The following is a 213,290-nucleotide window of genomic DNA, read 5'->3' as shown; positions in this document are numbered from 1 at the left end:
TACAACCCTATAAGAATGGTAAGAAAAATGTCCTCCCTTTTCAGATGAGGAAACCAAGAAATAAATGGTGAAAGGTCTTATCTGTGGTAACAAAACTGCTAGCAGTCACCCAGGACTAGGACTTTGTTCCTATCCTGGGCTCAACTTCGTTCTAATACAGTAGCCAATAGCCACAATGTGGCTATAAAGCACTTTTACATGTGGCAAATTTGAATGGAGATTTATTGTCAGTACACCCTAAGTTTAGAAGATGGGATCAAAAAATGTAAAAAATTGTAAAATGTAAAAAAAAAAAAAAAAAGTAAAATATTTCATCAGTGATTTTTATATTGATTACATGTTAAAATAATTGGGCTAAGTTAAAAAATATTATTAAAGTTAATTTCACCTATTTTTAAAATCTGGCTACCAGAAAATTTTGAATTACACGAGTGCTTGTATTATATTTCTGCTAGACAAGGCTAGTCTATACAATTCTCTCTCTTGATCCATTTTTAAAATGCTTCCTCTGTTTTTAAAACCTAATGCTGATTTTTAGTTTTACTAACTGCTGTATCTATTTTAGTCAATTCTATAGACATTTGTTGAGGCCTTCGCACAAGGAACAGTGTGGACAACAGGAAGATGAAAAAGACATTGTCCCTTCCTGTTCTCCAGAGACTCACAATAGAGTGTGAGAGATAAGATGAGCATAAATACCTATAATTACTGGAAGATTGTGGTTATTTAACAGCAAAAAAACTATTTCCAGGTGGGGACTGGGAATGAGGAATTTGGGCCTTGAAAGATGTGTAAGATTTCAAAAGGCAGGGAATTTTAGTATAGGAATTTCAGGTGGACCATGGCAAGAAGTTCGGATTTTATCCTGCAGGCGATAGTGAGCCACTGGAAATTTGAGCAGGAGAGTGAAAGAGTTGTGGTTTAGGAAAGCCATTTTAACAGTATTTTATTGGGAATGATTGGAACTAGAAGAATTGGACATTAAAAGGCAAACACTAACAGAAACCACAAGGGGGAGATGTATAACTTTCTGCCTCATCACTTAATAGGGAACAATAATGATTTTAAAAATTAAATAAATAAAAAATACACTGCAGTCAAAGATCTCAAAGAGTTGGTTCTTTGGCATGAAAGACAATCTACATGTTTACCAAATTTTTTTAACTTCCCAGAGTGATATGGTATCTTGTCATTAAAATGAGCAGATGAAAAAGGTCATCTATTCTTAGGTATGAACTTTCAAGAACTAATGGCTATCCATCCAATAAAGTTCTCCATTCAAATCTAAATATATCCAGGGCACAGAGGCAGCAGATGAGATGGGAGGAGGAGGGCAGCCCCAGAAATTAAAGTGAGATTATTCCTTAAAGGAATATGAAGGTTTCTGAGTTGACAGGTAGAAGAAAGGAAAAGAGAGACCACGAAGCAGGAGATTAGTACTGGAAAGGAATGACCAAGTAGTGGTGTAAAATAAGCAAAAAAAGTCACAAAAAAATCTATTTTCTTTTCTCTTAAGGATAATTATTTAAAATGAAGTTTGCAAGAATCCTTTAAGGATTACCTTCTAATAGAATTTTCTCTGGGACAGTACTCTACCCATAGGAATCTTTAGTAAACATATGATGTCAATAATATATATTAAGTATGCCCGCCCATGCATGAATTTATTTCTTGGTAAAAAGAACCCATTTAAGAAACTAGATGCTAAAATGGTTCAATTACTATGGTAAACTGCATTGCTGGGGCAGGATTACAGTTTTCCCTTAAGAGCGCTGTTTGAATCTTCTTTTAACACCCTCTTTCTAGTACCTTTTGTCTTTTGTCTTTTATGATGCCTGAAGCTGAGGCTAGAAGGATGCAGTGCCTAGAGCATACCTATCATTTTCATCCTTTGTTTAAAGGGGTAAGGAAGCACCCTGGAGCCTTTATGGTACCACTCACAGCCCAATTTCACAGATGGAGGGAAACTTATCTCTGAAGAGAAGTTCCTCTGCTTGATGAAGGTATGTGTTATTCTTTCCATTATCTCAAGGGAAATGTGAAGCAGGGGTGGTGGTCTTTATGTGCCTTCACCTGCCTGGGGAGAATGAATTAGTAGCAATTCTGGTGTTTTTCAATGTGAACACAGGTGAGACTGACTGGGAGCAGGTGCAACAAAGATCCTAAGAACTCAGCTTTTTTTCTTACTTTTTAAAAAAATTCCTTCCTTTCTTTTTTTTCTTCTAGTTCAGTGGCCAAGTTGGACTTTCTTTTATTCAGGGCTCTCAAGGCTATTCAGTTAATAAACTCCAGTTTCCAAATACATGACATTAAAAAAAAAAAAAAGATAATTGCTAATGTTCCCCCTTGACTCTGTTTCCTCCAGCTGAAATATACAGATGATTATTTCCATATACAATTTTCATAACATATGTCAAAATTTCTGATTTCTTTGGGGGAAAATGTTATTCTTCACATTTTACACAGATTGGGATAGACTTAATAATAATCAAAATATAACTGGGTTTTACATGTGCTTTTACTTTATTTTATCCCATGTCTAACGTGTGCCCTAAGGATATACTAAAACTCAGAGCAGACTTTTGTTTTCTACTGCCTGTATCAACTCTGAGAGGTGAAGGAGTTTGAAATTTTCAGAGAAGCCAATGGAGTGAAGAAATGAAAGTTAAGAAGCTCCTGTTTTGTCCTGGAGAATGGCCAAAAGAGGGAGGTTTACTTCAAGGAAATCCAGGCACAAAATCCATAGGAATCAAGAAAAATGTGTGGTTTTGAAAAGAGTAGTATGACTTGGAATGGAGAAAAGGTACATAGAAGTTGCAAGGAATATTTGGGAAATAGTATGGCGATTTAAAGTTAAAATTTTAAATACCAGAGTGCCTGGGTGACTCAGTTGGTTAAGCCTCCAACCCTTGGTTTCAGCTTAGGTCATGATTTCTTGGGTTGTGGGACTGAGCCCCAGGCATCAGGCTCTGTACCCATCAGGACTTCTGCTTGAGGTTCTCTCTTCTTCCCTCTCCTCTCCCCCCCCCTCAAATAAATAAATAACTCTTTAAAAAATTTTTTAAATTCCACCCCAAATTGTATCTTAATAACAAAAGGAGGACCATAAGCAAGTCACTTATTTCCTGGGCTTCAATTTTCTCATCTGTAATGACAATAAAAAATATACCTATCACTCAGGGTGGCTTTATGAAATAATACCCAATGTTTTAGATAATGTGAGTATATATGTATGACTCAAGGGTGCTAAGAAAAGTAATTCTGGCCATAAGCATGAGGTTACCATCAAAGGATGGATAATATATTAGGAAAAGGGGATTTGGTAATAATGGCTAATAACCTGCCCAAGGTGGGAATCTGTGTCTAGCTGAAATGGATATTTTGAGACTGTGTTCCTTAATTTGTATAATGTGGCTTTGTGCGTTTGAAAGGACTGGATGAGCATTCTGTGGTAGAGAGAACACCGTGGGAGAAGAGTTGTGTTAGGGAAGGAACAATGAGGTAGAGAGAGAGCAAAAAACCAGGCTCTTGTCGGAAGCTGACTTGGAAAGTTTCTAAAGGCACAAAGAGCTCCTACTGAATTACAGTTTCCCAGTCCTTCCTTCAGTCCCTTGTATTTTTTTCTCTTGACAAAATCTTCTTTGAGAACTAATGAGGAAATACACACTAAAGGTTTGAGGGAACTGAGGCATTTTATAAAGTGACTATAGAAGACAGTGCCAAGAATGCTACAGTTATAATAAATCACCTTATGTCACTGTCTAAAAGCTCCATGATTCCATATTGCCTTCAGCAAAAATACCAAGTTTCTTACTACAGTATTCAAAACCTTTTAAAATAAGGCCCCAGTCTAACTTTTCTCACCTTGTATCCTGCTGCTCCCCCCTTCCACCTCCTGCTACCTTTCCTTGTCACCACACATTACCTATTTGTAGCCTCACCAAACTACTTAGGCCTTAACCTCACCAAGTTTTTCCAGGTCTTCTTTCTAACTTTTTGTGTGCTGTTCCCTCTGCCCAGAATCGTCCTTTCTCTCCCTGTTGAGATCACATTCAGTCTCTTAGACATGGTTCCAACATAACTACTTCCATGAAGACCAAATATTAATTTCCTATTTAAAATCCTAACTTTATCCTTTCCCCTGTTATGGAATGCAGTCACTGCTTGACTACAAACTCCTTTAGCACGATGCTTACTCCCCAGCTTTTAGCATTATGACTGACACATAGTGGATGCTCAGGAATGCTCTTTGATTGATTACACAAGCTGAACACACAGTTTCACTGATCCCTCCAGCCTGCCCTTAACTCCCCGCTTTCATGACCTATTCACTCTAGGCCATTGCTTTTGAGGATTTTAATATCTGAGAAGCAAAACAAACAAAAACCTTTTAGGAGAAGGAGTTTTGGTTAAAACTGTTGTCTTAAGCCCAGTGTCTTCTTTATGCACCAATAATCTGTTGCTCAGTTATGTCTTCATGCTGTGCCCACCAAAAAGAAGATTCTGCCGAAGGCATGGACGACTCCACAAGAACAAGTACCCTAATATCATTCAATTTAACACCTCATTGCTCTCCAGGAAATGATCTGTAAACTTAGAGTTCAATTTGTCACCTTATTCCTGGAAGTTTAGCAACAACTTCCTGACTTCAATTGGTTCTAAATACTACTCTATCTTTTTCTTTCATAGATTAATTGAATCCATAATGGTTTGTTAATTTGGGTTGAAGTGGGATAGATGACTCTTCTACCAGTATGGTTTCTTAGTCCTCTCCAACTCAGTTAATACTTGAGATGCTTATATTAGACAGTCTTTCATTATGAAATTTAAAATAGTGCCCAAAATGCAAATGAAGAGGTAATAGAATATTAAAGTTCAGAAATTCAATTTCATTCAATTCATACAATGTTTAGAGTACCTGCTCCATGCTTGCCTTCAAGTAGCTTATAATCTAGGGGGAAAGAAAAACAGGTAATCACAATTGAATGTAATAATTACACTTAAGGAAAATACTGGGGCCCAGAGGAAAGGCAGGCATGTCAGCCTGGAGAAAGGAAGGACACCACGTTAGCAAAGATTTTCCCAAAAAGCTGATACTTGAGCAGACTCTAAGAATTGGTGGACATTAAAGAATGTTGGGAAGGGTGTTCCCTAAACAAGGGGACAGAGGCATGGGGAAACAAGTTTGGAAGGCTGGTGCATAGAGTAGGTAGCATAGATCTAAGAAATGTCCAGTATTTTCATGAGAAGCATAAAGTTTTGACCCTTATGTCAGGAATGCTGACTTCATAATTATGCCCAGCCCTGGTGGCAGATATCATGTGATGAAACTTAAAAATTGCTCAGTCTCCTTCCTACTATGTAGCAGCATCACATTTTCCACTACAGTGGTTGTCTGGAGACCTACAGATATGGAGTCACATCCTGCCTCCGTCACTTATTAGCTGTGATATATTGAGCAAGGTATTTAACTTCTCTGTGCCTTTTCCCTCATGTGCAAAATGGGAATACACCAACTTCACTGAGCTGCTGTGAGAATTAAAGGAGATAATCCACTTGGTGCAAGATCTGATATACGTATTGAATGTTCCATAAACGTTAGCTATAATGATGAAATTGAGTCCAGAGAATCTAATAAAGATATAAGTGTAAGTGGGTGGTAATGAAGGTGTGGTAAATAACTGCAGCCCCTGAGAATCAGAAGTAGAAGAACTCTCAAAAGTTATCTAATATCACCTACGCATCCGAGAAGACCAGTGCTTAAATCAATAGCACTTGGCCCTGGCTGCCCTCAAGAGCCCTAAATATATCTGAGGAAAGAAGAGAGAGAGAATAAAACAAAATCACAAGAAGAAAGAGGGAATAAGAGATAGATGGTTGCCTATTTGTGGCTTAAATCTTTCAGAGAAGATGGTGACTTTATTTAAGATATAAAGAACCAAATGAAAGGTCTGAGAGGTCATATATTCAGTTGTCCCAGGGAAGTCTAGGTAAACAATGATCTCACATGGAAGGAAGAAGGGCATCTCTGGGAAAGTTTGGGAGTCATTTATTTCTAAGGAGTTCTTTATCAAACTCTGGAGACTATTTAGCAAACCTCTAGATAGTGTATTGTGTTTATTAAGACTGCTGATGAGGGCATCTGGGTGGCTCAGTCAGTTAAGCGCCTGACCCTTGATTTTGGCTCAGGTGAAGATCTCAGTGTGGTGAGATGGAACCCTGAGTCATGCTCTGCACTCAGCGGGGAGTGTGCTGGAGATTCTCTCTCCCTCTCTCTCTTCCCCTGCTCCTGCACAATCTCTCAGAGAAATAAATAAATAAATCTTTTAAAAAAATAAATAAAAGACTGCTTATGTCACGAGGGGCCCAGAAACTGCTGAGAGACTTGGCCCAAGCAAACATGTCAGGCCAAATGTTTTCCAGATGAACTCTCTGAGAACCAAATTTTAGAAGAGTCATCAAAGGCAAACTTCCTTGTATTATTCCACATAAAAAACAGATGAACACTGTCTAACTGTAGTTATAGGTTCAGCAGGAGGAATTTTAGGAAGACCTTCCCATCAGTAGTTTGAACAGAATAATTTTCCTTCCTGGAGCTTTCCAACAGCCATTCATATCCCCTTTTGATTTTGACTTGATACTCTGATAGCATGGCTCTCTTTTAAGTGTTTACTCCCAAGAGATGATTCTGTCCTAATTCTTTCTTTCTCACGTGCCTTTCATTTTTCAGTTTGTGTTCTAGTTTATTTTCAGAGCCTAAGCTATCATGACTGCCTGCTGTCTTTTTCTGTTTTTAGGCTTTCTTCCTTCTCCTTTAGTTACTAGGTGGTTTAGCAGGGATAATGCTAAGCTGGGGCCAGATGTTAATTAAGCAAAATAAGTCAAGCAAATCAAAACTTCCAAATATTTGGTTTCAGGTTAGTTATTCACAGTACCATTTTTTTAGATGTGATTTTATTTTGATGTGAGTTACATAAACCCTCTGGTTGGGGCTATCAGCTTTCTTCTGTGTGGTGTCATAACAGAGCAATGGAAAGGGTATGCTGTCAAGACTGAGAATAAGGACATTAGTATGTAACAAGGCAGCAAGGCAGAGCCATGTGCCAGAGACTATGTCCCAGCCCCAACCAAAAAGTCGAGGAGATTTTTGGATGACAGGATCTCTTTCTAGGGACATAAAGAATTTTTTCTTCCTACCAGAATGACAATTGGATGTAAAAAAAAAAAAAAAAAAAAAGTCCAAGAGTTTGAAAGTTTATTCCTACCTTAAGTTTCATTCCTAAACAGCAGTAAAAATATCATGGTGAAATAAAAATAATTTTGATATATATTATGTGTAGGACACTGGCCAGGCACCAGGTGAACAAAGAAGGGAATGCATGATTTGTACTCAGAGGATTTACTGTCTAAAGAAGATAAAGAAGATAAGGCACGTACATTTAAATATACACATTTTTTAAAAAGATTTTATTTATTTATTTGACAGAGAGAAATCACAAGTAGTCGGAGAGGCAGGCAGAGAGAGAGAGGGAAGCAGGCTCCCTGCTGAGCAGAGAGCCCGATGCGGGACTCGATCCCAGGACCCTGAGATCATGACCTGAGCCGAAGGCAGCGGCTTAACCCACTGAGCCACCCAGGCACCCCTAAATATACACATTTAACAAAAAACAGAAATTGCCACAGAATGTCAAATGAGTTATATATAGGTAGCTGATTATATGCTCCAGTGTGTTCTGGAGAGTCCCAGTTCATGCCTCTTGTATCCAGAATAATTATGCCCCCAGTAACTCTCAAAAATCATAGTTTGGATGATAAATTATATATTCAACTTATATATAGGCCAGTGGTCTAGGAATTAAGGGCAGAGAGGTTTTTATTAATGGCCACAGTAGTTGGTGGGGAGTTCATGGAGGTAATAGAACTTGAGTTGGACCTTGTAGGAAGAATTAGGACAGAGGAAGAAGAGAGCATTGTATAGGAGTATATAAAGAACAGAAAGACTGAAATGGGTATGGGAATAAAGACAACCATGGCACAGCTCCAGGGGACACCGCTCACGTTATGTTCTCTATGAATTGTGTAACTTACTCTATGGATTGTGTAACTATTGTCTCTAAGTATGTCCTATCTGGGGAGCAACTGGAAGATCACTTTAGCTGGAGAAAAGAATTTGTGTAGAGGATTTGTGTGAGAATAGCAGCAAGCATAGAACAGATATTGGAGGTTATTAAATGCCAGAATAAGACATATAAATTTTATCCTGTAGTGTAATAAAATGTAACTGAAGAGTTTTGAACAGAAATGATACTTATAACAAAACAATTTTGGAAAATTAATATTCCCAACTAAAGCATACAGTGTATTGAAAGGAAGGAAAGGGGAAGAACTTGCTCTAAAAGTGTTAAAAATGCCCAAGAGAGAGGTGATAAGAGTCTACAGTAGTGCAATAATAAGGGATTTGGTGGTGCAGACTTGAGAGAATTTGCAAAGGCAGGATTAATAGAGTGTGGTAACTGGCAAGGAGAGGGAACAGTCAAGAATGATTTGGGATTTAGAAACTGAGTAGTAAGAAAATGATGGTATCTTTGATGAAGGTGGGGGAGTTGACAGAAGTTAGCTTTTGGGGGAAATAGATGAGCTATCCCCCAGGTATGATGAATTTGAGACATCATTTTGAAATATCCAAAAGGAAATACTAAGTTGGAGCCGAGACAGGTGATAATGGCTAGAGATGCGCATTTAGGAATTCTGTAGAGTCTGAATGTTCATAAATATCCTAAAATCGTAAATAGTACACAACCCAAGATTATGGCATAGGTTACAATTAACATTTTGTAGAGTAGGAAGGAATATCACTTGTAAAGACAGAAGAAAAGAGATTCCAGAGGTGGAAGGAAACAGTGCAGACAGTGTATAATCAAGAAGACCGAGGAGAAGAAAGTCTCAAGCATGAGAAGTTAATCTACAGAGCCAGATGTTGGAAAGCAGTCAAGGAAGGCTAAAACTAAGAAAATTCATAGTTTTGGTGTGGTGACATGAGTTCTGCGGAAGGTACGATTTTTTTGGTAGTTGTAGAGGTGGGCTCCTTAAGGAATGAGAGATGGTGATTCAAGGGACATAATGAATGAGGGTTGATCTTGTAAGAAATTTGTCAGTAAAGGGAGGGAAAAAATATGAAATTTCAAGGAATAGCTGGGATTAAGGGATGACTTTTTTTTAAAGGATATGGTAAAGAATTTATATTCTGTGTTAAACGATAGGTAGATAGCACTTTATTTGCTTAGAATAAACCTTGATTTTTCAAATTGCTCATAGTACCTTTTTCCCTCTGGATTCCAAGCAAGAAGTTTACTAGACCAAGGGAGGAAGAAAATACAGATAGGAAAAGAACTGATAAAGGATTTAACAGTTAGTGATCAATAGGTGATTAAAATGGACCTAATCTCTTCCATGTAGCTGGGGTCCCTTTTGGTTCAGTCAGAAAACATTATGGATTTATCGCTGAGACAGATATTTAGGTTATGAGAGGTCATCTCTAAAAAAACTGAAGTGTTTGTTTGTTTTTTTGTTTGTTTGAGGGTTCTCTAAATTCCCCCAATCCACTCCCCAGTTAAAAAATCCTTTGGTGGGGGCGTCTGGGTGGCTCAGTGGGTTAAGCCTATGCCTTTGGTTCAGGTCATGATCTCAGGGTCCTGGGATCAAGCCCCACATCGGGCTCTCTGCTCAGCAAGGAGCCTGCTCCCCCTCCTCTCTCTGCCTGCCTCTCTGCCTACTTGTGATCCCTCTCTGTCAAATAAATAAATAAATAAAAATCTTTAAAAAAAGAAATCCTTTGGTGACCAATAGATTTTCCAGCCTGACATCCATCCTGCTTTCCACTTTCTTGACCACCATTCTAGTTTAGGCCCAGTTACTTCTTACTTCTCACCCTGGCTACTGTAGTAGCCTGTCTCTTGTCTCCCTCCACCCCAGCTATCCTACCCACTGCTACCACATTAATTTTCCTAAAGTATAGTTCTGATCTGATGTGTGACTGGCTAAAACAAATTCCTATTGTGGATTGAATTAGGTACAGGCTCCTTACCCTAGCTTTTCAGAGCCAGCAACAGTATACTTTCGGTTTATCTTTCCTGTTTTAACTTCCACATTTCCTTATATTCGAACTGATTTAAGGGCTTGAAAAAGAGGGACCTAGCCCTTCTACCTGGAGTGGCCACGTGACATTTCCCTGTGAAAACGACAGGAGATTCACACAGAAAGGAAGGTGGAAGAAGGTATGGGGTTCATATTTCAGATCCTGTCAAATACGATCTTGCTGTATGAACCCTGCCCCCAAATATTTTGTTTGTAATTTTTATATTGCATTTACCAAATTCTGCATTCCATTAGAGTCATTTGTGTGCTTCTCCTATCTCTACCCTATTGGAGTAAAAACAACTTGAAAACAAAGAACTTAGGGTCTTTATCTTTGATCCCCTCCAGCATCTAGTACTATACCTTGCACTGAAAGCATTCAATACATTTTTTAAAAAAAATCTCTGGCTATACTGAAAAGAAGTTTGTGGACCTTGAATAACTGTGCTTTTTGCCCACCACCTCTCAACATGTCCTTTCCCCTTCCTATGAGGATACAAATGTTTTTATTTTTCAATGTAGCAACTGTATGTTCTTTACATAGCTGTAATGACATTATATATCAGATAATAAGTAAATTAAAAGACAGAAACTTTTTATTGTTTAACCTAATGTGTATGTAATGCTGAAAGATTCGTGTACGTAAGTTTTTAATAAATGTTTTATAATAATTTTAATGAATAAAATCCATTTGTAGCAAGTTATTTTATAAATCAATGATTCTTTTTAAAAATTACAGTAGAGGGGCACCTGGGTGGCTCAGTGGGTTAAAGCCTCTGCCTTCAGCTCAGGTCATGATCCCAGGGTCTTGGGATCGAGCCCCACATTGGGCTCTCTGCTCAGCAGGGAGCCTGTTTCCTCCTCTCTCTCTGCCTGCTTGTGATCTCTATCAAATAAATAAATAAAGTCTTTAAAAATAAAATAAAATTACAGCATAATTGACATATAACCTTATATTAGTTTCAGGTATACAACAAGGTTCAACATTTGTATATATTTTGAAATGCTCACCCCATAAATCTAGTTAATATCTATCATTACATATAGGTATATAGTTTCTTTTTCTTATTTTTAAGAAAATTTTCTTATTTTTAAGAGAATTTTTAAGATCTGCTCTCTTAGCAACTTTCAAATATGCATTACGTATTATTAGCTATAGTCACCAAGCTGTACATTATATTCCTGTGACTTGTTTTATAACTATGAGGTATTATATTTTAATTCTCTTTACCCGTTTCATTACCACAACTCCCCTCCTCCCCCACAACCACCAATCTGTTATCTGTTTCTATAAGCTTGTTTTTGTTTGCTTTAGGCTCTACATGTAAGTGAGATCATATTGTATTTGTCTCTGACTTATTTCACTTTCCATAATACTTGCAAGGCCCATCTACGCTGTTGCAAATGGCAAGATTTCAATTTTCTTAATAACTGAATAATATCCCATTGTGTATATATACACCACATTTTCTATATCTGTTGGTTTAGGTTGTTTCATATATTGGCTATTATAAGTAGTGCTGTGATGAACATGGGGGTGCATATCTTTTTTAATTACTGTTTTCATTTTCTTTAGATAGATAACCAGACATGGAATTACTGGTTGATATGGTATTTCTATTTTTGTTATTTTGAGGAACCTCCATACTATTTTCCATAGTGGCTACACCAGTTTATGTTCCTACCAACAGTGTACAAGGGTTCCTTTTTCTCCATATCCTCGCCAACACTTGTTATTTCTTGTCTTTTTGATACTAGCCATTCTAACAGGTGTGAATTAATATCTCATTGAAGTTTTGATTTGCATTTCCCTGATAATCAGTGATGTTGAGCACCTTTTCATGTACTGTAGGCCATGTGTATGTCTAGTGTTCCTAAACTAGGATTGAACTATATGTAAAATTATGTATTAAATTTTCCCTTTTTCCATTAAGGAGGACATGTGATGTAATGAGCACTGGGTATTATAGAAGACTGGTGAATCATTGAACTCTACCTCTGAAAGTAATAATACATTATATGTTAATTAATAGAATTTAAATTTTTAAGATGTCCATTTTCCCCTGGGGAAAGGGCCTATAGCCTTCATCAGATACTCACAGGGGTCTGTTGTCCAGAAAAGAGTAAGAACCATTCTTATGAAACAATATATTTATGGAAACATTTTTACTTTGTCCCCCTTCCTTTCTTGCAAAGGCATTTCTACAAGTATCAGATGTTCCACAGACAATAAAACCAGCACAGACAGAATCATTTAGAATAATTCCCAGTGCTCCTTCCAAACCTCTACTCTGTCCCCACTTATGCCAAGAGTATTGCCTTTGGCTGGATTGAAGAACTGAATAATGTAATCCCAGATGCGGTGTACAAGGACACCAACATCTGTCACATGCATCTTCCTCTCCCCTCCTTTTAGTATTAGGAGGCCTCTGCTGTTTTCACAGGGGATTTTTACCCTGATGCTCACTATCAAAATTCCCAAATGATCCCTTGTTTCTTATGCCAACACTCTGGCTGATTGCACAGTTTTGGTTAAGAGTTTAAGAGGAATAAGACTTCTTTTAACAAGGCCAGTCTCAGACATGAGATCCATTAGCCTTTCCTAGTGAACTTTAGAAAAAAGGAGTGGGAAGTAAACCTGTCACTTATTATTAAAAGCCTAGGGCTTTAATAATAAAATAAAATAATAAATAATAAAACTTAAATAATAAAAAATAAAATAATATAATAAATAAAGCCTCGTGGCTCAGTCAGTTGTGAGAGTTGTGAGAGGGAGTCAGGCTATGCACTTAGTGGGGTCTGTTTGAGAATCTCTCCCTCTGCCCCCATCCCTTCTCTCTCTCCCTCGCTCTCAAATAAAAAAAACTTTTTTAAAAAACCTGCTTCATGGTTAATTTTCTGCAAAAACCGTCTCTTGCTGTTTATTAAGGGTTTTTCTTTTTCTCCTTTTTGTTTTAGGTTTTTTTTTTTTTTGTTTTTTTTTTTTTTTTGTTTTTTAGATTTTATTTCTTTGACAGAGAGAGAGCAATCACAAGTAGGCAGAAAGGCAGGGGAAACAGGCTCCCTCAGCAGGGAGCCTGAAACAGGGCTCGATCCCAGGAGCCTGAGATCATGACCTGAGCTGAAAGCAGAGGCTTAACCCACTGAGCCACTCAGGTGCCTCATTTTTAATGGTTTTTCTGTATTTTTCTCCTTTCTCTGTTATTCCCTTTGGGATTCGCTGTCCCCCAGTGACTTAATTTAGTTAATGTTCTAATTAGTGCAACTTCTACCAGCAGATTTCCTGGGCTTTCGCATCAGTGCTTTTCCATATGATAAACTCCATTAACAAGTTTCTGAACATTCACACAAAAAGAAGCAGTCATTTAATGCAATGGGCTCTACCTCATTTGCCCCCATCTTCTGGCTCAACTTTCTTGGCTATCTTAGAGCTTCTTCAGCACGTAATTCCATCAACAGAGAATTAGGGCTGAGCTGCGCCATCAAAGCTGATGGCGTAACAGACTCTTTTCTGAGTAAGTACTGTCCATGTCATCACTATAATTAAAAATATTTTTTTATACCCAAGGAAGACACCATCCCTTAGAATGGCTTTTTTAAATGCCATTTTTTTCAGTAGTGATGTAGATTTGTCCTGATGCACTCATCATTTTCTTCTAACTTCTAAGGCTTTTCCAGATATGATTAAGAGAATAGTATAATCTGGGCTATGGAATAAAAAAAACTAAGCGAACCATGGCAGGCTATTTGATCTAACGTTCTAGGCAGTGGTTCTCCACTTTTGCTGTACATTGGTAGCAATTGGGGAGCTTTTAAAAAAAATTGACTTCTGGCTCTCATCCTCAGAGATTCTGACCTAGTTGATCAGGGTGACAGCATAGGCAGTGGGGATTTTTAAAAATTAATTGTAGTGGTTCAAGGTTGAGGATCAGCCCTCTAAAGTCATCAAGAGGACCAACATAATCAGTTTCAGCCAATGAAGATGAAATGGTGCTAGCTTCATGATGTCATAATACTGTCATAAGACAGTAGAGGGCAGAGTTGACTTAAACTTATATAGAGCTAACTGGTGTTAGGAAATACCAAGCAGTTAATAATGTAATCTTAACTTTGTACTTTGTGGTCGTCTTTCACCACAAAGCTTTCGTTTACTGCTAAAGCCGAATTGCTTTTTGTATATTGGAATTTATTCGGAGGCCCTTTAGTGATACCTAATCAATAGGGTCCTTGTGTAATTTGCACTTTTGAGAGCACAAGGGAGTGAGTGATTCTGCCAGGACGACAGGTGTAAACCAGGATTGCCTGAAGTAAACTGGGACATATGATCACCCTATGATCACCCTGTCCTTTGTGGGATCCAGAAGAAGGGCTAGAGTCTGTAACATGGCTTTCCTAATTAAATTAACCAGTAGTAACTATGTACTTCTGCTCGTTACACTTCAGTATTATTTTTATGTATGTCCATCAGTCATTGCTCAGCATTCTACCAGACACCTTGAGCAATAGAAACCAAAGACATGCTTTTAAGTATCAGGCATTATGCAATCTAGTTGGAAAGAGAAGACTAATACATGAAGCTGCTCTGGTAAATAAAATGCAAGGACCTCCTCAAAATCCTCTCAGGAAGCAGAATATGATAAAATAAGTGATAAATTCATAAAAAACACTCCCCCTAATTACATATAGGCTGTCCTTGACTTAAAATGATAGTACTTGCAGTGTCGTTTAACACCTCCAGCACTTCCAGCACGCAAACACCAGTTGACTTCCTGAGCTGCCGTGGGTCAGAACTTGAGAAATTCTCTTCCATGTGAGCGTAGTTCCTCTCCCAAGTGTCTCGCTCCTGGATAGTTAACCCATATACCCAATGACCCCCCAAATTGAGAATTACGGAAATTGATTTTAGCATAGAAGGCATGATACAGCTGGTGACAAGCAAATAATGTGGAACTCAATATGAAAATTTCCATTGTCAACAGAAGGCTCTCTCAGGAAGAGCAGAGTACCATGGACTTAGCTTGCTCAGACTCCCAGAGATTTCATTCTTCATTGAAATCTCTGCTGGCCCCACCCCACACTTTTTGAAAGACAATAGCTACAGTGTTGGTCTGTATTTAATTTACGGCCTCCTGCAACATTTTGTTTTCTTACCAATCTTGAACTTCGGTCAAAACTCTAGTTCGCCATTCTGGATTTAGAAAGCTCAGTTCTTCCTCCTTTGTTGAATTATGTATGATTTTCTATCTGGTCTGATTTTGTCTACCTTCAAATACTTAATTCTGCATGCTTTCAAATTTGAGTGGTGACAATGATCAAGATTGATTAGGCAACATTGGGAAACTTAAATAAATAAAGCGTAGAGTAAAGAATACAAAGTTATGGGATTAATTGTGTCCTCAGATGGTTAGCTTTGGGTTGGATCCAATGGCCAGGCTGATGACTTGACCAATCTTCTCATTGGGTGTAGGATAAACTGGTGAGGGAGCAAGCATATCCATCCCCAACACTGGTCATGACTGAGATAACTAAGAAAAATCAGCTGAGCCCAATTTGTGTAACAAGAACAGTTCTTTACTTTTAAGGCACATATTTATTTCACTATCAGGGTATTGATTAAAATATTTAGGCATTGTTTTCCTTTAGGTCACTGCGATTCTTGCTTTGGCCCTCTTGTCTAGCAAAACTTGCTCACAGAAAAGGATAGAATATTTGTTATTTACGTTTTAGTATCTTTCCCAAATTGAAAATAACTTTGTTGTTTATTATGAAAATATTCTCTGCTTCTAAAATATCCAAACACTATCCAAAAATAGAGAAAGAAGTAAGAATTACTCTTAATTCTACCATCTAGAAATAACATTTTAGGAGTATCCTTTCTGATACTTTCTTTCTTAGTCAAATAGAAAATTTAGCAGTGTGTCATGGTGTCTTTTCCCATAAACAAATATAAAACCACATTGTCACTTAACTGACTACATAGAATTTATTTCTGTGTGTGTGTGTGTGTGTGTGTGTGTGTGTGTGTCTACACCATACATGGTTTAACCAATTCCATTTGGATGGACATTGATTTCCAATTTTTCATTTTAATGAACATTATTATAATGAATATATAGAATGTTCTCACTATAGGTGTAAAATATAGAGAGCTAGAGCTGAAAGAGTCCTTGAGACTAGCTAGTTCAGTGCCATCATTTTACAGAAGAGACACGGAGGCACAGAGAAGATAAGGGGCATAGAATCCAGGTCTTTTGACTACGTCTACTGATTTTTTCCATTCCACTGAGCTAATTTCTTTTCAAAAAAATTGCTGAGCTATTAAAATGCTACTAAGGGGCACTGACTTTTTCTTCCTCCAGTAGCCACAAAGCTGTACCTTAAAAGCGAATTCTTCCCTGGGTCATTTGCATTTTTAACATTTGTTGTTAGTTATGAAATAAGTTTGTGGATTCCTATATAATCTTTGGAATGAGGGCATTCCATATGGTTTCAAGTATCTGAAATCATATGAGGCAAGCCCCTACTTATCAATTACTGGCAGTATTTGGTAGAGGTAAGGAGTGGGAGTGGAGAAAGGTTTAGCAGGGGTTGGGGTCAGATATGGGATACTGATCTTCAGACACAGCTTTGAAACCCGTCCAAAAAAGGGCCTATAGTTTTTGCTTCTTTCAGAAGGTCCAGAGCATATGCGTCATTATGTGTATTTTGATGATTAAGATGATGATAGAATAGGATAAGCCACATAAAGTTGCTGCTTGCGCATGCTCAGCATAATTTGGGGCTTAATTCTTGACTTAATTATTGACTTAAAATATTAGTGTAGGGGCGCCTGGGTGGCTTGATCAGTTAAGCATCTGGCTTCAGTTCAGGTCATGGTCCCAGAGTCCTGGAATAGAGTCCCGTGCCAGGCTTTCTGCTCAGTGGGGAGTCTGCTTCTGCCTCTCCCATGCTCGCTCTCTCTCTTTCTCTCTCACTTGATCTCTCTCTCTCTAGTAAATAAAATCTTTAAAAATATATTAGTCTATACTATGGATAATCTACATTAAATATTATGGGAATGTGTTAATTCAAGAACCAGGAGATAGTGCTTCCTGGATAAATAACTCTTTAATAAGCAAGACATTTGGAGTTCTATGTGATTTTTTTTTTTTTTGGAAAATTACTTGAACTCTGAGTTTCTTGGTTTCTTTATCTAGCAATAAGGATAATGATAGCAATTTACTTCATGAAATTGAATAAAAATGATTATATGGCATTTGGTAAAAAGAAAATGATAAGTAATCCTTTAAAAATAGAATTTGCCTTACACAAAGGAAAATGAGGAAAAATGATGTTTTTGATAAGATGTAGTTATTCTACAAAATAAATCATGTTTGAGTTGAATCATAGTTTCTTGTAGACTTTAAAGCTTTGAAGAAATATCAAAACAGAAGTTAAGCAGCTGCACAAATATCCCACAGAACAGAAAACGAGATGAATCTGCAGAGGTAATGAACACTTTTATTGCAATATCTTTCCAAACGATATTGAAATTTTCCCAAAGGTCTTGGTTAATATTAGAAAAAAATTTTTTTAAAATTTGCAAACTGCTCACTAACAAATAAAAGCAATTAAGAACATTTATGTTAGCAATAACCATCACGTAAACAAAAAAATTCTTTAATTGGTTGAACTGTAACTCTTGTTTCTCCTCTTAATTTGAGTTCCTGGCTCAATAAATATCTAAAGGAAGAGAACAAAGTTTCAGGTTTAGGCACTCTCAATTATCCACATACAGATTATACACTTTGTGGAGTACTCAAGATAAGAATGTTGATGTCATGGCTGGTCAATGGTAGACCTCCATCCATACCTCCAGCCATACCTTTGAAAATTAAAAAAAAAAAAAAATGTTGATGTCAAAGCAACATCAATTCACTGTAATGCTTTTTGATCTACCTTTAGATGTTCTTAATCCTGTGCGCTCAAGTATTTGGCATATTGGAGTGTGGCCTTGCTCCAAGGATGAGGTCTGAAAATGACACTGAGAGGTAGGGCAAACAGAGACAAAATTCCATGCTGAACAGTCACCATTGCATTTGCTGTGCCTCATTATGAATGAGACTTTGAAAGACAGCAGGCCTTTTTCCCTGCAGGTGAACTTGGTAGTAGATGTGAACATAAAACCTACTTAGTTGGCTCCACTTCTCACCTGTAGACAGTAAGTTAGGTATGACTGTGCCAAGGGGGCCAAGGAGCTGGTGAAATTCAGGTACAAATATTGCCAATTATTTCTCAGGGAATGTGAATTCATTTAAATAACCTTACTCAAACATAAATAAGAAAGTGGTTCTCCTGAAAAAAAAAAAATCACAAATACATATTTTTAAGCCAAATAGAAAGGACTTTGAATTACCTAGTTCTTGGTTGATCTCCACAATTGCAGCTCTCCTTTAGTTTCCATGATTTGGTTGCTCATTGGTTCATTTATTTACTCATCAGACCTTTATGTAGTACATTTTGCAGCCAGGAACTGTGCTAGGTGCTGCAAAACTTAAAACTATATCCTGAAAGTAATGGGGAGCCACTGGATGATTTATTTTATTTTTTAAAGATTTTATTTATTTATTTGACAGACAGAGATCACAAGTAGGCAGAGAGAGGCAGGCAGAGAGAAAGAGGGAAGCAGGCTCCCTGCTGAGCAGAGAGCCCAATGTGAGCTAGATCCCAGGACCCTGGGATCATGACGGGAGCCAAAGGCAGAGGCTTTAACCCACTGAGCCACCCAGGCGCCCCGCCACTAGATGATTTAAAGTAGTGGAGTGACACCATCAGATTTCTTTTTTATAAAATGTACTTTGGCTACTATATGGAAGAAGAATTGAAGGAGAATGAAACTAGAGAATGGGAGAGCAGGTAGGCTTACAGAAGCAGTTATTGTGAGAAAAGATGGGGCCTCTCTTATGGACTCAATTATGGGCCCCCAAATTCACATGTTGATATCCTAACCCCTAGCACCTCAGGAAGAGACCATATTTGGAGACAGGGCCTTTAAAGAAGTAATGAGAGTAAACTGAGGTCTTATGAGTGGACCTAATCCAGTACGATAGTGTTCTTATAAGAAGAGGAGATTATGGGGCGCCTGGGTGCCTTAGTCAGTAAAGCATCTGCCTTCGATTCAGGTCATGATCCTGGAGTCCTGGGATCAAGCCCACTGCTCCACGGGAGTCTGATTGTCCTTCATTTTCTGCCCCTTCCCCCTCCCCGCCCCCACTTGTGCTCTATCATAAATCAATCAATCAAATCCTAAAAAAAAAAAAAAAAAAAAAAAAAAGAGGAAGCTATAAGGACACAGGCACAGAGGAAAGACTTTGCAAAGACAGGGAGAAAATGGCCATCTACAAGCCAAAGAGAGAAGTCTCAGAAGAAACAACCCTGCCAACACCTTGATCCCAGACTTCTAGCCTTGGGAATTGTGAGAACATAAATTTCTGTTGTCCAAGCCACCCAGTCTGTGTTAAGTGTCACGGAAACACTAGCAAACCCATACAGCCCTACAGCACAACTGTAGAAGAACATTAACACCTCCAGGAACACCCCAAGATAAGCGTACTATTATACCCGTACAAGCTGGCATCCTTTAGGTAACAGTCTCATCCTGAAAAGAGAGGAAAAGCTCAGGAACAGCTGTAGAAGGAAAGATGTTCATTTATTCTGAAGCTTGGCTGGTGCTTCCATGGACTAGTGGATGATAGTATGTAAGCCTTGTTCTGCTCCTCCCCCCACCAATTTGAAATTGGTGTCAGCTGCTCTGGTCAGTTTGGTATTTGCATACCTGCTGTGGGTTCTCAGGTTCCTTACAGTGACCATTTTGTTTGAGGCATCTGAAGGAGAAGTTTGGTCCTACATCCTCTATATTGTAAATGGAGGGCTTTTCCAGCTGGTCCAGCTGCTGCTTTGTCTTTGGGAGTTGTAGAGGGCATGGTTCCCCTAGATGTTTCCAGAAATGGGATGGAAATTTTAGCTTAGTTTCATGAAATACATCTCTTGGTGGAAGAGCAAAGAGGGGAACTGATGTTTTTTGAGCTCCAGGTACTATTTTGAAGTTTTCCGTACATTACATGCATACCCTCTGGATCCCTCCATTGCTAGCAGGGTTTTGAATGAGTGGGAACATCAGGTAGGCTCAGATTTATGTGGTTTGGCTTTTCATTTGGTAAGTAGCTTTCTGATATATATGTTTATTTCTAAGTCAAGTAGTTTTAAATTTCGAGCAAATAACTTCAGTTCTGTGATTCAGTCAAAATAGTCTTTGGGCGGGAGTGCCTGGGTGGCTCAGTGGGTTAAGACTCTGCCTTCGGCTCCGGTCATGATCTCAGGGTCCTGGGATCGACCCCGCATCGGGCTCTCTGCTCAGCAGGGACCCTGCTTCCCCCTCTCTCTCTGCCTGCCTCTTTGCCTACTTGTGATCTCTCTGTCAAATAAATAAAATCTTTTTTAAAATAGCCTTTTTAAAAAAAAGGCTTTTATTTTTTTATTTGACAAGGGGAGGGAGAGAGAGCAAGCACAAGCAAGGGGAGCAACAAGCAGAGCGAGAGGGAGATGCAGGCTCCTGGTTGAGCAGGGAGCCTGATGTGGGGCTCAGTCCCAGGGTCCTGGGATTATGACCTGAGCCAAAGGCAGCTGCTTAACCCCCTGAGCTACCCAGATGTCCCTCAGTAAAAATAGTCTTAATTCAAGGCACAGGAAGATAGTTTATTATAGTTTTTGGTTTTTTCTTTGTTTTCAAATTATTGGATTTTATAAATAAAATCATAAACTTTAAACTGTCATAAAGCTATAAACTATATTTAAAATCGTTATCCTCTTCTAAATTCAGGATTTTATAATCTGAAAATTCATATTTTCTTCAATCCTGAGAAATCTTATTCTCCTTTCTCATTATTATATCTCCTTTACTCTTTCTTCTCTTTCCTTGTATAACTTCTATCAGATGGATATTGGACCTTGAGGATCTTGCTTCCATGGCTTTCAGCCATTCTTACAAACTTTCCATCTTGTTTTTGGCTTTGTCTTTGGGGAGAATTTTTGTTTCCACTAATCTGCCTTTCAACTTGGTCTGTTCTGCTTATCAGCTAATAAATTTTCAATTTCAATTTAAAATTTCCCTGTTTTCTTATTGCTTGTCATGGATGGCAATATCCTTTCAAATCCTGCTGAATAAAGTTTAAATTCATTTTAAATTTATCTCTGTTTCCTTTTCCTAACTTAGTTTCCTCTGCTGTCACTTCTTTCTAGTCTAGAAAATTTCTTTCATGTAGTTGTTCCCCAACCCTGACAAAATCGTTGGTGATTTGAGTTGAGGATCTTTTATTTGATAGTTCATTAGCCTGCCCATTCTGTTTACCACTGTCTCTCTGGGAAGGAAAGGCACACATGCTATCATGAGAGAGAAAAGGTTCCCTGTCATTTCCTCTGGTTCCAAGATCTCTCCTCACTTCTTTATCCCACAGGCAAACATCTGATACTTAAAGCCAGCAGGGAGGGAATAATCCTCGATGTATTATTCTGTCCTAGGGCCCCCTCCTTCTCTTATATCCTTTGACTCATGCTTGGAACTTCCCTAAGCAATTCCATCTCCTGAACCTGTTTTGACTTTCTCTCATTTTATTTCTCTCTAGATCAGATCCTGTCTCTTTTCTATATTTCGGGATTTCCTAAAAATGCTTGGGGAGTTGATCAGCCTTTGTTTTGTTTCCCTGTGCTGTTAAATTCTTATTCTAAATCCTTTTATGAGATTTGGAATGGAAGAAAAGTTAAATGCATGTGCTGGACTCATTTGGATCTAATCTCTACCTATTATTGTCTCTATGATTTCTACTGATTATCAAATAATACAGGCTCAATGTGAAAAATTCAGAGAATATAGAGATAGAAAGTGAAAATTCCCTTTGTGTCAGATTCCTCCATTGTCCTAATTTATATCCTCTTGGCCTCATCTATTGATACTAGCTGGAGCTGGGTAGGCCATTCTTGTGAGTGCTTCCTCTCACTTTCTGGTTTACTGGCTGACAAGGTCTAGTCTCAAACGCACACCTTCCCTTCTGGCCCCAGCACTGCTGATTACCTATTGGGAGCCTGCTGGGTAGCTTGAAGTGTGAAGCGTCAACATGGATGGGGTAAAGGAGGTGCAGCCCCTGGACCAAAGAGAATGAAAGCCAATTTCCCACACTTCAGACAATTCAGGAGGCATTACATACTATCCTCAGAAAAATCCCTGTTGTCTCCATTGCCCAACAATGACCTTGATTATGAACCCATATATTCAGCTTTTCCTTCTTATCTCTCCCCAATTTCTCATTCCCACTTCCTGGAGTTTTCTATTTTTTCCTCCTCCTTCTTTAACAATGCCCTTTCCCTCTGTACTTTGAAATTTCCTGTCTCCCTCAGTTCTGATTTATCATTTCACTGTAACTCTATTAGCTGTAAAGCATTTGAGGATGCTGTCAGGATAACAGGCTCTGTAGCAAATGAGGTTGTATTGAATTATTTAGCTTTCAGCTAAAGTGGAGATAACTAAAGCAGCTGAGCTGGTTTGTAAAATCCTAGGGTAATCTGCCCACTGATTTGGTACTTTTATCATATTAATTTTTCTTGTTGAAAATTATAAATCCCAAGGCTACCAAAAAATATGTGGGGCACCTGAGTGGCTCAGTGAGTTAAGCCTCTGCCTTCAGCTCGGGTCATGATCTCGGGGTTCCGGGGTGGAGCCCCACATTGGGCTCTCTGCTCAGTGGGGAGCCCGCTTCCCCACCGCCCCCCCCACCATGCCTGCTTCTCTGCCTACTTGTGATCTCTATCAAATAAAAAATAAAATTTTAAAAAATATGTCTCCAACTTTTCAGTTCAGTGCCACAGACTTATAGCTAAGGAATTATTTGTTTTATGTAGTATACAATTATGTAGCTGCAGAGCTGCAATCCTCAGGAATCATGAATTTATTTAGTAAGTTTATTCACACAAGGCTTTTTAAAAGCATAATTTCTCACCACTTTTTCCTTTCAAAAACAGATCAAGGATTTCTACTTGAGATCTATCATACTCTCAGCTTTTGAAGCTGGCCTGTTTTTCTTGAGTTTCTCTTGCCAGAATTTGATTCTTAAATAATTTTTTTAAATGAAAGAGATCTTTCTGTTTCTAACTCAGTAATAAACAAATAGATCCTTAAATGTTATCAGATGGGGGGGGACATAATTGCTGATCGCGAATATTCTGCTATCATCTTTCCTATATTACTAGTGTCTCTTGAGAAATTGAGGTTAATAAGGGTCCAGACATCAGGGGCCTAGGGTGGAGAGTTCTGTGACTTTGTCATATCTGTGGAGTTTGCCCCACTTAGCACATATCAGTGTCTAAATGCCTACTCTCCAGAAGTGTGGCTGCAGCAGGAAGTGAAATATCTTTGCATCTGTTCAATATATAAACGAAGCATGCACATCCGGCAATTAAACACCCTTTTCCTAGTAAATCCTGGAAAACAGCATAATTATACTCCGAAGCAAATAACTCAGGGCTAAGACTGTTCCGTTGTTAAGAATACCAGGCAATATTAGTCAAAGTTGCAACTCTTTTCTATCTCTTTGAGCTTTTAATCTCCACTGCCATGCATTAATACCTGAGAAAGCCTGGGCTGGTACCTGGATGAGACACCGTCCCAGGAACAACCGATGGAGAAAGGAAATGAAAGCTACCGTGAAGCGTACGTACCACTAAGTGTTACTGAACAATAACCTTGTATCTTAAGAAAGTCAAGAAAATGCAAACTGCCCATTTTCTTCTGTGAATCTCTCTCGGGCGACTCGGAGATGCCGTGTCTTTTCGTCTTTGGCACCGTTGGTTCTAGTGTTTTCTCTGGCCTACTGCATTCCACCCCATCCAATTTTGCAGAGAGGAAGCCCCTGCTCTCCTGAAAAGCGGGACAGGACAGGAGGTGCCAGTGGGCTGGTGTGGCAGTTTGCCTGTTGATTACAGTCCTTGCAATATGCTAGCGCTGTGGGACTGTGGGCTGCGCCCGGTCAGCAGTGCTGGGTCTGCCCCTACCGCACCAGGTTTGCAGACAGAAAAAGAGACACTGAGGCTGTGGGCTGGGGGCGGGGAGCCTCCCAGCGTCTGTTCACACCGCCTGCCAAGTGAAGTCCGCCCCGGAGCGTGCTTTCTAACACGCCAGTCCCTGGGAACAATCTCGCCATCTGAAACCCGCCGCAGCTGGGGCGCACGGCCCCGGCGTCTGCCTCGCCCACCCTACGGTCTAAGCGTGTGTTTTAATAAATCTTAAAAACCAGAGAGTACACAGTGGGGACGCGGGGCGGGAAAGGCTGGTGGAGAAGGCTCGTTTTCGTGTCCAGGCTCGCTGCTCAGGGCGCACGAATTAGGCCCGGGCTGCGGAGTGAAACCCTTTTCCCGCCGCAGGGAGCTCGCGGCAGCGCGCGGTTAGGGGAGGTGAACGATGATGGGGGCGCTGCGGGAGGCTGGAGCTTCTGGCGTCCCGGGCCCAGGCGGCCAGCCAGGAGGCGGAGGCCGGCCGCCGGAGCCCGGGCGGAGGCCTGGCAGGTGCCCCCCGGCGCGGAGGCTGATTGGCAGGTGCGGGAGTGGGTGGGGAAGGCGGGGGCTGGGCCTGGCGCTGCGGGAGGCTGCGGCCCCGCCTCCCCGCCCCCGCCGCGGGACTATCTGGTCCCGGCAGCAGCGATGTCCCCCGGCAGGAATGTCCCTCCTCAGATAATGTTATTTATATCTCTGGGCGGGTCCGCGGCTCGGCAGCACCAGGCGCCCGGCGGCTGCTGTGCTAGGAGCCCCGTGCTGCCCTCTTCCCCCTGCGCCGCCGCCGCCCCCGGGCTCGGGGTGGCGGCCGCTACAGCCCCAGCGCAGGTGAGTCCCGGAGGGCCTATCGGCCGGCGGGGGCTGGGTGCAGATGCGTAGGCGCGAGGCTGGGGCGCGCAGCGCCAGCGCGGAAGAGGCGCTGGGCCCAGGGGGCGCGTGACGTGGGTGGCCCAGGGGGCCGGGTGGGGGCTCAGCCCTGGGTGCGGGGCGTGGGGCCCGGGAGGCCCTGGCGGCTGCGGCAGCGAACACCCTGGGGCGCGGGAATCCGCGTGGGCTTCGGAGGCACTTGGGGAGTCGGGCGCTTTGCTTTGGAGAGCCGGATCCTGGAGCGTAGCCCCGGGGCTCTGGGAGGGCGGGGGTGGGAGGGCGGTGAGCGTTCAAGTCCCGGGCCACCTACTCCGAGACCCCGGCGTGGGGCAAAGGGAATTCTGTTTCCAGCGTGTCGGAGCGTCGCGCTGCCCTCTCTGCCTCCGGCCGCCGGGCTTCTCACCCCGGGGCCGCTCAAATTTTCTTCTGGGGAACTTGTCCGCGCGCTCCCCCGGCAGCCTAGCGCCCAGGCAGGGAGGACAGGACAGGTCAGCGAAGGGGCCTGATCCCCGGACGCTGGGAACGACGCGGAGAGTGTGGCTAGGTGCAGACCCAAGGAGGAAAGAACAGAATGCCCGAGGCATACTCCAAGGACCTCTTGCCCTCCTCTTCCAAAGAGTTCTCCAAGCTGCTACGGTCCATTTTACTCTCACCTGCCTCACCAGTTCCTCTTTCTCCAACAACTTGGCCTTGAGAAATAGCAGAAAGTGGAAGAAACAACAGGAGCTTTAAAAGCATCCCCAACTCCCACCAAGTCGCCCAGACTTCCCCAGGGTGGGGAAGCCGCTGTGGGCTTCAGTACTGTTTCCGTGACAACGAGCCCTAGGTGGGGCCTTGATTTATAGCCTATTAATATCCAAACCACTGTTTTCAGTGAGCAATTAGAGGGGCCAGAAGTTGATAATAATGCGCTAAACTGGCTGAAGGGTAATGAATATCCACTTTTTAGAAAAAAAATTTTAGATGCATGGGGGGGGGGGGCAAGATAGTGACAGTAGTTTTGTACCCATGACTCCTGTGAAGAGCCTAGGCTGTCACCTCCATGTAGGAGGTAACAATGCAAAATTCACAGCCTTCAGGTAGTCCTGTTCTATCCTTCAGTTTCTAGGGAAAATGACTCAGGTGGCTCCTGAATGAGAGGAGTCTTCATATCAAAATTTTTAGGCATCTCTGCTGTCCACTAACTTATCCTTAGCTTCACAGATGGCTCTGAATTTTATTCTAGAATTCCCTCTTTGACCACCCTATGATCCAGGGCAGGTTATTTCTTATGCCAGGGTCAGACTTTTACTCTTCTGCTAGGAGCCTTGGGTTCCAAAAAGTCTTTGAAAGCTTTTTGTTCTTTTTTTTTTTTAAATTGTAAGTGCAAAATGTTTAAGTGTACACAGTGCCCAGCACCCAATACAGCTAGGTTTGTACTTGCATGGAGGCTTTGGGCTGGTTAAGAAAAGGAATGCTGGGCTCCCATTGAAGAAGAGCCTACAGCCTTGAAACCAACTGACTCCTCATAGGGGGATCATTTATACTGACCTTTATCAAACTGTAGAGTAAAACACAGCTGAAAACCATAAGCCATACATTACAAAAACATGGCTTTTAGACCCTTTAGCTGTTGCTCTTAGCTTCATTAGTGGCCCAGTCACAAAGATTGGGGATGAGCCAGAGCTGTTAATCCTAAATTCTCGGAAGACTCAGAGTCCACTCGTGGAATTGAAAGCGCCCAAAAACTCCCAGGCATCCAGGACATGTCTTGTAGTACAGACATATCGAGTTTTCCTGAGTGGCTTGTCCAGCTGAGAGCTGGGATACCACTTTTTCCTCTGGTTGTTGCTTCTTCGAAGTGTTCTGAAGGTGCCCTCTGGCCAAACATCTACTAGGTGATTACCTTTGGGGTGTGTAAAGGTAAGGCAGTAGGTGTGCTCCCTTGTGGGATCATATCTGACAAACTACAAATGACTATTTTAGTCATGAAAGTTTTGAGCTGAAGTCAAAATCTGACAGTTCTGCCACAGTTCTGGAAACAGGCTGTTTGGGTAAATAAAAGTAAGAATAGCTTTCATTTCCCCCCCATCTTCAATGTACTGGTGCCTGGCTGGTTGTGGACGCTCAGTTAATCTTTGATGAATGAATGGGAGAATGAACAAATGAATGCTCAGGGGCGCTTTTTTATTTCGGAGGCTTTTCTTAATCCTATTGTCACAGTAACCCTGCAAGGTAGTTCATATAACCAGCATTTTACAAGTCCGGAAACAGGCTCAAGGAAATTAAATTTGCCTCACATCATACAGCTAATGAGAGGTGGGGCCTGGATTCAAACTCAGCCATTAAGTTCCTACCCTCTTTTTAAGGTTAGTCATGGGGCAGGGAATAGAAGTGTGCAGTTCGAGAGGTTTAGTTCTAGGATGGTCTGTTAGCTTCACAGTCTTTCCCTCCCAAGACCTTGGGTTATAATTCTGCATCAGAGAAGCTTTAAAAAATATTGCCTGAAGATGGTATTGACCACTTCTTTGCTCAGAGGTGTTTAGCCTGGCCCATTACGTTCAGGTCATTGTTTCAAGGACAGAACTGTAATTTTGGCAGTAGTCAAAGCATGGATTTTTTTTTTTTTTAAACAGATTTTCCTTTCAGTCGTGGAAGTGGCCAGGAGGGTTTGATGATGCATGGGGACAGTGTGATAGGACAGAGGATGACTATAAAAAATTCACAAGGCAAATGCTATTGGAGTGGGAAGGGACCTTGGAGGTCACAGAGTCCAGCCTCTGTTTGTGGGGCTGCTTACCTAAAGGGGAGACCTAATTGTAGTTTACCTGGTCATCTCTGTACAGACATGGCACCTGCCTTCCATGTTTCTTATCATTCTTGCCCATGTCATGCCTGTCTTTCTCTCAAGACCAATATTGGGTTTATTTCCTGAAGTCGTGCCTAACCAAACCAGTGAAGTTTTCTTTCCTTTGAGGGAGATTTGCAAGAGGATGTATTTTAATCTTAGTACAATCTTAAAACAAAAAAACAGGTTTTGGAGACAGGCAGGTGAGAAGACATCAGTGAGCATTAAACTATAAACTGCTCCATAACTTTCCCATTGCTTGTTAGGCATACAGATGTATACATTTTTATCCAATAGGTATGTGTATTACTATCTTTTTTTTTTTTTTAAAGATTTTATTTATTTATTTGACAGAAATCACAATTAGGCAGAGAGGCAGGCAGAGAGGCAGGCAGGGGGAGAGGAAGGGAAGCAGGCTCCCTGCTGAGCAGAGAGTCGGATGCGGGGCTCAATCCCAGGACCGGAGGATCATGACCTGAGCCGAAGGCAGAGGCTTTAACCCACTGAGCCACCCAGGTGCCCCTGTGTATTACTATCTTGACTTAAAATAATTATGTAGCATTTCTGGGGCTGTGGGGAAAGAAAGGACTCTGGGGAATTATTGGGACTGTCAGATACCTGTTTTAATCTAAACCCAATCACCAAATTGCTCTTGAAGTGTGTTATTTCAGACTTTAAGAGCAAATGCAAAATTATACTCTTTGTATAAGACTTGAAAGTATAGGAAACATGACCAGCAAGAGGTGGTCATAAAGTGACATAAAGTACATTTCTTCATTATCCATAATGTTTTTTCAAAGCCTCAGACTTGCTGATTGACGTTTATCAATTGACCTGGGAGGATCAGGAATGAAAATAACTGTCATGTGGGCAGATGAGACATTTGATTTTATGATGAGGACTGGCAGGGACTGTTCATAGATACTGGGTTCTGAAACTGTATGGATATTACTAGTCAGAAATTGCTGGGCAAAGAAGTATTTTATCTTAAAAGTAGTTTGTATTGACCCAGTTGTTTTTATAATCAGGTCTTTCCTTACTGTACTTCATATAAAAAATCTGGGGATGAGGAATAAATGCAGTGGTCTGTGAGCCCGAATCACCATGTAGCATTTGCTGGGTTTTCACAAGGTTGCTGCTTTTTTCTGCCAACCCCAAGAGGTGAAGGTCACCTGGTTTTGGAGATAGAGATGGCGATCGAGGGAAGGTGTAGGAGGCAGTCAGAATTCACTGCCAGATCTGGCTCCAGACACTGAATTGTCAACTCCCCTTAGTAAGTATTTAGAAAATGTCATAGCATGTTTCCCTTTGTTGCTGTGCTTATTTCCTAATTCAGAGCCAAGCAATCCAAGTTCTGCCATTTTCAGCCAGCCTTAGCTGAATATCAAACCACCAGGGGATCCCCAGCTTTACAGCTCGCACAGTTTTAGAGGCGGTCATAGACAGAAAATGCTTCCTCAGTGGAGATTGCTGGCTAGCTTATAACATTCCCAGACCACCTTTCATTTTTCTCTTTCCTTCTCCTGGTGACAGGAAATCTTGCAAAGCTGTCGTCTTCCTACCTCAATGAGGCCTTCTCAGGCTTTACTATAATGTTTAATTTCTACACCATACCTGCGCAGAGCTGGACAAGGGTATAATTACAAGGGCAATTAAAACCCATATATCATGTTCCCAATGGGGGCAAAAGTGGGGCTTCCTTTCTTCCTTTCATGTGAATGCTGTAAATTTAGCAAATGAAAAGGTACAGAGCTAGGAAAAAATAGGCTTTTCATTGAACTGGGCTCAGATCATCCAGGATAGTTAAGAAAAGAATAACAGGGCACCTTGGCAGCTAAAGAACAATAATTGCTTTGAATTATAGTCAATTCAGGAGTTTCTACCGTCATGAAGAGGAACAGAATCGTGAATAATCCTGAAAATGAACAAGTTGAAAATCATTTCCATTTGTATTAGGGTGTGCCTCATTTGAGAATTCATAGCACTTCCAGTAAAACGAAGCACACTTTAAAGGTATAACTTATGAAGCCTGGAGAAAGGTCCCTAGCTTCATTCTGTCCCTCTACTTAGTTCCTGCCTGTATCTGGAAGCCCCTAGGAGTGGTCCATCAGTGGCATCTCCTAATGTATTTCCTCAGCAGTAGAAAAGTTAAAGAAACCCCTTCGTAATATTGCCTCCAAGCCATAAGTCAGAGAAGGGGCTGGAAAGGCCTGAGAGAGCCATTTGAGAAATATTGAGAGAGAGCAAGCATTGGACACCTACTGTGTGCATTACACCATTCTATGCTAAGGACATGAAAAGGGATCAGATGGAGACATCCTGGTCTGGTGGGGAAAGATTCTTGCAAATAATCAGTTATTCAACATTGTGCCTGAGAGAACACCAAGAGGAGGTTGGGGAGTGCCTAGGGTTTCTCTAACAGAAGAAGGGAGGATGGGTGGGGGCGGGGGCTGAGGCACATCTCCCACACATGTGCAATAAAGGGTGGTGGAATTGGGGAATGGCGGAGCAGTTCTGTGCAGGGCAAGTTCCAGGAATGTGCCAAAATACGACTGGAAAGGTGGTTTGGGTTCAGTTTGTGAAGAAGCTTGAACCATTGGAGGTTCAAGTTGAAAGTCTGAAAAGGTTTTTGAGCCGGCGAGGGACTAGATCAGATCATTGTTCAGACAAAGCTCACCAGTGGCAGGCAAGGGAAGGTGAACTAGAGATTAGCTAGCACAGGACAAGGACCACACAGATGATGGATTGACCACTCAGCCTTCAGGATGCCTGAGTGTATGCATTGTCGTCTTTTACAGGGACCACGTGAAGAAGCTCTGCAATAGAGAAAATGGGATTAGAAACAAAGAGTGCTTTGCCCAAAGCTCCCTCTCGTAGTTTATGGCAGAACCTGACTTTAACCCAATTTCCTAGTTCCAGGCCTGGGGCGTTGTCCAGATCTTCTCCTCAATGGAGTAATTGAATCTTCTGGGCCTTCTGGTTGAGACAGTGATTTCTTTCTTTCTTCAGAACTTTCAGTCTCAGTTCGTTGGCAAGAGGGAGGAGGAAACTTGTTACGGTATTTACTATTTAAAATCTCAAGAGTAGCCTCCCAGCATGTACAGAGATGATGTCCCAAAGTAGGAATTAATGTCAAGTGTGCATTGGATTCCCAGCATGCTGTAGGTAAAGGATAGGTTTACATACCTGCTGACTGATGTGTTGGCTTTTTCACTCCTTTACCCCAAATTTACTGGGCATTATTATGCTTATGCCTCATTTTGGACTTTGAAAACCTCTTTTTGTCCAGTACTTAGGTGTTTTGATTTGTACTTCAATCTTCAACAAATATTTATTGAGCTTTCATTTATTTATCAGATGTCCCTAGGTCCAGGGACTAGAGGAGTGAAAATGGCAAAAACCAAAAACAAACAAAGACAAAAACTTTGATGTCATGAAGCATGCATACTACTTGAGTGAGACAGGAATAAATAACAACAACAACAGAAGACTATATGTTATGATTTGCTGTAAAGAAAAAGCAGTGTGAAGAGACAAAGAGGCGATTCTACTATTTGAGGTAGCATGGTGGGGAAAAGCCTCTCTGATGAGGTTTTAGTTGAGCAGAGAGCCAAACCAAGTGAGGGAGGGGAATGGGTGTATTTGGGAGAAGAGATTCAGACGGAGGGTGAGGCCCCTGATGTGGGGTCACTGCTATGTCCAAGGAGAGGGCAGGAAGCCAGCCTGACTAGAGAGGAGGGACAAGGGATGAGTGCAGGACGTGACCCTGGAGAGGAAATGGGGTCTGGATCATGCAGGCTTTGCAGCCATGCAAGTCTTTGGGTTTTAGTCATGCAATAGGAAGCCACCAGAAGCTGTGGTCAGAGGAGTGATTTGTTCAGATTTGTGTATTAGGAAGATCTTTCCAGCTGTCCTGTGGAAGACCAACTGTAAGGAACAAGAATGAAAAGCGTAGGAAAACGAAGTAGAATGAAAGCTGCTGCAGCGGTCCAGGTTAGAGATGATGGACCCATATGATGGTGGTGGCGTGGGAAATGCAGCAGGCGTCTGGATAGAGTTGAACATAGAGCTCATGGGATTTGGGGATAGAGGATGAGAGAAAAGGAATTAAGTTGAGGATGACTCAGTTGGTTTTGGCCTGAGCAACTTTAAGAATGAAAAAGCCATTTACTGAGACAGGATATATCTTGTCAGACGTACTGTGGGCTATTCTTTTTTAAATTTTTGTTGTTACCAAGAAGTTGATTTGGAATAGATTCAGGCAGACTTTTCATTGAAGTACACCTGAAAGAGGCTGTTTTATGGTGGGTGACTCAGGACATCTGTTTGTTTTGAAGTAGAGCCTTAGATGTGCAGTTAGTTCTGAGTACTTTTAGGGCATTCTGTTACTTTCAGGGTATTCTCACAACATCTCTACTATATGATAGAGATCAAGACATAATACAAACAGGATTGAAATATATTTTACTTTATAAATAGAAATGTTTTGAATGTGTTCTTTACAGTCTAAACATCTTTTAACCCTTTCTGGTTGCCATATTTTAAAAAATTTATATATATATATATATATTTCTTTAAGATTTTATTTATTTATTTGACAGAGAGAGATCATAGGTAGGCAGAGAGGCAGACAGAGAGAGAGGGGGGAAACAGGCTCCCTGCTGAGCAGAGAGCCCAATGCGGGGCTTGATCCCATGACCCTGAGACCATGACCTGAGCCCAAAGCAAAGGCTTAACCCACTGAGCCACCCAGGCGCCCCTGGTTGCCATATATATTTTTTTAATTTCTTTAATTATAAAATGAATTCATGCACATGATTAAGAAGTGTATCCACATCATACAAGGGTATATGATGAAAAGTAAGATTCCTCCTTCCCCTACCTCCAGTTCTACTCCTAGGACGTTACCAATGTCAATAGTTTCCTTTATATCCTTCAAGAAAAATTCATTTCATATATTAGGATATGGCCATATTTTAAAGTCCTAGCTTTAACCTACTAAAAGCAGGTGTTTGGGGGGCACCTGGGTGGCTCAGTGGTTTAAGCCTCTGCCTTCAGCTTGGGTCATGATCTCAGGGTCCTGGGATCGAGCCCCACATCGGGCTCTCTGCTCAGCGGGGAGCCTGCTTCCCCCTCTCTCTCTGCCTGCCTTCTGCCTACTTGTGATCTCTCTCTGTCTATAAAATAAATAGATTAAAATCTTTTAAAAAATAATAAAAAATAAAAGCAGGTATTTGGTTTCACTTTTCGTGACTTAGTAACCCTCAGGCCTGGAGTCCAGCTTTCTACAATTAGGGGTCTCCCTCTTCCAAGCCACCCTATACTCCGTGTTTGTCCTATAATACTCCTTCTCAAAAAGCTCCAGTGGTTCCCCTCTGGATAGAGGTAGAAATCCAAACTTACAAAGTTGACTTTTAATAGCCATTGTAATATAACTCCAATCTCTTTTTCTATCTTTATCTCTTACCAATTCCCATCACAAACCTTTTTTTGAGCCAGGTTTGTCTACCTCTACTCGTTCAGTCCTGAACATTTCTCCCAGATTTGGAGAGGTTTCTATCAGTCTTCCTGGAACATTCCAGCCCCTAGTGATCTCTCCTTTCTACAGATTTGTGAAAGGACCAGTTACATAATCATAGACTTCACTTAATATTATGTGTGCTTTGACAATCGTACCCTAACAGGGTGGTGCTGGTACACAGGGATTATATTAATTAAAAATTCTCAGATGATGGCTGCCAACAAAGTTACCTTCTTAGCGGGTTACATAGGTGTCCATTCCCAAGGAATGGTAAATGGATTCTGCTCCTTTGGATGCAGGACTTTCTAAGGGGCCTGGTCTCATACTCTCGTCCCCTCTTCAGATGGCATTGCATCTCAATGTCAGAAACAAGGTGTTTTCATTTGCTTCTAAATGACAAAGTATAGTTATTTAATGGACTTGGCAACCGTGTGTTTTTTTAAAAAATATGTAATGAAATTTACCCCTTTAACTATCTGTAAGTATTCAGTTCAGTGGGCCAAGTACATGTACAGTGCTGTGTAGCTACCATCACCATCCGTCTGTAGAACTTTTGTCATCTTCTAAAACTCAAACTCTGTCCCCATTGAACACTAACTCCCCTCGCTGCCCTGGCACCTGGTGACCCCCATGTCACTTTCTTCCTCTGTGAATTTGACTACTCTAGGTATCTCATATAAATGGACTCGTACAGTATTTGTCTTTTTGTGTCTGGCTTACTTCAGCCAGCATAATGTTTTCAGGATTCATCCATGTTGCAGGATGCATCAGAATTTCCTCTTTAAGGCTGAATAATATTCCATTGTATGTATCGTTTGCATTTGGTTCATCCATTCATCCACCTATAGACACTCAGTCACTTCGTCCCTTAGCTATTATGAATAATGGTGCTATGAACATGGATATACACCTATCTCTTTGATACCCTGCTTTCAGTTTTTCTGGGTGTATACTCAGGACTGTAGACTCCAGTTTATTGCTGGCTCATATGGTAATTCTATTTTTAAATTTTTTGAGGAACCAAACCACACCATTTTAATATCTCTCCCTGGTCCCCAAAGGGAAGGACAACATTTATTAGCATCCTCACCTTTGGAACCAAACTGAACTTGAGAATTGTTTATTCGAGAACACTGTTTTTGGGGGATAGTTTGTCATCAAAGTTCTCACATTTATCCGTATGTTACTTCGCCTGTTTTAAAACTGTAGACTTTTAGAGGACAGGCAGGAGACATTTAATTCGCTTTGTAAAATGTGTAACCCAAACTCAGGTGGGGAGGGCTGTAAATATTATGAGATGATGTATTTCAACCAAAGTATCTCCTTGAGCTGGATGACAAGGGTCTGGGTTGCTTCCAGCTCCTTTTCTCTTGCTGTTTGCCCTTGGGCAAAGAGCTTCCTCTTTCTCTAACATTTTATTTCAGGGATCTTTGTGTGTGTGTGATGGCACCTTAATATTTATTATTATCCTTAATAATAGATAGAACTATTTGCAGAGTTCCTTGTAATGCCTAAGTGTTGTCTCCTCTTCATATCCTTGCCTGACAGCTCCTCTCCCCAGGTCCTGGAGTAAGACAAGGGGCTTCCTCCTGCATGGTTTTTGCAGCACCTTTCTTGTTCCTTTCTTATAGGATGGATGACCTTGTTTTGCAATTGTCATCTTGCCTTCTACATCACTAGACTATGCTTCTTGTGATGGAGAGCTAGGTTCTTTTTTTTTTTTTTTTTTTTAATTCCCAGCACCTAGAATCATGCTTGGTACACAGAGGGGAGCAGCTCAAAAATAGCTAATGATTTAAAAAATTAAACCTATTGATTAAAAAATTATATAATGTTTGAAATTATATATAATTGGGATATATCATGGAAATAAATATTATAATGAGATGATAATAAGTCAACATTTATAAGTCTCTAATAGAGAGATATGCTGAGAGCTTTTATATATATTTGTCATTTCTGTTGTTACCTAATTTTTTTGATTAAAAGCTTTATTTATTTATTTGAGAGAGAGAGAGGGACAGTGAGGGAGGGAGTACAAGCAGGGAGAATGGGAGAGGGAGAAGCAGTTTTCCCACTGAGCAAGGAGCCCGACCCGGCCTTGATCCTAGGACCCTGGGATCATGACCTGAGCTGAAAGCAGAGCCTTAACCCACTGAGACACCCAGGTGCCCCTGTTGTTATCCTAATTTAACAGATGAAATATATCAGGCTTAAAGAAGTTTATTTACCCAGACTTATACACTGAGAAGATCAAAACTGGACTTGAATCCTGATGTATTTATTCTAGAGTGCTTGCTTCGAATCACTGTATCCACCATACTTGGGAGGAGGTCAATATTCCATGGGTCTTAATTCCAGGAGTTTCTTTTTTTTTTTCCTTTTATCTTGTATCTTTAATGGTCTAAAGTTAAAGAGGTGATTAGTTGTTTACCTCTATATGTTGCTTTATATTTGCAATGATTTAACCTAATAGGCTGAATTCCCTTATTAGCTTTTAATAAATAATTAATATCTGAATCCTATTTCAGACATAGTTCTTTGACATCTGAGGATGAAGATGCTAATTAGTACTGTACAATGTACCGACTGTCATAAAGCAGCTCTCCATAGCTGTGCTAAAATTGCTCTAAAGAGGTCTGATATTGTCAAATGAGGTAGCCTCCTTCCAGATCCAGGTCCCAAGTTCTCTGCAATATTTGACTTTGTTAACCCCTCTTGCTTAGAAAGTAAGCCCTCCCTTGGCTCCTGGGATTAAGGCTCTCCTTTTTCTCCTCCCAGCTTGCATACAACTTCAGGCTGGCTTGCCTTCTCTTTCTTTCCTGCCTTTTCTTTTCTTTCTTTTTGGTTCCTTCTTCTCTACCAGCTTTACATTGTTGGGGTTGCCAGTGAGACTGAATCCTCATCTCTAGCCCCAGTCTCCCGCTTCAGCTCCAGATCTACTTTGTAGCATTTGGCTAGCTGTCTTCATTTGGTTGTAACAAGATGTTTCAAACTTCTTATGTAGCAATAGGACTTCTCCGCTCTCTCCTTCACCCTCAAACCTGCTCTTCTGCCTGTTTTCGTAGCTGGGTTCCTTTTGTTGCCGTCATCCCAGGTACAAACCCCAGGAACTTTTTTGTGTTTTCTTCTTTTCACACTTCCGCATCTGGTTGGCTGTGTGTTCATTTTTCCTCCAAAAATTTCAAACTAGTTTCTTTCTTTCAATTTTCAGTCACATGTTTGAATAATTGGCCTTTAGTCTCTCTCTTTCTATCCCATCTTACACCCTGATCTCACCCTGGTCTCAGAATTACTTTTAAAAACATGAATGTGAGTCATTCCACTCTTTTAAAACCCTCAGTGGTTCCCCATGGCCCCAAAATAAAGTTTAAACAGGCAGGCAGTCTGTTCCAACATCCCTCCTGGCTTCATTCCCTTTGTATTTACTTTACATCTTTATATCGGATGCTTGTGACTGTGTCAGCTCAGGGTGTGTTTTCACGTCCATGACTTTGCTTCTCTGTGTTCTAGGCCTGCAGTGTCTTTCTCCTTTTCTGTAGCTGTGAATTCTCACACATGTATCTCAAATAAACCCCCTCTGATGCTTTTCTTTGTTCCCTAATGCAAGAAGAAACCCACTCTCTCTTGAAAGCCCTCAAGCTGTCCCTTTTCACATCATACCCTGGCTAGACTGGTCATGTATGGGTTTGACTCTCCTCTAGATTATGGGTTCCTTGAAGAAGGAACATTTGTCTGGTGTCTGTGTGAATACTGGTGCCTAATAGCCTCTGGTTCATGTGCGGTGCTCAAGAAACGTGGATTGAATTGAGTTAAGGACAAGTTTCAGGAATGTTAGGCGTGGCAAACAACCCTGAAATGGTGATTTATATAGCAGGTTATGGAGAAGGGTTAACGGAAGATAATCAGTAGTGATGGCATAGGGATAAGGAGTGAAAAGGAACATTTTAGACCTGAGTGGAAGCTGTTTCCCACCTCTGTATTCTCCAGTTACTTTCCATTTATGGGACACAAAAGTAACAGCTGATTTTTAACTTACATCATCAGAATATGTCTATTGCTAGAAAAATTTAGTTATTCTTCCAGAATACAGTCACTCCCACCTCATTTTTCAGTGAATGTTTGAGGCTGACCCTCAGAATGCAGTTATGAAAGGCTCTTTGAGTGGGTGTTTCAGACTCATATACACAACTTTTGTTTTATAGTGGTGAAGGGTTAAGAAAAACACTTCAGAAAAAATACTAAAAGTTCCCATATAGAGGTTTGTTTTTTTTTTCCTGGATGCATGTAACTTTGTTTGTTGTCATTAAGATACATCAGAGTAGAAACTACCCTGTAAAATATTACAGCACTATTAGTTGGTTTGTTCTGCCCTCATTTTTGCCTTACCCGGACAAAAAGTGAGTTTCACTAATTGCCAGACTCCCTAGAATACTGCTTGCTCAGGCCTTTGAGAGCATTTTTGTTTCTTTTAACAAAACTCTCTGTCATGGACACACTCCCACTACAATCCAACTGCTCTCTTCTACTGTGTCCTGTGCCCAGCAATTGATAGGAGGTGGGTTTTCATTTCCAAAGGCAGTGAGTGCAGCTGCTAGGCTTTAGTAAAATTTTAGGTGGGTCTGAGATGAAGTGATGAGTGGAAAGCCCTCAAAAGGTCTTGTGAAGATTTACCTAGGATAAGGAAGGGCAAAGGACAAATTTGGCCTTGTGCGGGGGACCTGAAGGTAGAGAGACAAAGGAAGGGACTCAGCCAAGACAAGTGAAGGCCCTAGTGAGTTCTAAGGGGCACAGTGAAGCCAGTAGTAAGCAGACAACAGTCAGCAAACTTGACCCAGAGGTGACAGTAAGAGTGGGGTCAACTAGTAGCAGCTTCTAGAAGCCCTAGGATGACACAGATGCTGGTGATCCTTATCGCGTATCATGGATTACTAAGTGCCATAGCAAAAATTACCAGCAGGCCGACTACTGGTTAGTAGCCCCGCTTTACACTTTTTGAATGAACCATTCTTTTCATTTTGGGGAATGGTTTACTTTGTACTATTTTCACAATGCTCGGGTATTGGCTTTGCACATTTGAAATCTAGGCTACAGCCTTTAGGGTTGGTGGGTCAGGCTCCACCTGTCTCTGCAAGGCGCTATGTGCATTCTGTATGTGCTTTCTGCCGCCGTTGAGAAATCTTGTTGCCCAGACATCAGATAGGAGGGTCCCTCAGAGTGTGAAGTTATCAGAAGAATGGAAGGTGTTTATAGGCATGGAGAGTGAGAATCTATGGCAGAACCAAAATGAGCTGCTCGGGAGGAGGAAATCCCACGCCCTCTGCGAAACAGAGACCTATACTTGTGAGGACAAATGAGGTTGTTTGCATTCAAAGCTGTGTGAAGTCACTTTGCCCAGGAGACTGGAAAAATACTCGCTAGGCGGGTTGCTAGATGAGCTGGGTGGGTGCATGGTAGAGCAGGTAACTCAGTACTGTGCCCTCAATGTAGCAACTCCATCAGCAGCCTCGGTTTAACTTCTCTCTCTGCTTCTGACCCAGAAAACACTCAGAAAATGACTGCAGTGAAATGCATCTTCAAGGTGAAGCTGCCGGTCCAGGTGGGGGAGGGGTGTGGAGTCCATCCCAGGGGTTCAATACTTACTTCCTAAGTGTGCTGGGAGTGAGCTTTGTTTATGCTCTGACCCAGAGGAAGTCACTTTACATCTCACCCTGTTTCCACCAGCAGAGTGCCTTCTGCTTGTTTTGCATAAGCCTTGTGCACACTCGGCTCTGCAGAAGAGGCACGAATGAACTGGGAACTATAAAACTCTTGGCATCATAATTCTTTGCAAACAGCAGAGTCTAGTGAGCAGTGGCTTTGGTCGGCAAATGCTCATTAGAGTCTGTACTTGGTTTCTCTGCCTGTAAAACGGTGGGAATGCTTTCTCATTGGAACGTGAAGGAGGTCAAAGCAAAATAGTGTATGTATTTTCCTTTGTTAAAACCTGATGCTTAAAGCATCAAAACATCTCAGAGAGAGATGTTCTATGGATAAAATGTACTTAGAGGACCTTGCAGACATCATCTAGTAACCTAGAGATCCTCTCCAAAGAGTGCCTGATTAAACACTCCTGTTCTACCAATAAGGGAGATCCGCAGAGGGGAGATGATTTGCCTGAGGTCGTGAAATTAGTTAACGTGTGACTATAAAGAGAGCCCAGGTCTCTCTGTCCATGGCCCAGTCCTTCCTCCCTCCCTGCCTAGGCCCTCCTCCTCCTCCTTCTTCTCCAGCAGATTTTATTTTAAAGATTTTATTTATTTATTTTTTTGTCAAAGAGAGAGAGAGACAACCCTAGCAGGCAGAGTGGCAGGCAGAGGTAGAGAGGGAAGCAGGCTCCCGACAGAGCAGGGAGCCTGATGTGGAGCTAGATCCCAGGACCCTGGGATCATGACGTGAACCGAAGGCAGCCCCTTAACTGACTGAGCCACCCAGGTGCCCCCTCCAGCAGATTTTAAAAACTGGTTTTAAATAATTTTAACATAAACCTATACTCATGGTAAAAATTACTCAAACAGTACAGAAGAGTGTAAATGACTTTCCTAGACCCATTACTGGAGGTAACCACTGTTAACAGTTTCTCATATATCTTTCTAGAGAGTCTCTAGGCACATACAAGCATACACACATAGATATAGGTATGTAAGTGTGTAGGTGTATGTATATGCGTGTGGATATACATGTGTATGTGTAACATATCCACACATGCATACGTGCGCGCACGCTTGTGTGTGTGTGTTACAGTAGCTTATATTTCCTATTGTACTGCAACTTGCCCTTTTCACTTAGTAAGGAAACACTTAGGGCATCTTTCTACATCAGGACATAGAGATTGATCTTTTTCAAGATACTACACAGTTAACAGCTGTGTAGTATCTTACGCTGTTATTTTCCCATGATGACTTTAAGATGTATAAACAGCATCATGAAGTTTGAGTCCTGAGTTCGTGATGTTGACATAAGAATCTCCGTTTTTTGTGAATATCCAAGAAGGGGAGTACTTCTGACAAGGTCACATGGTTTGTAGAGTCTGAGAGCGCGCTTCTGGTGCCTGCCGCTACTTATGGGCTCCACCTGCCATATACCCGTTGCCATGTTGGGGACTTCAGAGCCCTTAACTCATTTCATTCTCCCAGCAGTCTACGGAGTTAGATGTGATTCCCATTTTACCAGTGAGGAGTTTGAGGCTAGTTAAGCTGCCTTTGCTTAAGGTCACATGGTCAAGTAAGTGCCAGACTTCAGATCTGAAGCCGTTTGACCCTGAAGTCTTTTTCTCACTGTGTGAAATCTAGGACACGAGGAAGAATGGTTATGGTGGGTTTGAAGCTCAGGGTTTCTCACAGCTTCCAAATGTTGTTGGTTTAGACTTGGCTAAGTGTCCACTTCATACAGAGCAGTGACACAAGGGCCAGGTACTGGTGGAGCAGAAACAGTGGTGTGGGGAGGGAGGACAAGAGATGGCCACTCTCTGGGAGGCACTGTTGTCTGTTATGTGCTAGGCTGTGTGGCAAATACAGAGGAAACTGACTACAACACAGCTGTCTGCTCTTGAGAGGCTGATGGTTCCGCAGTGAGGACAGACACACAAGACTGAGTTAGTGCAAGGTAGAGCAAGGCACGTGCCTCATGGGGCTGCAAACTGCTTCAGGATCTCTGGGAAGCTCAGACTGGTTTTGGCCAGGGATCCTGGAAAGGCAAGCTTCACGGTGGATTAGCCATCTGAACTGATCCTTGAGACAAGGATGTATTTCACTAGCCAGTGGGGGGAAGGGCATTCCATGGGGCAAATAGGGGCATGTGGGATTGGAGTCTGGTTTGGCTGCGGCAGAGGGTGAGTGAGAGTATATAGTGGTGGAGGGGACCAAGAGGTATGTTGGAGGTAGGTTGTAGCAGGCCTTGAATGCCGCAGAAAGAGCTTAGAATTTACATGTCAGGCCCTGGGGGCACTATCAAAATTTTTGAATAGCAGAATCGTGTGCTCTCAGGTGTGTTTTAGGATATCCTACCAAAATACAATGAAAGGCTCAAGAAGATCTACACCAGGGCAGTGGGAATGGAAGAGAGGTTAATCCAAGCAATTCAGAGAAGTCAAAGTATGGACTTTATGTCTGAAGTAGGACTGACCCATTGTCATTTTTCATGCACCCTAACACATAAAGGACCAAACACTTTTTTTTAAAGATTTTATTTATTTATTTGAGAGACTGAGTGAGAGAGAGCATGAGAGAGGAGAAGGTCAGAGGGAGAAGCAGACTCCCCAAGGAGCTGGGAGCCCGATGTGGGACTTGATCCCAGAAGTCCGGGATCATGACCTGAGCCAAAGGTAGTCGCTCAACCAACTGAGCCACCCAGGTGCCCCAAGGACCAAACATTTTAAAATTATCAGTGTCTCATATGAAATATAATGTTTTTGCCATCAAAAGTATTTGAAGGGATTTGGAATTATTCTTAATTTTGATTTTATAGTCTTAATTGGCACTATTTTCTTCAAGTTTAAAAGCATTTTGAAGGTTCTTAAAATTAGTTATAGGTGCATTTTGCCTAGTGGCACTGAAGTGAAGGGAAGAGAGTTGCTGAATATGACTTACAGTCTTCCAACTCAGGTATCGGGGAGGTCGGTGTTGCTAATTTACTGAGATTTAAGCCTTAAAAGAAGGAGCAACTCTGAGGGTGGGGAAAGGGTACAAAGAAAGAGTTCAGTATTGACCAGGTCAGTGGCATGTTTCAGTGGAGCTACCGTAGCATATGTGGAGCCCAGGAGGGTCTGGGCCTGGGGGTGTCGATCTGACAGCCTCTGTCCACACAGAAAGGAGAGAGGATGGTGTGAGGGAAGAGAACAAACTTTAACTTTGGGAAAATCCTACATTTAGGGTATGGTTGGAGGTAGAGGATCTACATAATGATCGTGATGTAACAACATACCATGGGTGAAAAACCAAAAGAATCCAAAGCCATGGGAATCCAGCTCCACGGAAAGGATGGTTAATAGCATCTAATGTGGGTGAAGGATGGAGAGCAGGATCAGAGGAGGCTGTTAGCTGTATGAGACGCTCCAGCGACCCTCAAGAAAGCGATTTTGGTGGAGGCTTGAACTCAACTATCAGGAACTAGAGTGAAGCCCTGGTGAGGAGAAAGCAGTGAGTGCAGCGCTTGTCTGAGAATTTGATGGGAAAGGATGGTTTGAGACCGGTCTAAAGAAGTTTTATGAAACGGAGGGCCGGGTTTTTGGGCTGAGCAAGTGCAGAGCCCTTGGAAAGGAAGTTGGCATGCACAGGTAACAAGGGGTAGGAGGACTGGTGGTTGATGGAAGTCTCGGGGAGGCTGGAAAGCATCAGGTGGCAGGAGGGCCAGTCATTGTGGTCATGCCTGTGCCCTGCGTCCACGGCTGTCACAGCCTACCGCATTCAGACCCCGAGATAGGTGATACAGGTGGCACGGTGGTATCCCACATCTCGGTAGGTCTTTGCGCTCCTCAAGGACAGGGATTTTATGTTAACCGTTCTCTGCGCCTTGAATCATGCCTACAAGGACAGTGATGCTTCAGTGCGTATTTGTCGAGACGCTGGCTGACTTGCCACACCATCCTGCAGCCTCCTGAGGGAGGCTCCGTCCTTTCTCTTTTCCTTTGTAATGGGACAGGAGAGGTGTGTGACGCACAGGGAAGCCTGGAAGCAGTTATAAAGCAAACATTCTTGCCTTCACATTTGTGTGGCCACTGGCATGCACTTCCCCTTTTTCTCCGTGCCCTGCCACCTCAGGTCCTGTTTCTCTTGAAAATGTAGACAAGTAAGTTTGTATTAGGGCTCCTTCTCGGCCTCTCAGTGCCCAATTCTGGGGCACTTGGGTAGAAGCGGGGAAAGAATATATGATGATCCTTTAGGGGAAACAAAGGGGCTCATTCAATGAGTTGGTGAAAGATGAGTCTTCTTGTTGATGGTGATAAGAGAGGATCTTGTTTCCTGAAAGCTCTCTGGGTGTGAATGCAGTTTCTTTGCTTGGTTTGTGTCACTGGGAGACTTCCTTCATGCCCAGTGAAGGAGAGGGCTCTTTGCTAGGAAGTCCAGCTCCTGTCATCCCATACTCTATTTTTGGGAATGGTAGAAACCCAAGGATCAGGCCATAGTTGTAATTATCTTAGATTCTAGCAGTATGAAGTATTCTAATAAGCAGGAAGTATGTGACTTATGTTTTTGTCAATTGTATCTGTTGTCATTGAGGTGAAGTTGGAGACTCACCCACAGTCCTTTCAGGGACACTTAATTTTTTTTTTTTAAGATTTTATTTATTTATTTGACAGATAGAAATCACAAGTAGGCAAAGAGGCAGGTAGAGAGAGAGGAGGGGGGTAGCAGGCTCCCTGCTGAACAGAGAGCCCGACGCGGGGCTCAATCTCAGGACCCTGGGATCATGACCTGAGCCGAAGGCAGAGGCTTTAACCCACTGAGCCACCCAGGCACCCCTAAATTTTTCTTTTTCCTTACTATTTACAAATGTAATATAAAGCTCTACTAATATTAAATTTTGCAGAAATACAAACTATAGAAAATGAAAGTTCTTCATCACCTCCCTTCATTATTCCCTAATCATTCATTACAATTCAATGCATAGACTTTCAGCTTTAAAAAAAAAAATACATATATTAATAAAACATGTGATTGCTCTTTATTCAGAAAAAGATTTATGCTATGAATACTATTTAATAGCTTATGTTGTTTTACTCATCAATACACAAGGTCATCTTTCCACATATACACATTTATATAGATTTATAGATTTTCCTCATTCAAAATTATCCCAGTGTATGGAAGAATCATACTTTATTTAAGCAATTTTTAAGTGATGCCAAATTAGATTGTGTGTGTGTGTGTGTGTGTGTGTGTGTTTATCTTTGCTCTACCCAATAATATGGAGTTATTTTTAAACTGCTAGGGTAGATGGTGGGTTCAAGCTAAGGGAGCTTGTAAAAGGAGGGCAAGTTTGTTGGGAAATGGAAAGTTGATCTCCATGACTCCCTCCATTCTCTCCTGACAGGCTGGGGAAAGACCTCTCCTGTAGCACAGGGCAGTCCCCTGTGCCTTCTCCCAAGAAGCACCCAGGCACCACCTTTTGTTATGAAGCATACTTAGACCAAATTACACTACCATTTTGTTTTGCTTTCTGCCTTTTCCTTTCCTTTCCCCTTCCTTCCTTCCTTCCTTCCTCTTGTTAATTTGGTGTCCAATTGCAGCTTCCCCTCTAATTCTCACTTCCAGGCATCCGTGACTATTCTAGCTCTACAAGCCTTCCCCTCCCCCAGCAGGGCCTCCCACTGCTCCTGACTTTGATCTCATTTTATCCCCTGCTCAAGTTTCCAGTTTCTCTAGATGGTGCCCTTGTTAACATCTGCTGGTGTCCCCTGTAGTCTCATTTGCAAAATATATTAAATCTGCTTCCCCAAATCATTTACCCTACCCTTTAAAGGATTTAAATACAAACCAAGCTTAACACAGCTGCCCCTTTGCCTTATGTTACCTGGTACTTATCCTCACCCTCTGTTCACTGCCCTGTGAATAGTACATTTCCTTTCCTTGCCAAGAGACTTCATTTCTAGTGGAAACTCCTGCCCTGTGGTATGGCAGAGAGACACCTGCTTTGGCTATGGCCAGACCTGGCTTCGAACTCAGGTTCCGACACTTACTAGCTGTGTGGCCTCAGCAGGCAATTTCATCTTTCAGACCTCCATTTTCTTCATCAGTAAGATGCGGAATAGTGATCTCCACCTTGCAGATGGGATTGTGCCATGGACTGGACGAAAGTGCATGTCACACATCTGGCACATGGTAGGTGACCAAAAATGAGAGCTACTATTGTTGTAATAGCTTGGTTTCTCTTTAGCTAACTTGTTCGTTTTTAGCTACTCTCATATGTTATAAGGGATCAAAGAATTAATGCATCGAATATCCTGTTAGAAAGGAATCCTATAACAATGTAAAACTTTGAACATAATATTTTTGCCAATTAATGTTTCTTATTCTTGGCAATAGCAAGTAAAATAATAAAACAAAAACTTAGAACAAAACTTTAGATGTCTCCTTGAAGTCTCTTGTGCTAGAAATAATCTGTGTTTTCCAGAGAAAAGCCATTTTCATTTACACCAAATGGCTCTCAGAATCTGGATTCTTTTTTTCTCTGAGGTCTAGCAACTAAGTTGGGGGAAACGCTTTGTAGTTTGATTGTTGCCACAAATGTGCAGGAAAGGGTTTCTAAGCAAAGATTTTTCTCCATTCCTTTGGGAGTTTGTCACAGATTGTAACGGTGGTGGTTTTCTGGCTCCCCCACTATGAAGTCTTGTGTACTCTGGTTACCTGCAGAAGACATGCTGCATCTTTGGGTTTCATACTCAACATCCCAGAGTTACTTGTTTGGAGTCTAGCCTTTGTTTACTGGTTTCTGATGCTAATCCCTCAAGGTGATACACTGGGCCGTATGGATAAATGATAAGGAAATTAGAACACGGACTCAAACTTTCTTGGAGTCCCAAAGGAAAACTCAGAACTTTGTTCCCCACACATAGAAGTGGTGAACTTGTCCAAGATCCCACAGCATATCAGCAACTGCTGCCACTTGCTTTTCATCTCTTCTGCCTTGTGGCCTCTCAGCAGTGGCTCTCCTATACTTGGGGCCAAGTTTCCCTCCTCCGTGCCCACAAGGTAACATATTCTGGAGGACTCCTCCCCTTTAGGCAGAGCCCTCTCTTTGAAGATGTTTTGAATGGGAATAAACCCTGGAAACCTTCTACCACCCTGGATGGAGGAATTAGAAACCCCAAAAGCAGAGTTTGCTCCTTCTAATCCTTTTGGGGAAGGTTGGGTAGTATGGTCTCTTTCTTTCCAAATTGAAGAAGGCTTTGTGAGTAAGAGAAATGACTTGCCCAGAGCATCCAGTTATTAGCAGGACTAAAATCTCCCTTCCAGACATGGCGCTTCTGCTCCCTTGCTGAGCATGGCTAAGCCTCCTGAGGGGTGTCCTGCTGAGCCTGCTTGGCAGATGGCTCAGAAGCCGGTCAGCAGGGTCCAGAAAGTTGGATGGTCTGGTGCTGAAGGAAAGAACTTGGCGGTGACTCTGCCCCCCTCCCACCGGATCTTCCCTCTCTGGTGGCAGACTGTGGAGAGCCCAGGGGAGGGGGTTCAGGAAGGGCTCTTGGCCCAACCTTGTAACGTGAGCGTCAGGAAGCTCATCTCTCATCAGGGAAGCTGCTGTATAAAACCACAGCAGGCCTGTCTCCTCCAGAAGAAGAATGCCTGGAGAGACAGCCTCCCGGGCTTTACTGCATTTTTTCTGCTTATGCTGGTGGCATCTACAGACCCCAGCATTAGCACACGGCTTTCTTTTCTTCCCTCCCCTGAACTGGGCAAGGCGGCTCCGAAGCCAGCTGGGCTGAGTGTGTCTTGCCATCTGCCAGGCCGCACTCCTTGGGCCAGAGCCTGGGCTTCAGCCAGTGCTTCTGCAGCTCTGCCCAGCGCCCCGGCCCTTTGAGCATCTCAGTGGCCCTGAGCGGGTGTCCTCCCAGGGTCCTGCTCTAGCCCTGCAGGGCAGTATCGCTGGGAGGAAACAGGAAGGGGTAGGGCTCAAGCAGTTCCCTCTGAGGTGGTGGGTCACAGGGTAGGGAATGAGCTCCCGACTGTCACCCCTCCCCACTGGGTTGCACTTACTGCAGTCCCCTGGTTTCTTGCCCTGTTGTCTGTGTGTGGTCGGGGAGTGGTTGTAGTCCCAGTGGCTATAAGAGGAATTGTGTGGAAAATCCAAGTTGGAGGCCACTTACTAAGAAGAGCTCACATTTCTCTTTAGCCAATTATGTCATGTTAGAATACAAGGCATGATGATGTCTTGTGATGGAAATATTTTATCTAATATAATCTCTCCTTTCTTATCTCCTCCAGCCATGAAGAATAACTTTTTGGAATGTTATTTTCATATTTCATAAAGAATAGTGTTTAGAGTAAGATCCTCTTTGGTGTTAGGCCAGGGTCTCTATGTTAGGTCACCCCTACTGCACTGCCAAGACTTTTCTTCTAAAAGGTACCTTGCTGTCTGTCTGTCTGTCTCTCTCTCTCACACATGCATGTGCCACACACAGACACACATTCTTTCCATCTTTTCTAGCTTTTTCCAAGCTGCCAATGATTTCGGGATCTGTTCATTGCTGCTCAAAGTGTTCTGCTGGTTGGGAAGCCCTTTGCTTGCCTAGTGGAACATCCGGGCTGCCCTTGTCTTCTACAGAGCCTCCTGGTTCCGGGCACCCTGCTGTCATTTGACCACAGAGTGGTTGCAAGGGGCACCTGCTTTCTGGCAAGTTGCCACAAATTAAGGGCAAGAGCCCCAAGGATGATTGCAGTCAGGCGCCACTTCCTAAAAGGGGTGATCACAGAGCCAGGCCCCTCTGAGGGACATCAGCAGCCCTTCTCTGCCAACCTCTATCTGTTCACAGAGAACTCATTCGTAGGAAATTTTCTGGACGGAGGTAGTGCTATTTCATTCGCCAGGAAATAATACTGAGTTTCTCAGTCTTCCCCTTAATGACGGGCAAGGCCTTGGCCTGGAGGAGGGAGTGAGTCTCCTAGCATCCAGGAGAATGGGATGGGAATTTGAGGTTTCCTCCCGCCCATGTGAATTTCTGGGCCTGGTCAAACTACGGGAAATTCTGTAGGAACAACTGAAGAACACTGGTCTAAGGAGTCCAGTGTTGTACCCTCTGGGAGAGGGAGACAGAGCCATATCCAGTAAAGGCTCTGGAAAGCTATTGAATGTTTTTGCCCAATGGTAAGTCTTAAATTCTGTTGAATTCCCACTATGTAAGAAATCCCAAGCTCTTTTGAGACTTTAATCCTTCTCTCCTCTCTTGCTGTTTTCCTGGAGCCTAAAGAGAAACTCAGGTTTCTCCCATTAGGCAAAACTCTTTGGCCCTGCATCTCTGTCTACCTACTGTCAAAGTCCATCAAATATTCAAAGGAATGTGCTACACGTTATTTTGCCTTCATTTATTCAACTCCCCACTTCAGCTGGACTTGTGCAGCCATGACCTGACGGAAACTGATCTTACTGTTGTCACTACCTGTGAATAACTAAAGCGCTGTGGAGTTTTAGAGGCTGTTGTTCACTCCCTGTTTCTGGAAATGTTCTCCCCTGAGGCTTCCAGATGTGGCTATCCCCTGACTTGGCTTTGCTGGCTCCATTCTCTTAGCATGCCCTAAGGAAGGGGTTGCTGAGCATCCGTCCTCAGCCTCATCCAGCCTCTTTTGGAACAGTCTTGCCTTCTTTTGGCATTTTTGCTGCCACCTATTTATTCCTAATGACTTTAAATATCCCTAGACTATTTCCCCAGGACTTGGATACCCACCCTCAGGCCACACGTTCCCACCCGGATATCCCACAGGATGTCTGAGACTCCTACTGCTGTCCTTCACATGCTCTTCCCCATGCACTGCCTAAGTCATATTTGTCTCATAGGCAACAATTTAAAAGTCACTTTGTCTTAGAGACTCCCCATATCCCACAGACCAGGTGAAACCTCTGTTAATCTTTGTTTAATATGCATACTTCTCCTCTTCAGCACTTTGCAATTTGTAGATTATAAATTATTTTGTAACAATTCATGGACTACTTGTGTTGCCCACTAGTTGAAAGCACAATGAGAGCACAGAGCCTTTCCGCTTTGCTTCATGATTGCATACCCAACTTATAACATTATGGCTATCACAGAGTATTTCTGACCCACTGAAGTCATCATTCCTTCCCCTAAACCTCCTTCTCTTGTAATTGCTACCCTGGTTGATAGAACCACTATCCACCATTGCCCAACATGGAGAAGTCGTTCTGGACACTTTCCTTCCTTTAACTTGCTGTTCCCACTGGCCCACCAAATCTTTTTTTTTTTTTTTTAATTTTTAAATTAACATATAATGTATTTTTAGACCCAGGGGTACAGGTCTGTGAATCGTCAGGCTTACACACTTCACAGCACTCACCATAGCACATACCCTCCCCAATGTCCATAGCCCCACCACCCTCTCCCTCCCTCCTCCCCTCCGGCAACCCTCAGTTTGTTTTGTGAGATTAAGAGTCTCTTATGGGGACGCCTGGGTGGCTCAGTTGGTTGGACGACTGCCTTCGGCTCAGGTCATGATCCTGGAGTCCCGGGATCGAGTCCCGCATCGGACTCCCAGCTCCATGGGGAGTCTGCTGACCTTCTCATCATTCATGCTCTCTCTCACTGTCTCTCTCTCAAGTAAATAAATAAAATCTTAAAAAAAAAAAAAAGAGTCTCTTATGGTTGGTCTCCCTCCCAATCATCCCATCTTGTTTCCTTTATTCTTTTCCTACCCCCCAACCCCCTCCCATGTTGCCTCTCAACTTCCTCATATCAGGGAGATCATATTGGCCCACCAAATCTTAAATAGTTATATAACCTGATCGCTCCTCTCCATCTTGACTACCAAAACCCTAGTTCGTGCCCATATCCTCTCTTGTCTCAACTATTATAGTTCTGTCTTAATCATTTTTCATGCTTGTAATTGTGTTCCTTCCCCTTTAAATTGATTCCTTCATACGCCTGCCAAAGGGAGTTTCCTCGAAGGCAAAATCTAGCCACTCTATCCATTTAGAACCCTTCACTGACTCCCCACCACCCAGCTTCCTCGGCACAGCACATAAAGACTGACTGGGATGTGGCCCTTTTCTGTCTCCCAACTCTCATCTGCTCCCAGCAGGTTCCCGTGAACAGGCCATTCCTTCTCTCCTTCCCTTCATGCCTTGTGTATACTTTCCACTTACTTTAAATGCTCCTGCTTGCCAAGCCTACCTCTTCTCTATCTCCCTCAGATATACCTGAAAAACTCCTGTTTTTCCTGTAAGTTCAACTCTGATTCCTAGCTATTCACCTTGGCAGAAGGCTGCCTCTGTTGTGCTCCTGGAAGGCCCTGGGTATTTTTCCTCTCTCCACATTAGGACCTAGCCTGTTTTTATGAGTGTCAGCTCCTGAGGGCAGGAGCAAGGTTTAATCATCTTTGTAACCCCCATGCCTAGCAAAGTCCCTGGCATATATCATGCTTTTTTTTTTTTTTTTTTTTTTTTTAAAGTAGGTTCCATGCCCATCATGGAAACCAACATGGGGCTTGAACTCACAATCCTGAGGTCAAGAACTGAGCTGAGATCAACAGTCAGGCATTTAACTGCCTGAGCCACCCATCTGCCCCACACATATCATACTTTTTGAGGAAAAGAATGAGCTCAAAACAATGGGCTTGAGGGACAAATTTCTACTACTACTACTGATATTAATACATGTTTCCTGTGCTCCCTCTAAATGCTAAGCACTGTTCTAGATATTCTACATACATGAAACTTTGCATATATAAATCTTCACAACCACCCTGTAAATTCAGTAATGTTGGTATCCTCACTTTATAGATGAAGAAATAAGGCCCAAGGTTGCACAGCTCATCAGTGGCAGAGCTGCGACTTGAACCTCAGCAATCTGCTCCAGAGTCCTGGTTCCTAATCCCATCACTGTATAGCCTTTCCACTAGTAAGATGACGTACAAGGACTTTTAAAAACTTCGTATCTAATTCTTTGTGTTGCTTGCTAGGCTGATAGGTTCTCTGTCCTTGGAGGGGGGAAAAATCCAAAAGTGGTCAGCAGGGCAAGCAGAGGGTGTCTCTGGACATTTTTATGGGAAGTAGGTTATTACCAGGGCAGTGTTCATGAAGAGTATGGCAGAAAGATGACCAGATTAGGGCCAGCTGAGTCCCGTGGTTAGTATTTCTTCTGTCTCCAGTGTCTCAAGGACCACGTGATTTAATCATCTGGTTCTCCACCATGTTGTTGAGTGAGGGTGAAATCACATTAAACTCTTGACTATCATTAGTCCCTCAGAACCGAGTGTGACAGGAGGACAGGAGAGGTGGGGAGGGAGCGGAAAGAAGAATGGCATCCTTGGGAAAGGAGACCATTGAGGAAAAGGGAAGACTGGGGGCACCATGAAAAAAAAAAAAACCAACCTTTATTTACTTACATTTTTACATAGGCTGGTAGCCTAAAGAATGAGAAGAAAATACAAAGTGCTGGTGTTCCACCTGTCTGGCTTCTCCCAAAAATCGGAACCTTCACTTAGGGGAGGGGACGCCAGCACCTTGGCACAGGCTGTGGTGATGGCTCAGGGACTAAGCTCTGGATGCAGCTAGTTTGTGGGTAGGCTCTGGGTAAGGGACCGGAAGCCTGGAGATGTTTGCCCAAATCCTGTTTATATTGGGGTGATGGAGGAAGGTACCGTAAGAAAAAGCAGGTTGTTTTGAAAATAAATCTGAGGTTTGGGGCACCTGGGTGGCTCAGGCTATGATCTCAGGGTCCTGGGATCAAGCCCCACATTGGGCTCCCTGCTCAGCAGGAAGTCTGCTTCTCCCTCTCCCTCTGCCTGCCCCTCCCCCTACTTGTGCTTTGCGCACTCTCTCTCTCTCAAATACATACAATCTAAAAAAAAAAAGAAGAAAAATAGAAATCTGAGATTGAATCAATTTGTTCTGAAATCCTGCTGGGGAGCTCCAAAGTGGGATTCTAAAAAATGTCATTCTGAGGTGTGTGTACTGGGTCTGGGGAGGCCCTACCCTGCCACCATATGCAGTGAGTTGTGGTATGGGACACTTACTGGGCATTCAGACATTAAATCCTTCTCCCAGGCCTCTTCGTGGGAGAGAAAGCAGGGGTCAGCACATTTTTTTCTGTAAATATTTTTGATTTTGTGGGTCTCACACATTCTGTCACATTCTTGTTTGTTTTACAATCCTTTAAAAATGTAAAATCTACTCTTAGCTAGCAGACTGAGTGTACAAAAACAGGCTAACGGCTATCATTTGATGTCTCCTAGTCTAGTGTCATAACCTAGCTTCAGGCTCTGCTGTGTGCAGAGTGAGTGCTCCAAGAGAGCTCAGGTTATGTTAAACTTTGTCTTTGAGTAGTAGAGCCCTCATGGCGTGCGCTCAGTTTGTACTCTCGACCAGGGCTTTGCAAATCACCTCACCACAAGTCCACACTGGAACTCAGACTTCTAGTTAATGCTAAAGGTGAGCAGGAGGTTATTGATCAGAAAGCCCCTCTTGCAGGCCCCCTAATTACAGTGGCAACAAAGGGGAGTTTTGGTTAATGAAAACAGCAAAGGTCGCACTGTACTTGATGTTGACTTCATGCTTGGGATGGTTCTAATCTTAGCAACTGAGATGGCAGTCCCTGACACTGGAGGGTGAATGACTTGAAATGAGCAAGATTCCATTCAACAGGTGAAAAGCAAAGTTCTGTTCTTCAAACACACACACTTCATGTGGCCAGGATGTTCTTTAGGACTGACGACCAGCAGGCAACTTAGGTTCTCTTCACAGGCCTGTTGGACCACTGTTTCCTCATGAATTTCTGTTTTTCTGAGGCTTTGAGGACTGGATGCCTGTCTCAAAATTGGTTTGGCTCCAGGCCGCAAGTCTGTGAAAAACTAAGGAGATCACACTCTGAAGTGATTCTACCCATAGACAAGTGGCTTTTATGGCTGTTAAGGAATGTCAGGATGTAAGCTCTACTCGTGGGTGATTGGTTCCTGGTAGCTATCAGGTTGCCAGCAGACCAGCCTGGACTTAGACATCCATGCTTTCGGCAAGTGCTTCTCTCTCCAAACACACAAGTTCCTCTGCTCTGAGGCTGGAGTGCTTGATGTCCCTTTCACTTTATCAGCAAAATGCTAGAGGAGGTTAGAATCTAATTACTGAGTTGACCTCTTGCTGCCAGCATTCAAGAATGTGGAGGATCAGTGAGACAAAGGCCATTTCTGACATGTTTAGACCCAACTGAAACAAGCCATGCATGTATATGGTTCACACAGTGTCTGAGCATACTGAGTTACATCATCTCCCATCATTTTCTTATTTTAACAAGATCATGAGTTTTTTTTCCCCAGAGGATACTTCCTTTCCCCATGGTATGTTGCCATGAGCCCTGCAGATGCTCAATAAATATTAATTGAATTAATCAGCTACTACAACACAGGTGGGTACATTTATCTGCCTTGTGTTTTCATCCAGCTACAAATATAACCTGTGCACTCAGCTGCCCTTGCAGGAGCATAGGCTCTACACCTCCCCCGCCCTGTACCTGCACAGGCTTTCTGCAGCTGTGCATCATCTAGACCCCTTTAGCTAAACATGCTCTGCAGAGTACGAGGCCTGCTAACCCTTACACATGGGACCTTTGTTGTACATGCACCCAGCTTTGAGGGTCTTTACAACTCCGTCTTTCGCTCCCACCCCCAGTGTTTTCTGATGTTTCCAAAGGCTTAGGGAGAATGAGGTCCATTCCCCACTCCACTTCTGGGGCAGGGTTTTTAATTACCATGTAGGCTTTGTTCTGTTGCTGAGATCAGGCTTCTCTGTGTAGGGAGAAGGGAATTCCAGTCATCCTGATGCATTATAATCAAGTTACTTACCACAAGTCCAAGTAACAGTTCTCTGCTTTCATTCTGATCACAGCAGGTGATACGGAAGCATAGCATCTCCTGTTTCACTAGGTGCTTTAGGCTGTTTAAGTTGCAACATTGCTTTACAGCGGTAAGAACCACGAAGCCATTAAAAAACATTAAAAACTTTATCGCAACTCCATGGTCTACCTATTTCATACGTAAAATGCAGAGTGTATTTTTTTAGAAATCAATATTGACCCGAAATACCTGACCGCAAAATATATTTAACAACATGCACACAATAAAAACCAAAACGAGGGACACCTGGCTGGCTCAGTCCACGGAATGTATGACTCTTGATCTTGGTGCTGTAAGTTCAAGTCCCCTGTTGGGTGTAGAGATTACTTTAAAAAAAATCTTTAAAAATGTACATATCAGGGGCGCCTGGGTGGCTCAGTGGGTTAAGCCTCTGCCTTCGGCTCAGGTCATGATCCCAGGGGGGCCTGGGATCGTGTCCTGCATAGGGCTCTCTGCTCAGCAGGGAGCCTGCTTCTCCTCATCTCTCTCTCTGTCTCTCTGCCTATTTGTGATCTCTCTCTGTCAAATAAATAAATAAAATCTTTAAAAAAATGTACATATCAAAATGATAAAATTTAAAAAGACTGAAAAATAATTTGACTCCAAAATGAAGGCAGCAGATAACCCTATTGCTGATCATCCAGGTGATCATTTCACAATGTTAGATACGTGGATGGGAAGCTCTGGTCCCTACCAGAATGATGCATTTGTGCCGTCAAAGGCTGTTACATATCTGTAAGGCTGCAAGATGGGTGATCCGGCTGCCTTCTAAGTAATCACGATCTTTTCATCTCCAGAATCCTACAGTTTTGGTAAAACTTTAAGAGCGCAGCACAGGGCTCAGAAAATATTTGTGGAATGAATGAATGTGAATTATTCACAGAGCAGCAGCTTTTGTTCTCTTCAGTTTCTGGTTGATGGAGAGGAGGGGAGGGGCAGGTATTTTAGTTGAAGGGCTCACACTGACAGTTTGTGAGTAGGTGGGCAGTTCCCAAAGACACCTGCTGCTTGGCCCTGCAGTCCGTGCCTGTGCCGTATTCGTGAACTTCGTGTGTGCGCTTATGATACATACACCAAGAAGCCTACACCGAGTTACTGACATTTGGCGGGCTCAACATCTACTTCTGTTCAAAGGCAAACACTTGTTAAGTGGCTATTTTCTGATAAGGCTGTCTACATGCAGTGGGTGTAGCAAACTGTGTAGGCCCGGGAAAGAGATAAGTAAGGGGAGCGGGCCAGTTCTGCCATGCCCAGATAATGGGTGGGGGCTCACAGGTTTCTTTCACATGGGCAGCCCTGGGCTGGTTTGTTATGGATTACTTTGGATCTTTCACTTCTCCAGTATGTTGCTTATTTTCCATGTATGTCTAGCCATCTGCCTCTCTCTATAACAAAGCAGTATTGTTTATTATACATAGTGAGAGCAACAGTTTAAGGGCTCGGGACTTGCAGGTCTTATTTCTGGGTGGGTTAGTGACCCTAATGCTCAGGCCTATTAGGAACAGCAGCTTCTTCTCCATTCCAAAGTAGCATGCTGTGGTCACAAAGGGAACACAGAAGCCAGATGGCTTTCTAACCACCATTGTCTTAGATTAGGTAAGATCCCTGGAACACAGTTTAGATATATTTTGGATGTGGTTGGCTGTTTTTGGAAGAAATGGGATGGGGAATGGGAGAAGAGTAAATCTGGCTTTTAGAAACAGGAGGTGCTTCTGGGGAACCCTAGCATCTTCATATTTCTTTTCAACTGAAGCCCTGCTAAATGTCAGTGTGGATTAGTGGACTGTTAACAAGGTTGAAATTTAACATTAGCATCCACTCGTCCACGAGTTATGCAGTTGGACTCATGGCAAGCATGTGGAGGTCACGCTTCACCCCTTGCTTCTCATGGTTCTGTGGCCTGGGGCAAGTTCCTGAACCTCTGCAAGCTTTAGCTACTCCAGTTATAAAATGAAGAAAGTGAAACTCACTCATAGGAGTCTATTGCTATTGAAATGAGCTATGTGTACCAGGCACGTAGCAGAGAGCCTGCCGTATACGGAGTCCTCACAAATATGATTATTGTTGTTGTTGCTGCTGTTTCCTGTGATGACATTCTACAAATGTCTGTTGTTGAAGGTACAACAATGTCTGCTGTGTGTTGGGACCTGATCCCTTCGCATGTGAGTAGCCAGTGGTTTGACTGCCTGGAACGCAGGGAGAGGGGGTGGACGGGGATAGCTGTGGATCGTTCACAGCTGAGAGCATTCTTTCTCTGGTGATCAAGGGACTGTGCAGAAATCAAGGAAGGTTGGGTTTTCTAGCCTGTGATGTTTACAGCAGGACTCTTGCTGAGCCGCTCTTGGCAAACACAGCCATTGGCTGTGGACATGAGGATTCTCTGCTCAGTTTGGATGCGCTGTTTTGAGGATAGGTACACTCTACTATTATTGCATCTCCACGGCAGTCTTTTTATTGGGATCTTCTAAAGGCTGAGCAGACGTCACTTTTCTAATTCAAAATAATCCAAAAAACCATAATGGGTTGACTAAAAGGAAATACACCTAATTAATTGCGGCTCTGCCTAGGCTAAACGGCTCCCTTCTGGGCTAGAAGGTTAGCAGTGGTGGTGGAGTGTTTTGGGTCAAGGCACCTGAGCATATGTACGTCAAGAAAAGAAGGTCAATGTTGCTATTCCCTAAGCCTGCCACTGACCGTGGGGCACCCCATGCTGCCAAGACAAGCCAGGCAGTATTCCCCTCAATGCACCCCACTCTTCTCTCAGCCCAGCTCCTCAGGTTGGCTTGTCAGCTGAGCACCTTCATCCAGAGAAGGCAGCCACAGGAACAAGCCTAACTCTCAGCAGAAAGTCGCTCCACCCCTTTGCTCTAGGATGAGAAGCTAGAAATTGTGATGAGGCTGTGACCAAGCAGAAGTGAGAAAGTAAGAAAGTTACTGCTTTGTTTGTTGTGAAGAATTGTGGCAAACATTCAGACACTGATGTGTTGTTTTCCCCCAGTGGAGTAAAAACATCGCCCTCTCCGCTGGAGGGAAGGAAGGGGAGAGGACCTCATGTGACAGATCTTGAGCAGCACGACGCCACTGCTCTGCCTCCTTCCCTCGAGTGTCTCTTCTCCACACATGCCTGGGACTTCACGGGGGGTGGTTGCTTCCTTGGGCCTGTTCCTGGCACCATGAAAGCCTCAGGAAGTGCAAAAGCATAGCCTGCTTGTTTTACTTAGGAATCTGTCATCCAACATTTAGAGGATCTACACAGATATACCAAAAGGGTAAGATGGCCAGTACCCATGTAGATACCATGTAATGGTATTTAAAAAAAAAAAAATCCCCCAGTTTTGGGGTGCCTGGGAGGACTCAGTCCATTGAGTGTCCAACTCTTGATTTCAGCTCAGGATCACGACCCATGATCAAGTCCCATGTGGGGCTCAGCACTGGGCATGGAGTCTGCTTGAGATTCTCTGTCTCTCTGTCTCTCTCCCTCTGGCTGTCCACCCCTTCCCCCTGCCACTCTCACACACATGCAAGTTCTCTCTCTCTCTCTAAATTAGAGAAAAAAAAAAAAAAAAAACCAACCCTCAATTTCTGCATGTCCTCAGTTTTTAAGTGCTATAAGCAGAGGGGGAGGACTAATTGCTGTTTTATTACTGGAGCACAAAGAGGGCTAAGAATGCATTCTTCTGAGCTGTGGAAGCAGCCAGAGACCAGACACAGGGCTGTTGCCACTCATGCATTCGGGGCTGCATTCTGTGCCAGGCACCCTGCACAGGACTTTTAACTATGTTATTTCACTTGATCCAAACAGCAGTGCTGTAAGGTGATGACTGTTATTAACTCCACTTTATACGTAAAGAAGGGGAGGCTCAGAGTTGAAATAAATGGCTTAAGGCCACACAATCAGGGAGTGGCTAAGTCCGGAGGCCTTCCAAGCAGTGTCACTTCAGATGCCCCTAACCATTAGCCCACACTGCCTGATTCACTTCCACAGATCAAAGTCACCTTAGTCTACTATTCCTGGCACTAAATCCCTTGTGGGTCACCCTCTGGTTCTTTTGGGAAGCTGACTCAAGTCCTCGCTGAATGGAGGAGTATTGCCACCATGTACTAGGGAACATCAAGGCACGGCAAGCTTTTCGGCATTGCTTACAGACTGTTTTAGCAATGACCACTCCCTTCTCTGCACCTTTCAGATGACCTACCCTGGCTTATGTGTCCACTGGCCTGGCCACACACACATGCCTCCCTAGAAATGGCCAGCACTTGGCAGCTCTTGCCACCTCGGTCCTAGCCAAGCTATTTGGAGTCAGGCGTCTTTAAGAGAGGAATGTGGTAGCAGTTACTTTGCAAGCAGCTCAGCCTGATTACAGGGTGAGGCGCTGATGTGCTGTCACTGGAAGCTTCTGGGTAGCCCATTTACAGTGCTCAGAACTGGGGTATCCTTGCCCCGGGTGCTTTAAGATGATAACATTTGCCGCGCTCTTTAACAGATATGAGAGAGTGTTATCAAACCAGGGCACTTTGGGAAACCTTCTGCAAGAAACCCTTTTTGGTTGCACACATTGAAATTCCTCTTCTGTAAATAGATAGATGTGTGCGGTATTAAGGACAGACCCTAAAAATAGAGTGGGACTTACAAGGGGGAGCTGGGGAATTAGACGTGAACGGTTCCCTTCTGACTCTACCACTTGTTTTTCCTGGGAAATTTACCCTACCTTGCTTCCCTTCTTCTCTGTGTCTCTGATTTGGGGGGAAGTGTGCCCAGAGATCACCAGAGGAAATGTGGGTCTGATACAGGCTAGAAACTGGGCGTATTCGTGTTCTGAAATCCCAAGGTTGAATTAACTGTGACCCTGCAGGGCCTCTTTGGCCTCCCAACATAGATCATCTTTCTTTCCTGTTGCCTTTCTTGATGTTCTTGTTGCCTGGTGTTGAGCTGGTTGTGGAAGAATCTGTCTCAGATGATTTAAACACTGTTTATAAGTGCCCTACTCCTTTGATGTCCACATTCCTACCTACAGAGGGCTCAGGTCAGGCTCTGAGCCAGACTGCCTGGGTTTGAATCCTGGCTCTGTTCCTTACAGGCTGAGGGACTGTGGTGATCGCTGATGACTCTGAGGCCTAAGTCTCCTCACCTACAAAAGGGGAGGAGAGTGAGTGCCTCACGGCTTCACTCTGCAGATTCGATGTGATGGTGTTTATAAGTCTAGGGCCTAGTGCTGGGTATGCCTTCAGTAAATATTTGATGACAACAGCTTTACAGCTGGAGAAATCCACTCCCTCTTATCCAGGTGAGAAAACTAGAGCACAGAAAGGAGAAAGCAGTTTCTCCAGTTGTGCCAAGGAGGAATGTTTAAATTACCTATAAGCAACTTTAGGACAAGGACCATCTCATGATCACTTACGTAGTATCCATTCAGGAAATTTTTGGTTAGCTAACTTGATGTGTATAGTGGCATTGTCTCGTTATTTTTTAAGTTTGCTGTGGACCAAAAAGAGGGAGATAGCAACAAAATGTCGAGGCCATATACATCTTTCTGGTAATGTGTTTCTTCCCTGGAGAAAGATCATCGCTAACCCAGTGGTTAGCACAAAGATAAAGCAAGGAGTTAGATGAACTCCCATATGTGTGAAGGAATGATGAAGAAAGCGCTCTGTGGGTCACGGCTAAGCCAGGTGACGTGTGTGAACAGGTACACTCCTTCAGGTCACAAGGAGGCTTCTGGGAATGGCCTTCATTCCTTTGAGGAAGCTGTCCCCTCCAAGAATGAGCAGGGCTTTTTAAATTTGCCCTACAGGGTCTGGGGTCATATCTTAAACAATTTCAGGGTTATATACATGGCCATGCATTCGAGGCAGTCAATATTACCTTTGTAACATTCAGGGCTCTTGCTTTTTTTAGTGTTTATAAAGGGTATTTTGAGACCTTTAAACCATGAATTTAAACAAACACCATAGAGAATCGGCCTTCTGCTGCCTCTCATTCTATATACAGTAGACTCGAATAAGCATGTTAGTCCTGTAGGGTATTCTCAATATCCAGGATGGCTAGAAGCGGCCCATTCTCTTGGAGAGATCCTAAGGTGGAAATGGGCCATTAGCACGCTCTCTCTCATGAAAAGGCAGATCTTCTCTTCTGGATGGGTATATCATGGAGCAGAGCATGAACCAAACTCTCAGGAGATCTAAAGTCAAGCTTTGACTTTGCCACCCAGTGTGGGCAAGGAACTTGATCTCTAAGTCTTAGTTTGTTCAACTGAAAGTGAGATGAATAGTGCCTCCCCAACCTGTCTCACAGGGTTGTTAGGAGGATCAAAGAGAAATTTCTTGAGAAAACTTTCAGATAAACATTGTTTACCCCAACAATAAAATCATCACTCCCTGTCATCAGCACCTACCTAAATGCTATCTCTTCCATGAAAACTCTTGTTTCTCCAGCATTTGGTATTCTGTCATCCCTCTGAAGTCCCACAGCATTTTATTTATGCCTCCCTTTTGACACTTACCTAATTCTAGTCTTGTTGTATCATTACTTATATCCATATCTGAGGCAACCTGAGGGCAGAATCCATGCCTACACCATGTTTATATCCTCCATTCTAGTACCTTGCTTGAGAAAAACTTCTCATTTCAAAATATATAGGAATAATTATCCTACATCATTCTTTTATTTTTTTTTAATAAATATTTTGTTTATTTATTTGACGGAGAGAGAGAGATCACAAGTAGGCAGAGAGGCAGGCGGGGGTGGGGGGGAGAAGGCTCCCCGCTGAGTAGAGAGCCCATTGCAGGGCTCCATCCCAGGAACCTGGTATCATGACCAGAGCCAAAGGCAGAGGCTTTAACCCCCTGAGCCATCCAGCAGCCCCATCCTACATCATTCTTATCAAAGCAGTTCATGACAGTAGACTTGTACATAATAGGTACATACTCAATAAATACATTTTTAGTATTTTTATTTATGTTTATAACTTTGGTTTTAATATTTTGTTTTTAGGTTTACTGAGGTATAATTTACATACAGTAAAATTCACTCTTTTCAGTGTATATTTTTATAAGTTTTAACAAATACGTGCAGTATATAACCACCACCACAGTCACTCCTGAGAATTCCCTGATGCCCATTTGTTTTCAGCCCTCTCCCCAGCCCTAACCCCTGACAGCCTCTGATTGGTTTTCTGTCCTTACAGTTTTGCCTTTTCCAGAAAGTCGCATAATCATGCAGCATGTAGCCTTTTGAGACCATCTTCTTTCACTTAGCATAAGGCATTTGTGATTCATTCGTGTTATATGTATATGAATTCTTTCTTTTTTATCACTGAATATATCCCATTGTGCACCATAGTTGGTTTATCTCTTCACCAGTTAATGAACTTTTAGGTTGTTTCTAGTTTGGGGACATTATGAATAAAGAAGCTTTTGTGTGAACCTATGAGTAGGATCACTGGGTCTTATGGTAAATGTGTGTTTAATTTTATAAGAAACTGCCAGATTCTTTTTTAAAGTGTCTGTACTATTTTGTATTCCCACCAGCAATGTTTGAGAGATTAGTTGCTCTGCATACTGGCCAGCAGTTATCATTGTCAGTTTTTATTTAAAAAAAAAAAAAAATCTACTGGTGTAGCCACTGTGGAAGACAGTATGGAGGTTCCTTCAAAAACCTAAAAAAGGGGTGCCTGGGTGGTTTAGTCTTTAAACGTCTGCCTTTGGCTCAGGTCATGATCCCAGGGTCCTGGGATCGAACCCCATATTAGGCTTCCTGCTCAGGGGGAAGCCTGCTTCTCCCTCTCTCACTCCTCCTTCTTGTGTTCCCTCTCTTGCTGTGTCTCTCTTTGTCAAATAAATAAATAAAATCTTAAAAAAAAAATAAAAAGAGTGGGGCGCCTAGTTGGCTCAGTCAGTTAAACATCAGACTCTTGATCTCTGCTCAGATCTTGATCTCAGGGTCATGTGAGTTCAAGCTCCACGTGGAAAAACAAAAATTTAAAAAGAGAAATACCATGTGACCCAGTAATTCCACTTATGGGTATTTACTCAAAGAAAATGGAAGTGAATTTGAGAGGACATATGCTTCCCTAATTTTGTTACGGCATTATTTACAATACCCGAGATATGGAAGCAACTCAAGTGCCCACTGATAGATGACGGATAAAGATGTGGGACATCTAGACAATGGAATATTACTCAGACATAAAGAATGAGATCTTGCCATTTGCAGTAACATGGATGGACCTCGATATTATTCTGAGTGAAATAAATGGGAGAAAGAAAAATGCCATATGATTTCACTTATATTTGCACTCTAAAAACAAAATAAATTAAGGAGAAACAGACCCATAAATATGGAGACCAAACCGACGGTTGCCAGAGGGAAGGAAGGTAGGAAGATTAGCAAAATGAGTAAAGGGGAGTGTGAGGTACAGGCTTCCAGTTATGGAATGAATAAGTCATGGAGATGAAAGACATGGCATGGGAATATAGTCAATGCTATTTTAATAATATTGAAAAAATTCCAATAAGTGTATAGTAGTTTCTTATTGTGGTTTTAATTTGTAGTTCCCTAATGACAAATGAAATTGAGCATCTTTTCATGTGCTTTTTTCCCCTTCCATGTCTTTTTTTTTTTTCTCAACAAAACATCTGTACAAACCTTTTGCTCATTTTTATTTAAGGTCTTCTTTTTTTTTTTTTTTTGGTGGAGAGTTTTTTGTATTCTAGCTACAATCCTTTATCAGATATGTGTCCTGCAAATAATTTCTCTCAGTCTGAACCTTAAACTTTCATTCTCTTAACACTGTTCTTTAAAGAGCAGACATTTTAATTATGGTGGCCAAATTTATCAGTTCTTTTCTTTTAGGATACCTGATTTTTTTTTTTTTTATGGAGTACCCTTTTGGGTTTGCATCTAAAATATTAACCCAACATTACAAAGACTTTCTCCTTTTTTTTTTTTTTTGGAAGTTTCAGGTTTTACATGTAAGTCTATAATCCATTTTGAGTGAATTTCTGTTTGTGGTATGAGGTGTGGGTCAAGGTTCATTCCCTTTTTCTGATGTCCAGTTGTTTAGCACCATATGTTGAAAAGACTGTCCTCCATTAAATGGTTTTTGCACCTTTGTTGAAAATCATTTGCATATATATATATATATATATATATATATATATATATATATCAGTCTATTTCTGGACTTTATTCTGTTCCATTGACCTATATGTCTATCCTTTCGCCATATGATGCTATATTGATGACTATAGCTTTGTGGTAAATCTTAAAGTCAGGTAATGTGAGTCCTCTTAAAATGACTTTACTGTTCTATTTTCTTTACCTTGCCATAGAAATTTTAGAATCAGCTTGTGGATTTCTATTTTAAAAATTCTATGAGGATTTTGACTGGTATTACATTGATTTCTAAATCCATTTGGGAAAATTGACATCTTAATAATTCCGAATTTTTCAATCCATGGGCATGGTATATCTCTCCATTTAATGTAGATCTTTAATTTCTTTCATTAGTGTTTTGTATCTTCAGCCTGAGATTTTGCACATAATTTGTTCCATTTGTACCTAAGTATTTCATAGCTTTGTAGAGCGCTATTGTTCAATAAAAATTTGTGGAATTAATGAATAAACAGTCTCTACTTACTTATGAATGCTTGCCTTGATGCTGTAGTTAAATACAAGATGCTAGAATAGGGCGGGAAATTCATCAAAGCCCTTGATTATGGACAGGACAGCAGTGAGGCGAAGTTAAGGACAGGACAGCAGTGAGGCGAAGTTAAGAAGTCTGAGTATAACTCTAGAAAGCAGGAAATACGGGCTTCATTCTGACCCTCTCCCCACATTCTTTAACCTTGGACAGCTCCTTCTCTCTGCCCAGGATTGCCTCCTAGCACAAGTTTTATCTTGAATTAAGTCTATACTTTTCAGAAACTCTATAAGCAGAGCTGGCTGTCCCAAAGATACAGTACACAGTTGATTCCCTTGCATGGTTTGGATGTGCTACTCCTTTTATCCATTGGCCTGGTTTGTTCCTAAACTGTCTCTTTCTTACCCCTCCTTTGGGTTAAGGTATTGTATTTCCATAAGGCCCTTACTAAGATGTGTTCCCTGGGAGGGATAGTTTGGCACCTTGGGAGGCTAGATCTATATCTGTTTCACCCAATTAACATGTACTAAATGAATACCTACCACGTGCAAGTACCTCCATGGTAAAAATGGCATTCTTCCCTTTGAGGAGTTTACAATGATAGGGAATTAAGTTGTCAATGTCAGTTTCATTTTAAAGTAAAGATAGAAGCAGGTTTGAAGAAGGAGTTCCACTTGGATCATTCAGCTCAGTAGAGGCATCTGTCATGGGTTAGCGCGACAAAGGAATGAGAGTGGCAGAAGGGGCAATAAGGTAATGACAATAGACTCCACCTATTGTACACGTTCCTTTTTGTTATGAGAGCATGCATATTGAGTAGACCCACAAATCTGCTACAAGGAGATACTGTATATTATTTGTAAATAAGAATACCTTGGGGCTATATCATACTGTAGAGTTTTTACATCATTTTCGTATAAATTCATTTAATCTGTATAACAGCTTTGTGTGGTAAGTGGTTGGGTACCCTAACTGCCCTAATACAGAACTATAAAATAAATTTTTATTTCTTTCTCATATCATATATGAGTAAATGGGTATAAACTGAGGCAGAAGCTTTGCTTCCTCATAGCTATCCCAGCAGTCAGACTCCTTCCACCTTGGCCCGGTAGTCTAGGTTCTAGGAGTTCAGGGAAGAATAAGACATTATGGGAAGATTTTATGGCTCAGGTCTTGAAGTGGTGCATGTCACATCTGCTCATTTAATCACATAACCACACCAAGGTAACAGGAAAATGCCTCCAGGTCGTCTGTAGAAAGAGTAGAAATCAGACATTGCTAGACCCCAGCAGTCTCCACCACAGACACACAGGGTGTTTCCCCCATTTTACAGATGAAGGATAGGTACAGAGTAGTGAAGTGAGTTATAGAAGAATGCACTACTACAGGAGTTAGGATTTCAATGGTTTTGATAGAGCAGTAACAACAATAACAATAATTACAATAATATTTAACAGTTGTGAGTGTGGGTATGTATTAGATGGGGCAATATGCATAAAGGTCTTAATAAATTCCAGGTTCCCTTTCTAGCCCTGAAATTTGCTACTTAGTCCTATCAAGAGCCAAGAACTTTCCCTGAGGACTGTGGGCAGCAGAGTGACTGTATGATCTAGCAGCTAGTGCCTCCCTATCAGCAGAACCCAGGGAAGGGGCTTAATAGACTCTAGTGGCCAAGAGGTGTTCTCTCTGTGGGCCTGGGGGGTTATGCACATTGGGAACTGCCAGGCCTGAAGTGGCTGCACTTGTTTCTGCTGCAGGAATGGAGCTGCCCCTTGTAGGCAACTTCCCATATGTCTCCAGAGGATGTTCCCACTGTATTGGGCTTGTGTCATGGCCAAGGATGGGGAAATCCTCTGGCCAACATCTATTCCCTGAGGAGTCTTTGTGGGCCTGAGCAACTTTTAAAAGGTTAATTTTTATTTAATTATTTTAAAAGCTCCAACATGAATGAATAATTAAATTGGCACCCATAACTTATATATTATTTATAGGTTCAGCTTTTTAAATAGCTCTTTTCATTTGCATGGCAGAGATGTATGGGTAGAAACCATTCTGTGACTGACATTTCTGTGGCACAAGAAAGAGTAAGTAAAAGACTTCTCAGCTAAGTGGGGTAGGTTTCCCTGTCTAGAGGAGTTCTGGGTAAGAAGCTTCTGCTTTCATCAATGTTTTGGGTGAGGAAATTGAGGCATGGCTGTGTCAGAGCTACTCTGAAGGGTGTCACGATTTGTAGGAGCATGGGCCCTGTTGCCACTGTCCATCCTTCATGCCACCACAGTCTAGCCAGAAAGGAGGAGGTGTCAGAAATGTGTGGGTGGGACAGTAGGGCAACAGTGACAAATGTCAGGGCATTGATGCCCAGCTTTAATCCCTGGCATTGCTGCCTCATGCTATGTTTCCGGTCCCCTCGCCACCTTCACCTCTAAAATAGCCTCCTCAGTATGTCCTCAGCAGGAAGCGCCCTTATGCTTTTAGGGAGCAGTGCTCTGCATTTCTCAGTTCTCATCTACTTATTCAACATTATGTAGCCTCATTTCACACACCTGGCAGTATACTAGGCTAATTGAGACAGAATGAATAAGGATGTCCCTGGTTTCAAGTAGAGTAGAGTCTATTGGGAAAGAAGAGAAGTAGATTATTATCCTACAGTGTAGTTAAGCACTTTGATGAACATGAGCACTGAGTGTGATGGGAACCTAAAATAGTCACCCTCACCTCCCATAGCTGCAGGGGTTGGTGGTAGAGATGGGAAAGTTTCTCTTTTGTTGTTGTTTGTTTGTTTTATTAAGTGGGCTCCACACCCAATGTAGGGCTCAAATTCATGACCATGAGGTAAAGACCTGAGCTGAGATCAAGAGTTGGATGCTCAACCAACTGAACCACCCCAGTAGGGAAGTTTTTTGAAGGAAGTGATGGCTAAGATAGTTCTGAGGGCAAGGAGTTATTTCAAGGGGCACCTGAATGGCACAGTTGGTTAAGTGTCCAACTCTTGGTTTCAGCTCAGGTCATAGTCTCAGGGTCCTGGGATCGAGCCTCATGTTGGGCTCTGCACTCAGTGCAGAGTCTGCTTGAGTCTCTCTCTATCTCTCTTCCCCTCCTTCCCTCCCTCCTCCCTCCCTCTGCCCCTCCTGCTCGCCCTCTCTCTAAAAGAAATATAGAAAATTTTTTTTTTTTTTTTAGAGAAATTATTCCAAAAATGAAGGAAGGTTTTCTGGGCTTAGCATGTGCAAAGCATGTGCAAAGAGCATGACCAGAGAGAGCCAGGAATATAATTAGAGTTCATTATGGTGGGGATATGAAACTGGGGAAGTTAGGAGGAAGGTTTGGATGGAAATGGTGTTCAGTAAGATGATAGATCATGTAGCTCTTTGACTACAATTTATTATAGGTTTTAAACTTTCTTCTGAGATAGAGAAGAGCTATTAAAGTATGGAGGTGACATCTTCATATTTGTATTCTAAAATGATCTTTCTGGCTATAGTATTGAGGATGGGTTGATATGGTAGGCAAATGGCAAATATAGATCCAAAGAAATCAGCAGGAAACCATTAGACTTGAGATGATGGTGACCAGAAGTGAGGAAAGGTAGAGACAAAGAATAGAGATTTGAGAGATACTGAGGGAACTGAGTAGGCGAGATACTGGAAAAGAAAGAGAGGGGTAGAATATGACCCCAGCTTTTGGTCTGGATCATTGGGATATTGTTGGATAAAGAATATGACAGGAAAAACTGGAACAGGGATGGCCATAGGGTCAATTAAGGATCATGTTGAGTGTGAGAGGCCTGTGGGTCTTCCAGGTGGATGTTCTGAAGGCAGTTGGATGTGATGGATGGAAGTTGAGGAGATAGATTCAGAAGCCAGTAGCTTGAGATGGTAATTAGCAGGTCATGAGTGTGAAGGGGATAGCCTAGAAGAGTGCGTAGACAGAGGAAGAAGGGAAGGGGGCCCAAGGTAGAACCCTGGGGAACATCACCATTCAAGGGATAGGTAGAGGAAGAAAGCCCCACAGAGGAGCCAAGGAAGAAGGACCAGAAAGTTGAAAGAGAACAAGGAGCATGTCCCAGAAGACAAAGGATGCAACTTCAGTAAATTTTTGAATGTTCCACAGAGCTTAATGCTGCTGAGAAGTCAAGATAAGACCTGAAAAGCGTCTGTGATTTTAATCAACAAGGAAGGGAGGTTTCAGTGACTTTGGAGAGAATAATTTCATGAAGTGATTGGGGAAACCAGATTTCAGTGAATTGAAGAGTGAATTTGGGATGAGGAAGCTCTCTTGAACGTAAATATAATATATCTATTTCTACACTAGGAGCAGAGGTCATCATACAACTCAGTTTCTAGACAAGGCCATTCTCCTTGTTGGTTGGTGGTTGATTGATTTTCTTTTCTTTTCTGTTCTTTTTAACAAGTCTTTTTAAATTTAAGTATAGTTGACACACAATGTTATATTAGCCTTGGGTGCACAACAGTGACTTGACAAGTTTATACATTATGTTATGTTCGCCACAAGTATAGCCACCATCTGGCTCATTACAGTGCAGTCACAAGATCACTGACTGCATTCCCCATGCTCTGTTCTTCATTCCTGTGACCTACTCATTCCATAACTGGAGGCCTACCTCCCCCTGCACTTCACCCAGCTTGCCCAAGCCCCCACTTCTCTCTCCTTTGGCAACCATCAGTTTGTTCTCTGTATTTATAGTTCTGATTCTGCTTTTTGTTTGTTTATTTTTTTAGATTCCATTTATGAATTGAATAATATGTTATTTGTATTTCTCAGTTTGACTTATCTCAGTGTAATACCCTCTGGGTCCATCCATATTGTTGCAAATGGCATGATTTCATCCTTTTTAATGGCTGTGTAATATTCATTTGTGTGTGTGTAATATTCATTTGTGTGTGTGTGAGAGAGAGAGAGAGAGAGAGATCCATTTGCCTGTTGATGGACACTTAGTTTGCTTCTATGTCTTGTCTATTGTAAATACTGCAGTAAACATAGAGATGCATATATCTTTTTGAGTTAGTGTTTTTGTTTTCTCTGGGTAAATACCCAATGGTGGAATTGTTAGATCATATGATACTTCTGTTCTTAATTTTTTGAGCAACCTCCATACTGTTTTCTACAGTGGCTATACCAATTTACATCCCTACCAACAGTGCAAAAGCTTCCTTTTTCTCCACGTCCTCCCCGATACTTGTTTCTTATCTTCTTGATTTCAACATTCTAAAAAGTATGAGGTGGTATCTCATTATGGGTTTGATTTGCATTTCCCTAATCATGAGTGAGGTTGAGCACCTTTTCATGTGTCTGTTGGCTATCTCTATGTTTTATGTGGGAAAATGTCTAACCAGGTCCTCTGCCCATTTTTTAACCAGACTGTTTTTTTTAATTATTTGTTTGTTTGTTTGGTATTTTCTTTTCTTTTCATTTTCCTTCTCCACTCCCTTCATTCCAACCTAGAAGTGGCCATTTTCACGTGTTTGTTTTTCTCTTGTTTATAATATGCTCATAAATATTGTTTTATATGCGTGTATTTTAAAATTATGTCAATGGTGTGTTGTAGATCCCATTCTGTTATTTATTTTATCCAGCACTGTGTTTTTAAGATCCTCTAGTGCTGCCATGTGTCCTCCATGTGTACGTTCACCACATTTTATCATTCACCCCCCTATGACAGACACACAGGTTATCTCCACCTGCCCACCACCCCCATCATCACTATTGCAGTGAGCATCATGCATTTCAGAACTTTCAGAACTGCATGAGAGTTTCTTTGGTCTCTAGGCCCAGAAACAGAGTTACAGATGTGTAACCTGCCTGAGAACTGGCAGACTGCCCTCTGGAATGGCTAGGCCAGTTCACACTCCCATCAGCAGTGCCCAAGCTTCCTGCTCTGCACATCCCCACCTACACCTCACATTATCCAGCTTATAATGTCTGCCTATAGGATCTCCTTTTTGCTTTAAACTGCATTTCTTGGGTAACTAATAACCTTGAGTATCTCTTCATAGGCTTTTATTCTTTTGTATTTCCTCTTGTAAGTCAGCTGCTCATATGTCAATTAGTCAAGAAGTTTGGCTCTGACAGAGGGGAGAGAAAATAGGGCAAGGAATTTTATTTAAGATAGGGAAGATTTGAGCATGTTAAAATGAAAATGAAAGGGAGGAAAAGCTTAAGATTCATCTTCCAAGGTTTGCAGGATGGACAGAAGGCAAGACAGTGAGGATCTGGCCTCACCCGAAAATAGCCATGAGACTTGGGTGGATGTGGGACTGACCGGGGCGGGGAATCTGTGCACAGGTCACTGTCAGCTCTCCCTGAGCCCATCCCCGTTGTCCTCTCCACTTAGATGTCGAGGGAGTAGAGGATCCATGGAGTAGGATAGGAGGGGAAATTGACTTCCCTCAGATTCTAGGAAAATGTTGTATATTGTGACTCTAAATGTTTGGAAATTGCTTAAAATTGCCAGGAGAGAGGAAAGATGCCTAAATTTCAGTGTATGGATTGTGGCACAAATAAAGTTAGAGGCATCTGACCCAATGGTGGGGGTTGAAGGACATTCAGAGTTAGAAAGGAAAGCATGAGCTCAGCACTGGACAGTGTAGGTCTTTGGCAGACTGTGTGTGATGGATGTGTTACAGACTAGAGGCATGTCGTCATGGGAGGGACCATGCAGAATGGATTGAAGAGGCCAAGTCTGGACAGAGATGGACCATTACCAAGTCCAGGTGAAAAGTCATAAGGGCCTAAAGTGAAGTGGAAGCTTTAGAACATAAAAGAATGATGAAAGGAAGCACTTTAAAGGGCATAATGACTGGCTTTGATGATGAATAAATATTGAATAAGTACCCAGTACACCTAAGTGGGATAACTGAATGAGTAGATCAAGGAATATGGGGGGGGGGGGAACAAAAGGGTTTAAAGAGACTCCAGAGTTTGAGCTTAGGTCCCTAGGAGGAAGAGAATATTTGGTGCCTATATGTCCCAAGCACGATGCCAGGCACTGGAATATAATAATGAATAAGACTGATGTGGCTGCTGCCTGAAAGGAACCTATAGTCTAGGCAGGGAGAAGCAAAAACGAAAACTGACAGATATGTGAGTAATTACTATTATGATGAGTGCTAGGAAGGGGTCAGACAATGTGCCCAGACTGGAGGATGCTTGGGAGGACTTCTATAAGGGGATAATATCTAAGAGGAGACCTAGGGGTACCTGAGTGGCTCAGTCAGATAAGCATCTGCCTTCAGGCCAGGTCATGATCCCAGGGTGCTGGGATCAAATCCCATGTTGGGCTGTCTGCTTAGTGAAAAGTCTGTTTCTCCCTCTCCCTCTGCCTGCCACTCTGACTGCTTGCGCTGTGTGTGTGTGTGTGTGGTAAATAAATAAATAAATTTTTATAAAAAATAAGAGGAGACCTAAAGGACCAGACATGCAGAGATACTCCAGAAAGTGACACAAGCAAAGGGCACAGCATGCAGAGAAATGGCAAGTTGGAACAACTGAAAGGCTTGTGGGTTGCAGGTGGTGAGTGTGGAGAGATGTGCTTAGAGAGGAAGGCAGAAGTCAAACCATGCTAGGCATTACAACCATGATAAGGGGTTGACTTGTATTCTAAGTTCCAGTTGTATCTAGGGTATATGACTTTTTATGATAAAATATATAAATATAAAATTGATAAAATTTAAGTTTAATGGAAAGTGAACATTTTTATTGTACAGATTTTTGAGCCTATACCCAAAGTAGAATGAATCCCCACATGTGTAGAATGAACCCCCACATGTGTAGGTCATCCCAAGTCAACAGTTATTAGGGGTTTTCTACCTCAACTGCTTCCCACTTAGTTGTAGCATATTTAGGCAAATCCCAGATGACCTGTCCTGTCTGCCCCCCGACACACTACATTCTTCAGCATCTCTAAAAAAGGTTTATTTTCTAGGGCACCTGGGTGGTTCAACTGGTTAAGCAACTGCCTTTAGCTCAGGTCCTGATCCCAGGGTCCTGGGATGGAGTCCCACATCAGGCTCCCTACTCAGCAGGGGTCTGGTTCTCCCTCTTCCTCTGCTGGTCCCCCTGCATGTGCTCTCCTGCTCTCTCTCTGTCAGATAAATAAGTAAAATCTTTTTTAAAAGTTTATTTTCTTAGGGGCGCCTGGGTGGCTCAGTGGGTTGGAGCCTCTGCCTTCGGCTCGGGTCATGATCCCAGGGTCCTGGGATCGAGCCCCGCATCGGGCTGTCCGCTCCGCGGAGAGCCTGCTTCCTCCTCTCTCTCTGCCTACCTCTCTGCCTACTTGTGATCTCTGTCTGTCAAATAAATAAAATCTTAAAAAAAAAAAAAGTTTATTTTCTTAGAACCATAATGCCATTATCACACCTAACATAATTGACTGTAATTTCCAGTTACCATCCAATATTGAGGCTATAATTCAGATATCTCTGGTTGTCTCAAAAATGTGTTTTAATGGTTGTTTGATTCAAGATCCAAACAAGGTACACATATCATTGGTTATTACATCTCCTAAGTCTCTTTTGATCTACAACAGTCCCGACTGTTCACCTCCTTTTTTATTTGTTTAAAGCCATTGACTTGTTGAAGAAATAGTGTCAGTTGTCTGCAGAATATCCCAACTTGTAGGTCTGTCTCTTGATTTCTCATATTGTCTTTTAGCTTGTCTTTTGGTCTCCTGTAATTCCTTTAAGGAGAACTTAACTCTAAAGATTGATCAGATTGAGGTTCAACCTTTTTGGCAAGAATGTCATTGGTTGTGTTATCCTTCATACTGTATCATATCAGGAGACACCCAGCATCTGTTGTTAGTGATACTAAGATTTATCAGTGAATTCAAGTGTTGGGAACTTGATTCCATTTCGTAGTTCTCCATTAGCCTAATTATTTTATTTTTTAAATATTTTTCTGAATCAATTATTTCATTAGAAATACCTCAATAATTATTTCAAATCAATTATTTCAACTTATTCTTAACCATCTCCAACACTGAGAACTTACTACCTCTCTGACAATTTTCATCAGAGAAGAGAGAGGTCACTGTGGGTATTCTAGAAAAGTCTTCATAGAAGGAGAGAAATTGGGCATTCAAAGTTTAATTCGACTACCATAGAATATTACTTATTCTCCGGGAGGTACAGAGAGAGGTTTCTCTCTCTCTGTGGAGAGAGACCAGTGGCTATCCTGAAAGAAAGTGAATTGGGAAAGATAAGAGGTAGGACTGGGTTGTAATTGCTTTCCATAAATGTAGATATTGAGCCCAAGAATCCCAATGGAAGATAGTCTTTGAAAACAATGTATATTGAGAGTATCATCTCTCCTATCTCCTTTAACCATTCCTAGTGGACATTTGCCTCTGTGTAGGACGTGAGGTGCTTATAGACGCTATTGAGGGCTGAGGTGGCAATTCCTTCCTATATCAACGCTGATCTGCACCTGTTCCCCAACCAAATCTCTGGAATAACTGCTGGGGTCATGATCCCACCAGATCCCCACTCCCATTCCAGCAGCTGCAGCTTAACTGGAGCCAGTTCTTACTAGGAGATGTTTCCATGATAAGAGTGGACAAGTTGTGACATGTGGACCTGAAGTCCCTGCCTGGTGACAGAAACTGGAGCAGATCGGTCTGGGGAAGCAGTGGGCTAGAATGGCCAGGGATTTGTAAATGCATCGGGATCCTTGATGGTGGCCACCGTGGATAGGAGTCTTGACACTTGAGGAATGCCTAACTGTACTCTGCCACTCACAGACTGGCAGCCAGGGCCACTTGGAATGGAAACTGCAAAGTGTAGGAAAAGCAGTGTGCCCTGGGGAGGGGAAGCAGCATAGTCCAGGTGCTGCTGCTGAGGTCCATCTGCTGGAACGGTCACCCACAGGTGGCATGTTTATCTCACTGGGCCTCACTGTCACCTCATGGTCCTGAAACTGCCTGTTCTGTCCTGGGAGCTATGTGCTCAGGCTTAGCCATATTGAGATGGAGCAGTGATTTCAGGGTGGTGATATCTGTAGACTGATGGAGGCGCCAGACTAGAGCTTGGGGGGTGGGCAGGAGGTTAGGGTTTGAGATAAAGTTAGTGTACTCTGTGCTGGGCGTCTCTTGGGTTCACGTGCTATTTTAGTATGTATTTGTTCTTTAAGGTGTCTGTGAATATGCAGTGAGATTACTACCAGAGGGAGTAGGAGGATGTTCTGTTTTAGTAAATGCACTGGCAGAAAAGTTACCAGGGAAACTTCAGGATTTAATCTCCTGACCTGGGTTGCCATAGTACCAATATATTTTAAAAGTGGGTTTGGGGTAGCAGAAAGGGGCAGGACAAAATAGAAAGAAGAGGAGGAGTCCAACTTTACATCTAGAGAGAAAATTAAAGGTAGGATGGGTCTCAGTTCTCTGCTGAAGGAAGACTGCATTGCAACAGCCTGCGACCTGTGACCCTGTGAAGGAACAGCAGTCTCCTCCTGTATTTCCCGCCATGTCCCAGTCCTGAAGTAAAGCTTTGGGCACTGCTGCTTCTCATCCATGCCACCCAGGGAAGAGGAGGTGGGATGGGGAAGAAAAGAGCCATGCACCCCTTGTCTTCTGCCCCGTGCTGGTATTGTGGGAGGGCTGATGCTGTGTGTGAGCTGGGTGCCGGCAGCCCCTGCAGGTGGGGGAGAAGCTGCCACAGCCACCTCTGCCACCTCTGCCACCACTTCCTGGATTCCCGACTGCCTTGGGGATCAACTGGGCATAGCACATGAGGTTGAGATTCTGAGGCTTCACACCTGATCTCAGAAGCAGATGAGGTCCTGGGCGCACTGTAAAGGGTGAAGCTAAGGGTGTCCGCAGTGAAGCTGTGAAATCCACTTACCAAGCAGGTGCTCCTTCTGTGAGGGCCCGGTCCAATCAGATGAGCTTTTCTGTCCTGAGCTGCAGGCCAGTCTTCTAGGAACCCTTCCTGATCAAAATATAACTTGGCTTTAGTGGGTGGCAGAAGCTCGGCAGGTGAGGGTAAGCCTCTGGCCTGTCCCACTGCAATAGGCAGGTAGGTAGACAGGAAAAAGGATTTTCTCTGGGCAGAGTCACACAGGCGAGAGGGGAGCCACCTGTGTTCTGACAAGGGTGTCATGGGTTGGGAGAAGGACTTCTTAGGAGCTTGAGGGTGCATTGCTGGGGGATGGGTAGTGAAAGGACAAAGAACTACTTCTTATGCCCTTTCTCCTGGGTTTGCTGGCGGGGGAATGAGGTGCAGGTTAAGGTCAAATGTTAGTCACGTACTTGCTGTCTTCCAGACTTATGGAAGACCATTCTAGATGCATAGATGACTTACATCATTAAAAATGTGACTAGATTACCTGAGTTCCATGTTCCCCTCAGGTAAGAACTTAAGTATCACTTCCATGACTCCCCATTTGGTTAGGTGTCCCCCCCCCCCCAGGAGCCCCCACCATACACTGCTCTTTTCAGTCATGTTGGTTTCTTTATTCTCAGGCCTTCAAAGGGATATCATGACAGTAATGAAAATTGACATGGGTGATGCTGGGAAAGCTCTGGGTCAAGCTTGGTTGTAGGTATTGTTTTTGCTTTTGTTTTGTTTTCCTGGAATAAACATCTGTAGCTCTCCTATTTTCAGATGTTCTTTTCTTCTGTCTTTCACACCTGATTCTCCAAGATCCTCTCCTTGCTGACTCACTGAGCACACCCCACCCCCTTCCTTAGCTCTGACAGAATGCAGTCTGGTCAGGCCCCTGGGGTGGGCACAGTTATGAGGCAGGAGAAAGAGGAATTCCCTTGAGTTTCTGAATCTTCTTGCTTTGGTGGTTGTCTTCAGGGACCTGACGTTCTAAAAACCAAACCAAACACCCTAAAACCCTAGACTTGGTTATTTGGACATACACTTGTGTTGTATTACATTCCGGGCCAACCCGTTGCCTGGCCGCTGCCTTCTCTGAGCCACAGCGGCAGGAGGCATGGCGTTTTTAAGCAGGATGAATTGCTGTCTAGTGGCCGCTCTTCTGCACCCGGGGCCATCAATCTTGTCTCGAATGCTGGGCCTGCTGGTGTGCCTGCTCAGGCTCATCTTTCTGGGGCAGACTTATTTACGGAGCCGTGGCAAAGGTAATCTCACCCCCCACCCTCCCACCAGCCCGGGGCCTGGGCCTCTCTCAGCCGCTCTTAAAAATAACCCAAGACAAGCAGGAGAGCCAGGGTCCAGTTACCTCCCGCAAGCAGGATCTGATCTTACCTCACCTCCTGTGTCTGGCAGCTCGGCCCTTCATGGGGGCTACTGGACAGGCTTGCGGCTCAATGGGAGGTGGTCAGGCTGTCAGTCTTCCTGCACAGAGCTGGGAGCCAGCAGTAGCCTCCCCTTTGGGGAAGCTGGGGGGAGCATGGGGAGGAGGGAGTCCTTCCCAGCTCTTTGCCCAACCAGTTCAGTGAGAAATCTCAGCCCTGGAAGTCCCGCCTCCATTTATGGAAGACAACAGGCTCTAAGTGATGAGGGTGTTCTTGGGCACAGGCCTGGCATTGTGGGGGATTGTGGGGTGAGAACTGGCTTCCCCACCTTACACCTCCCCTTTGCTGAGAAGCAAACACCTTTGCCAGGTCCTGAAAGCGGAGGAATGCCTCTGTCCTCATGTGCTGTGTTATCCCGCCTAAATCTAATCTGCTTCCCTAAAAGCTGTCTAGTAGAAGGGGATAAATGTTCACACTGGCTTCGGCTTTAGCCCAGGCTGTAGCAATAACTCCCTAGATGACCTTGGGAAGGCCTCATCCAGTGTGAGGCCTTGGTTTTCTTCCTTGTGCAATTAAGATGGATAATTCTGGCTCCTGTCTTACCTCAAAGGGATGTGGTGGGATTGATTAATCAGCCTGGGGAAAAGGAGTCTTCAGTGATTCTGTGTCGGAAAAATAAGGGCAACAGCACTGCATTTACACTTGGATTGGTGAGCTTGTGTCATTTTTTTCAAACTTACTCTGGTTTGGGTGTGTGAGTGTGTGTGTTAGATGTGTTTGTCCATGTGTGGATGTCTGTGCACATGTGCATGTTGGAGTGTGTGTGTATGAGTGTGGGAGTGTGGTATGTGTATGCACACATTCGTGGAGGGAGTGGTATACCTCACAGCTCACCGGTTGTTCACACTTGGCATTTTCCTGCCTCATGGCCTCCCCACCTCCACCCCCTTTTGTTCTCTTGGAGGCTCTGGGCTCCATATTGGGTCTTAGAGACTTGATCTCTTGAATCCCTTTAGCTCCATGGGAAGTTGCCTGAAAGGCATGTATTGGTGGGGAAATTAAGGCAGAAGGAAAGCTAGTGATTTTCCAAAGGCCCAAGACATGTAGGACCTAGCCCTGTACCTCTAGCTCTTGTCCCCCTTTTCTCCCTGACCTTGCCCTCACCCTCTAGTAACATTGTTAGGTTCCGAAATTTTGCCATGTTTTCCTTCTCACCTTCAGAACTCTTGTACCTGCTCTTTATCCCCTTTGTTTAGACCTGTCCCTTTCCATTTATCCCCTCACAGAATGCCTCTAAGCTCCCTTTAGGAACAGCTTAGACTTCCCTCCCTCTGACGTGACATGAGTCGTCCACCATTCCTTGCTCTTTCCCAGTGGTGGCATACATCATACCTTACTAAAGATGCTTATTTAATTGGGCATCTTGCTGCCAGAGTGTAAACTCCCATGAGGTCAGGGACCTTCCTGTCTTGCTCCTGACTGCCTAGCACAGTGCCTGCCCTCTAGTTAGGCCTTGGTACATATGTGAATTAATCACGGATGAATGAGCAAACATGATAAATGACGGGCGAATAAGAACACAGAGCTCCTGCTGCCCACGTGCATTGCATGGGTGAACATACATGGCTCCACCATCCGTGAGATCCCCTCACCACCACCCCCACATCACACTGATGAACCTGATGGGACAGCAAGTCATCTGGGCTCCTTGGTCTGATTTGGAATTCAACAGAAGACCTTGTCCACATACCTGGTTGCATTTCAGAGAAGGCAAAACCAAGAGCTCAGCTTTCTAACTATTTGCTGCTGGGAAAGCACTGGGAGGGATCTTGGGCAGCCTCTGAGAAGAGTCCACTTTCCCCAGCAGCTGCCAGGACTGGTGGCATCCGTGGCATCTCACATTTGGTCTCTCTCCCCATTGATGCACATTTGAGCGGGACTCAGCCAACTTCCACCTTCTCACCTCTCCTTCCTGTCCCCACCTCCCCTCCAGGTTTGGTCCTGGCCCCAGTCCAAAGGGTAGAGCTTCTCTTCTGCCCAGCACCCGCCTCAGCTCCCCACACCATCCCCCACTCTGCCCAGTCCCCTGGCTCCCAGAGAGCCTCCCTTCTCCCCTGCTCCTGCAGCTGTGGTGGCCGCAGGTTTGGAGGAAGCGGGCTTGCAGCGACTGACGTCTCCACCTGCTGGTCGTCCTGACCCTTTCTGCATGCAGCTCTCCATCCCTGCCGCCACAGTCGCCGTTCCTGTGGCTGCCGCCGCTGCCGCCGCTGCCGCTGCAATATTCTATAACCCAGAGACCCCGGGGGAAGCATGGCCCGGCCGCTGGCATGGTGTGCCGCTCCCTCCAGGACCTACCCCTGTTGGATACTCCAAAGAAGTTTCCCCTGAGAAAAAGTCCGAGGGAGGGGAGTTAACCCTCTGACTGTGTTGCTGTCCCCCCTAGGGACCCTTCCATGAAGACTGAGGCAGGCGAAACCGCTGAGAGCCTGCTGACATGACATCGGCCACGGAGTTTGAAAACGTGGGCAACCAGCCACCGTACAGCCGGATCAATGCCCGCTGGGCTGCCCCGGACGATGAGCTGGATAATGACAACAGCTCAGCCAGGCTCTTTGAGAGGTCCCGGATCAAGGCCTTGGCAGGTACCATTTGGGGCCGTGGGGGTTAGAGGAGCCGGTCTCATAGTCCCCAGGTTCAGTCCCCCTCCCTGCCTGCGGTCAGTCCTCTGGGTGAACTGGCGTGAGCCGTGGCAGGGACGCGAGGGAGATACAGTTATGTGGCTCAGAGAGACCCAGCCCTGTTGGGAGGGAGCACAGGCTCAGGCAGCCTCTGCTCCCAGGCATCCCTCACTTCATCCCAGGTGGGAGGAGGTGCAAGGTAGGCCCTGCCCTGTTCCTCTGTCCTGAATGACCTGGGGCCAGAGTTCCAATGAAGAAAAAGTCTGGGTGAAGGAGTGTCTGAGGGGCTAGAGGGCCAGCTGGCAGTGCATGGGGCTTCCTGATGCACTCAGTCTAATGCCCGGTCCTGGAGAGAGAAACTATTGTCATCCTCGCTGTCATCCCAAAAGAAGAGAGTGATTTGATAGGAAATTGAGAACAGATAACATCCTCCCCATAGTGGCTCAGGAAGCCAGATTTTCTGGACTAAACCTCTTATCCTTAAACTGGAATTAGATTTTTACTTAGCAGGGTCATAATAGATTTCTCTCTCTCTCTCTCTCTCTCTCTCTCTGTGTGTGTGTGTGTGTGTGAGAGAGAGAGAGAGAGAGTGTGTGTGTATGTGTGTGCGCACAGGCTCGCACTTAAATCTCCAGCAGAAATGGTTTCTCCTCCACCCTGCTGGCTGAGATGAGATTCTTGGGATTTTTTCCTGCCGACCGCTGTGACCATTGCCTCCCTGGAGTCAGCCCAGGGAAGTTATGCTCTGGTGCTACGTCCTTGGCCAGTAAAGAAAGTTTGAGTTCCGTGGGGTAGTGGATGGGTAGAAGGAGGAGAGGTGGATTCCATCAGTCATGGAATGCTCCACCCGTCCTTCACCCAAATCAGATTTGTTGCCCCATCATCAGCTGTCTCCATCTTCACTTTGTAAGAAGGACCCAGCCTCTCCCATAAGCACTTTCTAGAGTGAGCCTTCCAGTGCTCCATCATTCAGTGGCCCTTTCCGAACTTCCTAGTACTACTCTTCTCCCTTCTCTCCCTCCACTGTGCTCCCAGGAGCCTCAGTCTCCAGCTGACTCTGAGGAATGAGCAGGGCCCTAGGCCCCTCTGGGACCATGAAGGCCTTTCACCTTGTGAGTGTCTGGGTTTCCCATTCTGTAGAAGCAGTGGGGTGTCTCCTTTCCTTGTCGTGATGGAGAATCCATGCAGGTCTCAGCCATCAGCTCTTGCGCCCTTGTTCTTGTAGGAAACCCCCTTTCTTCTTCCTTCTTCCCCTCCTCCCTATTCCCTACCCTTAAAAAGTCCTTCCTTGATTTCCCTTGAGGACAGATAACAGCACCAATCCCTTGCTTTGCTTATGTAATCTTAACCTCTTTCAATAAGCAAACTAGGAACCCTTGTCTTTGCCAGTCTGGTTTTACCTTCTTTATGTCTCGGAGCCTGCTGAGCCTGACTGCAGTGACCCTCGTGATAGAGGGGGAGTGGGATTCCGTAAGTCTTGTCAAAGGACAGTATGAGGAGTGGAACTGTCTTTTGTGCAGGGATCCTTTGATATGTTTCACAGATACCCTATTTTTTAAAGAAACCAAGGTAAATTCCATTTTAACAGTGATTGATTGTACTCCTACTCTGTGTAAAGCGAAAACTCTTGACCAGATGTGAAAATGGAAAAGAAACCACAGAGATGAATTTCACCAGATGTGAAAATGGAAAAGAAACCACAGAGATGAATTCAACATAGTATCTGTCTCTAAGGAGTTTATGATCTATTAGGGAAAATGAACAATGTTCATAATTAATTAGCTTAAGTTGAGTTAGAGTAGAACCATAGGAAAGTCGCATAATTAAATGGCAATGAGAGAGCAAAGGAGGAGGTGCAGGCAGAAGCAGGAACTCGTGTGTGGAGAAGGCCCTCAGAAGTGAAGGGTGACACACAGGCATGACACAGCTTCATCCATTTCAACTGTGTGAGTGGCAGCCAGGTCTAATAAGCAGGTTGGGAAGCTGGCGGAATTAAGTTGATCAGGTTGATGGGTAAAGAGACTCCATCTGCCTTGCCTGGGTCTCCCTAAGAGCTTGCAGCTCATCTACTGAGACTCTGTGTGCACCCTCTGCCCCCACTACCCCCCGGGTGGGGGACTGCGAAGTGCAGAATTGCACGCCTGGACGTGATTTAGAACATCTGGCCAACAGGTAACCACGGCAGTTTGGGAGTTTGGGGTCCATTCAGGATTTTTAAAAACAAACCTAAGTAGTCTGCTGACTTTCCTGAGAGTCCACTCTGACTGACCTGTGGGAGAAGCCAAAGCTTTGTGAGGGTCCAAAGTAGAGAGGTGAGATGGACCTGTTCTGGTGGATAGGCAGAGCACAGCAAAGGGCTGTCAGGTTCCACCAGTTTTCTTGACCGTTTTCTCTTCAGTGTTATCTTTGGGGCTGCCTTGGCAGCCTAGGCAGGGATCAATGTTTCCACAGAGACTGAGGAATCAGAAGTGTCTCTGGTTCCTCTCATTCCAGCCACTCCCCCATGCCTAAGAGCATTCCGGCAAGGAAGGTATTTGGTCCTGTATTTCTTATAAGACGGCGGTCATCTGCTTTGTAGGTATATGTGGCAAGGTTGGAAAGATGGGTGTAGCCTTTTATTTCTGAAACTGAAGGTCTTGAGGTGAGGGGGAAAATGTCACAGGACCCAGATTCCACCGTTAATGCTACTGCCATGATGTTTAAATCAATTGATGTTGTTTTAAATCAATTGATGTTGTTAAATCAATTGATGATGTTTTCAAACATCAATTGATTGATGTTTAAATCAATTTCCTATTTCATAAAATGCGATGGTAGTACTTTCCCACAGGTGGTGTGAAGGTCAAGTAAGATAAAGTTTATGAAAGTTTTTTATTAGTAATAAGATACTAGAAAAATGTTAGTATTTACAGGAATTAACTGTCCTTTCTCATAACTTCAGACATTCAGGATCATTAGCTCAGTCACTGTCCCAGTTACCTTGGCCTGTTCGTAGGCCAGTTTCTTCCTTTTTAACCACCCCCTCCTTTGTCTTAGAAAGCCTGGGTTTGAAAAAGGAGCCAGGGACCAGGGACATCTGGCTAAAGCTTGTGCTTGGAGCTCTTGGCTCAGTCCCCAGAGACCCAGTGCCCACAGGGATGAGGTCCCATGCTTTGTAAATCTTTCTCTTTAAGGTTGCTCAGCCAGGATCCCAGCCATGTCTCTGCCATCAGCCGGGTGACCCAGAAGGCCCAAGAAACCAAAGGATGATGAGTCTTATTAGATGCTCTTTCTCGTGTGGCAGATTCTCTGGGTCCTTCTCCCCTTAGTGACCTGTGGTTAGAAAACTTGCAGTTGGTTAACTGGGCTCCATTTTTTTCTGCCTCTTAAGTCACCTTCCTCTCAGTTCCAAAGGAAATACTCTCTATTCTGCCTTTCAGACTATTCCCAACTCTCCCTCCCTGGACTGGAATAAACAAGCCATCTGGTTATTCTGTGTGGAAACTGCCACATTGGTATACAAACACCTGACCTCTGTCCAAATGAATCACTGGATTCCACACTGTGGATGAGCCCGACTAGAGCGAAGGGGGAGGTGGGCAAGAAAATGCTGCAGAAGGTTCCTGGACGGGGATGGATTTGACCTCAGCAGTGCTGGGGCGGGGGGCGGGGTCCAAGCAGGAATATTTGCCCAGTAGGTCCCTGGGCAGATGTTAGCTCTCTGCATCAGCGTCTGAAAGCTGACAGCACCTCATGAGGTTAAGTGCTGGGTAGCCCCGAGGATTCTTCCTGAACAGGGGTGGTTCTCTGCCTTGATGACTAATTTTTTGAAAGCTTAGGGGAAAGGGTGCAGTTGAAAAGCTCAAGTCTACCTTCTCCAAGAGGATCCAGCCTTCACATCTCAGTAGAAAGTCTTCCGGTGTCTCCTAGAGCCACTGTTATTTTTGCTTACACCTCATTTCCTGTCCTTCCTCTTTTTCGTCCTGGGAGCCATTCGGTAAACATTTGTGGCTGTCTGGATGAGGGATGAGGCACTGCAGGCTGCAGGGAATTTACCAGCCAGAAAAGTCCGTCCTCTGTGCTCTCTCCTCATCCCAGCAGTGGCTTCTGCCTGCCTGCCCCCTTGCACCTGTCTTGGTGCCCCACTGATTTGGGTGAGGACCCTGCCTCAGGCGTGGGAGAGAAGGAATGCAACAGAAAGGTGCCCCCCCAAAAGAGAAACCGTGTGCATGAGCCTCCCCTGCCTTGCCCACTCAGATTGGTATCTGGGCATCCCAAGTGCCACCCACTGCAGGATTTCTAGCTCCTCAGAGCACAGAGGCATCTGGAAGGTTGCAGTGCCGAGAGCAGTCCAGGGCCTCTGGTGAAGGTCTGTGAGAAAGAGCGGGTCCAATGTGCCCTTCATCCTCTTCTGTGGCCCAGGGAACACAGAGCCATCCTTCTCAAACAAAGGGTACAAATTGGTGTGGCCCACTCTGGTTTTGCCTTTAAATCAGAATCCAAGTGGTGTTTCATGCTAGAGATGCCTTTCCTTTCTGCATTCTGTCTTTGTAGCCTTCTTACTAAACAGGAGGTGAGGTCGCGCGTGGTGAGGTTGGTTGAGGACAATTCAGAGAACACAACAGGCAGCAGGTGCACAGCGGGCTGTGTCCCTGTGCTCTGAAGCACAGAGTTGCTGCCACTTAAAACCTTGAACGTCTTCCAGACCCACTTTGCCCAGGCCCCAAGTTTAAGTTCTGTGACTGACAGATATTCCGCCAGAGCCTTAGAACAGTGGCCCTCCGACCCTGCCACTCCCTTCCCACCCATGTTGGCTTCCTGGAAACTCCAGAGAGAGGGTGGTATGGGCTCCTTCCTGACTTTGGTAGCAAAAGGTTACGCTTGCCCTTTCCCTGGGCCTCTTTCCCCACCTGCACCAGGATGACACTGATCCCAGGTGCCCCAGAGGTGCCCCAGTTGCCTGAGAAGGGCTTTGTGTCCAGAGGGTGAATGATGTCTTTCAGAGAACAGGATTTCACCACAGTGTGTGTGTGGAGGGGGGTGGGGCATAGGCTCGGGATTCTGCAGCTTCTTGGCAGCCTATTAAGTTGACAAGTTCACATGCAGCTGCTGGAGACCAAGGCATCAGGTGTTAATGTTCTGAATGTCTCTCTTAAGCTACCTGTGAGAACAAAGATGGTGTCATTAATGAGGGGTTTTAAAAAATGTTTTCCTCTCAGCTTTCAAAACATGAGTCGGAGTTCTGTGGAGAGACTATATTTTGGGAAAATATACTATTCATAGAAATATGTATAATCATCAGCAATCATTTTAGTATACTGTCAGAAGAAAAAATAATTGGCTCAGCAGCTTTTTCGGGGAGGTCAGCCATTGTGAGTTTCCCCTCCTTTCCGGAAACGCCACTGCTCAGATAAACCTGCTGGTGACCCATGCAGACAAATCAGTGAGAGGCTAGCCTGCCCCCCTGTGCTGTGCAGTCGGGGTGGTCTCCCCTGCTCCAGACGGAGCACCTTCTCCCACTGGCTCCCTCCCCTCTCCAGAAAAGCTGTTCTTCCTCTGAGAATGCTTTGCAGAACCAAAGCTGTCCCCATTTCTGGGTGACTGCTATCTATCATTGTGAAGATGCTTTTCAAATATTAATACACCGAGGTTAATAATAAGACTCTTCCCTCCCTGTGCCATGCAGTCTGAGTGAGCCGCGGGCATAGGCCCCTCCATCTTCGGGACATTCTTGTGGGCTGTCCGCTTCATTCCCAAGGGCAGGCTGTGACACCAGACCTTGACTGTGCTTATGGCTTCCAAAGCAGCTGGCATCCATTTCCCCCTTCTCCAGCTAGGCGCCCCCTGCGTGCTGCTTGGCCGAAGAGACACCAGGAGACTTGTTTCCAAGCATCTGTAGCAATTATTCCTTTTCCTTTTTTATCGTGTCACTGAGAGAGAGTGACAAGGAAGTTGGAAGCAGCTGAGTCTCTGGAAGCATTTTGCCTCCAAACCCTTTGGCCTTCAGACTCTGGAAACCAGATCTCATTTTACAGTCCAGTGAGAAGGAAGTAGATCAGATAATTACACGTGTCTCTGTACATGTAGACATATGTGCACGATGACAAAGTATGATGAATTCCATAAAGATTTACTGAGAACTATGAGTTTCTAACATAACCTACAGCTCGTACCTCATCCAAGGAGGAGTGGGGCTTGTTGGAGTGAGCGCAGGCGGGGAAGAAGGGGTGGAGATGGGAGGGGCAGGCAGGGGCCACATCGCAGGGCCCTTCTAGGCAGTGGGTATCTTCAGGGTCCTGGCAGGAAGCTGCAGGAAACTGAAGAAGGGTGGCTGAGGGGTTTACTGAGACTATTTGCAAAGGAGCTGCAGGGTCAAAGGGTCAAAGGGTGGGAGCCTGTAGCGGAGAGCACTGTAGTAACTCAGGACAGGAACTGCGGCCTTCAGTAGAGGGCCAGAAGGATGGAGGTGCTCCCACACCCATCAAAGGGTTCTCACAGGGAAGCATGGTTACATTTGGGTTTTTGGATATCACTCTGACTTCAGTGGGGGTACAGGTTATGGGGAGGCTGTGCAAAAGTCTGGGAAGGAGGAGATGACAGCATGAGCCAGCTTGGGCGCTGTGGACAGGGAGAAGTGAGCCGTCCTCACATTGTCATTCTTCTGGCCTCTTGCACTATCATGGGCTTTCCTGAATTAGGTGACCTTGGCCAAGTCACTTTTCTGCTCCTCACCTGAAAAACAAGGGGCTTGAGTCTAGACGATGCACTTTCCAGCTTTGGCAGCCTGGGAGGAAGCCACCTGTTAGAGTAGCGCTGACCATATGCCTCTACCCTGAACCATGGAGCTTTGGTTCCTGGCTTCGGGAAAGGGAATAATTGATCCTTTTTAGCAAATCAGTAGATTGTCCAGAAATTCTCAGTTCAATAAAGGCTAGGCTGCAACTGAGTCCCAGACCATCTCAACCTCTGTGGCCTTGTGTTCTCAGTGTCCTCTGTCCTCGCAGCCACCGCCTGCATGCAGGACAGGGCTTGGTGCTGGCACGCTGCTGAGTGGTCTCTGCACTCTTTATCCAGATGATCTCACTGGCTCCTCCCACTCTGAAGGAAGCAGGGCAGAGCTATCACCATACCCCTCCATAGATTCCAGAGGCTGCCCAGCAGGGAGCTCCAGGACCAAATCCCAGGGATCATCCCAGCAGCCTTAGGGCTACTGGGCTACGCACCTGGGCTTTCTCGAACATCCTTCAGACCTGCATTATCTCCATCTCTGCATCCCACCCAGAACACCCCTTCCCATTTTCCTTCTCCCAGCAGCTTCTTGAGCCCCTTTGATCAAAACCCTGAGTTCCTTTTTACTTCTGTCCTCCAGCCTCTGAGTATGATCCCCTGCTGTGGGCCAACTGACCCTTGTTCTGCGGTTGTCCCACTGGACTCTGGCCATTTCATTTGCACAGGTCACGTGTCAGTTGGGGCCATGGTGCTGCAGGCAGAGACTTCAGCAGCTGCCTCCCAGCAGAGGCCCTGGCCTCTCTCTGTCTGGTCCCATTTCCACAGCACTTTGAAGCATTGTCCTTCAAGAAACTTTTAGTGACATGTTGCTTTACTTAAGAACCTCCAGGCTTTGCTGCTCCCCCTGCTTGTGCTCTCTCTCTCTCTCTGACAAATAAAATCTTTAAAAAGAAAGAAAAGAAAAAAGAGCCTCCAGGCTTTTCTTTACCTGGAGTATAAAGTTCAAATTCCCTAGACTGTCCTTCAGCTTCTTTGCCCTGGGTCAGTTCACTGCTTCTCACCTCCCCCGCCAAGACGTGCACACTGTACGCACATGCCCTCATACACACATTTGCCAGTGTCCACGTCGAGGCCTTTGAACAAAACCTCCCTCCTTCCCTGCCATTCTAAAACCATGGTCATCTTCAAACTTCACATCCAAACTAACCTTCTTCAAAGACATTTTTTTTTTAAAGATTTTATTTATTTACTTGAGAGAGAGACAGTGAGAGAGAGCATGAACGAGGAGAAGGTCAGAGAGAGAAGCAGACTCCCCATGGAGCTGGGAGCCCGATGCGGGACTCAATCCCGGGACTCCAGGATCATGACCTGAGCCGAAGGCAGTCGTCCAACCAACTGAGCCACCCAGGTGTCCCCTTCAAAGACATTTTTTAAAAAATCTAAACTGGTCTATAATAACTTGCTTTCTTTTTCTACTATATGCAAAGACCCTATTTTAAAAACAATAGGATGCATACTTTTATATCTTTAAACATTGTTATTACCCCAAAATATATAATAAAGTTAGCAAAATTGATTAAAAAAGGGAAAACTAGGGATACTGTTAATGACCCATACAGATATTTTAATGCCTATAGATATATGACTATGTATATAAATGCATGACTATTAAAACATTATCTAATATTATGATCTTGGACTCTTTGTCACTGAGCAGTTATATTATGAATATCTTTTCAGGTCAGTAAACATGTAGAATATCATCTTCATGGCCATATAATGTTCCTTTGTGTTAATGTAGCCCAGTCTAGTTCACCAGCATCTTCGCGTTCAACTCTGCTCACTTTTAAAGTCAGTCTTCTGTGCTTTATTCTTGCCTTTGCAGGTATGTAGTAAGCATCCTAGAGTTGTCTCTTAGAATCAACCCTAGCTAGGTTTTAGATCTTGCAGGTAGGGGAATCATGTTCTAGCCATTCACAATACTACTGTGCTGAAAGTTGGTTGGCTGAAAGAAAAGTTCCTCTCAAACTAAACTGTGGGGTTGAATTTGTGCCATCAACATCATTTATGATGCACCCCTAAGGGTCTGCCACTATGCTAGGCTTTATAGCATTGCTGTCTATAGCTTCACGGTTTGTCACATGTTCATGGGAGTTACAAGTATCGCTCACTCAGGTTCCCAAAGCTCTCGGCTCCCTAGTATGAGAAGGAGAAGAATCTGAAGCTGTAAACTTGCAAAGTGCTCAACATTAAATGATTGGCTTCAGGCCCAGGCTAGGGGTCCATGGGCCACCCGTGATGCCTCTTCTCCCTCTTGTCTTTCTGACCACCGAGCTTTACCCATACCTTAGGGCTGGATGCTGGTAAAAATACAGGCTTCCTCAAAAAAAAAAAAAAAAAAAAAACCACAACCTTTGTAACTTTTCATCAGTCATTTATTCCTCAGGGTTTATGAGCTTTATATCCTATTTTTCTTCATGACATCTGCTGTTTCTTATTATAAAAGGAATACATGTTCATTGCAGCAATTTTAGAAACTATAGATAAGCAAAAGCAAAGTCACCCACAGTCTTACTGCTCAGCTATAACAACATCCAACTGAGGCTTTCATTTTTAAATGGATATTAAAAATTATAAGACCAGGGTCATATTATTCATATAATTTTATAATCTGAACTTTCCCTTAAAATGTATTCTAATATCCTTTCTTGCCACTGAAAGGTCTTCTACAACCTTATTAATATCTTTATAAGTACCGAAATGATCATATAATCCTGTTTTGAATATTTAGGTTGCTATTCTCTCCTCTTGAGAGCAGATTTGTAACAGACAAAAGAGGGAGAGAGATGAAGCATGCATGCAAGGAATTACATAGGCAGCAGGAAGAACTAGGAAATATATATGTGGCAGGAAGGACTAGATGCGCATAGACCTAGAAATAAAATAGTTCAGCCTTACCACTTGGCTTCAGAACAGCCAGTGTGTAAGAAATTTTATTTTTAAAATAGCCCCCCTGGGACTTCTGATAACAAACTTGCCAGGTGCCATGATGTCAGGAAGTCAACCAGATGCTGGAATGGGTGGGGTCAGTGGCAGGTGTGGTGTGTGGCAGGGGCCAAAGGAGGAGGGAAGTTGAAGGAGGAGCCAAGAGGAAGCCTGGAGAAGGTATAACATAGCAGAGGAAGAACCTTGACCCCAAGGAGAGAGGGCTGCGCTTTGAAACAACTTTCTAGGATAGTCAGAGGGCCAGACCTCCGAGAGTAGCTCTGTGGTGGTCAGGGAGGCCGAGGGAAACTCTCCCACCTGAGCTCTGTTCTCAGGGGGTGTACGGAGTGTTCCTTAATATTTTCTTTAGGATAGGAAAAATGTATTTCTATATTGAATAAATAATAGGTACATCCAATAGATAACACTCAAAAGATGCATAAAATGAGTTTTATTCCCACCTCGGTCCCTCCAGATACCAGTTCTTTTCCCAGGACCAGTGTTACCAGTTTCTCATGCAACTTTCCAGGAATATTTTATGTATATATTTCCAAATGGTCTATATTATTTTCCCAGCTTTTTTTTTTTAACTATACATTGTTCTATAATATCCTTTTCCCCCACCCAAGATATATTGAAGATTGTTTTATTTCTATTAATACATAAACAACCTCTTTTTTGTAATAATTAACTATTCTACGTATGGACATACAATTTTAATTTAACCATCTCCTATTAGTGAACATTCCAGTATATGTCTCTTTTTAAAAATGCAATGAATAACCTTATATATAGATTATTTCCCAATATATGAGTTTATCTGTAGGACATATTCCTAGAAGTGGAATTACTAGGTCCAAAAGTATGTGCATATGTAATTCTGACCAAAATTGCCAAGTCTTGCCAAAATTGCCTCTGTTACTTTCTCTAGCAACATATGAATGCTTTCTTTTCCCACGCCTTAACCAAACACCATATTTTATCACACTTTTTGGTCTGTGCACCCAATAAGTGAAACAGTATCTTGATGTCATTGTATTTTTTGGCTTTTAGTATAAAAATTTCAAACATACAAAAAAGTAGAGCTAAAAGTATAATGAGTCATCGACTTAACAACTGTTCAATTTTTGCCATATTTGCTTGTCCATTTCGGGGGTTGAAGTATTTTTTTAATTATTTGTTTAAATTTTTAAATTTTTTTATAAACATATAATGTATTATTAGTCCCAGGGGTACAGGTCTGTGAATCGTCAGGCTTACACACTTCACAGCACTCACCAAAGCACATACCCTCCCCAATGTCCATAACCCCACCCACCCTCTCCCATCCCCCTCCCCCCAGTAACCCTCAGTTTGTTTTGTGAGATTAAAAATCTCTTATGGGGGCGCCTGGGTGGCTCAGTGGGTTAAGTCGCTGCCTTCGGCTTGGGTCATGATCTCAGGGTCCTGGGATCGAGCCCCGCATCAGGCTCTCTGCTCAGCAGGGAGCTTGCTTCCTGCTCTCTCTCTCCCTGCCTCTCTGCCTGCTTGTGATCTCTCTCTGTAAAATAAGTAAATAAAATCTTTAAAAATCTCTTATGGTTTATCTCCCTCCCGATCCCATCTTGTTTCATTTATTCTTTTCTTACCCCCCAAACCCCCAACGTTGAATCTCTACTCTCGGGGGTTGAAGTATTTTTAAAGTAAATTGAAGATCGTCACAACATTTTACCCCTAATACTGTAATATGTACCTCTGAAAAACAAGAACATGTTCCACCTAACCATAGTACCACTATTACACCTCCCTTTACCCCTAGCTTAAAGCTATGTGCTGGCAAAAATGCAGACTGAATAAAATTGACATCAACTCTACTATAGTAGAATATTCATTTAATATTCAAATTTTCCCAGTTGTCTCAAAAATGTCTTTTACGGTTAATGTGCTCACACTAATTAAGGACCATTTATTAAATTTTGTGTATATGTTTATACTTTTAATTCATACTTCTATGACTACCTTGGACAAATTTGTGCACATTTAAGAGATTTTACAGTTTTTTGTTAACTTTTTGTTTACATATGTATGTCTATTTCACTATTGGATTGTTGGTCCTTTTCCTCATTAATTTGTATATGTTCCTTATATCCCAAGTTAATTGGCCCTTTGTGATGTAAGTTACAAATATCTTTAGTCATTTTTTTTTAATTTTTTTATTTTTTATAAACATATATTTTTATCCCCAGGGGTACAGGTCTGTGAATCACCAGGTTTACACACTTCACAGCACTCACCAAATCACATGCCCTCCCCAATGTCCATAATCCCAACCCCTTCTCCCAAACCCCCTCCCCCCGGCAACCCTCAGTTTGTTTTGTGAGATTAAGAGTCACTTATGGTTTGTCTCCCTCCCAATCCCATCTTGTTTCATTTATTCTTCTTCTGCCCACTTAAGCCTCCATGTTGCATCACCACTTCCTCATATCAGGGAGATCATATGATAGTTGTCTTTCTCTGCTTGACTTATTTCGCTAAGCATGATACGCTCTAGTTCCATCCATGTTGTTGCAAATGGCAAGATTTCATTTCTTTTGATGGCTGCATAGTATTCCATTGTGTATATATACCACATCTTCTTGATCCATTCATCTGTTGATGGACATCTAGGTTCTTTCCATAGTTTGGCTATTGTGGACATTGCTGCTATAAACATTCGGGTGCATGTGCCCCTTTGGATCACTACATTTGTATCTTTAGGGTAAATACCCAATAGTGCAATTGCTGGGTCATAGGGCAGTTCTATTTTCAACATTTTGAGGAACCTCCATGCTGTTTTCCAGAGTGGCTGCACCAGCTTGCATTCCCACCAACAGTGTAGGAGGGTTCCCCTTTCTCCGCATCCTCGCCAGCATCTGTCATTTCCTGACTTGTTGATTTTAGCCATTCTGACTGGTGTGAGGTGATATCGCATTGTGGTTTTGATTTGTATTTCCCTGATGCCGAGTGATATGGAGCACTTTTTCATGTGTCTGTTCGCCATCTGGATGTCTTCTTTGCAGAAATGTCTGTTCATGTCCTCTGCCCATTTCTTGATTGGATTATTTGTTCTTTGGGTGTTGAGTTTGCTAAGTTCTTTATAGATTCTGGACACTAGTCCTTTATCTGATATGTTGTTTGCAAATATCTTCTCCCATTCTGTCAGTTGTCTTTTGATTTTGTTAACTGTTTCCTTTGCTGTGCAAAAGCTTTTGATCTTGATGAAATCCCAGTAGTTCATTTTTTCCCTTGCTTCCCTTGCCTTTTGCGTTGTTCCTAGGAAGATGTTGCTGCGGCAGAGGTCGAAGAGGTTGCTGCCTGTGTTCTCCTCAAGGATTTTGATGGATTCCTTTCGTACATTGAGGTCCTTCATCCATTTTGAGTCTATTTTTGTGTGTGGTGTAAGGGAATGGTCCAATTTCATTTTTCTGCATGTGGCTGTCCAATTTTCCCAGCACCATTTATTGAAGAGGCTGTCTTTTTTCCATTGGACATTCTTTCCTGCTTTGTCGAAGATTAGTTGACCATAGATTTGAGGGTCTATTTCTGGGCTCTCTATTCTGTTCCATTGATCTATGTGTCTGTTTTTGTGCCAGTACCATGCTGTCTTGATGATGACAGCTTTGTAATAGAGCCTGAAGTCCGGAATTCTGATGCCACCAACGTTGGCTTTCTTTTTCAATATCCCTTTGGCTATTCGAGGTCTTTTCTGGTTCCATATAAATTTTAGCATTATTTGTTCCATTTCTTTGAAAAAGATGGATGGTACTTTGATAGGAATTGCATTAAATGTGTAGATTGCTTTAGGTAGCATAGACATTTTCACAATATTTATTCTTCCAATCCAGGAGCATGGAACATTTTTCCATTTCTTTGTGTCTTCCTCAATTTCTTTCATGAGTACTTTATAGTTTTCTGAGTATAGATTCTGTGTCTCTTTGGTTAGGTTTATTCCTAGGTATCTTATGGTTTTGGATGCAATTGTAAATGGGATTGACTCCTTAATATCTCTTTCTTCTGTCTTGCTGTTGGTGTAGAGAAATGCAACTGATTTCTGTGCATTGATTTTATATCCTGACACTTTACTGAATTCCTGTATAAGTTCTAGCAGTTTTGGAGTGGAGTCTTTTGGGTTTTCCACATATAGTATCATATCATCTGCGAAGAGTGATAATTTGACTTCTTCTTTGCCGATTTGGATGCCTTTAATTTCCTTTTGTTGTCTGATTGCTGAGGCTAGGACCTCTAGTACGATGTTGAATAGCAGTGGTGATAATGGACATCCCTGCCGTGTTCCTGACCTTAGCGGAAAAGCTTTCAGTTTTTCTCCATTGAGAATGATATTTGCGGTGGGTTTTTCATAGATGGCTTTGATGATATTGAGGTATGTGCCCTCTATCCCTACACTTTGAAGAGTTTTGATCAGGAAGGGATGTTGTACTTTGTCAAATGCTTTTTCAGCATCTATTGAGAGTATCATATGGTTCTTGTTCTTTCTTTTATTGATGTGTTGTATCACATTGACTGATTTGCGGATGTTGAACCAACCTTGCAGCCCTGGAATAAATCCCACTTGGTCGTGGTGAATAATCTTTTTAATGTACTGTTGAATCCTATTGGCTAGTATTTTGTTGAGTATTTTCGCATCTGTGTTCATCAAGGATATCGGTCTATAGCTCTCTTTTTTGGTGGGATCCTTGTCTGGTTTTGGGATCAAGGTGATGCTGGCCTCATAAAATGAGTTTGGAAGTTTTCCTTCCATTTCTATTTTTTGGAACAGTTTCAGGAGAATAGGAATTAGTTCTTCTTTAAATGTTTGGTAGAATTCCCCCAGGAAGCCGTCTGGCCCTGGGCTTTTGTTTGTTTGGAGATTTTTAATGACTGTTTCAATCTCCTTACTGGTTATAGGTCTGTTCAGGCTTTCTATTTCTTCCTGGTTCAGTTGTGGTAGTTTATATGTTTCTAGGAATGCATCCATTTCTTCCAGATTGTCAAATTTATTGCCATAGAGTTGCTCATAGTATGTTCTTATAATAGTTTGTATTTCTTTGGTGTTAGTTGTGATCTCTCCTCTTTCATTCATGATTTTATTTATTTGGGTCCTTTCTCTTTTCTTTTTGATAAGTCGGGCCAGGGGTTTATCAATTTTATTAATTCTTTCAAAGAACCAGCTCCTAGTTTCGTTGATTTGTTCTATTGTTTTTTTGGTTTCTATTTCATTGATTTCTGCTCTGATCTTTATGATTTCTCTTCTCCTGCTGGGCTTAGGGCTTCTTTCTTGTTCTTTCTCCAGCTCCTTTAGGTGTAGGGTTAGGTTGTGTACCTGAGACCTTTCTTGTTTCTTGAGAAAGGCTTGTACCGCTATATATTTTCCTCTCAGGACTGCCTTTGTTGTGTCCCACAGATTTTGAACCGTTGTATTTTCATTATCATTTGTTTCCATGATTTTTTTCAATTCTTCTTTAATTTCCCGGTTGACCCATTCATTCTTTAGAAGGATACTGTTTAGTCTCCATGTATTTGGGTTCTTTCCAAACTTCCTTTTGTGGTTGAGTTCTAGCTTTAGAGCATTGTGGTCTGAAAATATGCAGGGAATGATCCCAATCTTTTGATACCGGTTGAGTCCTGATTTAGGACCGAGGATGTGATCTATTCTGGAGAATGTTCCATGTGCACTAGAGAAGAATGTGTATTCTGTTGCTTTGGGATGAAATGCTCTGAATATATCTGTGATGTCCATCTGGTCCAGTGTGTCGTTTAAGGCCTTTATTTCCTTGCTGATCTTTTGCTTGGATGACCTGTCTATTTCAGTGAGGGGAGTGTTAAAGTCCCCTACTATTATTGTATTATTGTTGATGTGTTTCTTTGATTTTGTTATTAATTGGTTTATATAGTTGGCTGCTCCCACATTGGGGGCATAGATATTTAAAATTGTTAAATCTTCTTGTTGGACAGACCCTTTGAGTATGATATAGTGTCCTTCCTCATCTCTTATTATAGTCTTTGGCTTAAAATCTAATTGATCTGATATAAGGATTGCCACTCCTGCTTTCTTCTGATGTCCATTAGCATGGTAAATTCTTTTCCACCCCCTCACTTTAAATCTGGAGGTGTCTTCGGGCTTAAAATGTGTTTCTTGGAGGCAACATATAGATGGGTTTTGTTTTTTAATCCATTCTGATACCCTGTGTCTTTTGACAGGGGCATTTAGCCCATTCACATTCAGGGTAAGTATTGAGAGATATGAATTTAGTGCCATTGTATTGCCTGTAAGGTGACTGTTACTGTATATGGTCTCTGTTCCTTTCTGATCTACCACTTGTAGGCTCTCTCTTTGCTTAGAGGACCCCTTTCAATATTTCCTGTAGAGCTGGTTTGGTATTTGCAAATTCTTTCAGTTGTTGTTTGTCCTGGAAGCTTTTAATCTCTCCTTCTATTTTCAATGATAGCCTAGCTGGATATAGTATTCTTGGCTGCATGTTTTTCTCGTTTAGTGCTCTGAAAATATCATGCCAGCTCTTTCTGGCCTGCCAGGTCTCTGTGGATAAGTCAGCTGCCAATCTAATATTTTTACCATTGTATGTTACAGACTTCTTTTCCCGGGCTGCTTTCAGGATTTTCTCTTTGTCATTGAGACTTGTAAATTTTACTATTAGGTGACGGGGTGTGGGCCTATTCTTATTGATTTTGAGGGGCGTTCTCTGAACCTCCTGAATTTTGATGCTCGTTCCCTTTGCCATATTGGGGAAATTCTCCCCAATAATTCTCTCCAGTATACCTTCTGCTCCCCTCTCTCTTTCTTCTTCTTCTGGAATCCCAATTATTCTAATGTTGTTTCGTCTTATGGTGTCACTTATCTCTCAAATTCTCCCCTCGTGGTCCAGTAGCTGTTTGTCCCTCTTTTGCTCAGCTTCTTTATTCTCTGTCATTTGGTCTTCTATATCACTAATTCTTTCTTCTGCCTCATTTATCCTAGCAGTTAGAGCCTCCATTTTTGATTGCACCTCATTAATAGCTTTTTTGATTTCACCTTGGTTAGATTTTAGTTCTTTTATTTCTCCAGAAAGGGCTTTTATATCTCTCGAGAGGGTTTCTCTAATATCTTCCATGCCTTTTTCGAGCCCGGCTAGAACCTTGAGAATTGTCATTCTGAACTCTAGATCTGACATATTACCGATGTCTGTATTGATTAGGTCCCTAGCCTTCGGTACTGCCTCTTGTTCTTTTTTTTGTGTTGAATTTTTATGTCTTGTCATTTTGTCCAGATAAGAGTAAATGAAGGGGCAAGTAAAATACTAAAAGGGTGGCAACAACCCCAGGAAAATATGCTTTAACCAAATTAGAAGAGATCCAAAATCGTGAGTGGGGAGAAAGGGGATAAAAAGAGGTTCAAAAAGGAAGAAAGAAAAAAAAAAAACAAAAAGAAAAGAAAAAAAAAAAGAAAAGAAAAGAAAAGAATTTTTAAAAAAAGAAAACACCTAAGAAAAATGTAAAAAAGAAAAAATATATATATTAGATAAACTAGTAAAAAATCGTTAAAAAAGAAAAAGGTAACAGTTAAAAAAAAAAATTTTTACCCGAAGGCGAGAAAAAAAAAAAAAATGAAAAAGAAAAAATTAAATTAACTGCAAGACTAAAAAAAATCACAGGAAAAAAGCCATGAGTTCCGTGTTTGGCTTTCTCCTCCTCTGGAATTCTGCTGCTCTCCTTGGTATTGAAACCGCACTCCTTGGTAGGTGAACTTGGTCTCGGCTGGATTTCTTGTTGATCTTCTGGGGGAGGGGCCTGGTGTAGTGATTCTCAAGTGTCTTTGCCCCAGGCGGAATTACACCGCCCTTACCCGGGCCGGGGTGAGTAATCCGCTCGGGTTTGCTTTCAGGAGCTTTTGTTACCTGAGCGCTTTCCGTAGAGTTCCGGAGGACGGGAATACAAATGGCAGCCTCCTGGTCTCCGGCCCGGAGGAGCCGAGAGCCCAGGGCCCCACTCCTCAGTGCGCCCTCAGAGAACAGCGCCCAGTTACTCCCATCTGCCTGACCTCCGGCCGCGCTCCGAGCTCACCGAGCCTGGGACCGGTTCAAGGTAACACGGAGCTGCGAGCTTACTGTCGGCTCTGTCTCTGTAGCCGGCTTTCCCGTTCCAATACCCGCAAGCTCTGCGACACTCAGACACCCCCGATCCTTCTGTGACCCTGCGAGACCTGAGGCCACGCTGACCCCGCGTGGGCTTCGCCCGGGTTTAGCCTCTGGAGCGATGTCCCTCAGCGGAACAGACTTTTAAAAGTCCTGATTTTGTGCACGGTTGCTCCGCTGCTTGCCGGGAGCCGGCCCCTCCCCCCGGGGTCTATCTTCCCGTCGCTTTGGATTCACTTCTCCGCCGGTCCTACCTTTCAGAAAGTGGTTGTTTTTCTGTTTCCAGAATTGCTGTTCTTCTTCTCTTCGATCTGCCGATGGATTTTCAGATGTTTGCAATCTTTAGATAAGCTATCTAGCTGATCTCCGGCTAGCTGAAGCAGTCTCAGCCTGCTACTTCTCTGCCATCTTGACTCCTCCCCTAGTCATTTGTTTGACTGTGCCTATCTAACCTACCCAAGTGTGGGGTTTTTTTTTTTTTATTTTAATTAGGGGGAACAGAAATTTTGCCTGAACTTTTTTTTTATAAGATTTTATTTATTTATTTGACAGACAGAAATCACAGGCAGGCAGAGGACAGAGAGAGGGGGAAGCAGGCTCCCCGCTGAGCAGAGAGCCCCATGTGGGACTCGATCCCAGGACCCTGGGATCATGACCTGAGCCAAAGGCAGAGGCTTTAATCCACTGAGCCACCCAGGTGCCCCATGAACTTTTTTTAAATGTAATTGAACTTTCAATCTTTTATTTTATGCCTTTGGAATTTTGTGTTCTATACCAGCATTACCAAACAAACAAACAAACAAAAACTCAATCATGATTTGTTTTGGTATTTTTATGGTTTCATTTTTACATTTCAGTTTTTATCCAAATGAAATTGTCCTGGAATGTGAGGTATATATTTAAGGCAGTTTTTCCTGGATAGCATCTAGTTTTGTCCACACTTCTTATCCAATAATCCTTCTTTCCCCTTTGTTTTTGAAATACCACGTTTATCAGGTATCAAATGCCTATCTGTGCTTGGCACTATTTCTGTTCCATCGATGTTTCTATTCATATTCTAGTAGCACACAGTTTTATCGTTGTACGTTTATGCTGTGACTTACTATCTGATAGAAAAAAACACCTGGAAGGCCTGTACCTCTTCTTTGGGAATTTTCCTAGCGATTTTTGTTTTCCCAGTGAGTATTCTCATAGCTTCTCTAGTTTCCCTCGAATAATACAATTTAAATATATTTAAAATAATATTCAATATAGATTAATTTAAAGTAATCTAACAACATTATGATACTGAGTTTTCCTATTCAAGAATTGGATGTGCCTTTCTACACATGTGTTCAAATCTTTTGTGTGCCTCAGGAGCACACAAAGGAAAATTCAAGTTTTCTTTTAAAATTTTTTAAAGATTTTTTTTTTATTTCTTAGAGATAGTATGAGTTGGGGGGGCCAGCAGAAGGAAAGGGAGAAGCAGACTCCCCGCTGAGCAGGGAGCCCAAGGTGGAACTTGATCCCAGGACCTTGAGATCATGACCTGAGCTGAAGGCAGATGTTTAACGGACTGAGCCATTCAGATGCCCCTCAGGTTTTCTTTATGTAGATTTTACACCCTATTTATTTTTTTTTATTAACATATACTGTATTATTAGCCCCAGGGGTACAGGTCTGTGAATCACAAGGTTTACACACTTCCAGCAGTCACCATAGCACATATCTTCCCAAATGTCCATAACCCAACCACCCTCTCCCTACCCCCCAACTCCCGGCAACCCCCAGTTTGTTTTGTGAGATTAAGAGTCTCTTATGGTTTGTCTCCCTCCTGATCCCATCTTGTTTCCTTTATTCCTTTCCTACCCCCCAAACCCCCCACGTTGCCTTTCAGATATCAGGGAGATCGTATGATAATTGTCTTTCTCTGATTGACTTATTTCACTCAGCATAATACCCTCTAGTTCCATCCACGTTGTTGCAAATGGCAAGATTTCATTTCTTTTGATGGCTGCATAGTATTCCATTGTATATATATACACCACATCTTCTTCATCCATTCATCTGTTGATGGACATCTAGGTTCTTTCCATAGTTTGGCTATTGTGGACATTGCTGCTATAAACATTCTGCACGTGCCCCTTTGGATCACTACATTTGTATCTTTAGGGTAAATACCCAGTAGTGCGATTGCTGGGTCATAGGGTAGTTCTATTTTCAACGTTTTGAGGAACCTCCATGCTGTTTTCCAGAGTGGTTGCACCAGCTTGCACTCCCACCAACAGTGTAGGAGGGTTCCCCTTTCTCCGCATCCTCGCCAGCATCTGTCATTTCCTGACTTGTTAATTTTAGCCATTCTGACTGGTGCGAGGTGGTATCTCATTGTGGTTTTGATCTGTATTTCCCTGATGCCGAATGATGTGGAGCACTTTTCCATGTGTCTTTTGTCCATCTGGAAGTCTTCTTTGCAGAAATGTCTGTTCATGTCTTCTGCCCATTTCTTGATTGGAATATTTGTTCTTCGGGTGTTGAGTTTGATAAGTTCTTTATAGATTTTGGATACTAGCCCTTTATCTGATCTGTCATTTGCAAATATCTTCTCCCATTCTGTCAGTTGTCTTTTAGTTTTGTTAACTGTTTCCTTTGCTGTGCAAAAACTTTTTATCTTGATGAAGTCCCACTAGTTCATTTTTGCCCTTGCTTCCCTTGCCTTTGGCGATGTTCCTAGGAAGAAGTTGCTGCGGCTGAGTTCAAAGAGGTTGCTGCCTGTGTTCTCCTCAAGGATTTTGATGGATTCCTTTCTCACATTGAGTTCCTTCATCCATTTTGAGTCTATTTTCATGTGTAGTGTAAGGAAGTGATCCAGTTTCATTTTTCTACATGCGGCTGTCCAATTTTCCCAGCACCATTTATTGAAGAGACTGTCTTTTGTCCATTGGACATTCTTTCCTGCTTTGTCAAAGATTAGTTGACCATAGAGGTAGGGTCTGTTTCTGGGCTTTCTATTCTGTTCCATTGATCTATTAAACACTACTTTTTAAAGCTGAAACACTGTTTTGTTTTGTTTTTAAGTTATCATTGAGGGCCTTATAAACTAGTATTTCAGAAAATGATCCTGCCATCCCTTCAGTGGTATCTTTGGCCTCTAGGATTAAATCTAAACTTAGTCTTTCATTCAGGGCTTTCCATATTCCACTAAAAACCTATTTCCACATGTTCCCCGCTTACCTATGGCTACCCAGCAGCCCCCACACAAGCTCCATCCTTCCATGCCTCTCTGTCTGGGAACGTCTTGCTTCCCTGGCTCCCCTCCTCTTCTGCCTATCCAAAGGGATTTTCTTCATGAGACACCACCCCCCACCCACCGCCCACCTTGACTATTCCAATTAGAAATGACCTCTTTCCTCTTTGGCCCATGACCATTTACTGGATGTGCCATTAATCTGGTAATTAATCCAATATCACCTTGTGACAGCTTTTGTATTGTTAAAATGAACTGCCTTTTGGTTCTTGTGTGGTTGCAGAATTAACTGCTGTAGGCTTTTGTCTTGTTTCCTCAGCTAGATCATGAGGCCCTTGGGAAGAGTGAGGCTGCCTTGTGTCCCCACAGCATCCAGGACAGGACCCTACACATTGTAATAGCAGTAGTAGTGATGCTAACAGTGATGAGGACTTTAAAGGCTTAGTTTCCTGTGTGCCAGGCACTGTTCTAAACACTTTCCATGTATAAACTCACTTGTTAGTGGATAAATATTTGTTTTGGTATTGTGAGTTTATTTGACCTCAAACCAAACCTTTGAAAACAAGTGTAAAAGAAAGGTCACCCAGACACAATATCCAGACACTTGTTCTAGATGGCTGGTCAGAGAAGAAGGTGAGTTTTCTAGGAGAAGCCCTGACATGTAGGGGAGGACTGAGGGTGGCCACAGCCTGAGAAGGAAAAAAAGAGGAAGAGGAACAGGCAGGAATGGAGATGCCATAAGCTTGAGAGTTGCAGAAGCAGCAGGATTTTCTGAGGCTCTAGCTTTGAGTCAGGCTATGCTGGTGGATTTTCTTCTTTCCTGCACTGGTAGGGTTTTAAGGGTCTAGAAATAAGGTCTGGCCCTGAGCTAGACCTTGCTGAGGCCTCCATTCCACAGAGAGTCCCTGCATGATGGCCCAGGTCCCCTAGGGATAGCAGGTCCAGTGCATGACCATTGCCCCAGTCCAGCTGGCCCTGGGCCACCGCCTCTCCTGCACTTGGAAGGTTCCTGATGAATGCCTGGGCCATGCTAAGAGTGAATGTGCTGAGCATGCTGATGTGGAACAACCAGAGCAAACAGCTAATGGAAATTAATTCCCACCCTGGGTCTTTTCTCTCCTCAGGATCATCATTAGCTTCTCAGAATCTTTGCCATGTCTCAACACTGCAAAATGTATCAGGGTGCTGGGGATTCTGGGTAATTTCACCCTCGCCTTCAAGTAAAAGGCAGCCAAGAATCTGCCTCCCTGAGCTCTAAACCTGTGGCTCCAACATTTTGGGGTGCAGGAGGCTTCATTTGTATGTTCAAAACTGGGGAGATCTAAGGGTAAGTGAGGACACATCTGTACCAATGTACATTCCAGCCCAGCAGCCCAGAGTTAAATCCCATGTCCCCAGCTAAAATAGCACTTCCTTACCCATTATCAAGCACAAATAAATGGGTTTCAGCACCCATATAATGAAATTCTTGGATTCTTGAAAACAGGAAAAGGAGGAAGGAAGGAAGCACCTTGGGTTTTTGATACACTGATCTCTAAAGGATCTGAGCATTTCAGCCCCTTGGTCAAAGCTCCACCATCATTTGGGTAAAAAAGGGCTAGCCCCTTCTTTAAACAGATCTCGTTTCCAGGGAAGGCACCATAGGGTTGTGGCTGGTTCTCTTGAATCCCGACACGCCCCAGAATAAATGTTGTTGCTTCCTGTCCAATGCATCATTGAAACTTCAGTTACATTTGACCGAACAGTCCTTGAAATCAGGAAAGTGGTTTAATTTGCTGCCAATAAAGGAGTAAGGAAAGTTTTTCCCCCTGAAACTTTGCCCAGAGGCGCAGTATGAATGGATTGCCATTTTAATTTTATATGTGAGACTTACAGAGGCAGCAGCAGTAATATTCCTCTTTGTGGAAGTCTTATTTCGAGGCCTGCCACTGACTTCTTTCCATGGGACACCAGCACTCATCTTCTTTATGATAGAGTGCGTCTGCCTCAAGGATAGGGCTATCTTTCCCGCCCTTGAGTCCCACCTGCCCCCAGAGCCTAACACCTCACAGTTATACAGTAAACACTGGCTGAATGAATGAATAAGTGTTTAAGTGTCTGAGCTCCTAACACTGAAATAGCAGTGCGATAGGAAGGGATCTGACGCTGTGAGCCTCAGGAGCCGCCAGAATTATATCCCGGAGGCCCCACTGGCTGGGCTCCTCTTTTTGTTGTTGTTAAATCAGATTTTTAATAATTTAAAAAGCCAGCCCTGCCACAGTTGGGGCTCAACCGAGCAGACATTTTGGGCTGCTCCCAGGGTACTGACCTCGCTCCTGGCCAGGCTGTTCTGAGTGTGCCCTTGCTGTGCCTGAACCCCACACGCCCTCCCTGGGGTTCCTCCATGGCCGTAGGCCCAGCCCCACTGCCAGGCCAGCTCCTACACCACAGTGCCTGCATCCTCTTGCCACAAACTGTTCACTGAAGTCAGCAGAACAAGAGTTCACCCCTCCTCTCCTCTTCTCTCCCTTTGTTTCTCTTTCCTCCGCTCTCCTCACTCTCTTTACCTTCTACCCCTCCCCCACTCTTTCTGCCACCCCAGCTCCTCCCCTCTCTCCAGCATCTTGTTCAAACTGGACAGATTACCAGCACCTAATTTACAGAGATGCTAAGAGGTACCTCCCCGGAGCTGGTACAGCCTGGGCGAGAAGCCTGGTTTGGGCTGACCGCTGGTTTAGAGTGGGGATGTCACATCCGCTTCTCAGGTCTGAAGATGGAGAAGCCCTGCCTGCCGTTCTGGGGGTGAGCGAGCCAGCATAACGCGACGGATAGCCACCAACCCATGCCTCCCTTATCCCTGACCTCGTGTGGACCACACATTCCCCTTGCCTTGCCTATCATTCTTCTCTGCCTGCCAGGAGCTCTTGGAGGGCAGACAGTTGGTTTTATTTTTATGAATTATCAGACCAAGCCCAAGCCTGCCACCAACAGGAGCTGAATAAATGTGCAGTCGACTACAGTACAGCTCTGGAGCACCTACTGTATACCAGACTCTGGGTGTTAGGGATATAGAAGTGAACCAGACAAGATTTCGCTGGGCTGGAGATACCTGTACTCTTGAAGGAGAGGTGGGCTTTCAACTCCTATGAATGCGAAGCAAGTCGTAAATAAGAAATGAGTATTCAAGGGTGAAGGCACACACAGGGAGGCCTAACCTGGCCAAGGGGTCAGGAAAAGCTATTTGGAGAAGCACTACTTCTACAGGACAAATAGGAGTTGGTTGGAGGGGGTGGCGGAGGGGAAGGGCAAGAGGGACTGTTCTAGGCAGAGGGAATGTTGGTTGGATGAGTAGGTGGGTGAACCTGGCATTGAATTCTGAGCTTGCCAGTACAACGGGACAGCGTTCTGCCAGGCACAGGAAACAGGTGGCTGAATTAGGGGTACATACCACAATGCATAGAATGCGGTGGTGGAAGTTCTCTCTTCATTGCCTCGTCATGGCACACAGACCCATGTCTCCCAAGGCTACACTCTGATCACAAACATGCCTAGGAAGGGGGTGGAATAGACACTTCAGCCCCCCCGCCAAGGATCGGGGGACCCTGGAATTAAGAGACAACCTTCAGCCCCATGTCACTTTGCACATTGACACTGCCAACCCCGGGCACCTCACCCAAGTCTCTTCTCCCCACTCAGACGAGCGGGAAGTTGTTCAGAAGAAGACCTTCACGAAATGGGTAAACTCGAACCTGGCCCGAGTACCCTGCCGCATCACCGACCTCTACAAGGACCTGCGGGACGGGCGCATGCTCATCAAGCTGCTGGAGGTGCTCTCTGGAGAGATGCTGGTAAAGCCCCTCTGCCCGAGCCCCGTGCCGGGTGCTGTGCCTTCTCTTTAGAAAAGACGTGGTCTGGGGGTGTTTCCAGCTCTCCCGGCCTTCCAGGGTTTCATTACTTACTGATGTGAGATGTCCGTGTGGCTCACTGAGTTCTCCGACCAGTTCTCGGAATGTATCGCCTCTGGGCCATTGCCACATCTTCATGCTTCTCCTGGAAGCCATACACAGCTCTTGATTTATCTGGTGGGGACTTAGGCCCCTGTGGCTGGCCTGCAGTGGACCCACCTCAGTTTCCTTGTGCGGGCTGAGAGAGATTCTGTTACCCAGCTGGAGAAATTGGCATCCTTCTTAGAACCAAGAGAAGAGCATGGAAGATAATTTCCTGTGTGTTCTATCACCCTTATGAGTGGAAATGTAATATAGGCCCTCTCCATTGTGACCCACCTGGCAGTGATGTTGCCTCTGGGGGAGAACCAGATTAACGTTCAAGTTTTGCTCAGTTACTTCCATTGTAACCTCAGGTCTATCGGTCAAGACCTTTTTTTCCTTGTTTCTGCCTAAGTATAAAATGATACCTGTACCTGATCCTCAGGTTGAATGAAAAGGTACTACATATTCCCATTGTTTTTTTTAACTCCAGGCTCCTGCCTCTTGCCCTGTGTTGAAAGGCCACTAGAAAGAGTTACCACTGGGAACCCTTTACATGATGTGGTTAACTCTTGATGGTACCTTAAGAGTTTTGGCTGGAGCCATTCGGGGGTGGGGAGGGAAGAGGTTGGATGGTGGGATGGCCTCTGTTACCAATCACCAAACAAAAAGCTGCTCTTACCACCAGCAGTTAATAGTTCTTAGAACTGTGCCTGGCATATAGTAAGTGCTCAATTAACTATTTGATGTGTCAGTGCTTTTGAATGGCATTTATTACCCCTCAGAAGTCTTTGTTCAGATCTAGGAATAGCACCAATGCAGCCTCATTACAGAGCTTTGGGTGCTAAAGGAAGGGGGAGTGTCTGAACTTTGTAGGAAGGATGGAGTTGAAAAGCATCAAGGACTGAACGTGAGAGTTAGAGATTGGCCAGGAGGGTGGAGGAGGGGATGCTGATGATGGGAGTTGGTCCAGGCTGCATCCACCTCTGGGGCAACTGTGAGGTCCCTCCATGCCATGGGCCAATGCCATCCCACAGCCAAAGCCCACGAAGGGGAAGATGCGCATCCATTGCCTGGAGAATGTGGATAAGGCCCTACAGTTCCTCAAGGAGCAGCGTGTACACCTGGAAAACATGGGCTCCCATGACATCGTGGATGGTAACCACCGCCTGGTCCTGGGCCTCATCTGGACCATCATCCTTCGCTTCCAGGTAGGTTCTGGGGGGAGCAGAGGGAGTAGGGGAGCCTCTCTGGGCCAGGGCTTAGAACCTTATCAAATGGTGAATGAAGTGTGAGTGTTTGTGCACGTTCTGGGAGGCTAGAAACTTGTCCTGTGGGGCACTGTTTATAGGAAGAAGTGACCGTCGTCTGCACTGACTAATCGCTGAAGCTTGGGGTGAGCTGCTCAGTCAACAGTGTAGTCTTTTGAGGGAGATGTTAGAAACCAGTAGCTGGGGAGAGGTCTGGCTGGGAGATCTGATTTTGTCTCTTTCCCTCAACATGTGTAGGTTTTTTAGAATTGTTTGATTCAGAATTTATAAAAACAATATAGAAGATCTAGATTGTTTTTCAATCAGAAACTTTTCTCTTCTCACCCTGAAATTCAAGGTCTGTTATTTGTAAGGAAATTTAGAAAGTACAAGGGAAGGAAAGCAAGGCCTTCCGCCCACTGGCTTGGGGACAGGAGGAATCAGGAGGACAAGGGGTATAAAGATAGCAACTCACAGACTGAAGATCTCATCCAAGGGACCCTGGGTTTCCAGTTGTGGATGTGTATGGTTAAACAGTAGTGACCGTGGAACTGAGGAGAATGAAAAGGAAAGAGGAGATACTAATCAAAGCCAATACTTTTCAGTTTTCACATTGTCCCTTACAGAACATTGTGCCTCAGAGGAGGATTTGGGGCATCTTGTTTATTCTCAGTATCCCATTAGTTATCTAGTTAGAGCTGTCTCCTCTGAATTGAGGAGGACATCCCTGGCCCATAACAGCCAACTAAGTGGGGAAACAGGCCATGGGGACCCAGGGTTGGCAAAGCAGATGGAGAGCTAAGAAGGAAGAAAGAGGGAGGGAGCTTCCCAGGGCGAGCAGGAAGACTCAGATCCAGATGCAACTCTCATTTCTCCCTCTCTTGTTCCTGCTCCTGCGCCGCTAGATTCAGGACATTGTTGTGCAAACTCAGGAAGGCCGTGAGACACGCTCGGCCAAGGATGCGTTGCTGTTGTGGTGTCAGATGAAGACAGCAGGGTAAGCCCTGGGCACCAGTTCACTACTCCATTCCCCACCATCCTCCTGCTTCCCCCAAGGACCGCCATAGCTAAGGGTCACACATACCATCGTCCAGAACTATAGCACCTTCAGTGTGACAGATGCAAAACATATCCTGACCTGATTCTTGAAGACCTGGAATTCAGGGTTCCTTCCCAGAATTGCCTGGGTCAGACCATGTGTCTGTTGGGTGTGTGAGTGTCTTGGGCCCACCTTACACCTTCGTGTAGCTTAATTGCTCTCTGTTGTTGAAGGGGCCCAAGAAGGGATGGATCCATTTCTCTCCCGTGTATGGGTCCCTCAGTTCCGACACTTTCGAGGACCCCAAAATAGTCTGTCTCTTAGGTCTTAATGTTTCTCTTGGATACAGCTACCCCCAGGTCAATGTCACCAACTTCACCTCCAGCTGGAAGGATGGCCTGGCCTTTAACGCCCTGATACACAAGCACCGGTAAGAGGGAGAGGAGGGCGGAGGGCCGAACCCCTGGGCTGCTTGGATACAGCGCACACCGCATGTAGGTCCCTCTAAGCCTTCTCTCACTGTCGGTTTCCCTGCCTCCCTGAAACCCCAGGCGTGCCCTGTGCCCCTCCCCCCACGTTCGGGTGCTCACAGCTGTCCCTCCCTTGCTTCTGTCTCCTCCTTCCACTTCTGCCCAGCTGTCTGTCCAGTGTCTTTGCTTCGTGCTGGGGCTGCCCAGTAGGTGGGGGATGCTGCGGCCACCGCCTTTTAGCAGTCTGGCCTTGTCCCCAGGCCTGACCTGATTGACTTTGATAAGCTGAAAGACTCGAACGCGCGGCACAACCTGGAGCACGCCTTCAAGGTGGCCGAGCGCCAGCTGGGCATCATCCCGCTCCTGGACCCCGAAGGTGAGCAGCACCTGCTCCAGCCCTTGGCTGCTGGGAGGGAGGCAGCGTTCCTGCCAGAGGGAGCCCCGGGCTGCTGGGGTACTGGGAGGAGTCTGGGCCCGGCGCAGGGCCAGCCATGGACACAGCAAGGGGCTGGTGGCTGGGCCAGCACCCTGCTCCGGGCCGGCTCTTCAGATCCGTGGTGGTTCCTGACCCTCACCTGGCCCAGCCAGGGGCCCCTTTGTCATCTGTGGATCCTTCTTCTTCACTCTTTCCACTCCGTTTGTGGTCCTGATATGGAGCTCATCCTCTGGCGAAAATCAGAATCACACTTTCATTCTCAACCTCTGGTTGTCGCTTGGTACCTGGAGTTGAATTTCCTGCTGGAGGAACAGGGAGCTGAACCCTCTGAGCCCAATGTTTCCAGCTTCCAGTTGGGTCCTGAGCTTGCACCCTTTCCCCTTGCAGATGTCTTCACAGAAAACCCTGATGAGAAATCCATCATTACCTACGTGGTGGCGTTTTACCACTACTTCTCCAAGATGAAGGTGCTCGCGGTAGAGGGCAAGCGCGTTGGCAAGGTACGGAGCTGATCCGCAGGGTGTCACCTTGGTTCCCTGTTTGCCACACTCTGATGCTCCCTTCCTGTCCCAAGAGCTCTGTGCCTGTACCCCAGCTGCAGGGAAGGGACACAGATCAATCCCCACTACCTTCCTCTGAAGCCAAGCACTGCCACATTAATGGCTCCCAAGCTAAATTCCAAGGCAAGCTGCTGGTCTGTCCTGAAAAATATCCTGGGCTGGAGCTCTGATCCCCTCTTCCCCATCTCCTGAACATTCCACAGGACACTATGGGCTTCTACGTATTAGTCTGTTGTGGTTCTGGGCCTCTTCACTTGTGGCGTATCGGGAACCCAACCCACTGTACAGACCCTCTTGCCAGATTCCTTTTCCCTGCCAGTCCACAGCACCCCAAGGGTAGAGACCATTTCTCATTCACCCTTGTGTGCCTGGTGTTTAGCAGAGGCAGTGCCTAGAAGCCTTGGATTCCTAATAATGCATTTTATTCCTAATAATGCATTTTATCAGCCTTCCTCGTGGCTGATATCCTGGCCCAGCAAACTTACCAGTCTTTTATAGGGTTGGGGGAGGGGTGAAGCTGCCGGTGAACCACAGTGGAGCTAGCTCCCTGCTAATCTTGCCAGTCCTCTCCTCCTGCCTTAGCAGTGTTTTTGAGCTCAGGGAACAAACCCAACATGGAACACTCCGGCTTCACGATGAAGGTGGCCCCAGCAGTGGCCTTACTGGTGTCATTGATACTGATAAGGATCAGTAATAAAGTGATTCCGCAGGTCATTGACCATGCCATTGAGACGGAGAAGATGATTGAAAAGTATAGTGGGCTGGCCACAGAGCTGCTCACATGGATTGAGCAGACCATCGCCGTCCTGAACAGCCGCAAGTTTGCCAACTCCCTGACGGGCGTCCAACAACAGCTACAGGCTTTCAGCACCTACCGCACTGTGGAGAAGCCCCCTAAGTAAGGGTCTGGGCTCTGGGAGGCTGGGCATCCATGGCTAGGAGCCTGACTGCCAAAGGCAGAGCCAGGCTCTGGGCCTTGAGCAGTATACCCGGAGGTGTAACCTAGAAACGAGAGAGCATCACATTTGTCATCTCCTTCATCCCCATCTTGCTCTCCTTCTCCCAAGCCATCAGCCTGGAGGAAAGGGGCATTGATGAGTAACCAGAGAAAGTACTAGAAAGTTTCTCTCTGAGAAACTCAGAAGCACTGAGCTGTGCTTTGTTATCTGGTAATGACCTCTGTATCCACAGCCCCAGGGCTCTCTGTAGGGGTCTTGCTGATGACCAGGCACATCCTGTTTCTCTCCAATCTGTCACTGCTCATCAACAGAGCATGTGGGGACCTCTCAGGACCTCTTCTTCACCCCAGTGAAACCCAGTGAGGGGTCATGTGCACATATGTCTTCACAACCACACCCATGCATGTGCATGCGTGCACAGACACACCCATAGGCACGTGTACATGTGGACACACAAACGGAGGGAGTATTCCAGCTCACCTGCCCTTAGCTTGTCCAGCTTTTCTGAAGCAAGTTTCTAGCTCATGGTGGTACCCTTGGCCCTGTTCCTTCCCCTCACCTCCCACACTTCATTCATGACTCTCCAACAGGGAAAGGTGAGACACGGAGTCTAAAATGTACTATAAGCAAGTAACTGATTTCTGGCCTAACACTAACCCACTTTTAAAGTCCTAAATTCAGTACAGATAACCTCCTCTGGGCTTCTTCCAGGCCGCACACCATAGGGCCGAGTAGATGGTGCTCTGGGCCCCAGCCCTCTTGAAATGACTGTGAGTGGTCAGTTCTGTTAGGCTGGCCTCTGGGTGGGGACCTGGTCGACAGCCCATCTTCGACTGCTACGTGGGAGGTGCAGAAGTAGGCAGATACTGGTGTCCATGCAGAAATGTAAAAGCATGCAGTTCCATTGAGCTGAGCCTCAAGACATTCACCATGCTGTCGGTTCTCATCTACACCTGCTATCGGCCTGGAGTGCAGCCGCTCCTCGCCCCTCTGAAGCAGCAGGCCTTTAGGACTTGTCGGGATGGCTGCTCATTAGTACTCAGGTGAAAGTTGCTTCCAAGACAGTATGTCCTCACGTGGCTAATGTTCCTTCTAAGGTTTTATTGGCTTTTATTGGCTCGCTCAGTTAAAAAAACAACTAAAGAACTAGTCAGAAGTCTTCATCATTCACAGAACAGGGAAGAGCTTTCTCTGTGTTGCTTGGTAAAACTCTTGGTGTCTGCAGGAATTTCTAGAATCCTCCAGTTAGCCATTCCCCTGGGGAAGCAGATGATAAGCAAACACTGTGGAGGCTCTTGTGTTTTTTCTGATTTGTATGTTAAAGACTCAGCCCCTAGTAGATCACCATTGGTGAGTATGATAGATGTTTTAACAGGTAAATTAACCTATATATCCTCTTTATTTTTTGTTTTTAAAGAAAATATGTTTCACTATCGAAGCTCCAAGATATGCCAGGGTTCCATGTTGACTTGCAAAAAATTTGGCAATGGGGACCTCGACACTAATCTCCCTTCCTCTGTTTTCTTGACAGGTTCCAGGAGAAGGGGAATCTGGAAGTCCTACTTTTTACCATCCAGTCCCGGATGAGAGCCAACAATCAGAAAGTGTATACCCCTCACGATGGGAAACTAGTGTCAGACATCAACCGGGTACAGCTGTGTATTCCATTATACATTGCCAGTGGGGTAGCTGAGTTTCTGACAAGGGTGCAGGGAATGGTTACTGGACAGGGTTAAACCAAGCCACTTTCTGTTGGTATTATTAACTACACATGTTGGCTATTTGGGGGTACTCTCTGAACCTAGTTCTGAGAGGTCCAACACGACGCACTGTCCATTAGCTCAGCCCTCTGCTCAGATGCCCAGAGTCCATTTTTGGAGCTAGTTTTATAGCTTAATCTCTATAGATTCCTGAGTTTCTCGGACTATAGAATGAACATTACCTGCTTATGACACCTTCGATATTTCAGGGATTGGAGGCTTTGCACCACTTGGACATTCTAACACAATGAAAGTAGCCATGAGTCAGTGAGAATGTACTGAACACCCACAGAGACAAGTAACATTATATCAGGCCAGCAATCTAAGGCAGGTTTAGAGGAGGAAGAAACTGGGAAGTCAGGACCAGTGCTCCCCAAATCTTTGGCAGCCAAACGATTTGCTGAACTTCAGGCTCTGCCTGGATTCCTGAAATCATTCAGTGTTGGGTAAAAAAGATGGAAACCCCAAATCCAGGTGTGCCCCTGTGCCTCAAGAATTTTCATCTATCCCCCACACAGGCCTGGGAAAGCCTGGAGGAGGCTGAGTATCAGCGGGAGCTGGCTCTGAGGAATGAGCTCATTCGGCAAGAGAAGCTGGAGCAGGTGGCCCGGCGCTTTGACCGGAAGGCTGCCATGAGGGAGACGTGGCTCAATGAAAACCAGCGCCTGGTGGCTCAGGTAGTAGGAGACACGCAGGGCATGGCAGGCAGTGGAAGCTTTCCAGAGCCCCCCGCGATCAGCGGGGCTGGAAACCCAGCTTGCTTCGTGGTGGAAGCCAGATGAGCCCCGCCACAGGCCTTGCAGCCCCGTGGGAGTCATGCTTGAGGAAGAACTCTCCACGGACTATGGCCCTGAGGGCCAGGTCAGATTCCACTAGCTGAAAATTGACCCCAGGGATGTGCGCCGTAAGAGCTTCTGTTGCTTCCCACTTAAGAATCTGGACCCAAATGTCTGGGCAGGGCAAAGCCAGTGTTGTGAGAGAACTGGAGAGTGCGTGCCTCATTGATCACATGGGCACGAGCCATGTGCTTACAGATGTGGGGCTCCTGAGTGAGCAGTGGCCCCTTCCTGCCCAGAATCGGGCAGTTCCTTCCCAGGCAGGTGGCAAGCGCCAGCAGGCCGCCAGAGTGCTCTGTGAGTGACTCACACACAGCATTCCCGCACGCATAGCACAGTGAATAAAATTATGAGCTGCTTTTCAAGGTTCCTGTAAGACATGTAGTCTTTGGAACTTGGCTCTGACAAGATCAGCTGAAAAAGACAGCACAGAATGAGCTCCTCGGCCGTGGGTTTTCCCTTCAAGCCACTGTTCAGAAGGGGCCCACCATTTCTCTGTGTTTAAGGGGACCAGCCAAGGGGGGCCCGAGTAAGTTGCCTGCTTTTCTCCCCATGGGCCAGGATAACTTTGGGTATGACCTGGCAGCCGTGGAGGCCGCCAAGAAGAAGCATGAGGCCATCGAGACGGACACAGCTGCTTATGAGGAGCGGGTGAAGGCCCTGGAGGACCTGGCCCAGGAGCTGGAGAAGGAGAATTACCATGACCAGAAGCGCATCACGGCCCGCAAGGACAACATCCTGCGCCTGTGGAGCTACCTGCAGGAGCTGTTGCGGTCTCGGCGCCAGAGGCTCGAGGCCACCCTGGCCTTGCAGAAGCTCTTCCAGGACATGCTGCACAGCATTGACTGGATGGACGAGATCAAGGTGCGCCCCGGAGACTGCCCATCCCCGCGCTCCTGTGCCCCTGAGCCCACCTCCATGCTGGGGGGTGAGGGTGTCCTGCAGTTAGCGCTGCTTCCTTAGATGCCTCCCAGCCAAGCATGACCCTGAGCCAGCATGGAAAAACTGAGGCACTGCAGTGCCTGGCTGCCTCCACCTAGCAACTGCTTGGCTCCCTTTGCTCCAGACAAGTCACCAGCTCGGGTCCACAGTATTTCAGGTGATCGAGACATCTTAGGTTCATGGTAGCACAGGTGCCAACCTACAGGACCTAGAAATGATAGACCAGAATCAGGAGTTCAGAGAATCAGGCTCTGAGTGATCACAGTTTGAGTCTGGTTCGAATCCGGACCTTTCAGCCTAGGGGCAACCAAGAAGTCTGAATCTCCTCTCCCTCCACCACAGTGGGTCTCACCGAGGATGCCCAGCAGACCGACCATGGAGCTTTCTTAAAATACACATGCTCAGGCCCCAAACCTTGAGACAGATGCAGGAGATCGAGTATGAGGCTTGAGCTTCTGAAAAACATTCCATGCCTGGTTCTGAAAGGCACTCCCAGTAGGAGGTCCTGTTCTATAGCTTCCACGCTGAGTGGCAACCATTATCCAGCTGCATCTGACTCCCAGGCCCAAGTACCATGGACACTCCTTTTGGAGGTGTCTCTTCTCCTAGCAGGTATGTGTCTTCACCTCTCCTCGTCCCCTCTACCTGGTCTGTCCTCTTTGCCAGGCTCACCTCTTGTCTGCCGAGTTCGGGAAGCACTTGTTGGAAGTCGAGGACTTGCTACAGAAGCACAAGTTGATGGAGGCTGACATCGCCATCCAAGGGGACAAAGTGAGGGCCATCACCGCAGCCACACTGCAGTTCGCCGAGGAGAAAGGTGAGGCCGCAGCTATCTCTCCATCCCCTAGCTCAGCGTTTTAGCACCCGAGCTTGGATAAGTCTCTTAGCTTTAGAATTCTGCTTCTTCCATCAGCTAATGGTGCAAGAAAGAAGCTTGAAGGAAAGTGGAATTCTCTAGGGAGCAGGCAGTTGCTTGGGTAATCTGATCAGAAGGCATTTAGAAGCACCAACAAGGCATCATCTGCCTTTCATTCACTCTGCTAGTTCAAGATACAACAGAGACAATCTAGGTTTCTAGCCTCGGGTCTTTTTTTTTTTTTTTAAATAAAGTTTTATTCAAGTAATCTCTACACCCAACGCAGGGTTCAAACTCATGATCTGGAGATCAGGAGTCCCACACTCTTCCAGCTGAGCCAGCCGGGCACCCCTCTAGCTTTGGGTCTTAAATAAAAGAAGTTGTTGCCTTCTTGAAGAGTCATTTTGAAATTTGGGCCTTTTTATTTTGTCTTATTTTATTTTATTTAATCTTGTTAAATTAATAAGATTAATTTATTTGAGAGAGAGGAGGGACAGAGGAAGAAGGAAAGAGTTTTAAGCAGACTTTGTGTAGCGCTCAAAGCCCAACATGGGGCTCAATCTCATGACCTTGCACTGAAATCAAGATTCAGATGCTTAACCGACTGTGTTCCCAAGGTTCCTGTGTGTCTGGGCCCTTAAAAAAAAAAAAAATCTTGTTGTGTATTTCTACTGAGAGCAGACCCAACTTACTCGTGAAGTGTAAGTGGGAACACTAACTAATTATAAAGAACCTGGCCTGCCATCTGAGCAATTGCCCCCCCCACATGTAATCCCACAGCCCCCGTGAGATGGCAGGTTCTAGATCATGTGGTTCTAGCCTAGCAGCTGACCTAAAGTTTGCCCGCAAGCAAAGCCTGACCTCTTTTGTCTTCCCTTCTCTCAATCCTCCCAGGATACCAGCCTTGTGACCCCCAGGTTATCCGGGACCGTGTCAGCCATCTGGAGCAGTGCTTTGAGGAGCTGAGCAACATGGCAGCCGGGCGGAAGGCCCAGCTGCAGCAGTCTAAGCGGCTCTGGAAGTTCTTCTGGGAGATGGATGAAGCAGAGAGCTGGATCAAGGAGAAGGAGCAGATCTACTCTTCCCTGGACTATGGCAAGGACCTGACGAGTGTGCTCATCTTACAGCGCAAGCACAAGGCCTTCGAGGATGAGCTCCGCGGGCTGGACGCCCACCTGAAGCAGATCTTCCAGGAGGCAGAGGGCATGGTCGCGCGGAAGCAGTTTGGGCACCCACAGATTGAGGCCCGAATCAAGGAGGTGTCCGCCCAGTGGGACCAGCTGAAGGAGCTAGCCGCCTATCGCAAGAAGAACCTCCAGGATGCCGAGAACTTCTTCCAGTTCCAGGGGGACGCTGACGACCTGAAGACCTGGCTGCAGGACGCCCACTGGCTGCTCTCAGGCGAAGACGTGGGGCAGGATGAGGGGGCCACGCGGGCCCTGGGGAAGAAGCACAAGGACTTCCTGGAGGAGCTGGAAGAAAGCCACGGGGTGATGGAGCATCTGGAACAGCAGGCCCAGGGCTTCCCCCAAGAGTTTCGGGATTCCCCAGATGTGACCAACCGGCTGCAGGCCCTCCGGGAGCTCTACCAGCAGGTGGTGGCCCAGGCAGACCTGCGTCGGCAGAGGCTGCAGGACGCCCTGGACCTGTACACGGTGTTTGGGGAGACAGATGCCTGTGAGCTGTGGATGGGGGAGAAGGAGAAGTGGCTCACCCAGATGGAGATCCCAGACACACTGGAGGACCTGGAGGTCGCACGGCACAGGTCAGAGCCTGACTTTCTCTTCCTCACCTCCCTCCACTATGGCCTGCACTCCACCCCCCGCCTAGGATGGGAACCACCTCTAGATCAGCAAGGTTCTCTTTGAGAGGTGATGGGATGCCCTTTATGGCTGAGGCTATGCACCAGAGTCACGGGTTTTAATCAGCCTCTGTGGCTTTGGGTCCTTTACCCTGTGGGGCCTTCCTTAAAATAAAGGGGGTCTTTCTAGACAAAGTATTGAATTCCTTTTCAGCCACAGCGGTCTTTGTTCAAATGAATTGCAGACAGAATCCCTGACATAGGGCACAGAGGAAAACAGAACTGTTGAGTGCAGGGGGAGGTGAGAAGTCAGAACCCCACCAGCTCTAGCTTTCCATGGCAGTTTCTCAGCCACAGAACCCCAAATGACCCCAGGGACCAGTTTCCAAAGCACCAGGCTGCAAGGCCACTCTCCTTTCCAGTACTCTCATTGTCTCTGTGCTCAGGCATAGGGGAGCATACCCCCTGGCCATGTGGCCCTCCTAAGCACAGAATCAGAGAGATGAGGAGCATGAGATGCCGCCCCCTAGAGCATACTGAGGTGGGCCCAGGTTGGCGGAGGGAAGGGTCCACTTTCAGAACTACATTCCTCCCCCTGGCCATGCCCCCCTCTCCTAGGACAGAGCACCTGGCTGGGGAGGGGATCCTTCAGGGCAAGGTGCCAAGGCATGGAATTAGGGCCCAAGGACAGTAGCAATGGCCCTGGAGGTATGGCAGTTGTTCTCTGAGGTGATCAGCAGCCCCCCATACACACCTCTTCATTCCCCTCTGCCTTTCCATTGAGCCAGTGGCCTATGGAGTAAGCAACTAGCATTTTACTAGCCTGGTCCAAGAAATCCTAAACCATGAAACTGAACCCATGAACCAGAAAATAGGGTATGTCAGCATATCTTTTTCCTTTCTGCCCCCTTACCCCATCAAATGTGTTCTGGAGATGGAAGGAGAAAGCAAGAGCTCCACATTCCAGAGACCGGGCGGTAGGCAAAGTGCCCATGCTTCCTCCCCAGTCATCTTCTTTGTCCATATCAGGTTTGACATCCTGGACCAGGAGATGAAGACCTTGATGACGCAGATTGACGGCGTGAACCTCGCTGCCAACAGCCTGGTAGACAGCGGCCATCCACGCAGTGGGGAAGTGAAGCAGTACCAGGACCACCTGAACGACAGGTGGGGCGTGGGTAGGGCTGGGGCTGAGGGCGCCTTCTCTCAGCAACCGACTGGGGAGTGACCCCGACGTCAGGATGCCTGCTATGCACTGCCCTTTGTCCCCTCCAAGCTCTTGTCTTTCTCAGCCCCAGTCTTCTTCTGACTCTGGAGCAGTAGCAACAAGGGGGAGGCCGTGCATGGTGAATGCCGCAGGGGCTGGGCACGTATCCTGGGGGATGGAGGGGCCATTCTGAGTGCACGTGCTGTTAGAATCAGGCCATATGCTACTCATGCCACATTTCCCCAGACATTCCTAGGCCAGGAAAATTGCTTTCTGAGAGCTCTTAAGTACTGTCCATAAAAGAAAGCTCCAGCCTGTGCCAGAATGCAGCATCAGTAATGAGGACGGCTTGAATGAAGAGGAGAATTAGCAGGAAGCCTTGAGCACACTTTGTGGCTGGAACAAAAAAACAGGCCCTGAGGAGCCTTTGGAGATGGTCTGAGGTGTAATTTCCATGAGTTCCTTAAGGATCTCTGAGGATAGCACATGACAGCCTGTGTTCCTGTTTGTTACCCAGGGCCCCGCACTCACAATGCCCCATGTTCACCAGCTCCTCATTGTCCCAGCCCCTTTCCCCACACTTGTGTCTGAGCCTTGCTCTGCCCGAAGCGATCTGGGAGGTGGAGTTAGGGAAAGACCCAGTTGTGTGGGGAAATAAAATAAAAGGAGGTCAGCACAGTAGAAAAGCTCTGCAATCTGAGGTTTATGAGGAAGGGGAAGATGCTCCTTTGTTCTTCTTCGGGCTTGGAGGTAATGGCAGGGGGGTATGTTGTGTGTGTGAGTGTGTATGTGTGTGAGTGTGCAAGACAGACAGGAAGAACTTGTCAGCTGTGTATCTGACAAAATCATGTGAGAATGATCTTTACGGATCCCTAAGCTTTGTGCATTCCAAAGTGAAATATATCAGGGCACTTGCCATCCTTAGGTGAGAGAGAACTGGGGGCATGAAATAGTAAAATGGTTTTCTTGAAAGCTGAAACATACCTGAGGAGTCATCGAGTCTGGCCAAATACTCCCAGACCACTCTGTCTCACACAAACACGTCTAGGGGTGGGGATCACCCCTTCACCATGCAGCCCATCCCATTCGGAGGCAACACCTTTGGGTTACAAGGTTTGACCCCCTATTGAACAGAAATCTCCCTCCTTGCAGTTTGTACACCTTGGTTCTGTCCCTGCCCTTTAGAGAGATCAAAACTGATTCTAATTCTTCTTCCATGTGACAGCTCTTCAAATACTTTTTGGAACAACTGTCATTCTTCATCTTTGCCCACAGTCCTGCCTCCGAGACTCCACTGTTCTCTGCCCCAGAGCACATTTTCCAACTCTCTGCTCCAGATCCGGCCCCTCTTTTGGGCCAGTTCAGGTTCCTCTTTTTCCCTGTGCCCGAGATGAAAAAAACTGTCTTTCCCTCTTCTGTACTGGTTTAGAGCTTTATATTCTACCTTGTATTATAATTACTTTTATCCTGAAGTACTTTCCTTCTATACTATAAGCAAGTAAAAGCAGTATCTTTACCGTCCACAGTACTTTGAGCACCAAGCACGTAATTGAGCTTTCCTCTGTTTGGTATATTCTTTTCCGGGATAGCCACATGACTTACTCCCTTCCATTATTCAGATCTCAGCTCCCATGTCAGCCTATTGAAGCGGACTTCACTGACCCAGTTGAACACCACTACCTCCTTCCCCCCTCCCAGCCCCTGTGCCTCTATCTCGTTACCTCACTTTATTTTTTCATCGTGTTTGTCACCACTTGGATGAATCATGGACTTATTTATTTGTCCCTTCCCACTCAGATAAGAACAAGCACTTTGCTTTGTCTGTTGCTACCTCCCTAGAACCTAGAACAGTGCCTGGCACAAGGCACAGGACAGTTGCCTGATAAATGCTTAGTGAAATGAGTGAACAGGGACAAAACTGAAATATCTTCTGCCAAGCTCGGCACATAGGAGTCCTTCAGACGCTGACTGAAGAAGTGATCGCCTTTTGCCGTGTGCACTCGAGTTGACCAATATTTTCTTTTTTAATAATCTTGGGCCCAGGACCAAGCCTGAGGTTCTGAGTTGGCCTGGCCAGGGCTGACTGGAGTGGTTCTGTCAACTTGTTTTATTGGGGACACAGCACAGCAGGGAGAACCATATGTAATTCCCAGCCCATGCTCTCTGTGGCCTCTGCTCATGGCTGCAGTGAGTCCACACCTGGAAAAACCTAGAAAATCACCATGAGGCTTCTTGCATAGAGGCACAGAATTCTCCAGAACTGAAGGACTTCTCTGTCTAGGACGGAAGCTGTGAAATCTCTGAGCTCTTGCTCTTCTCTCTCCTGGTATTCCCAGGTCTCCCCTGCCTGTCTCCTACTTCTCTTCGCAGACCTATCTAGCAGCTGTTGTCACACCTTGGGAGAACCCACAGTACACTCTCCCCAGGCCATTTGCCTAGTCCCTCAGCTTCCTTCCCCCCGGTGCTGGGGGTACAGAGCAGGGTGAGATAGCCAGGGCCCCATCCTTAAGTAGGTCACTACGGTAGCAGTGCTAGAGAGGTGCTCACTGAGATCCCGCTCAGTTGGCTGCCACGAGACCTGCCCCCATCACCGTTGTCACCCTCACGGCTCCCTTAACCCTCTCTGCCTGGTGTGTGCTTTATACACAGCATTCTGTATTACAGTTATTTTGTGAGCTTGTCTTAATTTTTCTCTACATCACACACTCCAGGAGGCAAAGTCTGGCCAGGACTATATCCACCCAATCGCTAACATAATGCTTACACCTTGTGGGTGTTCAGGAAAGATGGGCTCAGCAAATGAGCAGTGAGCACACTCCCATGTGCTTACATGTTACGAACATATTACATGTCACTCAGAGTGAGTCCAAGGAAAGGGTCCCTGGTAGTCTTGGGCCAGGGCGATGCACAGCTCTTTAGAAGAGGGTGATCGGGAGCTCTGGCCAACCCCAGACCCCAGGGCATGTGCCAGACCTTTGCATAGTTCCCGTTTCCATGCCAACCCTGCGTCTGAAGGTTAAGGTTATGCTATACATTTCAGTTATAACCCCAGCTTCTCCCTTTCCTCTTCCCCTTCCTCCTTCATAAGGCCTGTTTTCTTTTAGAGCCAAGGTGACTTTTTTAGGCCTTGGGTTCTTTGAACACAGTCTCAGGCATTTGTATGGTTCCTCTAGCAGGAACCTATGGGGCCCTATGCCCTGAAATTGTTTTTAAGTTGATAAATGTAAGCTTTCTAATTATATTCAGCATTTCAAAAAATTGGGGGAAGTTCTGTTTGCCCAAAATTCAACTACCTACAGAGCCGAGCTGAGAGTCCTTTCCATTCCTTTACTTATGGTTGGAATCACATCCCTGCTTGCTCCCGCTGATGGGAAGATCTGATTGACGCTCATATTGTCTTGGGGAAAATTGGATAAATGAGTCTTACTCATCACAGTGTGTTGGGTAGATGATTTTTTTCAGGGTACAAGATCTATGGGGAGAGACTCCGGTGGGAATCTGGGTAAGGAGGCCCTGTGGGAAATGTTAAAGAGGGTATCTCATTATCCTATGATCTCACTGATATGAGAAATTTGAGTAACAAGACAGAGGATCTAAGGTAAAGGGAGGGAAAAATGAAACAAGACAAAACCAGAGAGGGAGACAAGCCATAAGAGACTCTTAATCTCAGGAAACAAACTAAGAGTTGCTGGGGGGAGGGGAGGGAGGGATGGGGGGGCTGGGGCAGGGACACGGGGGAGGGTGTGTGCTATGGGGAGTGCCGTGAATTGTGTAAGACTGAGGATTCACAGACCTGCACCCCTGAAGCAAATAATACATTTTATGTTAATTTTTTAAAAAGGCAAAAGAAAGAGGGTGTCTCTGTGTCCCCCTTTGCAGGTGGCAGGCATTCCAGACCATAGTGTCAGACCGGCGGAAGGCAGTGAACTCGGCCCTCCGGGTGCGAAACTACTGCGTGGATTGTGAGGAGACCAGCAAGTGGATCGAAGACAAGATGCAGGTGGTGCGGGCCATGAAGGACCTGGCAGGCATCATTGCCATCCAGCGGAAGCTGTCAGGGCTGGAGCACGACGTGGCCGCCATCCAGGACCGTGTGGGTGCCCTGGAGCAGGAGTCGCAGCAGCTGATGGCCTCACACCCCGAGCAAGGAGAGGACATCGGCCAGTGGCAGGCATGTGTGGAGACGCTGTGGCAGCAACTGCAGGAAGCCCTAAAAGAGCAGGAAGCCTCACTGGGGGAAGCCAGCAAACTCCAGACCTTCCTACAGAATCTGGATGACTTCCAGGCCTGGCTGTCCATGGCCCAGAAATCTGTGGCCTCCGAGGACATGCCTGAGTCTTTCCCGGAGGCCGAGCAGCTCCTACAGCAGCACGTGGCCATCAAAGACGACATTGACAGGCACCAAGAGAACTTCCAGAAGGTCAAGGAGTCCGGGAAGAATGTGATCCGTGATCAGACAGACCCAGAGTACCTGCTCCTGCGCCAGAGGCTGGAGGGTCTGGATGCTGGCTGGGATGCCCTGTGCCGCATGTGGGAGAGCCGCAACCACTCCCTCGCCCAGTGCCTTGGCTTCCAGGAGTTCCAGAGAGATGCCAAGCAAGCTGAAGCCATCCTCAGCAATCAGGTAGGGAGAGGTATTCAGGGCTGGTGGGGGGAGGGTGCTATCTCTCAGGGCAAGAGCCCTGGTGAGTCTATGAATGTCCTCAGAGACCAGATCCTACTTTTTTTTACATTTAAATTTTAGTTAGTTAACATACAGTGCAATATTTTTTTCAAGAGTAGAATTCAGTGATTCATCACTTACATACGACACCCAGTGTTCAATACAAGTGCTCTCTTTAATCCCCATCACCCAGCGAGCCCATCCCCCACCCCCCTCCTTCTATCAACCCTCAGCTTGTTCTTAACAGTAAGAATCTCTTATAGCTTGTTTCCCTCTCTCCTTTTTTCTTTTCCCCTTTCCCATATGTTCATCTCTTTCTTAAATTCCACATATGAGTGAGATCATATGATATTTGTCTTTTTCTGACTGATTTTGCTTAGCATAATACCAACCAATCTTAGCTAGATCCATCCACGTTGTTATAAATGGCTAGAAATCATTGTTCCTCATGGCTGAGTAATATTCCATTACACACACCCACACACACACCACATCTTCTTGATCTATTCCTCAGTCAATGGACATCTGGGCTCTTTCCATAGTTTGGCTGTTGTAGATGTTGCTGCTATAAACAAACATTGGGTGCGTGGATCCCTTTAGATCTGTATTTTTGTATCCTTTGGGTAAATACCCAGGAATGCAGTTTCTGGGTCGTAGGGCAGCTCTATTTTTAACTTTTGAGGAACCTCCATACTGTTTTCCAGAGTGGCTGCACCAGTTTGCATTCCCACCAACAGTGCAAGAAGGTTCCCTTTTCTCCTCAAATTCTAGATTCCGAGGACCCTCTCTAGCCATGAATTGGGGGGAAATCCTCTTTGTTCCTTATCACATGCCTTTTCCAGCCCTGTTTCCTAAATTGTGCCCTGTTCTTGGGTCAGCTAGAGGCTGAAGAGGTGAATGTTCCACTGAGCCATTACCCTTCCATGTGGCTTCAGGCACACAGTTCAGTCGATGCCCCTGAGGTGGGGGTGGGGCCAAGGCCTAGGGCACTGCCTCTTCCTTGCACAACTCCAGGGAGCACCGTTCATGCTGAAGCCTAGATGGCTGCACAGGGTGCTTCTGCCCGGCACATGCCCTCACTGCCTTCCCAGCATGTGTCCATGCCTTGTCTGGAAACTTGCTTCAACAGGAATATACTCTGGCTCACTTGGAGCCCCCAGACTCCCTTGAAGCTGCAGAGGTTGGAATCCGGAAGTTTGAGGACTTCTTGGTATCTATGGAGAACAACGAGGATAAGGTCTTGAGTCCTGTGGACTCTGGAAACAAGCTGGTAGCTGAAGAAAACCTCTACTCAGACAAGATCCTGGAGAAGGTGCAGCTGATCGAGGACAGGTACTCTCCGCCTCCAAGCTCACGGGGCTAGAGCCAGGTAGGGCAGGTGATGTTGTGCAAGGTCCCTGGGCTCAGCACTGTGGTGACAACAGCTTCTGGCTTCCCTGCCAGGCACAAGAAAAACAAGGAGAAGGCTGAGGAGGCTTCTGTCATTTTGAAGGACAACTTGGAGCTCCAGCACTTCCTCCAGAACTGCCAGGAGGTGAGGCTCCAGCAAGGTGGGCCACCTTGCAGGAGATTCCCTGCTAGGACCAAAGTGCCCTTGAGGTAGAACAGTCATGGGGGCTGGGAGGACACCCGGCTGGCTCAGTCCAAACAGCAGGATCAGTTGGTCTTGGGGTCATGGGCTTGAGCCCCATATTGGGGTATACAGATTACTAAAAAAAAAAAAAAAAAAACTTGAAAGAAAAAAAGAAAGAAATTGAGAGTCTAGAATTTCATAAGGGGAGCTCTGAGGTCATCCTCTAGAATCGTGGGTTCTATAATTTTTTCCCCAAATCTACAAATTTTAATTTGCCTAGTCCAGGACACGGTTTCTCAAAGAATAGCCTGAGGGCTATCTCTATGGAAGTCCCATGGGGCCCTGGTCAAGGCCGGCTTCAAGGACATGCCACCTGTGCATTCATCTAGGGCCTGTGCTCAGAAGGACCTCATGCTTGCTTTAATGCTCTGTGGTTGCCATCTTAAAATTTTTTTTTTTTTTTAGATTTTATCTATTTATTTGATAGATAGCAAGAACAGGGGAGCAGCAGGCAAAGGGCAAGGGAGAGAAGCAGACTCCCCTCCGAGCAGGAAGCCTGATGCAGCACTTGATCCCAGGACCCCAGAATCATAACCTGAGCTAAAGGCAGATGCTTAATGACTGAGCCACCCAGGCACCCCTGCCATCTTGAAATTCTTTTTTTTTTTTTTTAAAGATTTTATTTATTTATTTGACAGACAGAGATCACAAGTAGGCAGAGAGGCAGGCAGAGAAAGAGGAGGAAGCAGGCTCCCTGCTGAGCAGAGAGACCGATGCAGGGCTTGATCCCAGAACCCTGGGATCATGACCTGAGCCGGAGGCAGAGGCTTTAACCCGCTGAGCCACCCAGGCGCCCCCATCTTGAAATTCTTAATAATTTGAGCATTCCCATTTTGCACTGGGCCCTGCAAATTATGGAGCCACTCCTGGCACTTGTTAAATGCAAAGTCCTGGGCCCCGCTCAGGCCCAGAGGAATCAAAACCTCAAGGGATGAGAGAGACAGTAGTGTTTTCAACAAGTCTCCTAGTTGGAGAGCTGACTCAGAAGGTCCTTGCTCAGCCCGCAAGGAACGTTTTTAACCTGCACTCCTGGAGTACGCATGGAGCCCCTCCATGAGTGGTCCTTCTGTGTGGAATGGTGCTTTCTCTGACTTCGTTCTCTCTCCCATCCTCATACCCCTCTCCTCTCAGCCCAAACAACTTTGTTTTTATCTGCCTCTGCCCTTGGCACCAACCAGGCTTGGTCTGCTGCCAGGACATTCTGAAAACATCGGATGCTCATCAGAGTTCTTCCCTCATTGTTAATTACAAGATCTGCCCTTGGCTTCTTCCTCAGATAACATTTTCTCTGTGTTTATTAGTGATTTCTCACCTACTGCCAAGGGGTGGATTTATCTATCCATTCAGTAAGCATTCCCTGAGTTCCTTCAGTGGGCCAGGCCCTGTCCTAGGTCCTGGAAAAATGGCAAGAAGCGTAACTGTCCCTGGTGTCACCTGCATACACTCGACTGGGGAAGACGCTCAGGTACCGCTATTTTAGCCCTGAGACAACACAGGTTAAGTTGCTTGTGCTCAGAGTCAGGGACCGAGCGTTAGAGAGTAGTACTCCGCTGTGTTCATACTTCCTCTCCTGGACTGCCTTCTGCAGTCAGAGGTGAACCGCAGGTCCTGCCCTGAGCCCCTGGCCAAAGAGGTCCACTCAAAGACTGTTGGACTCCCTCCTTCTGTCCACAGCTCACTCTCTGGATCAATGACAAGCTGCTAACGTCTCAGGATGTCTCCTATGATGACGCGAGAAACCTACAAAACAAGTGGGCAAAGCACCAGGCCTTTATGGCAGACCTGGCTTCCCACCAGGGGTGGCTGGATAGCATCGATGCGGTAAGTGAAATGAGTGAGGTGTGCTGGGGGCTCTCTTCCCAGATGCGCATGCCTGAGTGGGGCTTCACACGGCGCGTGGCCACCGTCTGAAGCTTACTGGACAATATAGAACCTGGAAGTGAAACACTTCTCTAAAGAGTAGTCCAACCTTCAGAGCTCCTGCCACGTCCAGTCCTGTTAGGCCTGGTCAGAATCGGTGTGTCCTCTGGGGCACCTGAGTCTGGGGACAGTCCAGACACTGAGGAGACCTGGGTGCGCGCCTCAGCCTCTGGTGCCGGGATACCAGCTCTCTCCGTGTGCTTCCATTATCCTCACCAGGGCCCCAGCACTGTCCTGCCCGAGGGCAGGGGGACGTGGGAGATGAGCACAGTAGTCCAGGGGACCGTGAAACCTCATCGTTTGGATGGGCAAGACCACCAAGGAGTGGTCACTCACACCCCTCATAGATGGGGGACACTAAGAGGATGACCCCTTTATAACAAGCCCGCTCCAGGGCCCAAGTTAAATGTAGCTGGCATTCGATCTGGGTGGCCCTCACCTTTGCTCCCCGCTGCTGTGGCTGTCCAGGAAGAAGCAGATGTAGGGTCCACACAGGGCAGCAGCCATTGTGGTCGAAGGTGCAGACTCTGAGCCAGACTGTCCGACGACTCAATCTCCCTGAGCCTCACTTTTTCCATCTGAAAAATGAGGGTAATAGCAGTACCTGCGCAAGGGAATTGTGAACATTAAAGCGCTTAGCATGCATAGTACTTGGCGCTTATGAGGTATGCAGTAAATATTGGCTGTTATTAGCAACATACATTCCTAGGCCCAAATTGATTACACTGTACCCAGCTGAAAGTGTACATTTATGCAGGTGAAAACCCGGTAAGACAAACCCAGTAACTAAAAGACACCACCGAAGACTAGTGCACAGCTGCTAGGAAGACCATTGAGAGCATAGAGTCCTTTCCATGTTGGCTGGACCTGGGTGGATCTTGTTTCTTTTTTTTCTTTTAATTAAAAAATAATTTAGATCAGCTGATCCTGGTCAGCAGCAACTCCCCATACTACAGTCTTCTGGAGCCCTTAGCCCCAGACATACCCCTCCCTGTCACATCTTCTCCTGCAAATAACTCTGGGGGTGCAGAGTCAGCGGAGGCTCACCTGCATTCTAGGCACATTCTTTGCCTCCCCGACCTCCCCTCAGTTAACCCCTGGCAACTACAACCCTTGGAGGGCCACTCCAATGTTGCTGGGCCTCAGAGGGTGAGCCCTCCTGCTTCCCCATGCAGGAAGGAAAGCAGCTGATGGAAGAGAAGACCCAGTATACAGCCCGGGTGGCCCAGAGGCTGGAAGACTTGCACCGGCTCTGGGATGAGCTTCAGGCCACCACACAGGAGAGGGCCCAGCATCTCTCAGCTGCCAGGAGCTCCTACCTGCGCTCACAGACCCATGCCGACCTCAACAAGTGGATCAGTGCTATGGAGGACCAGCTGCGGTCTGATGACCCCGGCAAGGACCTGACCAGTGTCAACCGGATGTTGGCGAAGCTGAAGGCACGTGAGTGGGATGTAGACTGGGGATGTCAGAATAGGAGATCTTGGGGAGGCAATCTGAAACCTGAAAGGGAGAATTCCTTCTGTTCCTCTTAGCGGGACTTGAGCAAAACTGTCTCCTGGTTGATAACCCATTTCTTACCCCTTTGCAGTGGGTAAGACAGGGATCCTGGATTTTAAAAAAAAAAAAAAAAATGCACAGGAAGTATAGGACAAGCACCTGTGGGAAGGCTGAGTGGGGGCATCCAGAGAGACTTCCTGGGGGAGGCGGGACCTTTAAGAATGGATAGGATATGGATGATGAAGCAGACGCAGGGCTACCCAGGGGCCAAGGCTGTTACCGACATGTCCTCTTGTGTCCCAGCGTGTGGAGGACCAAGTGAACGTGCGGAAGGAGGAGTTGGGGGAGCTGCTTGCCCAGGTGCCCTCGCTGGGAGAGGAGGCAGGAGACACAGACATGAGCATCGAGAGGCGGTTCCTGGACCTCCTAGAGCCCCTGGAGAGGAGGAAGAAGCAGCTGGAATCATCCCGAGCCAAGCTGCAGATCACCAGGGACTTAGAAGATGAGACGGTGAGTTGGCCGCAGACCTCTCCCCCAGGGGCCGAGCAGGCAGCTGCCGTCAGGATAACTGGCTGCCGCCCAGGGCGGTTCTTAGCACATGTCCTGTCCTCTCACCTCCGGATCTCAGATCCGTTATGATAATTATATTAAATATGAAAGTAAAGACAGTGCTTTTGGAACAGTAACTCAGTCATGAACTTTGAGACAGACAGACTTGGGTTCAAGATCCAGCTGTGTTGCCTTCCACCTGGATGACCAGAAGCAAATTATTTGGAACCTCAATTCAAAATATCTAAGTGTCCCCATCTGTAAAATGGGGACAAAACCCTGACGGAGTGTGGGAAGAAAACCAGGGAGCTCTGTCTGACTCTGTCTGGGGTGAGTGGTGGCCACAGTTGTCACCTGCTGAGCCCCACCTTCTGGTCTCTACAGCTCTGGGTGGAAGAGAGGCTGCCTCTGGCCCAGTCAGCCAACTACGGCACGAATCTGCAAAATGTGCAGCTGTTAATGAAGAAGAATCAGGTGAGTCCTGCTTCATCTCGTTAGTGTCCCCACCTGCCCCCTCCCTGTCACAGCCCTGCCCTATCCTGCTCTGCACAGGGCGGAATGCCCAGCCCTGACCTTCAGAGGACCAGCAACAGCAGATTATTGTTCTTGTTGGTAGCTGTGGGGCCCCCAGATCCCATAAAAAGAGAACTTTGGTGATGGCAGAGAAAATTCTAGGAAGTCCATGGCAGGGCTGGTAGGGGGGTGTCCAGATGATTTGGGAGGAGCCATTCAGACCCACCAGAGCATCAAGTGACTACAGGACCCTGGCCTGGGTGTCATGTGTCCCGTGTCCTGCCTGAAAGGAAGCCCATATCTCCTGGTTTCTTTCCTAAGACTGACTTGCCCCTCTTTCAGGACTGAGCCTGACCTGTTGGATATCCTCAGAGCAAGTAGGCCCCGTTTCTCTGCCACGTGAGGATACTCATGGGAAGCCTTTAAACTTGGCCCCTGAGCCTATTGGAGCAACATCCATTTGCTGCTCTGCTCTTTCTTAAACCTCATGGATCATTTCAGAGACCCTGGTCAGACTCCTGGGAGTGAGCAGATGCAGTACTTCCTCCTGTATCAGGAGTACAAGTGTCGTGTTTTGTCTTCCAAGAAGACCAACTGCACGCGCTCATGGTGTCTCTACGGCCATCCCCTGGTCTTGGGCAGAGAGTGGCTCCTCCTGCCTGCTCAACTCTCTGGGTCGGGAAGTGGGGGCAGCCACGCCCAAGAGCAACAAGAGCCTGGGAAATGGTCTTGGAGAAGAGCAGTGTGTCCCAGAATTTGAATCAGCTCAGCACTTCCTTGGGGAAGAAAGGCCTTGGCAGCCAGTACTTCCTCACAATAACAGCAGCTGACATCTGCTCACAGAGCCCAGCAACTGGGCAAGGGTCTGAGTTACATTCAAAGAGGTGTCTGAAAAGTTCCTCAGACCATTTGCTTCCAGTTGACATTGACCTAGTCACAAAGGCTCCAGTGTGCACAGGCAGGGTCTTGGGCTAGAAGTTAGTAGGTAGGGGTTCCACTAATGCCACAACCTGTAGTTAAAGGAAGGATACTGGTAGAAGGCAGTATCCTGGGGCCTCAGTTTCCTCATCTGTAAAACGAGCTGACATCAGTCCTTTTGACACTAAAGTCTTTGACTCTATCTGGCCTCAGTGTGATTGCCAGAAGACTCCCAGCTCCGCTGAATGAAGGTTGCTATTTCAGGAAAAGGGCAAGACAAATATAGGTGGGTTTCCCCAACCAAGAAGGGAAAGATAGCCTCTTGGGAAAGCCTGGCTGCCCTTGTCAAGACTTCTCCAGGCTAGACCAGCTATAGCTTAAATCTCATTTTATCTTTCCCTCTGTTGCAGTGGTTCTCAACTTCAGTATGCACCAGACTCACCCAGAGGGCTTGTTAAAACACAGTTGACCAGGCTCAGTCTCAGGTCTACTGAATCAGACTCTGGGAGGAGAACCTGGTAACTTTTGCATATCTACCAAGATCCTAGATGACATCGATGGTGTTGGTGTGGGATCCCACTTTGAGAACCACTGCTCTGATGGTTATCCATTACAGCTAGAACCATTCATGTGAGCCCTTGCAAGGGCTCACATGAATGGTTCTCGACTTTGGCTGCACAGTAGAATCACCTGGGGGACATCTAAACCTGTGGATGCTCCGTTCCTACCTCAGACCAATTAATTAAGGTCCTTGGGGATAGGGCCCTGACTCTTTGTTTTCCTAGACTATTCAGTGTGCACCCAGGGTTAAGAACCACTGTCCCACCTGATCTGGCTCTGGCCTTCCTCTAAAGCTCACTTCTCATCACTCTGACCTTCCTCCATAGTATTCCAGATTTTCTGGCCTCCAGATGGTCCCGGGACTCTACGCTTTCTCTTCTGTCTTGTCTGCAACACTCATTCCCCAAACCTTTGTACAGTTACCTCCTTCTCACTGCTCATGCCTCACTAGGATGCCGTCTCCCTGGGAAGGCCCTTCCTGACGCCCCCCAGCTCAAGTAGCCACCAGCATGCCTCAGCAGACATTCTCGATCTCAGTGGGGTATCTTCCTCATAGCACTCATTATCCACATTTATTCACTTATTTCCATGCTTACCATCCACTCTGTCTATGACAGTGTAAGCTTTATGAAGGCAGGGTTTTGTTGATCTTATTCCCACATTGTCCCTAGAGCCCAGGACGAGGCCCAGGACCTAGGAAATTACTTCATAGCTCTCTTTGGACACGTGAGGTAGAAAGAATGCTTCATAAGGAAGCACACTGCATGGGAGCCTGGAAAGGAATTACTTAAAAAGAGAGGGAGAGAGATATATTTTAGGATCCCTTGCAGAGGTCACAGGACCTCAGGGAAGGAAAGTGGCACACAATGCTGATACCATGGGTTGTGGGAATTCAGTGGCACGGACCATGAAAAACAGTCAGGATTGAGATTCCCAGTATAAAGGGTCAGAAGGTATTTCAGCAAGTTAGGTGACTTGTGGCTCCTGCTGCTTCTGTGGACTTTCAGTGCTGACAGTCACTGTCGGATTGTGTGTAGGGCTCTCGCCCCTGCCCTCCGATGGTTTTCAAGGCTGCGGGGAGATTGTAGAAAGGGAGGAGATGAGGTGTGGGAGCCGAGAGCCCACATGCAAGCAGCAGCGAGGCAGGGCCTCTAAGACCCCAAAGTGAGCCACACACGGGTAATGGCCCACCAAAGAAAAAAGCCACCCTGTCACCAGAGAGAGAGGAAAATGCCCTCTCCATGACCAAGGGCTTAAACAGCAAACAATACAGAGTTCGCAAAAGATCTGAGAAATAGAAATGGGGAGCAGACTCTGAGCAAGGAGCCACCATCAGCTGTTGTCTCCCATGGAGCCAGAGGTGCTAAAATAGGATCTCAAAGGCCATTTAGGAAATCAGCTAAGAAGCAAGCTGTGCTGAGACACAGGAGGCCTAGGGAGCAGAGAGAGCCACGTCCAAAGGCCCGCACTGCCACTCACCGTGCACAGGTTACACGGTCCAGGCCACCACCGGGCCCTCACTAGCTCCGGAGTATGCCCGAGTGACCAGAGGGGGCCCTGGCTGAGCCGCTGCCTGCAGGCCAGCCCCCCACCTCACCTCCCAGCCCTTCCCCTCTGGCCGCAGACGCTGCAGAATGAGATCCTGGGCCACGCACCGCGGGTGGAGGACGTGCTGCAGAGAGGGCGGCAGCTGCTGGAGGCGGCTGAGATTGACTGTCAGGACATCCAGGACCGCCTGGGGCACCTGCAGGATGCATGGGATGCGCTTCAGGAGGCGGCGGCTGGGCGGCTACAGCGCCTGCGGGATGCCAGCGAAGCCCAGCAGTACTACCTGGACGCGGGCGAGGCCGAGGCCTGGATCAGCGAGCAGGAGTTCTACATCATCTCCGACGAGATCCCCAAGGTCAGCCCGGGCTGGGGCGCTGGTGCCAGGCTGGGAGCCAAGGCCAGGAGGAAAAGCAGGGGTGGGGCCGGCAGTGGGCAGCTGCGCATCGGAAGTCCGGGCGTCTGAAGGGTCAGCCGCTGTGGCAGACATCCCACAGCCCGGTGCCCCGTTTGCCAACTTAGATGTGATCGAACCCAAGATTTCCCCAGCTTTCTCGTGCCGTGGCTTCTGTATGGAGGGCCTGCCAGGAGGGAGGGAGGGATGAGGTGAGTCACCTCTAAGGAAGTTTTCACAGGGTCAGATTGGAGCTGGGCCTGGGAGGGTAGGCATCAGAGAAGATCAAGAGGAAGGCGGGGTGTTGCCGAGGAACGAGTAGCAAGAAGGAAGCGTGCACCACTCTCCTGTGAGGGTCCTCCGAGCCTGGCTGCACCCCCCATTCCGCACCCCAGTCTCGGGCACCTCTGGGAGCAAGTGCCCTGAGAGTCACTGCCTCCTAGGACGAAGAGAGCGCCATCGTGATGCTGAAGCGGCATTTGAGGCAGCAGCACGCGCTGGAGGAATACGGGAGGAACATCAAGCAGCTGGCCACCAGGGCCCAGGGCCTCCTGTCCGCGGGCCACCCTGAGGGGTGCGTGTGCCACTGGAGTGACTTGGCCGGGTGATGGACATCAGGCTGGGGGACCCCACCAGCTGGGATCCCTTCAGGTCTAAGGGGGAAAATAGCAACAGTTTGGGGAAGAACTGGGTTGGAGACCACTGCTTTCTGGACTGCTAATTGGCCTAATTGCAACTCATGCCTTGGTTTTGCATGAACAGGGCCAACTAAGGCCTGGTTTTCAAGGTCAGAAAATATGATAGCGAAGCTACCCTCTCAGTGAACCAAGAGTTCCAAAACTTTGCTTTTCTCTTTATGGTCCAGAAAGCACCTCAGGATCTCCCAGTGTCTCAGCAAGAATCATTATATAGGCATGAAGGTAGAAAACCTACATCCATCTGGTCAGTGGGTCTGCTGGGCCAGACCCATCGGGCTGCTCCCCCAGGCACAGCCCAGACCTCAGCTGCCTGCAGGGCTTCCACAGCTGTGGGGCTTCAGCAGCCACCCCAGCATCTCCTGAGGAGCCCCAGGGATTGAGCCCCATCCCTGCTGCCCTTGGAGCCGAGCTGCCAGTGCTGCTCCATCAGCCTCCTTGGGAGATAATGGAGGAGGTCCCTTTTGTCTCCCTGAGCTTCCTGGAATGAGGGACAATGCTGGGAGGCACCCTGTCCAGACAGGACACATTTCTGTCCTCTCCTGAGGTATTCTGGTCCACAGGATGGTTCCCCCCACACACCCAAAACTTCCCAGGAAAAACTGCTCTCGTCCTGCCTAGTTCTCCTCCCCAGCTTTCCCTGCCACGGGGCTGGGGAGTAGTAGATGTGCCCCTCCGAGCTGGGATCAGAGCTCTGGACTCTCTACCTTCGTCTCTGAGTGCTTTCTGGTTTTGAATTCCAGGGAGCAGATCATACGACTTCAGGGGCAAGTGGACAAGCAGTACGCAGGGCTGAAGGAGGTAGCCGAAGAACGCAGGCGGAAGCTGGAGAACATGTATCACCTGTTCCAGCTGAAGAGGGAGACAGATGACTTGGAGCAGTGGATTTCAGAAAAGGAGCTGGTGGCCTCCTCCCCTGAGATGGGGCAAGACTTTGACCATGTTACTGTGAGTACTCATAGTGACTGCTCTCTGTCTTCCTTCAACGCCAGAGACACAGGTGCCGCCAGGCCAGACACACACACACGCGCGCGTGCACACACACACACAGTGCTACGCAGGATCTGGGCATCCTGGCTCTAGACCCCATGCCCTCAGTGGAGACACACTGCCCCTGAGCCCACGCTTCCCCGGGAAGGTGTGGCCCCAGGTGGTTGTGGTTCCCACCTTGTGAAGGTCTGCGGCTAGGGAGATGACACCACACACCCCAGCCCTAGGCCCCGATAACCACCTTTGTGTTTCCCCCATGTCCAGCTGCTCCGGGACAAGTTCCGGGACTTTGCCCGTGAGACAGGGGCAATTGGGCAGGAGCGGGTGGACAACGTGAACATCATCATTGAGCAGCTCATCGACGCCGGCCACAGCGAGGCGGCCACGATTGCCGAGTGGAAGGATGGGCTAAATGAAATGTGGGCGGACCTACTGGAGCTCATTGACACGCGCATGCAGCTGCTGGCCGCCTCCTACGACCTGCACCGCTACTTCTACACGGGCACGGAGATCCTGGGCCTCATTGATGAGAAGCACCGAGAGCTGCCTGAGGACGTGGGGCTGGACGCCAGCACAGCCGAGTCCTTCCACCGGGTGCACACGGCCTTCGAGCGGGAGCTCCACCTGCTGGAACTGCAGGTGCCTTCTGTCCCCTGCTGTCCATCCCCACACCCCCCCCCCGCCCCCTGCAGGCTCCAGGGACCTGCTGTCCACCTCTTCCCCAGGGGCTCGGGGGTGTCAGCCTCTGGAATGGACACCAGCAAATTTCACCTCTTTCAAAAGGCAACAGCTTGGGGCAGAAAGGCTGGGAGCTGTGGCTTTCAGTCATTCTTTAGCTTCAGAAGTAGTTCTTCAATCTGAAACCTCACAAAAATCTAAGGCATCAAATACCTAAAAATGCTCGGTGTCTGGCTGTGCCACAGCATTCCTGGCAGACTCGCACACGGTGCATTTCCAGCACTCGGTGCTGGTGTCAGCATCGCACTCTGTCCCATACTCCAGAGCTACGTACAAACATCATCTGCTCTTTATAGATGAGGAAAGCAAGGCACGGAGCGTAAATGAGCTCCCTGGAACATGTGGACAGTGCTGCCAGGATTCGGATCTGGGCGTCCTGGCTCTAGACCCCATGCCCTCAGTCTCTGGGCTGTTCAGTCTTTCCACATGGGAGCTGGTGGGGCAGGGGGGTACCCCAGGAACTACTGAGACCTGCTCCTCCCATCACTGGGGTGGTCCCTGAGACACTGCTGCAGGCCCATAGGGCTCCACAGAACTTGGTGTGATGGAAAGGGTGAGAGCAGGGGGCCCCCTGCTGCGTAGGCCTCAGGAGCCCTGCAGAGGCCCCAGGAGAGAGGGGCTGGCTGTGGAGTCCTGTGTCCACCCGGCGGGGCTCAGGGATAAGACACTGAGGTGGGTCGGGCCCTGGTTCACTCAGAAGAGAAGCTCCTGGGAATGTCATCCAGCTGGTGGTGGGGCCTGCCCTGCAGCCCTTGGGCTTCAGGGGTGCTGTAGCTCCTGAGGGGGGCACAGCCCACTAAAGTCTCAGGAATGAGGCCTCATTGCACCAGGACTGGCCTCAGACAGGGGCCTGGGAGAGCCGCTCCCTTGGACAGGCAGCTTATGGAGAGGTTAAGAACAGGGAATCCAGTCTGCACCCCTCAGGCCACTCACTCAGGCTCCCTGTACCTCAGTTTCTTCATCTCAAAAACAGGGATCACAGTAGTACCTCTTTCATAGGGTGCCTGTGAAGCATGCCTGGCACATAGTTACTATTATTACAGTACTTCAGGGGAGACCAAAGGGCACAGAGTCCCTTTCACTCTTATATCCTCATCAAAACCCAAAGGATGGCTTGGGTCCATAGAGGCCAAAACAAGGAGACTTCTCCCCCAGCATTAGTGGAAGGCTGAAGATCTTGCCTTCCAGAAGAGACCTGGGGAGGGAGATTCAGAGGAGAGAGACCACTTGCCCAGCAGAGGCCCAAGGCACATCTTTCTGGGGAACGACGTTCAGTTTTGCCCAACCACAGGTCCAGCAGTTCCAGGATGTGGCTGGCCGCCTGCAGAAGGCATATGCTGGGGAGAAAGCAGAGACCATCCAGAACAAGGAGCAAGAAGTGTCCGCCGCCTGGCAAGCGCTGCTTGAAGCCTGTGCTGGCCGCCGCACCCAGCTGGTAGACACGGCAGACAAGTTCCGCTTCTTCAGCATGGCCCGGGACCTCCTCTCCTGGATGGAAAGCGTCATCCGGCAGATTGAGACCCAGGAGAAGCCTAGGTAAGGGAGACATCCTCAGGACAGCCCCACCCCTCAGCCCCTTTGTCCCCAAGGCTGGCAGAGCAGGCCGCTGCCCTGCGACTCCTCCTTGGGGGACCATCTTGGACTGTGGGAGCACCTGAGATTGGGTCCAGGGAGAAACGGAGTAGCTTAGCTTCTCCTGAGGGCACCGATCATTTCAGAGTAAAGGGAGCCCTGAGAGTGGCAAGAGAGACCTCTGCCATTCAGACCTGATGGCAGGGCAGTGACCACAGCTGTCAGGGAAAGTAAGCACTTTGCACACCCAAAGCTGGGCAGGTCCGAGCCTATGTATCAGCCCCGTGCTGGGATGCAGAGGCCATTTTCCCCAAGCTCCAGAAGGAGCTCATTATGCATGTGAGGTGGGGGCGGGGGGATTCATGGCCGTGAGAACCTTGGCAGGGAGCAGCTTTCCAGGGGACTGTCTCCCTGGCAGTGGTCATTGGCCCATCTCTGTCCCTCTGCCCTGGAGTGCCCGTCATGGCCAAGACTTTATACTTTACATCCTTATTCAGAATGCACTTCGCATAACATACCATTCGGCCACTAACATGTCCCATTCAGGGGTTTTCTCACCACCACCGGGTATGGCCCTCACCACATTCTAAGTTTAGAAGACTTTCATCACCCCAGAAAGAATCCCGGTACCCGTTAGCAGTCATCACCCCACAGTTCCCTCCTCCCCCGAGTTCCTGGCAACCACAAGTCTAGTTTCCATTTCTCTAGATTTGCCTGTCCTAGATTTGTCCTAGAAGGGGACTCTTACAGTATGTGGTCCTTTGGGACTAGCTCGTTTCACTTAGTACAAACCTTTTAAGGTTCATCCATGTTATAGCGAGGATCAGAACCTCATTCCTTTTTATTCTCAAATAATATTCCCAGGCTCCTTCTGGGGTCCCCAAACCCCTGATTCATCCCCTGCCAGCTGACCAGCGGAAGACACTAGGGCATCAATGTTCCCCCTGGGGCTAGGCTGGCAGAGGACTCCCTGGCTGGCCAGAGAGAGAGGAGGAAGTGGGGTCAGAGTCCCAGGCAGGTGGAAGGCGGCCCTCTGTGGTCTAGACTTGACATCAGGCAGGCCAGAGTCACCCAGAGTTTCCTTCTTCCTCAAACTCCCTCCCTGACCCTTGACCCCCCCATTCATCCCCCAGGGATGTCTCCTCAGTGGAACTGCTCATGAAGTATCACCAGGGCATCAAGGCAGAGATCGACACCCGGAGCAAGAACTTTAGCGCCTGCCTAGAGCTGGGGGAGTCCCTGCTGGAGAGGCAGCACCAGGCCTCGGAGGAGGTGAGAGGACAGTGGGTGAAGGGAAGCCTTGCCTGCATTCTCGCTGGGCTGGACAGTTTCCTGGGAGGGAGCTGTGGGCCATGGGTTCTCTGAGGAGACTCTCTCACTCGTGGAGCGTCAGAGCTGTGTGCAGGCCCAGGGATTGGGGCCCCATCGGCCCCAGCCAAGGCTGGCAGCTTAGTAGAGGAGAGCGGGCTCATAGCCCACCTAGCCACCCACATGTGTGCATGCTGTGGCGTTGGCAAGACCCATTTCCTAGGAGAGGCACACGTGCCTCAGAGAGGTTAAGTCACTTGCCCAAGGTAGCACAGCTGGCTAGTGGCAGGGCCAGGACTTGAAGTGAGGTCCTTGTGACCAAACTCAACATGCTTTGCAGGACGCATTTGCACACCACCTCAGACAAGGGGAAGGTTTACTAAAAGCCTGAGCTGTTCTCCCTTCCTTCCCACAGATTAGTGAGAAACTGAAGCAGGTGCTATCCAGGAGGAAGGAGATGGATGCGAAGTGGGAGGACCGCCAGGAACAGCTCCGCATGCGTGAGTACACCCAGAAGTTGGGGGAGGGGGGCAGACTCCTGCTGAGGTGGGGGCGGGGCAGGAGTGATTTTTACCTCCTAGAGAGGAGACCCCAGAATGCCACCCATAAGCAAGGTTCTCGAGCCAAGGGCCTCGGGGGTCCACACAGAGGAGCCGCATAGACACACTGCTGGCTGCCCACCCCTAACCAGCCCGCATGCCCTCTCCCTGCTTGCCCTCGGCCCCGCCTGGGTCCAGGCAGAACATGAGTGGCTCGGCTTCTGCCAGGAGGACACCACCACCATGTGCCAGGCTGCTGTCCCTGAAGCCGGGGGGAGGGGTCAGGTTAAGGCTCTAGCACCTCCCACTGCTGGATCTGAGGCATGTCAGACACAGAGCTCTGTCCTCTGCAGCTGGAGACCGAGGAAAGGGGAAGTCCTACCACTCAGGAGGGAGCTGCACGCAAGCCAGGAAGGCCTGACAGCCCCGCGGCTGCTTGGGCACAATTATGGGAGGCAGCCAAGTACTGGGAAGCAAGCGCGTAGGGCAAAAGGCTGCTTGTCAAAGGGGATTCTAAGCTACATTTTTTTCCAACAGAGTTTGTTCTGTTTCATGTGTTTTTCCAATATAACTATGGATTGGAGATGAGGAAACCCTCCCCCATGTGGCATGGGTTCGAGTGGTCTCGGGCAGTAGGTCACCGCTGAGCAGGGTGTCCCCATGGTTCAGGGACCCCTGTGAGGGCCTCCTGCCTGGCCACCAGCTCCTCGTCTGTGGAGCAGCTCACTGCTGAGTGCTAACAGGCCCTTCTTGGGCCCTGTGGGTGGGTCTGTGGCTTGTTCCCCGTTGCAGTACTGGAAGTGTGCCAGTTCTCAAGGGACGCCTCTGTGGCCGAAGCGTGGCTGATCGCCCAGGAGCCCTACCTGGCCAGCCGGGACTTTGGACACACGGTGGATGGTGTGGAGAAGCTTATCAGGAGGCATGAGGCTTTTGAGAAGTCCACGGCCAGCTGGGCAGAGCGCTTTGCCGCCCTGGAGAAGCCCACCACGGTGAGCTGGGAACGCGTACTGGGAGGCCCCGCAGCCACACCTCAGAAGAGGGGGGACCTCGAGTCGAACTCTGAGCCTCTTATTAGGCACACGCGGACAGTATACAAGGCTTGGCGAGGGGCAGAGTGGGAAGGAAATAGGAGAGATAGAAAGCACTTCCGAATGCAAAAGATAAAGGCGGTAATTTCTAAAAGAACAAACACCAGGTGCGTGGGGAGCTGTGTTTAGGGAAGGCTGTCAAGCAGTGAGAGCCTCTTCTCTGTGGCTACTCTGATACCCTGGGTCTTTTCTTCCCCTTAGCTTGAGCTAAAAGAACGCCAGACCCCAGACAAACCCGAAGAGGAGAGTGGGTAAGTGGAGGGCCAGGCGGATTGAGCAGGAGCGTTCTGCCAAGGAGGATGGGTAGGAAGGGGGAGGGAAGGTGCTTTTCATCAGAAACAGGCCCCCGGATGTCTTAATAATTCCTCTCACACCTAGACCACTAGCCAGAGAAGTCTGGGGTGTCTGCAGGCTAAAGGCCTAGAGGAGCTTGTGTTTCCCCCAAATCACGGGTAGTCTGAAGGCCTGGTGCAGGCAGAAATGGCCCCCTGCTCTGGGAGCCACTGAACACATGCTCCAGAGGCCGTTCTGCCTTCAACTGTGTCCATTTCTAAAGAGTCTGCCATAGTGTTTCCAATTAAGCAGTTCCTTGCTGAGAGCCTTTTGCTGGGAGGCCGGGACCAGGAGAGAGCAGACAGGCTCCTGGTGGGAAGAGCAGGAAGCCAGGCACTGGCTTCGGGGAGGCAGTTTCTAAAGAGGGGCTGGGTCTTCCACAGGCCTCAAGAGGAAGAAGGGGAGACAGCAGGGGAGGCTCCCCGAGGTCCGCATCGCGCAGCCACCGAGAGAACGTCCCCGGTCAGTTTCCTGTCCTATTTGTCTGGTTCCTGGGAGTCCTTGCTGCCGGAGCCCTCCCATCCCTACTAGGCTCGGCCAGGGCAGAACGCGAGGACAGGCTGTACCACCCACGCTTCCAGACTCCTCTTCCACATCAGTCTTCCTTTTCACTTAGGTTTTCTTAATTTCTAGAATAATTGCCCTCCTTCCTTCAACCCAAAGACACTGACATGCCAGCCCACTGACATGACTCTTTTTAGTTTGATTTTATCTAGTCTAATACATTTTATTGTACAAATACATCACTATCTACATTAGGAGAAAGAGTTGATCCAGGGAAGGTTTATTTTTCTATACCATCCCATCATTCTCCCGTGTTCCGTCTTACTCCGTCTTTAACCCAGCATGCCCTACACACACATTCACACACACATTCACACACACATTCACATACACACATTCACATACACACATTCACATACACACATTCACACACACACACACACACATACTCACATATCCACAGACCATCTGACCTCACCTGCCCCAGCCGTGGGCATTCAGGACAGTGAAGGGGGGACACCCAACCCTCCGGCAGATCCCTCCTTCCTACCCTGAGCCTCTCCCCCTTTGCTCCCTCCGCCTCCGGCCTAATGCCTATGGGTGGGTTTGGATGTAGAGCTGGCTCTGAAGCAGGAACAGACGTCAGGGAGCCCTGCTGGAGCAAAAGAGAGCCCGAGGGCTTCTGCGTCACAGGGCCAGTCCCCCAACCTTGTAGAAAAGGAGGGTGCCGCAGAGTCTTGACTGATGGAAGTGTTGGGAGGGTCCAAGATAGACCAGCTGCCAAAGGTGTGGGGCACATGGCTTCGGAAGGAATAGATCCATTAGCTGAAAAGACCCAGGGTGTCCGTGCAGGGAGCCTGAGGCTATAACCCCAATTTTGGAGAAATGCTCTGGGGAGCAGCTAAGAAGACAAGACTTCAGCATGTGCCTTGCATGGCTCACCAGTGCATGCGCCCCACCTGTCCAGCTGCCCGCTGGAGCTTGCCTGAACTTTTAGGGAGATTGGTATTCTAGGTGGAAATCTCTGATACACCAGCCACCCCCAGAAAAATGCACCTACAATGCGTATTTCCCGTGCAGAATCCCCATCAGGTCTGTATCTCAGCTCTTCTCACACTTCTGAGAGTCACACACACCCCCTCCCACGCCGAGCACCCTCTGTGGCCTCCAGCCTGGCCAGAGGCCTCCCTTTCTGAGCTGCACCGGCCCGTCATGTCCAGCAGAGGGCATTCCTGGGCTCCCGATGGAGGGCCTCTCCCAGAAGTGCCCTCTGAAGCGCCATCACCGCATGTGGGGTCTCTGGTGGACTTCATCCCAGCCCCTTTTTCCCAGAGACAGCCCCTCCTGGAAGGAGCAAGAACTCTGGGGGCTGGCAGGAACAGTGGACGCTGGGGCTGGGACTGGGACTGTCACACACCGCCCGTGCTTCGGCTGTCCATCCCTGTGTGTCTCCGTGCAGTGGCTTCCTGGGTCTGCGGGCTCCTTTGTGACTACCTGTGCGACTCCATGGTTTGTGTCGTGTACGTCTGTGCAAATGGAATTATGTGTGCATCAGAGCTGCCTCTGTCCAGCCCCTGAATGTCACTGGGTTTGGGGAAATAAAATCTGCTTGGACCTGAGTATCTCTGGAAGGAGGGAATGAGCCTACATTTGAGACCCTTCCCAGAGAGCCGGCCACTGCGCCAGAGGGGAAAATACCTGTGTTTGGTAAAGGAAGAAACCAGATGGCAAATCCAGGGAACACCAGGCCTGAGGCCTCATGGAAACAAATTCCCTGCCACTTCTCATTTCTGAGCCCTTTGTTGGGCTTTATGAGGATCTGCAATTGGTCTTTGACCTGAGAAGAGAGGAAAATGGGTCCCATGAGCCTGGGACACCTTTACAGAAACCACAGGCTTCTCCTGGGAAAGGCTGGCAGTGCGCTGCCCCTTCTCTCTGGCCTGGCCTGGGGCACGGTGGCTCTCCTGCTGTCCCCTATGTGTGGTCTGGTGTGGGCACCCTGTAGAATAGAACCATGTGGTGTTGCTTTCTGTGAAACCTGTCACTAGTGCATGCTGGCTTCCTGCTTGGGGGAGCAGATGAGAGTGGGCCAGGCACCTGAACCCCTGCCTAGCCGGCTACACAGCACGGTGGGGGTGGGGAGCAGCCTGCTGGCCCCAGCTCAGCCTCCCTCTCCCGGCTGCGGGTGTGCCACTCCACCTCAGTCTTTTCCTCAAGCACCTCACCATACAATGAATTGCCTCCCTCACTCCCTTTCCACATTAGAGCATGTTCTGGTTAAAAAAAAAAAAAAAAAAAAAAAGCATTCATACAGGTAAGTGTGTAAGTATGTATGCGGCCACGCAGAAAAAACAAGGTATCACGAAAGCCAAAACTTCTGGAGTGGAAGTCAGGACTTTGGGTTCCAGTCCCTAATTCTGGGGGAGACGTCCTGCATGATTTTAGACAGACCGCCTAATCCTCCTGGGTCCTCTCACCTTTATAAAGCCCTCTCTTGGGGATTACAGAAAGTCTAGAACATTCCTGTGTGTCAAAAATGTACCAAAATAAAGGAGAGGCTGGGAGAGGTAGGTTTCCCCTCTCTCTTCTGGTCTCATCCTTAGTTCTGAGGAGCCTGTTCACTTGTCAGGTGCTAGTTGGTGTGAGGCTGGAGAGGGCATGGAGGTCAAGGGCTGGGGGATTTGCCTTCGTCCTCGTTTGGCGGAGAGAGGCAGGGTTGAGCCTCAGCTCTGGTGGGGGGGGTCTGTGCTCTGAAGATGGCCCCAGGGTGCTGGATGGGTGCCTGGCAGCAAGCTGAGCCATCCCCCTTCCTCTTAGTGCCTGGGGCACTGTCACCCTAATCCCCCTGCCTTGGGTTTCTCCCCTTCATTCAGGGTGTGGCTCTAGAAGGGGCTGGGGAGTCTTGTTAAGCACCCTCGTCTTCCAGAGCCTGGGGGCCTGAGAGTCTAGTATCTGTGGTGACACGTGGTTGATTTCACAGCAGACAGACGGTTTCACAGTGGGTCCAAGTCACTCCGGACTTAAGGGTCCCCGACAGGGCTTGGATGTCTGCTGCGCACTGCATGTTTCTTGGCTTTGGGATGGAAATTGGGGCCTGCGTGAGGAACTCTCCCAATGGGGCAGCTGTGACCATGGAAGGGACATCCCTGAAAGGGACTGGTGTTCCTAGGGGCTGTGACCACAAGAGCAATGAGTCAGTCCTCAGAGTCACGGGGTGACACGTGAGGGTACTCGAGCGAGCGACTGCTGGGTACTGTTGCTCTCGGGCCCCTTCGTCCTCTGCCCAGGGAGAGCTCTGACCACGCACAGCCCACAGACGGCACTCTCAGCGCGCCCTTCCCAGACTGCCCGCTGCTGGTGCCCCAGGGAGGGCTGGGCGGCTCATCCGGGAGGAGGGCGGGCAGTCGGGCTGCCTAGGCCCCGCGCCCCTCCCTTTCAAGGTCTCAGAGGTCACCGTGGCTTCAGGGAAATGACCGGCACTTGCAGATGTGAGGGGCGTGTGCCTGGTGCCGAGCGGACTCTGGGTCACAGCCAGGATACCTTTCAGACCATGCCTGGCTGGCTCTGGCCACTGTCGCCCCCTTGGCAGGCTGGGCAGCTCCCCTCTGAGCGGCCTTCCTGGCGAGCAGCCTGAAGCTTTACTCCGAGGCCAGAGGCTGGGCTCCGCTTCCTTGGATGGAAGGGACGTGGGTGTGTGTGGAGCAGCTGTGTTTCTTCATGCCCGAGCAAGCTTTCCCCATCTTTCCTCCCCGCCCCGTGAGGCCCAACAGAGCTGCTGCTTCAGACGTTTGTCAGCCCAGGCGAATCCCATTTGTTCATAAGGAGCAGAAGGGGCCTGGAGAGGACCTGTTTTCCCCAAACCTGGGAGTGGCCCTGTCTCCCCCAGATGCCTGAATCAGTGGTGGCGAGACTGAGGTTTGCCTGCAGTCTGGCCCTGCACCCTGCCACTCCGGGCTCCTTCTGGACCTGTGTCTGCTGCTGGGTGTGTCCAGCTCTCTGTGCTGTGGCCACACATAACCCTCCCGGCTGGGCTGCTCCAAAGGCCACCCCTAAATTCTTTCTTCCAAGCTGTGTTTCAGAGCATCCCAGATACTGACAGACTTGGGACGGAACCCAGTTAACACTGGAGGCATCTCAGAAATGGGGCTTGAAGCTGCCAGCTTAACCACTGGGCGTCGGAACTGGATGGGGGAGTGGGCATCATTAATCTTTCTGAGTAACTGGCTCAGAGTCACCATGGGATGGAGCGGCCACCAGCTTCTCGAGGGCAGAGGGACCAGAAGAGCCCACACTGCTGGCAGGAATGATGAAGACCACTCCCAAGGAAGCCTCCTTCTCCTCCCACTCATGGTGGCAGTGGCCCAGGTCTCCCCATCCCTGACTGCGGGGACCCCGAACACTCCCTCTCCTTTCCCCTCACTTCACCTGGTGCCTTCCTCCACCCTCATCATCTTCCCTGCTGGGCCAGTTGTCATCTCAGGTGGATGGCTGGCCCCTGGGGTCCCATGTGGAGCCATTCTGCCCCCCAGCCGCTCCTGCCGGCTTCTCTCTGTAGGCATTTGTCTCTGCTCACCCTGAGTTGCCATCTCTTCATTTCTTCTTTCAACTCAACAAAGCATTTCTTTCCTTGTAAACAACTGTCTTCTGAACTGTCTTCCCAGCCCGCCTGCCCACAGTCCTTCCTGCCTCTTTCCCAGAGGACGAGCGCCCAGACGTCAGACACAAGGGGGAGCATGCAATTCTCGTCTGTAGAAGTGGCCGGCTTCTCTCACCTCATTTCATAGCCTTGCTTTGATTGCCTCGGGCATCCAGCCATAGGTCTTCTGTGGCCCCAAGCCCCTCTTCCGGCCCCTAAAGGTCTTCTCTGACTCATCCCACATCAGCGGGCTCGGCCCATTTTGATCAAGAACTGCATCGCGTAGGTGCCCTCCTCTGGAGCGGTAGTTCCTGCCCCTCGTGCAGCAGGATTCTGTAGGAAGAATGCAGAGTTCGGGACCTTGACTTTCCATTCACTAGATCTGTGGCTGAGCAAGTTACTCATCCCCCCTGACCCCCCTTTCCAGAATCTATAAAATAGGGGTGGTGGTGATACGCCTCATAGGTGTGAGTATTGGGAGAGATAATATAGGTAGAACTTCTGGCATCTAGGAGAGTATCAGCCTTTATTTTTCCCTTCATTTTCTTCTGTCCCATACTGTAGTCTTCCGTCTCTTAAAAGAAGCCTTCTCCATATGAATTCTAACATCCATTGCCAGAGCCCTCCCAAACCAACCCCTTCCCCCAGCGCCTCCCCCTTGATCTGCCCAAGTATGCATTCCAGGCTCAGTCCTCGCTGTGAGATCAGATGCAAGACCAGCACATGACAAGGTAGAATGGTGTCTTCAGCGGGGGTTGGGGGGGGACACCCCCATGGCCTGGTTCTTGCTTGTCAGCATCTCCTTTAGAGAGAAGCTCCCTCACTTGTGTTACCTTGCTTGTTAATACATCTTGAGTTCACTGAGCATCTTCTAGAACCTCCAAAACACCCTGTGGTCCCAGGCCCAGGTGATTTTTCTCATGGGAGCTGGAAAGTTGGCCATCTCTGTGCTGTCTTCTGCACCACCAGCTGGCTGGGCCTGGAAGTACACCTTCAGCTCCTTTAGTCCAGAGCAGAAATGTACCCATCTTTCCCCCACTTCTTGAACCTCCTTTGTGGTCCTCTGTATACTTCGCCTGCCCAGGCCAGCTTCCTAGCAAGGCAGGACCCTAAAAAGTCAAGCTTACAAGACTCTGAAAAGAGGTGGCCATCCCCTGCCCATCAGGAACTGAGAGGCCTCTCCCTGCTTGACTACAGTCCTGTGAGATCCTAAAAGCCTCTCCTGTCTGTGCCTTTTCTTCCGCTGATGTCCCCAAACCACAGGCAGTGCTGCCTGTCCTCTACCCTCCTCACGATCCCAGCAGCCAACACACACACACCTCCTCTCAGATGCCCCCACTTCAGCCACCTGTTTCCCAAACGGGAGAACCTGGCTCCACGTCCCTGATTCCAGCCCCCCAACCCGGGCTGTTCTCCCACAGACAGTCACTCCCATTTACTGTCTAGACTGCACAGCTGCTGCAGCCTGCCACCAAGAATTTCCTCCAGTCCCCCTCCTTTAGCCACCCCAAGTGGCATCCCCCGGCGAGGCACCCTCAGCAGTGTGGGTGAAATCTGTGCTCCGTCCTCGGGGGCGAGGGGCGAAAGCAGTGGGCCTCCTACCTTATAGGACAGAGGACAAGGGCCTTTTAGCAGAAACTGCCTGTCTCTACAGCCACACGAGTAGCCAGCTCTGGGCCCCACTCCTCACCCAGCCACCCTTCCTCCTGTTCTGCTCCCCACCCATCCCTCCCTTGTAGGGCGAGGCAGACTCTTCATATCGGAGCATGGCACAGTTCCAGGGGCAGCAGGAACATGACCCCCCCAACCTCCAACCCCTCCCCCAGCTTTATTTTAGAAAGGGGGCTGGGAAAGTTAGATCCTTCTGGCCAAAGACCCTTCTGCCCCATCTTTCTCATCCGAGGCTCCTCCCTTAGCCCCAAAGAGCAGCTCGGCCAAACACTCCTCTCTCCTTCATGCTGGGCTCTTGCTCAGGCCTTGGCCTTCAGGACAGAGGGACAGAGTGGCTTTTAAGTTGTCTCCACACAAACAGTCAAGAGCACAGAAGAAACCTTTGCAGACGTTGGAAAACCCCATATTCTAAAACAATCCCATGACCTGGCTATTTCACTTGTGACCTTGCAGGCCATTGGCCTCTGAATGCCCCTGCTAGGGAGTGGCGGTCTGGCACTCAGGAGGAAGTAGAAGGAAGGTTAAGTTGAAGTCGGCAGTCCTGGAAAAATCTACCTTTATTTTCAGAGGACAGTTCCAGAAAGGAAGGAGAATGGCAGCACGGGGAGAATATGTGGGCACAGTCCCCAGTAAAACCAGTCTGCAGAGAGCAGAGGCTGAGCGAGAGAGGCACGAGGGTCTTCTCTGACCGCCCCCCCCCCTCAAGCCCCTGCAGGTGCAGGGAAAGCTCTGGCCCATGACTAGGAGCAGTACAGCCAGATGGAGAGGTGGGGGATGAAAGAGGCTTCACTTTCCGCATTAATAACCCACCCCCCACCAAGTTTTACATCCAGTCAGAAAGGCAGCGTGATGGAGTCCACAGAAGCCCGAACCCAGGCTCCCAGTCTCATCCCTGCCAATCCTGCCCTTCCCCCACTGCTAGAGGATGATCCGGACAGAGCTTTGGGTCCTCTAGATCCTTGTGGCCAGCCAGTGCTAGCTCACTGCAGACATTTGAAGCTACAAGTACTACGGATGAGTTAAGATGAGTGTCAGCCAGCCACAGCTCTCATGCGGCTCTAAGACAGGAAAAGATGAAAGACCTAAAGATGCAATTTTAAAAAACAAAAACAAAAAAAAAAAACCCTTGCCTACTTGAATTCTGAAGCGCATGCTCTCAATCACTTCTGATACTTACTAGCTGTGTGGCCTTGGGTAAGTCACTTAACCTCTCTGAGCATAGATTTCCTCATAGATTAAAGGTATTGGACTAGGTTAGTGGTCTTCAAACTTTTCAGTCCCGTTATCCTTTCTTTAAAGAAGATCTTACTGGAACCCCAACTTAAAACTGTGTATTGGGCAGTCCTAATTTGATGGCATACAAACCTTTCTCCCAGCCGTGGTGTCAGACATCGGCATTAAGCCTCTCCTTCATTGCTTTAATACCATCTCGGGCAGTCCTCGGTCACTTTCAGCTGTTGAAGAGTCTACCCAGTGTGTCTCTGTTTAAAGCTGCAATCCACTATCCGATGTTGTGTCCACTTTCTCCCATCCTCCATTTCTCTATTTCAGGTTTGAGTCATGGTCTGAAGGACCCACAATGGGGAGCACAGGGTCTCTGCCCTTCTTTGGCTTCTCCAGGCTCCACCTTTAGTTATGGGACAAGCAGCAGGGAGTAGCAAAGGGAACCTGGTCTCCTGCCTGGGGCAGCCCTAGTACTCCTGGGCTGATGGCCTTGGTCCTTCAGCCATCCAGACGTGGCCAGCTCAACGATCTGCAAGAAAGACCCTTCCCACCTGATGCTCTAAGGTCTCCAGCAGTCAGGCCTGGAGACAGGGCTCTGACGAGCTGGCTTGCGCAAGGCTCCCTTCATTGGTGCTCATTTGGCACACAGAAGACTCCCCCGTTTGTGCTCGACCTGGCGGTGGTGGGGGGGCCGCCAGCCCCTGCTGCTCCTATCTGTCCCGCCCTCTTCTGCCATAGGCACAAAGGCAGGCCACAAAGGCCTCTGCAGATGGGACCAGGTCCGCTCCCCTTCTTGTGGACATCTGTCTCCAGTGGAGGCCCCTCACTGGGCTGGGCAGGGGCCGGAACACCCCATGCCCCCCAGGGAAGTGCAGGGAGGTAAAAGCCACAGTACTCCCCACCTGCCCAGCAGGGACTCCTTCTTGTGGGGATTCTCAACACCAGCTGCTCATTAGAGAGTGTGAAAAGCTTACTCAGAACTACCACCCTGCTGCCCCCACTCTGGTGCCTGTTCTGTGAAAGCTCCTGAGGCCACGGTAGAAGGCAGCCAGGGTTGGGAGCCACTGCCCTACTCCAGCCAACCCCAGTCCACTGAGGGGGCAGGAGCAGTTACCCCTGAGCGGTGACCCGGGGGGACCTAGGTTCTCCCTTCATAAGGTGGCAGGGGAGACTTAGGGCCTGTCCCCTTGGCTTTGGGGACTTAGATACAAGCAAGTACCAGCAGAGTCCCCATTCAACATCATACTAGATGTTTCTCACATCTGTGTTAGCAGCACAACCCTTCATAGGAAATCTTGCCAGACGTTTAACTCAGCTGGAGGGGCCGGGGCAGCATTGGAAAGCTCCAGCATTGAAACCATCACCCGGGCCCCTCAGCTGACTCTAAGCAGCTCCATCAGTGTTGGTGGGGAGGAGTGGGGATGGAGCTAGAGGCATGGGAAGAGCCTATGGGAGCAGACCAGGGGGCCCCACAGGTCAAGGGAAGGCCAGAAAAGAAGGAGGCTGGGGGATGGGGGGCTCAGCCTTCCCAGTCCTGCCAAGTAGCCACCCCTGGGTCTGAACCCCTAGCAAGGTGTGCTCCTCCCATATGCCCCTGAGCAGGGGGAAGAAGAGAGCCAGTGGCCTCAGGACCTACAGCCACCACTCCTTCCGGGGCCGCAGGAGAAATCCAGTGGGGATGAGAGGCCCGCCACCGAGCCTCTCTTTAAGGTCCTAGACACGCCTCTGAGTGAGGGTGATGAGCCTACAACGCTGCCAGCCCAGCGGGACCACGGGTACAGCGTGCAGATGGAGGGCTACCTGGGACGCAAGCATGACCTGGAGGGACCCAACAAGAAGGCATCCAACAGGTGTGTGCGGGAGGGGCCGCCTGGGGGGGAAGTGTGGGCGCCTCCCAGGGACCTCTCCCCTTACAGAGCCTCGGCAACATGGGCATTTGTAGGGGAAAGGGGGCCTTCTGCCTCTGATCGGAGAGCTCCCTTTGGGTCAGCCCAGGAGCTACTTGGCATGATGGGGAAAGTCCTGAGTTCAAATCCTATGCCCTTGTACAAGTGACTCAGCCTTTGTTTCCCCATTTGTAAAATGAGGATGAGGAGGAGACCATACCTCCGGTACAGATCCCAGGCCCAGGCCTAGCACAGAGTAGGTCCTCAGTGAACACTAGCCGTTATTCTTATCCCAAAGCTTGGTAAGAGGTAGGTAGGTCTTGGCAGTAACAACATATCCTTGACCAAGGCCCACTTTTTAACCAATCTGGGCCTGTTTCCCCAGCTGTAGAACAGGAGAGCAGAATGGAGCTGGCATACATGCCTTCCGGGGGTCCCTCCCAGTGCTGCCCTGCAGCAACTCTGTGACCCTGAGGAACTCATTCGAAGGCCACATCCTTTCCTGGCCCTGAGGCAGTTACGTCCTTGAGTTCAGTCGGTTCAGGGCTGCTGCTACCCAAGGCCCCGGCAGCGTTCCAGGGTTGTGGGGACACAGGGCAGCATCAGGAGGTTGAAGGCAAGTGGCAGCATACAGAGCCTGGGCTGGGAGCAGGGTGGACCATGCTAAAGCATGTCCCAAAAATGAATTTGGGGGCCCAAGCACCCTGAAGAAGTTTATTTTATACAGAGCCCACTAGAAAAGGGGAAACTAGCATTTACTGAGCACGTACGATGTGCAAGGCATCGTTCGGACTGATACCATCTTCACAACCACCCTGTGATACCAACCAAGGTTTCTATTTCCCAGATGGAGGAACAGAATTTCAGAGAAGTCATTTGTCTGAGGCAGTATTTTACTCCAGGACCCAGCTCCTTCTCAGCAACTGCTTTACTTGGGAGTCCAAGCTCAAAGCAGGACTGCTGCAGGCAAAATCGGAGCTTTCCTGGAGGATCTTTGCATGTCAGAAACCTGGGCCCCATGAAAAGGCTCTATAGCCTGCCTGTCCAACACAGGTCAAGTTCTCTCTTTGAACTTGCAGTCTTTCCTCCCTATGAGCCCAACAAGCTCTCCACTTTCCTGCCCTCCAAGGGGAGGAGGAAAAGCTGACCGTTGCCCTGTTCCCCAGCATTCATTCCTGTGAAGTGTGAATAGGTACTGAGTTTCCCATTAGTCGGTCAAGGAGCTCAGGTCTGCCTACCAGTAAGCTTATAAGCTTGTCACCAAACATTGGCTGAGTCTTGATTTGCACAAACATGTTTCTTTAAGAAGTGCTTGTATAGTATACCACACAGATCTCAATAAAATGAAAAATAACCAGAACAAAATGCTGCTCTGCTCCCTTCAGTTCTGTGGTGAGACTCACATATGCTCATGGGTGCAAAGGGCTTTGAAAGTTAAGGTTACAGTGCTGGTCCTAGACTCACTAATCCCACTCTTAGAAATGTACCTCAAGTGCTCGCTTCAGCAGCACATATACTAAAATTGGAAAGAAATGTACTTCAAGGTAAGACCCAAGTTATAGCAAAGATTTATGCATGAATGTTTATCACATTGCTGTTTAAACTGCACTGTTTAAATTTCCAGTAATTATAGGACCCGCCAATAAAGGGATTATATATAGAATGGGATACCCTATTATTTCCTAAAATTAATTCCTAAAATTGTTTTTAGGAAAGATTTGAAAGATATGTGAAAATATTCATGATATATTGTTGTTAATCATATTTTTAGGTTTATTTTAGAGAGCAAGTGGGCATGAGTGGGGGGTGGGCAGAAGGAAAGGGAGAGAATCTCCAGCAGACTCCCCTGGGCACGGAGCCCAGCACAGGGCTCCATCTCAGGACCCTAAGATCATGACGTGAGCCAAAACCAAGAGTTGGATGCTCAACCGACTGAGCTACCCAGGTGCCCTGATTTAGTGTTAATCTTAAAAGCAGGCTATGAAACTGAATATACACTATAACCCATTTTCATTAAACATGTGAATAGAAGAAAATGTAAATAGAAAGACTAGAAGAAAATACATAAAATGTTGACAATAGCTAACTTTCAGTAGTGGAATTACAGATGATTTCCATTTCCTTTTCTAACTGTAAAATGTGTTAATATTTATTGGGGAAAAAATGGTATCATTAAAAAAAAAACAAAAGGCAAAGCTGTAATAATTGCTTACGGGGTGTCGCACCCAGACGTGCGTGACCGGCCGGCCGGCATCTCCACAGGTCGTGGAACAACCTGTACTGTGTGCTCCGGAACAGCGAGCTGACCTTCTACAAGGACGCCAAGAACCTGGCACTGGGGGTGCCCTACCACGGGGAGGAACCCCTGGCCCTGAGACACGCCATCTGTGAGATCGCGGCCAACTACAAGAAGAAGAAGCATGTCTTCAAGCTGCGGTGAGGCCCCTCCCGCCCAGGGCCCCTTCCGTGGCAGCTCAGTTTGGCGGCAGCAGCTGGACGGCAGCCTGGGGGCAACCAGCTCCTCGTCTAAGTTGCCCCTCAGGAATTTTTCAAACCAAAGAGGCTTAGCTTAGAGTGCAGATGTTCACCTCTCTCAGCAGGTTGCTGTGCTGCCTGTGAGGGTTCTGGTCCTGGGGAGGCTCCAGATTCTGGCTCCTCTCCAGGCAGAGGTGGCCACCTAGCAGGAAACCCTCTTTTGTCCTAGGCTGAGCAATGGCAGTGAGTGGCTCTTCCACGGCAAGGACGAGGTAAGTGCACGGTGGCCTCGCCCAGACCCCTGCTGTGCTGCCCCTGCTGCCCAAGGAGCAGGGGTCCCTCTCCCACCAGCAGTCTTGGGGCATGCCCCTCCCTGGTGGCCCACAGCCCTCCTGCCTTGCAGGAGGAGATGCTGTCCTGGCTGCAGGGCGTGAGCACCGCCATCAACGAGTCCCAGAGCATCCGCATCAAGGCACAGAGCTTGCCCCTGCCCTCCGTCACCGGCCCTGATGCCAGCCTTGGCAAGAAAGACAAGGAGAAGAGATTCAGCTTCTTCCCCAAAAAGAAGTAGCCTCTCTGGCGCCCCGCCGGCGGGACCGGGCCGTGTAGGGACTGGCGGGGCGCCCATGGCCTCAGCCCGGGCCCAGTCCTCCCCTGCCCCTGCCTGCCTGTTCCAACCGCGACCACGGCCGGCGGCCAGGGGCCCGCTGCGCTGCGATGCCTGTCTCCACCGGCTCCTACCCGCCTCTGCTCCCGTGCAGCCCAGGCTCCCGCCCAGGGCCAGGAGCCCCTGGGGCGGGAAACGGTTTCCCAGGCGCCCGCGCTCCTCTCCTGCCTGCCCCCCTCCTCCCGACGGAGGGCCCTCTGGCCCTCAAGCCCCACAAAAACTGGAAAAGACAGAGGAGGTTCCTCAGATGCTGTCCACTCCCAAAGCAGGCCTTGCTTGGGGCTGCCTCCCATTTGGTCACGGCCAGGGAAATGGAAGAGAACAAGGGAAATGCCTGAGATGCCCCTTAGGGGCATGAGGAAGGAGCTTCAGGTAGGCACCCAGGGCACTAGCTCTAGCCGAGGGGCTGCTGGGGACCCCAGAGACACAAGGGGCCTTTCCCACGGGGCTTCCTTGGAACTGGGACTCATACCTCAGGGGCCACCATATCCCTTCCACCTTCTTGCTCTCACCAAAAAAAAAAAAAAAAGTGGGGGAGGGGCACTACCAAGGTTGGTGGGTCCTAAATGTAAGGGCCTCCCCTGCCTCCGGGGCCCTCTGATACCACCACAGGTGGTAGAAGGGAACAAGAGTTCTCAAGCTGGTTCTCTCAGACCTTGACATTGCCCAAGGCTCTGCCTCTCCACTCTGGGATCCTCCCCAACTCCCAGGCAAACCAGCACTGTCCAACTCAGACCCAGGGTCCCTTAGGGACAGTACAGTTCCCCAGACTGAAGATGGATAGCCAGCATCTGCAGTGAAGCAGCCCAAAGCCAAAGGCTCAATGTCCTGGCTGTAGCTGGTACCATCTGAGAGTACTGGCTGAACAGTGAAGTTCGTGACCTATCACCCTGGGCGGCAAACGGAACCGTAAGCTGGGTACTACCACCCATGTCACACCACCGCTGGGAAACTACGACAAATGCCGGGGGCTGGGCCATGAAGGTACAGCACCCCTTGCTCAGCTTCTCCTGAGGTCCTTATCAAGTCACATGGGTATAAAGGCCAAACATCTAACACCCCCTTCCCCAAGCCCAGCTGAAAGGAGCCCTGTGCACAATTTCCCCAGGGAAAGGCTCCCCCCACCCCACCTTCCCCATGCTGTGAAGGTCCAACCTCTGGGGGAAAGAGGGCACTCGTTCCCAAAGATCTCCCCACCACTCTGAAAGCAATACAGCTCCAACCCAGCATCTTCACTGGGTTTAGGTCCAAAAGAGGGGTCAAACTAGGGGCAGCAAGTGTTTCCCCCCCTGAAGAGACCCTAAGTCCCTGGGGCCTCAGCTGCTACTCTATCACCTTCCCTATGAGGAGCCTCGGGCACACGGAGAGGATTCCTCTGGAAGGGGGGGGTGAGGTTCCGGTTGCAACCACGGGGCTAGGCACCCAGAGTTACTAGGCCTTCCCAGGAGCCCTTCTTGTAGGCACAGCTTAGAGATCAGAACCACCCTACCAAAGGGTAGCTAACTAACTTCAAACAAGAACAGCAGGAGGGAAGTTCTCCATGGGAGCTTGACATCCCCAGATCAGGGTAGGGGGTCTCACCTTTGTAGCCAGGGTCTTCCCTTGGCCTCTATGCATCTAACCCTACATCCCTCTTAGCATCTACAGAGAAGCTAGTATATACCACTCACCAGCCTCTTTCTCCCTCTGGGGAAACAGGCAGGAGGCCGTGCAGTGACTACACTCGCCTGGCAATGAAGGCCTCTGGAGCATCTGAGGGCATGTCGTGCTCCAAGGCAAACAGCACGTTCCTTACTGCAGAGCAGGTAGTGGCAACCATCTTCCTCAATTCTTTCCCTGGGCCAGTCTTTAGGGAGATAAGGTGCCCCCCTCTTCCTTCCATGCGTGCCAAAGTAGCAACTGAGGTGAGAAATTTCCAGCAAGCAATCCCATAGCCCAAAGACTGAAAGGGCCCCAAAGGAAGAGGGAGGATCCCACCAGTCCCCCAGGACTCCCGGACTGGGCAATGGCAGCCAGCCACATGTGACCCACTGGCTCTTGCCAGCTCCCCAGGCACCCCTCCCCCATCACGCAGGCCCCGAGACACTCACCCAACAGCCCTGAAGCTACAGAAGGCCGGCTTGGGGAGATTGTGCCACAGGGGGTGAAGTTCCTGTGCCCCTGGCAAGGGATTTCCCCTCCTTCCATTTTCTACTTTGCAATCTTTTCGCAGTATTCCCAAACTAGGTTGACACACTCCAGTCCACACCAGCATAACAGGCTTCCTCCCCAGGGCAGCTTAGAGGAAGCTCCTTCTAGGTATGGTCAGGTGGTCCTCCTTCCTTCTCTCCTTCCCCTTCATCCCCTGGCCCCTCATGGTTGCTTGAGGGTGGGGGAAGGGCAGTATGGAAGGTCGCCAGGCATCCCCTCAGCCCCCACAAACTAGCACCCCTAACTGGAAGCTTGTGGAAGGCTCAGCGTCCCCACCACACCACTTCTCTTTCCTGCCTGTTGGAGGGCAGCTAGGGTTCCCAAGGTTGGTCCTGGATCTCGCTCGCCACCCTTTAGCGGGAGCGGGCAAGGATCCAGAGGACCATACGGCCTGGTCCCTTGGACAAGCAAGCTCAGGGAGGACACAAGGGAGGAGGCAGCTCCACAAGACTGCAACCCTGTTGGGCACAGACCACACAATCTGGTGCTGGCCCTGGGGCCAGCTGGGCCTTGTCCTCCACCTGCTCAAATGTGCTTCCACCAACCAGAGAAAACCCATTTACTAGTTTTTCTAATAAATCAATAATGCTCCATCTTTCTCTGTTACTTATTTGACTGACTTTGTTTCCCTCTGAATTGGGCCAAGGAATGGTGGTTGAGTGAGCAAGGGCAGGGAGGGACCACCATGGAGACAGAGGGAGAGCCAGTCTCTGGTTGGTCCCCGAAGCGTCTCGTGCCCAGGCCCAGCTGCTGTGCCTCACCAGAGACCCTGACAGCAGCTCACTCGTTCATATAGTCAACCACCTTGAGGGCCTGCAGCAAGCCCTTCCCCACAGAGCTCTTGGCCTTTGCTGGACATGGGAATTAGAGGTGCCATGCCCAAGATTCATCTGGGCGGGGGAGGGGGGCAGGGGGGGTTCTTTTGGTCTAGGTGGATGAAACCTTTTCAAAAGGCTCCACGGACGACTCTCAGTGGGAGCGAGTGAGAACCAGTGAGCTGGTTCTAGGCTCCCAGTCATACCATGGTTAAGGATCACCTGGGGAAAAGTATTCACTACAACTTCCCAGGCCCTACCCTCCGAAAAGTTTTGAGTCAGGGAGTTTGAGAAGCAGTGCATGATCTATTTTCTCCAAATCATAGATGAGGGAAAAAAAGCAAGAGTTCAGGTGACCTAACTAATTAATGGAAGGGCTGGGACCAGAACCTGGGTGTCCTCTCACCTCAGTACTTTTCTGACTCCTGAACATCAAACCCCAAGCCTGGTAGGAGTTAACAATCCCCAGCACCAGTAGCAATGGTCACAGAACATTCAGGACAGCAGGTAGCTCTGCCCCATCTGCTTCTGCCTAGGAGAGGCCTCCCCTGGCTTCCACTCTCCCCCTGACCTCTTCAGACTCTGCACAACCGCCTTCAGGTTGAGTCTGTCCTGCAAGATCAGAAGCTCACAGAGCCCTGACCCAGCAGACCAGTGGAACACTTGCCTACAGAAACAGGGCCAAACAAGGCTGGTCCACCACAGAGAAAGGGCAGAAAACCCAATCAGAAATCGGCAGGCACTCCCAGTCCTTTTGAGAAAAGGCACTTTGAAAATAGGATGAAAATGGAGGCTCCATCCCCAGAAAAAATGCATTTGCTCTCCTGATGTGATGTTGCAAGCCACCGCAAGACAGGTCTAGGCTCCAAATTTAGAATCCTTGTCTCCTATGAGGTCTCCTGGGAACTAGAGAGGGAGAGAAAAGGCACCAGACATTGGAAATTTCTGCCCATTAGAAAAATGTTCATTTCCTCACCTTTTTAGGCCAACATTGGTCCCTGAGGAAAAGAGCTTAAGGCTAGCATGATGCTATTTCCCCACCCTGCAGGACACTAGGCCAGGGCAGGCAGAGATCAGGTTCCTTCCCGCACACCCTGCTGCCCCAGCCTCCCCTCTAAGCACCCTGCTGCCTTATGCGTCGCAAGCACGACTGATGCAGGAGAGAACGTGGCAGCAGCCGCCACACAGCCCGCCTCCCTGAGGCATCCGTGGCCTCAGTCAGCAACCCCACCCCACCCCTTCACCCCCCACCAAGGCCCAGTGAGGAGCACACACAAGTTGGTTGGTGAGCAGCGTTATTGCACCGTTGGCAAATAATGAAATGTATGTACATGAGCGACAACCACAGGGTCAGCAAGACAATGTACATGAGCTAGAACCACAGGGTCAGCAAGACAACCTACAAAAGTACCTGAACGGAGTCCATTACATTATTCACAGGAAAGGAATCAACAACTGGAGAACACACACTCACAGACATGTGCGCAACTGCACCACAGAATGGGAAACAATAAATTATGGGTCTTGTTCCTGCCTGGATCCTAAGAAAGGCACAACTAAAGAGCAAAGCCTCCCCAGGCCACTTCCACAGTTCCCCTGGGTAGGCTCCTCAGCCTGGCAGTGGTCAGCCCGACACTGGAGGCCGGAGCACAGCTTATTCCCCCAGAAAGAGGAGAGCTTAAATATTTGGCTTCTTACTAGACAAGAACTATATACAAGGGAAGTGGCCACACTGGCCTGGGTGGGTAGCAGGGCTCAGCTGGCCCTGTGAAAGTCACCACGAGCCCCGGGGAGCACCGGGCCATTCCCAGCAGGTGAAGGCACTGGTTGAGCACATCAGCCCATTCTTTCAGGGGCTTATGTGAGCCCAGGGAGCCCAGGCTTGTGGGCAAGCCCAGCAAGGTTCCTCCACGTCCCTCCGCTGCACAGCTCCTCCCTCGGAGTCAACCTACGGAGTTCAAGGCCTGGAATTTCTTCCGCAGGTTTCTCACTCTGCCCGGCTGGCCTGGGTCTGCTGGGTCCCTGGGACCCTCTTCCTTTTGCCAATACTCTGGACTCCTGGAAATTCCAGACTCCTGGAAATCCAGGCCCTGTCCCACTGTGGCTACTGGTGTGTGAGGTCCCTGCCCACTGCCCTCCTCCAGTCCCCCAACAGGGCAGAGCAGGGGCGCCTTCTCCATGACAATCACCCGCCGGTTGTTCTCCAGGGTGAGGTCCGCCGTGACATACAGGGTCTCCTCTCCAACCGGCCTGCTTTGGGGCAACCTCCCAGGAGGCTCAAGCTGGGCGCCCTCTGGGCCCCCCTGGCCCCTCCTGGCACCCACGCTGCAGCAGCGGCCCACCCTGCCCGCCAGAGGGGGCTCCACCATGTTCTCAGGCGCTGAGCGGCTGCGGTTGACAGGCGGGCCGCGGGGCCGGCTACCCTCGGCTTGGAATGCCTCGTCGTGGGAGGCATACTTGGAGCAGAGCTCTCGGACATCAGGCCAGGTGAAGGTCTCAGTGTCAACAGGGCTGAGGGGGCTTCGAGAGGAAGGCCGGGCCCCAGGCGAGGTGGTCCTCGGGCTGGCAGTAGTGGGGCTGAAGGAGAAATGCCGAGGAGAGCCAGGCTTGGGCGGGCTGTGCTCCTGGGCCACCATCTGCTCATCGCTGAGGAGGGACAGCACCGGCTTTCTCTTACCTATGAAGAGAGAGTAAATGTAATGAGTGACCGGGCGGGGCGGGAGAGGGCAGGCGACGACTCCGCACTGCCTTCTGCTCGTGCTCCAGGCAAGGCTGCTTCCTGGGGTTTTGGTTATGAGGGGAGAGAAATCATTCATCATCCACAGTCCCTTTATCAAAGGGCAATGGGTGGGGGGGTGCCTGGGTGGCTCCACGGTTAAGCGTCTGCCTTTGGCTCAGGTCAAGATCCCAGGGTCCTGGGATGGAGTCCTGCACTGGGCTCCCTGCTCAGTGGGGAGCCTGCTTCTCCCACTGCCTCTGCCCCGCTTGTACTCTGTCAGATAATCAAATCTTAAAAAAAGAAAAAGGCAGGGGGTGGGCAATGGGAAGAATGAAGAAAAGCTAGTGAACAGAGTCAGGAGTCAAAGGAAAAGACAAGAACCTTTACTATCCCGGAAGAGAAGGCCTGTGGCCATGTTTCCTCCCAAGGTCCCTGCTCCACAAGTAGGGCTCGGAGAGGGCCGTGAGGAGGCTCAACCAGGGCCACACGCTGGGCCTTGGGTGTTGGACTAACCACCCGGGGTCGCACAACTTGTGTGTGGAGACCAGCCCCCTCTTTGGTCATGGTTCTATGGGGCCACCTTCCCCCAGGAGCCAACCTACTCCTAAAAGGCTCTTCCACCCCAGACTTGCAGGAAGGACCCACTCCCCACCCGCGTGGCTGTACCTCTGCTGCCTGAGGGTGCTCCGGCCTCCTCCTGCAGGCAAGGAATGGTGGGAGCTGCCTTTCCCCACTGGAGAGGAGGCCTGGCTATCACAGACTTGCTCTTGATGCGGAGGCTGTACTGGCGGGCCAGCTGGTAGACCTTGTTCTTGACTCGCTCGCTCATGGGGCCATCCATCACGTGGGAGAGCTGTACGATGCGGGGGTGCAGCGGAGTCACCAGCTCCCCCTGGACGCTGCTGCTCAGCTCCTTCACCAGCTCCTTCAGCTCCCGGGCCAGGTGGGCTGGGCTGGGCTGCTCCGTGGGGGAGGCGCTCTCAGGGGAGGCGGTGGCCGACTCCTCAGTGATGGCCCCCAGCTCGTGCTCCTCCAGGATAAAGAGGGGCTCGTGCAGGTCAAAACCATTGGCCTGGCCTTGGCCAGGCCCCTGCAGAGAGCTCTCCCTGGAAGACTCCATTCCCTCCCAGATCTTTACGATTTCCGAAGACGGCCGGAACTCAGCATCTGTGATAGGAGCTGACTCCCCAGCACTAGCCTGGCCGGCTCCTGGGAGGTCGCACAGAGTCCATGAAGGCGGCTGGGAGCCCACCTGCCTCTTATGCCCCGGTAGAGCCATGGGCTCTGGGTCTGGCCTGGGAAGGCTGTTGAATCTGGAAACAGAGTTTCTCACCAGCCCCTTGGGGATGTAGGAGAGACTCTCCCGGCGCCGGACGCTAAAGCCTGCATCACGGTGCTCTGCACTTTCATAGTAGCTCTTGATTTTGTCCAGCAACAGCCGGTCTCGGGTGGAGAGGGTCGACGCCTTCCTCTTGCAGGAAGGCCTGTCGGGCTCTGCTGGGCAGCCTGGGCTCGGGGGCTCCAACCCATTGACCGAAAGGCCACTGTCCGTGGCCACTCCCACAGTGCTGTCCACCTCAGGGGGCGGCTGCAAGCTGAGGGCATCCGTGGTGCTGCCGGGCCGGGCCGGGCCCTTGTCGCTGCCCTCGAGGCTGAGCACACTGCTGCTGCGGCTTGCCAGCCTTGGGCTCCCGAAGCCGCTGGCCTTGCCGTCCTCCAATGCCAGGCTGCTCCGCCGAGAGAAGCTGCTGGCGAAGCGCTCGGCAATGACGCTGGCCTGGTCCAGCACAGAGGGCGGCAGGAGGCTCTCGGTGTCCGGTGTGGGTCCCATGTCCTCCTCCTCCTCACTGCTCAGAGCCTTAAGGTCCTCAGTGCTCTCAGCCACCACGAAGCCCACCATGTCACCCGGGGGTTCCAGCCCCAGCAGCTCCTGGTGGGCACCAAGCTGTGTTTCCAGGACTTCTGGAGACTCCGTGTCTGAGGGCACCTCCTCAATGCTGGGAACTTCCATGGCGACAAATACTTCCTGCTCCAGCTCAGGCTCAGGGTCTGGTTCAACCTGGGACAACAGAGCTCCTATGAGTCAAAACCCTCCCTCATGAGACCCAGAGAAAGGGACAGCATGACCTGCTCAAAGCCCAGTGAGAGGGCATGCAGTTTAGGACCAAAGGCAATGAGAATGAACACAACTCGAGAGTGGGAGAGACACGGCCTTAGGGAGAGGAACGTGCGGAGGTCCCTCAGCCATCATTCAGCTACCGGCCTTGGGTTGTTTAAAAAAAAAAAAAAAGGCAAGGAAAATTCTGGGAACACAGATGGGGTAAAGTGGTAGCACCTCTCAGGGACAGCCTGCCTGGGAGCTATAGGGACAAAGTGGCAGCACACGGCAGAGGGTATGCCTGCTGGAGAGGCAGCTTCCTAAAGCCCTAGAGGCACACAGAGGCTATTCTGGGTTCAGACCCAGAGGGGCCAGGACGTCCTGTGTGGATGAGGGTCCAGAGGGCAACAGGACCACACACTAGAGTCCCGTCAGAGTGGGTGAAGACAGGGACTTGGCTCCTCCCAGCCAGCCTCTGGCCCCAGCCACAAAGCGGCCAATGCCCAGCAGACAGGGAAGGAAGGAAGGAAGAAGCACATGTAAGAACCTCCTCCTGACCACCTTGAAGAATCTGCACCGTGAAACCAGGCAGTACAGGTGGCTTCCCAGAGGGGCCTTGAGGAAGAAGGGCAGACACTCCACATTCAGAGGAACCAGACCCAATCCCAACTGTTCTAGTCCAGAGTCTGCAAAGCAGGACCCATGGGCAAGGCCTGCACTTCCCAACACAGCAGCTGCTGGCCACAAATGGCTTCTGAGCATCTGAAATGTGGCTAGTTCAAACTGAGAACAGCTGTAAGGGTAAAACATACACCAGACCACAAAAACACCATACACAATATAAAATGTCCTTAATAGCTTCTTCCATTGCTTACATGTTGAAATTATAGTTAACATTTAATAATTAAATAATCTGTTAACATGGCCACTAGAAAACTTAGTTATACGTGCTGCTTGCTTCCTATTATCATAGGACACCACCACCCCAGACTCCAATCCAATGTCAGGTTCCTCAGACCTGCCGGGGTTGGTAGGCCTGTCTGAGGTCAAGGCCTCCTACCCTTTTTCTTGTAACTTTGAGAAAACAAAGGTATGGGTTCCATCCACACACAGCATGTGGCAGGAAGTAGAATATGGGCTTCTAAATCACAGACTGGTTTGAGCTCAGCTCTGCCCCTCGGAAGCTGCCCAACACCAGGCACATCACTCAACTTCTCTGAGCCTCTTTCTACCTGAGCTGTTGAGGGGAACAGAAGAAATAAAACATCGGACATGGAGGACGTGGCCAGTAGATGTCAGTACCCAGAGTCGGGGGGCTCGGGCGTGAGTCCACTGTCTGTCCAGCTGGCAGGAACAGGGTCATACGCCCTATACGAGGAGGCCTGGGTGAAGGAACCTAAGATCCTATTACTTCTGCTAACAGGGCCCTTGACAAACGACTGCATCTTGTCAAAAAGGGTCTTCTTTTTCTAATTCACAGGAAGGCCACCTGCTCACCTCACCACAGGCCCAGAGGCCAGACCGGCTTCCTAAAAGGGGCCGAGACTGTGGGGGGATCCCTGTCCCCATGGGCCCAAAAAGCGAGTCTGGGGCCAGCAAGCCCCACCCACAGACCTGCGCTCTGGGCTCTCCTGCACGGGCCCTCCTGCCCGCCGGCCGCTCACCTCTGGCCGGGGAGAAGTGGACTCGAAGCTCATGCACTTCTCAGCACTTGTTGGAGACCGGCCGCTGGATCTTCTACAGCTCTGGGGGCCTTCGGACTCCCTGCGCCCCTTCTCCTGAAGCAAAGAGAGGGCCATTGTCAGCAACTGGGACAACCGGAAGCTCAACCCTTCTGCAGCCCCACAAGAGCAAACCTTCTGAGCCCCAAGGGGTCTGGGCCATACTGAGAGCCAGCCTGAGACCTGAGCCTGAACCACCAGGTCTGGGGGACCCAGAACTCCCCACCGGGTGTGCAGCCTCCAAAACGCCCAACCCGCTGGCTTCTCCCCTTCTCCGCCGCCCCCACCCCGTTAGTCATGCTCACTGGGCAGGACACTAGCTCACGCCCAGAACCAGAATAGCACATGCCAAGGGCTCACCAGGGCGTGACAGCGGGCGAGGGGTTAGGTGCTAACGGCAGGAGTGAGGGAACAGGACAGAGGGGGTGGGAGGGCAGGGGAGAGAACTCCCGGATGGGCATGCACTGGCCAGGGAACATGCAAGGAGGAGGGGAGATCAAAGAGACACCTCACCATAGCGCCCCGGGAGAAAAGTAAAGCGTTGGCCCGATAGTGCCAGCAGTGGAGGGCGGCCAGCAGCGAGCTGGCAAAGTCGGCTACCTGCTCCGCCACTGCCAGACTCTCCTCCTCCTCCTCCTCCTCCTCCGAGCCTGGGGGCTCCAGCCTGGCCCCCTTCTCGCTGCCTTCATGCCCTGCCAGGTCCTCCAGAGACACCTGAAAGGCCCGCTCCTCCTCCTCCTCCTCCTCCTCCTCCTCCTCCTCCACCACCACCTCCTCTTCCTCCTCCTCCTCCTCCTCCTGCTCCCGGGCAGCCCCTTCAGCCTCCGGCTGCACACCCTGAGCACGAGGAGGCCGCCCAAAGTCCAGGAGAGCACCGGCACTGCCTGCATGCTGTTCAGAGCGGAAGACCCCCCTCGTGACTGGCCTCCATGCAAGCCCCCTCCTCCTGCCAGCAGCTGGGGGTGTGGAGGCTTTACATGGGGAAAGCCACACCTAAACACCCAACCCCTGGTCTGCACCAGAGCAGAGGGAGGACAGGGGTGGGAGTCCTCAAGGTGGGACTCTGGGACCTGGGAAAGCTGGGTCAGACACTTCCAAGACCCAGAGAGGCCTGCCTACCCAGAGAAAGAAAATGTGGAAGATCCAGGGTGGGCCAACACCAGGGTCCCATTCCAGGGAAAGGGTAGAGAAGGATCCCAGGGCAAGGGCCATGGCTTATTCATCTCTGGGACTCTTGTGACAGAGTCCAGCACACAGTAGTGGCCTGACAGGTATCTATCCACTGCACGAAGATGCAGCTGAAGGGGCCAGGGCGCTGACCTGGCAGTCCCACCCACTCTGGCCGGCCAGTGCTCTTCACCCAGGGGCCTTACCTTCATTCCTGCTGCTCTGGCTGCACCTGCCACGGCCAGGTCCCAGCACACAGGCAAGGGGGCAGGGAGAAGAGATCGGTAAGCAGGAGAAAGAGCCTCTTTAGAGAGACAAGGAGCCCCCCAAGGAAAGCTACCCTGGGGATCCTATACCCAGAACCCACACCTGGTCTCCTGGGCTTTCAAAGGAATGACTGCCAGAGCAAAGGCCCTGGGGGAAAAGCAGCACAGGTCTGTGTCCATCAAGCACTGTCACCCAAGGACAGGGTACTAGAAGTATGCAGGAAGGTGAGCTCAGCCCCTCCCTGAGGCCCACCTCCAGGGAGGAAGAGAGGCAGGGACCCTTCCAAACTGTCCTCAATACCCAGAAGGTTACCTGTGTCACCTCCCTGCCCGACCCTAGAGCCTGGCAGGAATGGCTGGCCACGCGCACACTCACCTTTCTCACTGAGTTGCCTGAGCAGGTGTCTGGTTGGCTCTGAGAAGGAAAGTGAACGGACAGTCAGTGCAGGCCTGGAAACAACTGCGTCTGGCCCTGGTCCCATGCTCACAACCGTACCGCCACCAGCAGCTCAAAGTCCACTCCAGCCTGAGCACCCCCTCCCTCCTACCTACCCCCACCGGGAGGCAGGGCCCCGGCCACATCCATCCAGCACCAGAGACCTGCTCCATGACTGCCGCCCCCCCCCACCCCCCGCAGGAACAGCCCCGCCCACAATCCCTGCATTAGTGCATCTCACCCAGGGCCCCAGCTTCTAGAGCTGCAGTCCCAAGCTGCCTCCTTCAGACCGACTCGCCACATCCTTGGAGATCTGAGCTCTACCTCAAGCCCCACCTTCCCTGCAACAAGCTCATGAGCACAACAGCTACACCCAAGGCCAAGCCCCCTTGCAGCAGCCTGGCTAGAAAGCAGAGGTCGCACCCGACTTCCTACGGCCATTAAGGCCTGGCTCGACGAAGCCTCGCTGCCTGCTGGGGAGTGTGGCCCGGAGGAACGAGGGCTGACCAGGCTCTGGGAACAAAATACAAAACACACCCATTAGGCTGATGGTGTCACCAATTTGTATCCCAGACTTTTTGGAAACAGACCTGAGAGAGGTCGGTAGGAGAGGACATGTGTCCAGGGACCTCTCCACAGAGCCGTGACCTTACCCCACAAGGTTCTTGCCCAGCTGGTGTTAACTGGGAAGCCCACGGTACACTCGGAGACCAAGGAAAATCTTACAGGGGAGCGCATTGCACAAGTTTCTTCTACTGAAACGCGTGTATCCACGCACACCATCTGCACAACCTAAGTACGCTGCAAATCCGAGAGCTTTTAAAGTGAGAAACACAAAATGCCCTACTCGTCCATCTTAAAACCTGTAATCAAGACTACATAACAAGTGACAAGTAGCTAGGGCACCTGGGTGGTTCAGTCATTAAGCATCTGTCTGCCTTTGGCTCAGGTCATCCTAGCATCCTGGGATCGAACCCCGCATCAGGTTCCCTGCTCCGCAGAAAGACTGCTTCTCCCTCTCCTGCTTCCCCTGCTTGTACTTCCTCTCTCACTGTCTCTCCCTCTGTCAAATAAATAAAATCCTTAAAACAAAAAGTGACAAGCAGTGACAGCAGCACCGTAATTATCTAGAGCATACCACTCTCAGCTCTCTGGGAAGAGGAGGACCAGAGGCAGAGCAGGGGACTCCAAGCTGTCACTGCAGGGCTTACAAGGGGCCCCGTTTCCCTCTCAGCAACTTGCTGGCCTTTTAAACTTTCTTTTTAAAAATAATCACGGCGGGGGGTGCCTGGGTGGCTCAGTGGGCTAAAGCCTCTGCCTTCAGCTCAGGTTATGATCCCAGGACTGGGATCGAGTATCTCTGCTCAGCAGGGAGCCTGCTTCCTCCTCTCTCTCTCTCTGCCTGCCTCTCTGCCTACTTGTGATCGCTCTGTCAAATAAATAAATAAAATCTTTTAAAAAAATAATCACGGGGCACCTGGGTGGCTCAGTATGTTGAAGCCTCTGCCTTCGGCTCAGGTCATGGTCTCGGGATCCTGGGATCGAGCCCCTCGTCAGGCTCTCTGCTCAGCAGAGAGCCTGCTTCCTCCTCTCTCTGTGCCCTCCTCTCTACTTGTGATCGCTGTCTATGAAATAAATAAATAAATAAATATAAATAATCTCTAAACCCAACACGGTGTTTGAACTCATGACGCCAAGATCAAGAGTTGCATGTTCCTCTGACTGAGCCAGTGAGGCACCCCTTGCTGGCCGGTCCTTACCCACACTTCTCACAAGTTCAATCGACTGCTTTCAAACAAGCAGGGAGAAGAGCCGCTCCAGGCAAGGACACTGTGACAGACAAGAACCAACGCTGCCAGGTAAGGGGGGATAGCTTCTGGGTAAGAAAATAGCTTCCGGGTAAGAGGGGACAGCTTCCAGGTAAGTGGGGGGGACACCTGCTGGGTAAGGGGGATACCACACCTCGAGTGCGCGGCCACCATGGCGACCCCCTGCCCCAAACAGCGCACATGCCCCACGGATGCTGTCACACTGGTGCCAGAAAAGGAAAAGTTCCACAGTGGTTGGCATCCTCTACCTTAAGAAGCTGCAGAGGATGAAGCATGCTTTAGAGAGACGTTTGTTTCACAATGGTTAAGACTAAAGTACGAAAACAAGCAGGCAGAACCTGACTCATTCACAGGCTAAAATCTCAGTTCAGCAGAGACTGAGCTCTGAAACAACTCACTGCCTGCGTGCCATGACAGCCACAGTGTGGACGCTGATGTCATGACTGGCGGCACCGCAGTTCCTACCACCACAAGCAGCTCCTCCATGTGCCAGAAGCTTCCAATGCAAAGCCACATGACAAGGTAGAGGGGAATGCTAGAAAGACAGGAAAAGCATCTCAGAAGAAAGGAAAATGAAGAGGGCCAGAAACCTATAAAGTAACACCCCCAGTCAGGGGGCTTTTCACACACGGTGTGATAAAACGTTTGTGACCGTCACAAATCTGCCTAGGGTTCAAGATCCACTGGGGGTAATACCAAACAAAACAAAAATTACAAAAGCTTTCCAGAGACCACTTGGCTCTATCTTCCAGAATATGACACAATCCCCAGAGTTGCTCAGGGGACTCATGGGTCACAGCCAAAGCCCAATGCACCCTGGAGATCCACACCAGGACAGTGCACCAGTCATTCTCGGATCTTCTCTCCAGGGGCCTCTGAGACACTTCTCATTCCAACTCTCACCTCATCTGTGTTCACCAGGTGCCCAGCGGAAGCTAAGTCTGTCCTGGGCCTTGGACTGAAGAGCAGAGTACAAACAGACACAGAAAACACACAGCCTTATCACCCCCAGAGCTAAGAATAAAAGCAAGGTTTTCTCCTCTTCAACAGACAATTCATTCCAATAAATCCAAGTACACAGTAGCAAGCCCAGTCATGGAAGAAAACCCAGCAGAGGAAAATGGAACTTTTCCCTGAGACCCAAAGTAAATATTTCCTGTCTGGATTTGGTGCCACTTGACGTCTAACTCATTTTTCCCCACGTCCTGCATTTGCTCTGCTCCAGAACTGGGCTGGGGATCCCCATGACATCTGAGCGTCGCTCCTGGCTGAGTCCCAGGATCCTGAGTGACAAAGGAGCCAAGTTTTGGTCCCAGGAAAGCTAAGAAAGAGCACGGAAGCCTGAGTGAACAAGCATTCCCAGGGCCCTGGAAAAGGTGGGCTGCCCAGCCCTGGTGGGCAAGAAGGGCCTGGAAAAAAGTGCCTGCTGGAGGGTAGCACAAGCACGGGGACAGGACGTGCCACGTGGGCTGGGCGATCCTTCTTCCTGCCCTTTCCCAGGATGTCCATGGAGGAGAGCACCAGCCCCAAATGCTGCTGCAGACAGTCCCCCTCCTGGTCAAGAGTCCTGTGAGGAAGCCACTCTGCCCATAGCGCCCTTCCCTTACCAGACTGTCGGCGCCCCTGTCGCGCATGGGTGGACACCTCGTCCTGGGAAGACCAGGCCTTCTTCAGGCGCTCTGGGCTGCAGCGGTACCGACTGGGATCTGCACATAAGACGGACAATCAGCCTGGGCTTGGACTCTGACCACACCTGACCACACCTTTGCTGCCTGCCCCAGCTCCAGGGGCCAGAAGATCCAGAGCTCCCTCCTCTTCCATCTTCCATTCAGAAATGGTAGGCAGTGGGAGTCCCACCAGCCAGCCAAGACTACGCCCCTGGTCTTACAGTAGACCCCTAGCCCTTGACAGAAAGAGCTTCCCCATTCTCCCTGCTCCCTGGAACAGAAGTCTCAGGCAGAGCTTCCCATGGATCTAGAGATATGCCCAAGTAGGGAGAAAGCAGGCAGAAAGGGTACACTTACAGTAGGAATCCATTTCCAAGATGGCTTCCTTGGCCTAGAAGGAAAGGAAACACCCAGTTATTACGTTCTACATTTATGCCTCTCTTGGCCCACCGACTTGCTCTTGCTGCACTGGGACACCCCCCAGGGCTGTGCCGAAGCCCACGGTGCCCCCTGCACTGACCTCCAGAGTCCAGTGAAGCCAACATCCTCCAGGGATGAGGCACTAGTGGAACCCTGGAGCTGGCTGACTCTCCCTGCACCCCATCAAGGGGTAGGTGGGGCACCGGGAACTCACCTTCTGCGGGATGGTGGTGTGGTGGTTCTCCAGGATGAGCCTCTTGATGTGGTGAGTCCAGCTCCGTTTCTCCTCTGCTGTTTTGGCCTGAAAAGACCCAAGGGAGAGGGAGCCAGGGTTACGACCACAAGCCTGAAGCCATCTGCCATTGGCCAGGCTTCCGTCGGGGGTGCCGAGGCAAAAAGACGGCCTGTGCAGGGACCTTGAGGTTACCTGGACTCTTCCACAAAAACCCAAGAGATGCCCAAAGGGATCCCCACCTTACAGAGGGAGACCAGGAGGCCCCACACATCTACGCGAGCCACGGTGGCAGGTGTGTCCCCAGCCGGAGCCTCCCTGGCCCGGCCCTCACCTGGATGTTGTATTGCTGCTTGCTGTGCTTGTAGTGGGTGACAGTGAAGCACAGGGAGTCTCTGGTGCTTTCGATTAGCATCAGGGAGGAGCACTGGGGCAGAGGGAGAGCACAGTCAAGCACAGGAAGTGGCGGGGGCTGACCTGGGGTCCCAGCCCCTTGAGACCACCCAGGCAGGTAGGGAGAGTAATCTCAGAAGGACTAGGCTGCATCCACCCAACCCAGGGCCCAGGCGGGGGTCAAGAAACAGAGCCTGCGGGCGTCTGACAAAGACTCGGACATTAAAGCCCGAGACTCTTGATCCCAGGGGTATAAGTCTGAACCTCATATTGGGAGGAGAGATTACTTAAAAATAAAATCTTCTTTTTAAAAAAGGAAAGAATGGAGCCTAGCCCACTACAAGGGGGCTAAAGGGTAAGAGGGCCAAGGGACAGAGGCTGTGAGAGCAGCCTGGTTACCGGGATATGACCCTTGTAGACAAAGTGATCGCCGCGCTTCTTGGTGATGAGCAGCGCTTTGTCGAAGAGGAAGAAGGTCCTCTCGTTGCGCACGCGGTGCACGCGGAACGTGCCCTCCAGGACGAGCTCCCCGTAGATGGTCAGGTCTGGCCCCTTCCAGTTGATGAGCAGCGACTGGATCTCCTACAGCAGAGAAGCCCCGACCCCCAGAGTCAGGCTGCTCATGGCCCTCCGGTGGCAACACGGAGCCCCAGAAACTCCTATAGACACAGCCACTGGGCACACACAGCCACAGGAGCCCCCCGCTTCCCACCAAGCCCACCAAGCCAGGAAGCCCACCCTCGGCATCCCCCAGCCTGCCAGTCCCTCTGGCGACCAGCCCCGGAGCACCTGGAGCCGGACTGCGTGCTCGTGCCTTCTCTTCATGTCATTGATGTACCAAGCCACGCAGGTCATGGTGTCGATGGCATCCTCCACCACCTCGAAGCCATCCTCTTCTTCATCAAAATGTTTGGCGATTTCCTGCACGGAAGACAGGCACATAGGCAGCCCAGGCTCAGGCCTGCATCCCCCCAACCCCACGGACCCCCCACCCACCCCCACGGCGTGAAGACCGGTGGGGCTACCTGCAGCAGCAGGTGGTACTTGAGGATGCGCTGCACGGGCTTCAGCAAGTAGGAGCCCAGGGGCAGAGAGTGCTGGAGGAGCTCCTGCCGCTCCCGGAAGAACTTGGCCTGCTGCTTGTCCCGCATGCACTCAGTCAGGGCGGCCACTGAGCTGGGAGTGCAGGGGAAGAGGCTGTCACCACCTGGGAAGGCCTGCATGGGGATGTGGGGTGCTCCAGGCTCACAGAATAACTCCGCCTCCCCTCTCCACCCCAATTACTCACTTGGGATAGTTGTTGCAATACTGCGTGTAGATATCAAACTCTTGACTCTAAGAGGAGACCAAAGATGGTGATTTCTGGGAGCCTCCCATTTGACTCTAAACCTGGGTATAGCAAAGACATGGCCCTGACCCCCTCCCCACCCCCGTGAACACACTCTGCCCCCATTCCCTGAACACCTGCAGACCCATCCTGGGACCCATCTGTCTGGGCCACCTCATTCATCTAGCAGCCGCTGGCTCTAGGCCAGAATGCCCTTCCCATTTGAGGCAGGGCACCTTGCACTTCCCCTGGACAGAGGCCTCCAGGACTCACACACCCTCTTAAGCTGGGCACTGTTGTGTCTCGGAGCCCCCAGCAAGGCAGGACAAGAGGCAAGGACCCAGCAGCCCCTCTCACCCTTTCCACAAAGCAGCTGGCCACAGCCACAGGGTCACTGTTGCAGCTGTCCAGGTCTCGGAGTAGCTGGCTGGAGGACGGGAGAGTGCTCATCAGACCCCGGACGGGGCACACCGCCTCCACTGCTTCCCACATGCCCCTCCCCGGCCTCCCGGTGCCCAGATACACAGCCAGCCCCTGGTGTCATGCTAAAGAGTCGGGGCGTCCATCCTCAGAGTGAGCCCCACCCAGGCCAGCAACCACACAAAGTACCAGGCACCGCCGCAAAGGTGGGGAGCAAAGGACCCCCACATGCTCAGCAAGCAAGAAAAAGAGAGGGGACACCAGTACCCACCTCGGGAGGGGAGACAGCTCCTCTGCAGGCAGAAGGAGTCAAACACACAAAAGCAGAGATTAAAGGGAGAATGAGAGAGAGGGAAGACTCCCAAAGTAGCCAAAGGCTCCCAGTTCAAAAGGATGCAGAAAAGAGAGAGAAAGAGGGTGAGTCCCAGTACCCCTAGAACTTAGATGGGGCACTAGGGGAAACCCTAAACACACGGTTCCCCTGATGCCTCCCTGTCGACCTACCACTGGCCAGCCCAAGTCACCCCACGCCTGCCCTCCCAGACTCTGCAGCCGGGCCAGCAGGTAGCCCCTCTGGCCCCCATTAAAGGGCCCAGGGTAAGGTTCCTTCTGTCTACTGATACTGTCCCTCAGCCACTGCCCCTCCCAACCAGGGTCCCTTCCCTGGGGAATCTATGGGTCCAGGCAACACACGCTGAGCCTCGAGGAAGCGCTGTGCCCTGAAGCAGGCCCTCACCGGGCCACGCTCAGCCTCCCCCATCACATTCTGTCTGGCCTATCATTCTCCTAATGGGTCAGATCACCCTCAGGGAGACCTGACTTTCCATGGGGTCAGCAGGAAGGTGAGGAAGAAATGAAGAGATATGCAAGTGGGGGTAAAGATGCGAGACACAGAGGGGCCACAAAGGTAGAGGGAAGAGCATCATCACGTGCCAGAGGCCAGCAGTTCCCTAAGGGGGCACATGTCCCACACGCCCTCTACCACAGGGAGCTAACTAACCCCCTGTACAGGGAGGGACCACCATCACGCACCCCAACGATCAGGCTCCAGGCCCCCATGTCACAGCCCAGGAGACTACAGACATCCAGGGCTCCTCCTCAGGCCTCCAGGCCCACATGGGCCTCACAGACAGAACATGCTGTGTGTTAGGCCCATTCCATACCTGTTCAGTGCATAAATGTTTTCTATGTTCCCAAAGAGGGCACTAACTTGTTCCGGTTTCAGCAGCCCAGGTGTGTCGATGATCTTCAAGAGGTAGTCCTGTGTGGAGGGAGGCATCAGAACCCAGCCCACCCCGGCGCAGTCCTGTCCTCCCCAGCCACACCTAGTTCTGTCCTCCACTGACACAGCTGAGACTTCACAGACACTGCCCATTATACTGAGCTGGACAACTCTCCCTCCAAAATCAATATCCATTCGGAACCTCGGAAGGTCACCTGATTTGGAAATAGGGTTTCTGCAGATATAATCAATCAAGGATCTCAGGACAAGAGAATACTGGATTTAGGGTGGGCCCTCAATGCTATGACAGGTGTCCTTATAAGAAGAAAGGACACAGATGACACGGAGAAGGCAGCAATGGGAAGATGGAGGCAGAAGTCAGGACAGAACATCTACAGGCCAAGGAAATCCAAGTATTGGCAGCAACCACCTGGTAGAAGCCAGGAGAGAGGCATGGAATGCATTCTCCCCTCAGACCTTCCAGAAGGACCCAATCCTGCCAACATCTTGATTTCCAACTTCTGGCTTCCTAAACCAACACAGAAGAAACCTCTGCGTTTTAGCCCCGAGCTTGTGCTAATTTGTTACAGTAGAAACAAACACACCTCTCTCACCAAGACCAGAGGGCTTCCTCAGCGGCAGCCACCCAGGCACCTACCTGCCCAGGCCCCACAGGGTGAAGCACATTGTGCTGGCCCCACAAAGCTGGTGTGTCTTCATCTCACAGAGGAACCCGAGGCTCAGGCCTCACACAAGTGCCTGAGACCACACAGCCAGGAAACAGCAGGGCAGGGATCCGGGCACAGATGGGCAACATCCGGGCCAGTTTCCTCCCTGGGTTCCATGTCTGTGAGCACAGCGGTCCCTGCCCCTCCCCACCAACCGAGGGTCTGCAGGAGGTCCTGGCCCCAGCTCCTCATCGGACCCAAAGTCGCGAAGCAGCAAAAACAGTCTGCGGTTACCCCCCACCCGCTGCCCTGGAGCAGGGACACAAGGCCTCCCCACTGCTACAAGGGAAGGCGGCTTCTTCTGACACGGCTGTCAGGGAGAACTCTCCCTCCAGGGGTGGAAGCGGGCTCCTAAGAGAGGTGGGCCACCCAGAGCAGAAGGCCAGCCCCACGGCAGCCTCGGAACCGCAGCCATAGACATGAAGGGCCTCACCTCCACAATGCTGCGCAGGTCCTGCACGTACATCCGCTCCGTCTCCACGATCTCCCGCACCACGCGGCCCAGGTAGCTGAGCTTGTGCACCGGGGCTGCTGGGGACCATCCGCCGAACGGGGACAGCGGCCCCCTCCCGCTCAGCCAGCTGCTGGAGCTAGTGTTGCCGTTGGGGGGATGCCGGCCACGTGGGGAGCCTGCCCCATTCTCGGCCGACGCCCCGGAACCAATGGGCTCCTCCATGGCCCCACGGCTGTCCCGGGAGGAGCCCGATGAGGACGTGCTCGAGGTCAGGCTCACGGGTCGCTCTTGGCTGCCATCCTGGCGGAGGGAGGCAGAGACGGGCATCCTGGCATCGCTGCCTGGCGAAGGCACTCCAGCGAGGTTCTGGGCAGAACAGACAAAGAATTCGATCTCAGAATCATCACAGAAATAGAAAGTGAAACGGTGGCTGCTGGGGGAGGAGGAATGGGGAGTTTGTATTTAACAGGTACAGAGTTTCCATTTTGCAAGATAAGAGAAGTCCTGGCCGATGGTAGTGATAGCGGAGCAACGATGTGAATGTACGTAATGCCACCGAACCACCATACACTTAAAAATGGTTAAAATGGAAATTTTATGTTTGTGTATTTCACCACAGTTTTAAACACAACAGCTGTGAATGTTGAGAAAGTCCCTTCCGTCAGACTCCACAAGTGTGCACAAGAATGCCCAAGTTACATCCCTTCCTGACTCCAATAGTTCTGGCATTCCCAGGAAGAAAGGGTGCCCACATCCAAGAACAATAAAGACCTCAGAAACCCAAGCCCCAGGAGAACAGAGAGGACGTCTCCACCAGAGCAGCCATCGGGGTGCCTTCGGATGAAACCCGAAGCCCAGCCCCGCTGCTCTGCCAAAGTAGTCAGCCTCTCAGAACCTACACTGGGGCCATGTCCCCCGGGATGCAGTGACCTGCCACAGCGACGGGTCTCAACGTGGTGCCCCGCACGGGGCAAGGGCTCCATAAACCTTCGAGACAGTGATGATAACAACTGTGAAAAAGCACTTCCCAAGGGCTCACTTGTCGGGGCCTGTGCTGGGGTCACCAGCAGGGACAGCAGAAGACTTTGCTCCTAGGATCTAGGATGACACACGTGCCAGAGAGTAAAATTCTCCTCAGGATTATGCCATCTCCGGGGGCACCAGCAGCTGCACCCCAAACAGAAACCTTCTAGATACTGACAGGGGAGGCAGAGGAGAGAATCCAAAGGCTCCCGACCCCCAGCACCTGGTAAGGCCCTGACTCAGTCAAGCTTCCTACGCACAGGAAATGCCCCAGGGCTGAGCCATTGATGAGTTTCTCTAAACTCCCTTTAGCACAGTGAGGTCAGGTAGCACAGGAGGCAGGAAACTGCTCCCAAGTAAGGCAAACACAGACTCAGGTGGACTTCAATCCCTTGGGCAGGTAGGGCTGTTCACAGGTAGGCCCACCTGGAAAACCCTAGAGCAGTAAGTCTAGGAGGGGCTAAAGCCTCAGGGAAGGACAGGAACACTGGACCCCAACTCCAGAAGACCACAGCTCACACCACCCCTTTCCAGAATGTGTATCTCATTGCTGTTTGCACAAGGAACAGAGTTCCAGAGTATCACCCTCACTTGCACTGCCCCAAAGACTTCCACCACTAGTTCTAGGGCTCAGAAATTGCCAGACCAAAGGCTAGAGCTACAAGAACGATCTGGGTGCCATCACTCCAGGAATCTTGAATTTCCCCCTGCTTTTCTGTGCCTCTGCCCAAACCTGGAACCAGTGCCCTGGCTGTGCCAGCACCCCTGGGCCCTGGGCCCCGGCTTTTGCAAATATTCTCCCTGCCTGGACATTACTCCCAAGTCCCCACGCACCACACCCCCCACCTCATCTATCCCAAACCATACTCGCCCCCACCCCCTGTCACTTATGCCCAATCCTTAGGTTTCAGATTAGAAGCCAGTCCCCAGAAAACAAACCTGGACGCCCCCTTCTACATACTCTTACGGCACCGCAGGATTACCCCGACCACTCCGTGACTGTGACTAGTTTGAGATCCCCTGCCCTAGACTGTAAGTGACCCGAGCTCTGGGGCCGTAGCAGCGATCTGGCAAAGAGATGATGGCAAACAAACTGGCACCTGTACTGAGCTCAAGTCAAGAGGCTAGCAGGACCCGCTCCAGCTCTGGGTGTGGCCACAGTGACCTCCAGGAGCTTCTCCAGCTGCAGATAAGGACACAAGGGGCACACTAAAGCCAATCCTGCCTTCTCCCTCCCTTCCAGGTACAACAAAGGAGAATTAATAGGCTCATCTTGGTGAAACCCTGAGCATCTCAGACTAGAGCCCCTTGGGAAATGCAGCACTGTTGCTGTTCCCTCCCTCCTCAAAAGAGCCTTTAAAATTAACCAGCTGGGCCTTTCTAAAGCACCAGCCCACAGGGTAAAGCTCTGTCATTTCGGCACAAAGAACGACAAAGATCCAAACTCCACCCAAGTCCTTAACCCCCAGGGCCATGGGACTCTGGAGTCCTTCAAAGCCTGCTGCAGTCTCCCTCCCAACCCCCCAGCCGCTGGCTGTCCCGTCCCTGCCCGCCCCCCCCCCCACCCCACGCACAGTCGCAGCTGGAACAATGGGGCAGAAACTTAAGACCTAAGACCTTTCCCAGATCAAACCTGGGGTCAGTCAGCCCCTATGGGGATGCTAAGTCCCAGGTGGATTTCACAGCTGGCCAAATCAGTTTTAAAAAACCCCTCACCACTCCCTCTATACTCTCAGGGGGGCCTTCTGAGGGTCACTCTTCAGGGACCCCCATTGCCCTATGAATCCTGAAACAAAACAAGAGCATCTCTTCTCCTTGGAGAAATCTCTGGTGGAAGCAGCCATCTCCCTGAAAAGCAAGCTCACGTCGTCAAAGGAGCAGCCATGCCAGCAGCAAGCCCCCCATACCCAGCAGCCCCCACCTCCATGCCAGCAGACCCCTGCGGCTGAAACAAAGCATACCAGCCGAGTGCTGCAGGGTTCTAACTGCCATGACACAGCGAGTCACTTTGATCTCCTAGCAGCTCTACGAACTCAGTACTATCACTACCCCATTTTACAGATACAGAAACCTGAGGCCACAAAAGCAGCATGTGGTAGAGCCTGGATGTGTACTGGGGCGCACAAGCCCCAGTGTTCCCGCTCCCCTGCCTGCTGTCTCCCTAACGGATTTCACACAAGCCAGGGCCAGAGGCAAACGATTAGTCACAGACCTGGATGCTATGGCCTTGCCTCAGCCTAAGCCATAGGGGACTTATTAAGTCTTCAAAGATCACGGCTTTTAACATGATACTTCATTTTATCCTATGACAGCCATGGAGACAGTAAAGGAATGAAAGTAAAGATTCCTTATAGCCATTTCTAGACCTGCTACTCTACATCTGGCAATTTACCCTCCTGCTGGAACAACATGGTAAAATACAGATTCCAGGTCAAAGGATCGCAGGTCATGGAAAAGGGAAAAAGCACAAGGTCACTGAGGTCACCAGGACCGGACTATAATTCCCCGCATGAGACAAGCTCTGCAGGGATCAGGAGACCCAGGACCACAAGGCTCTCTAGGACAAGAGAATTCCTGGAAAAGAATGAAAAGACACAAAAGGGAGGATGACAAGCATGTAGAGCAGGGAGAGCAAACAAGGCAGAATCTGGGGGTGGGGGGCTGTTAGCAGAGCCATCGCACTCAATCTGAGCGCATTCTGGTCCTAAAAGCCTAAGCCCAACCATTACTAAGTGTGTAGTTCAGACTCCCAGAGACAGAACCTGCACCTGCCACATGCCCCAGCCAGAGGCAACCTTTCCTTCCTCTCCACTGCGTATCACCCCAAACTGCAAGGTTCACCTCAAAGCCATGACTGGAACTTAGGTCTTCAGACGCATCCAGAAGACACAGTCTGGCTGGGGAAGTGGGAGCCTAAAGGAGACAGGCAGAGAGCGGCCAAACCTTCAAGCCAGATGCCCACGCCTTCCTTCTCCTACCGCACCCAGTCTCCAGTTTCCCGAAGTCTCCCCCTGCCATGACCTCTTCCATCTCTCAACATGAGTCAGTCCAATCATCAATCAGTGAATCAGTCTTCTAGAAAACTTGGTATCTCCAGTCCCACACCTGTGATGGTCCCCTAAGCCCTTCTTTTTGATGGATAGAAGAAGTAGCTCAGATAAACATGGCGGGGGGGGGGGTCCCAAAGAGGAAGGATTCTTTTTTTTTTTTTTAAACTCTCTCTCTCTATATGAACACAATCCGCACCCTTCCTCTGCCCACACCTCCCAAGGTTATAGGCCCTCCCTTCTGAGTAGCTTCCCCGAATGTCCCCAGGCAGAGAGGCAGGCTGCAGCAGGCCCCTTGGATTCCCACAACAGATGACAGGGGTCAAGTCTCACATCCTTCTCCTCCTCATGAGGCCTCAGCCCCATGCCCCAACCTAACCCAGACTCATGCTTCCAACAGAAAAAAATGGCAAAACCCATCATTATCCCTCATGTTCTATCCTCAGGCCTCTGGTCACTGAGGCAAAAGGACCCTGCTCCCCGACCACCAACTTGAGAAAAGATGGTCCCGGGGTGCCTGGGTGACACCGTTGGTTAAGTGGCCAACTCTTGATCTCAGCTTAGGTCTTGGTCTCAGGGTCCTGAGTTCAAGCCCCAAGTGGGCTCCATGCCCAGTGTGGAGCCTACCAAAAAAAAAAAGGCGGGGGGGACAAAGAAAGAAAAGATGGTCCTACGGGGCACTCACCTGGAATCCTCCGGAGAACCTCTCCTTTTCTGGCCCTGGGGAATCCCCAGGACTCAGCAACATTCCCTTCTGGTCCTCCCTCCCTGGCCAGCGGGCTGCTGAGGAGAAGGCAGGAGAAGGAGGGGGGCACTCACCGGACAACCCTCTGTGTGGGTCAACTCTGGAGCCGCCCCAGAGAACAGGTTGCTTCAGAGAGGCTGGCTCCAGGTGCGGAGGAGGCTGATGTCATCCTTTCACCTTCTGCCCCTCACCCCAACCCGAGCAGCGAGCAGCGGAAGCCTGACACACCTGTCCTAGAGGCAGGCAGGGAAAGAGCAGGGCGCTCTCCCAGAGGCAACTGCTCCAACACCGGCCAGCCCTGCACACCTCCCCAGGGGCTCCTTTCATCTCTCAAATGCACCTCCTACCCAGTCCAAAGGCTCTCCAAACCTGGCCAGCCAGCCGCCTTGTACCTTCCCCAGAAGGATGGCCCCCGAGTCCTGTGTTAGGACGTCCACAGAGAGGGTACCAGAAGGAAGCAACAGAGGAGAGCTGCAGCCTCTCCAGACAAGCACGGCAGGAGCAAGGGGAACGGCCGCAGAGATCTCACGCCAGGGCGCAGAGCTCACTCGGCTGTGCTGTCACCCACAGCCCAGCACCGCCCCACGCCTGGCTCTTGCCTGGCTCTTCCTGCAGCTCCCCCTCCACCACAGGTGTGGGGGGACCACCTCTCACCACAGCCACAGGGGCATTCTGTGGGACAGGAGGATCCCTGAGAGGGTCTGGGTCATTGTCCCGTGCCGCAGCAGCTTCCTCACTCTGGTCCCTCCCGCCCCTCCCCAGAGACTCAGGGGCTATAAGCACCCTAAGGCAGGACAAGGGAAGGCTCCCTGGGGAATGACTGTATTCGATATGTTCCATGTGAGCAACGTGACTATCACAGAGGCTGTGCAAACAGTGTCATCAGGGTTTCTGGGCCACAAACCCAGGCCAGCTGGCTCAAAGTCATTTCCCCTCACGAATTTATATTCCCTCGTGAATTCCTTTTCCCACCACCCCAGAACAGCAGGAGCCACCAAGTGTGGCCGGGTCTTTGAAGCAGGACTTCAGCTGCTGGGAAGGAAAGGGGATCGTGGCTGCCAGGGGAGCCTTCCCACCTGAATTCTGGGAGGAAGTCTGGGCCTATAGACTGACGTGCAGAAAACTTCCTCAGCCTGGCCTTGGAAGGGAAGCAAAGGCCCTGGCATCTCGTCTCAGTGGGAGGACCACCCACCTGCGCCTCACTAACCCCACCACCTCCTAGCCCCGACATTTTCTCATGTGGATTCTCAGAGCTGGGATGTGTCCCAGATCATCTCTCCCTACACGAATTCGGTCAGATAACCTCCTTCAGAAAGGCCTCCTCAACCACTTCTGGAGCATCCAACACCCATACTACTGTAGACTTCTCCCCTCCTCAATGCCCCCCCAAAGAATAAGCACACCCTAATTGTCCCTGGATATAAAGATCCTATGGCTGTTTTATATGACAAAAGAGGCTGTGCAGATATGATCAAGTCAAGGATCCTGGGATGGGGAGACTATCCCTAGGTTCCCTGGGTGAGCCTAATGCAATCCCAAGGGTCCTTACAAGAGGGATACAGGAGTCAGAAGTTGATGTGACAACAAAAGCAGAGGGACAGGCAGAAAGAGGCTGCAGCTTTGCAGACAGAGGAAAGGGACCACCAGCAAAGGATCTGGACGGCTTCCGAAGGCTGGGAAGGGAGAGAAAACAAATCTTGGAGCCTCCAGAAGTAACAGAGCCATGTGGATCCAGATTCAGTTCTGACCTCCAGAACTATAAGACAGCAAATACATATTGTTTCAAGCCACGAAGCTTGTGGGGTTTGTTACAACAACCAGAGGACACTAATACACACTTCCCTTAACTCTAGTGACCCTAAGGACCACTTCAAGTGCTGCAGGACTGTGCAGCAGCACCTTTCACCAGTTCCACGGTCAGGTGAAAGAGAAACAGTGGTCAAAACCAAGGGCTGGGCCAGATCCTCCCAGACTAACGCATTTCCACACTAGTCACTACCAGGTTTCCAGTCTGTCAAGGTACCCAGGAACAGGGACTGCTCATTCAACCTAGCAATCCTGTCCTCCTTGGCCCCAGACAAGGGACTAGAGCAGAGGCACAGCTGCCTTGCTGTCATGCCACATACCAAGTGACCAGCCACAAAAAACTGAGAGGAAGGGAAAAGTGGCCAAGGAGCCACTTTGGAATTTATAGAAATGACTATAACAAGGGCCCCCTACATACAGCCCAGGAAAAGCTGTCTACCAGGATGTTTCATATGCATACATACTAAAGGCCAATGAGAGCAATCACTACCACTCACAGCCAGGGTAAGTCAACAGAAATAACACAATGTCCCCAGAAGATGGAGCAGCTAAAGCTGGGGCTAGAAATCACAGACAAATTTGGTGTCCCAGAGGCCCCACCTCTCTCTCATTAGACACAAAAGCCCTGGGACCTCCACTCCTTACCAGCAAACTTCAGGAACCTCTCCCTGCAAATCAGCCCTCTTGTCCCCATGGTGGAGCCAGGGCAGGAGCTGCTGGTTTGGGAGCCTCTCAGCTGGAGTGGGAGCAAGGAGGAAACTTGAGCCAACACCTTCAACAGTTGCAGCATTTACCGTTCCATCACGTTCAAAGGCCCTGGAGAATCTTGGCAGGAAGCAAGTGGGAACAGAGAGGTCCCACCAGGACCCTCTAAGTCCCTAGCAGAGGAGGAGAGAGAAGCACACACACGTGTGCCCAGGAGTCTGCAAAGCAGAGGTTATGCACACTAAACGGTTCCACAGGCTCCACAGCCAGGCAGATCTGGTCTAAAACCCAACGACTCCACCTGGCTGGCCCTGTGTGGCCTTGGGCAAGCCACCTCACCTTTCGGAGCTTTAAGTTCCTCATCTGCAAAATGAGAACAAAAGCACCCACCTGACTGGTCCCCAAAATGGAGAGGATGCAAGTCAAGATCTGCCACACAGTAAAGCCACCCTAAGTGGCAGGATGACAAGGACGGAGAAGTTATTATTTGTTCCACAAGCACTGGGGCAAGTGCCTTTTTTTTTTTTTCCTGATTTGTGCCTATAATTTTTACCCACATCTCACATGAAGAATAAAGATAAAAGTTCAGCTTGGTGAACTGGCATGACCTAATCCTCCCCCACCAGCCATCCAACATGTACAATCCCAACGCGGACTCGAACCATGATTTTCCATGCGGGAAAATATAAGCAATTCGGCTGGAAAGGCAGAGTCTGGTATCCATGGCCAACAGAAGGGCAAAGCAGAAGATGAAGTCTAAGTGAGTCAGAGCCCTTTGTTGCAGCAGGCAGACCACATTCCTCAGGGCTCCACAGGGAAAGACAAGGTGTCCTGCTAGGAGCTGAAGAGGAACAGAAAGAGGAACACAGGGGCAAGCAGGAACAGAACTACAGGAAAGGGAAGGTGGCAAAGGCACAAGTAAGTGACCAGTCACAACCATCCTCGACACTAACCCTTGTGTTTTAAAGAAAAAACAAAATCCAGCTGCAAGGTGGACATGTGAAGAACCAGGATATAAGACAAAAACTCAAGGTACTGGGAAAAGCCTTACTGCTCACCCATTTCCTAAATCACAGGAATATCAAAGAAGGTGGGGAGCAGCGCAAATGACAGAGTAAGCATGAGTGAGCCCCAGGACTCCAGGCAGCGCTGCCCCAACCCCGCCCCAGGTCTGCTGTTCAGCAGGGGCGAGGCGGGGGGGGGGGGGGGGGGGGGAGGGGGTTGAAGGAGCGAGGCAGTAAGCCTTCTGCGCCACAGAGGAGGAGCGTGCCCACCATCTCGTGTAGGGAGAACAGTCCCTGCCCTGCCAAGGCCGTGAGCTGCAGAATTCACTGGACAAGTATTTTCAAGCACTCACTTTGCACAAAGACACTATGGCAGCTTTGTGGGAGACAGAGATGAATCACATACAGAGCTCACACTCTTGAGGGTTGATCCTCTCTCTGGAGAAGCAAGACAAGTGCCCCAATAACAAAAGGAGTGGAGAGTGGGGTCGTGGGTAGTCTGGGGGTTCAAGGCTGCCTCCAGTTTGGCAATTCGTTCCACACTTCTGAGCATGATGCTAGGCCCTGGGGATAATGAAATGAGTAAGACATTGTCCCTGTCTTTGAGGAACCGAATTCTAGAAGGAAAAAGAGCCCTATAAACAAATTCTCCACTAGGCAACGCCTTCAGTGCTATACAGATGTAAAAATACAGAAACTGTGCTGGCAGAAGAGGGAGTAGCTGGTACTACCTGGGGCATCTGAGCAGCTTTAAAGGTGAGGCTTCAGCTGAGCCTTGAATGATGAATAAGCTTGTACTTGCCAAGTGATGAAGAAATGGGAGGGTCCCCGGGGCAAAGGCAGCAGCATGGGAGAGTTCAGTCCTAAAAGGCCCAGGACCTCCCAAGGATCTAGGGTAGCTGGCAGCAAGAGGCCAGGCTGGAGGGCATCGGACTAGAGGACGCATGGGCAGTAGTTCTGTGGGAAGGACATGCCAGAGCCACACCTGAAGAAAAACTACCAACCACGGAGACTCTCAGACTGAGAGCTGAGGTGTGAGCATGGACCCCAGGAAAGAATAAACCACACATGGCTTTGGCACCAGGTGTCTGTAGAGCCAAATAAGTGTTCAGGAAGAATCCAGAGGCCCAAGAAGGTGCTGACTCCTCAGAGAGAGCATCAGGGAGGAGAAAGAGAGAATGACCCAAGGAAGCATCTGCTAGAAAGAACAAGACCTATTCCAACCCTTGTGCAGCGGCGGGGGAGCAACTAGGATCCAAGAAAAGGTGAAGAAACAAAGTTTCGTGTAAATTACATGCTTCTGAAAGCAGGAAGAGAACACCGACTGTAGAAAACTGAGATCTGGGGGCTTTGCTGGATAAAAAGGTCCCACTAGGATTCCAGGCCAAAGGCTAGGGGTTGGTCAGAATACATCTCACCACCTGAGGGTTTCCTCCCTTCCCCCAAATTCTCACTTTCCCTACCCAAGCAAATCAGAATTAGGGGACAAGGCGGCTCCCCCAAACACAATTTCCTCTCTAATTCCAAGCATGACCATCCAGACCCAGAAAAGTGTGTTCGTTCACGTGAGCAATCCCCTTTTGTGAACTGCTGCCATCCATCAAACCCCCCTGGCCTGCCCCACTTCTTGGGCATTACAGCAAAAGTGCACTGATGAACCCCCACCCCAATATTTTCCCCAGATGCTGATCTCGGGCCTGGTGCCTGACCCAGAGAGGTCAGACTTCATAGACTCCCGTAAGTGTCGATTCTCAAAGGCACCAGCCCTTCACATAGCAAGGCCTCACAGACTTCCCCTCACAGAACCCTCTCCCAGAGCCCAAGGCGGCCCCTTCTCCACTCTCCGCCCCACACCACCTGCCTCCACCCCGGAGGGCCCTCACCTTTCCCTCTAAGGGGCCTCAACCAGGGAGGCCCAAGAAACTCATCCAACCAGTTCCCAGGTGGGAGGAAAGGAGATTTGTCCCTCAGCTGAGAAGTCGGGAGACCAGAACACAGTCCGGAGACGTGGCTGTCACCAAACCCCAGGTTCTCAGGTGAGGGGATGCAAGTGGTATGGAGCAGCACAGCCCAGGCAGCCCGCTCCCACTCCTGGAAAAGCAAGGCCTCGCTTCAAGGTAAAAAATCCACCCAAGACAGGGCAACAACCTGGCGCCCGCTCACCCCACTCCTGTGGCCCAGAGCTCCGGAAGTGGTGGTGGTGGGCACAGCCCTGCCCAGCAGTGTCCACCTGGGATGACAGGGTCAGGAGAACTTCCTTTCACTTGCTGTCCTGCCACCACTTAGATTTTATCCAAACTAACCACCCTCTGTGGATTCTGGGAAAAATAAACTTCAGGAAGAAAGATTAACTCTGCTTTTCCCAGCATGTGTGCACTTTGGTGATGGTCCCTCCAACAGCGGCCCCTTCTCTAAACCACCCAACGCTGCATGTTCAGAAATCAGAAGGGCCTCCGAAACCCCAGCAGATTTGCCCGCAGTCTCCTCTAAAAAGGAACACAGGATTGTCTCACTCTCACCCAGCCACAACTGACCAATCCACTAGAAGAAAGCAGGGCAGGAGAGGAGGAAAAACAACAGGTCTCCTATACCTGTATCCATGGGGTTCCTCAGTTTCTGAACCCCCAAGGGAGAAACCTACCTTTTGCCCCCAAACCTGTGGCTGGCCAGGTTTCACGGGGGAGTTTATAAAGGCCTGGAGGCCCAGAGCTCAGAGTCCTCATCAGGCCCCCTTGTACTCCCCAGCCTGGCCTCGGAAGGGTACCTACCGCCTTCCTCAAAAGGGCTCCCATGGGAGCACACCGGGAGGGCCACCTGGGGCCTGGCAGCCGAGCAGTTAACAGGCTTGGGGCAAGCAGCGAGCTGCCACCAACAGCCTCGGGAATTAAAGTGCCCGCCGCCTCCTGCAAAACCTCTTCAATAAATGTCCTATTCAGAACCACTTCCGCGTGTGGGTCCTACTTGCTGCATTTCTTTCATTCCTGATCCCTGGGAGGACTCTGACAGAGGAAATGAGGCTTCTCTCCCTCATTCAGCAGGTCCCCCTGAGTGAGGACCCCCATCACATCTGGCAGGTAAGCACTGCCCCAGTGAGGACGTGCAAATCTCTGAGCCATTCAACACAAGGGGACACTGACTGCAGGAAGTCAAACCCCGAAGACACTTGAACAAAGCCAGACCATTCACCAGCACAACAATACTCCATTTATGTGGCTCCTCCCCCACCCCAGGTCCTCAGCTGAAGGATATTAACCCTTGTTCTTACAAGAGCGAGGAGCCAGGGGCAGGGGCAGGTGCGCAGCAGGCGGTTCACACATCAGGAAACAGAGGTACCAGTGGCTCCCAAAATGCCAGCCTGGAATCCCAACTAGCATGTCATCAGGCTGCACCAGGCCCTGTGCTCAACACAGTCCCTACGGAGCTATGTGCTCACTTACCCAAGGGCCAACAGGGACGTAGGAGGGACAGCCAGGGTTTCCTGGAATCCCGGGGCCTTAAAAGAGGCAGATAGCACTCCCTCAGCCCACTTTGTACCAATGCCCTTGGGCACTTTTTTTTTTTAAGATTTTATTTATTTATTTGACAGACAGAAATCACAAGTAGGCAGAGAGGCAGGCAGAGAGAGTGGGGGAAGCAGGCTCCCCGTTGAGCAGAGAGCCAGATGTGGCTGGATCCCAGGACCCTGGGATCATGACCTGAGCAGAAGGCAGAGGCTTTAACCCACTGAGCCACCCAGGTGCCCCGCCCCCGGGCACTTTAAGTTTTATAAACTTTGCTCAAAACAAGTTCTCCCACTGTGGGGCAATCTAAGGGGGCAAAATGGAGACACCTGGGAATTTATAACTCCCTTTTAGAAGCTTCTAGAAGGAATGGCTTATGTGCCTATTGAGGGTGGCCCAACGACCGGTGCACCGGCTGCCTTTCTCCACCCTGTCACTGCGAGAGATACTCATCCTCACAGCAGCTCTGTGACGAGCAAATCCCTGAAGAGTCTTCTGTGAATGCTCTCTCTTCTTAACTCAGTTACAGCCTCCTATAGCTAAGAACCAGATCTTGTGCATTTTTGCCTCCTTGTCTTCTGACACTCAAATGCCTATTGCTGACATGGGGAGCTGTGCAAACATAGAAAAGGGCCGAAATAAAGCACACGGGGTGGATGGGATTTTCTGAGCTCTTATGGGACAAAAAGACAACCCCAGTGGAGGCACAGAAAAAGGTCTGGGAACAGAGAGCCAAGCTGTTCACCTCTTCTTGACTGCCTGGTCAGACCCAGACCAGCTGAGGGCTATAGAATCGAAGCTGAGAGGACTTCCATCTGCAAGCGGGATTACTCAAACTCCTAACATTTACTGGCAGTATAAGCCACGTGCCCAGTCACAGGAACACAGCAATACGCAAGACAAACCCTTGCTATCAGGCGCTTACCTTCCAGTGGAGAAGGACATAAAAGGGAGACAAATGACTAAGATATTTCTGGATAGTGATAAGTGTCATAAAGAAGATAAAGCAGAGAAAAGAGTAGGGTTTTCTCTCTCTCTAATAAATAAAAATAAAATCTTTTAAAATAAGTAATGGAGGGGCGCCTGGTGGCTCAGTGGGTTAAGCCTCTGCCTTTAGCTCAGGTCATGATCTCAGGGTCCTGGGTGGAGTCCTGCTCCCTGCTCAGCGGGACTGTTTATCCCTCTCCCTCTGACCCTCCCCTTGCTCGGATGCACTCCCCGGCTCTCTCTCTCAAAAATATAAAAATAAATGTTTAGGAAAAAAAAAAAAAAAGGAGTAAGTGGGGGGATGGGGTGTTATTTGGTCAAGAGGTCCAGGAAGACTCTGAGGAAGTAACTCTTTTTTAAATGTTTTTGTTAACATAATGGATTATTAGCCCTGGGGTAGAGGTCTGTGAATCACCAGGTTTACACACTTCACAGCACTCACCATAGCACATACCCTCCCCAATGTCCATAAACCCACCACCCTCACCTGACCTCTCCTCCCCCCAGCAACCCTGTTTGTTTTGTGAGATTAAGAGTCTCTTATGGTTGGTCTCCCTCCCAATCCCATCTTGTTTCATTCATTCTTTTCCTACCCCCAACCCCCACCACGTTGTCTCTCATGTTTGAGGAAGTAACTCTTGAGCAGAGTCCTGTTTAAGAAGCAGACAGACATGCAAAGTTCTGGAAGAGTCTTCCAACAATCCTTTCCTCTACTCCACCTCAGCCACCCACCCACCCCTTTTATGCCCTAGATATCATCATCACCAGTAAGTGCAGACTTCCAAAACACCTTACTTTTAAGCATCCCACTCTTTGCAACCACTGAAGAGGAGCTGAGTATAAACATTAATAACCATACAACAAAATAAGCCATCACAAGGGAGTAAAAAGATGGAACCAACTGTTACTCCATTAGCTAAAAAAAAAATCTGGGAACCTGGGTGGCTGAGACTTGGTTTCAGCTCAGGTCATGACCTCATGGGTTGTGAGATCAAGCCTCTGGAGAGCTCCATGTTCAATAGGGAGTCTGCTTGAAGATCCTCTCCCTCTGCCCCTCCTCCTGTCTCTCTCAAATAAATAAATCTTAAAATAAAGAAATAAATAAATTTCCCAATAAAGAAAAGCCCAGGACTAGATGGCCCCACTGGTGAATTCTACCAAATACTTAAAGGAATTAATACCAATCCTTTATAAACTCTTCTAAAAATAGAAGAAGAAGGAACACTTCCCAACTTATTCTATGAGTGTATCACCCTGAGATCAAAACCAGACAAGATATCACAAGAAAAAAGCTACAGTCTAAAATCCCTAATAAAGATGCAAAGAATCCCCAGCAAAATACTAACAAATAGAAACCAGTAATACATAAAAAGGAGTATACACTATGACTATATGGATTTATCCCAGAAATACAAGATTGGATTAACATCTAAGCATCAATTAACAGAATTCAAGATATTAATAATACAAAACCACCTGATAATCTCAGTAAACCCAGAAGAAACATTTGACAAAATCTGATACCTTTCCACAATAAAAACACTTCGACAAACTAGGAAGAGAAGGGAACATTCCAATCCTTATAAAGAGCATCTACAAAAAACCTGCCGGAGGTGCCTGGGTAGTTCAGTCGTTAAGCGTCTGCCTTGTGCTCAGCTCAGGTCATGATCCTGGCGTCCTGGGATGTAGCCCCACATCCGGCACCCTGCTCTCTGCTCGGCGGGAAGCTTGCTTCTCCCTCTCCCGCTAGCCCCGCTTGTATTCCCTTTCTTTCTCCCTCTCTGTCAAATAAATAAAATCCTTAAAAAAACACCAAAAAACTGCAAGTATTTCATACTTTTTTTTTTTGGTACTTCATACTTAATGGAAAAAGACTGAATGCCTTTCCCCTAAGATCAGGAGCAAAACAAGGATGTCCCCTCATGTCATTTCTAGTCAACACTGTACTACAGCTCTAGCCAGGGCAATTAAGCAAGAAAAAAACATAAAAGACATTCAGATTGAAAAGGAAGAAGTAAAACTATCTCTATTCACAGATGACATAATCTTATATATACAAAACCCTAGGAATTCACTATAAAACCACTCGTCCTAATGAAAGAGTTCAGCGACATGGCAGGATACAAGATCAACACACAAAAATCAATTTTATTCCTACACACTGTCAGTGAACAATCCAAAAATGAAATTAACAAAGAAAGCAATACCATTTATAAGAGCAGCAAAAAGCATAAAATACTTTGGAATACATTTAACAAGAGCAGTGTAAAACTTCTATACTGGAAACCACAAAACACTGTTGAAAGAATTAATAAAGATTTTAATCAATGGAACAAAATTTCATGTTCTCATCCATCAGAACACTTCACATTGCTAAACTAGCAGTATTCACCAAATCAATCTACCAGCTTAACACCATCTCTGTGAAAATCTCAGCTGGGTTTTTTTTTAATGGAAACTGACAAGCTGATCCTAAAATTTCTGTGGAAAAGAGACCCAGAATAAACAAAACAATCTTGCAAAAGACCAAAGTTGGAAAACTCACAGTTCCTTATTTCAAAACTAACTAGGAAGCTGTACTTCATAAGATCGTGTTGTGCTGGCATAAAGGCAGACATCTAGATTAACAGAACAGAATTGAGAGTACAGAAATAAAACCTCACATTTACAGCCAACTGATTTTCATCAAGGGTACCAAGATGATTCAACAGGGAAAGAACAGACTTTCAAGAAATGGTACTAGGACAACTGGATATTCATATGCAAAAGAATGAATGGGGACGTCTAGTTCACACCATATGCAAAAATCAAGGCAAAATGTATCATGGACCTAAAGGTGAGATCTAAAACTATAAAACTCTTCCAAAAATACTTAGGAGTAAATCTTGGTAAATCTGAGTGAGCAACAGCTTCTTAAATATTAAAATCACACGGACCGAAACAAGTAGATAAATTAGACTATATCAAAATTAAAAACCAGTGTTACAAAGGGCACTATCAAGAAAGTGAAAAGACAAATCAAAAATGGGAGAAAGTAGCTATAAATCATATATCCGACAACACACTTATAACCAGAATATCTGAGGAACCTTTACAACAACAACAACAATAATAAAACTCAATTTTAAAATGGGCAAAGATTTGAATAGGGGTGCCTGGGTGGCTCAGTGGATTAAAGCCTCTGCCTTCGGCTTGGGTCATGATCCCAGGGTCCTGGAATGGAGCCCCACATCAGGCTCTCTGCTCAGCAGGGAGACTGCTTCCTCTTCTTTCTCTGCCTGCCTCTCTGCTTACTTGTGATCTCTGTCAAATAAATGAATAAAAAAATCTTTTTTTTTTTTTTTTAAAGATTTTATTTATTTATTTGTCAGGCATAGAGGGAGAGTGAGCGAGTGAGCACAGGCAGACAGAGGCAGAGGGAGAAGCAGGCTCCCTGCCGAGCAAGGAGCCCGATGCGGGACTCGATCCCAGGACGCTGGGATCATGACCTGAGCCGAAGGCAGCTGCCCAACCAACTGAGCCACCCAGGCGTCCCTAAAAAAAATCTTTAAGAAAAAAAAAAAAGATAAACAAAATGCAGTTTATCCATATGATGGATCATTGGGCAATAAAAAGAAAAAGAAGGGTCTGATTACATTCCACAACATGCATAACTCGAAAACACCATGATAAGGGAAAGAAGTCATAATAAACTACGTATTTACGAACTCATTTATGTGAAATATCCAGAAGAGGCAAATGCACAGAGAGAGAAAGATGTGTGGTTGCATGGGGATGGGAGATGGGAAGAACAGGAAATGACAAATAAGGGGCAAGGGTTTCTTTTGGGGAGGATAAAAATGTTTTAGGATCAGTTCATGGTAATGGCTGCAGGACTCTGTGAATATACTAAAAACCACTAAACACTTTACATGGATGAATTTTAAGATATATGAAATATATCTCAAAGATATAAATCAATCAAATCTAAAAAGTAGTAAGTCAGTGGGAAAAGTATAGACTATTCAATAACTAATCCTAGAAAATCTGGCTATTCCTCTGGAAAAAACCTTACAAGGTGGGTGGTTCTCCACTTTAGCTAGATATAAAAGTCACCTGGAGCATTTCATAACCTAGCCTGGGCCCCACCCCAAGATAATTTTTATTTTATTGGTCTGATCGGAGGTGAAACTCAGACATCAGTCCTTTCTTTCTTACAGCTCTTTGTAAGGCTTTAGTGTGGAGCCAGAGTTGAGATCCGGTTTCATATAAAGAAAATACACTGCAGGTGAATTCGTAACCATGAGAAGCAAAACTTAAATTTAAAAGAAAATATTTTAATATATTTATAAAATCAGAATAGAAAAAGATTCCTTGAACAAGAGACAGAAAGTACAAAGAAAAAAATCAGTAAATCTGACATTAAAATTAAAACTTCCTTATAAAAAATATGACATTTATTAATAGTTACGATAACTTACAGTGCTATAATGAATATAACCTACCAAAGAGCAGTTACTCAACATATATAATTACTATAAATCAGAAAGAAAAAGGCAATAGCAATTACGGTTTGTTTTTTTAAATTTGAGAGAGAAAGAGCGCACACCAGAAGGTGCACTCACAGACAAAAGAGCCCAAGAGCAGGGAGCGGGAGAGGGAGAGATTCTCAACCAGACTGCTTGGTGACCATGTGGCCAGATGCGGGCCAATCATGAAGGGAGCCAAAACCAAGTCAGACATTTAACAGACTGAGCCGCCCAGGCACCCCAAGGCAAAGGCAACTCTCAGTAAAGTGCACCAGAATCTATACCAAGTGGGGGCAGGGGAGCTGGGGGACTGCAGAGCACACGTGTTTTACTCACTTAAAAACAAAAAGAAATTTTTAATGTACAGGGCAAAGACAGAATAACATGACTGGCCAAAAAAAAAAACAAGAAAAGTGTTCATCCCTACCTATAATCAAAGTGTTAATTTTAAAAACCCTTGCTTTAAATAATTTTTAAATACCATTTCATACCTACCAGATTTAAAGACACAGTACAAAAGTTAGTGAAACAGCAGTTCTCATATTTCTGGTAAGAACGCAACTTAGTTCCAAACCATTCTGGGACACTGTTTCACAGCGTCTTGAAAAGCACAACTTATTGCTGACACACAGGGCAGAGAAGACTGGGGCCCAGATGTTCAAAGTGGTACTATTTACAGTGGTGCAAAATGGATGTCCATCAGTAAGGGAACTGTGATAAAATTATACAATATGTGCCACACAACAGTTAAATGAATAAATGTGATTTAAACACATCAATATGGATAAATCTACATAACAATGTTGGGTAAAAAATCCAAGTTCAAGAAAACCACACTGGGGCGCCTGGGTGGCTCAGTGGGTTAAAGCCTCTGCCTTCGGCTCAGGTCATGGTCCCAGAGTCCTGGGATCCAGCCCCGCATGGGGCTCTCTGCTCAGCGGGGAGCCTGCTTCCTCCTCTCTCTCTCTGCCTGCCTCTCTGCCTACTTGTAATCTCTGCCTGTCAAATAAATAAATAAAATCTTTAAAAAAGAAAAAAAAAGAAAACCACACTGAACGTGATGCTATTTATAGTCAAAATAAAAACAACCCAATACCATACATGACTTATAGACAACAGTAAAAAGTATAAAAACATGCAAAGGTATAATAAACAACATATTTAGGAGAATGTCTCTTCTGGGGAGGGAGGCCAGAGAAAGGTTTCCCCAAGAAAAAGGAAGCTTCCACTGCATGCGTAACATTCTATCTCAGTGATAAATGAGAGGCAAGTATGATACCATGACCATTTGCCGGGACTGGATAGTGGGAACAGGGAGTCATGTCGGGGTTCCTAGGCAGGGGCGGGTCCCCAGGCTCCCAGAGACTGACCCAACAACCAGCACCAAGACTGCACACCAAAGCACTCTGCGGCAGCATCCCGGACCAGAACAAAGGAACAAAGCTCCTGATGGAAAGAGGCCTGTGATGTCTGAAACTGCAGTTCCTCCCTGTTATTTTCTGGCCTCCGAAAGTGCTGCGCAGCACCCAGGAAATGCTTAAAATGCAAATGGACTGAAAGCATTCCTGTTTCTCCTAAGGCAAGTGCCCTGTGGGGCAGCTGGCAATCTACCTGGGTGGGGCCATAACACAGTAAACCGCCCTGGCTGGATGCCCGTGGAGACTGCTGTCCAAAAAGCCACATTTTTAAGAGAGTTTTGAACCAGTCTTCAGTAAAGTTGAGTGCCTGTGCCCAGGGGTCATTCAAAAGTTCAAATCTCATTCCTGCCAAGTCTTGGCGAGGGATCCTGGACCGATTTCCAACCTCAGGTGGACTACGCTTCCTTATCTGTGGTTGGGGGTGACACCACTTATTTTGCCTTGCTAAGAGGAACAGTGATACTAGTATCTGAGTATCAGCATTTTTGAAACTTTTCATCAATCGGGTTGGGAATCTTTTAAAAAACACAGTAAGAGCTTCCTTGCATGCCTTCCTCAACAGTCAAGGGAGCATAATTTAACCTTTTCTGGATGACTCAAGGTCACAATTACAGCAAAGCATCCATTATGAAAACGATGACCCCCTCCTCCCCAGGGCCCAGGGCCCAGGTGTGCCAGGCCATTCCTCCTAAATGAGACCCTGGCTTCCGCCAGCATTGGCCCTTCCTGCTATTCTGACCTCTGTCCACTCTCACTGCCGACTTTCCACAACTAGGGGGTCATTTTTCCTCTCTGTGCTCACCTCTTTACTCTCTTTCCTTGGCTACTTCCTTTCAGCTGCTGGCTCTGAAAGAGGATGGCATAACGTACATATAAAAGTTAGAGTCTGAGGGAGCTGGGCTGAATAATAATGTAGGAATCTGGCTGCTCTGAGGCTCACTGGCTAGATGCAGATAAGCGAGGCTGCAGAGAGGACAGGTCCTAAAGAGCACAGAAGTGACCCCCACTACTGCCTTCAATGGCATAATATGGGACCTAGTATGGGACAAACTATACTCAAAACTGTAAGTACACCCTCCTGTCCGCAGGGGGGCAAAGCCCACAGCGCACCTGGCAGGACTGGACCCAGTGATCCCAGCAGCCGTGCTCTCCTCCAGAGTGCAGAAATCCAGAGCTGCCTGCCCCCCTACCATAGCAGCCCACCATGGGTTAACTTTCATAACTTTCCTAGGCGTCTTTAGACAGGAATAGAACATTTGTGAAGATTTCTTGAATTCCTAAGGTTTTACCACACAATAGGGTTTCACTTATATGAAAAATATTTATTGGTAGGGGCGCCTGGGTGGCTCAGTCAGTTGAGTATCTGCCTTCAGCTCAGGTCATGATCTTGGGGTCATGGGATCAAGTTCCATGTTGGGTTCCTTGTTCAGCCGAAGGCCTGCTTCTCCCTCTCCCTCTGCCCCACCCCTACTCATGTTCTCTCTCTCTCTCTAATAAATAAACAAATCTTTAAAAAAATATTTACTGGAATCCTAATACGCAGCAAGCACTGGGGATGTAGCATCGTGCAGGACAGAAAGACGCTGCATGAATACTGGTTCCCTTTTCCTGCCAACAAACACTTGCCAACTATTGCTCCAGAACCTCCATTGTATATACACAAACACACACAGACACGCACAGTCCTGCAGCTGGGACAGTAGAGGATATGTGTTTTGAAGCACTTCCGGGACTTGTAGGACCCATCTCTCCTCTTGAGATCCTGTTACCACAGAAAGAACTAGACCTCACTCCTCTCACACCTCTCCCTGCATTCTCAGCCAGACCCCAGCAATAATCAGCAACTTCAAGGACTCTCAGACTGGGTTTTCCAAAAGGCTGCATGGACAGCCACCACGGAGTCCGACAGAGCCTTTGTGCAGGTCCTGTGTCCAGCCCCACAATCTGCTCACCAGGAAAGAAGTTTAAGGTCCTTATAAATCCATTCCCTCAGCTTAAACCAGAGAGCCCTCCCCAAAGGCCTGTAAGAGAACTGTAAAAAGCCTGGCTTTCCCCCTTGCCTATGTTCCCAAATGGCCACAGCCCACCCGGAGGGGCCTAACCCTCACCACTGCTTTCTCCGCCCCCACCCCCCAACTCAGCTCCCACAGAACAAAAGCGGGAGCCAACGAGCCCACCGAGCCCAGATCACTGTCAGGCCCGGACCTCAGCACAAGCTGCTCACACCCTTGTTGATTACACTTCATACAGCTCGGTGCCACAGAACAAAGATGAAGCCAGCACAGTTCCTGCCCTCAGACAGCGTCCAATCAAAATAAAGAGCACACAGTGGGGGCCCAGTTAACAGGACCAGCCATCATTCCCGCCAGCTAACTCCCAGGGGGACTGCCACACGTCTCCAGGTGCACCTCCTTCTCATGCGGTAGTGGACCCTGCCCAGGTTTCCTCCTCCTCTGAGTACAGTCACCCAAAACCAAAAACAAAAATGCCTGGGGCTGTTCAGGGCCATCTATCTTTTTAACTTCCTCTGAAGCCAGATTATAACTAGCTTTATGCAGTCTCTAGGCACCAGCTGGCAGGCCCAGAAAGTTCCTTCACCACAGGGCCTGCCTGGCTGTCCTGCCTGTGCCACGGGGCCTGCAGGGGGTGTGGTCTGTCTGATGACCACTTCCCTAGACCTCACCCTCCACAGCCCATCCCTGCTTCCTGAGCCAGGGCAGGGCCCCCAGGAAACCGCTCACCACAGCTTTGACAGCAGTCTTAGAGCCGGCCCCTCCCTTTGAGGGCCGTGGTTCCAGCGGAGAAGAGACTGCAGACTGGCTGGGTGGACACCGCGGGAGCTGAGCAGTTAGAGTCTGGGCAGAACCCAAGATAAGGCTCCATCAGAATCCTCCTGCCCCCCATGCAATTTCCCCAGTCCTCCTCTCCCTCCCTCTAGGAACATAACTTATCTACAGGAGTCTGGGAGAGGGGCAGATAGCCTTCCCAGCTGTGAGGCCGCCTAGAGAGGCCAGGGACCATGCTGTGATTCATCAGGGTTGGTTAGATGCTGGGGGAATTCCAGAGCAAGGGAAGGCCAGGGCTACCCCCAGTTCAGCCTATCCTGGGGAAAGCACCACACACCTGGGAGCCTGGCATTCTCAGCCCAACCATCAGAAATCTAGGATACGGTAGAAAAGTCTCACTAACAAAGTCTGCACTAACCAGGATTTCTGTTTTATCTCCCTCCAATTCCTCACCCCTGCCCAACACTTGAAACACAAAGCCTTTCAGCCTAAGTCCTTAGCAATGGCATGAACTGTCTTGGGCTACCCCAACCCCACACACTTTGGTTGGAGAAATAATACAACTATCATTTACTGAACACCTCTGGAAGCTTTGCTGAGCGTTTAACACATTCTCATTGTTCATTCTCACAGAATACCATACATGGTAGATATGATGACTAACTCCATTTTACACGAGAAAAACACAGGCTCAGAGGAGTTCAGCACCAAGGGGCTAGCAAGCTGCAAAGCCGGAATTCGAACCTGGGTGCACCCAATTCCAAATCCGGCCCCTCAATCCCACAGTGGGTTGCTCTAAGTGGGAGTCAAGTAAAGGCGATAAGAGATGAAGGGAAATTCTTCCCTCAGGCATTATCTCCAATATCCCTTGCTCAGGCGGCTTCCCAGGACACTCCATCCAAAATGCCATCTTACTCCCTCCATGGCAATGCATATCCACCTCCTTCCCTATCACATGTCTCTACCTATCACTGACATTCTTTCTTTTTGTTGTTGTTTTTTACTGACATGCTTTCTATTTCATTTTCTATCTTGCTCACTGTCAGCCTCCCCCACTACAAGTCAGTTCCTGGTCAATATTTGTATATTTTGTTCACTACATCTATATTCATATACAGTAGGCGCCAAATAAATGTTGAATGAATGAATACTTAAAAATAGAACTAAGAAGCGTAATTGTAGGAAGAAAAAAAGGGACAATCCAACCATTTAGGGAAAGAAGAGAGGAGAAAAGGAAGTGAGAGTGCGTGGCCAGGAGCAAGTTAGCAGCCCTAAGAGGAGCCCAACAGGAGGCAATGAGGGTCTGCCAGGTCCCCTGTGGATTCCAGTAGAGCCTTCCTGCACAGGAGTGACCTCCAGCTGCCAAGCCTCCAGCCTGAGGGCTTCTGCTGGGGAGGGTGGGCAGGCAGCTCTGGAACAAAGGCCTATGGAGAAGCAGCTGGCCAGAGAGCCAGCACAGAGCAGAGGCCGAGGCCAGAGGGGCAGCCTGGGGAAGGGGGAGGGAGGCAAATGAGTCGCTGAAGAGAGCCCCAGTGCAGCTGCAAAGGCAACACCCCCCTCCAAAGCCCAGAGTCCCCTCAACCCCAGTAAAACAGAGAATAACTAGATAGCTCCACAATTAACCCTCCAAAGTCAGCAGCCCAGCGCCCTCCTTCACAAGGTTCTGAGAGGGGGTGGACGTAAAGGGGCAAGCCACGCGTCTGGAACACAGTCCCTTTTCCCCTCTCGCCCCAGTCATCCCTCAAGCCATGGCCTTTGGCCTCCTCCGGTGTAAACACAGTGACCCTAGGTTGGCTGTGGATTTGGTAAGCCAAATGTTTACTCTGGAGCTGAGATATCACAGGCCACAGATGTAAACCTCCACCATAGGACCCTGGTATTTACCATCTCCTGCGGCACACAGGGGACATATCCAGTAAACGTTAAAGCTCTTGAGAGCCCCTCTAGCCACAGTGAGCTCTTTATTCAGTATAAGAGTTTATGGAGTGCTTTCTACATGTCTGCTTTATGTGATCCTTACCACAACCTCTATAAGGAAGAGAACGCAAGTACCCTGCTTTACTCACGTGGAAACTGAGTCTGAAAGATATGTGATTTGCCCAGGTCATGTTGGAGAAAGCAGGGATTAGCAAGAGCATGAAATCTGAGTTCTAGTCCCTGTTTGGCCAACAGGGATCAGGCTCAAATCACCTGACATCTTCGGTCTCTGCTTCCTTCATGTGTAGCGTAGGCTAATGAGAGGCGCCTTCCAGCACTAGTCACTCTACCAATCTTTGATGGTATGCAGTAGAGCCAGATTAAAATTCAAGCAAAATCCTGTGTTGGACTCCCAGGCCAGTGCTCTTTCCACTTTCCTGATAGGCCACATCTAATAAAACAACCCTTAAGCCACTCCCTCTGCTTCTAGGACTTGGTTTACCCCATGTTGACTCCCTGCTCTATCCCCAGAGCAAGAAACCAGGGAGCCAAGGGGTCGTCCAGCCCCCAGAGAAGGGAACAGGTTCAGCAAAAGCACCAGGAGCACCTAACATGGCTTAGAAGGAAGAGACGAGGCACCCCGGGATCTCAGGACGGGGTACACCTTCCTTTGGCTCTTACTATCTAGGTTTTCTGTTGGGAGGATGAAATGAAGTCATTCCCCGCTTAAGTCAATGAGGATTCCACTTCCAGTCCATCAAGGGAGGTGCTGGAAAAGCACTCTCCTAAAAGGAAGCAGGCGATGTCATTACTCTCCCTACTTATTATTTCTTAAGCAAGGTCTATGTGACTGGGTTTCAAGAAGAGGCAGGGCTAGGGAGACTCTTAAGAACCCAGTCTAGGGTTCCATGTAGGATAATGCAGTCGGAGTTGCCTCCCCAGGGGCCCTGGAGAAGACAGCCTCCTCCATCTGCCCACAGTTTAGCAAGTGGCCTAGAGGATAAAACTCTTACCGCGGCCACAAACACCGCGCCGCTCCCCCCACCCCCGAGGCCACACCTCCCCAGCCTCCTACCATTACACTTCCCACTCTTCTCTTTGTTTTCAAAAGCAGCTCCGAAGAGTAAAAGAAGCTACCTAAAAATATCTTGAAATTTCAAGTTTGCCCTTCTCCTCCTAGCTTTCCAAACCAAAGGGCTGAGAATGGGGAGAAAACCAAATAGATTTCAGGAGTGGGCGATGTCGAGGCCGACAGTGGCAGGCAGTGGCCTCTATGCCTTCGGCTCCCGACATTCCCTTTCTGGCACCCACTCTAACCCTTCCAGGACAGGAGCTGAGATTCTCAAGAACGAGCACTGTGGAGTACCAACCCGGAACAAGCTGCAGACGCCCGTTGGGCTCCCAGGACCAGAGGCTGAGGTCCTTCCCCAGAAGGGTCCACCCGGCCCAAGTCCCACAGTCCCAGGGAAGGGCCAGCCCTCTGGCGCCCGAGCGCGCAGGGGGAGCGGGCAGGCGCAGCCTCGCGGGCTTCCCGGCTTTCAAACGGAGCTTCCCGGAGCCACCTGGCGCGCTCGCTCCTTGTGGTTCCGGGGTGGGGACTACAGGACAGAAAAGGTCTCGGTGTACGAGCCTCCCGCGCTCCGGTCCTCTACTGGCGTTGGGGGAGAGGGGGAGGTCGCCCTGGAAGGCGCCAACGCAGCCCCGGGCCCTCCTCAGTCGTCCCGAGTCCCCACCCGGCGGGGGGCTGGAGCGAGGAACCGGGAGGGTGGGGGACTTCGGAGGGGCTCTAGGCACTGCCACTGGCCGAGGGAGATGGGAGAAGCGAGGGCCACTCACCGCGCGGTCGCCGCCCCGCCGGGTCCCGCACGCTCTGCGCGCGAGGCTGCCCAGGTGCGGCCGCGACGCAGGCGCGAGTTTGAAAGTCGCTCTCCGCAGGGGCTGAGGCTGCCGGCCGCTCCCGCCCACGGTACGGTCCCTCCGCGATCGGGGTTGCGGCCAGCTGCTGACGCGGGCCCCCGGGACCCCAGCCCGCGCGCGCCTTCCCAGCGCCCGGCAGGAAGTCGGGGCCGGGCGAGCGGGGCCGGAGCTGCGGAGGGAGGGGAGAGCGGGAGGGAGGGGCGGGCCAGGAATTTTTCCAGTGGGTGGAGACTCGGGCCGGCCGCTGGAATCCAGCAATTGGCGGCTCCGCGGGGACCCGGAGAACCTTCGCGACGCGGCGAGCCGGAGCCCGAGGTGAAGGGGAACGGGCGCCGCTAATGATTAACGCCCGCAGGTGGGGCGAGCGCGCCGCCCCGACGGTGACCGACCCGCCCTACGCGAGCCGCTCCCGGGCCGCCTAGATGCTCGCAGATCCAAAGACGCACGTGGTGGGGGTCACGCCGGTGTCACAGCCAAACAGCCCCAGTTGTGCGGATAGGAAAGGGGGCTTAGGAAGACATTAATTGCTATCGGCTTGGGGTGGGGGGCGGTCTCGAGCCTACCAGAGCAGGTCACCTTGGCTTTTCTGAGTCAGAAAGGCACGTCACGAATTTCTCGCCTCAACTCGGTCCCTGTGATCCGTTCCAAATGTAAATCCCGGCCTCGGGGGAGCTGAGGAGATGAGGAAACGGGTAACCTGGCGGAAGTCCACTAAAAGGCTGCTAGGTGGATAAAACAAGATGCAGAAACCTGTGTAATAGAGAACCTGTCTCTTGTTTTTACGGCTGTATGTAATACTATGGCCATGGGAAGGTACACACCTGGAAGGGGGTCACGGACACTCAGTAAGGACTTGAGCAAGATCATAAATTTTAAAACGCAAAATAATTCATCAGTAAGGATAGGGGAAAGATGCTGTCTGTTCCAGCACAAGGCAGGAGAGGAGGCCAGGGTGGGGCCCCAGAAGAGATCCCACTGCTTAGACATTACCATCTGGGGAGGAGGAATGGGACTCTGATATCGAATCACTGGGTTCTGTGTAGACAAGTGTGTATAGTAAACGGCAAAGAGAGTTCTTGTTTAAAAAAAAAAGAACACAAGCTTAAAAAAAATAAAGTCTGCTCCAGGCTAATGCAAACTCCAGGTGATTTACAGGGAGGGGAGGGGAGGAGAGGGACTGGAGCGGAAGGAAATGGCTTTCAGGTGACTTTGAAACTGGATCCTGGCAGAGGGTGGGGTGAAGACAGAGGGGCTCCTAGCTCCCGACTGCCCGGGAAGAGGTTAAGTGGAAACGGGACCCACATTCCTCGGGGAGGGAGGGTCGGCTCCAACCTTGCAGAGCCCTACCTTTGCCTCCCGGGAAGGTGAAAGCCGAGACTGCGGAAGGAGTTTGGGGGTAAACAGCCGCCGGGGCTCTACCAGATAGAGCCAGCCAGGGCCCCCCGCTGAAGAGAAAAGTGAGAAGCCCCGAGTCCCTTCCTGTCTTGGGGCTGGGGGTGGGGGAGGCAGTCCTTCCTCATACTTGCGCCTTTCTGTGAGCCTGCTTTCTTCTCTGATCACCCAAATCCTATCTATCCCGTTCTTCCACCTCAAACTCCAGGTTCCAAAGAAGGCCCTTGACTTATCTAAGCCATTACTGAACGCACCCGTCACACCTCCGGCAGGGAATAGTGCCAATGACAGTAATAATAACTCATTTGGTGGATGCTTACCATTTGTAGGGCCCAGTGCTATGCTATTTACATTGTCTCCCTCTATCCTCACAGTTACCTTGTGAGCTAGTCAGTATCCTTATACCCATTTTACAGATCGATAACTGAGGATCAGAAGGTAACTAGCAACTTAACCAAGATTACATAACCAGCAAAAACAGACCCTGACAAGATCCCAGATACGTCTAACATCTGAGTGCTTACTATCTGCTAACCATCATTCTAAGCCCTTTGTACAAACAGTTGTGGTCACAGAAGAAACAGAGGCAAGGTCACACAGCTAGTGTGTGATAGACCTGGGCAAAGCTGATCTTCGTCACCATCTATTCTGCGTTCTTTTTGACACCTGTTATATTCAGTTCAGCTCATTATAATGCCTTGCATTGCTTCTGATTGTTTGAATGTACATAACCTATTTCCTAAAAAGATTTTAATCTTCCCTTATGGCAGAAGTTATATAGGAAGCATTCTGTAAAGCAATTCAGGTGAAATAACCCAAACAGTTTGAAATCATAGCTCACCTCTAAGAATAAAAACCTGTGTCTGGGCCCAGGCTCCAGCGATCAGAGCCTCTCTCCTCCCTGCCTCTTCCAATCCTTGCTTTAGTGTCTGCACTCTCCCTGCTATAAAATCATTTATTATTATAATAATACCTTGTGCTCCAGTAATGTCTTTAATCCAAGATCTCAAAGTGTTTTTAAAAATACAGATTAATTCATCTTCACAGTACCCCCACTGAGATGGGCAGATGGAGGTATTCTCCCCCATTTTTATGGGTGAGAAAACCAGGATGGCACAGAGAATTGAAATGACTCACTATGGAAGTCAGTGGAAGGGTTTCTTCTCCCGGCCCTTGCCCTCCTCCTTCCTAACTCTTGGCTGCCAACATCTGCATCAAAATTTCAAATCCCAGAGACAAAGACCATTGAGTTTCACAATAAAGGACATTTCCAAGCTGTCATTTCAGCTGCTCTATTGTGGTAGACCTCAGGAGAGGGAGGGGATGTAAAAACTGCCAAGGTCCTGAGGCTCTGTGCTTCCAGCTCTGAGAAGGAACCCCGGCTGGCTGGAATGGGGGAGGAAGTCCTCCTCCAAGGTGACCTAAAAAGCCCAAACAAGCTTTAATGTCTCAAAGCTTCCAGAGTATCGAGTGGCATTTCAGTAATATTTCCCAAAGTGTGTGCCACAGTAACAAGAAAATAAACAAACTAAATGTCATCAAAAATCTAAAACTTTTATGCCTCAAGAGGCATCAAGAAAGTAAAAAAAAAGAGAGAGAGAGAGAAAATTGTGGCAAATCATGTATCTGATAAGAGATTTTATCTAGAATGTGTAAAGGATCCCTACAAGCAAATAACCCAAATAAAAAAGCAACCCAATTTAAAACTGAGCAAAAAATCTAAACAGACATTTATCCAAAGATATACAGATGGCCAATAAGTATATGAAAAGATGCTCAACAACCTTAGCCACCATAGAAATGAAAATTAAAAAATGAGGGGCACCTGCCTAGCTCAGTCAGTGGAGCATGTGACTCGTGATCTGTGGGGTCATGAGTTCAGGCCCCATGTTGGGTGTGGAGTCTAGTCTACTTAAAAAAAATAAAAAGTAAAAAAAAACTTTTTTAAATGAGGGTGCCTGGGAGGCTCAGTCCGTTAAACCTATTTAAGGTTTTCTCTCTCCTTCTCTTTCTCCCTCTGCCCCTCCCCACCTCAAAAAAAATTTTTTTTTAATGAAATCTCATTTATACTGTTAGGATGGCTAAAATCAAAACGTGTAATAATTAGTGTTAATGAGGTTGTGGAGGAATTAGAACTCTCATACATAAAAGATTAAACCCAGTGAACATATGACTCAGCAATTCCATTCCCAGGTGTGTGTGTGCGTGTGTCCAAGAGAACTGAAAACATCTGTCCACACAAAACCTTGTACAGGAGTGTTCGTTCACAGCATCATTATTCATAATAACCAGAAAGTAGGCACAACCCAAATGTCCACCAGTTAGTGATGAATGGATAAACAAAATGTATATTTCTACAATGGAATATTCAGTCATAAAAGGAATGAGGTACTGGTTGAAGCTACACCATAGATGAACTCTGAAGTCTTTATGCTAAGTGAAAGAAGTCAGCCATAAAGAACCACATCTGTATAATTCCATGTATATGAACAGTCCAGAATATGCAAATCTATACAGACAAAGTCCATTTGTGCCTGCTTTAGAGCTGGGGTTGGGGTGGTGGGAAGTTGGAGGAGATGGGGAGATGGGGTTTCTATTAGGAGTGCTATAAACACTAGAAATGAGTAAGGGTGGAGACGAAGTGGCCGAGTGGTTAAGGCAATGGACTGCTAAAAAAGAGTAAGGGACAGAAGGGTCAGGTGGGGAGAGATAGGTAGGGGGCTACGTGATCAGGCGCACCAAAAATCCCAGAAATGCTGAGGTATAAGGGAACCAGAGATAAGGCAATAGAACCAGACCACCTCGTTGGCCTTAAACATCAGAGATGAGGTATTCAAAGGAGAAGTTATCATGGTGCTATCAGTGGTGATGTCAAGATTTCAGTTCCCTGGTCAGTCTTCTATAAAAGACCGACCATAAAAAACCTCAGTGGCAATCCACTCGGGAGGGGCTCCTCCTGAGTGCTTTTTACTTTCCTTCCTGTTCTCACCTTCACTTAATATAACTTTCACTTCATTTCACCCTTAAGTGTCCTCGAGAGTCATTCTCCGACTCTGAGACAAGGACCCTGCAACCCTACAACAAAATAGTGATTATACCCCCCAAAATGGAAAAAACAATAATAACAACAACAACAACACCACACATGGAATTGTATATTTTAAGTGGGTAAACTGTGTATATCTCAATAAAGCTGTTAACTCATTTTTTTAAATTGTGAACTACTACCACCAGTTCCAGAATGACCAGACCTCTTGTTATCAGAATCTATCAGAATCCTGTCAGAATCTTTGGTGGGCAGGCCCCTGCTATGCATTCCCCCAGAACGCACTGAAGTTCATCCTAACACCGTGCTTTACAAGACTGTGATTCGGAGCCTTGTGGTTCCAGGCTTCCTGAAATGAATGAAATGGAAGGTCTGTAAGGCGCTCTGAGAGGTCAAAACCTGGGAGTTGGGAGGGTGGGAAAACAGAAATCCCCTTCATGAAGTTCTTTATCAATGGCTTCTTTCCCCCAGCCTAAACTCCATAGTGTCAAAAAAAAAAAAAAAATCTGACATCAGAAGGGGGACGCCTGGGTGGCTAAGTAGGTTAAGTGTCTGCCTTCAGCTCAGGTCTTGATCCCTGGGTCCTAGAATTGAGTCGGGCATCTGGCTCCTTGCTCAGCGGGGAGCCTGCTTCTCCCCCTGCTCACTCAATCTCTTTCTGGCAAATAAATAAATAAAATCTTAAAAAAAAAAAAAAAAAAAAAAGAAGAAGAAGAAGAAGTAAGAAAGGGGAAGAAGGTATGGGGGAAGGGAGAGGAAGACTTCCCCCCACTCCTTAATACCTTCAGGCTCCCAGCCACTGCTGTGAGGAGCTCTTAAAGGAAATGAGCTGTTTGTTTGAGTTTGTGTCTGCAACAGAAACATTTGCCAATCGCTTGTGGTTTTTCAAGAACCTGGGAGCCTCATGTGAACCATTTCTGGAGATCCACTTACATCCACCTTCGCTATCAGCAGATAAAGGGGCTGTAAGGCAGCATTTACAACACCTGAGGCCAGACAGTAGGCACTAAGACATCAGCCTTTAATGGTCTAGGGGTTGGTTAATACAGTGACCGTCCCTTCTTGGACTTCTGGCCTTTGGGCCAGACATTTTTCTATTTACAACGCTGCCCGTAGATAAAGTATAAACGTGGAACAGTCAAGCTTTCCCCAGCTTATTGCTAAAGCAAAAGATTTTCTGGGGAGAGTTCAGGAACTATTAGCTGAAATGGTATTGTGAGTTGTCCGTGTACTTCTTTATCTATGTTGTTAATATCCCATAAGACTTTCTACTTCTGAGATTTTCAGACCTGGGTATTCATAAGAAGCACCTAGGAGGTTTCTGACTCACAGCTGAAGCCTACCCCAGGAATCTGCTTTTTAACAGTAAATGATTCAGATGCAAGGGAGACCCCTAGACCACACTTGGGAAAACAGTGGTCTGAATTCTGCCTTTTGCCTTTTCCCCTCCTGATGCTTCCTCTTCGTCCCCTGAAACTTAGGACTCAAAACAGAAACCCTGCAAACCCAGTGCTCCAAAGATGAAAGGCTACGGCTCTCACGATGTTGGAACACATCAAGCTCTTAGATTTAATCAGATGAAAGGGTTCTACCTTGATTCATGTGAAATGCTTAACCTTCCACACCTTGGTGACAGGTAGGGCGGGGTGCACCTCCCAAGTACTAGACTGTAACACTCAGAAAACAAATTAATAAGAGCTTAATTAGGAGGTAATTGCCCAGTTACTTGCAGATGGAGGCAGTTCTTCCTGACTATAATTTTGGTTGTTGATGTTTTCCTCCTAGACAGGGGCCTATAATAGGTAGATTCAGCCCTGGCTTCCCCAGAGCATCCTGCTCAAAGAGTACAGAGTAGTTGTGTTCCAAGAAACCAGTGGGGCCCAGATTGGCATACTCTTTCTCTTTTCTTTCTTTCCTTACTTCCTGCTTTTTCTTCCTTCCTTCCTATTTTATTTTTTAAATATTTATATATTGGTGGGACGCCTGGGTGGCTCAGTTGGTTAAGCAGCTGCCTTCGGCTCAGGTCATGATCCCAGCGTCCTGGGATCGAGTCCCACATCGGGCTCCTTGCTCGTCAGGGAGCCTGCTTCTCCCTCTGCCTCTGCCTGCCATTCTGTCTGCCTGTGCTCGCTCTCTCTCTCTCTCTGATAAATAAATTAAATCTTAAAAAAAAAAAAAAAAAGATTTATATATTGGGGGAAAAGGAGGGGAAAGGGAAAAAGAGTCCTATTTTTTTTTTTAAGAATTTATTTATTTATTAGAGAGAGTGAGCGAGAGAACAGCAGAGGGAGAGGGAGAAGCAGGCTCCCCGCTGAGCAAGAAGCCAGATGTGGGGCTCAATCCCAGGACCCTGGGATCATGACCTGAGTGGAAGGCAGATGCTTAACCATCTGAGCCACCTGGAATACCCTTTCTTTGATCTCTGTGCTAGACCCTACAGGAAACATGGTAATAACCAGATGGGGGCAACTGGGACCCAGTCCATCTATTTTCCTAAGTCACCAGCAACTCCTCCAGGAGAAATGAGGAACTGACCCAGGGGTAGAAGGAAGAACTGTTCCTCCACCCAAGCAGTGAGCAGGCTCATGGAGCCCACGCAGTCCTATCCTGTTCTCGGCTGCCGGGCACTCCCATGGAGACCTCACCTCCCTTCACAGGTGGTGCTTTGTGGAGGTCACCCGGGTCCATTCTTCACTCCAATGCTACAGAACTGCATTCTTCTCAGGATTGCCAGGGTTTCTTCCAATCCTGAAAATCTTGGATTCCATCATCTTAAGGAATCCCAAACTGACCATTCAGCTACAAGCTCTCTTATCTTTTTACCTCCAAGCTTGATCAGGGAGACAAGTCTGACTTCACAACCTTTGACTCCATAATCCAAATGCCCTTATCTCAGGCCTGTGGCTGTCCTCAGCCTGCTAGGAAGATTATGGGGCTAGCTCTGTGCCAGGAGCAGTGTTCAGTGCTCCACGAGTATCCTCATTCCATCCTCCCAACAATCCTTGGAGGCAAGTAATTGTTCTCTCCCATTTTACAGGTGAGAACATCAAGGCTCAGAGAGGTCAATCACATGTCCCAGGTAACGTAGCTCTTAATGGTAGAGCCGGAACATCTTCCCAGGCCCCTCTGCAGCCTGAACTTATCCTCTTAACTGGAAGCCTGCCACCAAAATACCCCACCCAGTTCCCAAGGAGTCACTAGACTGCAGCAGATGGGAGCAACTTAAAGAATTCAACCCAAGAAAAGAATTCAACCCCCTTCCTGTTCTGCCCAACCAAACTGCTGCAAATTGCCTCATGACTGACTGGAAAGCCTACTAGTGAGTTCCAGACTTGTTCAAGGGGCTGGTAAATCAAGTGATGGGGACAGAAGGAAGAATGTGGTTCAGGGTCATAAAGAGGATGAGAAGGGGAAAAATGCAAAAATCTCTAAGGAATTGTGACATCTCGAGCAAGCCAGCCATAAAAGGGAAGGCAGGACATCTGCCTGGCAAAAACAGTCTCTGGAGCCCTAATCATGGCCCTGCCACCTGTTCCCTAGGAATCACTGGGCTGCTGGAACTCAGAGAACATCCTGTCCTGCTTGCCCCCAGAGAGACGGGGAACAGAGCTAAAGTTTACCAAGAGCTGCTGAAGGGAGTGCAGAGTCAGGTCCCTGCTGGGCTCAGAGACTCCTGCAGAACTGTCTCTAGAACCTGCCTCCACCCCAGCTGCACTGCCTGCTACCTGTCCTTATGTGGAACTTGGGGTCCCTATGACAACACTCCCTCTGCCCTCCCCAACCCCCCAGCTCACCTCTATCCCCTGGCCTCATGGCAGAGCAACTTCCCAGGTATCCAGACCAGACATGCAGGGCTTTGCAGTCCCTCTGCAAGCACGGTGGTTAAGAGCGCAAGCTTCAGAGTCAACAGACCTACACACTCGATATTTAGTCAAGCCATTAACCTCACAGGGCCTCAGTTTCCTCATCTGAAAATGGGGTGAGTAGTGATACCTATCTCACAGGATGTTTTCCAGGAATTCATGAGAGGAACACATAGATCCACATAGATCCTCGTCCGCAGAAAGAGGAGGCTTCTAATGCTATTTGGACTTCTGCCTCTAAGGGTTATTCCCGCAAGCACCATGTCAACACCCTGGTTTCACTAATGCCCTGTCAAGTCAAAGAATCTTACAGCTGTTAGAGATTAGAAGTCACCTGAGGTAAGTATTGTTTCCTTATGTAGTTTTCATACATTGCTCTCTCTGAGAATGAAATAATATCAGGAAAGTGTTTAGCACATGCCTGGGATATAGTAAGTGCTTAGTAGATGTTAGGGTTTGTGCTAGTTAATGTTCTATGTCAACTTGACTGGATCATATGATGCCCAGACATCTGGTTAAATGTTATTTCTGGGTGTGTCTATGAGAGTGTTTCCAGAAGAGACTAGCATCTGAATGGGACGGCTGAATAAAGTGGGTTGCCCTCCCTGGGCGTGGGGGAGCCTCCTTCAGATGATTATAATGGCTTTAATACTGGCAAACCCTGGGCCTCAGCTGTTGGGATAGGATGCTTGGGAAATAGCCAAATACCTTTCAGACCCTAGTCAGGTGAAAAATGTAATCTCTGGCTGCGTTAATATGGATCCGGAATGAGACGATGCAGTGGAGTCAGGACACTAGTCTCTCCCAGGGGGCCCATGAGCCAGTTCTAAAGGTGCTTCCAGAGAGGAGGTGATGCCCACTGTGCCTTTCCCCTACCTGTGCCCACCCTCCAGGGTTGCTCTCCTCTCCCAGGACAGAGAAGTTGAGAGAAGTCTGAGGCCCAGACTAGTCTCCACCAGCCCATGTGACCTAGGGACCCTTCCCTGATGTTCGGCCATCAAACAAAGATCTACATTCTTACCTCCTCTCCATTTCCTTCCCAGGCTCCTCCTCTTCCTCCATCCTCACTCTCTGAGGTGGAAAATAATTTTTTGGTAGACTACAGAACTTACTGGGGGATGTAACCCCCCACCCCTCCTCCTCCTGGGCATTTAAGTGGAGTGCCTGTTTCCCACTGAGGAGAGCTGCACACAGACCCGACTCCTGTAGCTCTCAAACTTGTTTCCACAAGTTTCTCATCCACCGACATTCATCGCAGTTCTGTTATGTGTCAGCCATTATGCTGGCTCTTGTCAAGGACATGAAAGCATCAGACCCCATCTCTGACCTCAGCCAGGTGGGAAAGGGTGACAAACTCTAAACATGTAACAGTAAAATCTTTAAAGTGCCATTATAGACAATGAAAGCAGGCATGGTACAAGACAGTTAGCAACTTTTGGATAATTCTAATTGGTACTAAAAGCCAGAGGGCAGAGAGCTTACTGTAGTCTAGAGGCCTGAGTAGTCAGGAAAGACTTCTTGGAGGAGGTGGCCTCTGACCAGAGTCTTGAGAGAAAGAGTGGATTTGGGGGAGCTGAAGAGGAGAGGAAATATGAGGGACAAAAGACAGTGCTGGGAAGGCAAACCTCTGGTCAAGGTTGGTCTGTGTGTGGCGCTGGTATACATGTGAGTTTTCTCTGGTTCACTGGTATTCCAGGCTAGTCATTCTTCCCAGGTGTCTTGGCAAAGACTTGAACTTTATCATCAAGCAGGGGCTTCTCCTTCCAAACATTCAGACCTAATGACTCTGTATGAGTTACACTTAATTTGAGTTGCAAGTGACAGTAACTCAACATAAAACTAACTTAAGCAGAAAGAGCTTTGTCTCTTAGAACTGGAAAATCTAGGTATGGAGGCACATTAGTTAACTAGAGTACTAAGGCATAGCTGCCTCTAAGTGATCTAATACTATCTCAGGGCTCTGTTTTCTCTCCCTTGTTCTACTGTACTCAGAATCACTTTACAGGCTGGCTCTCACAGGGAGGCAGAGAAAATGGCTGCCAGTCACCTGAGATTCATATTCTCTGAACTTATCAACACCAACTACTCCCTCTTCATAGTCCCCAGTCAGCATCCCTGATGAAGGAGGTAGAAGAGTTTCACTTACAGAGTCCCAAAGTTGGCTGTCATGTGGAGGGATGCCTATGCTGTGGGGTAGACCCCAAAACTAAAAGGACAATATAGGGCTGGCCTAGGGAAGCAGGCAAGGCTGTGTTGCATTATTCTGGAAGACCCCATTCCCTGTTACGGACTCCCAGATAGACACATGTCCCCAGTTCTTCCCATCCCTAATAGCCAGGCTCTTTCTGTAGGGAAACAAATGGTTAATTGCTAAGAATGGTTAACATCTACCCAAAGGTTAACAAATGGTTAACAGCTACCCATCACAAGACACTGGGGCAGGGTTAGTAACTGGATAAACATCCAAAGGGCTGTAGGTATCTTAGGGGTGGGACCTAGCTCCAAAGACTGGGTTAGGCTGGTAAACCCTTACACTGTGGAAAAGTCCTGAAATGGATCAGGTGGTGAGCAGAATGGAATCCTCACTGCAGGCCAGAACTCACTTAAAGGGCTTGGGTAGTGTTTTTCAGGGCAGTAGAGGTCATACTAGGAAGAGCAAGGACCCAGTAGGTGTCCTACTCAGAAAGAGCAAGATTTCAGACCAGAGTCAATACTGAGCAGACACTGAAGGCATTTCCACCCTGCTCATCGCCTGCTCTTGAGTTCTCAGTAGGCAGCACGCTGGGGGAGCCCCAGGGCAAGGGAGCAGCAGCTATGCAACCCTCCAGAGCAGAATCACAGAGGGAAAAACAGAGTGGAGGCTTAGGGCCATGCTGGCGGAAAGACCTTTCTATGTGGATGCAAATGTTCTATAACTGCAGTGTCCTCCACAGGAGCCACAGCCGGCTGCTGAGCATGTACATGTGGCTAGCACAACCAAGAGACTGGATTTTTTCTTTTATTTAATTGAAATGAATTTAAATTTCAAAGGCCACATGTGGCTAGTGGTTATGTATTCGATACTAAGTCTTAGAGAACATCCTTCCTCCATGTACCTCCAGGGCTTGGAAGGGAAAAAGGCAGGATAAGTTGGAATGGAACATCCCAGTCAACCATCTACGTCAGGCAAGGCAGATGGTGCAGAACTGGGAAATGAAGAAGACCCCTGGTGTCAACCTCCTTCCTAGACACAGACATCGGTTGCCTGAACTCTGGCAACTGACCCCCACCCCCTCCCTCTGAGAGCCACTGCCTCCGAAAAGAACCTCACAAAAGGTCATCTGAGGCTACCAGGTGGCTCCAAACCCACAGTCCGGTGAGGAAGGAAATAACTTCCACACCTTGCCATAACCCCAAAGGGAACACCCTCCCACCATTGATATGGGAGACCCTGTATCCCAATACTCTTCCCTCACTATGGAAAGTATCTCATGCTATGCCTAAGGACCCCATAAATGGGCAGATCTCTAAGGGATCTCAGTTCCACATTGTTGACTGAGTGCCTCCCAGATCATCAGAGGAAAAGCTGAACTTAAATAATTTCCTGTCCAAGAACAATCTGTCACCTAGCACAGTGGGAAACCGTCCAAGCCAGCCAGCAGTGTGACACGGCCCCACCCACAGCCTCCAGCCTAGAACGAGATCTGCGCTATCAGGACCATCAGGGACTACTAGGTGAAGGAGTCCTGATCAACCCAGGAGAGACCTAAACCAGCCCTGCAAATGAGCACCACGCCACGGGCCCAAGACCAAAAGACAAAAGTGAGCTTGTGGGAAAGGCAGCCGGTCAGTCATGTGGAGACTGTCTTCCCATTGAACTCCCACTGCAGCTGCGCAGAGCTACCAGAAGTCAGGCCTGGCCCTGGGTAGATTCAGCAGGGCTGTAAGAGCCCAGGCAGAGCAGGGGGGTCGGCAGGGCAGACTGTGTGCCAGGCTTCCGCCAAGCTGGTTCCTTTCTGTGCACTTTCCATGCTATTCCATAACTTGGCTTGCTCTGGCCCAGGAGAGACTTAAATAAATTCGGGGTCTTCTCTGACTATCTATTTGAGGTGTCCTTTTTAAAAAATAAATTAAGCTCATGTGCATGTTCATTGCAATATTATTTGCAATACCCAAGCAGTGGAAGTAACTCAAATGTTCATCCTTAGAAAAATGGATGAAGAAAAAGTGGTCTATATATACAATGGAATATTATTCAACAGTAAAAAAAAAGAAGAAGAAGAAGGAAATCATGTTACACGCTACAACATGGATGAAACTTAAGGACATTATGCTAAGTAAAATGAGACAAATTTGCATGATTCCACTTATATAAGGTATCTAAAGTAGTAAACTCACAGAAACAGAAAGTAGCATGGTGGTTGCCAGGGACTGTGCAGCAGGAAAAATGAGGAGTTGTTGTTCGATGGATAGTGTTAGTTCTATAAGATGAAAAAGTTCTAGAGATTTGCTGCACAACAATGGGAATATGGTGAACACGAAACAGTGGTTAAGATGGTACATTCTGGTCATGTGTTTTTCACACAATTAAAAATTTTGAAATAATTAATAAATAAAGGTTTTTATGTATTGTCTTATCCTATATTGTCCTACATGCCCATTAGGGAAAACACAGAAAATTGAGGTTTTTCTTGTAAGTTTTGTGAAAGTAAGTCCTGACCATAAATGAAATGTGACCTAATAGGGATTATAGAGAAAAAAACCAGATCCTTGCCCCACTCTGGGTTCCCCCACCCCCGCTCTCTTCCCCTTCCAGAGATAGCCAGTTTTAGACTTTTCTGCTTCTAGATGGTCATCAACCTAACGCTACGTAGTTTGCTGCAAAACTTTTCTCTGTCAACTTCAGTGGTGACTCCAGACTGAGAAATGGGAGGACTTAGCTCCTAGCCCAACCCTCACCTTCTTCCCCAATACTCCCGGGTTTAGTTATTACAGACAGCTGTCAGTTCCTCTGTTTGGTTATCTTCGTAACTGTAAGCAATGCGCTTACAGCTTGCCTGGTTTCAGAGAGGCAGGCAGAGAGAGAGAGAGAGGAGGAAGCAGGCTCCCCGCTGAGCAGAGAGCCCGATGTGGGGCTCAATCCCAGGACCCTGAGATCATGACCTGAGCTGAAGGCAGAGACTTAACCACGGAGCCACCCAGGCGCCCCTCGCCTGGTTTCTTATTGGGTCTGTGTTCAACACTCCCCTTGGTCAGCTAAATGAGCTCCTTACCTATCTTCCCACAGAGATGTCCCCTTCTGCCCCTGAATTCTGCCAGCTGTATTTCTCCATTTACACTGTTATGGTTGATGGCCTCTAATTCCATCTTTCCTTCTCACTGTAGATTGATACTAGAAGCTAACCATAACCTATAGTGCTCACAGAATTGTGACTTTGTGGGTGTGGTTCTCTCCATGTGCCAAGGCTACACTTCCTACTACATGGGACCACTCCAGCCAAGGGCTCAGAATATGCAGGATTCCCACACTTAAGCAAATGTTTCCTTTTGACAGATTCCTCCCAGTTAAAACAACAATGAAATCAGGGCAGAGATTATGGAGTTTACCATCCGAGAAGAAGTAAATGGCTGCCAGTATGGGAAGGTGCCCTGTGATCCACCCAAATAAAACCTTCCCTCCAGCCCGCCCGCCTCGCCTGTGTCATTAGCAATTCCCTCCTTTGTGAGAAGCGAAGTCCTCACGGTGGTGTCATCTACTATGCAAATATTTCTGGGAGGGCTACCAAGTTAAGTGGCTGACACCTCGGTGTGATCTAGTTTATCAGATAGCCACTTTCCTGTGTGTCAGGAAGGGCGAGCCTGCTTTGGCCCCGATAAGGACAGCCCCAGGCAGCTGCCACGGCTGAGTACTCCCTCCCTGAAAACCCGAGTGGGTGACAGCTGAGCTCTCCCCACTTTATAGTCCCCACTCTCACCAGTGACCCAAGCTACTTTCTCAAGCCCGGGAGGCCGATGTCAGCAGTGGAGAAGCCTGAGGCACCTCCCAAGCCAGCCCACAGAACTCCACCTGCCCAGAGCCAGGGAGAGAAAGGGGGGACAGATAGAAAGATAACCAGCACAGAAGGCAGAGGCGCTGGGATGGTTCCAGAGAAAAGCTGAAGGGGCTTCTGGAAAGAAGTCAAAGGGTGCCCCTGCCTCTCTCAGAATTCTGGGGTTGGCCTAAAAGAGGAATACTCTTTCCACTCCCTGTTTTACAGTCACAGCTAGTGTGTGAATTATTTGCTTTGTATCTATCTCCACCATACAGGCAGGCTCCCTGTAGGCAGGGCCTGCCTGCCTTGTCTGCACCCCTAGTCCCCAGCACAGTGCCTGGGAGGCAGTGTGTGTCCAGTAGGCAGGAGCTGATGCTGAAGCCACAGGCAAATGCAGGAGCGCTAGGCTCTTTGGGTTGCAAATGCCCTTCTCAGAACTGCTCCTTCACTGTCACCCTTCACTGTCATTCGGCCTCCAGGCCGTGTTAGCTCACTACCTGTGAACTGAGTCCAGCAGAAAGGCTGGAAATGGAAAGGAGGATTGTCTCTATCACCAAAGCGAGGGCCTTCTGGGTTGTTCTAGGGCTTGCCTGTAGGGCTCAGACTTCTTGCAGCCTGAGGCTGCCTATGTAAGAGGAAGAGTGACCCGTGGCCTAGAAAAGCGGCTTTTTGATGTCTAATATTTACAGTATTAATGGGTAGCCTCAGACCTGTGGGAAATGACATCTATACCAGATTTTTCACTGCAGCTTTGAAATAGCATGACTGGAAACCGCCTGAATGTCTCATCCATTGAGAAGTGGTTAAATAAATGATGGTACCTCCATATGGTAGAATTCAGTGCAGCCGTAAAATGGGGAGGAAGCCCTTTAGTACTGACATGAAACATTTTCCAGGATAGATTGGGTGATTTTTGTTTTTGTTTTTGTTTCTCAATTTATTTATTTATTTGAGAGAGAAAGTGAATGGGTGAGTGGGGGAAGGGACAGAGGGAGAGACTATCCAAGCAGACTCCCTGCAGAGCACAGAGCCAGATGTGAGGGTTGATCCTACAACCCTGAGATCATGACCTGAGGTGAAATCAAGAGTCAGTCAAATGACTGAGCCACCCAAGTGCCCCTCCAAGATACACTGCTGAGTAAGAACACCAAGGCACAGAACAGTATGTACAGTACATAGCATTCATGGAAAAAAGGAAGAATAGTAATATATGCATATATAGTTACTCATGATATTAAAATCTTTCCGGAATGAAACATAAGAATTTTATAACACTTGTTGGGGGAAAGGAGGCCAGGTGGCTTGGGGACAGTGTAGAAGGGAAACATCACTGTATACCCTTTTCTGCCTTTTGAATTTTAAATCATGTAACTGTTATTTATTTTTAAATGTAAATGCAATTAAAATTTTTCAATAAATAATAACAAATGCCTCTTGTATGCCAGGCTGTATCTTTCAAACGCATTTTCTAGTTTTAGCACAACTCTGTGAAATGCATAGCATAATCTCTATTTTCCAAATAAGAAAATTGAGAATTGGAGAAATAAAGCAAGTACCTCAGTTCCTGCGGACATACAACACTGGAGCTGGGGTTTAACCGGAAAGTCAGGCAGGCTTCTGGTTGGTCTCCTGTGCCTCCATCTCAGGGCCCAACACTTCCTGTCTGTTCTCATTCTCCTAGCAGTGGGTGCTTTACCCCAGGGGGCCCATTTATAAGACCCCTAAGGAGCCAGCTCAAGGAAGGTCCTCCTTAACCATGGCAGAGTCCTAAGCAGGGAGGTTCTAGGAGCCTGTGTGAGGCTGTGTGTGTGTGTGTGTGTGTGTGTGTGAACGTGTATGAGCATGTGTGTAACAGTATTATGGGTGTGTGTGTGTGTGTGTGTGAGCATGTGTGAAGGTGTGCACATGTGTGAGCATGCAAACCATGTGAGTGTATGAGTGTGTGACTTTTAAAGTGTGGGGCTATGAGCATGTGTATGAGTGATTGTACTGAAGCCCGTGGAGCCCTGACCCAGGGGAAACCAGTCACTGAGGTGGGCAGGAAGCTGAGACGACATAAAGTTGAATGGGCGCCTATGTGGGGAGTGGGAAGAGGCAGGGGGCCATGGGCTGGACACGGATAGAGATGTGGGGAGAGCCTGGGAGAGAGGGCCCCATGGCAGCCAGCTGGGGGCTACAAGGGCCTCTCCACGCGTTGGGGCTGAAAGACTGCCACGGCATCCCTCAAGCCAGGGACCCAGGAAGCAACATCCCTAGCCCAGCATTCCCTTTCCCTGGCCCCACCAAACAGGGTGAGACCCAGTAATGGAAGGCAGTAAGTGGGCCGGACAGAAGGGTCCACATTGGGGCTGGCAGGTTGCCTCCCTCTGCCCTCCATGCCCCATAAACTCACTCTGCGCCCAAAGCTAGAGCTGCAGAGACAGACTGGCCCCCTACCTCCACCCTAATCAGACTGCCCGGAGGGCCTGAGGCCCAGTGCTGGGAGGGGAAGGGAGCGGCTCTGGGAAGGGTAGAAGGATTGGAGGGGAAAGGGGGCTATTTTGAGAACAGTCTTGGTGTGGCTGTGTGCAAACTCCTAGGCTCAGAGGGCAGAGTGTCTGCTCTGCCAGCCGTTGCCTCTCTGTCTCACCAGAGCACCTGGCATCCTCCATGCCTCGCCTGGGCCACATGGGCCACCAACGCCTCTGGGTCCAGATGTGAATGTGGCCACTCAGCCTGTCCACTCTGTCCTAACCATTGCTGCCACTGTATGCATTGTGTACACTGTGTGAGCAAGCAAAAGGGGGTCCTGACAAGAGATCTTCTTGCCCTTGGGGCTGAAGGAAATATCACCTCCTTTTAATTCTCTTTAAAAAAGCCTGGGTCACCAGGGAACTGAGTGGGGGAAGGGCACTGCTATGGTTTGAATTATGATTCCCCAAAAGACGTTGAAATCCTAACCCCCAGTACCGGTGAATGGGACTTTATTTGGAAATAAGGTCTTTGCAGATGATCAAATTAAAACGAGGTCAGGAGGACAGGCTCAAATCCAGCACAACCGACATGCTGACAATCAGGGGAGACTGGGATACAGAGGCAGACAGGCACTCAGTGAGGACACCACGTGAGGGTCTGGCAGACACGGGACCATCCGCCTACAGGCCAAGGAGCACGAAAGATTGCCAGCAAACTACCAGAAACTAGGCAAGAGGCACGGAACAGATTCTCCTTCCCAGCCCTCAAAAGGAAACAGCCCTATCAACATCTTGATCTCAGACTTCTAGCCTCCAGAACCGTGACACAATACATGTCTGTTG

The 213,290-nt window shown here is 48.0% G+C and overlaps 2 protein-coding genes across 12 annotated transcripts; one reads left to right on the top strand and one right to left on the bottom strand.

Moving 5' to 3' along the window:
• Positions 1 to 24,716: 24,716 nt before the first annotated feature.
• SPTB (spectrin beta, erythrocytic) lies at positions 24,717 to 152,998 on the top strand. 2 transcript variants are annotated; one of them, XM_059182339.1, is made up of 37 exons: positions 24,717 to 25,038; positions 78,318 to 78,516; positions 103,288 to 103,439; positions 104,615 to 104,788; positions 105,733 to 105,824; positions 106,216 to 106,296; positions 106,597 to 106,712; positions 107,160 to 107,272; positions 108,043 to 108,230; positions 109,823 to 109,940; positions 110,570 to 110,728; positions 111,449 to 111,751; positions 112,496 to 112,646; positions 113,580 to 114,450; positions 115,516 to 115,653; positions 119,573 to 120,317; positions 121,486 to 121,688; positions 121,800 to 121,890; positions 123,664 to 123,810; positions 125,085 to 125,348; positions 125,713 to 125,919; positions 126,343 to 126,432; positions 129,575 to 129,853; positions 130,333 to 130,463; positions 131,328 to 131,532; positions 131,839 to 132,213; positions 133,604 to 133,848; positions 135,018 to 135,156; positions 135,608 to 135,692; positions 136,524 to 136,720; positions 137,021 to 137,070; positions 137,536 to 137,614; positions 145,926 to 146,066; positions 146,790 to 147,037; positions 149,336 to 149,509; positions 149,778 to 149,820; positions 149,952 to 152,998. In XM_059182339.1, exons 2-37 carry the CDS (start codon positions 78,369 to 78,371, stop codon positions 150,117 to 150,119), a joined length of 7,110 nt encoding a protein of 2,369 aa, XP_059038322.1. In that variant the 5' UTR covers positions 24,717 to 25,038; positions 78,318 to 78,368; the 3' UTR covers positions 150,120 to 152,998. The 2 variants fall into 2 exon arrangements, with proteins under 2 accessions (XP_059038322.1, XP_059038323.1); XM_059182340.1 differs by lacking the exon at positions 145,926 to 146,066 and having other exon boundaries at positions 24,718 to 25,038.
• Positions 152,999 to 154,498: 1,500 nt separating this feature from the next.
• Positions 154,499 to 195,869, bottom strand: PLEKHG3 (pleckstrin homology and RhoGEF domain containing G3). 10 transcript variants are annotated; one of them, XM_059182333.1, is made up of 19 exons: positions 195,602 to 195,869; positions 170,299 to 170,685; positions 169,079 to 169,176; positions 167,853 to 167,922; positions 167,457 to 167,503; positions 167,194 to 167,344; positions 166,958 to 167,089; positions 166,568 to 166,750; positions 166,110 to 166,202; positions 165,758 to 165,844; positions 165,481 to 165,514; positions 165,064 to 165,162; positions 162,051 to 162,140; positions 161,568 to 161,606; positions 161,132 to 161,157; positions 160,272 to 160,649; positions 159,702 to 159,815; positions 156,606 to 157,998; positions 154,499 to 155,897 (listed from the first exon to the last, which is right to left on the bottom strand). In XM_059182333.1, exons 2-19 carry the CDS (start codon positions 170,644 to 170,646, stop codon positions 155,164 to 155,166), a joined length of 4,116 nt encoding a protein of 1,371 aa, XP_059038316.1. In that variant the 5' UTR covers positions 170,647 to 170,685; positions 195,602 to 195,869; the 3' UTR covers positions 154,499 to 155,163. The 10 variants fall into 10 exon arrangements, with proteins under 10 accessions (XP_059038316.1, XP_059038312.1, XP_059038310.1 ...); XM_059182329.1 differs by lacking the exon at positions 195,602 to 195,869 and having other exon boundaries at positions 160,359 to 160,649; XM_059182327.1 differs by lacking the exon at positions 195,602 to 195,869 and having other exon boundaries at positions 161,132 to 161,151.
• Positions 195,870 to 213,290: the final 17,421 nt, after the last annotated feature.

Source organism: Mustela lutreola, chromosome 7, assembly GCF_030435805.1.
Source record: "Mustela lutreola isolate mMusLut2 chromosome 7, mMusLut2.pri, whole genome shotgun sequence".
Lineage (NCBI taxonomy): Eukaryota > Metazoa > Chordata > Mammalia > Carnivora > Mustelidae > Mustela > Mustela lutreola.
The sequence above is the reverse complement of the archived record's forward strand: the minus strand, read 5'-3'. Positions and strand labels throughout refer to the sequence as shown.

Coding starts and splice junctions, on each gene's coding strand:
- SPTB (XM_059182339.1), top strand. CDS start 78,369: ATGACATCGGCCACGGAGTTTGAAAACGTGGGCAACCAGCCACCGTAC. Junction 115,654..119,572: donor CAGGACCACCTGAACGACAG/GTGGGGCGTGGG, acceptor CCCCCTTTGCAG/GTGGCAGGCATTCCAGACCA. Junction 135,157..135,607: donor AGCACCAGGCCTCGGAGGAG/GTGAGAGGACAG, acceptor TCCTTCCCACAG/ATTAGTGAGAAACTGAAGCA.
- PLEKHG3 (XM_059182333.1), bottom strand. CDS start 170,646: ATGCCCGTCTCTGCCTCCCTCCGCCAGGATGGCAGCCAAGAGCGACCC. Junction 166,203..166,567: donor TCTACAAGGGTCATATCCCG/GTAACCAGGCTG, acceptor CCTCTGCCCCAG/TGCTCCTCCCTGATGCTAAT. Junction 161,607..162,050: donor TAATGGCCGTAGGAAGTCGG/GTGCGACCTCTG, acceptor TTTCCTTCTCAG/AGCCAACCAGACACCTGCTC.